Source organism: Apis florea, unplaced genomic scaffold (assembly GCF_048593485.1).
Source record: "Apis florea isolate Af1SG1 unplaced genomic scaffold, ASM4859348v1 contig_3203_pilon, whole genome shotgun sequence".
Classification (NCBI taxonomy): domain Eukaryota; kingdom Metazoa; phylum Arthropoda; class Insecta; order Hymenoptera; family Apidae; genus Apis; species Apis florea.
The window spans coordinates 6,254,214-6,507,946 of NW_028256723.1; the positions used below are offsets into that span (position 1 = coordinate 6,254,214).

The following is a 253,733-nucleotide window of genomic DNA, read 5'->3' on the forward strand; positions in this document are numbered from 1 at the left end:
GAAGCCATAGAGATAAAGATGAAATAATTGTCCGGACGGTACGATCGGGCACCAACTTATCCACACGACACGTATAAACAAAAGGATTTTCTCGACGGGAAAAGGAAAAAGAAAAAAAAAAAAAAATCCATAAAATAGTGAAACAACTATTCTTTGACCAGTGTTGACACAAGGGAGAGCACATAGAAATAAAGATGAAATGATTGCAGGTTGTCCAGGCGGCACCGGTCCCCGTACCTGTCCAGGTACGTAGCAAGAACGATGGCTCGGGGGTGGTGGCAGCGTCCGTGTCGGGGGTACGGAGACGAAGCGGCTCCCAGGGTTTACGATCGCCCGCCGCCAAGAGGCCACTCTCCGCCCCCGTGGCCCTTCAGGGATGGCTGCACAAACAGGGATCCGAGGGGCTGATGCTCTGGAAGAAACGGTGGTTCGTCCTCTCCGAGTACTGCCTCTTTTATTACAAAGGTTAGACCTTCCTCCCATTTTCCTCCCACTGAAATTACGTGTCGCCTTGTATCTCTCTTTTCAAAAGATTTTTCCATCTCTCTTTCTCTCTCTCTCTCTTTCTCTTTGTACGTATGCATCTTTTTCTTCTTTTTACTTTCTTGTTTGTTTTCTTTTTTTTCTTTCTCTCTCTCTCTCTCTCTCTCGAACACAAGGCGGTTCTCGACACGCGACTCGTAATTCTAGTGGTTTCATTCACGAGAATACCTATTTCTTTCTCGCTTTTGTTTTTGTTTATTTTTTTTTCTTTCCTTTTTTATTTTCTTTCACGTTCTATTCAGTCGTAATTTTAAAACCGAATGAGGAAAATTTCTTTTCCCGCAAAGAGTATATAATATAAGTTTTAAATAAATTTTTTAAGCAAAATTATTATTCTTAATTGTAAAATTGTTAAATTGTTCTCCTAGTCTGCCAGATTATCGATACGATAAGGTCGAAAGTAGTATTACTCGACCATTGATCGGTCCAGTCTCCATCCACCTTGATGATCTTCGGATTTAATTTTTTCCTCTTGTTGTTTTCTCATCATCGTTTAATTTATCGTTTTTGCTATCTCCGCACAGGGAAAATTCGCGTTTCGATAAGAGAGAACACCGAAGTCAACAATTTTCCTTCTCCACGTTGGCCACGCGTAGACTTTTGGCTCGGTTTCAACTTTCCAGCCGGCCGTTCCCCCTTGTTTCTCGCCATCCACACTCCACCAATTTTACGTTCGTCGAACTACTTCTGTTCCATTCTCAGGAACACTAATTACTTACGAGTTCCCCAATTTCGTAGATACTTACGACTTTTACTTCCCATCTTTTTTCATTCCTTTTCTTTCGCTCCTCGAGCAGAATAGAAATTATGAAATCGAAATTATTATTTCTTTTTTATCCGCCGAGTTTCTTTTTCGTGATAAAAAATATCAATTTATTGCTTTATTTAACTTTGTTAAATAAAATACTCGCATCTTTTTTCAAAAACTGTGATGTTTTTTTTTTTCCATAAAATTTCGAGAATTATGAAATCCAAATTATTATTTCTTTTTTATCCACCGAGTTCCTTTTTCGTGATAAAAAAATATCAATTTATTGCTTCATTTAACTTCATATTCAAACTTCGATTCAAAATACTCGCACTTTTTTTTCGAAAGATTATAATTATTTTTTTTTTCCCACAGAATTTCGAGAATTATGAAATCGGAATTATTATTTCTTTTTTATCCACCGAGTTCCCTTTTCGTGATAAAAAAATATCAATTTATTGCTTTATTTAACCTCGTATTAAACTTCGATTCAAAATACTCTCACCTTCTTTTCGAAAACTGTGATTATTTTTTTTTTTCCCCAGATTCCGCCAATCCATAAACGATTTTCGTAATTTTCATTTGAGCGTGAAGCTTTTCTTTCGTGGAACGAAACGGAACGGAATGGAATGGAACCAACCTCCATTCGCGTGACTCCGCGTTGTTAATTAACGCGATATTCCGCGACGCACGCACAATGGAAACAATGTGCGTCTGGCTCATTATTTTCCACCTGTATAAATTAGTTAACCGGTTGCGTTTTCCCTCCGCCTAAGCGTGAAACTCTCTTTCTCTCTCTCTCTCTCTTTTTTTCCCGGTTTAACAAGGATTTTAATATTCGCGCGCGTTAAATATCAATAATGGCCGGTGATGAAAGGCGTTAAAGGCTCGTTTCCATTATTGAACGAGCACGTGTATCGGACCGTTGTCACCCTTGAATGTTTTCGATCGTTGTTACGAGATTTTCTCTCACTCGTAAATAATTTGTCGTTTAATCGATTGTGGATTATTATTCGTGGTGAAAGGAAAAATTAATCGAATCGAACGAATTGATTAGTCGCAACCGCCACCAATTCAACACCCGTTATTTATCGAACTCCGTTATGCATCAACTCCGCGCCTACGTAACATTAATCGCGCAAGATTAATTCGATGAATTGCCCTCTTGGAACGCTAATAAGCTTAATTTCTATGCTTGTGCTTATCGAATAAATTATATAATCTCACGTAACTTGAGATATATTCGATAAAAAAAAAAAAGTTATAATTACAGCCGTTACAGTATTTCTTACAATATTCCGAGAACACGAGTAGACGAAGAACAAGGGGAGGGTGTGGAGGGGTAAATCCTTCTGTAATACTCTTCTGTAACACAGTTTTTAACAACTTTGTACAACGTTTATCTTATTATTAGCTCTGAAAACGAGTGCAACGAATTATGAAGGATTGTACATCGATCATTATTACGATAATAATAATAATAATAATAAAAAGAATCTTGTCGAAGAGAAGAGATAACACTCTGACAAATTTTTAAAATTCCAACGAATTTCTCTTTCCCAATCCGTGTCATTGTTCCCCTCCATTCCCCAAATTTATAAGACCCTTTTTATCCTCTTCCTCTTCCTCTGTTGAGCGCGTCCACGATTTATGTCCACGGAGTTGGGTGGGAGGAGGAGAGAGCATTGCAACCCGCGTTAACCCGTGTCAATGACGTTAGCGATTTTGAAATCGAATCTTTCCATTCGTCACCCCATGCAAAATGATTTCCTCCACGTCTCTCTGAGCAAAAAAATTTGGTCCAAAAATTTTTTTTCCTTTTTTCGGAAAAGTCGACACTTCTGACACAATTTTTCGATTGTTTCTCGCTTCCTTTTGACATTTTTGGAATTTTATCTCCAAATTATTCGCTGTGAAACAGGATGGTTTTGCATCTTTTTCTTTAAATTTTTTCTCGATTCCTCTAATTTTATATATTTAGTTATATATTTGTCATATATTAGGTTCGATAGTTGGAACTTTTTATTAAAAGATGGAGGATCTTGAAAAGGAAATTGAATTTTCAGGTTCAACAAATGTTCCATTATTTTTTATAACAATAATAACAACACTTTTTCCTTCGTCCAAAGCCTGGGTGAATCGAGGCGCCGAGAGTTCTCGAGATTGTTTAATCTTCGCTTTCGAAAAGTTTTGTACATTTCTGGGCGGGTGAACGAATTGCACGGCGTTAAAATTGCGGTCTTTTCTTTCCAATTTTTTTCTGTCCATCGTCGAATGGCTGCGACAGAGAGAGAGAGAGAGAAAATTGTATTTTAACACACACTGAATCGCATGAACACAGATACAAAAGAGATTTTGAATCATGTGTATATATTTAAATGGCTTCTCTTAAGAAACGTATTATTCCAAGATTCCCGTCCCCTGTCTTGAATACATCACATTTGTATGCCGTTCTCGTTAGCCATGCATATAATAAAACATTCCACGAATGGCGGTAACGAAGAGGAAACGAGAAAAGTTCTCGAAATTCTGATGAAATTTGGACCAGTTGGAAATTTGTATCGCGAGAATTCCTCGAGATTCGCTGTTTCGCTTCGAAAATTCAAATTCTTCCTTATTTTCCTCGAGTTTCGAGAAATCGTGTTCAATCGGTCAAAAAGGAAGAAAAGAAAAAACTGATTTCAGGTCCTGAAGAGGAGAAATTGTTGGGCTCGATATTGTTGCCATCGTACAGGGTCACTGTGTGCAAACCGGAGGACAAAGTTAACAGGAAGTTCGCGTTCAAAGCTGAACACGCTAACATGAGGACCTATCACTTCGCTGCCGACAGCCGTGAAAGCATGAATCAATGGGTGAACGCATTGACATTGGCGACTCTCCTTCAGGATCCAAGCCCGTAAGTACAACTCGCATTTCCTGCCCTAATTATTCACTTTACGCCAATATAGATGGTGAAAATTTGATAGTCCAAGTCGAAAATGAAGTTACTTCGATAATTTATTGTTCGAAACACTCGGAATAACAGTGGCAACAGTGTAGAGGAAAAGAGTGGACTATAACTTGAAGTAACTTTATTTTTAGTAACTAGTTTTTATGTTTCAACGGAACAATGTTCCGCCCACCAATCGAGATCGACATAAAGCAATATGAATCCTCTCTAATGTTCACTGGCTGGAAAGAAGTCTCGCGGGAAATGGAAACCCACTTCACACCCTTTGTTGATAATCCCGTTGACACCACACAATGCGTAATAATAGATGAGCTACAATTTGAATGTTCAAAATCGATAATCATTAGGGATTAGGAGGGATTGAAACATTTTCGAAACTATTAATTATTTCGATAATATTCGTACGTGTATAATTATTATCTTAACTACTCGAATACGAGATTACAATTATAAATTTAATCATCGTTACAAATCGTATTACGAGAAATAAAAATAATTTTATATTGCACGTTAGAATACTCTGGATTCCATGTATATACCGATGCTTCGAGGTTTAGATACGGATAGTCGTTTTGGATCAGTGTATATGTGACGCAAATAGAAAGAAAAAGTTATAGCTGGCAACTATTCTATACAAAATCGTGCTATCTTTTACTAAAATATATTAAGAAACGTAAGAATACACAAATCTATTCGTAATAAATGAACTGTTTATACAAAATTTTATAACTTGAACGAGAATTTAATTTTATATTGACCTTGCACAAACGTCCATCATATAATAATTCAACGAAAGTGAAACCGAAGATACGTGTACCGTTCACTGGTGGAAAAAAAGTCTTGCGGGACGGCACAGGGGCAAGAGAGGTAGTCCTTGGCTAGGACCATTTATCCCCACTTCACACGCTTTGTTGACGTTCTTGACACCACACGCTACATAATAGTAGAAGAGCTTAGGAAATATTTTCCAAGCTGTTAATTATTTCGATACAATATTAATATATCTATTCTTATACATATAATTATTATCTTCATTATTCGATTACAAAATTACATTTATAAATTAAACTATCGTTACAAATCGTAATTAGCCTACGTATTATGAAAAATAAAAATAATTTTATATTATACGTTAGAATAGAGGTTTAGATACGGATGTTTTGAATTAATATACCAAATTAGCCAATCAGACCTAAGCGAGACTTCTTTCTCACCAAATAATAATACATCTCTCACGATGAATAAAAATATCGTCTCGATCGTTTCAAAACGTATATAACGTAAGAAACGTTCCTCGCCATTATTTATCGCCGACCAAGAAACGACAAAGGCTTTCGCATGGCAAAAACTCGAATACGGGAACACAAGTGGTAATCGGTCGATTTGCCGTGCAATTAGGCGAAGGTAAACGGAGAAACACGGGCGAACAAACCGGGGAATTCGGTTCGGTGCCCGCTTTCTTCCCTCGCTAACTCCTACTATCCGCTTTCACAAAAGTGTGCACCGAGGATCGCGGGTTCGATCGGGCTCGTTCGTTTGCTCTCTCGAAGTTAGCCGCGGTTAAACACAGGCGAGAGTTTGTCGGTTGCTCGGTTCGAAAAAACTGTCTCGTGTCTGCTATTAAAATTTCCTCTCCTCGCGTATTCGAGGCTAACGACTGTGGAACTCTCAAAGCTTTAGGATCCATCGATCTTTGTTTGCACGCTGCGTGTCTTTTTAGTTAATTACTTATTTTATTACGTATTTTTCTAGTTTCGTTCAATTATCTTACACGCGTTCAATTATTGATATTTATGCGTCAGGCTTTCTTTATAAAAATATATTTGATATAGACGTTGAAATTTTTTTTTTTTTTTTAGTTTCTTCGTTCTCCATTAAGGGAAGCGAGTAAAAAATTTAATTTAATTAAATTTACGATATATTTTTAATTTAATTTATAATTAAATTATAAATTAAACGAGAAATGTAAATTAATAATAAAGCGTTCTATTGTAATTTTTTTTAAAATTACTTATTGTATTATTTTCTTGTTACGTTATCTCTTACACGCGGTCAATTGATGATATTTATGCTTGTGTAGTTTTTTCATAAAAATATATTAGATATTGAAAATTTCTTTCTTGAATGAATGAATAAGAAACTTGCTTTCGATTAATTAAATACGATATTTTTAATTTAATTTAATTAAGCGAAAAATATATTATTATTAATAATAAAGCGCTCTGGAATAACTTTTCGATTTATTATACGAACTAATTTTTCAAAAGTTTATGAATACTTTTATACTTTGTCTCACGTTTTTTCCCCCCCGTATTAAATTATTACAATATCATGACGTAAGTGAAAAGTCAATCTAACGCCGCTCGTGCAAAAAAAAACCCGAAATATTGTACCAAAAAAAAAAAAAAAAAAAAAAAAAAAATACGAGAAATGAAATTTTTAGCGAAATTGAAATTGTAAACGTGTTTTTAATATCTCTGCCAGGTCTAGCATTTCATTTCATTGGATTTTAAATTGGGTTAAAGGATTAATATAAAAGTGAAATATACGCATGTTGCGCGGGACTGGGGAAATAGGAAGGGGAAAAAAACAGTTCGTCGTATAAAGCTGAAAATCACACGAGCGAATATTTTTTTTTTTTTTTTGCCTTTTTTATGCGGAAAAGGATGGATTATTAAAATGTAGTTAAAAACAAAACATTCTCGTCGCGAAAATGAAATAATCAAATTCTTCCAAACGTCAAATTTTAAATTATAATTACAAAAAGGAGGAGAGTTTAAGACGTGATCTTTCGCGTTATATAAAATTATATTTTTAATAACAAATCGAACGAAGCCATGAAATTTTCAGTAACCTTCACGATCTCTCTCTCTCTCTCTCTCTCTCTCTCTCTCTCTCTCTCTCGTCGTTCATTCTCCTCCATTATTCCAAAGAAAGTTCGATCGAACTTTTTCCCAAATTCCATCGAAACGAAAGCTTTCGAAATTCACGCATAACACATAGGATTTCGTTGCATAATTAAAATCCAAGTTTTCCAAAGATCGGAATTTTTCTTATAAATATAAATATCGAAATCGAAAAATTTCGCGAAAATGACCAAATAAGTAATAAAAACGAATAACGAGAGGATGAAAATATGGAATGCTTCAGGGGGGGCGGCGAGGCGGCGGTGGTGATCGAGATAGGAGGGGGGCAGCAGGAGGGTGAGCGAAGCGCGAGGCCGAGCGTCTCGTCCATATCCTCGATCCTGAACCAGAGCGCGGACGACAGCGATTCCGGGTTCCACGGTTTCCAGTCCCGCGACGATCCCAGCCACGCGTCCAACAACAACTCAAGCCCGAACAGCGTGAACACCGCCTCCTTCCCGAACCTGAGCGGCAGCAATGGGAACAGCAACAATGGAAATAGCAGCGCCACCAACAACAATCATTCCCTCATCATCAACAACAACAACAACAACAACATCAGCCTCGCCAACACAGGGAGCAACAACAACTCGAACGACGTCGTCCAACCGATGGCGAACGGTTGGATCCAACAATCCCCTTACGGCCAATCAGCGAGCACGTCGCAACAACAACAACAACAATACGGCCAATTGATGTCGTCCGTGGTCAGCCAGCAGGTCCACTCCCACCACCATCCCCACCAACCGCTGCTCCACCAACACCTGTCCCCCCACCTCCCCGCCCAGATCCTTCAACACAACAAACAACAACCTCAACAACCTCAACAAACCGCCCACCTGGTGCAAACTGTCCAACCCATGCCGAGGAAATTCGGCCAACCGATTTACGCGAACGCGCCCCCTAAACCGAGGCGAATCACCGACGGATCGACCGAGTACTCGACCCCCTCCCCCGACCCCGATTACAGAAAATCGCCCGTTTCGCCGGACGTGACGACAATGACGAGCAAGAGCCCGATGTCGGATTACGACAGGGGTAGCCTGATCTACGGGACGAGATCCGTCGGTGGCCAACAACAGCAGCAAGCCCCGTCACAGCACAGCTTGAGGACGGACAAGTCCGGCTTGAATTACGGGTATGGTGGGGGCCAGGCGCAGGCGCAGACCGAGAGGCGCACGCCCGACACGTACGGGCGCAGCGCGGCGAAACCGAGGCCGGGGAGGGGGAACGGCGACTACGAGGAGGTGTACGGGGCGCCCCAGTTGTACCAGAGGCCGGCAGGCCCCGTCGGTTACACGAAGGGGGCCTCCCCCGCACCTATCCCCATCCCCATCTACGCGCAACAACATCATCAGCAATACCAGCAGCAGATACATGCCTCGAACGGTGAGTGGAACTTATTTTTCTTGGGATTGGTGTCTACTTTGTGTGTGTATTATATTTATATTCTTCGGTTTGTTTAACGCGTTCATATACGGGTGACGCTTTCCTCTTCGAGAAAAATAAGATTTTAACTATTTTACGTTTGTATTTATATTTAAGAAGGTTATCGATCGAGTAAGAAGAGCCCTCTGGAATGTTATATTACACTTATATTTGCAAAATGCAAAGTGTTAAAGCAGAATTTTAAAAGAAATTTAATGGATCAAGCGCTGAAATATAAATATAAAATATACTTTGGAATCACAGAATTTAGAATTTAAGAATAATAGAAAGGAGGAACAAATATGATTCGCTCTGCATTTTTATACAATTTCAAATCTAAAATTATACCAAATTATAAGTTGCCAATTAGAAGCTTATATTCAGACCAAAATACTTAAAATTGACTTTGGAAACGAACGAAGAAGTAGAAGTAGAAAACAACTAATTCAGAATCGGTAAATTTTATTATTAAAATATATAAAATAAAAGTATTGAAACTACTTCCGTTTATCGCTCTGTTTAACGTTCTTACGACTCTCCGACAGTAACATTTGGGCCTCGTGAGGAAACCACGCTGGCCGACGAACGTGTTAAAATTGATTTTAAATGCGTGAAGTATGATTCGATTTTGATTCAGTGCCGATAATGAGGCAGCCGAGGGCGCAGCCACCGCCACGGCCGCACAGCGCGGACTTCCTGGAGTACGAGGCGATAAGGAAGCCCCAACAGCAGATGCCGCCGCAGTGCGAGGAGTCGGTGAATCAACAGAGGCGTCCACAGAGGCCTAAATCGAGTTTAGACATAGTCACTCCGTCGGACGCAGCGAACGACGGATACTTTTATTCCGAGGAAAGGTAGCGAATTTGTGGATAATTTTATTCTTCATTTTTTTTTTTTTTTCGATTGGAGAAAAAAAAAACAAAAATCCGTATATCCATTTTTAATTTTCCTCGATCGAGTCGCCAAGTATTCTTCTCGCGACATTTTATTTTCGCCATTTCAATGACACGGCGTGCGTGTGTTGGGCGCAGATACGCGGCACAGATGCGGCAATCCGCGGTTTATCTCCACCAGACGCCCCAGCATCACCAGCAACAAAGGAACCAATCGCTTTCCCGGACGACAATGCCCTCGAAAGCGACTGGGATCCGCGACAGAAGCGACGAAAGTAGGATAGCCACGCTACCGGAAGTTTCCTGCTCAGCCCTGAGGCGGGGACAACACGTTCATCAGCAACACGTGATACCTCACCAATCGCTCCAACGGCATACCGAGTGAGTCACTGTCCATCAATCTTCTATACTTTCTTCTCCAACGTACAAAGAATATACCCGTTGCTATGATCTTTCTCGATGTTTGGAAAAAGGAAAAAAGTTCTTCTTTTTAAATTAAAAATTGAAAATGTTAATTTCTGGAAAAAAAAAAAAAGTCTTAGAATGAATTTCGTGAGATTTTTCGCAAGGTTATTGAAATTCCAAGTGTCTCGTTATTATCGATACTTTTGCAAGAAAGAAAAAAGTACGTTTTCTCCGCACCTGATGCAACTAGACATTCCATTTACTTAAGTGGAAATCGATAATGCGCATCTGTAAGAAGCGCTGCCTGTGTTTTACAATGTTCTTGCAATAATGGTGTCGCATACAAATGCCTTCTTTTTACTGTTTCGTTTCCATCCATTTGAACAAGTATAAACACACTTTGTAGAAACAAATTTTCGTGCATATTATCTATGAATCGTAAAGAAAAAAAAAATCTACATCGTTTGTGTCAAAATTTTCAAAAAAAAAAAAAAAAAAGATATTCTTCTAATAATTAGATTAAAATTAATTCACAATAAATAAACGTAGAATCAATCGCACGAATTAAGCTGTACCAATACGTACACAAAAAATTAAATTGCAATAATCATCATATAGCGCGAATCTATCTATTTTTGTTTACATTTTCAACACGTTCGTTCGAATTAAATTAGCTTTAGTTTCGCTTCACGATTTCAATATAACACGGATAACCGTGCGGATTAACCGTGTTATAGAATTGGCTCGATTGTATACGCAGTATAAATGAACAGCAACAAGAAAGCTAAAAAAAAAAAATCGTATCAAAGTGAACAAAGCAAAAAAAAAAAAACACAACCAGACCTAAAAAAAAAATATCTATTATACGTGTATAATCTACTTTTCGATTCAAAGCAAAGCTGCGATCTATGCGATTCAAGCCCAAAAAACGCGACTAAACTCAAAAAAAAAAAAAAAAAAAATCATATCGAATTCGTTGTTGTTGGGTTCAGAGTGAGCAGCAACGAGGCGAAGTTGAGGCGGTCGTTGCGGGAGAAGAGTTACGAGGCGAGCAGCCGAGAAATGCTGAGTCACATGGCGGAGGAAGGGACGGTGCCGCGAAGAATTCCACGCGAGTACGAGTGTTCGATGGGATGGGGAAACAGGGGGACGAGTCAGGGTAGCGCTCACGTGGGCCAACCGTGTCACGCTCCTCACGCCGCCGCCAGACGATGGAACGAGCAGCAACAGTTCTGCAGGTCGGCGTCCGCGCGCCTACCGAGGACCAGGCACCCGGCTACCTTGGACCCCGACGACGACGATTACGAACGATCGTCCGAGCAGGACTCGCGGGATGGTGAACGAAAGATACAACAGGTTGGTTACATTCGTCGTCGTGTTTCCGATATCGTGTGACGATGTTTTTTCGCGCGTTTCTACTTTTGTTTCTTATATTTGATCGACGTCCATCACTCGTAGAAACTTGTATATATGTTACGTGAGTTTAAAAGTATTAAAAGGGATCAAGAAGAATTTACGTATGTTAAGAAGTAAAGTGTTTTTCGCGCGTCGAGTCGCGTTTGTTTGGCTCCCATTAAGGCGACCTTGAGAAAGTAACGGATACCGGTTAATGTTATTGCGCTTGCCTTTCTATTTATCGTTCTAAGAATTTTAATTTCGTATATTTTACGTATACTCTCTTCGTTCGTTGTTTGACGCTTAAATATAAGTATCCACGCATATTCTCTAAAATTGTATTTACACTTTTAAAATTGCACATTTTCACAAGTGCGTTTACTTTATATTATACGTGAGAAGAAACTCTTTCCACTTTTATTTCCACAAAATAGCCACGAAATCGAAAGTGGAACGAGCCAGCAAAAAATGTATTATTAAAGCAGGAATCGATCGAGCAGAATTTATCGATCGAGCGGAATACCGTGGAATCGAGATTCTACGATAGTCGGACCGGATGTCGCGTTACGAATACCTTATGGAAGGCGAGCATGCCTCGTAAACGAGGGAGATGACTAATAAATCGGTTTTCCATGGCGTAATCGTGAAACCAGCGTGTCGGCTGGTTGACGGACAGGACAATTCGTAGCCGCACGAGATGATTCATGCGAAAGGTGCAACCTGCCCGGCTACCTGCATCTATGTCACGTCCCGTGATTCTGCTTTCACCGCGATTCCGTTTTATCCACGTCATTGTCGCGTTCCTCGCGCCTTTCCACGAACGTGAAACGTTACTTGTCCGCGCGTAGAATTTCAATCACCATCTCCTTCTTTCTTTTCCCTCGATCGGACTCCTGGAGAAGTTCTAGTTCCTTCACGATTTTTCGATCGTGCAATACGTATCCGATTGCTCGAATCGCACCAATTTTAAACTTCTCATTTCTTCATTTTTCGTGATTATTTCGTTTCACCAACGATACTGAATAGATCAATACATATTTTTGAGATTGAAACAAATACAAAAAAAAAAGCACACGTTCTACGGCAATTATAAGCGTCAATTCATCCACCACAGAGGGCAGCACCTCTCTCTCTTTCTCTCTCTCTCAAAAGACAGCGTTCTAAGAGAGAAAAAGAAAAAAGACGGCAAAGACTGGAACGAGATGCGTGCGTGATTACAGCGCGAGGAGTCGATGAAGCGGCTGCTGGAATGGAAGCAGCGGATGCTGCAGTCGCCGCTCACCCGGAAGCCATCGGCCTCGGCAAACAGAGGCCGTGCGCAGAACGAGCTGTCCACCTATTACAAGCAGCAGGCGCTGCTCGATCTCGCTGCCCACGAGGCGTCGGTCGCCGAGGGCCGCCACTCGCGGCGGAGGGAGGACGGCGGTGGTCATCGGCCGCACGCGCGCAGCAAGAGCACGGACGGGAGGAGGACTGTGGCCAACGTTTCGCGATACAACAGCTATTCCAGCGACGACGAAGGTAGGGACACCTCGCCTGAACTTATTATCTGAGTTGTGGCTTCAACCACGTTCCTGGGACCGTGTTGTTTTCCGCTTTTCGGGCCAACCAGCTTCCTTGCAATTTTCACACACTTGTAGACGATTGGCAACTGGATTGCCAATTTTTTTCCTTTTTTTTTTTTTATATATATATATAATATGGAGCGATATATATATATATTTATATATATATATATATCGTGTCATGGTGTTTGGGAAGGTTTGAGGTGAAAACTTCGTTTTTGGATGCTATTCTTTGCTTTTTGTGTGGTTTTTTTTTTCTTCTTCTTCTTTTTGAGGTGTCAAGGTGATCGCTTCGAGCAATTTCGTTTGGCGGATTGGATTAATCGATTCGTCGAAAAATTTATTAATTTTTGGTTTTATTTGATATTCTTTTTGTAAAAATCGGTCCAACGAAGAATTGTATAATATTTTGCCAAAAAACGACGAGAACGACACGTTTCCAATCATCCAACGTGACCAAATTTTACGCACGCGTGTTCGAAACAGAACAGTTCAAAAGTGATATATATTTTATTAAAAGAAAAAATAGTATCAAAACGAAGTTTGATTCAACTCAATTCTCAGCTGTAGCTCTTTAATAAGTAATATTAAGCTCTCTTCAATATACTCTTCCCCGAAATGGAAGAAATAAGCACAATTATGCAGAATTTTAAAATCTGATATAATCGGGTCCCAGGAACGCGATTACATTTGCAAATCTCTCTTAAGTAGAACTCTAGCTGGATCGTATCAAGTATAGCAAACTCTAACCATAATACTTAATCGCTCTAACACAGTATTCACGCGTGTGTTCTGCGTGTTAAAATAAAACTTTAGAAACTTTAGAATGGAAAAAAATGCTTTTGTATGGTGTTTTACTTTTTTTTTTTTTTTTTTTTTTTATGCACGAGAAGTCGCGTCAGAAAAGAACGTCACGTTACCAAAGATTACTTACTTTCGTACAAAAGGAAACAAAGCGAGATATCGATATTGCGCATGAATATAATAACGAGTTTATATATCCATATATATTTTTTCTAAATAAATAAATAAAAGTGCCTTTCGTAAAAGTTTCTTGATGTAATAATATTAATCCGTTAATGCATCACGAATAATGAATCCCACGTTAACTCAAAATTAATCAACTCTGTTGTGGAAAAGAACTACTAACCGTTAAGATAGAAGACGAGCAAACGTGTCGAGTCGAAACGAGATAAAAAAAGCGTACACGTGCGACGTGTTTACGACGACGACGTAGAAACGAGTGGAAGTTTCGCCGTGCTCTCCTATCTCTCTTCTAGCTGTTCTTCTCTCTATCGCCAAGCCATCCCCCTCCTCCCCCTCCGAGTCGAGGGCTAGATCAAAGATCTCGTAGATAGCAAAGGATGTTTGGAGAGAATTCTATCCTGCGGAAGGAAAACTCGACAAAGAATAAAGTATAAACAAACAAATAAATAGACGCAATAAAACCTGATAAAGGCAAAAAACAAAAATAAATAAATAAATCCGCGCAAAGAATACATTCTCTCCTTCTCTATCGCTGCTGTTGTGTGGGGGGTCTGGGCTGTGACTGGTGAATGGGAACGAACATTAACACCTTTGGAATTTAACTTAAAGCGAAATACCGCCCGTTACGTATACCGAGCTCTCTAACACTAGAACCGAGTAATACTTTTGCAAGATGTGTTGTGGGTCAGCATGGCATGTCGAGGAAATATATAGCCACTAACAACACTATCGTAGAGGCGTTTCAACTCTCTGTTGGTTGATTGGTTGGTGGTGCCCGCTCTTCCTACGCTCTCCCGATAACCCGACGATCGACGAACACGCGTTTCACACGGATTTCGGATCGGTTTACGGATCGTTGCGGGATATCGATTCCCTCGATATACCTCGACTATAACCAAACAAATTTCCCATAAGAAGGGAAGAAAAACAAGACAAGGGTATAATCTTTCAACGATTCTCGCAACGATCAAGATCGATCCTCCCCCCCTCCCCTCCCTTCTCTTCCCCTCCCCCTCCCCCAAAGCTTTCTTCGCCACCCTTCGCTTTTGTATCATCGCGTATCGGTGGGAGGGGGAGCGGGGAGAGGGAGGGGAGGAAGAGGGCCATCGGCAACCACACACACACACACACACACACACACACGTGAGTAACGAAACGTTCCCCGTTCTTTGTGTTGTTTCGTTTCCGTTCTCTCTCTATCTCTCGTGTCGCCGTCACGTGGACGTGGGAAAAAAAAAATCAGAGCTGGGAGACGGCCGGAGGAAGCAAAGAGCGCGCAGCAGACCCTCGCACGCAGCAGCAGCGGCAGGAGGAGGAGGAGGAGGAGGAGGAGTAAGGAATCCCCGCAACCAGGCGACGACGACGACGACTACGATCGGCGACGACGACGATCATCAAGATGGCGCTGGCGGCGGCGGCGGAGGCCAGCAAAACGGTTGGCGGCGAGCGAGCCCCCCCGCCGCCCCCCGCCTCCTCCCCCCTCCCCACCCACCGGGCGGGATACCGCCGGACGCGGGCTACGAGGAGGTGAGCTTCCCCTCCCCCGCGCCAAGGATCGATCGTTCACCACCCGTCCCCCCTCCCCCGCCACCTGCCCACCTCCTCCCCGCGGAGGTGGTCGAGCGAAGGTCGAGCAAGGTCGATCGATCGACCACGAAACTCGACGAGGACGAGGACGAGTACGTCGAGGACGTGGAGGACGACAAGAAGAAGAAGAAGAAGAGGACGACGACGACGACGACGACGACGACGACGACGACGAAACCTGTGTCCGGTATATTGAAGGCGTGCACGAAGGGCGTTTACGGGGGGGAGGGGGGGCAAGGGGCGAGGGGGTGCTCGTACGGCAGCTCGGACACGTGGCCCGGTCAGAAGACGGTGCAGTGGGTGGGGGGAGGTGGAGGTGGCAGGGGGGAGGGGGGTTGGGATTCGAACGAGGTGGACATGGAGAGCGAGGTGGTCAAGGAGTTTTCCTACCAGTACATCAAGCCCAGGGGGGGGGAGGAGGAGGAGGAGGATAGGTCGAGGGGATTGGAGGAGGAGGAGAAGGAAGAAACGTCGAACCTGGTGCGGTGCAGGATACGCTCGTTCGAGGAGGGCGCGTGCCAGGCGGATGGGCTCGGTATGCGGGAACCGTTGAAGGTGTCGTCCCCCCTCCAACCGACCGAGGCGCACGTGTCCAAGTTGGAGTGCGCGAAGAGGAGGAGGAGGAGGAGCCCCCCCTCCGCCACCACCTCCTCCTCCTCGATGATACGAAACTTCGCGCTCGGGGAGACGAGCGGCGGGGGGCGGTCGGCGACGGTCGTTGAAGAGGAGGGGGAGGGGGACGTGGGGCACGCGAAGCAAGCGTCGACCGACAGCAACAAATCCGTGAAGGACTTGTTGGCCGATTTCGAGAGGAAGTCTCGGCAGGAGCACGGTGGAGGTGGGAAACGGGTGGAGGTGAAGCATCGCGGGGTGTTCAGCGACTCGGAGGCGCTGTTGTACGACAGTAGCGACTTGGACAAGCACGAGGAGGAGGGCAAGGATAGGATCCATTCCGGTCATTACTATCATCATCCACGTCATCATCATCATCATCATCATTATCATCATCATCGTCGTCGAGAGAACGACGATCACGGGACGGACGCGAGCAAGAAGAGAGGCGACGTCGCTTTCAGGCGCAAGAAGAGGGCGAGCGAAGTTCAAACGGAGGAGGAGGAGGAGGAGGAGGAGGAAGCGAATCCTAGTCGAGGCAGGTTGAGCGTGACCGAGTCCCTGTTGACCCACGTGGATCATCGTTCGTCCGGGGACGAGAGCGGAACCACGAGTCCAACGATAAAGCAGGAGGAGGAGGAGGAGGAGGAGGCGAGTCCACCGGAGGAGCATTACCTGCCCATGTCGCCTAGGAAGGCTATACTGGACCCGAACGACGAGAACAGGCCGAATCCGAAGATGATGGAGAGCCTGTTCGCCAATCTGGAGCACGAGGAGAGCTCGTACGTGGAGATGGCGCAGAACGGCCGTTCCCTTCTCGCCCCCTCGGGTGGCAGGCACGACTCGGGCGATTACTCCACCCTGGACAACACCCCCCACTACGAGTTCGTCTGCGTGTCCGACAGCAAGATGGAGCCGGTGTACATGGAGGTGAGCCAGTTGTCGGAGAAGGAGGAGGAGGAGGAGGAGGAGGAGGAGGAGGTGGTGGTGGAGGAGAATAACAACGGCAAGGAAAATGGCAAAGGGAAGAGGAGATCGCACGAGGACGCGAGGACCGATCTGCCCGATATCCTGACGGCGTTGAAATCGGACAGCTCGGACGCGGACGACGAGTCGTCCAAGGATCTCGACTCGATCGACGCCCCCCGCCACCCGAGGTTCAGCTTGTCCGACACGTTCAGGCCCGCCTCGTATTATCTGGGCGCCAGTCGAGCCATGATCGCCGAGTTGCACGATTCCTCCGACAGCGAGCTCGTCTCCCCGCCCCCGATCCCAACCTCCCCCCCACCCTTGGACGACCTGGACTCGTTGGACATGCAGGAGTCGTCCTCCCTCGAGGTAAAGAAAGTGTCGCCCCAGGTGGCGGTGGCGAGGGAGCAGATCTGGGCCAGGAAGCAACAACCGATGATGGGGGGCCAGGCCGAGGGGCACAGGCCGCCCTCGAGGCCGTTCTCGGACGCCACCATTCTCGGCTCCCCGTTCAGGGACAGCCGGATCTCTCTGGAGAGCAGCGATTCGGTGGAGGCGAGGACGGCCGAGGAGGAGGCGAGGCACAGACAATTGAAGACGAGGCCGGTGAGCGAGGTGTGCGAGGTGTTGGACAGTTTGGACGAGTTGGAGTCGCTGGGCAGCCGCTTCGACGGGGCGAGTATCGACCTGGATCGGTATCTGGAGGAGTTGCAGGCGCGGGATGCCTTCAACGTCGACCTCTACGCCAAGGAGCCGAGTTACAACAACATTTACGGGTTCAACGAGAGCCGTGCGATGGACAAAGCGCGGAGGCAGGCTGCGATCTGCCACGATCCGTCGAACGTGAGACGAACGTCGAACAGGGAGGCTGGGGTGATGGTGGTTGGGGCTGCTGGTTTCGACGATCTCGAGTCACGGGGGTACGGGGGGGCGGTGAACAAGATGGGATCGGCCAGCAGTTTGCCCTCGATGAGGGTCAGCGACGCTGCTCCCCCGTCCCACCAGCACTCGCAGTCCTTCACGGGGGACGCTCATTACGAGAACGTGTCGAGCTTCTCCCCCCTTCGATCGTCGGAGAACGAGCAGAGCAATGGGCACGGAAGAAGGGGGTCTCAGGGCAATCTGTTGATCCCGTCGCACAGCAGGGACTCGAGCTACTCGCTGGGAGCCGCCTCGATCTCGACCTCCATGGCTTGTCAGAGACCTGCCAGCGCCCAATCCTCGTCCATCCACTCTCCCACGGGCTCGAATTTGGTCGGCAATGCGACGACCAACCTGGCCGCCAACAACTGTGCCACGAGCCCCCCTCCCTATCCGCCCGATCAACGGTTCCAAAATCATCACCACTCGAGGTCGGCCAGCCAGGATTCCGCCCGATACTCGAACCGCAGATCCTCGTCCAGCCAGGATTCCCACTATCCAACCCCGAACTCGGTCAAATCACCCCCCCAATCGTATCTGCCGAGCGAGCCTCGCCCCCAGAGCCAGCAATCGAGCGCCCCCTATTACTATTCGGATCTTCGAGCGAGCGCGAACACGAGCGTGGACACGGCCGAGGCCGCGAGGGAGAAACCACCGATCGGCCACACGTCCAGGCTGCCTCAGTTGAACAATCAGAGGGACGACGCCTCGGCTATGAACAAGAGGAACGACATAGGGCGTATAGTGAATCCCATCTCGAGGCAGGTGGTGGCCAGACAGATCCAGGTGGACGACATCGACGAGGCGAGGCGGATAGCGGCCGAGCTGAGAAAGACGACCTGCCAGCTGTTGGGCGACAACAAGGCGGACCTCGTGGACAAGAAGAACTTTTACGAGTCGGACACGCTGAGGAGGGTGAAGTCGACGGATCCTTTGCCGGACGTCTCCGAGATCAACGCCAGGAACCTGTACCCGCACGGGCTGCGCGACAAATCGAACGGCCGCTCGACGACGAGTCGGGGAGACGCGTTCGACGCGTCGCAGGCGTCGCACAGGAGGTCGAGATCGTTGGAGGGTCTGTTGGACGACGTCGGCCTTCAGAATCTGGTCGAGCAGCGGAACAGGAGCAACCAGCGCGTGGCCGCCGTTCAACCGACTCGGACTGAGCAACAAGCTCCCTCTAGTAGCAACAACGACGACGACACCAGCGCCGCCACGGCCAACGCCACCTCTTCTATGCCGGGAACGAACAACGACTTCGAAGCGGACGATCCTTGGGAACAGGATCTCCTGTGGAGGGAGAGCCTTCGAAGAGTGAGTTTACGGAACGCCAGGTCCTTGGACAACCTGGACAACCAACCTCCTAGACAACAACAACAATCCGCCAATTCGGACGCGAAGGGAGCTAGGAACAAGATCACCCGTGGCGCCACCTACGTGAACGACAGCGTGATTCTGTCGAGGAGGGAGAACTCGTGCCCCGAGGACAGAGGAGGGCCTCGAGTGAAACGGAGGGGCAACAAGAAGGAGGGGGATGAGGCGGAGGAGGAGGTGGTCGACGACCTGACCTACGAGAGCCTGTCGATGGAGCGGATTCACGCGGGGGGGTACGTGTGGGACGCGCAGAACGAGGCCTATCGGAAGGCGAGCACGAGCATCACGGCTAACGCAACCACCGCCACAACCACCACCGCGATCACCGAGGATCATTTTTTAGAGGAAGGCAACCTTCCCTCGATTCGCTCGATCTCGACGACGCAGCACCACCAGGTGGTGCCGTCAGGCCCCGCGGCGTTCGAGCTCGATCGGGAGAAGCTGCGACAGTGGGACCTGTTGTCGAGCGCCTGCTTACTCCAGGAACAGCAACAACAACAGCAGCAGCAGTGCAGCTCGATGGCGGACTCGGGGCGAGGGTTGCCAATCGTGGAACGGCCTGGAGGCGTTCTCGACGTGTCGAGGAACAGTGGCGCCAACGTGGCATTGTCGTTGACCAATCACGATCGAGATGTCGTTCTGAAGGCGCTCGAGGGCAAGGGTATGCAGAGCACGATTACGACGAGCGTGACGGGCGACAGGCAACAGGTGAACGAGACCAAGGAGGCTTGTAACAGGGCTGCAGGTGAGTGGCTCCTCAAGACGTCCGGTGGTGTGTTCAGGAAGTGACTGACTGACGGCCGTGTTCCAAACCCTCGACTGGCTCTCGCTCGCTGACCATACCTGTCTTCTTCCGTCTCGTCGAAATGCTCGGCCCCCGACCATGGTCGTTCGTATCTGTGTATCAAATGTACCTGCGTTCTTTTTTCTTTCTTTCTTTCTTTCTTTCTTTTTCTCACGAGGTGGCCTTGTACAGCGTTAGTCGCCACATCCCGTTTTTTGAATAAATTCGCACTCTTATTTCGGGATTCTCCGAAAAGAAATCCGAAATAACGAACAATCGGTTCAATCCTGTCCACGATCGACAAAGATAGATCGTTGATCGCTTTCGAGTGCTGTTTTGGAAATGTGATTTCCAGAGCACACGAGCGTTGCGATTCATTTCATCAGAGACACCGATAATTCGATCCCTTTCGATTCTTGAGCGCGATCCAATCGCATCCAAGAATCTTTTTTTTTTCTCTCTCTCTCTCTCTCTGTAAAATGATCACGATCGTATACAGGGTGCGTTCGTTTTTTTTTTTTTTTTATGATTTTCAAGGTCATTTCAAAATCTTCACTTCTTCTTTATCTCTCTTCTTCTTTAATTATTATTATTATTATTATTATTATTAAGAGGATGATCTTGGTTAACCTTGAAAATCGAACAGGAAATTTTAGGAAATAATAGGCCAAGTATTTATATCTCTCTCTCTCTCTCTCTCTCTCTCTCTCTCTCTCTCTCTCTCTCTATCTATCTATCTTTCTCTCTCTCCTATACATCCTTCCATCGTTTTTTTCAACGATGGATTTTTAGAGAATTAAATGTAGTATTTTCAGGTCGATAACAACGAACAAAATTTTATATATATATATGAAAGCATCGTTTATACAACTCGTTCGGTCGAGCACCATTCGAGTCTCAAAAAAAAAAAAAAAATACTATCCTTGTATTACTTATATATTGTTAGTCGATAAAGAAGACCGCGTTCCAACTTGCATCCGATCGTTTGCTCGAGCAGAAACGATATAAATCGAATCACATGCTCGATTTCACGATTTGGAAATAACATAATTTTTCGTCGATGTTGCATCACTGTCCTCCTTAGATCGAATATCCTAACTAACATTCGCGAGAAACTAAAGTCTCTACATTAACGAATTAACAACGAAACAGACGTTTATACTTATTATTAATTTCATACTTTATATAATAATAAATCGAATACAAAGTGTTTCCTTCCAAATAGCAAATATAAAAAGTAATTTCTTAACGCATCCGTGAATGAAACTTCAACTCACGTGATGCGTTATCGTTTGAAAAATGAAAAGAAAAGAAAAGAAAAAAAACGAACTAAAGAGGGCAGTACAGTTCGACCACAAACTTGTGTCGAAAGTTGCGAGTTGGAACACGGCCCGACAGATGATGAGTGTTGTTGCGTGAGAGTCGATGCGTGAATGGCCTCTCGTTAGCGGCCATTGTGACGAGGACTTGCGACTTGCTAAACGGATAATACGATCATACGAGATTACGTTAGATTCGAAATCCTCTTTTTTGTCGTATTTCCTTTCTTGCTGCTCGTCGCGCCTGCGCGTGCGCGGTTCGACAATTCGACTGCCACGCTCTCGTCGATACAGGCACGGCCTGTTTAACCATACGCGTGTATTATTTATTCTATCGCATAAAGAGGAAGTTTTTTTCGAGAAAAGCTATTTCGAGCGAGGCAGGCACAGATTTTATCATTCATTAGATGATTAGATGAATGAATCATTACCACAGATGGAGCGTAATAATTAATAATTTCAGGGTAACAGGAGTAAAAGAACATTTTTGAACATTTAAACGGCGACGGATATAATAATAAATATGTCGCGATATCGTTCATCGCGATCTCGGGATGAACCACGATTGCAGGGGTTTTACGTTTACCGTTTTTCTTTTTTCTTTTTTTTTTTTTTTTTTCTTCTTTTATTTTAATTTTAAGAGAGTGTGTACATATAGACACGTCGAGCAATCAATTATCGTTGCTCTTTCTACTTTCTTATAATTTGCAATATAATATTTTTAGCGTGTAAGCGTAATTTAAAGGGGTGAATTTTCTTCTTTTTTTTTTTTTCTTCCCCTTAATTATCTCAGTTTTATAAAATATTTTTGTACGTTGAGATCTTGGAAGAAAATATACTACTACTACTAATAATAATAGTAATAATAATAATAATAATCGTATCAAGAATTTAATTAAGCATTGCGTGAAATATATTTCGAATTTTTTGAAAAGAGAAAAAAAAAAAAAAAAATCACGACGATGAAAAAGGTGATTGCGTTTCTCTTATTCTCGAGAATAAATAATTGGTTGTGCCTTCGATGGATTTTTAAATAAAAGGAAAATAATATCGAGTTGTATTTTTTACATCAAAATTTATATCATGTGCAGAGGAGGAAGAAAAAAAATTGTTCTAATCGGAGAACGAACCGAGATTTATTTATCAACCACACAATAAAAAAACGAAAAATAGAAATCAGTAACGGTTTACCTCGGTTTACCTTCCATAGAGATTGTTGCAGCTTTGTGTAAACGGAGTGACGCAGCGTCCTGGAATTTCCGTGAGTAATTTTATTTAGAACTTAAGAATATTTTTAACGAACCTCGAGAAGTTTGGGAATTAAGATGATTTCCGGTTGAAAATAATTTTCAATCCAATTCTATGTATTTATATAATATAAATATAAATTCGAAAATTTCGTCAAATCAGCACGATCCGATTCCAGAATCAAGAGAAACCCGATTTTTTTCAATGTTAACGACCTTGAATGAACTACCGAAGGTAATGGTATCACGTGTACGATGCAAGGTTTCTTTATTAAGGATTTATTCTGCGTCGAAATCCAGATAAATAACGATTCGTACGAACAATTCGAGAGAATATCACGTGGCAATGCGAATCTACTACTTTCGACAATCTAGTCATGTTTTACAAGCGTTTTTTGGATTTCGAGAGTTTTTTCACGAATTTCAAAAAAATACAACCATAACAATCTATTTTTATTCAACCTCGTAAGAATACTCGTAAAATTCAAATTCAATTTTTCGCGAAGAATCCAAAAATTTCGATTACCTAAAACAGGATTATTCCAAATCCTTTCCAAAATTAAATACTTTTTCATGATCGAAAAGGATTTTTCAAATCTCCATGAATAGAATTTCGGTCATTCGAAACAGGACCATTCCAAATCCATTCCAAAATTAAATATCCCTTCCCCCCTCTTTTCTCATCGTTGAAAAAAATTTTTCGAGACCTGGCAAATTTCAAGTTCAATTTTTCTCAAACAATCCAATAATCAAATTCCTCATCGTCGAAAAGAATTTCGATCAAACTTCAAATTAAATTTGAAATTTAAAAAAAAATATGGGACACTCCCCTCTTGCTTATCATCGAAAACACGAAATCGCCAAAGAAGGGAGGAAAGACAAAAAGTGAGCGAGGATTTAAATCGAACGCGTACTCGAAGAAGTTTGGATAACGGTCGCAGCGACTTCTTAATAAGTGCGTTCACCTTGGCCGAACGAGCGCTCGGATTAATGGCACGAAGAGTGGGGAGAGAACGGTGGAGAAAAAAGAAGAAGCTCCTCGACTCGACTCGACTCGGCCTATCGAAACGAGTTCGAAGGAACGAAGCGCGTGGCGAATCGCTTCCACCGCGAATCGAGGGAAGGATCGAGTCTTGGGACAAGATTACCACCGCCACTGGTGACTGATTGCCTCCACGCCGATGTTCGACGCAGAACGTGTCTTTCGACTCGTGACAGACCTTCTCTCACAAGCGTTCGAGCCGTGCATTTTATTTTATTTACTTTAAGAATCGGAAGATAAGAATCTCAATGTTGGATGTTTTGCAAAAAAAAAAAAAAAAAAAAAAAAAGTTGATGACAGGAGAACAGAAGTTTCCATCTAATCCCTATCTGATTTTTATTTAATAACAAAAACCGTGAACAAAAACCGTGATAGAAAAGAGATTTATACAAAAGGTAATTTTAATTTCATTCCAAGTAAATTTTAATGTTATTTAATTAACGAATTCAATTCAATTAGCGAGGCTCGCTTATACCTTTCCGTATACCTCGCACATACATGCATACGTGTTATATATATATATACATACATACACCGTAATACCTTCATCGATTCCCCCGTGCTATTGAACCCGCGACAAAGTGCAACGTACAACGACAACGTGTCTAAACGCGTTTACGACGCGATGAGCAAACCGCGTTTATGGCATCGTTTGCGGTCGCCGGTCATCGCTGCCTGGCGAAATGTCAGCCGCCGCGAGGCGATTGTAAACGCGATTTCCAAAGGTCTCCCCGCTATTTCTCCAGTCATCCGTCCTCGTTACATCCACGGGGGATGTAAGAACGGAAGAAGGGATGAACTTTTCACTATCTTTTGATCCTTTCTTTCAGATCGAACGAACGAATTCCACTACATAATATTTAACACTAAATCTACAGTTACCGACAGTTCTTGTATATTCATTCCTACCGCGTCGGTAAGCAAGAAAAAAAACTAAAAGTAAACATATTGAAAAATATATTGTGTGCATATTTTAGGAGAAATCATAAAGTTTGATAGCGATATGATAACTTTAATTATATTTAAATATATGAAAAAGTTGGAACACGATCAATTTGATATAATATAACGTATTAAATTTAATTTTATGTCTTTCATAGGATCGGAAGAGATTGTTATTATTAAAGTCGATCGTATCGACCGAGTAAATAATAATCGTTTCTGATGAAAATATCGAAGATAAAATTCTTGAATAGTTACATCGATGAATAAATAATCGCCCGATCGAAGACGAGACTTTTTAATCCATTCACCCAAACGCAAAAAGAAATATATTTTTAATCAAAATCAAATCGTGATACTTTTGGAGGATATGGCTGTTCATCGCCCTCGATATTCGAGACAATAATTGTACATCAAAATAGTTGTTTATCGAAATATTTGGAAAAGTATTCGTGATTTTGTCAACCACATTTAATCGACGATCCATCCTGTGATGGTGATAGGCCATCCATATATCGTTACGGAATATTTGATCAGCTTGCACAAGCCGATACTCCTCCAACGAAAGATGGTTTTACCGATCAACTCCTCCATCACTTTATCCCATTTTCCATTATCCCGAGCTACCACGCTCCTTTTCTTATTCATTTAGTCATCTAAAGGTTATCCTTGTCCTTCAAATCCAAAAAATTAATACAATTTTCGAGAGATTTTTCGCCGGATTTTAATTTCCATCAAAGCAAATATCGTGACAAAGAAGAAAGTTCGAGAAAATTTTCGTAAAAGGTTATCCTTCAATTTCTCAATATTTTACACTTAAATCCAATGAATTAAAGTTTACGATATTCTTCGCGGGATTTTAATTTCCATCAAATCAAATATCGTAATAAAAAAAAAAGAGAAAAAATTTTCGTAAAAATCCCAATCTCATTTTACACTTAAATCCAATAGATTAAAGTTTACCATATTCTTCCCGGGATTTTAATTTCCATCAAATAAAATATCGTAACAAAGAAAAAAGATCGAGCGAAAATTTTCGAGAAAATTTTAAAAATCCCAATCCCACGGTATATCCTATCCATAACCCAACGAAAAGCAAAAGAAAAAAAAAAATATATATATATATATATATAAGAGAGACCAATCTAAACCAAACGATTCACCGAAACAATTCTGGGCCCCCTACACTTCAACGAGGAAACAAAACAAAAACACCATCAATCAACATCCACGCTTCTCCCCTCCCCCCTCCTGTTGTTCCGAGCGCCGATCGCTTGTCCGACGCAGAGACGAACGGGTGGCGGCGAACAATCGAAATATCGGGAACTTTTATTCCCCTGTTGAAAGGCATTGAGTCGCGCGGGAACGGGACACCTCCTAGCCGCGCGTGGTAAACAAAAGGGAGCCGCTCCTCCTCCTCCCTCGTGGCGATTAGGTATCGAGAATTGGAGCGGTGCTTGAATCGGAATGAACGAGTGCAGCACGCACTCGGGGAGAGCCGGGCCAAAGAGGCAGGCACACGACACTCGCTGGCTCGCAGTCAGTCAGCCGATGCCGCTCACCGCGGCACCACGCGCCATTCGCTCTGCCGTTTCGATCGATCCGAGATCTCGCGCCATTGTGTCTCTTCTCTTCTTCTTTTATTTATTTTTTTCTTTTTGGAAAATTCGAAGAAGGAAGAAGGTTCGTTTCGAAGACACGATTCTCAAGAGGAAACGATATTTTTTGTTTTGGATGGGTTTCTGGATGGGTTTTGAAAAGAAAGAAATGGAATTGTGAAACGCTTTTCGATACATGTCGATTATTTGCGCGCGAAATTTGAATATCGTTCACATTTGGGAATTTTCATATGTATATTGAAATAATGGACTATAATGGAATTTTGGAACTGTTTCAAGTTCGTTTCGATCGATTTTAGAAGTTAGGACGGGACTCGAGAACACGTAGGCGCAAGGAACGTGACGTTTCGTTTAAAAGTAAAACAAAGCGGATCGCGTCGATGTGGAGAAACGTTTTACAAAGCGCTGAAAAGCTATTGTTGTGTTAACGCGAAGAGTTAACGCGAAGTAATTCAGACAAGGTCGCGAACGTTTACGAGCTAAAAGGTCAGGAAACGTAAATTTACGTTGAATCGTATGTTCGAACGTTACGTTCCGACAATTTAATTATTTCTCTAAATTCAATAAATATTACGCGTCGATGCAATGTTTGTACGTGCATAAAGGCATAAATAAATTTTTCTTCTCGACTTAAAAAAAACTGTTGCGTAACATTATTGCTTACGCACCTTACGAGCAAAGTCCGTTTCACAAAAGATAAACAAACTTCGACTCGTGCAAATAAATTATCAAGCAATTTAAAACGAAGCGAATCCACGATACATAACCTCAAAATATTGAAGAAAATGTTCAATATCGAATGTTAGACCATTAGTGCGCAACGGGGATAAATACGTTCTCTGGTATAAAAACGGTGGATGAACGGCTTTTTGCTCGGTGAATATACCGCGTTGGTAATATAGACACGAGAACACGTTTTCACGCGGTATCGTTAAATGGTCTAATTTATTGGGCCAATATCTAAAGCCAATATTTGACGACCGTTCGGTGACTTTTGGACGCTACGTTCCATTGCACACGTGCACGCATTGTGCGCACGATCGTTCGGTGAATTATTTTGCTCGATTGATTCCAAATATTTCGAGCACGTCCGCCCCGAGTATCAAGTTTCACGCCAAACCTCGCCAAGAATGCGATCAACCGATTTAAATTTCACGAGAAACGGAATTTTTCGCGATTTCGATGAACTTGAAATATGTTGTCAAAATAAAAATAATACTCGATCTAAATCTCTCATCAAATTTATCATCCCAAATTCTTTTTAAATACAATTCTAATCTAACCTAGCCCAAACTTGTAATTTAATACGAAGCCAGCCATTGAATAGACAATTTATTTCAAGGACAGGGTGAAATCAACGAGGCGGTTTTAGTTCGAGATAATTAGCAAAGGTATTATCGATTGTAGGTAATAAAGAACAAACGTACTTGCTCTCAGTTCGATCGTTGATCCTGATCGTTCAAATTGTCCGCGAAATGCGTAAACAACCATCGACCATTTTATAACGATCAGTGGCACTCGTTCCACGAGTCGAAAAGCGTCCAATTCTTTTTCACGACACTGTAATAATCGCGTCTGGCCAGATCGTAAAAGTTACGAGCTCTCCATACAGTTCTCGGTGAATTTTATCGGAATTTCTGCCGGTTAACTTTATAACGCTCAATACTGAATTCTGTATTTCGTGAACTCGATTATGACTCTGCCAATTGTCGAGAGTTGAAGTTTATCTTTAGTTTCGAACTTCCTTGGTTAATTGAATTCGTAATTCGAGGAATAGAAATTTCTTTCAAGAGGCGATTACGCGCAATTCAAAGTATTTTGACGAGGAAAAGGATATCAGAAACACAATTTATTCGAGTTTCTTTATTCTCCCTATCGTTATCTTATCTCGTCTACGGAAATATTTTACGAGGGGAAAATTATCGAGATATTTTCACGAACAAAGAATCGTTCCTCTCGAACGAAATCTATCGTCGATTTCCTTTTCAAACTTGTTATTGCGAACTTTTGTATTTATTCTTCGTTGAATCTTCCGTTCTCTTATTGTCAAACAACTGTCTAGAAACAATCTATCGCTTTCACTTCGGAAATGCAATTGAAACGAGTGAAACATCGTCAAGGAATTTTCTCTTCAATTATCAATCGACTCCCGTAATCTGCCGGATTATTATTTTTCGTTTAGAAAGTTATTCTCGTTTCCTATTTCCGTTATTTTCACGGCGGCCAGTAACGATAACGAGGAATTATTAATACATTAATTCTACATTTACGAGTAAAATACCCTTTCAATTTAGAAATAATTTCACGATATTTAATTATTACAAGGATGAACAATCTTTTCGCATAAAGAGGAAGAATTCGTCGATCTATATCGTGTTTCGAAAATCGAAAGAAGAGGAGGGAAGCCACGAGCTTCTTTCATCGATCGTTTACCGAGGCTGTGTCGATCGATCGACCGTGGTGTGTTTATTTGTGCTTACCGTGCAAACAGACAGATGCGCGTGGTGGACAAAACGACGAAGACGAAACGAGGAAGGCGCGTGACACACTCATGACACGCTTGCGGCCACGCATCGAGCATTGTGCACCGGAATCCATCGCGAAGCGGACGAACGCGACCCCCCTCGCCTTGGCCGCGTATCTCAGACTCGGTATACGCGTTTCGACACGCAGGAAAATGGGTGGAAAAGTCGGGCTGATTTGCGGCAGTTGCTGGTCCGGAAAGTACAGTATGTATATATATATATATATAATTATACACTATTTCCTCATTTTCTATCTATCCTAAGACTAATTTCTTTTTTCAATTATTTTTATTCGATGATGGAATTACTTCTCCTCTTGCATCTGCGCGCGCCCTCATCTCACATTCACGAACGAATAAATATATACAACGAATACAACGAATTTGTGCGATCCAAAAATAAGAGAAGAGTATTTCACAAAGCTATTCTATTATCTCGTATTCTTTTTAATACAGTATATATACCCAATAGAATCGTTTTTCTTACATAACGAAAGAGTAAAAAATGGATCGTAAAAAAAGTATCCAATCGGAAGAATGTTTTTCTTTCTTCGAAAAAGGATCTTCGAACTTCGTGCTTTTTTGCGAGACAAGAAAAGCCTCTTTTCGAAAGCAAATCGTCCTCGAGAAGCTCGTCATCCTTTCTTATCCAAAAAGACTCGATTAAAGATACACACGTAAAAAAGACGGAGGATGGAGAGAGATAGATGGGCCAGCAGCGGTTAAGGAACGTCTGTTATAATCCGTGGAGTCCTCGGTCGCGTTGGATCGCGGCCAAAAATGAGTGGTCGCGACGATCTCTTCTCCGTCGAATATCGATTTTCCTCGACGCGTGACGACGACCCAAAAATTGGACTTCGAAATCGTTTCAACCATCGCTTTCGAAGTCTAACGTGACGAGTCGAGCAAACAACAAATTTGGATTATTTGTTTTCTGATTTTCTTCGCGAGGATAATCGTTAAATTCGAAAGAAAGGGGGTTGTAAAATAAAATAGGTTAAGTACCGCTTAATCTTACCGACTGCAGGTAAATTTAAACTCGCGACTAGTATCAAGATTGTGCCAACTCTTTCGAAAGTTGATTATTAATTATTATTATTATTATTATAATTTCGAATCTTTTGATAAATTTTTCTCCAAGAAAAGAGGAGAGCAAAATTATTAAAGATAAAAATTCGAGGCAGAGAAAAATTTGGCAGAGTCAAAATTAATTTTCTCGAAGGAGGAGGAGGAGGAAGGTTCGTTCGTTCCTTCGTGATCGAATCAAGCCAAGGAACCAGCAGTGATATAATTTGTGCCTGGAACGGGCGAGCGATTTTCACGGAATATATATATATTTGTAAAGTTGGAAGAAAAAGGGGAACAGTGATGGTGGAGCCAAGATGGAACAACTCGAATTCGGCCGTTGTGAACCGTTAAGAAGCCGTGATTTAACGTGCCACGTGATGCACAACCATTTAACCGCCACGTGGATACCGTTACTCGCCTCGTTGCTGCTCGCTCGACCGACCCCCCCTCCGCCATTTTATATTACATAATCCGGCCGTCTCCGATTTTTCGACACCGTACCCCGGATTCTGGATCCCATTTCTCGATTCTGACGACTCGTCTATTTGCAGGCCGACGTTTCTAACGGTTTTTACGTTTTACGTTAATTTTTATTACGCGTATCAGGGATGTCATTGATGCGCGACTCGATGTGTGATGAAAAGTTTCATTTCAAGTTTTGAATTCGGTTCGAATATATGATATTACATACACAAGCTACAAAAATGTGCTCGAGGAAAGCAACTCGAGTTGCTTCGACGGTGTTTATTGGGGGGAGGGGGGGGGGAAGAAATTTGATCGATCAAATTTTTTTAAGTTTCTATATTTTCTACGTATTTTCTATATTCATATGACGAGTTATCGATATTTTTATCGTCAATTTTTTTCTTTTTTTTTTTTTCAACAAACAACTCGAGTAATTTTCCTCGAGCACATTTTTGGCTCAGCGGCGAAGAAAGAATTGGAATATCTTTTAATTTAAGATAATATTACGATCATCCTCGAACGATTCAAAATTGATATGAAACTTTTCGTCGGGTAATAATAATAATAATTAACGAAACGTAAAAATACGAATTAGAAAAATTGCACGGTGAAAGATAATCAACGTTCACGCCTAGCAATTCGAGTTGCTTTGAAAAAAAAAAAAAAAAAATTGATGATAAAAACGAAATATCGATGTTTCGCGATAACTCATATGAATATAGAATATGCGGCATGTTATGCAGACCGACTATGGTCGGTGATACAGCACGCCATTTTATGAAGAACATTTTATGAAGAGCGAGTATAGAAATAGCGAAAGGATTAATTTTGAGAATGACGTCTATGAACGAATCGGAATAATCTAATCTAATCCGAGGAAACGAAGAATCACGATGGATACGAAATTTGATTTCGAAGGGAAGAATATGGAAGATCTTGTAAATCGATGGAATCTTCTTTATCGACCTTCTCGTTCAATCGCTTAAAAAAAAAAAAAAAATAGAGATCAATTCTGCGATCTCTTCTTGTGACACAATTTATTGGAATTTTGCTTCGAGATTAATCCTTTTTTCGATATTCGGCATTTCGAGAGGTGACGATATTTATTTTTGATTTTTTTAAAAATATAAACTCTTAAGGTTCTTTGCAGCATAATCTTGTGAAGCGTGGAATAATATATAAAATCGAATAATTCGATTTTTTTATTTGAAAATTTAGATCCAGATTAGATTTTAGTCCGAGTTATTCGACGATAGAAATATTATTTTCAAAGTTTTCGAGTTTTGTAAGCATGGAATATATTGCAATGAAATTAGCTCGAGCGAAGATGAATTTCAACATTTTATCGTAACACTTGCTCTAACGAGGATCTTGATAATTACTTTATTATTAAAACATCGCACGAAGCACAGACTTTAATATTCGACTTTAAAATTCTCTTTCCGTAAACACACACAAAATATTAAAATAAAAAAGTAAATTGGGAACAGGAAATCGCGTGGAATTGTTGGTTCGAGCGAGAAAGGGTTGAACGTTGTGGCAATCCATCGACGAGATTCGACGAAAACTGGACATGATTCGATGCGTGATCAATTAATTCGAGTGAAACACGAAGCCGCGAGCCTCCGCTCCAAGCTGAAATAACTCGAATTCTTTTCACGAAAAAACCGAGTAAATGGAGAATTCGCAAGAAATTTGAATCGAATTATGAATTATATGCTTCTGTTCGACGAGAAATAATATTTCGCTTGGAGGAAGAGGAATAATATGATTGAATCAAACAGCCGAATTTTGTTCGAAGGATTAACATTTTTCTTTAGGGAATAATCGATAGATTTGAATCATCGATTAAAATTGGAGAATCTGGAGTAGCATTTGGAAGGGCAATGTTGATAAATAATTGAATTATGTGCAATCGCATTTTTATCGAGATTGATTTAAAATTTAAAATCTAATTGGACAGATCGAACGAATTTCTATCCGTTATTTCATCGCGCGAGACGCAAGAAAGTGTGTGTTAATTCGCGTTAAATCGAAATCACGTAACAGTTGGCCGAATGATGGAAACCGAGTTGAAACGGCGTTTTATTGACTCTCGATTTCGATTGTTTATCAGGGACTCGTAAATTATCATGAAATTCTTAATACCGCGAGATATTACTTTCTGCCGCGGCTATTCGAGTTATTTGCGAAAAGAATAATATGACGGATGAATTAATCGCCATTAAGGGAAATACGAGTGAACTTTCTAGTCTTCTAATCGACCAAATTCAAGAACAGCTTAAACCAAAGTTTGCAGGATCCGATCCTTCCTGAAACTTGCCAAACCTTGAACAAGTTCGTGATTTCTAATTACCGTGTTTCTAACCACTGTATCGCAAAATTACACCCTCGTCAATCCGAATTTCCGATCTTTCCGCCAATCAATTTGATATTACATTTATAACGTTAAACATCTTTCCAAGGATCGACAAGTTTTTTTCAAAATATTAATTCCAATATTCCAATTTAGGAGAAAAATTTCACACTCTCATCATCGGAAAAATAATATTGAATTTCATTATAACAATATAATATATTATATTTCATTACATCAATATAATATATATTTAAAAAGAACGTTTGGAGGACAGTAATATTTTCAATACAGTTTGGACGAGTCGAGGATCAAAACAATTTTCACCTTGAAATAACCGCTGCGGTGACGAGATGGCTAATCGACTAAGGGATCGAGTTCGTCTGACCCACTTGATCACTACAGATCCCGTTAGTTGGCATCGAGTCGACACTCTTCGTACAACACGCGTTCTTCTCGCCTCGAACAGCCGGAGAAAATGTCCGCGAAAGAAAATGGAATCGTCTCGATTCGTTCGAAGGCTATCGTGCTCGATTTATAGCAACTTCCTCACTAATGTGTTTAATCTCGATTGAAATTATTCTGAGTAAAAGAAAAAAGGATGGAATTTTTTAATTACGTAGTAGCGTAATATTTTGTTTTACGAATCATCGATCGAAGAATTGTTATGTATCTTATTTATTTCTATCGCGTAACACTGGAAAATATAGAGTTAAATGTAGAGATAAATATAGAGTTAAATAAAGAAAATATAGAGATCGTTTATTGAATTTTAAATTCAATTTTCTTTTTAAAAAGAATTTATCTTCTTTTCCTATCACTTGCCACATTTAATATTCAATTTTATTCGTGAAGCAAGTCCTTCGTATTATAAAATTTTACTTTTAATGTATTCTCTCTACAATTTAATGAAACAATTTCACAATATATTCTGAATAAAAAAAAGAAAGAAAGTCTCTCTCTAAAGTTCCAAGGAGATTTACTTACTTAACTCGTTTAAGTCTGTGCGTAACGATTGAATTCCTAAATCCATGAAAACTCGTATCGCGTAATTTGCAGCGATCTATTGCAACATGCCTCGAAGAAAAGTTGAACTTTCGTGCTAAGTATACGCGATGTTTTATTTTTATGCGCAAGATGACGCAGAAATGGCGACACAAATGCTTCGATAATTTGCGCGATTTATGAAGATAAAAAAATATGAATCTTTATTTATTTACGAAAACCTGAATTCTAAATTTAAATGTTGGCAAACCGAGTGACGTCTTGCAATTTTTTTTCTTTTTTTTTTTTGGACGACCAGAAAGTTCGACACCAAGAAAGAAAGAGGAAAAAATCTATTTAATAATTTATACGAAACGATTATTGGATTACTGATAAGTCGTAAATCGAATTTTTCTTCATTTTGTATATTCTTAAGAAACGTTAAAAAGGTGAGGAAAAAATGGTTTCCTACTATGAATAACAAACGAACACCGACCGGTATATTATTACCTATTTGAACGCGAGTAGAAGAAATAACACAAAAGAGGAAAGTCGAGCGGAACGATTGTGCGCGCTCATTCTTCTCTCGAAAGGGGTATGGACGATTGCAGGGCAAAAGGAAGAAGATCGAAATCCCGCGGGTGGTTTACCGCGTTCAGGATATATCCCAATGCCGTGAAACGATTGCGAGAACGTAAAATATTTATGACGATTGGCCGCGACCGTGGCTCCAGGTTTTTTTTTTTTTACAATCCAGATTGTAATAAAAAGCCCTCCAGCGAGGAGGATGGAAGTGTGCAGAGCATCCTGGAAAAAGAAAAATCAACAGTTCGGTCGTTTGAACAGCAACAGGTCGAGCAACGATACAAATGACTATGGAAGTCTGTTCGCAGGTCTGTTCGAGCCACCTCGATCAATTTCTATTCTTCCCTTCTTCCTTTTCTCATCCTCACTGCCTTCACCGACTTCTTTCATCGAACCGTTGTACTTTTCCACGACAATTAATTTGTCTTCCCGAATTTCTCCATCGTCGAGTATTTCTTGTGAAAGAGATTCTACGAGCTTATTTAAAATTTACTCGGGTTGTTATTAAATTAAATTAGATAAAGTTATCGACAGAATTTTTGTTTGTGTCTGAAACAATGAGTAATGACATCTTGTATCCTGATGATTGGAAGAACAAGTATTTTGTTCGTTAATATCGTGTATAAATCGAATATGATGCGAATTTAATTAACTAAGTTTAATTTAGTAATTAACTAGTTTAATGCAAATTTCTAACAACCGTAACATCAAAGCAAAATTGACGAGACTCGTGATGACCTCCGAGACATCCCCAGAAACATCTCAAATAGAATTTTGATCACACGAGGGACGCATCCCCGTGACAACGTTTCCAATAACAACTTTGATTCCCTTAGATGTCTGCTCGACGCCATTTCCGACGTCGCAACAACCACCATAAGCTCTATAGCGGTCAGAACTATGGGATGAACAATCCCTAGCTATAATCTCTTTTACTACACCACACCCTTTTGCTGGCCGAAATTCTATTTGTGCAAATGTTTGCCTGCTTTGAAACAAACAAAGTAAAACATGTTTGCAAGAGAATTCTGTCGTATGGTAATGATACGATCCAGTATACAACAAAATAAAATTTTGTATACGCGAATATATGACAGAATTACAATGCAATGAGCACGCAAGACGAAATAAAAACTTTTAATAATCTAAAAGTAGATTATTTTGTCCAAAAGTTTTGTATCTTTCTTTAGTTTGGAATTTTAATTTAAATTCATATGAACATTTATTCCTTTTTAAAAAATTTGTTTTTCTGCAATGAAATACGTATTGTATTTGAGTAATACTTTCAACGTAATGTATAATATACAATACAATCGCTCGTTAAAATGATAAATAAAAATATTATTCAATCTGCGAGATTAAATTTTAAAACGGAATAATCGACATGACATACCAATGGGTTACATGGTCGCATATTTCTGATCCAGACATGGTAGTAAATCATCAGTAAGAGACAGCTATGTATATTTCAGCATCAATTTTCCATATCGATAAATATTATGTTTAAGAGAAAAACATATCTGTTTGAAACAAAAAAAGAAAAAAAAATAAGGAAATAAATATCTTATGTTTTTTTAAAAAAAAGACAACAGAATCAAAATAACCTAACTTAATTTAACGCGTTATATGGGAACGGTGTATTTTTCGTCGCATTATAAAGAAATATCATGCATTGGAATGCATTGTATAAACATAAATTTCGAATTAAAACTAATGTATCAAAATAGATAACGAAGATAATAATTGAAAAAAAAAATAATGCCGTAAATTTCTCTTTTCATCGATCAATCTTCCAGTATTATCTCAGTGGTAGCGAGTAAGTATTGTCGAATTATCGTTCAGTCGATGCAGGAATGGCAGAAACGCGCGCGAATAATGCGCTTGCGTCACGCGAATTTCAGACAAAACAACCGGCGCAACGAAAAGTTACCGTCGCGACCATGCCCGTTCTAAATATAAAATGGGTGTCCGTTGACCGAAAGAAAAATGGTCGACGATACGACGATACCACTTCTATCCGTTCGTTCTTCCAAGATTGAATGCCCATGGTCGACCTATTTGCCGGACAGTCCTCGTGCCACGAGAGAACGAATATGCAGCGATGCTATTTAATCCGACGGTTTATTTAATCCACCAACATTATCCACTAGCGTGCAGGAACTTGCTATGGCGCGCGTGTGCTCGCGTGTGTCCGGTAAATATAGACGCTCCACTTGGCACCAGAAAAGATCAAGGTGTCATAGAAACGACGCCGTTATGTCGATCTGTGCGTGACTTCATTCTAGTTCCGCCTGGGGAATTTTACATTTGCGCAAAGGGATATTTTTGGTAATCATAGTACACATCGATTGCAGTAGTATATATCGATATGTCAATATTAAACATGGCAGATTTCGATGAATTAATAACCTGTACGATCGGTTTAGTTAATTTCAATTAATCTTTCAATTTCATTGATATTCAATTTTAAAGGAATTAATAAAAGTGCAAATTTATCATTTATAAAAAGTGAAACCCGAAGAAAATATTAATTGGTATATTTTATAAGACAACATGTTTATGTCTATTGGAGAATAAATCAATGGCATTCTATTCTCAGGTATAATTTATAATTGGAAAAATATTCTAAATTTCGTGAATATATTAATAAAAATTTTCTTAAATTCGAATATATTCAGAGAGGAAAATAGCAAATTGATATTTTACAATTCGACAAACATTAATCGTCAATGTTAGTTTATATTTGAACTCGCTTAATCATCTTACTCGTGTGATATTTTATAATTGAAAAATTTGACATTTTTAAAAGTATTCTCATGACATACATTTCTCCAATTTTAAAATTATTCCATATCATTATTGCAAAAAGATAAATTAAATTAAGGAACGGAAATATCGACGAAAGTTTCATATAAAATAGCAAGGAGATCAATTCTTTCCCAATTAATATTCAACACCAAACGTAATTGAATGGTGCACGAACATTTCTCTATGCTTTGTATTTATATTTCAATCGAAGAAATTCATTCGATTTTAGAACGAAGAGAAAAATCTGAAAATGTTATTCGATTTTACAAAAGTCTATCAATTAGCTGAAATACCATTCGATGGAATTGTTAACTTTTTGATGTAATACACAGGTAATTGATTTAATTCATTTTGAGATATGAATTATTTATATCGAAAATACGACAAATAAAACCGGATAAAGTTGATGTGAATTATAAAATTCGTTATAGTAAATTTAATTAAAAAAAGAAAATTTGAAATTACGATTTAAGGTTATGTATACCATTAAGTAAATATATTGCGTATCGAAATCAAAATTAAATTTTACTTATATAATAATGTTTTTTAATTTTAATTTATATTTATCGTACGATTTCATTAAAAAAAAAAAACAAAAATTTGCTTTCGTTTCGCGCAATGTTTTTTAATTAAAAATCAAATATAGAAAATAACAAATTATAAAATTATATAATTATATTTCAGTAATTGCACGGACATGGAAATTTAAAAAATTTGGAACAAGTGTCACGATTTGTATTTACCAAAATGCAAAAATAGAAAAAGCATCGGCTTCTTGTCCACACTGTCGAGCTGCAGTTTCAGATAAATCCATGTAAATCGCAAACATCCGCCATGCTATGTCACTGTTCCGATATTTCGACCGAATTCCAAAAGCGACAGCTGCGATCGACGTAAATCTTCGACGCAATCGGCTCTTCCTATTTCTAATGCACCGAACACATTTTTTCAGATACCTTTGGACTTCATCGCGATTTGCGCGTGCAATTTCTAATAAGTATAACTAAAGTGTCAACTTTTTGAATCATCGTGAATTGCCGCTTCCTCCTTTCCATTGTAAAATGATTTTTACTTCCCAATCCGATAACACTGAGATCTTCGAGATGAATATTTGGAATTGATAAAACGTAAACAGGTAAAATTAATGTAATAAAATTAATATATCGAACGAATTAAATTATGCTTTAAATACTTAAACTGGAGTAGAAAAAAATTAAAATTAATGAGAAAAAATGGTTTTGCATTAATAAAGGATACGGAGGATAAACAGAATTGAACGTGAGGCAATTTAGAAGTCATGGAAGAGCAACGATTCGGGAATATGGACTGAACAAATCCGCATTTCGTATAATCAATTACAAGCCAATATAAAAAGTAATCTGGACGAAGATTATATTTCATCCAGGTTTATTTTATTTTTTTCGAACAGTTTGTTAGCGATAGCATTTCACCCGCGTAATTGAAAAAGGTGCATTGTTGTGCACGGTGTTCTGAACACGTTTAATTACTTCAACTCCTTTACAATTTTGGCTTAAGTTTTAAAATTCCGTGCTAAAAAAAAAAAAAAAGAAAGAAACAGTAGTTTCAAGCGATAAAAATTTGTTCAAACTGTTCATTTCAATTTTTCTATCATGCTATTTTTTCTTTTTCACAATATAATGAGTCGCATATATATTTCAGATATTTGAACAAGTGCATATTAAAAAGAGAAACTATCGACTTTTTCTCGTATCCTTTTTAATAAAACGTTTCTTTTTTTTAAACGTACACAGCAATTTTCAAAAAAGAAATACTACAAACGCATCGGAAACTTTCTAAACAAAAAGTTCATTTGGAAACGGAGCACACATTCCAAACCTATCTCGATCAATCGGTTCATCAACGTCAACGTTTCACGGACAAAATCGGAACGAAAGGTCGCCGCGTGTCGAAGCTACTGGTGAATGCGAGAAATGCATCGAAGCTTAAAAAAAAAAAGAAAAAAAGAATCGTTTGAGAATGGCCGCGGCAAATTGTAGTCATCTTTAATGCACCGTCACGCATTCCATCGCGAGAAAAGAATGTCGAGGAACCGTTCGCGATCAATTTTGCTATTTAATGTATTTCGTTTCGATGCATCTGGCAAGAAGAATCTTCCTTCAAAGGAAAAGAAAATAAACATCATCGTGCATGGAAACCGCTTCATTTATCGAAGATAAAAATCACTTTATTTATTTATAAATTTGAGAAGATTGATTCTAAATGTCGAAACAAATATAAAAATTGAAATTTAATTATTAAATTATATGCAATTTAATTTTGTAAATTGAATCTTCATCACTCAACTTGATATATAAATACGTTTCAACTAACATTTCTGCATATCAATTTTCATTTTATTTGTTTTATCTCATAAGAATGAGTATTTAAATTTAAATTTGATTTGCAAAGATAGATTAAGATATATTTTAATAGGAAGGAAGTTGGTAAATAAATTTATTTAGTGCGTGAAAGTTTTCAAAAGTAGAAGGAAATATATAAAAATTAGAGACTTATATTCGACTGTATTTCTTTTTCCATCTTATCTATGAGGATTTTTTTCCTCGTTCACAAAACAAGGGATGAAATTTTCTGCTCGAGCGCCGTCTGAAGTGGAGGACGATAGCTTGAAGTGGAGAACAATAGCTTAAAGTGAAACTTTAATATGATTTCTTAGGGACAAACGAGGAAATTGAGTTTTTTAAGTGTGTATCTTCGGTGTGGTCGATAGAAAGTTGTTGATTCGTCCGCGTTTCCTTTTGTCCTGCTTCAGATTTATCCCGATTTCTTATGTTTTCTTCCTTAAATAGATTTTCCTCAAAATACAATTTGTTTTAACGCGAGATTCAGTTGAAAGAAAAAATCTTTTTTCTTTGAGTAAAAAAATTTTTGATATATATATATATATATATGTTTGTAATATTTATATTTACATGCCAATGAAAAGAAATATGTATGACAAATAGAAAACAAAATATGTTATTTACAAATTATCTTTTCACTATGAGTAAGGATAATTATACAAAATTTTATATATTAAATATTGTCAACACTTTGAGAATCAGAAATGAAATATGGTGAATATATATTTATAAAAAGCAATAAGTATTTTATATCAAAGGATTATTTGCAAAGCTTAAAATTTATTGATTATGAAAAGAAATTGATTATAAAAATTTATAAATGGAATCCTTATATTCATCACCAAAATATATCTTTCTGCATGATTCATTACATTTACGACTTCTCCATGTAAATTAAATCTCTATTTAAACTTTCATTTGAATTTCGATTCGATACTGAAAACCTCTTATTCCTTTTTTTTGTTAATTCTTGTTAAAAAAAAAATTGACTTTATATTCTAATCCATGTCTCATATCAGAACACTTAATAATTTTAATAACAAAAGAATAATTATTTCCTGAATTATCCTCTCTTAATTTTTCGCATCAACCAAAGAAAAAGAAAAATAATCACGCACAATTGAAAAAATCAATCGTTTCTAGATTTAAAATTCAATCAATGGTCATCGAACAATGATCGAATCGCTTGCTATGACATTGAAATGAAACTAGAGAGATAGAAACGAAGAAAAATCCGTTCCAGCTACAAAGACGGATCATATTCACATCCAGCCCGTATTCCTTACGTAAGCGTACACGCGCACGGATGGCCTGGTTCCAGAAGCTGAGGCTAATTGCACGTGATAAATCGTCCCTTCCCGCGTGTCTCCAGCCTCTGTTCCGTTGAAACGAGGCGGGTTCCTGCGGTAATTCCCCTCAGCCGGCCACCACTACCACCACCAGTTCCGTTCTATTTCGTTCCATGCCGTTCCCATGTCCGCAAAACATCCGGCTGCTCATTATGGCCCCCGCATCGCCGCCGTGAGATTCAATTACGCCCTCGACTCCTCTTTACGCGCGTTCCGCATGCCGCGACACGCGCGCTCCGCCTCTCCTCTCAAACTTGTGCGACGTTTTGGAATTTCGGCGCGGTTTCCACACGCTCGAAGGGCTCCCCTTCCCCCATCGAGATTGGCCCGAGAACCTATGTGTTTGCGTCCGAAGCAATGTTAACTGCATTGCTAGTTAACTGCTAGGCGCTGACTATTGGAGAACAGTGTCTTCCACGAGAGTCTCAATGATGATCGTGTTCGATGGTCTATTACAATTAACTGATCATCGTATGTTGAATTTCGACGCGATCGTCATCAGAATTTATTTTGTAAGTGGTTAGAGAAGTAATCATCTTAACTCGAATCCCTTATTGGCTAATTGGGACGGGCCTAGTTCTTGGTGGGGCGTGCCAATGACCAATAACGTCGCGAGCAGTGCTCGAATCGCGATATAGTCCAAGGACAAAAAAATTCCATGCCTGGACGGTTACTTGTACACAACTTACAGACGAACAAGTGTCTTCCTAATACCTTGACAAAGAGTGGTGTTAGCGTGCAAAATCATTGATGCTATTCGAGAATCGACTCAGGCAGACCGGGCTCAAAACAGAACAAAAGAGTCACTCTTTGTTTAGATCTATTAGCGGCCATGGAAACGGAAAGAACCTTCACGGAACAAGTGTCTGTTTACAATCTCGCGAGCCATAGGAACATTATGGAATTCTTGAACAAGGATCAGGTTCATCAGGTGGAGAGGAAGAAAAATACGAATTTTTTATAAATTTGGAGATTGCAGATTTATTCGTAGAGGAAAGTGGAAAATATGTTATTGCTATTTGTTTTCTTGTGATCGAATTTTAAATCGAGTTCGTATAATTCTGTACAAGTAACAAAAATATTGCACAGTGGAAACGCGTACAATATTGAATTCATGCGAAGTTGTTTAATAGTTTGAATATCGACAAATGTTGTTTATTTTCGAAACGTTTTCTCGCGCCACTTATCACTATTCATACCTTCGACGAAAATAATATCATTTAATCCTCGTAAAACCGGATGCTCGTTTTACCGTGCGAATGAACGTAACTCAAGGTAACCTAAAACCGTCGCGACACTAATTCAAAATTACATTACATTGGGAAAGGTCGTTCTAATTGTAAATTTAGCTTTATCACCAAACGGCATCGAATTTATCCCTCGAAATAATTCCTTTGAAACCTTGACGAATCGAGCATTGCAATTAATTCGTCGCAATATTTCGATCGATTGTTACATGAAAATGCTACACGAAAGTTCATTGGAAATTTTTCGCGTTCCAATTTTTCTTGCAATAGGTGTCCCCGTGTTCATTGCATTTTCACGGGAAATTCCCCGCATCGTTCGCGTTAACAGACGCCCGTTGTTCGTAAAAATAGCAGGCTGGATTCAATTACTTTGGCCCGCGTCGTCGCATCCGCTTCGGAATTTCAAATTCGATCGAGGAGGACCCGGCTCGAATTTCAATAATGAAACGGTGACATATTTTTCCTTCTTTTTCCCTCCCCCCCCTTGCATTTTCTGCACTTTTCTTGTACATATCGATTGATTTCGAATATGGAAATTAATAGACGAAGAATGTAAAAATGCACTATTTCAAATTTCTTCCTTTTCAGTCCTCCACATTCACGCTTCGCGATGCGTATTGGTGTATCGTATCGGTGTATACAAATTGATTTTACGAAGAATAATGTGACAACAATGACCTGTTTCGCCCTTGAGTTAATTGAATTTATCTCTCGAGTACAATGAGAAGACTCTCTAGATTACTAAATCTACTCTTTTGTGTCCCGAGTATCCTTGCTCGCCAATTTCAATCTGTGCGTCGAACGAGTGCTCGCAAAATAAATCTACCTTTCAAATCTACAGAATTGTCATTTTTCTAATTCGTAATTTTTTTTTTTTATTCAAACGTAATATCTGTCTCTATATCGAGAGAATTAAATCAATAAAATCATTATTTATCGATTATCAAAAGCGTGTATGTTCAAAAATTTTACGTCATAAAACTCATTTTTTTTTTTCTTTCAGACAGATTATATCGAATATCAAATATAAAATCCCGGACAGAGTCTTTGAATTTATCAATCGCAAGAATAACGTTCAAATGTTTAAGTAAAAAGTATCGAATTTATTTTTCATTTTTATTCAATCACCAATTAATTGTTAAACGTTTTATGCCGAATTAAACCAAATTTAAACAAATCTCGTCAAGTATTTTTTTCTTTTTTCCTGATGCACACAAGATTTTTACAAACTTTTTACAAACAAAGTTACAAGCGGTAAGAGAAATCGCATCGCTCATTTCGAATCGATATTCCTGTGAACTTATGAATATTAACATTGCAATTGTATTGTGCAGATGAACGTTTCCCTAACCGCAGCACGAAATAACTGAAGGCGCGATGAGTGTAAAGTGCGGGCAGGAAATTCCTAAGGTGAAAGTCCCGCGATTGCATTGCTTTTTCCAAGAAATAAAGATTAGACGCGGCGTGCCATTTTGATCGTAAATATCGAAAGCGTCATTGTACGTGGTTATGCCGTTTCTCGACATTCCTCGAGGGAGGCCATATTTATTATTAGCCTCGAATATATATATATATATATATATATATATATCGTTTATTTTTATTATTCATATACATACACAAATAATGACACGAGAAATATTTAATTGAAACTTGTATCCCTTTAATATTCAATAATATCGCGGTACTTTAACCTTCCCCTTGCAAACGAGTACTCTTTCAATACTTTGATTCTCAGCAGATGGAGGATGACATTTTCTATATGAAGCAACATTAAATGAATTAAACATTTAATATCATTGAAGATCTTGTGAAAAATCACTGAATATCTTAATTCAATCAATATTCTCAGCGGATGTAGGATATTTTTATATATGAAGCAACATTAAGTGAATTAAACATTTAAATATTAGGAAAGATATGCGTTGACTTGTGAAAATCACTGAATGTCGTCTTGTTAACTTAATTCAATTTCTTTTAACATTTTTAACAGATATTTGGAGGATATTTTTTTATATGTGAAGCAACATTAAGTGAATTAAACATTTAAATATTAGGAAAAATATATGTTAAAAATCTTGTAAAATATTCTCAGCAGATGGAGGATATATGAAGCAACATTAAGTGAATTAAACACCTAAATATTAAGAAAAATATGCATTGACTTGTGAAAATCACTAAATGTCTTAATTTAATTTAATTTTTTCTCAACATTCTCAACAGACATTTTTACATATGAAACAACATTAAGTGAATTAAACATTTAAATATTAAGAAAAATATATGTTAAAAATCTTGTGAAACATTCTCAGCATTAAACACTTAAATATTAGGAAAAATATTCGTTCGAAAATCACTGAATATCGTCTTAACTTGATTCAATTTGAATAACAACAACTCTCAAAATATTTTCTATTTAAAACGAAACATTCGATAATTCGTTGAAATTTGTTTAACTCTTTTACAAAAAAAAAAAAAAAAAATTGATGATGCTCTTCCCCCCCCAGACTTTTTTCCAATTTCAACATTAAACAAACATCGAAAATTCATTCATTTTCGCGATACATATCGGAGAGGAGGAGCGGTGTTGTTTCATGACGGGCAACATTTTATTCGCAGCGTCCGGGTCTGGATCGGTGATAGGAAGGGATCCACTTCCGCCGAGAGCTGTCAGCACTTCACAACTGGCTCAAAGAACCCAAACGCAACCCCCGGCCACGGTGTCCACCCTCCCATTGCCGAGGAGCAATGCCACGCACAGGCAGCCCCTGCCCCTTCACCAATCCACCCCTCAATCGGCCAGACAATCGGAAAACGACATGACCAATTCGCAGGTATTACGAGTCGCCAGCAACGGTGACATTGGAACCGGATCCACGATGTAAGTGCCATGCAAACAAATTTTTTTTTTCCACATAAATGTGCCATTCGAAAAAATTGCGAGTCGAGTTGAATCGAGAAGAAACGATGCAAACACTATTTTTCAATAGATGGGAGGAAAAAAGAAAATTGAATGAATTAAATTAAACGAGAAAAGCTAAATATAGAGCGGAGGAATAATGATTATATATACACTTTTAATTAGGATTGATTAATTTTCTAAATATTTTTTAAATTCCATTTAATATTTACCAAGATTGTGTGTATAATTGTGGCTATTTAACATTCTGCTAACTAAATGCTCCTTAGCGAGGATTTAAAAATTTTTTTTTAAAAAAAAGTCACGTTTTCGAAAGATTTTTCGAAAATTGGAGAACTGCTTACCGTGGACGAATTCGAGCATTCTTGGCTCGGAGGAAGCATCGCGCCCCGGCATTGGAATTCCCCCGGTGACACATTTTTCCCGGCTGTTTCACACGTTAAGGGACTCGAAACTAGCGTATGCTTTCGAACGTCGTCAGCAATTCTAGTCCGATCGTGTTCCCTCCATAATAAAAAAAAACTATTCCGAGCATTCGTGCAGGGGACATGCATAGAAATTGAAATAGAGGGAGGAATAAAATTTTCGACTCGTTTGTTAATAGATATTCGAATCGTTCGATTTTAACTCGAACAACAACGCTACAATTGTAATATCGACAAGAGAAAAGAAGTCGAGTTTCTACGTTTCCCGTGGCGAATATTGAAAAATGTTTCGCATCGTGACAGTTTTATTAATTAAGTAATTTAACCGGGGGAATAAATTTCTTTAATCCCATTCCTAACGTTTTATCTCTTCCGCCGCTTTTGTTCCATTATATTATCCCGTTATATTCAATGATTAATTGTTATCCAGCTACTTGGATACTTTTCACGATACGATATACGCGTTAAAGTGAATTATAAACGAGGCATGACAAATCGAGAGAAAATCTTGTGCAATAAGAAGATTTAGACTCGATTGGAAGAAGAAAATGTGAAAACGTTGCAGGTTGAACAACAACAACGATGGAAAGGACGTGAGGTTAGCATCTCCGGGTGGACACGCTACTCAACGATTGATGAGCCCGGCCGGGGCGTTAAGGATCGTTTCCATGAACGACCATCGAGTCTCCAGCCCTAGCGACAGCGACATACGAGTTCACAGTCCAAGTAAGAAGACATATCCACAATATAAATTAGAAATAATTTACAAAACAATTTGAAAATAACACAAATATAAATTTCTTAAAAATTAGCAAAATCCACTCTATCCAAAATAATAACTTTAAAATCTTAATCCTTCTTCATCCACATTTCCAACACAGTCCTAATTCTAACACAAATAACCATTGAATCCCAAACACTCGTCCAACATTCGCGCAAAGTTCATTCAGTCTCTCTAAATTTACTCACCCCGACCCCACCGTGTCGTAACACGAATATCGTTCGGAATTAAATTACGTTTCAAAGTCTCTTTCCCGAAAATTCTTCGGAAAGTTCGATCCTTGTTCGAACATGAAGGATAAAAAGCAAGTACGAGGAAAGAAGGTAATCGCACAAATTGAATCCGAACTCGAGGAATTAATATCAGAAGAGGGAGGGGAAATTGGGGGGTGAACTCTCTCGAAAAGAGAAGAAGGGTGGAAGCTCGCCGTGGGGTTAATTATTCAGATATCCGCGGGGAAAGGCGCTAGGCGCACAAAGCGACACGAATAATAGAAATCCCACGTACATTGGGGCAAACCGCTAACCTCTTTCGAGGTGCTTTCTCGCTAAAGGATATCAGAGAATTAGAGAAATGGATAGAACGGGACTGCCATTGTCTCGTGAGAAATAAGTTTAATCTTTGGTTAAATTGATTTGTTAATAATAAATTTGTTTCCTTTCTGTCGTTTGTCATGAGAAAAATTGAGGATTTAATTATCTGGTTTTATTCATCAAGCTTTGAGACAGTTTTTTTTTTTCTTCTTACTTTTTAAATTGACGTAATAAATATTATAATACCATGTTGCGGCTGTTGAAATTTTACGTTAATGCACATAAATGTGTATATACGTATATATACTTAATGTATTATCAGATATAACTGAATAATTTATCGAGCAAATATTAGCGAAAATGGTCAATGCTCAAATGCCAATAGCGATTAAGCGATATCGAGTCAATATTTACCTCATATTGAATTTTTGTCTGGGTCAGTTACTGTGCATATAAAGTGCCACTTTCTATATTTCCGTCTACCAGGTTTCACTTACGATTAAAGGAAAAGTCTCTTATCATCGATATTTCTGTCATATATTCACATGTGCTCGTATAAAGTATATTTTTTGTAAGAAATTTTAAGTATCGTGAACTTCGAAATAAATATCACTGCTACTCCATAGAAAAAAAATCTGAAAATAAAATTTTATTTAACTTTCTTTATGTATTCAAAATTAAAAATTTATTTTATTTTAAAAAATCTTCTGATATCTATTGGAGAAATCTAAGAATGAAATATTATTTATAAAAAAAAGAATACCTGAATGATAGTGCATAATAGAACGATACCAAAAAATACGAGAATAAAATATTATTTAATTTTCTTTATTCATGAAAAAAAATTCCTTCATTCCAAAAATGTCCACTTTATGCTACTCTACAAAAAATAAGCGACGGATATAAAACGATTTGAAATTTCTAACCTCTACGCATGACACGATTTAAATAATTCCAAGTGATTTTAAATCTATCATTTGCTTCAAGACAAATCTCATCTCACATGAAAAACGCTTGTTAATCCTTATTTTCGCAATATATTTTACAGTTGAAAGGAAAATGGTGAGCCCAATCGGGAGAGAAGTGGATCGTGGTGGAGGCACGGCTATCAGGCAGAATCAACGAGTATGGGAGTACAACGAGTTGCTGCACAAAAGGGTGAGCGAAAGATTAGTTAATCGCAAGCGGAACCTTCGAGTTGATTGGCATGGCGAAGCATGGAAAGAGAAAGGAATCCAATATAACGACACACAGCTTCTGCTGATCACTAGCTTTTTTCTCACACTCTTCTCTATTCTCCTAGCTTCCATTCTATTCCTTTCCTTCTCCGTGATCGTTTTTTCACCGTTTTTTCACGTTTCACGCGTACGTCACGCAATTAATATCACGCGACAAGCAAACCAAACACGCTCGCACGTTACACGATTTGTCCCAAGGTTCTGTCCTTTCGCGAGTGTACAGTAGTCCGCATTATCGTTCCAGCATGTAAATTCCATTAGTCTAATTAATTAAAACGTTGCCTCGGGTGAGCCGCCGATTTCGCAGCGATGTACGAGTGGAATTAATTACGAATGCGTTTCCGATTTTCGTGACCGCGAGAATGTTCGAGACGATCGAGCTCATACGAGTTCCCTCGTTATCGCGTTCAATTTTGTATTGCTGCGCGACGAATAAGTCGATCGAAACCTTGTTTAGATTATTCCACCGATTCGGTATTGGTTAGTTGCAAAAACCTTGCTGTTGCTTGAAAAGGATTAGGTAAAAATCGAGTAGAATTTTAATTAACCTTGCATTAGAATCCTTTGCTAATGTATTCTAAACATTGTTGCTAATATAAAATAATGTTACTGTATAACTTTGTTTTTAACGTCTAATTGTAGAAACTGAAAATATTTGAAAATATTACGAAAAGATCTCAGTGTATCGTTCAAAAGTAGTATATTATTTAGTATTTATTGTTATAGATGTATGATTTCTGTATATTAGTTATTGTTTAGATTAATTGTTCAGTTATGCACTCTGATAGGTTATCTATTAAGGCGGAAAATGTGGAAACGTTAGAACTGTGGTTTATAGCAAGGGATATTACGGTCATCGTGTTAAAGTTTCACTTTACACGTGGCTGTGGTTTGTCGAGTTATCGACTTTGGTTAGTTCACGTTTGTTTAGACACGTAGATCGATTAGTTGTTAGACTGTTAAACTTCGTATCTGATCGAATAAACATGTTGCTGGTCCAAAGTTACGAATCATCCAATTCAAATATACTAAATTCAATAGATTTAGTAACTTTCAACTTTAATAGAAATAAAAGAATTGTCTCGTAAACAAGGTGTTCACAATTTATTAAAGATCAAAAAGTCACTTCTAAGATTAACCATATTTTCGATATTCATATTCACAGACAACACTGATACGGAAAACTAATGAAACTTTTGCAATTCAAACAGCACAAATCCAACCAAACTTCATCAAAACTGTTCCACTAACTATTGATCACACAGAGCTTTAAACTCGAACTTCAAAATCACTTGCCAAAGAACACATGAACGATGTCGATTAGCCCTAAGTGAATTGTATTAAATTATCACTAGAGGGCTACACTAGTATCCTCCTTAAGTTACCACCGACACTATAGTTTATACTTCTAGAATATACTTTCACAATGTTCGACAAGTCAGTATATAGTGATTTTCTTTCGTGTCGATATCTCGTATTGAGAATTTGATCCTTGGATGAAAAACATCGAATCAAATGTATTGAGTTGTGAACGCAGGCAAGTCGTTCGACACGTGTATAAAGCATTCGAAACCGGGAACAGTCTGGAGAGAATGATATCCATTATGGAAGAGGACAAGCGATATGCTCGAAGGAACCAATGAAAGCCATTGAAACTCACGAATGCACGCGTACGGTCCCCTTTACGCGAGGAATCCAACCATTGGTTGGATTCGATGTTTCCAATCTGATGTCCGAGAAGAAGAGAATACGATTCAACAGCGTCCGTTTGATGCCGAGTTTCCAGGCATTTTCATTAGCGCAACCTGCTTGTCCCAGAAATTCATTATCATACGCGATCGAGAATAGGAGAGATGCATCTTTTACCATGCATGCGTGTGTGTCGATAAGAACGAACACGTGTGCCATTCTCTCCTGGTGATTTCATCGGTTGCAATTAATATTTCGTTGCTCATTTAGCATAGATGTATATATATATTTATTAGAGACAATCTCGAGTTTATTATTGCAAATTCTCTAATGATATTATCGTATTATTAATATTGAAATATCTGACTAATGTGGAGTAGAAAAGAAAAAAAAAGAGTATTTTAAACTAAATTTGATTCAGGTTAAGAGAGAAAAAGATTTTGGATTTATTCTTTCACGGACATATCGAGATGCTTGCTATATCGAGATCGATGAATCATATCATTCTCTATTGAAGTTTGATCGGTTGCAATTAATATTGTGCTGCTCACCTAACGTATGTAACGTAATGTATATGTATATATCAAGCCATCATATATGATTTACTATTGCGAATTCTGTGATATTGATAATAGCGATGGATCGTTTGATAATTCAATACCGTGTAGAAAATATTTTGAATTTAATTTGATTTGAAGCTAAAAGTGAAAATAGATTTTAGATATTTCTTGTCTAAATATATTAAGATGCTTTCAATGAATTGTGACATTCTTTATTTGAAATTTAATCAATCACTACGGTGTTCATTCAATATAATCGAATATTATATATCGAATTATCGCTGTTAATAATGATATTTTCATATGATAGTAACAAGATATTTGATACTTTGATATGAAGGAGAAAAGAAGAAAAGGAAAATTCTTGTTAAAATCTATTGAACTTTCTTTATTAATTCATATTTTGTTTATTTTATAATATAATTAGTCTTCGTTCTAATTCGAAATAATTTCATTAATTAAAATTGTCTGAATCGAAATTTAATTATTTTCACTAATAAGATAAACGTTTTATTTAAACAAATAATAATTTTTCTTTCGCTTAAAATAATTACATGTTTAAAACAAGTATGCCTAATATATGTTCAGCATGATTCTGACAACATATATAATTACTTCTCTCAGCATGATTTTTTTGTACACAAAAGTACTCTATAAACTTCACTGCACTTCGTTATGCGCACATACAAATATATAATTATATATATAATTATACTTCTTGGAATAAAAAATTCACTTTACAAGGGACGCAATTCGAGGAAACTTTTTACGATTGTTACATGTGCATAATATTATATAACTTGTCCTCATTTTATCGCAATTCTTGAACACGAATTTCTTTTCTTGGCTTCCGTTCCGAAAGGACGTTTAGTATTCCAATCGAATAATGTTACCTGTCCTTCTATCGCAAATATTTGGACAATAAAATCGTGTTGTCGATTGTCTAACTCTCAAATCTTGACTGTTTAAACGTATCGAATATCTAAAAATTATTGAATATAATCTTGGAATTCTTTTTTCACATTTTATCGAATCATATCGAAGAAATTCCACGACACCATTTCGCACTCGAGAATACGAATGGAAACAGACCGGAAAGCAAGCAAAGCAAGCAAACCTCCCTTCTCGAGCCGTCTCTTTATTTGGACGCTGCAGGACACGCGGATTCAACGAGAAAGTAACACAAACGTTGTCCTCCTACTACGTATGTTTGAGAAAGATAGTGGTTGAAAAGGTTCTCGAGTGAGGACGAAAAAGAAGGATGAAAAACTCGAGAGGGGAAGTACAAGATAAGAAGTGGAAGTTAAAGAAGAAAAAGATGAAGTTGGAAGGAGAGGGAGAAGGAGAAAGAGGTAAACGAGAGAAGGATGAGAAGAAAAGAGGATTAAGAGAAGCAAGGGCCAGGGTCGATCCTGCATACGGTCAGCAGTGGTCAGCAAGGGCACCGTGCCAGGCAACTGCAGACAGGCCTTAAGCTGCCTCCACAATGGAAATTCGCCTTGAATAGAATGTTGGTACAAGCGTTATATCGTTCGTTAAACATTCACCCGAACAATTTCTTTGTTTCGATCCATTCTCGATCGATGCTGTGGGAACGGGTGAGCTTAATTATGTTCGACGTTGTTGAAGAAAAGAAACTTATTATTTTTGATGCTGTATTAATGTAGAAAGATATTTCAAATATTCGCAACTTAAACATTGAGTTTCTAATCTCTATCGAAGAACATATTCGTAACAAATTAATTTTTTTTTTTCAACTAAATATATTTCATTTCAAGAATTTCAACAAAATTTTAGCAATTGTTTAAAGATACGTTTAAAGATAAGTTTAAAAAAACTCGATTTTATATTTTTTGCATTTATTGTTTTTTTTTCTTTTTCATAATTAGACAATGAAGACGAATTTAATAAAATTTACTATTGGAATGTTTAATATCATTTCATTGAATCGTTGATAAGGTAAATTTCCATAAAAAAAAGTTGAATATTATAATAATTTGCGCCATTACGAAAAAATAGGCAACGATTCGACAAATAGGATATTGTCAATGTTTGTTTATACGATCTTATCCATAAAGATGGAAGGAAGGATGAAAGTTTTCGCGAGTTTCCCCCGCGAAAGTATATCCGTTCTGTCGAAATAAGATCGTTTGAAAAGCTAGGATACTCGAAAACGACGATATCAGGTAGGGACGATTCTTTGAACCGTTAAAAGCTGCCCGAATTCTCGAAAACTTAAAAGTCTCGAGACTCTGGAAGGTCTTAATCCCGATGGTTTGAAAGTCGAAGAGTTTTTTCGAGTTTCTCTTGAAGAAAGAATCCGAAAATCTCGGTCGCCACTGGAAATGGTTTCCACAGCCCTGTTACAATAGAAAATTTTAAAAATGTCTTTTCGAGTCTTCGAGATAGTTGTTAAATACACGAAATAAAAGATATAACAAGAAAATGGTTAAAATAATCTTTGAAAAATGTATCTGATGATTTTAGAAGCTTTTTATTTGTTGAAAAATATTTTAGAAAGAACAATTATTTTAATTGCAAGATATGTTTAATATTATTTTTTTTTAATCTAGATTTCATTAGAACGATTCCAATGAAAAAATATTTTTGTATTTGCGTATTATTACGATACTCTTATGTTTCTTGAATCGAACAATTGAATTCGAAAAAATATTTTGTAACTACATTTCTCCACGAGAGACGGAATGCAACAATTTCTGTGCTTCTATTATTTTAGCGGAACTATTTTAGACCGGCAAACGTAACACAATCTTCCAATTATTTCGAGCAGTGTCCGTTTATTGTCTTTGCAACCAACAAGCAAACGGAACAAGTCGAATCAGCCAACGAGGAAAAAGTTCCGTAAAGAAACAAGCCTTAAACAACAGCATCGCTCAAAAAGCAAGAGGAATATAATTCACATATGTGCTAATCAAGTCTTTTTAAAAAATTAAATATCGATTATACATCTTGATGCTAAAAATTCAAACATTTTCAAAATGAGACCTATCCATTTTCATTCTTTCAGTATTTTTAATTTACATTTTCATAATCTTTGTAATATACACTTTCAATCTAAGAAAAAAAAAAAACTGTATTTGTAATCAGATCCCAATCACAAAAAGAGAATATCGATCAAATCTAATCTTTTTTCCTATCCAAAAAAAAAAAAGAAAAAACCAATTATATATTTAAAATTCAAAAGTTTTCACAGTTTTCGAACATGGTTAATCAGTTTTTCATGTAAATAATCCATACGATCTGTCAACATTGGACGCTATTTCTAACCTACGTTTTTCCTAACCTCTATGACAACATACACTTCCAATCTCGAGAAAAAAAGAAAAAAAGATCGGCGCGATTTTCTCATCAATTGAATAGCGTTCCTTGTAGAGAGGGTATTTAAGCTGGACATTATAATCAGATCCCAGTTACAAAGGCCGCCTTAACCGAGGGAACATAGGCCGTGGCGAAGCCAGCCAGATCTCGAGGCAAAACATACAAAACGATAGCTCGACAAGCCGAGCAAGGAACCACGGTGCATGCCGGGTACTGTAGGAGTCGGTGAACAGGCGAGTCGATCAGGCCGGGCATCACGCCAGTCTTCCAAAGTCTTCCTTCCACCTTCGCGACGCTCTTCGCCGCTCTCCATTGTGCCACGGTTATTCACGGTAATAGAACGCCTCTCGATATGAGGCCTTCTCCACGATATCGCCTCCTTTCGTCTCGTTTTTGAGCTTCGTTGTTCGTCCCCGAGTCTCGTTCGATGGAAAAGAGAGGAAGAATGGTTTCCACCGAACCTGCAGCCAGCACCACTTGAACACAGGTACGAGGAGGATCGTTTGCAGGATCGACGAGTCGAGAATAATTCTATGCAGGTAGATTTGGATGGAGATGAGAGAGAAAGAAAGAGAGAAAGAGATCGAAGGTTTGTCGAAGTTTGTTGAAAGAGGTTTTGTGTGCGTAGTGATTTCGAACGTGTTTTTAAGGTTATGTTAGTTAGTGTTAATTACGTCAAGAATATTATCGGGACTTGTAACTTTCTTTAGGATTATTTAGGCTTGTCGATGGATAAATTAGGTTATTTTGTTGATACAAGAACTGCGAATTCTTTATTATTATTGTGTATTGTGGATGGATACATGTGCATACAGCTGCAGCGTTTCTAGTAGATTGTATTATTAGTAGAATGGATTGGTAGATTTTTCAAGCCTAGGTTTTTGCTAATAATATAGGTTCTTCGTTTCAGTATCATTTCAGCACTGTTATTTCCTTTATCGTTTACTTAATACATGTTTGAGCAAATTTTCGTGCGATTTTTATTTCTTGCATCCATTTTCCGCATTTTTCGATCAATGGAACGGATTTACTTTCAATTTTTTTCTTTCTCTCACGCCTCTTTTTTCCTCTTCTTTTCATTCTTTTCATTTTCTTCCCATGCCAATCATTCACCGAAAACGCTTCTTAACCATGCATCAACGTACAAACGCCGAAAGATTCTCTCGCTTTTGAATCTTATCTTATGGTGAAATAATTCGGTGTCAAGATTAATAAAAAAAAACGTGTCGTGGAAATTCCTTCGTCACACAACGTTATATTCATTGCAACAACGCGTACATCTCGTGTCTACCATTTTCAATTTTCTAATCATTCCATTCCAATTCATTGTTAGCCTTACATAAACTCGAGCTTAAAAAAAACTTGTCAAGCCTAATAGCATACAACCGTTCGCTGTTCCATAATATCAAGTATTTAGTTCGATATTTACATAGATCTAGCTCAGTGGTTCCCAACCTGCGCGCCGTGACCGTTGCTCTCACTTTCCATCTCAATGATTTTCAACGGCTCATTTGCGTCGATTAATGATTTCGCGTCAAATATTTTTTTTTTTTTTTTTTTTTTTAAATTTTGCAAGTTTAAAAGGATGGTCACGCGGTTTGGAAAAACATCGATCTCTGCCAAAGCTGGAAATGAGCTAGAAAATGAAACTCGGCTCGATTTGCATACATAGAATAGAAAGTAGCGTTTTCAGAGCTCGATCGAATCGATCGAATCGAAAGGAGCTGAGCTGTGTGCATCGACGCCACGATTTTTTTCAACGTCACAAGGTTTTTCTCCCGGTTCTTTCTTTCCGCACACCGAATTGTTCGCCGCGAGGGGAGTGCCAGTTCTTCAGTTTTTCCCCCGCGAATCCCTAACGAAAGATTGCATGCCTCGACAGAGCAACCAGCGAGCGGAGGGTGGGTGCAAGTTGGCGCAGCAAGGAGCCCACGGACTGGTTCGCGTTTCCGCCGGTGAACTCCTCGGCAGGACCCACGAGGAGTTGGTGCTCCTGCTGATCCAGCTACGCCGGCAGAACGCCACCATCTACAAAGCGATGGAGACCTGCCAGATGGAGATCGAGGCACAGGTCCGAACATTTTTCAGAAACACACGAACGGAGGAGGCATGACGAGGAGGATCCGGTCGTCGGCTGTCTCCAACTCCCGGTCTTTCTCTCCTCTTCGACTCGCATCTGCGATTTTTTTACATCGTTTTTTTTCGTTTCGTGTCGTTCGAGTGGATGAAGCTTTTTTTTCGAGGGTGCAGATTTTTGCGAAAATGATATTTGAATGAAAGATAAGGGGGGGGGGGGGGGGAACGAAAAGAAGCTCTCCAACTTGAACGACGCTTTTATCGTTTTTAAAATAATTTTCGATTTTCGATCGACGAACGAAACGCATCATCTGCCTTTCTGAGTGTTTTCGTCTCGAAGATACATATTTCGTGGAACTTTTTTTTAAAAAATCGATGTTTTCAGAGAGGGGGACGTTGATAGATAGTCGCGATCGAGAATCCTGTTATCCGCGCGAAAAATGCCGCGCGGAGAACCGGTTTCAAGGACATCGGTTTCGAGGAGAAGAACGTCATTAAGAATCGGAAAAGAATTCCACCTTTGTCCTTTGATCGTTCGCCACGTTCTCGAGCATGACGCTTCTTTTTTTTTTTCTTTTCATCACACCTGATGATCGATCGAACGAAATTCTACGAATTTCTTCAATGTTTTCCTTTTTTTTTTTTCTTCGAAAGAGAAATTTTTGAATACGCAGAATTTATTTATCGCTTTCGAATAATTTGTGCAGTGAAAGAAAGTTCGGCAGTGTATAGTTTGCACGATTTATCGTTCGCGCCTAAAACACGAGACGCCTAATCGACTCTGAATCCACTTTACGTAAGATCACGTTCACCTAACTCGTTTCATTCCCCGACTCGATTGCCCCGAGGCGATACGTAACTTTTCCCAAACGATCTGTTCACGTGTACAAATATGACATATAATTCAAACTGTTTCTACTTTTCTAATTTTTATAATTCTACCGTTTTTATTTACGTTCGATCGAATACGCGTGATAATATACAACTCCAGGTTTTTGTTTATTTTTTTCTCAACGAGGAAAAAGATTCTTGTTCCCACACGTTCACCAATGTTGCATTGGATACAAGAGACAGGAATTTTATCTCGCTCTCTCGTCATCGTATTCGTCATTTTCTTTCTCTCCGTCTCGTTTCGAATTTAAATTCCTCCCCAAAAAAAAAAAAAAGAAAAAATTTATTCGAATTATAATACTTTTAACAAGGTTACCAATCAAGTAACAAAAGTCCCTAGAACGTAATTATATTACACATATATTTACGACGGGTTAAAAAGGGTTAAAAAGAAGAATTAGAACTATTTTTTTTTTCTCGAGAGCCACGAACACATGGATACTTTCGATCGTTCGACACCGCCAACCCCTTCCCCTCCACTCGTCCCAACCGTCGAATGCATTAATGTTATTACTTTTTCGACCGTTCCCTTCGCCCCTCGTTAAAACTTCGAACGAAGCGTTGTCCCATTTTCTTTTTTTTTCCCCCCTTTTTATTCTTCTTCTCGAGGTGAGTTCGAGGCGCGTACGATGTATTTTCCAATTTCGTCTTGAAGTTGATCGTCGCCAGGCTCGAGTCGTTTCGTGTTGTATATGATGGACGACGTTTCTTCTCTCTTTCTGTGGATTGGACGACGGTGCACTTGCCTCTCGTATCTAGTTTCTAGTAACTAAACTGGTGGAACCAGTGGTCTTCGAATTTTCTCGACTCGTGAAAAGGATTGGGATAAAATGGACGTTTCGCTTGGCTGACAGGATATTAATGTTATTATCGTTTCGTTCTCGACTTTGAATAATTCGTCGACTAGGAATTCTTCAGAAAGAATCGTTGGAAATTTAGGAAATTTTTTTCAAATCGTCCATGTTTTGTGACCCGCAGGCTAGATTGGCAGAACTCGATACCCCGCGACGATTGGAGAACCTTCAGAAGCTGGACGAACTGAAGAAGCATCTGATGGATCTCGAGAAGCAGGTAAAAGAAAAAGAAATTTCCATTCGATCGAATAAAGTGGCTCGATAAAATTTTCGTCCCCTGGAAATCGCTTGGAAAATTTTTTCCAAGATATTTTTTTTTTAAACGCGAGACGTAAAATCGTCGAAATCGAACACGATCGATGGCGAGTGGAGTGGCGTTAATGAATTAAAACGAAACGAAATTTATTTCGACGTTGGCTCAATTATTCCGTCCATCGAGCGGTGACAAGTTTTTCCAGCGTTAATTGAGAAACTTGGCCAACTTGATCGAAGTTGGAAATTCAATGCAGCCTGTATATATATATATATATGTATGTATGTATGTATATACTTTGTCGTCAAGTACGAGAAGGGCAAGCCGTTGGTGAACCTGGTCGACAATATGGTGAAGTTGGGCTCCCTCTACAATCGCAACACTGCCAACGGGACCAACAGCGTGTCCGGTTCGCGACACGATCTGGCGCACGACAATTCGAGGGATCATCGGTTGGAATTCAATCAGAAGGTGCAGGAGCAGCGTTTGCTAGCCGAGGAGCGAAGGGACTGGGACCGATTGAGCCCCGACCATGGACAATTACAGGTATCGATCATCGAATGTTGTATTTAAATGATGACGTTGGTTAGGATTGACAATCCTGATCGACGAGCTTCGATGCGATTCTGAATAATTTGGTTTAGTTTGAAATAAGCCAAGAGATTATTTATTAGGGGTTATACACTATGAAATTTTAAAATTTGGTAATCATATTGTTATTTGTGCGTGTTATTTGTTAATTTGTTGATACTGGTAAAAAAATGTTCGAAGTGTATCGTATCCTGTAGAATATACGTTATAAAATTTCAAAAGCTGCTGTTGATTGACATATTCAACGTGGGATCAAAAATCGACATTTCTCCAGTGGGAAACGTCAATATTTTGATACGCGAAAAAAAAAACCGTGCAATTGTGTTGACGATAGGCGCGTCTATGACCGAATCCATCTCCGTTGAATACTGTTAATTTCTCGAGGAGTAAGAATAACGAGATACAAAATAATTCCAAAAATAAAAATGCAATCGAAAAATCTCCCATTGACAAGAAAATCAAGAAGAATCTGTATTTAAAAATATTCCCTTCTCGAGAGAGTAACGGGAATGGGGAAAAAGCAGGTTGTCTACCAAACTGTTATAAAAAGTATAGAGAAGTAAGAAACATCGACAGAATAACACGTTTCGTTTGATATATATATATATATACGTCAAGAATTATTTTCCCTTTGTACCGTAATAGATACTACTCTTGTGCACTTCCCTACAAATTACCTTACCTACCGAGAAAACGTCCTCATGATAAATACGAATTAGCGGGATCTTCCATAACGGTGCATTAATACCGACCTGGAAAATCGAGAACAAAATAAAGAGGGAGACGACGCGTGTGGGTTGGAAAATTACGAACTCGAATACGATTTAAACTTCCTTTGTGCATCTTTACGTGTACGTATTATGATTGTCGCGTTGAAACACGAGACATTGTGTTAAAAACCGCAATTTTTTTCTCTCTTTTTTTTCTTCGATTACGACACAACGAGCATTCGCTCGTTCTAGCGGAATCGCTAGATTCCGGTTGAAACGCGAATCCGTTCCACGCTCGGGTAGAAGCTTCAAGGTTAACTCACAGCGCCACTTGTGTGTCGTAGGCCAAGGTGCAGCAGCTTTACAAACTGGATCGGTTGCTCCAGGAGGAATCCGGAACACTTCACAGTCTTCAGCAAGACAAGGCGAGTAACGCGATCCGCCCGAAAATGCCGAAACGCGTCCATCTCTGCTCGTCTCTTTTTTCTTTTTTTTTTTTTTTTTTTTTCTTTTGAAGAATGTTCTTTCTCTTCGCGCTCGTGAATCATTAACGCGATACGCGACGAGTGTTGTGTATATACGTATTCGTATACTTGGGATTGATATGTTATAGCGCAAGATCACGTAATATCCGATCAACTTATGTTTTCGTTTCGTTGAACGGTTTAATTTGGTGAAATATATCGTTCAAAGGGTCATAAAATGGTACATAATATATAAATTTCAGTGAATTCTATGAATGTTACAAAGTCATACGATTTTTGAGAGAGAAAATAGCATAAAATTAACAAACGATCGAGATCACTTTTTCCAACGAATTAACATCCTCTCGATTTCCGATTTGCAGGAGATCCTGGAGAAAGCTCTAGGCGGCCTCCGGCACAAACTGCAAGGAAGCAGGAGCAATTTGGCCGAGGCGGAGAGATACAGGAAGCAACAGCTTCTGTTGGAAAAAGAGCTGAGCAGAGTGAGGGTGTTGTTGGCGCACAACTCGAAGGTAGGATGAATCTGAATCATTCTCAACAACCAGTTTCCGATTGGATTCAAATAAAGAGTTAAAATAAAGCCGTGTTTTGTAAAAAAAAAAAAAAAAAAACCTCTTTCTAGAGTTTTAATCTTCGAGAAGCTCGAACAACAGGCGCTGCTTGTTCTCGCATAGGAAAGTTGAATCGATTTCGCTTCGCGCGGATTTCCTATCCGACAACAAAGAGACACGAATTCAATCGAGAACTTTCCTTTCGTTCGAATTTCGTTCCATTCTTCGGAAAGAATGAAGAATTTTTTCCAAAGTGGAAAGTAATCAGGATTTTCCTCTCTTGTCGAAACAATATATATATATATAGAAAGTAGAGAAATAGCATGCATCGTGCGGTTCTTAAAAAGAAATTTAATCGATTTAATCGTCCCATTCATTGTTTCCAGGTAAAGCCGGTATTCTTCCAGGTAAATGAATCAAAAGCACAGAAATAGATAAATTTTCGTTCTGTTCGTCGACCTTAGCTTGTCCAACTATTATTGACACGCGTTAAGTAAGCGACGAGTAATCTTCCCTCGTATCTCTCGCTTTCAGAAACTCGAAGAGACGGTGGCCGAGAACGCGAGATTGGAACAGGACCTGGTCGTGCTTCGACAGAAGCTTCAAGCGTCGAGGAGATACGCGGGGAACGTGACCAGAGACACTTCGGCAACCACTGGCCCCCTCGAAGCGGAATTGAGACGAGTTCAACAATTGGTCGGTGATCTGCAGAGGCAACGAAAGGAATTGAGTATTCAAGTTAGACAGCTCACGGAGAAGTCTCATAACTTGGTGCAGCAGATCCGACCGCAACCCAGTTCTGGTGAGCCGATGTTGTGAGCTTTGTTCTTGTTGCGGATTAACGTTAAATCTAATAAAAGTATAACCGGATAGTGGCCTAAATTAAAGAATTTTAATTTAATATCGCGTTCACTTTTTTTTTAAATTGAATTAACCGAATTAAGAAATATTCATTAAGATGAGCGCCCAAGTGGAAAACATTTGAAAGAAAACGATACTTGATAATAATATCAAAACTTTGTCTGTGTATGTTCTAGGTGAATTTTAGTTTTTAAACTATTGAAGATAAAAATTTAGATGTACAACAAAGGAAAATATTGATGTTATTCTTGAAATATCAGAAAAACAGATTACAATAAACATTTGAATACCTTTTATAAATGGATGTGGCAAGTTTTATACTAAATTTCTCAATTACAATTATTGTTAAATTCTAGTACATTTTGTTTCAAGTGAATTGTTCTATCAAATAAGTTCATCAAAATTCTTCTATTTTATAGAAAATTAATCAAATATAATTCTAGTGTTTAAATTAAAGAATTTTAATATCTATTTATTTTTTAAATTGAATTGACTGAATTAAGAAATATTCATTAAAATGAATGTCCCAGTGGAAAACATTTGAAAGAAAATAATAGTAATATCAAAACTATGTCTGTAACTGCTCTAGATGAATTTTAGTTTTTAAATAGTTTGAAAATAAAAATTTAGATGTAACAAAAAAAAAAGTTATTCTGAAATATCTGAATACTTTTCAAAAATAGCAAATTTACTAGACTTCTCAATTACAAGTATTGTTAAATTCTAGTTTTGCTTCAAATAAATTTTTCTATCAAGTTCATCAAAATTTTTCTATAATATTATAGAGAATTAATCAAATAAAATTAAAGAATTTTAATATCCATTTATCTTTTAAATTGAATTGAGAAATATTCATTAAAATGAGCGTTCCAGTGGAAAACATTTGAAAGAAAATAATAGTAATATCAAAACTATGTCTACTTTAGATGAATTTTAGTTTTTAAATAGTTTGAAAATAAAAATTTAGATGTAACAAAAAAAAAAAAGTTATTCTTGAAATATCTGAATACTTTTCAAAAATAGGAAATTTACTAGACTTCTCAATTACAAGTATTGTTAAATTATAGTTTTGCTTCAAATAAATTTTTCTATCAAGTTCATCAAAATTTTTCTATAATATTATAGAGAATTAATCAAATAAAATTAAAGAATTTTAATATCCATTTATCTTTTAAATTGAATTGAGAAATATTCATTAAAATGAGCGTCCCAGTGGAAAACATTTGAAAGAAAATAATAGTAATATCAAAACTATGTCTACTTTAAATGAATTTTAATTTTTAAATATTGAAAATAAAAATTTAGTTATAACAAAAAAAATGTTATTCTGAAATATACTTTACTTATTCTTGAATACTTGAATACTTTGAAGTTTTGTATTAGACAAATTACAAATGTTGTCAAATTTCAAATGAATTGTTCCATCGTGTCAAGTTCAACAAAATTATTCTATAATATTATAGAGACTTGGTCAAATACAATTTTATCTCATATTATATTACTATTGCAGCTCCTCAAGTGCACCAGCCGAAGAAGCGGACGCAAAACTCTTGGTTGGAGACCGATCTCGATTCCGGAATAACATTGGATCACGGTTTAGATTCTCCATCGAGTCCCGCGTTATCCTCGTCGCCCCGTGGCAAGCAGAACGGCGGCCCGTATCCGCATTTCAACTCACCGACGCAGATCAAAGACTCATCATCACCCACGAGTCGTCAGCAAGCCAACCTGCAATCCTATCCTCAATCGCCGCAGAATCATATTTCTTCCCTCTCTCCTCAGTTGCGAGAACAGATCCACCAGCATCAATTGAAGCAACAGCTTCTCAAGGATCAGATGCAAGGAAAAGGAAGCCTTATACAGGCGAATGTCGCTCCGTTATACATAAACACGGATTCTAGAATTCAAGGTGAGAAGGAGTAGTACAATTTTTGGGAAAAGAAAAGGAATATATATGGTTTTTCCAACTCGAGGCGAATTCAACTTTTATTGAAACTTTTGATGAATATTGGATTTAAACGATATATAGTCTCACTAGGTATTTTGACTAACATGCAGTTAGTTCTAATTCATAGGTCTCTCTAGTTTTTAATGCTTACTTTTTTTCTGACAATGAAAAATTTTCCATATTCAATTACCTCACGCAATTTCAGAGAACAACAAGCAAGACGGAAATCTGACAAACGGCGCGATTCTTCCACCGGAATACATTCCACCTCCACCACCACCGCCCCTGAACGAAGAAGCGTTGCTGAACGATAATTACAGACAGAACGAGGACAACAAGTTTACCGGTAGGCGAATTAATAACGCAATTATCATCATCAGGCTTTACAATAGAGATTGGTGATTCACGATAATTGTTTGTGTGTTTCCAAGGCTTGATCCACAACCGTGAGAAACAAGAGATTAAGACCGTGCGAATAGTGAAGCGGGAATCGGAAAGACGGCAACGAGATAGAGGAGACAGAACTGGAAACATTGGAATTCCATTAACGAACGGGCTTCAGGCGCCCGGGGGTGCGAAGAGATTGTGCGACGATGATTTAGGAGGCTCTCAGAAGTTCGAGGTAATATCCTCGAGTCATTCGATTCCCGTGAAACAATGTTCGATATCTTTTTTACTGTATATCTCTCTCTCTCTCCTATTTGACCTATTGTTTTTTTCCAAGAAATGTGTTAAAAAATACCAAAACTTCGTTCAAAAATTTAGAAGACAGTTCAATCCTGACGCGAGTGAAACGATTGATAAAGATAACAATTTTCCTTAGAATTTAGAAACGTTATTATTATTCAGACATTAGAGCTTTACTTTAGCAACTGGGTAGAGTCTCAGCAGCGACAGTCGACGTTGTCGTTTCAATTTTATTTCACTCTATTCCCAATCAATTTATTTTTAGAAGGCTCAATTAGGAAAGGTGGTAGAAGAGTCGCCGATGATTCACGCTCAAAGCACAGTCCAGTTGACGGACTTGGACGACGTGCAGTTCCAAAGAAGCATGTCCTTACCGAGAGGTTTCGGCGGGCAACGGCTCCAACAGCCGGAGATCCATCAAGTCCCGGTGGTGCCTCCTCCCAGAAGCGATAGCATGCACGCCTTAAGAACCATGCTGGCCAGACGGAACAAGGTCAGGGTAAGTAATTTCGGTGTTTCTCTTAAACCGATTGCGCTAATTAATCGATCCAACGGATCATTCTTAACATTAATTCCCTTCGTTGATCCCCCATATTTTATCTCTCTCTCTTCCCCCCCCCCCCCCTTAAATTCTTTTACGTTCGATTAATTTTTGAAAGCATCTTTCATTGTGCTAACAATTTATGTTTCTCTCACGTAAAACGTAAATTAACAACAAGTGCTAAACTTTATTTTGCACGTGATGTTACACGTTCACAATCATGTTCGATCATTTATGATATTGTTGTATGTTGTATAAAATTCGCAATATATTATACGAGTTTTTTAATAACTAGAAAAGAAAAAAAACAAAAAAAAAAAAAACGACAAACATTGACTTTAAACTCTTCTCCAAACCTTTCGAACAGGGATTAAAATTTTCCAAAAATTTTTATTCACGTCATTTTTAAATAAAATCTATCTACGTATCGGCCCGATCAAGGTCCAAAACTCATCGAGCACCAAAAGTATCAAGCATCTCGATGATTTCACGCATTTTTATTCTCCTTTTTTTTTTTTTTTGCATTGGTTTCACCTTATTGGCCTTTCACCTTATTTTGTTCGGCCCTCCACTTCGTTATATTGCCCGTCACCGACCGACGCAGTTCGAAACGCAACAGGAAGGAAGCTCGGACAGTACTTTGTCGCCGTACACGGAGAGCCTCGCCTCGAGCACGCATCTGCCTATCAGCTCGCCAAATTACTCGACCAGTCCGTCCTACAGCCCTAGTAGCCACCAGCAAAATTACACATCGATCAAATCGAATCATCATCATCACCATCAGCCTCCGTACTATCCACCGTACAGGCAGTACGGCGAGAGTCAAGGGAGTGTGCAGGAACCGATAAGCCCGGAATTGTTGTCACCGAGCAACCTCGATGGCCAGGAGAAAGCTTACGGCTCGTCGTTGAACGTGAACGCGTCGAGCTCGCCTCAATTGTCGCCTGTGTTCAAGAGCGAGGCAGCGAGGCAGATCATCAAGGAGATGACGGAGAAAAAGGTCGAGGGACCGAGACGCAGGCAGATCCCTCGCGAGAAAAGGCGACACTATACCGTGTCCAGTAGCAAACCCGTCCTCGACCTAGAGGATACGTTCTCAAAGATGGTATCATTTCTTTCTTTTTTTTTTTTCTTTTTTGTTTTCTTTCGATATTTTTTATACTTGTTTTTCTCTCTTTTTTTTTTCTTTTTTCATCGTCATCCCAATTCATTAGTTTCTCTTTCTTCCGTTCTCTTTCCTTTGTGCGAAATTCCAATTTTTCCAATTTTGTCGTCGTGTCACGTCCTTTTCGTGTAGCGTCGCTTTGTGTTGTTGGTCGTGTGCACGCGAGCGTGAAATGTGTACGATTGGCATGTGTACGAAGGCTTTTTTTGCGACGTTGCGCAGGGAATGGGGAGAGCTAGAGACGATCTGGACATGGAACGAGCGCTCAGGCCGAGGATCAATGCTCCCGATGTCGTTAGATCGACTTTGAGTCACAAAGAGTTGAAGTATAACGAGAGCACTATCGACCAACTTTTAGGAACACCGAATAAGATCGTGATTCCGGAAAGATATATACCTGAACAGGTGGGATAATTTATCATTTGATATTATTGTATTATTTTTACGTTGTTTTTGTCGACAGAATTTTAGAATAACTGAATATGTATTTTGTAGACACCGGAGTTAACCGCGGAAGAGCAGGAGCAACGATTGAAGAAAGCGGAAGCAATAAGAAAGATGTTGTCCGAGACAACCGTGACCGCGCCAGACGGAAGTGGTATGCATCGTTTCACAATTTTATTACATCCGGGTACTTTTTTGAATAGATATTACATGGTTAAATGAATCGTTTATTCTTTTTTTCAGACGACAATATTAATATCGAGCAATCTGACAGCTTGAAAAGAAAAGTAGTGGAAGAGAAACGACAAAGGGAGCACATTCTACAATTGAATCAAATTTTAGCTAAGCAAGTTATGGAAAAGAGCAAGATGGTGGCGGGTACGTTGAATCCTGACTTCTCAAAATGCAAATAGATTATCCGATTTGATTCATTCTGCATGAATCTAATAATATTTAGTGTCTAGTGGTGTGATAGCATGGCCAATATTAGCTTTCATGCCTTCTGCTTATTTTTAGTGCAGAAGGCTTGTGCTTAATCAATTTGTTGTATTCAATTTTTCCTTATTTGTTGTAATTTTATTATCGGAACTAGAAGAATGTGCCTTTCTCTTTTATATATGTTTATATTTTATGTTTTATTGTTAGAGATATGATTTAGAAACTGGAATATTTAAAAAAAACATTTTCTCTCTAGTTCCAAAAATCACAAAATGTTTTAAAGAATTTTTCATTGGCATGCATCGTCATAAATATTTTATAATTTCGTTTATACGATTAATTTTTTTTATCGAGATTCCTATTAATGTAAAATATAGTTGTGTCATATGTAGTGAGTGTTGTTTGGATTGTTTATACTGTGTATAGGTAACCAGGCACACTGACTGACATGCTTTCTCCATCTTCCCATATAGGACACGCACATCATATTATCGTTTCTCAGGTTTGTTTATATTTTTATTTTTTTTTTTTTTTTCTTTTACATCTCCCTTCATATATCCTTTTTTTTGATTAATTTTCATTTTTTGTAGTGATCCTTTTTTTTTTTTTTGCGACACGCTCGTTGGAGAAATATAAGAAATTAAGTTTTACAAATTTGTTTAAATAATTTTTACGTGCATTCGAATGACATATTTTCAAATGTTATCAATTCCTGTTAAAACTGTGAAATGAATTTTATCTCAAATAATTCTCCAACGAACGTTTCATATCGATTCGAAATTAATTCTTTAATTTTGATAGTGAAAGCACTGGCTACCCTTCCTTTGAAGACCGAATCGAGCTTAGAAGACGAGGATCTCTCGCCTGTAACGCCATTACCACTATACCAACAGAGGGAGAACTATTACTCATAAGAAAAACGATGGAGAAGTCAAAAGAAGTCTCTCACACAGCTGACAAATCTTTCTAGCACAAAGTGAAAACTCTACTGCCAGCCCGGAACAACAGAGAAACAAATATCTTTCTTCTTCAAACATTTTTTGAAATTTCATAAAAAGGTGGTTTCCCTGACATCACTTGCTATTATGATTATATTAACGATTTAAGAAAAAGAAAAAAACGATGTTTTTTTTTTTTATTTGCATCGATATTGTACATAATCATCGATTTAATAAACTGATAACAAATAGCTATCGTCTGAATTGTCGATAAGAATTAGTAATGTAATGGATGTCGAGCAAAATTAGATGATATTTACGGAAGAAAATAGTAAATATCCGAATGAAATTATTTCAAAAATAAAGAAACTTTTAATTTTTTTTTTTTTTTTACGCGTTCTCTTTCCTGATCAAATTCAATTCCCTTTTTGTAACATATATATAGTTCAATCGACTAATAATAGCTTGTATTTACTATTTTCTACTTAATGAAATGTTACGATCATTTAATTGTGACGTCGAGACAGGATGGTTTCAAGTTTCGACTCATATGAAACTTTAATCATGTCATTCATTGGATTACCGAATCTATGTTAAGAACACTTTTAACAAGAAATTTCGATGAATATTCTACTCTTATACGGTCTTATACGGTTTTTAAACGATAAGCACATATAAAACTACATCATTATAAAATTAAAGACTTATTATGAGGCCTATATTTCGTAATGTAAATGTTGCTCGAACATAAAATATTCTAGCGATATAATATTCTGATACCATTTATGCTTGATGCCATACTGCCTCGATGTTTTCTTTTCTATTCGAAGAAAATGCTTCCACAAGTTTCTATCACTAGCAATAACAATAATAATAATAATAATAATTATAATAATAATAATAATAATAATAATAACAGTAATAATAATAATAATAATAACAACAACAATAACAATAATAAATAATAACAATAATAACAACAACAATAATAATCATAATATTAATAATAAATTAAGAAACAGCGATCGCACAATGCGAATCATTTAGAAAATGACTGTAATCGAATTCCTCTAACTCGTATGAATGCTGTTATATAGGAAAGAAATCAAGTATAATGATAAAATAATTATATAAACATGATTATATAAATAATTATATAAACATGATTAATCACTGACTTCGGCTAATATTAGATAATGTGAATGCTATTCCAATTTCTTGTCACTATAATTTGTCAAAAAAATATTATTTAGATTCTGACATTAATTCTTATTTAATTTCAATTTCCATTTAGTCAAATCTATTGACTCAAGAATTTTTTATAATTCTTTCATTAATAAAAACTTCGTTTATAAACTACGTATTGGCCGAATTCAGTTTATGTTTGTTATATGAAACCATGCTTTGCAAACTCGTCTTTCAGTCTTGAATTTACATTTACATTTACATTTACATTTACTAAAGTTAATAGCAAATAATTTATTGTATGTATGTATATATATATATGTATATATTGCAACGAGTTTGGGAGTCATCGGTTCAAGTTGATTTATGTAAGAGGAATGAATATGTATATTAGAAATAAGATAGAATATAAGGTTGCGTTTACGCTAGGTGCTATGAACAACGCAACATAGTCAAATAATGAATAAACATAACCTCTAAATAACGATCATTGAATTGACTGAGATGAGTCATTTTTAGGTATAAAACACCGATCGAGAGTATACGAAATTTGGAAATAAATTCTTCGAACATCTGTGTATACTCAGTGCTTTGTTTTCAGTATATAAAGTGTAATGATTGAATCATCAATGAAATGTTCAAAATTACATGTCAACTATCTTATCATATAAGAATTTTTATTACTCGTGTGGATCAATCGAATAACACTTGTTCCAATCAAAAATAATCTAACAAATGAAAAACCAATTATACAAAATATTTCTTAATATTAAAAGGATTAGAGTGCTCACTGAACTTTTTTTTATACAAAATCTCTTATTCAACAGAATAACGATAAAATGTTTATTGATAAAAATATGTGTTATCGTTGAAACTCTATTAATTATTATTATTATAAATGATAATTATACATCGTATAACCGTTGACAAAAAGTGAACGTAAAATTTAACGTGGTATCGTCCATATATTCTGCACGTTTGATCGGTGTTTCTATCCATAAATTGCTCCAATTTCAACACAATCAAATGCATATGATTTATATGACTCGCTAATCATTCGAGTATTTCGACACTTTTATTATAAACTTTCTCGAACTTTCAGATAAGTGCATTTGACTCGATGTTGAATCGTAATTTAAGAAACACGTAACACATATGTACGCTTTAGAAACGTCCTATAAACAGCGCGTTCTACGTCGTTTTCGCTACTTTCAACTTTTCGAAGTAGCGTGTATTTATGTTTTTCTAAGATCGTTTACTCGTATTATTTAACGAAGGGAGAAGAATAAGCTTTGAAAGTGCGACTAGATAAGTTATATATAGAAACTTAGATGCGTGCAACAATCGTTCGATGTCGAATCCATTTAATGGAAATCGATTGTCGGCGTGTCCTTCGATATAATCGAAACTTAATTCTTTGAAGCGATAATCGAATTAATTGCAATTATTTTTCTTATTATCATAAGATCAAACGCTCGGTTCGAGATTTTTCAAATTTTTTCCTGCAAATTATAAAAATTTATCAATTTTTATTTCTATCCATGTCACAACTAAAACAACCTAGAAAGAAATATCGACGCTTCAAAGAGTTAAGATACAGCATTTAGACGCGAAGCGTCGCAAAGATGGACGAGTGTTTATAAGCTAACTTGCATTGTTGTAGCCTGTTAAAAAAAGTCGTAGAACGTTCGAGCGAAATTGAAGAGTGCCAAATTACAAATGCAGATCGATCGCGAAACACGGCGACTGCTCGTCAATTAAAAGAAAGAAAGAAAGAAAGAGAGAGAAAAGAAGGATGAAACCAGCGAGACTAACGCCCTGCACAAAAAAAGTAAGGTTAAGCGTAAGGATCTCCCCTCGACGACTGTCAAACCCCGAGAAAAAGGTATCTCGTTAATCATGCTAATTAAGAGATGCGATTTCTATCTATTATATGAGAATTGTATGGTCCACAGGCATCAATGTTAGGAATAATTTTTTACGATACGATGATCCGTGTATACGATGTAGGATGACGCACGGTGAAATCCAACGATCGGAAAAACGCGATCGAATCACGATCATTCGTCTCGAGGTCGAGAAGAATGGCCGTTTAGCGCAATCGTTACCATCGTGCCCTTTTTAAGAACTTTCCCTTATGGATGGACATACTACCATCGCGAGTCATTAAAACAATGAACATCTAGGGTTCGAGAAAAAGGAGAGAAACGACGATGCGTATGTTTTCATATGTGAAAAACTGTTCGCTCGACACCCCCATTGGCCCTATGGTACCTGAGAAACCAGCGTAGGATTGCTTTCTGCGGTTGCCACCGCGCCATTAGGGTAGTTTGAGCGAAATAAACTATTGTAAAAGGAAACTACTGTGGAAACAGGAACTGTTATTGTTACACGAATAAAGTAAAATCCATATTACATGAGTTTGGATTGTTCATTCATCTTGTTCCTGACTATTTGACTAAATTGCTTTTTAAATTTTATTTCAAGCAATTTCTCGATTCTTTATGGTAATAATTTTTTTGGATGGAATTAATACACATTTGATTTGAAGGTCGTGATGAAAAAGATGTCTACATTTTTTACAGAAACATTTTGCAAAATGCAGATTTTTATTAATAAATCTCAGATAAAGTTTCCACTTTCAAATAACCTTGTTAAAATAATTCCCAGAGTTGAAGACTTAATACCAACATCTATAGGAAAGGAAAAAAATGAAATTTCTTTTTAATTTTGTTAAAAGTAAGAAGAAATTCTCTTGCACAAAGTAAGTAACATTTGTAGTACAAAAAAGACTTATATAATCTTTCTTCTTCTTGATAATTAAAAAAAAACATCCATATGACAAAAGAACTTTCGTTAAACGATTGATAATAATCATCAATTCTTTTCAATTTTTTAATTCAAATATATATTAAAATATTTTCAATAAAATGTGATCTTGGGCGAAGCAAAAGTTGATAAAATTGAAATGAAAAAAGGAACAAAGGAAGAAAGGGTAGATTGAAAACAAAGGGATCTGTATACGAATAGAAAAAGAAAAAAAAGAAAAAAGAAAAGGCAAGAAAAGGCGACGAAGAGATCTGAGGCATCAGCGGTGACGGATCGTGATCGCCCCTCTCGTTGTTGACGACAGAGGGTCGACGAACCAACCAATCGTGCCAGGCCTTGCACCTGAATTCTAATGAGGTCCATCTGGGTATATATGAGAGCTTAACCTCGGCCGAGGCAACGATTTTTCTGAGTTACTCGCGAAGGTGAGTTCTCTACTCTCTTTGCTTTCCTCTCAACGTTCGTTTCTCTGAAATCCAGTTCCTCTTCTTTAGAATCGCTTCTTCTCGACTCTTCTCGTCCCATCCTCGATTATTATCGACAATGCATCGTGATTTTCATTTCGTTTTAATCCTCGTGTTCTCTTGGTGACTTGCTCCCCTTCAGTGACTTGTATCTTCTATTGAAAATTTATTTTGACATTCCCAGCTCGAGGTAAGTGACTCGAATTTATTAAAAGTAAGATCATTAAATATTTCAATCAATCGTTGAATAATGTTTGTTTTAGCTAACTCTCTTTTGAGTTTAAGTCAATTCTTGCTTAATTATTGACAACACGATTTGCTCGTTCCTTTTTTGCTGACTTGCTTCCTCAATGATTTATTCTATCTTCTGCTGAAAATTTATTTTGAAATTCAGAATTCGAGTTGTCTTGAATTCATTATTAAAGAATGCGATATTAGGTATTTTAATTGATCGTTTGTTCGTTTCTATCTCGTTTCACTTTTCTCTCGTTTTATTTGACGCTCTTTTTTAAAATCGTATTCGTAAATAATGATTAATACTTTATTATTATTTATTATTGTAATTAAAATCGTTATTTCGACAATTATTGTATGTGTTTTTGTAATAATATTGACAAACATGATAAAAGAATTGTAGGACACGATATATGAATGAAAAGTTGATTGGAAGAATGAAAACAATTTTCAGAAAAATCTTCTCATAATCTAAAAATTAAAACAAGAAATGTTTTACGATAAAAATTCTATTTTTCCATTATTCCAAAGTCGCGAGGAAGTAAACATATTTGAAATTTTATTTTTCTTCTCTACTCGATCGAAACATCGAACAATTTATTTTTCAAGGGCAAATCAAATATTCACACGTTGTACAGAAAAACTATAGAAAAAAATTGGCAATTTCTATCGCCAAATTTTATCTTAGATCGTCAAAACGATATTTATACAAAATAGGGATAAAATTTTGTTTCATTCGTATCACATTTCGTTTTTCAATCGACATTCCTTCATTTTATTATCTCTTTTATCGACTTGCAATTCAAAAATAATTCCTAGATGGAATTCGAAAGATTTAAGGAATTAAGATTTTAAAGACTCTAAAATTAATTATCTTCTCATCGGACAAAATGACGATTGATTTATTAGTTACAAATCTACTATGATCTCAATAAAATTGAAAGAGTCATATATTAAATTTAATTGCTATAAAGTTTGCTGAAGTTGCTAAAAATAAGTAGTAAAAATAAATGATAAAACAATAATTGTATTGTTAATAAAAACGAAATATTGAATGAGATACAAGTTAAAATCAAATTTTTGATTCTTTGAATGTTTTTTTTTTTATTATTATCTGTAAACAAATTTTAAATATTCAATTAATATTTCTTCATATATGCACATACGAATACTTACTATTGAAATTATATTTGAAATTATTTATAAAAATTTATTTATTTATTCCTTCTTATTTTATGTAAAAATATGACTGTTTTTAAGTGATATTGTAGATACATGTTTATATAGATTGGAATTAAATAAATAGTTGGATAGATAAAATACATGTTAGATAAAGAAGCATTAATTGATTAATTTATATCGATTGATATCGAAAGTCAAATCAAACGATTATCGAATTTTTATTATTTTTAATTTTTTTTATTTTTTAATTTATTTATTTTATTAACTTTATTTTTTTGTCTGCCTTAACATTAATCGAATTGCAGCAAATTGCATCATGTATCGAGTCGAGGATCTAACACAGATAGCCACGTCCCTGTTTGCTTATAGAGCAGGAAGAACCTCGAAAGCGTGTGTAGAACCAACGAAGAATATCGAAAGCGAACTGTCCGATTCATTTCTTGAATATTGATTCGAGATTGTGTATGAATGAATTAACTAATGCATAAAGGCAACATTAGAAAATTAAAAACATTAGATTATAGATTATAGATCAAACTATTTTAGATCAAATTCGCACAAAATGCCCAAAATATTTAAAAAAAAAAAAAAAAACAATTTACACAATTTTCAAATCTCCTCTTCGAAACTGTTGCAAGAAACTATTGTAATATAAACGCAATTCGAGACACGAAAAGGAAAAGATTAGAAGGATCGACGAAACGTTTAAACGTTTTAAAAGTTAAAGTTATCATCCCGCTGGAAATAGAGATCCTCCCGAGAGGTCCCTGAGAGGGCGTGTTTGTATTCGCGATGCAGCTCGATAGTAGACGAGGGATCCGATGCAGCCAGCATTTTAATTCGCAACAACGAAAAAGCCGTGGTCTTCCCACTGTCTTCCTTTATTCTCGCAGCCTGGATCATTATCTGCCTCTTTTATTTCGCGCGAAACTTCTAAAAGACTCAAGGACGGGTCTTTGATCCTTCGCCTTTGTTTCCCGTTTATCCTGTAATTCTCTTCCTGCCTCATTTCGGATCGATTGTCGTTCCGTGACTGGCGCCTCTATCGGAGACAATGAGCTGGAATCCTCAGTCGATACGAACGGAAGGAAAAAATGGATTTTTATCGTCGGAAAAATTCTCTTCTTTTATTCTTTTGATTCTTTCTTTCCTCGTTAATAATCGTTTTCTTCCCTCTCGAAATATTATGTATATTTCAGAAATAGATCTCGAAGAGAATCGAATTGGGAAGAAAATAATTTATTTGAAAAATTTCGTTTCGATATTTTCGTGCACACATTGTACTTGCTCGTAACTCGCATCACGGTCGAAATATTTTACGAAATATTTTCACATTGGAAATCAAATCAATTCTCGATCGGAACAATTAAATAATTATTTAAAAAAGAAAAACAAAATACGCGTGAAGATATCATCTTCTAAGAAGGAAATACAAGTTCGATATAAATGTATCCTGTTACCAACAAGAGGTGTTCGCGTTTTATTTTTGCGAGAAAATGGATCCAAATCGATCGAAAATTTTATATTGAAATTTGGCCTCCCCGCAACGAGAGCGTTTCGTTTTATGAGAGTAATTTGATTTCGCGTCGATTTTTTATCGGGCTGGGACTCGCACAAAAAAATATATATATACGTATACAACTTTTATCGGAGCTGGATTGTTGCGTGTATCGAATTCTCGTGTGCTCGAGAACTCCCGTTGCAAAGGTGCTTGAACTTTTAATATTCTATGCCGCTTCTTTGGACACAAACTCGTTTTCGTTTCGAGACGAGCAAAATGTCGGTTCGACTCGATATAAATATGAAACGATAATGTAATGTATATGATATTATAAAATAATGGTAGCAAGTATGCAAGAAATTTCGAAAGAATAGAATTTTCTATTTGCGCATACAAAGCTACGTATTGTTTTAAAATTTGTTTAAAATTAAAATATTATAAATATGAATTATAAATCATACAATTTTTTTTCGTAATTTTAGTATAAATATCTGTATATTTATATTTTATTCTCAATATTGGAAAATATTATTCGTAAATTAGACGATGAAAAAGGAAAATAAAAAAATGTGAACGTAAAAATATTGAAATTCTGTTTTCTGTTTTGTTGTACAGAAAAAAAAAAAAAGATAAAAAGAGAAGTAATAAGCTAGCGGAACGAATGAAATCGAATTTGGCGAACTACACGTGACTTATTCAATTTCCAAATGAGATTTCTCTCTCTTCGCGGCGTCCAAGATCAAGATCGAGGAAACGATCGATCGATTGGACACGGTTAATTTGTTCGTGGCGTTCGTGCGGAAACGAGATTATTCGAATGATAAAATTTACGGAGATATCGTGATATTTGCTTTACTTAAAAACAAACTTAGATCGCTCCTATTCGAGGAATAGACGATACGTTTCGACCATTCGGTAAATCATTCCTCTTTCAAATACATTCTCTCAAGTGACTCGATATTCGATTGAAACAGATACGTTTTTAATCATCATCGATCAGATCGCTGTCAAAATTTCTTCTCGAATATTTTAATATTGGCTTTATTTTAAAAATTAATCGAATTTTTTTCGATAACGTGTCGCTAAAAGAATTATTCAATTTACACATATTCTGTATAAATTATATTTATAACCGTTTATCATCGATTTTGTCAATTTGAAAAGGCATCATTGAATATACTATTGAAATTGAATATTCAGAATTTGTATAAGAAGTCATCGTAATTGAAAATTTTTTTTAAAAAAAATTACAAATATAAATTACTAATTATATCTAAATTTTGTGTACAGCTTTCAAAATGACATCGGGAAAATGTCTTCTTTTGGCGCTTCCCCTGTTTCTCGTTTACACAGGTAATTTCTTACGATGCATTAATAAAAACACTCGAAACACGGTTTCTAACGGTTCGTTCGACCCTTGTGAAACAGGATTTTATTACGATATTAATTATTTTTTCGAAAAGTTTCAGCAAGCCAGCCTGCCAGGATAACGTGTTACTTCAGCAACTGGGCGATTTATCGAAAGGGCGTCGGCAGTTACGGTGTGGACGATATACCTGGTGACTTGTGCACCCACGTCATTTATTCGTTCATCGGTGTGAGCAACGTGACCTGGGAAGTGCTCATCTTGGATCCAGACTTGGACGTTGACAAGGGCAATTTTTTGGCCTTCAACAATCTCAGATCTAAATACCCTCATTTGAAGACCTCTGTGGCCGTCGGTGGTTGGGGAGAGGGCGGCAAAAAGTACAGTGCCCTGGTCAGCGTGAAAGCAAGACGCGATAGTTTCATCAAGAGTGTAGTTGGTGAGCGAAAATTTAAAAATCAATAATTTCAATGTCAGATATACTCTTGTTGCTCTCAAGGTAATGTAGGATTGGTTAAACATTTTCTTTTTTTTTTTTAAAAAAAACTTATATCGTTACGTCGTTTATTAGGAGGTCTAATTTTTGTGAGCGAATTTAAAAATCAATAATTTCAATGTCAGATATACCTGTGTTGCTCTCAAGGTAATATAGGATTGGTTAAACATTTTCTTTTTTTTTTTAAAAAAAAAACTTATATCGTTGCGTCGTTTATTGGGAAGTCTAATTTTCGTGAGCGAATTTAAAAATCAATAATTTCAATGTCAGATATACCCGTGTTGCTCTCAAGATAATGTAGGATTGGGATTAAACATTTTCCTTTTTTTTTTTTTTAAAAAACTTATATCGTTGCGTCGTTTATTGGGAAGTCTAATTTTCGTGAGCGAATTTAAAAATCAATAATTTCAATGTCAGATATATCCGTGTTGCTCTCAAGATAATGTAGGATTGGGATTAAACATTTTCCTTTTTTTTTTTTTAAAAAACTTATATCGTTGCGTCGTTTATTACGAGGCCTAAATTTCGTGTTATTGTTATTATTTTTCTGTCTTCAGAATTTATGCACAAATACGGTTTCGATGGTTTCGACCTCGATTGGGAATATCCTGGAGCCAGTGACAGAGGTGGCAGGTTTTCCGACAAGGACAATTTCTTCTACTTCATTGAAGAAATAAGACGCGCTTTCGACAGGGAAAAGAAAGGATGGGAACTGACAATCGCAGTGCCAATGGCGAAATTCCGTTTGGACGAAGGATATCACGTACCAGAAATATGCCAGTAAGTTAAGAGTTAAAAAGTATGAATTACCGAAGAAAAATCGAGATTCTAGCTTCAATTTTCAATCAATGTTTCGAATTATGATAAAGTATATAAAATTATTTTTCGCAGAAATATGGATGCCGTACACGTAATGGCTTACGATCTTCGAGGTAACTGGGCTGGATTCGCCGATGTGCATAGTCCACTTTATCGTCGTCCCCACGACCAATGGGCATACGAAAAATTGAACGTGGTACGAATTTAGAATTTGTAATAAATTTCTCCTCGAATTACATGCGTTTTATCTGTCGAATTTTTTATTTTTTTGCTCATAATATTCAACATTTTTTTTTTTCTCGTTAGCACGATGGTCTTCTACTTTGGGAAGAGAAAGGTTGTCCTGCTAAAAAATTGGTCGTTGGAATTCCATTGTATGGACGTACATTTACTCTCAGTCAGAGTAACACCAATTACGAGCCTGGTACCTATATCAATAAAGAGGCTGGTGGTGGGGAACCTGGAGAATATACTCAAGCTAAAGGATTTCTTGCTTATTACGAAGTATCTAGAATCAATCATAATGTCAAATATTCTCTGTCGTTTTATAATGTTAATTTTTTAACGTTCGTTTTTCTCAAAAAAAAAAAAAATAATAAAGAGATGTCTATTTTTAGATCTGTACCAGATTGCAAGCACCAGGTAGTAACTGGACTCAAAAATTCGACAATATTGGCAAAGTTCCATATATGTATCAAGGTATGAATATACGCGCAGTAAATAATTTTGAGGAAAAATTTAAATTAATTAAATAATTATAGGAACGCAATGGGTCGGTTATGAAAACGTAGAAAGTGTGAAATATAAGATCGATTTTATCAAGGAATCTCGGTACGCGGGAGCTATGGTTTGGGCTATTGATATGGACGATTTTCAAGGACTTTGTGGTGACCGCAATCCTTTAATGAATGTCATTCATGAAGGATTAGAAGGATATAACGTGCCAGAAAAAGATTTTCATACTACCCCTACGGTAAAAAATTATGCTTTTATTAAAATAAAACAAATTCTAGCTTAATATATATTAAATTATGTATTTATATAAATAATCATCGATATATATATGCTTTTGATAAATATTATATCAAATATTATTTTTGTTTGATTTTGTTAGCCTGAATGGGCAAGACCACCAAGCACTACAGATAACGTTCAAATTATTCAATCTACTCGGCCATCTTACAAACCTACAGAGCCGTCTACTCAAAAACCAGAAATAATTTTATCTACTTCTACAGAAGAAGATAAATCTGAATCTATTCCACCGATAGACAATGGAGAAATAGATAAAATCGATTGTGAAAATAACGATAAATTCATTCCGTCTAAAAATTGCAACTCTGTAAATAATCATTCTTCAACATTTTTATTATATTAATTTATTTACTTATTAAAAAAATTTTTAATGGTATATATATAAATATAATTTTTGTTGCAGTATTATGAATGTGTTCACGGAAGGGCAGTAAAATTCACTTGTCCAAACAAATTGATTTGGAATACGAAGAATAATGTATGTGATTGGCCACAAAATGCTGATCGAGAAGAATGCAAAACTCAATAAAATTTTTGTAAAATCTTATAAGAATTTCATCGATTCTTATAAAAAAAAAAAAAGGATTGAAAAATTTCATTGCGATATATTTATGAGATAATGATCGTTACATATCAATGAATAAACTGTGATTAATTAATTACTTTATTCATTCATTTACTATAATCTTATATTTTAAGATTTAAAGATTAAAAATAAGACTTTAATAATGAAAATTCAATAAACGTTATATTATTCATAGAAATTGTTTATATAAAAATATGTTTATAAAATAAAAAGTATTATGATTTGTTAAATTTTTTATAATAAATAGTTATAAGTCAAAATAATTATCTAAGAAAAAGTTATCAATCTATATTATTTAGTTTTAAAGCTATAATTTAAATAAATTTCATATTGTTTATTAAAAGATTTTAGTAAATGGCTAAATATTTAATATATTTTGATAGTAATAATTTTATTATATGCTGTAATTATATAATCAATGTATATATTTATACGATGATTACATATATATATATATATATATGTAGTAGTATATTGTTACTTGCAATACATCAATAGACCTGAAATTTAAATTTTTAATTTTTATAATATAATATGGAAAAAAATGTAAAATTTTATCATAATAAATGTAATTAAATAAATAATTATATACTTAATAAATAATTAATTATTTAGTAATAGTTAATGCGACGTCATTAAAAAATGTATTGAGTAGAAGACTTTACCCTATAACGGATTTATCTGATAAATAGATTCTCATTGTGAAGGTCGAAAGTGATCTAATATATATATAATCTATACTGAAAACTCAATTACTTCACATCAAATATGGCGCAAATGATGATACCTAGGATTGGACTCTTATCCATTAAAAATAATAGTCGTGTAGTACCTCGAATTTTCGTGCCGTTAAAATATCAACGATTATGTTTCCATACAAGTTGGGTTTTCGATGGTATGCAATTTATTCAGAAATATATTAATAATACCATTATACATGATTGAGGTTAACATACATTCATATATTCAAATGATATTTATTTGAAATAATATTGATTAACTTATACATAAATTATAACGTCTAAGATATTGAAGAAAAATATTTTTGTTATTTTTCATTCATTATAACTTGTTATAATTGTTTGTTATAATGTATTTGCATGTATTATTTAATTTGATTATGCAATCAAGTTTCATACTAATATTAAAATTATATGAAACTTATATATATAATAATATTAAAATTATATAATTTTTATTCAATATACAATCTTGCAATAGTATAATTTTTCATTTATTTTCAGTCCAAGGCAAGAGTATCTTAATGCCTTCTTTGTCACCTACTATGGAAAAGGGTACCATTGTGAAATGGTTCAAAAAGGAAGGTGACAAGATTGAAGCAGGAGATGCGGTTGCTGATATTCAAACTGACAAAGCAGTTGTTACTTTGGAATTAGAAGATGAGAGTATTCTTGCAAAAATCATTGTAAGATTTTAAAGTTAAACTCTATATTATATTTAACAATTATTTTCAAAAATAAATTTAATATAATACTTTCTAGGTAGGAGAAGGAATTCAAGATATCAAAGTAGGAACATTAATAGCACTTACAGTTGATGTCGATGAAGATTGGAAATCTGTGGAAATGCCAGAGAATGTTTCAGTTGCATCACCTGTAACTGCATCTTCAACTACTGGTCCTCCATCATCACCAACATCTTCTCCATCATCACCAATATCTTCTCCTTCATCACCACCATCTCCTCCAAGTACACCAGTTCAAACACCTCCTGGACAGTATGTATTTATTAAAGTAATAAATATATTATTTTTATTCTTTCATTCATAAAGAAAACTATTAAAAATTTAAACATTAGATTATATTAATATAATATTCTATTATTTTCAGAACAAATATTGGTATGCCAGCGCTCTCACCAACAATGACTTCAGGTACGATAGTAAAATGGCTTAAAAAAGAAGGAGAAACAATAGAACCTGGGGATGCAGTGGCTGAAATTCAAACAGACAAAGCTGTCATGACTTTTGAAATTGAGGATGAAAGCATACTTGCAAAAATACTTGTATATAATTGTTATTAAACATTCAATATGTTCTGTTGAAAAATTGTAATATCCACTTAAAGACTTATCATGAAACAGGTTCCTGAAGGAAGTGAAGCGGAAATAGGAGAATTAATTGCCATTACAGTAGAAAAAGGAATGGATTGGAAAAATGTTGTAATTCCAACAATAACAAAACCTACTGCTGCTCCTGGAGTTGCTCCTGTAGCTGTTCCAACTACTCCTCCTGTAGCTGTTCCAACTGCTCCTCCTGTAGGTGTTCCAGCTCCTTCTGTTGTTACTCCACCTGCACCAAGTGGACAGTATGCATAGAAATATTTTTAACTTTGAATTATGATATATGTTTTCTATTATTATGTATAATTGTTTTTTTTTTCTTCAGAGTATATGGTCTTGCAGTAAGACGATTATTGGAGGAATATGGATTAAAAGCAGAAGAAATTAAAGGTACTGGCCGGCCTAATCGATTACTAAAAAGTGATGTTTTAAGTTATATTCAAGCAAAAAATATAAAAAAAGTTGCACCAAAAACAGGTATGTAAAAACAAATAATAAAAATATGAAAATAATATTTATTATATATAGATATATGTTATGTATATTGAAATTTATATTTCTATTTAAATAGCACCTCCCCCTAAAGATCAAAAGCAACCTGATATTTTTGTAAAGAAACATGTACCCAGTGGTGTTCCCTCCTCCTATCAAGATATTCCAGTTTCTAATATACGCAGTATCATTGCTAAAAGACTTGGAGAATCAAAAGTAATTATAAACTATTTTTATATATTAATATATGCAATATTTCTTGTACTTTTTCTGCATAATAGAAAATAAATTTTTAATAAATTTTTAGAGAATTATCCCGCATTCTTATGCAACTATCGATATTAAAATTGATAAAATAAATGAAATTCGTAAGGAACTCAAAGCCGATGGTATTAACATTTCGATAAACGATTTCATTACAAAAGCAACTGCACACGCATTAGTTGAATGTCCATTTATAAATACATTATATAAAAATGATCAAGTTAGTATGTACTTTGATATAATTATTGAAATTTACTAAATATAATAAATTTCATAAATATTATTTTTAATAGATAATTCAAATGCCAAGAGTTGATATTTCTATCGCAGTTGCTATTGAATCAGGACTTATTACGCCAATTGTTTTTGATGCTACAGCTAAAAGTCTACTGGATATTTCGAAAAATATAAAAGAATTAGCCCAAAAAGCTAAAGCTGGTCAATTAAAACCGGAAGAATTCCAAGGAGGAACATTCACGTAAATAAATGAATTTATGAATGAAACATAGAGATATAAATTATATTTTATATATATTTCTAATATTTTTTTTTTAGAATATCCAATTTAGGAATGTTTGGTATTAAGCAATTCAGGGCCATTATAAATCTTCCGCAAACAGCAATACTAGCAGTTGGAAGTGGTCAAGAAGAACTAAGTAAAAAGCATTTAAAAAGCATTTAGAAATATAATATTATAAAGATAATATTATAAAATATTAATGTATTATATATATTTTGTAGATGCTGCATTACAAAAAGTAACAAAAATGTCAACATCCTTATCGTACGATAGACGAGCAATTGATGAAGATCAAGCAGCCGACTTTTTGGCTGTTTTAAAAGCTATGTTGGAAGACCCATCTTTTCTTATTGCAGGAAGATTACGAGCACTAAGGTACGCACAGGACTGACCTTTAATTAAAAAACATTAATTCTGAGAAACTTACTGACATAATAATTTAGGTTTCAATTAAAATTATAGTTTTCTTTGTTATACTAATTTTCTAAAAATAGATCTGAAGAATTCATAATTTCGTTAAAAATAAATTATAAATAATAAGTTTAAATTTTAAACCATTTATAAATTCATAGCTTTTATTATGCTTTAAAAATTATACACATAAAATTTCATGTATGAAATATTTAAAAAATAATTTTAAATATTTTAAAGTTTCAAATCATAATCAAAAAAAAAATTTTATTTATCTGCCTAGATACTGCCAGTTTTAGATTAATAATTAAAAATATTTTAGTGGAAATGTGAAAAACATTAAGGTTAAAGTAATAAATTAATTTTATCAATTTTATTATATTATTAATAAAACCATTTTTATAAACAATTACACATACCAAATATAAATAATTATATAAATTTGTTTTTTTACTTAATGTATTTTACACTTCCATCAAATTTTTTATTTGATAAAAACTTTTAAATATATATATATATATATATATATATACACACACACACACATATATATATATATTTTAAAAACTTTTGAATAGCATATCTATAAAATATACAAAAATAATAAATTAATATATATAAAATAATAAAAAATTTAATATTTAATAAGGTATAAGTTGATCTTCCTATATCAAAATTAATAAATAATATAAATTTATATGAATTTATTTCAATTAATTATAGATATAATATATGTAATTTATTTTCTTGTAAATGGATAACTTATATCTGATTTACTATTTATATACATAATTTAATAAAATAATCACACTGATGTAACTTTTTTCATGTAATAATAGTAGATAATAAAAATTATATTATTTTATATATATATTATAAAATTTTGTATAAAATAATGTAAATATATATAAATAAATATTCAAAATTAGATAAAATAATATTCAAATATTAAAAGCATGTATAATTAAAAACTTCAGTGTGATTTAAGAATTTTGGGGATTTTAGTAAAATGTACAAAATCATTGCTATATCTTGTAAATAAAGTATTTATTGTTAAAACCATATAATGTGTTTTTTCATATACATTTGAAAATAATACATACATATTTAACAAAATTTAGTATTTTTTGTTCTTATCAATAGATTGTTATATTTAACTTTTTTTTATATCTGTTCTATTATCACTGATAAATGTATTTGTAAGGCAATTGGTAGAGAACCATATGTATTGATTTGATAAGGCACAAATGTTACAGCTATAGAATTCTTTTTTAACAAATTGTTCAATTCTTAATATATAGATATATATGTAATAATTAAAATCAAATATATTTTACATTTAATTATTAAATGATTAAAATAACTGAATTATCAATTTTATACATTGAATTATATTATAATTTTATGTAAATATTTATTATTTTAATTTGAAATTAAATTCAATATCATTCATACAAATTATAAGTAATTTAGTTAAAACAAAAAATAAAAATGATATGGTGATATTTAATACAGAAATACAATAATAACAGGATTCAGTTTTCATTATCACAGTCGTGATATTACTGCTCAGATCTTAAACTAAGTTAATTATAGATAATATTTAATTGTAATACAAATTCAAATATTTTTTATAAAAGATATAAATACAATATTATATACATAATTCATAGTACTTATTTAAAAGAATAGTACTTGTTAAAATTTGGCATATGAATAGCATTAAATTTTAAAATACAAAAAATTTCTTAAAAAGTTGCATATTATAAAATTTGGTAAAGTCTTATAAAACTAATTGAGACTGCTAATGCTTTTAAAAAATGCATTTTATAATGTGTGATATATCACATCACTTATAATACTTAGTTATTAATACATGTGCTTATAACATTGAATCATAAGGTACAACTTCTCACTACTAATAATAAAACATTCCTCCAAAATAAGGAATATAGAATTTTTTATAAAAAAGTGGTCTTCCTTATGCAATTAAATTATGATTGAACAAATATTAAATAATTTAATTTAATACTTAAATATAAATTATTTGATTTAAAAATGTATGGCATAACTTACTTTTCTAAATTATAATTTTGAATAGAAAAAATATGCAATTCAAAAGATATAATAAAATGTGATGCATACTTATAACATCAATTAGCAAAATTGTTAAATCAAAATTATAAATTTAATTTGTACTATGACTAAATTGGAATTATTACTTTAAAAAGTGTTTTGATAATACAAAATAAGTTGCAGTTATACCCCTGATAGATATTATGTGCACATATTTTGCAGCACATACTTGTAACATTTTCAGTTCTCAAACAAACTAAGTACATTATTTTGGTAAAAATGAACCTTTAAAATAAATGAACAAATTATACCTTATTATATAGTAAATGCAAATAATTTTAAAGTAAAGTCATAATCTAATATGAAACACTAAATATATTTTTAATACAATGATTCTGACTTGTATTTTCTCTATATTTATTTTATTCTAAAGATTGATAGAATCTTATATTTTTTTTTATAGAAATAAACATATAAAAAGAAGATGAATATTGCACATAAAAATGAATAATGCACATTATTAATAACAGATATTAATTTTTCCAAAAATTCAAAGTAATAGAAATTAATCTATTGTTTATATTATATTATGAAATTATTATATAAATGAATAATTTTTTAAAAATTATCTTATAGTAATTTCTTTATTACTATATCATGATTTCTACTAAATTAATTCTATTAAAAATTTAATAACATTGTTATAAATATAATAGATAGTCACATATAAAATAGATTAATTACTATATTGTATATATTTAAATTATGTGCAATATGTAGAATACTTATTGCATTGTATAAGTAATCAATGCAATATTATACTCATATAAAAATAGGTTTTGAGTTCTATTTAAAAAATTATCTAATGGAACACTTTATGAAGAATTCTTTGTGCAGTTCTTATTAATGGTATCAGACTTGTTAATTCTGCACAATTTTCTAAAAATGGATGGGATAATAACTCATCTGCAGTTGCCCTGTCATCAACTTCAACTGCCAAACATTTTTCTAAGAAATTTTGAAATGTTGGACTTAATGTGTCCCATCTGGGTATAGAAGGTTTACCAATGGCAGCAATTAAATATAAAGCTCTTAAAGGTGTTTCTTTCATATAAGGTGGTTCACCTTCTATCATTTCAATAGCCATAATACCTAAAGACCATATATCTACTTTTTTACCATATTGTTTTCTTGTTACTACTTCTGGTGCCATCCAATATGGAGTACCAACCATAGTTTGACGTTTTTCATCACCATCAATATTAGCACAAAAACCAAAGTCTGTAACTTTCACAGCACCATTCATTCCAAGAAGTACATTATCTGATTTGATATCTCTATGAATAATTCCTCTTGTATGTAAAAAACTAATTGCTTTTAAAACTTCTCTACAAACTGCTGCAATTTGTACTTCTTTCATTACAGTTTCAGTAACAACATCTGTAAGTGGTCCTCCTTCTAATAATTCCATAATAACCCAGAGATGCTCATTTAAAAGATATGCATCCAAAAAATTCACCAAATTTGGATGTTGAAATTCCTTAAGAACTTTGATTTCAGTCAATATTAGTTCTTTCTTTGGCTGTTTTGATAAATCTATGTCTTTTATAGCAACTTTTTGATTAGTCTGTATATCAGTAGCTATAAATACAGTACCTGAAGCACCAGCCCCAACCTCTTTAGTTTTTTCAAAACGAAGATTTGGATCTCCATTATGACAAATAGCCCGAAGTTCTTCAAAAATCTCTTCATCATTAAGTTTTATTGTAGAACATTCTATTTTCTTTCGTAAAATGGGGCTCTCTTCTGTTTTATTTTGTTCATTTTCAATTTCAAGTGGATGATCATCTTCAATTTGATATGTACTTAAATCTTCAAGAATTTCAGTAATAGTTTTTTCAATTCTTTCAGGACACATTCGTGGTGTAGGTTTCGGAATCTTGTTAACTTTTGGTGGAAGTTCTGGTAACTCTTGCACTTGACTATCTGTTGAACTTGCAGTGCTCGATTCATCTGAATCTTCAGATTGACATTTTTTTGATAAAATTTTATCAATTTCCTGAGATTCTTCTTCAATTAAATCTTCTGTAACGAAAGGTTTGAATACTTTTTCTTCTGGTTTCCGTTTTATCGAATAATTGTAAAATTTGATTGCTTGCAAAGCTGCAGCAGGATGTTCATCTTGCTCTGATTTTGATATCTGTGTATTGAGTAGACGAATCCAAGATTCAGGAAGACCTTCCAATTGTCCTGTTTCGGCATTTTTACTCACATGAAATTTATGAGAAACATTGGTAGGACGACCAATCTCAGCGACTGTATCAATTGTACCGGTTTTCTTTCTTGAAAATAACTTTGATATATTAAGACTCATTTTAGCGCGGAATTTCGCGCTTTTACCGCGTTCTCTTTTACGACGTATTGCGATTTTTTCAAAGAAGATAAAATTAGAAGAACAAACGGCCACTTTTAAATCGTGATTCTCATCATAACATGACTCTACTGTCTATTACTATCGACAAGATATCAAAGTATGATGAAAGGCGTGTTAGTATGACGTATATCATTCAGTAAATGGCGGTATAATTCAAAATAGAAATAATTTAAACAAAAATAATATTCAATTAAAGATCCCACTCTAATATAATTAAGTGAAATTGTTAAATATAAAATTATTTATAAGAAATTTAATATATATTTTGATATATAATATACAAATTAATATATATCTATATAAATTAAAGTAAATGAATTATTCTCTTTTGAATACATTCTAACCTCATGTATCTGTGAATATAGAAATACTAGACAATATTTTTAATTAAATAATAGAAAAAAATTTAAATCAGATGAACAAATATATAATTATATATTATAATTATAATATATATAATTATAATTGAAATATATGAGAAATTTAAATATTCTTATTAAAATAATAATATGTAAACTATTTACTTTGAAAACAAAATATGTACTGCAATGCTAGTAAGTTGGCAATCAAATATTCAGAAAAATAATATAATGGTTGAGGCAAGATGGAATACTTATGTATTTCATGAATATTACAAGCAACTTGAAGAAGACGCTATTATTAAAGCATATAATGTTATAACTCAAATAACATTTGAATATATATCATTTAATTAATTAGGTATGTAAATACTTGTATTAAATGTAATGGATAATATTTTAAATATAATACATATAAAAGATTTTTAAATTTCCCTATTGTAATTTTAATTATAATACAATTTTTGTTGATTATTTCCTCTTTCATTATCTTTGTATGTGAAAATTTATTATTATCATAAAGAATAAAAAATTTTGATAAAATTCATTATATTAACAATAAAGAAATAGAAGCGTTTATACTATAATATAATAAATTTTTATTTATCATGTGTGACATAATATATGGAATTTGTAATAAAAATTATAATTTTAGTAACAATTCGATCTTTCACTATGAAATTATTTATAATATTAAAAAAAAATTCCCTTGATGAGATTGAAGTAATCAATGTATACAAATCTACCTCATATAATAATGAATCACAAAGTTTTGAATCAGCAAATACTGATTCAAAGTTTAACGCGATTTCTATCTATCTTTGTTTGATTATCTACATCTTCATATATTTAAATATAAATTAATTTTAAAACTCTTAAATGACCTAATAATATCAAATATGGATAATCAGCAATTAATTTTATTTGAGGTTATCATAAATATAATTTCATATCAAACTTTTTCAAACCAACAAGAAAAAATATATTTCATAATTCTCATTACATTGCATAAATTCATTCGTATTAAAAGAAAAGATATCATTCATTATTGAATCATATAGATATAACTAAAGATAAATTTTATCGTGAGAAGTAAAATAGAAATTCATTATAAAAAAAATACGTTTAAAATTAAAATCTTTATATTTGAATTTCATTAAAAGTAATTTCAGTATAATAGTTTAATGCTTGTACCTATTGACAATTGTCATTTATACTTCTTTGTACGTTGATTAATTTCTATATTACATTAAATTATATAATTTCTATATTATATTATATAATTCTATATTATATTTTATTTGATTGTATCGTTCTATCATTTTATTTATATATTCATATTGTAATAAACTTACGATTTTTGAATCGTAATTTTTATTCCTAATACATGTAAGCTAATTCTAAATATTAATATTCAAATACAAATAAACAAATAAAATAAAATATGCATAAATAATTTCAATTTTCGTCAATACATAAATGATTATAATAACGTTACATAGAATGATGATTGACTAATGAGAGAACCGACTTTTAAAAAAAACTTCGTATAACCTCTTTTGACGGACAAGAAATTTGTCAATTTTAAAATAAGATATTGACAAATATTAAACATTATCTATATTATTATTATTATTATTAGTAGTAGTAGTAGTAGTAGTAGTAGTAGTAGTAGTAGTAGTAGTAGTAGTAGTAGTAGTATTAGTATTATTATATGTCATGATAAAGAAAATTAAGTTAATTTCTAATGTATTAATTTATAATTTTTAATTATATAAATAGTTAATTATAAATTATATATAATTGTGACAAAATTTTTTATTTACAATTTTTATTATCATTTTATTAGTAAAATTTTTTATTATCAATAATTAATAAAATAATTAATAAAATAACATTTATATAAAATCACAGTATTTCTTATGTACTTCATGTATATATATATATATATATATATATATACTTATAAAAATTTAATTATATAATTAACTAATCAGAATCTATAATGATATTTAATATTTATGTAAGTTTGCTAATATTACCATCTTTTAAATTTTGTTACATAAACTTAGTCCGTTAATCAAATTTAATTTAATTAATAATAATTTTCGAAAACATTAAAATTATAACGTAATTATATTGTAATTATAATAATGCATAATGATTTAATTAAAAATAAAATAATTAAAAAATAATGAAAAATCGTTCAATTATTATTTCCATTATATTATAAATGTAAAAAATCCTTGATAACTAAAATTTTTCGAAATTTATAATATAATAAAATTGATTAAAATGTACAATATTTCTCATTATAATAAACTTATTGAATTTATATGACAAGTCATTGTCATCCTGTTTCAAGATCTGATAATTATAAAATATTATAATAATTTTTTATTTGTATGAATAAAACTTATACATATACATGCTCGAAAACTACACAAATAAATGGCATGGTTTCAAGAAATATATTTTATGCATTAAAGCTTTCACAATTGTTATACGTTTTGCACTCTTGTATGATAAGTTATTAGTCAGTGATGAAATGTTTGTGAATATATATCTGCCTTTGTTATGAAAACAATAATGTACGAGATTGAATTTAAAATAGTAATATGTTTAAATATCGATGCAAAGTATTTGTTCCTTTAAGATATTTATTTCAAATAAGTATACGAATCTATGGAAAAAAAAATATTTTTTTATACACAGATGTAGTTTCAAAATAAAAATATGATTTTGAAAATTTAAATTCTTTAATTCTTTAATTCATAATTTTCTTCATAATTTTCTCTTTTAATATTTCTTTTCAATTACAAAAAGACATGGATTGCCTCAGTTACGTGGATCATTATAATTATAATATTTTAAGCATTATAATGTATTTTGTAAACCATTGAATTTTTCTTTGTCTGTATAAGCTTATATTCACATTATTATCATTGCTCCCCATTCTATGATTAACTCGTACGATTTTATCAACCCCCACATAATTATGTGACTGTCGTGTTGAATATATTGCTGAATCTTTTAATCTCAAATAGTCCAATAATTTGTTTAATAAATATATATGCATATATATTTAAATATATGTAATATGTACCTCTAATTACATAAGAATTTTATGATATGAATCATCCATTCACAATCGCGATGTCGTTCAACTGTGCATCATGGAAAAACCTATCTAATCTAAATATTAGATTATCAGATAATATTTTTTTTCTTTATTTCTAAGGAAAATATAGAAAATATTTTTACTTTGAATTTATTAATTATATATATATACAGATCCCAAAAATATTGGAACATTTGTAAATTGAAGATTCCTCAAATAATTTCAAGCAACATTTTTCTTTACAAGAAGGAAATTTTCATTATAGCTTTTCTAACGAATTATTAACAAAAAACACTGGTCAATCACGAAACGCGTAGCCTAGTTGAGCCGCGACACTAGCATTGACTATTGAATATGAACGTATTTCGAAGAAAGTCTGTTGAATATTATATTTATTTATTCATTGTTCGTGATATAATTCGTGATATAATTTTTTCGATCGATAAAAAAATATTTCAATAAACAATTAGCGAATTTGGTTCTGAGAAAAATGTTTATTTCGAAATAATATTCATCGAGTCAATTTCATTCGATTAATTTTAACTTGATACTATAAGTATTCTTGAAATATTTGACAGGTTTGCAATTAAATATCATTGTCGATAACATTTAATGTCATTTACTATGCTTCGTTTCTAAATATAATATTTGAAAATATGTTGCACATATTTCATTTTTTCACATTATTTACAAATACAATGGACACAAGCTTATATGCATCCGTATGTAAACGCTGCGAAATGTTTATTTCCGTTATTAGTTTATCTATTTTTGTTATTAGTTTCTTTATCTTATAATGCAGAAGTATCCTATTGTAAAAGTTATAAACGATGTAAAAGTATATAAACATATTGTGATATATATATATATATATATTATTTTCTGATTCTAGAGGTTATATTGAATACAATATACATATCTGGATAATTTTGGATTAACATAATCTCTCGAATCCTTTATGATGCAACACAAAATCGGAATAAAAGATTCTAGATTCGTTCATTTCTAAAATGAAGAATAATATCTTTATAACATTTCTTGAAAAATTCCTTATTTTATCATCGTAGAGAATTTTTAAATTGCGTGGAAGAATTAAATTACTTGACTAAAAATTATATTATATAATCGATCATATAGTCAAAAAAATACAGCAAAAATTATAAGTATGATATTTTTTTATTTAGATATTTCTAAATATTTATAATTATAATTTATCGATACGATAATAATATCAACAAAGAGGTTATTAAAATAGCTATTAACAAAATATATCAAAATGGAAATTCTAATTGGCAAAATAAAAATAGAAAAATATTAAGAGAAAAATAATTCTAAAAATTAAGATAACATTAATCTGAAGTTGAAATTGTGAGATTATATGCACATGTATGCTGTAAAATATATATTTATAATTATAATTATTATATTATTATATATACAATTATTTTTCTATTGTTTATATTTCTCTAAAAAAAATTACAAATTGTGTCGTCGTAGATATTATTTCTTCTAAATTTACGAATCGATAATATTAAAAACAAAAAAAGACACGAACAAGAAATTGAAAATTTTTATCCTGTAATAGTTTACTTAATATGTCGCCGTTTTTAGCATCACAAGTTTCTTGCTTGTTAATTTTGCGCGAAAAATGCTTATATAATTTGAAGAAAATATTTTCGTGACCAGAAAGATAGCAACAACTCTGCATTGCTAAATTGATTTTTATTTGATGCGTCTACTAGTAAATATTTATATATTTTTATGCAATTAAGAATGGAGAAATGTTTGGTGCTCTTAACAACGCATGTGCTATCCTTTCTTATCATCCAAACAAGTCATATTATCAAGTTGTTTTTAATAAATGCCCCCCACTCATTATGCCTCACTAGAAGTTTTTCTCCCCTTTCTTAATCATGTAATATTCATGAATTTCATTTTTTACGTACGGGGTGTTCTATTCTATTTTACAAGTCTATTATTATTACATGGACGGCCATGTTATTTTTTCGTGGAATTTTTATGAAAATGAATCAAAAATTGAAACAAATATCTTGTCATTGAAATAATCTTAAAATTTATCTTGTTTCTTACTTGTAATAACTTTATCTTAGATTAATAAATGTAATAAATAAAAATAATTATCACTTTTTAATGATCCAAATATTCATTAACATACGCTTCTGCATTTGCAACATTTATTTCTTATAAGTCGTGTTTAAGTCATAAAGTATTATACTTTATTAAAAATTATAATTTCTAAAAATGAGAAACATTAGAAATTAATTCGATCGTATCGAATAGAAATTTCTTGATCACTGTATATATTACATTATAATTATTATTATAGTATACATATATTGAATCGGCAAATCCCCTCTCTTTTATTTTCGAACACAGAGAGGGGGATTCTTTGCTTCTTTCTGACTCTTATGCCCCTTGCGTCAATAAATAAAATATTAACCGATATTAATTGCAGACATTATTCGAAGAATGCCCAAGGAATGCAAATATATAATTCGTGAATTAACAGTATAATATTTACACTTTTGAACAGTGAATATTTTGTGATCGTATTAAATTTTACATTTATTATTATTATTATTATTATTTTAATTTTATTTTTCGATATTGCGATTTCAATTTTCCCGATTCAAAAGGATAATAGATACAATTATCCCAACATCTAGTTTATGAAGTGTTTACTCGTGTTTTTATGATCTCGCATAGTGTATTTTGTGCGTTAACAATTGTTCTAAAAAATTAAATATTTCCTGGTTATTTACTATCCATCCATTACTATGGTTCAATTACGGCGTCAGGTAAATTATATATTTTTTTTATAAAGTTTTATAAATTTTTTAATAAAAAATTTGTAAAAAAATTTTGTGAAATATTAACATGATAAATAATAATATGGATTGAAACGTAAAATATTCTGAAAATATTATTATATCTATAAGAGTTGTTTACTCAGTCTGAATTTTTTATGGAATCTTTATAATTATCTCTTAGTTTCCGTGATGATGTAAGATTCTTACATACATGTAAATATTGTTTAAATTTATATTAACAATAAAAAAAATGTTGAATAATTGTTAAATAAAATGTTAATATTTTTTGTTTTTTTGATTTTTAAAATTATAATAGAATTATAATAGAATTTAAAATCTATTATAATTATAATGTTTTTACTGTAAAATATCATATTATTAATTTATCTACAATAAAAATGTATTGTATTAAAATATCATATTTATCAGAAATATAATTAACAAAATTGATAATTAACAAAAATTTATTTATAATTATCATTTATTTATAAATATTTTTATAAACTTCAATGATTCTTACATTTAATATTTGAATTTATGCTTTTTTGTATTATATTTATATTTTCAAAATTATGAATTCTATAATTTTAATATGATAATTACAAACAATAATGTTCACAAAAATTAAAAACGAAGTTTAATTATTTTATCTGAATAAAACAAAATTTTATAAACTTTATGACATTGACGCGTGCGTTCTTGAATGTTCAATGTGACATTTAGTGCGTTTGATGCCACGTGCTACACAGAATATATTTTAAATGTCTTTGCTAATGTAAGATTTAAATCTATTTTTATTTTAAATTTTCTATACATTTTTTAAATTTGTAATAAATAAATAAATTATATAAAATTATAGATAGATTAAAAATATTAATATATTTTGTTGTCTTAAGCTTATTATTGTATATTACTTCCGTTAACAATTTGTAAAAAAAATTAAGATAAGCTTTTATCGTATTCATCGTAATGTATACGATAGATTATTTATAAATTTTAATACTTTCATCATATTAACTTCTCTTGTTTTTTCATATAATTTATTTCATTTAATTAGATATTTCATAATACCGATATGAATCGATAATTGAGATATTATATTATTATAATTTTCAACATATGTTCAAAGCAATTTTTACAATATGCCAACGAAAAATTTAAATATTACATAATTTATAATTTTAAAAAAGAGTTTGTTCTTTTACAAATATATATTAAAAATTATATAATATCATAATAATTTCACATAAACAAAAATATGTTTATTACTTTATTGTTTTTTAAGTATTTGTATATATAGTTTTTCAATTATATGATAATTATATGATAATATATATTAATATATGAATATATTAACATGTATATATTACTAAAGTATAGCAATTTCATATATATAGATTTTGACTTATGGGAATTTTTTGAATCAACTTCAACTTAATATCAAAAGAAATTCATCATCTTTACAAATTAAAGATAAAAAAGTAATACAACCAGAACGTTCTTTTAGGGTATGTTTTTTTTTAAAAATATGTACTTTTATGTACTTTTATATATAGCTTAAAATGATTATTTTAAATAAAATTTATAAATTATGTTTTATAGTATACAGATCTATCAGTTCGTCTTGCAGGACCAGAACAATTACAACCAAAACCTGATGTTAGTGATTTAGCATTTGGTAAATATTTTACAGATCATATATTAAAAATATTTTATCATGAAACATTAGGAGGATGGCAAAGACCAGAAATCGCTCCATTTGAAAATCTAGTTCTTCATCCAGCATCAAAAGTATTTCATTATGCTATAGAGGTAAATATAATTTTAATATTTAAAAAGTTTTCTATCTATTTTAGTTCTCCATTTTAAATATTTATTTATTACATATATTTGATTTTTAATCTTTATATTTAATGTTTTTAATAGTATGTATTTAATATCTCTAGAAATTAAATATTTGAATAATAACAAATTTTTATGATCAATATATATTATATGTATATATTTTTATTTTAGTTGTTTGAAGGTTTAAAAGCTTACAGAGGAGTAGATGGTAAAATAAGAATATTTAGACCAGAATTAAATATGGAACGAATGAACAGTTCTGCAATGAGAACTGGTTTACCTGTTTTCATTGGAGAGGAATTAATTAAATGTTTATGTAGATTAATTAGTATTGATCAAGAATGGGTACCTCATTCTACTGCTTCTAGTCTTTACATACGGCCAACAATGATAGGAATAGATGTAAGTATACATATTTAAAAAAATAATTTTATCAAATACAAAATATATATTTGAAATAAATATATTAGTTTTATAAATTTTAATATAATTTTAATCAGTTAAATGATAGGAATAATAATCATACCACTGATGTCACAGATGTCATAAAAACAAATATATATAATATAAGCAATATATTTCACAATACTTTATGATAATACATGATAAATCGATACTTAATGCTCTTTTGTTGAGGCAGGGCAATAAGATACAGTTACATTGAAAGTTATATTATAATGCATGCATTTAGTATTCTAAAAAGAAACAAGAACTAATGATTAAAAATTAAGAATAAAAGAATCAAAATACAATATCTTAAATATTTTATCTTAAATAATTTTTCATTCAATGTTGTGTATAAAGTATTCATTAAAATATTTTTTATTCTTTTAGTTTTACTTATAGTTATATATTTATTTTTTATATAAAAATTACATTCACATCATATTTCATTTTATAAATTGAAGTCAAAAAATTGGTCTAATAAATTATTATTTATTATAATTGATGCAATGTTTTTATTAAAAATGATTCAAATGAAGAAATAATCATAAATAAATATTTCAACATAAAAAAAATATTTCAATATAAAAAATAACATAAATAATTTTATATAATAAACATTAATTAAATATATCAATCATTGTATAAAAAAAATAATATTTGTATATTAATTTTTATATCTTTGTATAGCCTATCCTTGGTGTTACATCTTCGGAATCTGCTTTACTTTATGTTATTTTATCACCTGTGGGTTCTTATTTTAAAAAAACAAAAAAAGACATTGGGATATCTTTATTAGCTGATCCTCAATACACAAGAGCATGGCCAGGTGGTTGTGGTAACTATAAAGTAGGCAGTAATTATGGTCCTACAGTATATGTACAAAAAGAAGCTATAGGAAAGGGTTTACAACAAGTATTATGGCTTTATGGAGATGATAATGAATTAACTGAAGCTGGAACTATGAATGTGTTTATATTCATTTTAAATGACGATGGTGGTAAGTGATTATTACATATATATTTTACTGCATTTAACTATTATATATATATTCTACCGAGAAATATTTTTAATTTTTATTGTTTTATCATTTTAGAAAAAGAATTAATAACTCCACCATTGACAAGTGGTTTGATTCTTCCTGGAATTACAAGAAATTCTATTTTAGCATTAAGTAAGAAATGGAATCAATTTAAAGTTAGTGAAAGAAAGATTTGTATGGATGAAGTTTGTCAGTTACTTTCAGAAAACCGAGTAAGATTTTTTTTAAATATTTTCAGATTGAAGTTTGATCAAATATTAAAAAAAATCACAATTTCATTTTAGTTATTGGAAATATTTGGAGCAGGAACAGCTTGTATAATTAGTCCAGTATCTTACATAGACTTTGTTGGACAACTATTATATATACCTACAGTGGAACATTCTAATCCTATTTATAAAATGCTTTTGAAGCATTTATCTGATATACAATATGGTGTTATACAAGATCACCCTTGGGCGATACCTATCGAATGAAAATAGGATAATTTATTGGATTATTTACTAAATAATCGTAAATAAAAGCGATTTCATATTTATACTACAATTGGAAATGATGTAACTCTAGTAGTGATTTTATTGCTAGTTTTATATGAATATCATTTCTATTTATTTATATGTATGATTTTTGATCAAAAAAGCGACTTCTTTTAGAATATAAAAGAAGCGAATATGTATTGAAAATTTATCTCAGGGAATAATTGTTTACTATTGAAAACAAAATAATTGTTAATACTGAATTTTAAGAATTGATACGATGATTTGAGAGAGAGAGAGAGAGAGAGAGAGAGAGAGAGAGAGAGAGAGAGAGAGAATGTATGAAATTTGTTACATATTGATAATTTGTTTTGCTGAAAAGTGAATTTTCCTATATAAAAATATAATCATACGATATATATTTCTTATATTATTTATTTTTTATTTTGTGATTAGAATTATTTATTTAATGTTCTACCTCGCTATTCGAATGAATATATATATATATATATTATATATTATATATTTATAGAAGTTATATTTTGATATGATATATCATAAATTTATATTTATAAAATTTGTTAAAAAAATTGTTATTATATAATATGATTCTTTGTTTATATTTCATAATTTTTTATTTCATAATCATCATAATAATTTATATTTTATAATTATATATTTTATACGAAACCATGCTTTACTATCATGATGTATTTCATTGATTTATTAAAGTTTGTTATGTTAATATTTGTTAATTAAAATATATATGGAATTTATTTTTTTATAATTATATTAGAACATCTAATTTGGAATAAATGAGCAAAAAATTTAGCATTCAGTCTTAAGAATTTTAAGATTTAAAATTGTAAATTCAATTCAAGATTCTGAATTCCCTAGATTTTGATCACGTGAATCATCTCGTTTAGTGAACAATTTCAGGTAATATACATTTCCCTAGATTTTGTACAAATTCTATATATTAATTAAAATTGTTTATATTAATTCATTCATTTCGGAATTATCTTATTTAATAGCTTAAAATCCAAATAATAGTTATTCTATTTATATTTTATGATACATAATTATGATTAATGTTTATCATTGACTAGTTCTTTTATGTATCTTAATATTTCCTAGACTTTTTTTTCTATGTAGACGTGTTCAGAATATAATATTGACATTAATAGTACAGATTTCATAAGATTATTCTTTGGAAGTTCTTCGAAAAGAAAAAATATGTTCGCTGTTCAAAAAGTAGCTAATAGAGCACCGTTAGCATTAAATCTATACAAAACTCAATGTAGAAGTTTACTTGGTACACCTCCAAGAGTTAGAATATCTTTTACTGTAAGTATTATTTTTCTAAAAGTACTTACGTAATAAGTCAATTATACAAATTAAATTTTAGTATATTATTTTTTATGTAGTTTTGATATAATTTTTGGTTAAAATGTAAGGAATATCTATATAAATATTAATATTGAATTTAAGCATTAAGAATTATATAAATATAATTTTTGAAACGACGCAAATAAATTTAAAATAAATACATTATATTTTTATAAAAAATTCATATTTTGATTCAAAAGTATTTATTAATCTTTTTAATATTTTTATATAATATATATTTCTATATAGAATAGAAGTATTCAATTTAATCAATTATTAATAATTAAATATTATTAATATAATAATTAAATTTTGTATTTTATTGCTTTCTTTAAAAAAACAAAATATATAGAAAAATTATAAATTTATATTGAAAAGCATTTAAATTACAAAAGGATTTATCTTAGATTTTATTATCATATATAATTTTAATTCATATATTGATATATTAATAAAATAAGATTTATACATAAAATATGAAAAATATAATAAATAACTTACAATTTTAATAATAATTGTTTGATTATTTACATTAAAGTGTTTAATGTATTTTATATACATGTTCAATTTATGATATTAAAAATTAATAATAATTATATTATGATTGAATACTATTATTATTATAATATATTAGATTTAAGATATTTAATTATTTAATATATGTAATTAATAATAATTTTGTGTTTATTATAGGAAAAGATGCTGCATGGTGCAGCACTTTATATAGGATTAATGGCGATTCCAATATACATTGCATGCAATGTAAAAAATTATAATGCAGCCAAAGGTTAAATAAATTTCTGCAGTTATATTTTTGTAAATTGAACAAGTATTGTAGAAAAATGTTATAACTATTATCATATAATCAAATTAAATATTAAAATAAATAAAATAATCAAAATATAATTAATGTATTATAATTTATTTTTTATATTTGCATCATAGAGCACTGAACATTAAGTACTGTTTAAGGAATCATTGACTTAAAAATATTTTGTTTGTAAGTCATTTTTGATTTGTTAAAAATTGGATTTTCTTTTTATTTTTTGTTTTTTATGCATTTTGTGTAAATATGTTACAATTGCAGTCTTATATATATATATATATATATATATATATATTTTTATGTATTCTATATTTTATGATACTATATTTTTATACAATTATATATATAATTATATACAATTATATATAATATATACAATTACATATATAATATATATAATTATATATAATATATACAATTATATATATAATTGTATAAAAATATAGTATCATAAAATATAGAATACATCAGAATATATTATTAAAACAAATGTAAGAAAATATAAAAATTTACATTTTAATGAAAAAAATTTGATCATATTTTTATTCTATTTGAAGATTTTAATGTAATGATTATTACAATGTACAAATAAGTTTTTTTATTTTTATAAATTTATGCTATTAAATATATATTGTATTATCAATAATAAGGAAATAAAATATAAGATTTCGTTAAATACAAATTTATATTTTTATCTATATATAATTGAAAAATATATCGAATTTCTATACAGATGTATTTGTACATTTTGCAAATTTTTTTAATTTTTATATTTGCACTGTTAAATTGCACAAGTATTACAAATGTTTGTATTAAATTTATCTACAATAATGTAATATAATTAATTTATTTATTTGGAAATTTGATGAAAATGAGTAAAATTTATAAAATATTATTCAATTTCCAATAAAATATCGCAATATCATTTATATATATTAAAATATTAAGTGCACTTTTAATTCTCATTACATATTTTTTTTTCATTGTTATTTAAGTCACGTATAAAATTCAGCTATTTAGATTTATAATATATTGAATCTTTTTGTTTAAATCAACTATATTAGAGATATATTTGCATAGTTTTTCAACAAGCTTAGTCTTAAAGCAAAGACTTAGGACGGATCCTGTTTTAGCGACAAAAAATGCAGAATTTAAAAATTGTAAGATTACGTTTTTGATTATTCAATTATCAAAAATGTGTCTCTTGTTATGACGACCGTGTCTTCGCTTCTTGAAACACGTAGCGCAACATTTATCTTGTACGATCAATGACATATCGCACATGCGTTTATACGACGCGCACATCGAGGTTGGCACTACAGTATCCTTGCACTCTGAAACAAATGTGTATCTACTCAACACTAGACAATTAAATTATTTATTTTAATTAATCGATTGATATTGAATAATAAAATTTCTTTATTAATTTTTTTGATATTTGCAGATAATATAAAAAAAGAAATTTGAATATTAAAATTTCAAGATTAATTATGTACTATTATAAAAGTAAATTCATTCAAAGATATTTATTTGAAAATTAAAAAAAAAGCTGAAAATTGTAATTGCCCTTCTTATGATAATTCAATATTTCTGAGAAAAAACTGAAAATGATCTAGAATTATCGATTTTAGTAATAATGTTAAAAAAACAAAAAGTTTATATTTCATATATTTAATCATATATTAAAATTAATGTATATTTTTATATTCTGTTTCTATTAATGTAAATCGTTAAAATATAAGCACAAACATTTTCATTCGTAGATAAATACAATTATGTGGCAGTAATAATATAAGAAAGCACAGAAAAAAAATAAAAATATATATATTTTTAAAAAAGTATATCGTAAAATATTGAGAAGATATTAATTCATCGTGTGCATCATGCAACATGGTTAATGATCCATGAAAACTTTCTAGATATTCATTAAAAAAGGAAGAAAGTAAAAAGGAACAACAAAAGTTTTTACATATAAATTCACATGACCATGAATTTCCCTTAATAACCGATTCCTTCTGGCGTGTGCAATTACCGGATTTATCGTTCGCGCACTGCCGCCTGTGATAACAACGTCTCGTATCGATTGGCCTTCTCTCAGGATTGCAATCGTCGGACAGTAACTCCGTTATACGATCACGACACTCCACTTCTCTGCGTTTAACGCCAACTCTCGCCAGACAACTCGCGTTGCAGAATCCCCATCTTCCTGTAAGCATGCTCATAAAGATCAAGATTTTATACGCTTAATCGTCGGTCATAGCATCTTTGGCAACGAGCCAGACTTCAAAAGGATATTATTAGTGATAAGCTCGAACTATTATCATAATGGTATCGAGAGAATGCGAGAATATCGAGAAAATTGAGGTTATAAATCAATTTTTTTAGAAATGCATTGCAAAAGAAGGAAAATAATTTATTGCAAAATACTCATAAGTATATAGTAAATATAGTAAACTCACCGGTGATCCACCGTGCACCTTGACAAAATTCAATCGCGATTGGTTTATTTTCTGGATTGCACTCTCCTTGCTCCGAACAGGTCACCTTTCTAGTTCTCTTTCCATTCGTACAGTGACTCCATTTCGAGGAGATCCACTTCGACTTGGTATCGTACATGGAATTTCCTGGATTTTCGTCGACTACATTGTCGAATTCAAGTATCTCGGGCTCCTCGGTGGTGAGGCCATCAACGATCGTGATACCGTTCTGATCGTTCGAGCTCACATTGTAGAAAGAGGCGTCCTTGTTGTCCGCGTAAACGATTAATGGAGGTTCGGTCGAACTGCAAGGAGGCAAATTGGGACATGGGCTGACTTCTTCGGGTCTCACGTCACGGTTACAATCCCCATCGGGCAGGGCTAGATCAGATCTGTCGGGGCCCACTCCCGAAGAGACGCACATTACCGATCGTTTTCGAAGGGCACCTTCCCCGCACGTCACTGGACACATTTGCCATGGGCCAAACCACCATCTAATTTCGTCGAAGTATATATTAGTATTCATCGATATTTTCTTTTTTTTAAAAGTAATCAATTATTCAAAATATGATCGAATTTTTGAATTTATTTTTTTTTTCTCCAGGAGTTCTCTCCAGGAGTTTTAATTTTACCTGGCCGGACATGGATTCAGATTGCACTCCCGCAATTTTGTCTCCGGCTTCTCGATGCTCTCGCAAAAGTGCTCCTCGACGACCCCACTTTTCTTTTCGTTGCAGAACGGTTTCGACGTTTGCGTGCCGCCACCACAAGTGGCAGTGCACAATGACCAATCGGAAAATACCCATGAATATTCCGGTGCCCGGTCGGGCTCTTTCTTCGGCACTGTGTACTCGTAACGCAGCCCGAAATTCCGATAATGTCCTCTTGAAATCAACTGAAATGGCGATATTGTTGAGAACGAGAAAAAGTGAGGTTAGATACATAACGAACGCGCGGTTGGATGAAAAGTAGAATGGATAAGGAAAGACTCGATGAAATAACGATCATGGAACGTGATTGAAACGGTGATTAACATCGAATACGTACGTAGATTGCAATGTCCTCTTTGATGGGGCCAGGAATTCTGATCTTTTCTCTGTCCCGATCTCGCTCGTACAGAGCCGGAGTTCCAGCAACTTCGTATTCTCCTGCTAAAGTGATCTGCCTGTTCAATTGGGATGAAAATCATATTTCTAGATTGTAATATTGACGCAACATCTTTTATCTCCTTTAACTCCTATATTATTTTATTTAGTTAGTTTTATACCATGTAAATTATTATACCTTTATTATTTCTATATTCATCTTTTCTATATATAGATTTTCAACCACTTACCGTTTACCATTGAGGAAGTACTTGTCAGAGTTGGGCACTCCAATGCCAATGTAATTTTTGCTGTTCCCAATCTCTTCGATTTTGATATTTCTCGACCCATTGGGAACAATGATTACCTCCTTGTATCCCGGCCCGTCGTTTTTGTCATAAACACCGCCCGTGGTCTCGCATTGGGTCCCGTCGCCATGACAGATTCCGCAGCGATCTTCCGTAGCGTCCGAGTCGACCGTCCAATCGCAGCCAACTTTCTACGATATCGATTGCAGTTTGAAAAATACGCATCGAGATAATATTGGGAAGGAAATTATAAAAAAAATAAAAAATCGTTATATCCTCGAGATATAAAACTGACTCGACAGATGCCTGCGATGCACATATCTCTGGTTCCAACGTTGCACGGTGTACCATCGAGAGCAGCTTCGCCCCACGGGACAATCACGCTTTCCTCCGTGTCCGTGCAGTACAGTTCGCATGGCTCCGCTTCAATTAAACATGATATTCGTTCATTCGGTGTTTGTACGAGAGTAAAGTATTTGAACGGACGTATCGATCGATACAAAATATTTTTCTTTCCACGTAATAATTAAATAATTAATAATGGACATCTTCGACATAACGAAAGGTAAGATTTTGTTTGATTTTCTTAAAAATCGATCGCTTACTCTGATCGAAATACGGCAGCCACGTATAATTTTTTCCTTTGTACTCTTTGTCGTCGTAATGACTGCACTGGACCGCTCTGAAGCTGGGCGTGCCCTCCGGACATGGCTCGGTATTGCAGATTTTGTAACGGCGTCTCTCGCCGATACAAAACTTCCCGCTGTGCGCCGGCTCCGGATGGTCGCATTTACGCTCCACGATCGAGACTCCTGCCCCGCAGCTCCTCGAACACTCGCTCCAAGAGCCCCACTCGCCCCATCCTCCGTCGATCTGACGTGGCCTGTCCACGATCGGCACGCATTCTTGGTTTTGACACCACTGCAACGATGTTCCAGCGGTCGAAGAAAAATTTTGTAGATATTAGTATAATTTATAAAAATTATATATCAATATATTGGTAAGATAATTTTTGTATCGATTCTAAAGTTTGACTCGAATCGAGGCTTGTTTATTATAAATTATCATGAGAAATTCAAGTTAGATGAAACAGGATTAATTTTGTTAATTATTAAATATTAATTTAATTTAATTTTTAATTTATTTAATAAATATTTAGCGACGACTTTAAAGCATTCGAAGAATCGATCAAAGGTATTTCGAAATTAATTAAAAAGTGTTTAACGGTCAACAGATGAGAAAATCAACGAACGGAAATCAGTGACCAGTACCATGTGTTTTCCGCAGTGCGTCCCAGGGGCGGCCGGATGAAGCATCGTGGTGCAAGTGCCGTCGACGATACACCATAATTTGGAACAGATCTGCGAACAAAATTACCGATCTCTATTCCACCGGTCTATTCATAATCGCCCCATACTCGATTTACTTTTGTTCATCACCTCCTGCAAGGGAGAGCAAACCGAAGCCTCCCTGACACCGAACTGAAGCCTGCACTGGTGTTCCGCGTTATACATAGCCCCAGGTGGTAAATCTGGATACGAGTAATCGTTATCCGCCGGCTCATCCTCCAAACACTCGCCCTTTCCTTGACTATAAGGAAAAAAGAAAAAAGAATTTCTTCTTTCAAAAAACATTCCTCTCCTTTCGTAATTTTTATTACATTGCGCACGTTCAAAGTGTAAATTTTGCATAAGTTATCGAATTACGAAATCGAAAAACTACTATTACTACTACTTTACTACTTGTCGCGGGTTAAGATTCTTAAATTTCTTACTCTAAGAAATTGGTAATGTCCCTTCTCGAGCATCTGGACCATGCGACGCCAATGGTGTCCACCTCGAAAGTGGGCGTCATCACGTGCAAGGTGTCGCCGTCCCTCTTGCTGCATCCGATCTTTTCCGTGTCGTGGTACATGCCGAAGCTGGACACGAAATCGAGCTCGTGAATCACCTCGCCGAGATCGAAACTGCCTGCCACGCGAACAGCATCTCGATTCGAGTTCCAAATGATACCAATTTCCAATAACCAATTATCTTGACGTTATTTCCTGATTTTTCATTCGACAAGAGAAATAATCATGGAAATAATTTTAATCAGATTTAAAATTAACAATCTCTTCGAATAATAGATAAAAATTGTATATATATATACATATTTATTTGTCTTCATCAGCTTCAAATGATAACTTTTCGTGGTGCACCTTTAATGTCGAAATTGTCGGAACGAAATTTTAAAAACCAATTTTACACTGTTAATACACCTTCCTCATAAATTTCGCATAACTTTTTTCTTGCTTGAACAGCATTCATATATACCTTTCGGTAATAAAAAAGTAAAATATGCCAAAAATGCTCCTTTTGGGCTTGCATCTTTATTATTATACACGTGAAACAAACAATCGCACAGAATCAAACGAATTTTTCTTATAAATAAACCGTGAAATGCCAACTCTCAAAATATATAACACGGTTTAGAATGAAGTTGGCTGGATAAACACTCAGCTAGCGACACTCGTGTGAAAAAACGAAATTATTTTCCGAACAACCGAATATATTTTAAAAATATAATTTAAAACAGTCTTAATTTTATATATTGATTAAATATTAAAATTAATTTTAAATTATTAAAAATATTCAATTTGTGAATTTCACTTGGTCTCGTTTAGATTTAAAGGGGATTATAAGAGGAAGATAAGAAGGAAAAATCAGCCGGTCAAGATAAATTCAAATATAACGTTAAAACGTGCTATCTTGGTAAAAAGTTAGGCAAATCGAGGATACTTGGTCACCAGAAAATATGAAATACGTTTGGGGGTAATTGCCACGAGGCAAAAGAAGCTTGGCCAGGTTAAGTGCGCTTCTAAGGATCTAATAAAAAAGGGGCGATAAATTTCTCTGGATTACAGGAGTGGATAATACTCGAGCATCGCGAAGATAATTCACTTCCGCTGCCCCGTTACTTTTCCCCGGGAAATTTTCCTGAAAATTTAGGGAAAGTTTGTCCGCGACATCCCACCTATGGAATTTTAGCCATAGCGGAAGCTCGTTTGTCTCGCATCTCGTTTCATAAGAACGAGTTAATGCTCGTTCTATATATTTATATACGAATTCGTAATGAAAGAAAATTTGTTAGAATATATAAATTGTTTAGAATAATAAAAATCGTTTTTATTCGTTCAAGATTTTCTTATGTCTCGTATTACGCTAAAACTAGAACGATTTCGATTTTTTAACTTTAAAATGCTGTTGTTTAAATTTTTAAATAACGTTTTTGAAAAATATCGATCTTGGATCAATAAAGATAAGGAATAAAAAATATTGTTAAACTTTACAATAAAGTTCACGAAATTCTATTCTATTTTTTTCTCTTTTTCTTTTTTCCTTTTGTTAAATCTCGCAAACTCGAGAATAAAAGTGGTAGTAATATCGACCAAATAGAGAGAACATTGTCAAATTTCATGGTACGAGATGAACGAGGTTCTACCCTATTCTTTTTCTTTTTTCCTTCTTTCTCTCTCTCTCTCTCTCTCTCTCTCTCTCTCTCTCTCTCTCTCTTTCTTTTTTTTTTTAATTTCAATTCAAGAATAGGCTCCTAAAAACCGAACAATCTACCAAATACATTGTCAGAGAACATTTTGTCAAACTTCATAGTACTTCGTAGACGAAGATAGATTTCATCCTATTTTTTCTTCTTTTCTTTTTTTCAAATCTCACGAACTCGACGATCAAATCCACGCTACCAAGAAGTGGGCAATCACTGGCCAAACACATCCATTCGAAAACGAATTGTTTTCTCCTTCTTTCCTCCCCCTCCCCCCTTCAGTTAAAAATCCGTTTCCACTCACTTGTGCCCCAATTCGTGGGTGATGGTGTGCGCGAGCGTGATCCCATTGTCCTCGTTGACGCTGCAGCTACGGTCCGGTTGGCACATGCCGGCTACGTGGGCCACTCCCAGAGTGCTGCACGGCGTGTTCGCCCTCGAGCATATGTCCTCCCTCGTCACCAGAATCGCTACATCGTGGTGATTCGGATGGGAGTCGTCGGCCGGGTTCAATTTCTGTTGCCACTTGCAGAAATTGTACAGCGTCCTGTCCGCGTTCACCGTGATGTCGAGCCCTTGCTGCAAACAGACGTTTGCCCCCCCCACCTCGTGTCATAGATATATATACTATATATAGTATATATGTATATATATATATATGCGCGCTCTCGTCCAACGTGCTTTGTCCACTACGGTACGAGTGTACGAGACGCGCCGCCAGATCTCGATGCTCGACACAGCGGCCGGTTTCGCGCTTTTTTCCTGCCAAGCGATTCGAGTGATCGATTGGAATTTAGTTCCGAAACAGAATTCATTGAAAATTTCGAACGATAATTTTGCAACCGTAAAAATCAATTTGTCTTTTGATATAATTAAAAAAGGCAAATTATAATCAACGTTAAAGATGTTGGTCTTTCTCATCGAAAGATCATTATCTAAAATAAAGAAAGGAGAGGTAAGAGGGAGAAGAATCTTTTTTATGATCGAACAACATCTTTATCCTTGATTTTAATGAAAATTTGTGTGTACGTAAAGCATAATGGGCTATGAAATATTTCTTTTGGGAATATTTTTTACGACGGAATAATTGTAAAATTTCCCTCTATCTCCATTACGAAATAGATAATAAATACTCGTTCAAAGCAACGACGGGGAAAAATTTAATAGTCGAAGTTACGAATAAAGTTAATTCGATAAGTTACTTCAATAATATATCGTTCAAAACAATAATTGTAATGCCAAAGTTTATATAAAAAGCGGATCAACTATAATAACTACAAATGTTATTCAAGCATTTTAATATAAATAATTATTTGAAGTAACTTTATTCGAGATTTTTAACTACTTACGTTTTCAATGGTTTTTCAATACCTAACTTAATGATTCAAGATAACGATATTCCGCTAATAAAAAAATTGTTTCACGCAATTATAACCCATTACAATTTACGCTACTCGCGATATATCTGATATACAAAATTGCTTTCGACAAATATTAATCGAATTCTAACATCGTATCTTATATTATTTAATTAATTGAACCGGATAACACGACGGCAGATAGGATCATGCCGGCGTGCAGCCGGGTTGTTGAACACAACGCACATCATCATTGGTGTGATTCGCACGTACTTCCGCGTCGTCCTCCTCGACGAGGATGATCCTGACCACGACGACGTTAATGAAATTCCCTATGGTGGGATCCAGGTAAAGGGACGAAACCATGTTCATGATGGTGAGTAGATACGTCTCGACATCCCCGTCCTGATGGAAAGCCATCATCGTCGTGTCGGCGACAACTAGGGCCTCGACGTGACGGGGCCTGCTGATCGATCTCTTGGAACGTTGCCACCGCTTCGCCTGATGCTGCTTCCTTCGCCCGCGCCCTTGAACCTGCACCAGCCCAGGCTGCGTTTGCCACTCGAGCCGCGTTTCCGTGAGACGTCTCGGTTCTGCGCAAATACACACACACACATACACCGTGTTCGATTAGAAATTCCGCTTTTTGGGAGGGAGGAGGGGAAGCTCGGTTGCGATTTGATCCCAACGCGATGGATTATCGATGAACGTCGATCGAATGATTGATGTTCGCATGCACGAGACTTTCGATTCCCCGTGGAAGGATTTACGAACTGAATACGACGCGTGGTTTGGCGAAATCAAGCAATTCGCGAACAGGATAGGATCAAACATGTCTCTAGGTTATATTCGACTCGGTCGATAAAAGGGAATGCTTACTTCGGGTTCTACGATAGATAGAAATTAATACGTAAACGAATATCACTGTAAACGTTTGCTTCGATATATTGAAAATATTTTAATTTTGTTCTTAGAAATAAAAGGAATAAATAAGAAAAATTAAGACACGCCATTACTAATATTATGACAAACTTTATCGGCCAATAGAGGTTACCGATCGAACGACTAGTCTTTTCAGGAAGGAAGGAAGGAAGGAAAAATTTGTGGTCGAGGACGTGGCGGCGCAAGCTCATCGATCTTCCTCGGTGATTCACCGTGCGAAATTACTATCCACGTGTCTCGGCCCTATCTCGAAAAAGACGTACACGCGGCAGCCACGTAAGACCTGGTCCCTTAATTTATGCAGATTGCTCGATCGCAGAGGCGTGCAATTAAGATTTCGTTCGGTTCCTCCTCCGTATAGATCGGCCGTGCCTTGCCAAAATGGATATTCATTGTGCTTAATTACGGGTTTGCGGCGAATTGGATTATCCTCCGCGTCGACCGCGTATCACTCGGTTATCTACTCGGCCCCTCCGATCTCCTCGTTGAAACGGCTTAACCATCGGTTACTTAATAAGCAATGCGTAACACGGTCATAAGTTGTCCGCAATTTTTACAAATTCAATCGCGAACTCTTCGAGTTCAATTAACGATCGATTAAGTTTATTGGAAATTCAACTTGTTGATCGTGAACCGTGATATATATGTCTGCAGTTAGTTTGAATTCGAGCAATCAAAGTTTGAACGTGTTGTCCAAACGTTGAGATGGTGAGATTGCGATTCCAATTTCGTGCATCCTTAGATATATATATTCATTATTTAACTTGTATTTCAATTTTCAATTAACAAGCTTCCATATACTGTTCACTGGTGGAAAGAAGAAACGCCTATTCTATCGGAATATTGGTCACGTATACTGATTTCAAACGATCTGTATCTAAAGCTCGATGCATTGGCTTAGACCAAATGAGAATTCTAAAAATTTCTTTTATTTATCGTAAGGCTAATTTTTAACGATAGTTTTAATTTATAAATTTAATTTTCTATCGAAATAATTAATAGTTTCGAAAATATTTTCTAACGTAGCTTTCTTAAATAAAAATAATTTTCACGATTTTAAATGTCAAGTTATAGCTCTTATGTAGCGTGTGGTGTCAAATTCGTCAACAAAGCGTGTGAAGTGGGGATAACGGTCCTAGCGAAGGACCACCTCTCTTGCCCCTGTGCTATCCTGCGAGACTTCTTTTCAGCAGTAAATATAATAAACGATAATTAAACGTTTTTTTTACATTGACACGAGAGCTACGCGAAAGAGAGCAAGGTTATTCGAAATTGGAAAAGTATTTTATATAGCCGAACGCGTATATCGTTCATACGATGAGGTCTGAAAATATACGAGATCGAAATTGCCGTTCGAATGGTTTTATAAGCGATGTCATTTGTCGCGAATTGCAATTTCCGCGTGAAGGAATATTCGAGTTGGAATCAGAATTACAATTTCGAATCGAATGAAAAAAATACTCGAAATGCCTATGCGAAAGACATAGTTGAAATCGGAATTGTGAATCTGAATTTCCAAATCATCGCGTCATTTCCTCGAAAGATGAAACATAGTTAAAAGTTGAAAATTGAAAATTCTGATTCTGAATCTTTCGCCCCCTTAACGTTTCCACACAAGCCATGCAATGGCACCCACGAATTTTCGTATAAAAAAATAATCAAAAAAATAATTGTCAAAACAATTCAATGATTTCTGAATCATTAAAGAAAGAAAGAGAGCTAAAAGGACAAGCGCGAAACTTTGCAGGAACGCCCACGTCCGATATCGAGACGAGTTCAATTATACTTGTAGACGGTATAAATACTCGTAATAGAGGGTTCTGGTGAACGAGTCATGAGAGAAAAAACAGGAATGGAAAACGAGAAGATGGAGAGAAGAAAAAGAAGATGTCGACTTTCTTCTCGTTCCTTCATCATCTGTCTTATCCCCTTCCTCCTTCCTATTTTCTATCGTTATTAATTATAATCCATCCTGTCTCTTGACAATTAGTGAAAAGGATTTTAACATCGTTATAACCGATTTGCAATCGATTCTCCAACATGACAGAGACACGTATATCGTGTCTTGGCTAATTTGCCCTGTATTAGAGAATTTCCTGTGGAGCGAAAATGCCATAGGGCGAAATCGATCGAACTTGAATAAATTGGAAATTTTGCTGTAAATCTATAAAGTAGGTAGATAATTTAATATAATCCAGCCCTAGAAAAGATTTCGAATATGTCTGAAGAAAAATAATTTGACGTTTGTTTTATGAAACTTTCAATAAACTTTCATCTCGTTAATTACTAAAGCTTGTCAATAAACGTCGAGAATGTCAGGAAGTTCGCCTATGCGCCGATCAATTTAAAAAAAATTTAAAATTCACGAGAGAAGGTTGGTATGCAGATTCTAAGATATGTCACGTGTGAACGGGAGGACACGAGATTCAAAAATAGCGGTATCTAATTAGAAACTGGTGCGAGAGTATTTAGCCGGACGTTAAAACGGCCTCTAATTACCCGAGCCCGCGTAATTAACAGGAGGGGGAAAAATTGGTTGGCGCGTTAACATTTGTCGTTATCCCGGGGGCAATTTCATCGATAAGGAGATAAGGTTCGGCGTCGACACGCCCACGCTGTGCAGCTCGTGTATCCAATTATCCCGTGGCCTCAAACGCGTAAATGTTCGTAGCGGAGAAGAAACGAGAAAAGAGAACGAGTTGGGAAGGATAAACGGGGAGAATCGACCTAAGTGTCTAAATTATCGCTTGCCTCTGAACCTCTAGTCTCTCGTACCCGCGTTATTTTGATATAACCTTTACTCCTCCAATATAATTATTATTCTATCCACTCTGTAATTTATTGTAGCGAAAAAGATTGTGTGCTATGCGTTCCCCTTATTTCGTCTTTCGCGCGATAAATTTTTAAAACAAATTAATAATTTTTAGATACGTGTAAACTCGATACTTTTATAACGATATATTAATACCGTCAAAATTGAATGAGACACGGTATTGAGAATGAGAATTCTTCTTTGATTGAATACCACGAATGCAAAATTGAAATCGACGATCATGACATACAAATTTCCCTTTAATTTCACTTTCCTTCGAGTATCGTCGAGCCAAGCGATCCATCACGCTCGATCTTACTCGCAAAATTAATTTCACACATCAGCCAACCCAACAAGCTTCATCCTCTAAATGAAGCAACAACAACAACAAAAAAAAAATAAAATAAAATACAAGAAAACGACAAAGTAACTTAAACTACTCGCAACCGAGACGTTTGTTTCGAGTAGAACGAGGAAAAAAAGAGTCGAACAGACGTACATAACCGCTAATAGTCGCCTCTCCATCCATTCCCCCTCCCCTTCCTCGAGATAAAAGGAAACCAAGAAACGAACGGGGAGCCGGGCGCAGAAACCGAGGGACGGAGGGAAGAATCGAGGGGGGAAAGACGAAAAGAAAGGGAGAGGCTAAGAGTAAAAAGAAAGAGGGAGCGAAGAGGAGGGGAGGAGAGCAAAAGGGGAGAACGGTGTCGGTGGATTCTCACCGCGAGTGCCACAGTTTCTCTCGAGTTTTTTCTTCTTTTTCCGCCGCCGTCTGGCGCGGCCTGCAGCGCCGATTTCGAGCTGCGGCTGCTCCACGGACCTACGGAACACGAGATGGGGCCTGCCCGGCACCGAGTTCCGGTAGAGGCCCGCGGCACCACGGCCCTCGGCGCCGGCGTCTTCCAGCCTTTCTTCCTCCAACCGGACTCGTTCTTCTTCCGGGGACAGGGCGACTGGTTCCAACCAGAACTCGCCGTGATCGCCGCGCAGCATGCCCGCCTGAAACACGAAACCCACTATCGTGTTACATCGAGTCTTTGTTCCGAGTCTTTGCCGGGAGACCGAGTATTCACAGCGCCGCGATAGAATTTGTTTGAGAGGCGAGGACCCGAACTTTCTTTTTTCGAGGAACTCTTTCCCAAATGATTGAGAGAATCATTTCTGTTGATTTCTGTTTTTTTTTTTTTTTTCATTGTTAATTGTAAGATTTAAAGAGAAATGCTTGTGTATATAAAAATGATATTAAAAAAAAGAAAAGAGAGGAGGAGAATTTTTAACGGTTGAAAAGCTAAAACGGGTAAAAATTCGTTATTCGAAAATTTAATTTCTTTTTATATTTTTTCAGAGCGAAAGAAGTAAAAGTGTAAACTGGGAGGTGGTTTTGCATTTATGAAAAATTTAAATGTATAATAACGCGGATGATATGCGGAGAGATAATAAAAATCTAAATTAAAATGATATTTAAAGGAAGCAGATCTTTATTCAAATTCTATTCTTTTTTTTTCAGTTTTTGTTAATGAAAATTTCAATTTGCATAAATTTAAAAAATTGTTTAATATGCATAATCATCTTCGTTACGAATACGAAAAAAATTTCATGAAAATTAATAAGCAATGCTCGTCGCGAGGGATATGGAGCGAATGTGTCAAGTTTGCAATGTTAAAATCCAATTAACAATAAGTTGTATAATTTTGTAATGGAATTCTCGCGTTTGCATTCGAAGATACAAGTTATTCTATGAATACTTATAAACATTCTATTCTATCTGCTTAAAATTTTATATTCGTCAATAAATTTTAACAATATTGAATATTTAGTTTATAAAAAAGCACAAAGCTTTGAAAATTAAAAAATCATGTTACGTTTTAACTTTTGTCACGATATCGGCAAATAAATTTTCTTTGTATATAAAATTTACGTAAAAAGTGGTTAACGGAAATTACAACTATAAAGACTTTTCACATTAAAGTGAAAATTACTTGAATAATAATCTGTGCTTCTATCTCAATTGAACAACTTGTAACTACATGGGGATGTAGATTATTATGGATGAAATTAAGTATCCATTTTATAACGAAAGTTTAAATAATATATCTCGTAACAAAAAATTTTATATATTTCTTTACAACTGTTTCAAACTTTAAATTTTGGAAGAAAATTTCGAGAAAGTTATTTACTTTTTATTTAATTTGTCATTTTTACTTAACGACTCTCAATTATTTTATTTATTTTACATAATTACATCATCAAAAAATAATCCCTCCATTAAACATTTATTAACTTATTTTAAAACTTGTTAAATTTTAAATTTCCCTTTCTATAACATCGCATAATTTAATTTATTACATACAAAAGAAATTAAGAAACACTGATTAAATTTTACTTGGAATATTTATTATTTTACAAGGAATAATTTAAATATCACAATAAAAAGGTTGCAACTCAAAAAGTATTAAGAAACACGCGCCCAGTCCCGCGCAAATTTCGAAAGGAAATTCTATTTGTTGCAATCCTGTTTGGGATCGAAGAGCGTTTCGAAAGAATCAGTGGTGGGTCCGCTAACATAACACCTTCGAAACAAGCAACGGTACAATGTAAATCGATTTCGATGGTAGATTACAGCGTTTATAGTTGTGCCGTGTCATTAGTCATTCCCCGATCATCGATAGCATTGGCCATCCGCTGTCAAGTGGCAATTGATTGGCGGAACCACCCATCGTCCGATTTCGATGTAATTCACATTTTACGCCCGCCCCATTCTCCTCGATTCTCTTCCGCTATCGCCCTCTTTTATCTGGTTCCCTTTTATCGCGGCCATTACAACGAAACGTAACTTCGACAACCTCGAACCGAATTTCGGCCCAGGTAGTCGTTAGCCTTTCCTCTCTCCTTTATCCTTTCACGCCTCGTTTTTCACGCGTCCTTTCCCTTCTTTTATTAAAAAAATCCCTCGCCCGTTTATCGCCTGCCCCAATTCGCCAGACAGCCGGCGAAATTTAAGAAGAAAAATTTTAGATTTAAGATTTAAACAAATTTAAACTTTTTAACGCATTTTTTACGCGTGTAAAAAAATGATAGAACTTCGGTTACGATATTTTAATAATAATAAAAAAAAGCAACATGCGTGGAATGCGAACACACTCGTGGGGAGAGATATATGCATTTTCGTGATTACGAAAATTTCGATCTTCCAGATTCTTATTTTTATTCACGAGATTCGAATTAAAACGAAATAATTTATACTGTTCCGCCTCGAAATTTTTACACGCCTAATATCTTTTCCCCTCCGCTTTGGTTTCTAAGATGAACACCCCCGTAGACCCGCCAACTTCTCCCCTAACTCCCCACGAGATTCTCGATTTTCTCGACAGTCGCTAAATTCGATCCGAAAGCAGTTCCAACTTCCAACGGCGATACAACTTATCCCGGGAGAGTTGCCAATACCGAGAATCTCGAGGAACGAAACCGAGATTCCAACAGGAGCTGCCAGTGTAAACCCGTGGATAGCGTAAAAATAGTCTGGAAATAATCGATTCGAGGAGAAGGTGGGGGAGGAGGGGGGAGGAGGAGGGAGGAGCCAGCGAGTCGCGAGAAGAAATAGGGAAGCCGATCCGGGCCTTAAATACGGATGGAACGAGCCGTTGGTCGTGTTTCGACTATTCCCGGACGGCGACCGTGAAAAATCACGGCGCCAGCCTCACAAAGGTAAGCCTTCGAACAGGGCGCCGTTGAAGGACCTGAAAGTGAAAAAGGTTCGAGCGTGATTCAGCGCCGCATGGGGCCTTACGGCCCGATCCATCCCCTCTCTTCGCCCCTTACATCCTTCCAACTCCTTCTCCGCGCACCCCTCCCCATCGTTCCCTTCTTCATCGTCATCTTTTTCTCCACCTTTACGCGGCCGCCTTTTCTACCTTTTTTTTTTTGCAACGTTTCTTTTCATCTTAGGCGCGCAGAAACGCCGATCGGCTATATAAGGAGTGATTTGTTGCCATGGTGGTTTCAACCACGCCACGAACATTGTCGTCGGCTCCGGTTAACGATCCGCCCCGATTTTTCTCCCTTTCTTTTCGATCGGCACTCTTTATTCCCGATATGAGATCCAGCTTCGTTACCGATACCGCCTTTTCGACTGGAGAAACCGATTCCGAACACTCGACGGATCACGAAAAGAAAAAACTATTCGAGACGGATGAGACGCGATTCTTGAGGCGTGTAAACACGTTTATTCGTTGAATTTTGTTGAAATTTTTACCACTCGTATCTCGTTGTAATAAAAAATTTCTATACGTAAAGTAGGATTTTATATCGATGCTTTAATATTCTAGCTTCAAAAGGAATAACAGAAAAGTTCTATAAATTATCAACTAATTTTTGAAATCGAGAATTATGACCATTAGTATTTTACCGATATCTTATTGACAGTTTCGTTAAGATATGATTAACAGACAGAAATGATTGATTTCTATTTTTATCATTGTATATTATTATAAGACATCTTAACGATATTACCGAATTATTGATATTTATCGATAACAATATCAATAGTTCCAATTCTAATTCGAAATACAAAGTCAGACGATAAAGTGACAAATGAGGTTAGTTTTATGACAGATGAGGTTACTTGAAAGAAAATTTAATTTTCTAACCCATTTCTTTAACTGTCTACAAAATCTTGGAACGTTCTTCGAAGTTGAATAGAGAAAGTTTCAGTGTTATTTTCAGCACGTTTAGTAGCTTGATACGATGTTTGAGTTTTCAAACGATGAGATTTACCGCGAAATCCCTTGAAGCGTTTTCGTTGGATGTTGGACGATGTTAAATTTATTTGTAAACTCGATACTTTTCGATTTGACATCCACGGAACGCTGTACCCGCTTGGATCAACATAAATTGTGAACCGTATAAATTCACTATCCTCTCGGCAATTTACGAGTGGAACCGGTTAACAAGCAAAGCGTTATATTTACTGAAACTTTATCCCCTTAAGATTCAACGCGTCTCTTCCGACTACCTCGTCGTACTAATCCGGATTTATCTCGAACTGAAACATGGTTGCGGTACTCTTATCGAGAGAATCGATTGCTCCGTTTCGACCTCCGATGTCTTCGCCTCTCGCGCCAAGTTAATCGAGTCTTATTGTTACGCTCTCCGTGTCTTAAATTGAATCCTCTATCGGAATCTTACAGGCTATAAATGTCTACATAGTTTACAAGGCTTTAGAATCAGAATCTTTACAATCGAAGAAAATGGAATGGACTATCGATAATTGCGACGATGATGAATTACTATATCGATAATTGTTTGGAATAAGAATCACTTCGTTGATTTTGGTATTTTTAAAATATCTTATCAAGATTATCATTATAAATAATTTCTTTCTGTAAATATAACTGATATTTTTTATATTTCAGCGATGTTTAAAACGACGGATATTGGATTAAATTTAGGTTAGGTTCGTATTACATCACGTCTAAAATTAAACAAATTTGAATTCAATTACATACATCATTTATTAAATCGAAACTTAAAATTAACCCAATATTGATTTAGGTTTATCGCAACGTATATCTTACTTATCCCTGAAGGATGCTCAATTTATCTAACCTCATCATCTTCGAAATAATTTTATCTACTGTACACATACATCGTTAAGCAATCCTTGATCAGAACGTCAGATTCGCAAGTTCGCTTTTAATAATACCGATAGAACGAAGAGATAGTTTCAACGAGTTAACCACGCACACACGCGGCGATGGTAAAGACGACGATCTAAAATAACCGTAGATTACTCGAGCCTTCCCCGATAACAAACGACCAGAATCCCGAGGACGCGACAGGGGGAGCCAGTTGGCAGACCGAGCGCAAATTAAGTAATTTCATCGTTAGGCTAAGGTGTTACTCGAACCGGTGAATGGAAATGGATGAGGACATTATCGATCGAGCGATCTTGCGGCCGTTCGTTATTTCGTGTCCGGCTTATAGCCGTTCGGGAACTGAATGCATCCAATCACAAGTAAATATATTTCTATGACGATCTAGCGGTCCCATTTAGACGTCTTTGTTCGTTTAATTGGTCGTGGCGGCTTGGATGCCGAGCCGCTCCTCTCGCAACGATGAATGCGCGCACACGGCTTCCCGTCCTCCCGTCTTCCATTCCTAGGATCCGATTAATTCCTACCATCGGCCGATAATTTATGGCTGGCCATGCGTTACGCTCTCCACCTTCCTCCCTGCTCGTTTCACGGCAAAACCTCTTCGTATCTGTCACACCTTTCTCTAATTGCCGTGAACACGCGAGAATCTAAGCCGCAGCGAGCGGCGGCTTCTCTACCTTCTCTTCACGTGGCTCCCCCTGTTTCGAGATTCTCGAGGAAAACTAGCTCGCCGACTTCTCCGTTCTCGCCGTAAACGATCGGAATTCACGCCAGAAAAATATTTTTTGCCGAATGAAAAAACGACGACGACGAAATTGGATGACAAAGTGATCGATCGAAGCTGGTCGCGCGATTAGTTTCACGATGATGACATTTACCAGTAGTTTGATTTATTTGGTAAAATTATAGGTTATTGGCCATCTATGTGAAAGCATTATCGATCTTGTAATTTAACACTATTCGATTTAAAATTTAACTAACTTCAACGTTTATTTTTATATTTACGTTATTTTCAGGAAATGAAACAAAAATCTTTAAAAATTTTATCTGTTTCCAAGTGCAGGTATATTTATTGCATTTTTCCAAGAATTGCACTGGATCGTTGATCATTTTGCAGAGTTACAAAAAAAAATGTGAGTATGGACGTTATTTTTTTAGAATTTAGATCTAGAATTTAATTCGATATTTTTATATTAAATTATAGATTTAAACACTTGCAACATTTTATTTGGTGAGTGGGAAAGGAAATAATGTATTATTTATAAACAATAATTTTTTATCTCTACAAACAATATTTCATACGTAAAATCAAAATTTATAACAACGTATTAAGAAGTCTCAACTTTGATACATTTATTGTTTCTTATCCGAACCAGGAAATTCAATTTTGCCAGTTCTATTAATATTACGGATCGAAGTATGGCTCCTTCGAAATATATTACACGATGTCCCAGGAGAGAAAGGATGCTTTTGTTTCGAGAGCTCCGTGAGTCGATATCAAGGGACAACCTCAATCATTGTTATACTCGTATATGCCATCGGTAACAAGTTTCATCTGCTAAAACTTGTGCGGAAAATATATAGAAAGAATCGATCGATTGTCGATATTTCGAAATAAGCTGCTGTAATATCCTTATTTCGAAACCCAAGATAAACGCGAAAATATAATGAAAAGTGACTACACGCCATAGAGAATGAAATTATTTCATTTATAAAAATGAAATGTTGAGGATCTTGCGACAAGGTGAGGAGAAATTCAAATAAAAAAATTATTTTGACTTGAAATAAAATACTAATTGAAACAAATATTTTAAATTTGAAGCTTCCTTCGATTCTGTACGTGACTTTTTTATCAATCGAAGATATCTAGGCAAGTTTTAATCCAATATTCCTCCTATATTTTTATATATACTTTTTCAAATAATTCTTATTTTTCAGATATATTTATACTCGTGTAAAAATACCTATAAATTTATCATGATTCAAACCTCACTTAAATTGTAACAACACTATTATCATAAAATTTACCAATAATTTCACGCAAGAGTAAAAGTGAGTATTCCAATTGTTTCCTGCGCAAAAGTAAGAATTACCTTAAAAAAAAAAAAAAAAAAAATGACAAATATTTAAACATATTCTTTCTACAGTTTCACTCGTCTACCGTTCAATCGGCACAGAAAGAAGACGGCAAAGAATACGAAGGCAGGCAGGCCGAAGGAGCAAAGGTGGGATTAGCATAACGCGCGATCGGACGTGGTTCAGCTCGACTGTGGTTAGTTAATGGTCGCCGAGTAATCATTATTCTCGACTGGCAATACGCCGTGTGTAAGTCTCTACCTTGTGCGTGCAACCTAGCGGCATGATCCGCGTATATAAATTATTATTGTCCGGCCAACGAGGTGTATCGATGGGCGGTCGCACCGCTGTCGCTTGTCGACGCCCATGCTCGCAGTTCGCGAGATCGCAGGCCGCGCTTAAACGCCTTTTCCGCCTTTTGCGCGTTTCCGCCGCATCGTTTAAGTAAATTCGAAACACTAATTTGGGCTGAAAAGTTGGTAATATTTATTCGTAGCGAGAGTTGATTTCGTTTAAATGAAAAGTAAAAGAAGATATATCTCTGTGAAGAGACGAAAAGAAATATTTATTTTCTTTTGATTTTAAAAATATATTTTTCCATATAATTCATTATCTATCATGTATATATCTTCGCTGCTCTAGTTTTTGTAATTCGTGTTTGTGAAAAATCAATGTCTCTAGAATCTTTTCTCTCGAATCTCAATTGTACAGTCATACAGATCCAGATCTAGAGATTTTTCTGTTTTTGAAATTAAATGAAAAGTAAACATTTTAGCTAATGAAGAGGTGAAAAAAATGGTTTCAAGATTTTTCTATGAATAGATAATTACAGATGAAGATAATAAAAAAAAAAGTAATTTTAGAAATAAAAAATAAAGATTTCTTTTTATTGCTGTTTCATAAAGATATATCATATTTTCTTTTTATTTAAACGGCCATTCATTTATTTATTCGATGCTTAAATGATAAATTATTCAAGTAATTTATTGAAGTAATTTTATTCTTCTTAACTTCAACAAAATTGAATTTGCCTCGAGAATGGTCGTTTTGATTATGTCTCTCTATTGAATACAATGAGGATTGATTGTCGATGCTCTTTTCTCGTGCGCTGTTTGCTTCTCCATTTAATTTAGTGAAATTAAATAATCAAACGTGTCGTATGCCTACACGTAAATCATAGAATTCTTGACAATATGTTTTAGGATTGTAACGTGATATAAATTGCGTTTGAATATTAACAATAACAATTGTATGCAATGTTATTAGTCCACTGCACAAATATTGAAATTAATCTGCTTTAACAATTACATGTAATACTATTGAAAAATACGAATATAATAATTGTCATCAAGATGGAAAAGTAGATAGTCCAATGTTAACAATTATATATAATACTATTGAAAAATACGAATATAATAATTGTTATCAAGATGAAGAAAAATATGTAATACACAAATACTAAAATTAATCTGTTTTAATACTAAAAATCGTATGTAATACTATTGTTGAGAAAAATACGAATATAATAATTGTTATTAAGATGGAAAAGTAGGATAATCCAATGTTAACAACAACAATTGTATATAATACTATTGAAAAATACGAATATAATAATTCTTATCAAGATGGAAAAATAGATAGTCCATTTTCCAAAATAATTACACGTATTAAAAGATATAATTAAGAAATAGTATTAATATTTAAAAATCAAAAACTAGAAACTTGTCTTATAGACAAATACTTCTTCTTTCTCGGCAGAGAATATTGATTAATTTATAACGAAAGTTCCGCTGGCTGCTTCGTTCGTTTAAAAAAAAAAAATCCCGGCGCAATACAATTTATAAATTACACCGTTCTCCATTATGCAAAGCGTTGCTAATAAGCAATAATAATTTGTATTCAGTATTCATGGCGTAATAAATTTTTACGGCATAAAATGCGTCGAGCACCCGCCCAGAGGCCGTATTCGCAGCAAAAGGGTGGATCGATTTGGTTCAAACCGATCGACAAATCAATACCAATTGCTACGTTACAATAGCGTGAAAATCGTGAATTTCTCTCTTTCTTTTTTTTTTTTTTTTCAAAACGTATTTAACAAAACGTTTCGAACGTTATTTATCAGTTGCGCAATGATAATTTCAAAGAAATTTATTAAGTTACACCCACGGATTCGAGATGATTAATCGTACCGATAAATTTCACCGATATATTTATATCCCGTGAATAATCGACAATCGGTCTTTTACGTTTATTAGACTACGTGCCTCTATCTGATTGTAAAAGGTCTTCTACAGAAAGTTTGTACAATAGAGTAGGATTGTGTTAAAACCGGGATGAATCTAAATGGTTATTAAAATTTTACACATTCTAATTAACATACGAAGCGAAGATTTTATGTTTATATATCGGTACAGGAGCGAAAATATTAATTATTCTCAATCTTTGAATTAATATTACTTATTCCTCTCTACGATATTCCTTTCTGTCATTCAACGATTCAGCAGGCACGCCGCCGCTCGTCACGAACAGTCTCTAACGAATGTCAAAGCTAATTGAATTTGATTGGGCAAAGGCACAGCTTACAAAGTGTGTTACGCCACAGCAATAATGTTGGCAATTTGTCACCTTTGCAATTCCTCATCATCCCTCCTTTGTTTTGCACCCATTTTCATAATTGCTCGAGGTCAACCCGTCACTCATAGACAACAATCGCATTGTCCTCCATCGTGATTCTTCGCCTCTATTCCTTCCTCGTGGCTCGTTTGTCTCTGATTGAGGAAAAAAGCATCGTTCGAGATAAACTTATTAAACGATCGATTGGAAATCTCTTCCTTCTTTTTTTCCTTTTTTTTTGTCGTTAATTGAAGAAATTCGAAAGAGTAATTTTGCGACGAATATTTCATGATTATATTACATTATGGAAAAAATTTGCATAAATTTCGTATTCTCTGCGAAGGTATTTTTATTCTGGCTAAAATTGAAATTGAAAATTACAATTTTTTCGAAACACAAAAATATGTAGGATGGGGATCGTCATAGGTAGAATCAATTCTTCATTGCTCTTTAAAAATATTCATTATTCGTATCCCACGAAGATATAACTGTGAATCCATCGTATTACGTCTTTTTCCCGATTCAACTTTAAACGAAACTTTTATTTCTCTAAAATTCGAGACGTTAGTTGCGCGAATATAATTTCACTTGTTTTATTTCATATAATCTTTCCAACAAATAAAATATAATTTTCATCAAAAAATCGAAGCATTGGTCTTATTTACTTATGAAAATCATCGAGGAATCGCAAAAATAGCAAGGAAAAAAAAATCAAATTCTCCACGATCAGAATAATTACATTTATCATGAAAACATTTATGGCGCTCGTTCGAAGAGATTCGAAACGAAATTACAACGAAAGTATCGAAGGAACCGTCGAAAGCCTATCGAAGCTCGCTCTGGTGGCCGCTACAGTTCCGATTACATCTATGGACCAAACGTTAATTATTCGCCGTGTAGATCTAACCGGTAGCGAAAGGTTAGGAGGCGTGAATACAGTTGGTGTACACGCATGCACGCGCACGCAATTTGATTCAATGTTCACCGCTGTAGGGGAACAGGTTTCTCGAGCGGTCGTCGTACGTGCCGGCCCGGATCTCGATATACGTGGTTAACATATAATTATCGGTAATAGGTAATCAGAGAGGGGAACAGTCCCTCCCGTCCAATTAATGCGTATCTATTTCATCAGATCTGGACGGCCGATGGGTGGTCCTTATTACTTTTGGCAATTAGCGTTATAATCGATCGTTTAACCAAACCAGCGGAAAAACAACGTCGATGAGAGGTTAGACGTCGATCGCCGCGCCACCTCCCGAGAATTGTAATAAACGCGGATAATTGGCACGCTTTGCTATTGGCTAAAAACTATTATCTCGACTCGACTCATTCCTTTTCGTTTCCTTTGACGATCTTTGCAACGATAATCGATGGAAACTTTTTTCCAACACTTTCCATCAAAGATAAGAATTTCCAAAGTTTTATCGTACTTTCTCGATTCTCGAAAGCAACGTTCGAGAAAATTCGAATCGCGGGCAAATCGCGTTGGAAATATGTGTGTCTCGAAACGCGACACTACTCGGTTGATAGCCATCCATTTTTCTTGAAAGCTAACTATCCTCGATACGAGGGGGACACGCGTGTGTAGCGATCATTATGCACCACCCACACACACGCACACGGGTGGTTCGTGGCGACTATTCTAATGACGGCATAAATCACGTTCCTTCGCAGGAAGCATTTATCATCATCGAGATTCTTGTCCCTTCCTCCTCTTCCTCCTCCTTCCTTCCTTCCCGCCCGTTCGCCATCGATTTCTCGCCATCGCCCTCGCCTCGCCATCCCTTTTCCATCCCTTTGTGCCGGCTATTCTTCTCGATTCTCGAACAGATGCATCCACTTTGTAAAAGCCACCCCCCCAAGGAATACGAACTCTCGCATGCCTTTTATCAAGAAATCACCAAGTTCCGTTGCTACTAAAGGGAACATCGATTTTTCTTCCTTTTTCTCTCTCCACGGTTAAAAAGGCAGAGGGGGAACGAAGATTCGAGAAAATGGTTGTTTTAATCTTTCTTTTCTTTCTTTCTTTCTTTTTTTTTTTTTTTTTGTGAACGATTCTCGTCCGCGTGCTCATTGAAGATTAGTTTAATGGCTACGATGTCGATCACACTCTGTTAATCGTCGATGTTGTGTATTTTTAATGTCATCGTGATTGATCGATCGCGTAATTAATTACGGTAACGAGTCAGTAAACTCTCTCTCATCTTCTGAAAAAATACGTTACACGTTGAGAGAATCGATGTTTCGATCGGGAATTTAATTAAAATGATACGTTGTTTGAAAATAATTCAAGACGAGTGAAATTTAATAATCGCCAAAAAAAAAAACAAATAACGATTTAATTATTTATTTTCGAGAAAAAAATTTTTCGTCACTTCAGAAACAAACTTTCAGTTCACTTTCTCAAATATCTATCAAAAAAATTGATTTTCTCTCTCGATAAATGTCCAAGCCTGGTTTCAATCTTTCCGATATCGCATTATTCTTATGCTATTTCTATTTTATCGGCCAAGTACAAGTATCAGGGAAATCGTATGAAAATCGATCGTCACGCCGATTTATCTTACACCTGCCAGAGCTCGTAAATCCGTAACGGCCACCTTCATAGTCGACAACGGTCGACCCACCAGTTTGTCATAAAGAGAACGATTTTTCTCGATGCGAAAAAACGCGGAAAACACGCGGGGCGATCGATGCAACTCGTGCAACACGTGCCGCCGCAACGGATTCCTTGATCTCGTTACGAGGCGAGCTCCATCCGCCTTCCAACTCTCCTGGATTCCTCGAACTCTCGTGATCAAGGCGTTATACGTTCCACGGCCGTTCGTTCAATGGACCGATTACTATCGCGGATAAAATAAAAGGAGTCGTTATTCACCGGCCCCGATCACGTTGTTGTATCTGCCCTGTTGCTTGACAGGAAACGCGTGTAACGAAGGGAAAGACAGAATTTATATACCTCGTGGGGGAATAATGGCGGAAAAGTCTGCACACCATTTATCGATTTCCGTGGAATCGTCTGTAACGAAATTTAGTACCTGCAGCTGATTCCATTGCTTTGGAAATTTGTTTCAATTTTGGTCTTGAATTTTAAACTTTGTGTATTAGCGTTTTGTTGGTTATTCCAAAATTATGTGCGAATATTTGTAATCCGTTTCGAATTCAGAACACTAACACATATCGCGCAAGCAAATAATCCGTTAATTTCATACATTGTAAACACGGTCATCGGAGTATAAAAGTGAATTACGAATACGGTACTCGACCGATTAGCAAATATTAAGAGAACTACATCCGTTCAATAATATCGATAATCCAATATCGATAATTATTGACAATATTATTGAACGTATTTGGCCTCGTATGGAAAAAATCAATAATTATCGATATCGACGATAGGTATTATCGATTGCATTTGCATCTCGAAAAAGTCAATAACATTCGTTATTGATAATATCATCGATCATATGTATCAGAAAAATAAAAGAAATCATAGCAAATCAAAAATACCAAATCGCATAAAAATATTATCGATATTATCGATTTGCACGCACTTACAATCAATTTCAAACGAATAAAAATATTAAAACTTCATCCACGATAATTTACGATTTAATAAAATTGAAAGAAGAAAATGATCGAGCCACGTCGATCGATAATGATTAACGAGCACTCGAATGACTTTGTACACTGGTGGTGTAATTGGTGAGAAGGTAAGTAATTAACGAGCATAAGGAGTTTCTCCAGGGTTCGTGGATGGTAACCTCGAGGTCCTAACCTATCGGCTTGTGCACAACACGTTGCGACAAGTGTACACACCCATGCTTGCATGGTTAATTCGTCTTGTCTTCGGTTGGGAGACATGCGCAAGAGGGACACGAGCGATCGCTGCGTGACGTCATTCACGATCCTTGCCGCGATTGTGAACGCGACGCGAACGATATCGCGCAATTGACATTTCGAATAATTTATCGTCTCGTTAATAAGTCCTGCCAGGACAGAAGGGCGTAATCCCGGTACTCGTATCGGTGTTAAGTTGTACGCCGGTTGGAAAACTTCTTCTGTCTCCTGTCTCGCAATTAACTCCTCTTTTCTTGCAAGATGAGAATCGAAGAAGCTGAGGTTATGTGGCCGTAAATTACGAGTAGATTGTGGATTTATAGAAAATTGGAAGGTATGTAAATGTATTTTTATAATTATTCAATAGATATAGTAGATACAGTAGGAATGTAATAAATTTGTAGAGACAGTAATGTGTAGATTGCGAATACATTTATCGAAATGTATAGAAATGTATATTTATACTTATACCCGTGTATAGTAAATAGGTATATTAGTATAAGTAAAAGAGTATAGTAAATTAAAGTTGCAGAAGAATTGTTTGACCATGAGTAGATTGCGCATGCATTTGTGGGAAAACGTAGAGAAATGTAAATTCATACTGATAAATATAGTAAAAGTATAAGTATATATAGTAGGAATTTTAGTAGCATAAATAACAAAATTATGAATAGATTGTGATTTATGGAAAATTAAATGATTTATTTCTTTAAGTTCTAATGAAAAAATTCATCAAGATTTAATTTCTAAAAAATTAAATGTTAACTGTAATATATTTTACAAGTAAAAAAATTTAGAATTTTTCGCAAAAAGAAATCGATCAGACATCTAACTTATGTTATAATAAAAATATTACATAAAAATTTCGGTTAATGAATGAAATCTAGTTGTGATACATGAAAAAAATAAGAATTTTATTACTAATTTTAGATTTTTCAGATTTTCTTTTCGTTAAAAAAATTCAAAAGAATTAAATTAACATTCTCGAGGCGATTCCGTGGTTGGATATCTCGTTATCGCATAACAGAGTCATAAATAATCTTGCTCGTTTATTAGAACGGATTTATAAGCGCAACGTTGTCCAGTCTTTCTTCTCTTTCAATTGACGAGTCAACAGGATAACTTACAACGGTATTCTAGCTTCGGGATAGTTGTTGAATAATTCTTCCTTGAATTAATTTTAGCTCCCTGAAGGATCAATCCGATACAATGATTTCTAAATGAATTTCTTCTCCGTAATGGAGATATATACGATTGTTCCGAGTATTTTTCAAGATTAATAAACTGAATAGTCACGAGTATTTTCGTACGCGATCTCGCGAGTATTGTGTCATCGAAACCAAAAATAATTCTATTTTATAACGACGCGAGATAGAGCAAAATTTTCAATCGTTAAATTTTCACGATTCGGTGTTGGGAGATATAAAGAAATTTCTCTTCAAAATTTCTGCCAAAAATAATTCTTCCATCACTACGTATACTCGAATTTTATTTAAATTCTTTTCTTCTATATTCTTTTATAAAATAACATTTAGACAAGGATTAATCCTTCGTCTAAAAATATCCCGTCAAATTCTTCGATCAAAAAAAAAAAAAAAAATAAATTCCACGAACTATCTCGCTTTGATGTACTTTACTCTTTACAGCAAATTTAGATCCCTAGAGAAGTGGAGGATTCGAGGAAAGAAGCCGATAAAATTAGCATTTTTCCAGTCGAAAGGTAAATTCGTGTCGAGTGCGCATCTCCCTCCCTCTCTCTCTCTCTCTCTCTCTCTCTCTCTCTCTCTCTCTCTCTCTCTCTCTCTCTCTCTTATAACTTTTCGAAGGGAAATGGAAATCCACGTTGCTTTTCGAAGCAACATTCCCATTATTTACCTCGAATTAACTGACGCAACGAGCGTGTACGCCATCTTGTAAGCGCGATTTGTTCAAGGAGGAGGCATCTCACGCGAGAAGATGCATGTCCAAGAGGCATTTCGCAGTCGACGTGACCGAGCCTATCGTGGCTCGCGATCGTTCCTGGAAATTTAATAGACACGTCCCGCGGTTGTATCCTTGATCCTTGAACGGACGATACGGGCTAGGGACTTCGTGCGATTCGAGATAACGTAAAAAGGGGGATAAAAGGGGCCACACCTTTCGGTAGCGGTTAGATAGCTACCTGCCAGCTTTTTGTTCCTCCTCCCCCTCCTTCTTCTCTTCTTCTTCTTCTTCTTCTTCTTCTTTCGCCGGCAACGAATTGTCCTTACTATTTCTTTGCAAAGAGAGAGAAAGAAAGAGAGAGAGGGAGGCGCAATGGACTCGCGTGTCGAGCTCGTTGGTTCTTGATAACGTTGCTTGTATTTGTTGTTGGAAATAGGTTGATCGATATGCCGTCTTTTGAATATTCTTCCACGATTATTTTTAAATATAAATAAGAGGAATTGAGGGGGGATGTTAAAATTGTGTAAGTGATATTTCGAATATTATATCTCGACAAGTTGGCCAGAGAATAAGAATCTAATATTGCGGATGAATAATTGTAAATAAGTTGGGAAATATTGGATCGAAAAAAATTTTAGTATTAATCTTTTAGATTCGAGTATTTATAATTGTAAAAAATATAATGTTCTTGGAAAAATAAGGAAGGGAGGATTTTACGATTTCTTAAATCGTTCATCCATTCGATCGAAACGAAATTTCCTAATCGTCGAAGATAATTCATTCGATGGGTTGGATTAACCGTTAAGATTTCTATGTCGAGATAGCTAGATTTAACATTATAATTTGTTGTAATTTTTAAAATAATTTAAAATGTTTAAAATTCTTTTCCTTTCAAATAATACCTAAATAAAGACTGAATTTGTTATATTTCGCCATTTTACACAATTAATCCTTTGCTCTTGTATTTTTTTTTTTTTTTTTTTTTTTACTAAAACGGCAAGCCAACTCATAATATAATTCCTAGAAAAATAATTTCATCTCGATCGAATCTTTTTAAATATAAATACAAAGAACTGTTAAAGGGTTAAATTTTCGAAAACATCCTTTTTCACGTTATTCTTGCAAGTTCCAGTTCTAACCTGAAGCCATAACCTGGCAAGCCCGCATCACGAGGCTTAATTAATTGGTTCGGTTCCCGAATTGTGTCGGCAACCGTTAGCTTTGTAGCATCGATCGTATTGTCGAATTAAATCAGATAGTGACGAAATTACAATAGGATCCATGGCTACCGTGAATTCGACTTTGACATATGGCTTTCTCATTCGTCTGTCATCATCGTAATTAGTCTCAGATCCGTGCGATGTTTTTTGTTACTTTTCGTTACTTTTTACGCGGCTGGATTTCGAATATCGAATATCAAAATTGGCCGCGTCGAACTGCGGAAATGTATCGTTGAATGATATCGGGATATCGAGCATTTTTTGGAGATACCTGAGATGGATTCGTGAAAATTAAATTTTGATATTTGAATCTTGATAAGATTGCGTCTATTATTGAAATTGTGAAACGTAATCAGAGAAATGATTCGTCTGTAATAAATATCGAATTATCACTGAATTCTCTGCTTTGGCATAATTAAGTAACAATTAAGTAAATTAAGAATAATATAAATCTGGAAGAAAAAATTTCAATTTTAAGATAAGATTCATTTTAAAATTATAAAACGTAATCAAAAAGAAGAATTGGAAAAATGAAATATTCATTTATGATAAACATCCATTTTATCATTGAATTCTCTGCTTTGGGATAATTGAAATGTTAAGAAGACTTAATCGATTTATTATCGAATTCGAACACACTAATCAAGTAAATTAGAATAATCTAAAGCTGGAAGAAAAAATTTCGAGAAGATTTCAATTTAAAGATTACGTTCATCTTAAGATTATAAAATCTAATCATAAGAGAAGAATTAGGAAAATGAAATATTGAATTCTCTGTTTTTGGATAATTGAAATCTTAAGAAAATTTAATCGACTTAATTCGAACATGTTAAACAAGAATAATTAAGAATAATCCAAATCTGGAAGGAAAAATTTCAAGAACACCTCAATTTTAAATCTGAATCCCCAAGAGAATCTCAATCCAAAATATCAAAATCGAATTATCGAATTCGAAGATTCAAAACAATTAATAATTAAAATTACAAACGTTCCAATTAATCCCAAGATGATCATATACAATCACCGGATACGCCGTAAATTAAAAAAAAAAAACACGATCCGAAAGGAAGACGGCAGGTGCAAAAAAAAAAAAAAAAATAGCACAGATCCTTGTAGAAACAGTGGCGGCACACTTTGTTGCTAATTTCTCCTTGAAGCCGTCGTTGCCCACGTGCGATCGTTTTATGTTCGCGTTAACCACGTTTCTCGCGCTGTTACGCGTATATTTTCTCGTGCGTGCGATATCCGGTTTTATTACACCATAAAATTGACGGAACAGAGGCGTTCGAACGACGCGCGAAAGCCTTTACAAGCAGAGAGAGAGAGAGAGAGAGAGAGAGAGAGAGAGAGAGAGAGATCGTCGTAAAAGTTTGATCCGCTCGTACGGTTAAACAGTTTACGATTAATCGGATTCGAAGATTCGGATTACGCTTTCGTGAAACGGATTAGCACTTACTGTCGACGTTATCGATCTGGCGCGTGGGCCTAACAGTTATTATTTCTCTTCACTCTTCGAAGTTAATTTGCGATCAAACAGACGTTCAATTTCGATTTTATAAAGTAAGTCAAAGTTTCGATGCCTGAAAGTTCGATCGTTCCTTAATAATTGCTTCATTCAATTCGATTCAAAGCTCGAACAGATGTTCAATTTAACAGTAGATTACCGGCCTCAAAGAGTCCATCATTACCGACGCTAATCGATGTAAGCCTCTGTTCCATCTTATAGCTTTGAAGTAGTCAGACCAAATACAATTTCGATATGATGAACCGTTAAGAGGTTTGAATCAACGTCAATATCGATATCGGATCATTAACATCATTTTTAACTACTTTTGCACTCGTATTTATATATTTAAGAAAGTTACCAATCAAGTAAAAAAAATGTCCCTAGAATGTAATTATATTATACATATATTTAATTTTACTAATGTAAGATGGCGATATGGCGATATACGAGTGCAAAGGTAATATCGTTGACCGTTATTATGAAATATATGAAATGTGTCGTACTTATTGTATTGTATAAATTTCTCGTTTCTAGAAAAATTAATAGAAAGAATTGCACGCATAAGGAGTTAAAGGATGGTTAATAATACGAATTACCCGTTTTCAGACGTTCAACCGGAATAAACTGGTGGTTCCTGTGTGTATCGAAAATATTTATTGCGTCCTTAAAAACGGAAAAATTGCTTCAGCTCCACCGCTGTTTCTCCAGATGAATTTTTTCGTTGAAATATTATCGTTGTTGCAGAGGTTCTCCGCGTGCACGGTAAAACATGGCCTCAATTTTTAAACAGACGCTCGGTGTTTTAAAATTTACAAATGTCGTTTACCATCGTATTTTCATCCTTTCCTATCTACTATCCCATCTTTTTCTCCAAATTCAACTCAAATTCGTAACCAAATCTATCAGAGTTTTTTCGAATCTCCTCGAGACAAATCATAACCTAATTTTCATTAATTCTCCTTATGGAAATTCCAATAAGCATCACGATTATTAAATCATAATACTACTGCATATTGAACACAATAACAATAAATTACAGAGTCTTATTAGATCTTCTCGAAGAACTAAGACAAATCATAACCTAACTTTTCCTTATGGGGAATTCCAATAAACATCACGATTATTAAATCACAAATACTATTGCATATTGGACGCAATGATCGATGATAAATTACAGTCGAAATCTTTTCAGATTTCTTCTTCTACCTAACCCTAATCTCACGAGTATCGACTTCGACTTTCCCTCTTCCTTCCACGTAAATTCTCCAATGATCGCTACATTCTACGAAATTACAATCACCCTTGACGTATTAATTCGCCGACGATAAACCATCGAGCCGAACCATCGTCGAAATCTGTTTGCCTGATTCTCGCGCGATTAACAGTCGTCCTCGAATAGTAATTTTCGGTCCGGCGTGGTGGACCGCGTGGATCCGGCCTCTGGTGGGAGAGCAAACGCTTATTTACGGGACATGTAAATGAAGTAATCGTTTCGAGAGCGTTTGCAGCGCGACCTGTAATTGGCGGTGGATACGCGTAACATTTCGGGTAATTTCAGGGCTCCGCTCGTGTAATGGTATTATACGGCGGATTAATTCCACGGGGCAACACCGCACCGTCGGTTTCGACCGCTTAGAATTGAATTTGACGTCCCGATCCCACCCTTTTCCACCGCTGTCCCCGCAAGATGCCGCGCCCACCGTGATCCCTTTGTTACCTTGAGTGGCTTACACGGACGTTTCAAAGCCTGGCATTACGTTTATTGGACGGGTCGATGATATTGGGATCAAAGCGGGGAGAGAGGGGGGAGAGGCTCGTACAGGCGGGCAACGTTGCCGGGTTTGAATCTCTTTGAGAGGGCGACGGACGCGAAATAACGGACGCTTGATTAGATGTTGTTTGCGTTAGTTTTCAGCGCGTGCGAGGGCGATCGTTGGCAACATTGTCGATGTTTAATTTTCACTCGGCGAGAATGGATTTTTTATACGATTGTAAGAAGGAATATGGAAACGATCGAAGAATAATTTAATACACGTCGAAAGTCGAGGTTTCGATCCTATTAACATTCGATTAAGAATATGAAAAGAACGTATTTTCAACGAATTTCCAAGGAGATAAATATCACGGAATTTTTATGCAATTGTAAAAAAGGAAGAATAATTTACACGTTTTAACGTTCGAAAGATGAAAATTTCGATTCTTTATAAATACGTAATTTATTAACATTCGATTAAAAAAGTGTTTTCGCACAATTGCGAGAAGAAAGAGGAATCGTGTATTCAATTCTCGACGAATTTCCAACGAGATAAATATCACGGAATGTTGGTACTGGAAAGAATACGGTGCAAGTCCGAGGGTAGATTTATTTCCGACATAAACGACGGTACTCGAATTTGCCTGGGAGCTGATTACGTTCACGAGGTGACGCTAGAAATATAGAATAGGCGTGCGCTCGCAGGTAGACGGTCGAAGGTGCGCCGTCATAAATCTGCCAAGGTATGGCAAATTAAATCATTATCTGGAAGCTGGGAGCAAATTGCGCCGATGCATGCATCGTGCTATCTCCCTCCTTCCTTCTCCATCCTTTCTCTCTCTCTCTCTCTCCTTCCTCTCCTTATACTCCTCCTCCGCCTTTGCTCTTCGCCTTTTTCCCATTGTTCTTCTCGTTTCACACTCTCCGTGCCTTTCCTTTCTTCCTTTCATTCTTCCCGTATTAACGCGATTATTTTCAGAACCTTCAGCTTTTCCTTTCTTTGCGCCACGCTGTTTTGCCACGAGTCCACGCACGTTCGTTCTTTCTTCTATCAATGTGCAGTATTCACACGCGTTCTCCTTTGTCCTTCCTTTTTCCTCGCATTATCGCAACCAACTTTGAATCGCATCGTGCATTCCTCTCTTTTTCTTCATCCGTCTGAATCATTGCAACTAAGCAACGCGTCTACTTTTTTCTCTCCTGCCTTTGTTTTCTATTATTGCTTTAGACGTTCCTTTTCTCCTCGTTTCAAACTCTCCATCCTTTTCCCTCTGAATTATTACAACGTACGTTCAAACCGAAGAGTATCGACAGTCTTGCTTCATCCAACCGTGCACCTTCTCTCTCCGCTGTTTCTTTTATTACAACGATTCCACGCCGTACACTCTTCCTTCTCCTTCTCTTTATTCAAGCAACTTCTGCTCGAGTTTCTCGAGCGAGCACAGTTCTCCCACCAGATGGAGTCGAGGAGCAAGTGTACGCTCATATTCGTAAATTTCGGCATTTTGCGGCTCGAAATCGTTCCCTTTCGACACTGGCCGACTTGGAAACGTAACTTCACCGAGCCGAATCTAGCCGTGACTAGAGGACGCTTCGAGCATCTGGTTTGGCCAATTGGAACACGCTGTTTCCCAAGTGGGGGACACGAGCGGCCAGGAGCGGAAGAAATTGGCGGAAGATCGCCCTAAATGATCGTTTGTACGAATTTTATCGAGAGGTGGTCGAATATTTTTAAAAAATTCTCAACGGATTTTTGAGAATAAAATAATTATTCGTAAAATAATAAGAGTTTAATAATAATTGAGATAAAGTGAACGACTTATTAGAAGGAAAATGGAATTTTACATTTGGTGTGTATTTTTTTTTTTTTTTTTTTTTTAAGGAAAATGGCACGTTACTTGATCTCACGAGCAACATTAAAAAACTAAATCTTATTAACTGGGGTTATCCTCTGCGAGTGTATACTGTGTTATTCACTTACTTGGGTATTTTCTTTACTTAGCAACAGCGTTATAAAGCATATACGTAAGCTCTTGTAAATCCGTGGTTACGTTGGCAAGGAGGACTTGCTATAAACTTTTTCGAAACAATTTTTTTATTTATTAAATATTTCTTGCCAATCGTGGATAATATTTAACACTCACACGAAAGAAAAAAAAAATAACAAGCGATATAACAATCGAACAAGGACAAAGCGACGTATCTGGGTCGATATGAAAATTCAAGTAGAGGATCCGTACGATTTATCAGCCGCGACCGGTGATATTTTTCGTTGCCTTATTCCACTTACGAGATAATTCTTTGTTCATCGAGTATTACCGATCTCTCTTTATCTCTCTTTATTCGAGTATTTTCCAAATACTTTCTCGCTCTTATAACTCGTATGTATACGATAATAATAATCATCTTTGTTAATCTCGCTTTTCTTTTCTTTTCTATTATCATCGTGGAAAATTTAACTCCGCATAAAAACGTTGATCGATTTATTTATTTATTTATCCTCGTTCCGATGACTTTTTCCTCTTTTAAACAAAGTTTACAGATTGAACAAAATACGTGAGTGTATAGGCAGAGATACTAATCGATAATTAAAATATTGCAAATTTGTATTAAACAAGCATTTAAATTTCAATTCTAATAAAACGGATCTCGAAACGTCTATTTTCATTTAAATTATCGATAATAATTTTTTATTTTTTTTTTTTTTGCAACTCGCCTCTCGAGTTACAAAACGCCAATCAAAGGAAACCGATATGATCCGAATCTTCTCTCGTCGCGCAAATTTTCAACATATTATATATATCCAATCGAAGAGTTTGTCGAGAAAAATCGAGAAATCCGTCGATCCAATCGATCAGTGGGAAAAGTAAGCGAAAGAGACGGTGGAAAGAAGGAGGATAAAGAGATAAAGAGGATGGGAGGGGGGAAGGAGTAAAACTCACCAAACCGTCGCAGGCAGACAAGGCGACCCGGGAATTCGGATGTCCCCGAATGAAACCCCGATAATGGCACTTGCTCGACGTATTTTTTGGCCTGGCGCGCACGTGCACGTTACGTTTCCGTCTTTCGACGACCATCCCAGGCCCGATGAACTTGTCCACGGCGGCCAGCTCGATGTGGTACTCGTTACCGGCCACCGATAATCGATAGTGAACCACTGGCCCGTCCTCGTGATGGTGATGGGTCACGTTGTGCGAGACAAGCTCGCCTCGGTTGCTCACTTTTCGGGGTATCGTTATCTCGTGGCCGTGAACGTGGCTCTCGCCGGTGTACACGCCTGGAAATGGACGCAATTTCGGATTAGTTTCGAGTCGTGAAAAATGAATTCGTGTCGAGGTTCGCAAGGATCTTGTTCTTCTCGATTTTTAAAGGATTGGAAAACTGATCTCGGCGGCCAATCACCACGCGAATACGTATCAAGATATAGAGAAATTCCTTATCTTATCTTTTCATTTTTAGGATTATTATTAAAATAGTATTTTTCAATTATTTTCGAATTGTGAAATCTTTTGGAATTTAGTATTCAATTAATTCGAATTCGTACTAAAATATAGAGGGGAAATTCTACTTTTCTTTTTATTTTTAGGATTATTATTAAAATAGTATTTTTCAATTATTTTCGAATTGTGAAATCTTTTGGAATTTAGTATTCAATTAATTCGAATTCGTACTAAAATATAGAGAAATTCTACTTTTCTTTTCATTTTTAGGATTATTATTAAAATAGTATTTTTCAATTATTTTCGAATTGTGAAATCTTTTGGAATTTAGTATTCAATTAATTCGAATTCGTACTAAAATATAGAGAGGAAATTCTACTTTTCTTTTCATTTTTAGGATTATTATTAAAATAGTATTTTTCAATTATTTTCGAATTGTGAAATCTTTTGGAATTTAGTATTCAATTAATTCGAATTCGTACTAAAATATAGAGAGGAAATTCTACTTTTCTTTTCATTTTTAGGATTATTATTAAAATAGTATTTTTCAATTATTTTCGAATTGTGAAATCTTTTGGAATTTAGTATTCAATTAATTCGAATTCGTACTAAAATATAGAGAAATTCTACTTTTCTTTTCATTTTTAGGATTATTATTAAAATAGTATTTTTCAATTATTTTCGAATTGTGGAATTTTTTTGGAATTTAGTATTCAATTAATTAGAATTCGTATCGAAATACGTAAAATTTTGCTCTTCTCGATTTTTAAAATAGATCTTCTTTCGAATTTTAACTAAATTGATGATTTTTCTTTTGATTTTTAAAGCATTAGTATTTTTCAATTACTTTCGAATCTCTCTTTTCGGAACGTAATATTCGAATTCGTATGAAAATACTAGGGAAAGCTCTACTTTTTCTGATTTCTTGGAAATTAAAATTAAAATATTTTTCAATTATTTCTGAATTGTGATCTCCAACAATATACGAAGTTCTACTTTTCTTGAGATTTCTTTTAAGATATTAAAATGTAATATTTTTCGATTATTTTACGAATTACGATCACATTTTGGATTTTAAATACGGAAATTCTGCTTCTCTTGACTTTAAATAACATTCTTGATTAAAACAAGTATTATCTTTATGATAAATAAATAATTGGGGGCAGATATTAAAAGTAGATATTTCACGTGAAATATAATTTTAGATTAATATTTAATTATCTCTGCTAATTTAGGCGATACGCCGATATCGGTGCACCTTTGATATCGGTATATTACGGTCGAAAGGTAAAAGCTCCGCTTTCGGAGGCCTCTAGAGGATCATACTCCATTTCCTTTATCCCTATCTCTCTCTCTCTCTCTCGTTATCGATACGTTGCTAGCAAAATAACACAATTATTAAAATAAATTCCACCCGATAATTCTACATTATTATTAAAATAAATTCTATAAATCGAACAAATATCACATTTCGAACACGAGCGTAACCAAGCGTGACGCAAACGTTCCACCAGAAAAATAAAATAAAATAAAATAAAACACCCTTGACAATTAATCGCATCGATTGTAAATTACACCGATTCAAAAATCCGAAACCTGCTACTTACGGATTTTTGATTACCTAGCAGATTTACAATCGCGATAAATAACGCTTAAAATAACGTACACGTTACTCATCATTCACGGATGCTCTCCCCATACAAATTTTATCGAATCTTTCTTCCCTCTTTCTCTCTCTGCATCCACGCGAATAAAGAAAACGAGCACGGATCGCACGCTCGAGATAATCTCCCTGGTTACGCAAGACGATCGTTCGTTCCTCCCCCCACCTTCCCCCTGGAAATTTATTCGTAACGCGCGATAAATTTTGCGCCCAGCGAAGGAACGCGCGAAGCAAGCGTTATATATATATATATTAATTGAGTGTTTACCGGCGGCGGTTTCACCACGGGCCAATCCAAGATGATGCGCGCGCATCGAGTGGGCAGAGACTCTCATATAAAAGGAGCGCGGAGAATTCGAAAGGAGAGAGAGGGTTGGCGCGTTGGTGATTGAACACCTAACGCTGGGCTCGCATAAAATAATTGCATCAACGAACCGACGCTTCGTTCGAGAAGACGACTAACGCGACTTGAACCGGCCCGATTCGACGAAACGGTCCTCGTGTAATTTGAGAACAAGTCGAGAGGATAGGAGTAGAATAGAGGTTCGTTCGCGATTGTTTCAAGGAGATTGAAAAAAGGTATTATTTTAACGGTGGTGGAGCAGAGCGGATAAGTTTTTATTTCAAATGAAATAAAACAATTCGCGATCTGCTTATTTTATATCAACATTTAATTTTAAATAATTGAGCAGCTCGCGGGAGGATGAATTCTGTTCGTAATTGTTTTAAGGAGATTGAAAAAGAATATATCTGTTCAGTGGATATAAAGTAAAAGATAAAATAAAAATAGATTTATTTTCGACAGTTTTTAAGGTGAACACCAAAACTCTTCGATCCTGGCTATTCGCTCGCGAGAATAATTCACAGGATTTCTATTGGTTCGTTACACTTGATCGAGCATTCATACTTTCCGACATCTTTGCGGCCATTTTAATCCGCGTTATAATAAAAATTTCGTTTCTCGTAAATGGAAGTTTTACGAACAGCTATTCGTAGGCCAGAAAAAGATTTTAAAGAGAGAGATTTCTATCGACAAATATTTCCTATACATTTTATCCTATCTTTTGATTTTATTAACTTACCAGTATTGTTACATTACTTAAATTATATATATATATGCTTCGTTATATGAAGCCACGTTAATTATATTAAAAATGGCGCCGCGTTCTCTATCGTTTTTTCTTTACAAACGATATTAAATTATTATTTAAAAGTGTTTACATTGTTTGAACGATATTCAACGTTATCTACGATCAGGATATCTCATTAATTTTCTCTGGCTTCGAACAACCGTGTAATTTGTTTCTTTCTTTCTTTCTTTCTTTCTTTTTATATTCCAGTTCATGGAAGTCATTATACGCGGTACGAAGTCGACGGTGAATAGAATACGCAGAGAAACAGTATTCGTAGATTGGATACACTTTTCAGCCTTCCTTTCCAACTTTTATTCACTTAACACGGCGTACCCACCGTTAAAAATTACGCTCATTTTCAACCCGCTCTCTCTCTCTCTCTCTCTCTCTCTCTCTCTCTCTCTCTCTCTCTCTCTCTCTCTCTCTCTCTCTCTCTCTCTCTCTCTCTCTCCGCCATTTTTACTCTACTCCCTATTTTTTAATAATATTTTTCATCCGCGAAAGCACTCCGTTGCGCTATATAATTACAAAGCGTGTCGTGTCAGTTTTACGAGCAAACCTGATACAAATACGAAGCAGAAAGAATCGCATTCATTAAGAAAATGGATCTCGAATGTGTCTTCATATCCGCTCCTATTTTATTTTCTTTATCGTTTTCATTTTATTTGCCGCTAGTTCTCGAAACGCCAACCAATTTTTGTTGTTTTGTCTTGTTAACATTTTTATATTATAATTTAGAGCAAGCGAAGAATCGCGTTTTTATTCGTCCATTGTAAAAAAATGGATCGTTTGAAGAGAATTTGGAAAACGCTGTTTCGCAATCGCAACAATATGGAAATGTAATTTTTAAATTATATTAAATTATTCACAATATAACGTATGATATCCATTTTAATTATTTATAAATTATACAATATTTGTAACGCTATTTCATATATCGCAGCAACATCGAAAAATAATTTTTAAATATTATATAATATTTGGAAAACGCTATTTCAAATGCAAATATCGAAAAATAATTTTTAAATTATATTAAATTATTTATAATATAACGTGTAATATTTATAACGCTATTTCAATCGCAGCAACATCGAAAACTAATTTCTAAACGTTACATAATATTTGAAAAATATTATTTCAAATATACAAATATTAAAATCATGGATATTTTACCTTATTTACTATTTTTATCTCTATCTCGCAAACATCTCGTTTCATCAATGCAAACATATATAAAAAAAAGGATCGGAAAAATAATTTTAACACAACATTTCGTAAGAGAGAGTCGCGTGTAAACGCATCCGTTTGTGTATAATAACTCCCTCTATTTCGAAATTTCGCTCGCAGCGACACTAATAATATCGCGTCGGAAGCGCGAACGAAAAGTGGAACGAAACGCGGAGAACGAACGATTATCCGTATGGGCGAAAAAACGATGTGTGTACGTCGTCGGAATATCGTTGTTGTCGAGCGATATCGAACGACGGCGCGTGGCCGAATGGAAGGACAGTTATGCATCGGTGAACCCGGTGTAATAATTTCCGATTGATTTAAACTCGGGCGACGTTTCCTTAGAAAGGAACCGCGGATTCGATTCGATTACTCGCTTCTCATCGATAAAACCCTCGCATTTTCGATTTTTATCTCGTCCCACGGGAGGAATGTCGCCGCCAATTTGTCAAGTCTCGGCCGCCGATAAGCGGACCGTGGGAGGTCAAAGGATCGCCAAGGTTTCGAGCTTGACGACGCGCAATTGTATTTATCTCTCGATCACGAGTTGATGGACGAGGATGTTTCTTCTTTTTCGTTTTCAGACTTTCGAGGGTATTTTTTTTTTTTTTTAACGATTCAAGAAAGACTCGATAGTGGGTTGGAAAATTATTGAACAAGATTTTTCACGAAGAATTATCTAAAGGGAACGATGGTTTAACGATGCGAATAAAATATGTTGCGATATATTTTATTGACGGTACAGGGCAATATCGTTTATTTTTAAGAAATAACAGTGTTACCGATCAGTGAACTCATTTTCTCATTTTCATACTTCAGATTGGGAACCTCTGCTGTAGAAAATTTCAACCGTCATACGAATTACCATCTATAACGCTATTAATTTCGAATAATAATAACAAAATTTATCTCGAGTAAACCTATATATTCAAAAAGACAACAGAACAGAAATTAATATCTCTCTCTCTCTCTCTCTCTCTCTCTCTCTCTCTCTCTCTCTCTCTCTCTCTGTGTGTGTGTGTGTGTGTGTGTGTGTGTGTGTGTGTGAATTGTACTCGTATTATGTTTATGCTATCTTGCGGGATTTGTCCTCCGTGACTTTGTCCCTTCATTATCGACCGTTTATAATTTCGTGCGTTCCATTATTATCCTAATTCTTTTCCATGCTTCCAAGATTAGATAGTCCAAACAAATGAAAAATTAAAAAAACAGAAAAAAAGAGAAATTAATCTCTCTCTCTCTCTCTCTCTCTCTCTCTCTCTCTCTCTCTCTCTCTCTCTCTCTCTCTCTCTCTCTCTCTCTCTCTCTCTCTCTCTCTCTCTGTGGACGTATGTCGAAAGATCGGATGTCGAAGGAAACGCGAAGCTGAAACGTCTCCATTAACGATTGTGTTCTGCCCGAGGAGGAAAAATGTAGAACAGTCCGTTCCTCCACCGAAGACGATATCCGATCTCGGGTGCACGCAGATTGGATCTCTTAACTGTCAGCCGGCTCTTTACATGAAGACATATTGCCACGCGGCTCGAACCGATTCCCGTCGTCGCATTCCCCTGGCCAGTCCTTCCCTCCCCTCCCCACAGTGCCATAGGCCAACCGCAATTATTCTATTAGACGTTTAGATCACCGTCGACAATAGTAATAATAGTTTCGCCCGTTTCCCTTCCGTACCGACCGACCCACCGATCGATCGACCGATCTCGATCGGTAACCGACCGGCCACGAATCCACGATTCGATGCATCATTCGTAATATATCCTTACGTATGTATATGTATAATATACGTGTATGTATATATTCTCTATCTATTTTATTTTATAGCTAGGTTTATGCGCGCAAACACGGACGATGGATCGCGATACCGATTGTGAGAGAATTGATAACGGCTCGTTTCGTTTAATGGGAGGAAGTTTATCGCGGTCACTTTTCATCCGGTTTGACGCGGATTCATGGGCAAGGATCGTGGACAAGAAGCGTGGATTTTATATTATTTTGGAAAAATAACGCGTTCGTTTTATTATATAAGGATGATACGAAACGTGGACATTCGTTGTAAACCAGAATATATTTATTTTCAACAATTGGAATAGATATAGAGAATGATTTAACTTCTTTCCTTTGTTCGGAAAAATGGCGAATTCGATGGATACTTAATGGATTTGGACGAGGATCGGAGATAATAAAGGTAATTTAAGAAATAGATGGATAGTTAAATCATGGAGAAAGAGTTCCTTCTTAGAGCTTCCGGAAACGAGAATACTCGAGAGAGAATGGATGCAGGAAGCAAACTAAAGGAAACAAGCTAATGCTCGTTTCTTATTCACGAAAACAACGGGAACCGCTTCTTGATTGTTGTTTTCGAACAGTATAAGAAGCTATACTATTACATGGTATTATCGTTGGGACGAAAGAAAAGGGAGGATCGTCGAAGAACTCCAATTCAAATCCTCTTATCTGTCGCAATTCGAAAAAGTCGGTGGATCAAACTTTTCGCCAATATCGTCGAAATAATTTCTCTTTCTCGAATAATATCCTTCTCCTTCTCTACGTACAGATTAGAGAAAAGGAAAATATCAATTTAATTCTTCCATCCATATCTTCGAAATAGAGTCCACTACAAAACTTTATTCACCTTACTTACAAGTTCCTTAATTCAACTTCGATTCGAACGAGGCAGCGAGTAGTGGAAAAGCGCGTCTCATTATTACTCCGTTAATAATTCGACAAAGTTTGGAATTATCGAAATTATCGAACGACCCCTCGACCGATAAAGTCAAACGCGTGAAATCGGGGCCGAGGATATTTCATAGGGTAGGAGGGGAGGAGCAGCGATAATGCGAAACCGGTCGATTTACAACGGTTTATCGGTTAATTTCATCTCTACATTAATATCTAGGTTCGCTAATCAGGTTGTTTCGGGTCGGCGGCGCGGTTGCCGCGAGGAGAATTATTATAAGCGGCGCGCGGAGACCGGCCCGATCTCAAACACAATGGCCGAAATTCCGTCCAACTTCTCCTCCTCCTCCATTTGGTCGAAAGTATCAAATTTTATAAAATTTAAGGGAATCGATCGACTATCTAACGGGATGGATAAACGGATAAATAAACGAAATTTGTTATCGCGCGCTTTTCCGTACAAAAGTAAACGAGTTCTATAAAAATTGCATCGTTAGATAATCGAATAAAATCTCTTTTTAACGATGAGTTTATATGTGCTAAAGCTGCGACGTATATATATTTACGTCGTATAAATTGGATGTCAATCCGTAATATCAAATGTAACAAAGAGTTTCTCGATGTTAGTTTGTGTAGAAATTTTTTCTTGGCCGAGTTTCCAAGATCGCACGACACCGTTTATACAACAAAAGTTAGTAAGTTTCCGTTTCACGATACTCACGAGCTCGAGTTGAACACGTGCACATAGACAACACAGGGAAAATGGAAACACATAAGATAAAAAACGATGAAAGAAATGATGGAGATGGCGAAAAGATGGGCAAAGATATCATACGTCTCTTCTCTACGTATATTTGCCAGTTTTTTCGCATGCGATACGAGTGCTCGCAAACGTTGTAATCTTTTTTGTCTCCAACCATCTCGAGTTTTTAAACGAAGCAATAACTTTTTATGCGAGGCGTTCTCGCACGGTCGAACTTTTATTCCAGTTTAAAATTTTTTCCCGATACCTACGAAACGACGTTCCCTTCTATTTCGAAAGAAAAAAAAACCCATTTCAACAATTCCACGGAAAACACACGCTGTATCAAAATATCAAAATAAAATCGATCTTTCGCTATTCTTCTTCAAAAAATCGCTTCATTTACGCTTCCTTAATCGTGCCCATTATCGACAAACTATATTCATCTCGACTTCTCGTGTTCTTAACCGGGAATTATATATAATTCTATGTAGATCCTATAAAATTTGTGTTTCTCGCTCAAGGCGATTGAGCAATCACCGTGATCTATAACGGCGGATACATCCGTAACGTTTCAAGATAATCGTCATAAAATAATTCATGTCCGCAAAGAATCACGCCTTTGCATACCAGATGAAATATCGTCGTACCAACACTTTTTGATTAAAAGAAAAAAAATGTCAATCATAATTTTCTTATAGATCTTATGGATTCAAAATAATTAAATCGACAGAATCAACGTCTGCTAATGATAAACCTCACAATTCTTATTCCAAATTCGTCCAGAATCACCGTGTAACTGGCGCGCCTCTATCTGGACGAGAGCTGAGAGCAGTTAGTATCGCATCGAGGATCGGGAAAAAACGCGGATCGATACAGGATCGATGGAGCTCGCCGTTTTCCACGCTCGATACAGGTTTCTGCATCAAGATAAACAGCTGGACGAGGAAAGAGAGAGAGAAAGAGAAAGAAGTAGCAGGTTGGTTCGGTGAACGGTGTAATCATCATTATCCTATTATCATTAAAGTCGGAAAAATGGCGGGCGGACCAATCAGCGTACGCCTCGAGCGAGTTCCAGTTAAGTGCAGGTGGGGGCTCGGATGAATACTCGGACCTCCCATACAGCCTTCTACCTACTGCAACGATACTCTTTCTCTCTCTCTCTCTCTCTCTCTCTTTCTTTTTTTTCTTTCATATTCCTTGCTCTTATCTTATCTTATCTTAAGGTATGGAAAAGAAATTTTTTGCCCCCTTTTTTTCTTCGTATTCTGCTCGAAATATCGAGATAACTTGGCAAATTTCTTTTAATTTAGTTTCTTTTAGTTAGCTTCGAATTTTATAAATGTTTCTTGGATGTTTCGCGAAGAACTTTTGAAAAAAAAGGAGGGGAATTAAGATAATTGAATTAAAGCGATGGGATTATCGATCGAATCAAAGGTGTTGCGTTGCGTTACGGGGATTATATTTGCAAGATTCGGTTGCCTGGCAAAGCCACGTTCGCGATTTGTTTAATTGCGTGGAACGAACGATGCGACGCATAATTGTGCGCATCGGCGTTTGATTATTAATTAATCCATTACGTGACCAATCTGGTTAAGAGATGGCTTCCTGGTATCCGCGAGAAATATTTTTTAAGAACAATTGTTCGTTGAGCGTTCTATTATCGGATATATTCGCGCTTTAGATACGAATATAACGTTTGAAAATTAATCAGTTTCGAGTGCAGTCCTCGAAATTTAATAAAAATTTTCATTCGCGATATGAATAGTTTGAATAATTCTCGATTCACATCTTTGAGAGACAAGTTGAATCGTGAATTCTTTCGAATTAAAAAAATTGAAAAATAATTTCAACTCTCGAGGATTCTTACCATACAATTTACGTATATTCCCAGCACCGATTTAACAAAAATTTTACGAATTTTTAAAAGAAACTTTCGAAAGTTCTGTTATCGAATATTCACACTTTAGAGACAAATATACGTTTGAATGAAATCTGTTTCAAGAGCAACTTTTAATTTACACCTTTATATATAAAAATTTCCATTTAAAAGTACTTTGAATAGTTCTCAATAGCTTTGCTATAAAACCTGTCTCACAGACAATTTCTGAATCTTCCGAATTAAAATTCGAAAATAGTTTTAATTCTCGAAAATTTCATTTTTAGTCAATTTTTAAATCTTCTAAATTAAAATTCGAAAATAAAATTTTCAACTCTCAAAAGTTTCATTCTTAATCAATTTTTGAATCTTTCGAATTAAAAATTGGAAAATAATAATAATTTTAATTTTCGAAAGTTTCATTCTCAGTGAAAAATAGCAGATCTCAATCGTAAAAATTTCCATTTTTAAGAAAAATTCTCGAAACTTCTTTGAATATATACGTTCGAATGAAAATTAATCAGTTTCAATCTCGACTCTTAATTCACCCCTCCTTTAATAAAAATTTCCACTTTGTCAAAAATACTTTCTGATATACATAATTATCGCTCATACCTGTTCACATCTTTAGACACAAATCAATCTTTCGAGAATAATTTCAACTCGAAACTTGATCGTTCTCCCTTTTACGTCTCAATCCTTCTTCGCGAAAAATAACAAAACTCTCGATTTCACGATATAAGAACATTTCCACGTTTTCCCTCTGCCCTCGTATTTCGCCATTTTATTGTCATATTTCTATTATTATATTGCATTAGCAAATATATGTATAATTACATTCTCTTGTTACTTGATCGCTAACCTTGTTAAATATAAACTCTTGTTAAGAGAAACTCTCCCTTTTCTAAACATCATTTTATTATTATATATATATTATACATATATTTACGTTAGCAATAGCAATTACATACAATACATATAATAAAATTACATTCTCTTGTTGATTGCTAACCTTGTTGACATATAATACATATTAGAATAAGAGTATTAGACTATATTATAGTAATTACACATAATATAATTATATTCTCTTGTTGATTGCTAACCTTGTTAAATATAATCACGAGTGCAAAAGGTTAAGTGAAACTCTCCTAAACACCATTTTATTATTATATATATATATTATACATATATTTACATTAGCAAATATATGTATAATTACATATAATATATACACACATAATTACACTTAATATAATTACATTCTCTCGTTGATTGCTAACCTCGTTAAATATAACCACGAGTGCGAAAGGTTAAGAGAAACTGTCCCTTTCGACCATTCCTTCGTCCAAGATGGACCGAATCGACCGAAGCGACGCCACCGTCGTTCCTTCTAATTACATTTGCGCGAAATCGGGGAACGCGGAAGGGAACACGACGCGTCGCGATCGTGCGACCCCTTGGAATATATTTAGAAGCACGAGTCGACGAGTTCACGCAACTGTTTGTTAGATTCCGGTTCCAGGACGCGGCCGACGATGGGCCCCGTCCTCGTGTATCCCCCGGGAGTCAAAGTTATTAGGCGTCGGGACCATACATTATCGTATATCCACGGAACCAGTTTCCTCTATCTCCCTTTCTCTCCTTCTTTCTCTCTCTCCCTCTTTGGGATGACTCACTCGGTCTCATCGTTAGCTTTATCGAATTCATTAAGGTCATCATAACCGTGGAAACCGTTTTTCGTCGTGTTTTCGACAACGAGCTAATTGATACTTTTCCAGTTCCATTCGAAGATTCGACGAATATTATATATCTCGATTTTCTTTTTTATGACACGGTAAAGTCTTCGATAAAAAAAAAGAACATCGAATTAGCGTGTCTCCTTTTCCTTTTCTCCAATTATAAATTATAAATAAGAACGGAGAAATAATAATAATAATTGGAATATGTATAATGAAACGAATGTTTTCGTCTCGTGGAACGCGGCTGAACCGCGTAAAAATAATTCTTGATTTCTAATCTCGATGACCTCCCCCCTCCCTCCCCTCCTTCCTTCTCCGATCTTATCTCACATTTGCCATACTCGCTTTCTATTCTCGACGCGTGTCTAAAACCAGCAAATCCTGGAAGGGAACGAATTCCTAGTTCTCCACTTATTTACGCTTATTTAACATTTATTTCGAAATAACGCTCCAAAGATCGATAATCCGTAAAACACGATCCGTATTCGACTATAATAATAGACTTTATAAAACACAGTGAAATTGAAATTTCATTCATTCGTTGTCCAAAGTAATAGCACTTGTCCAGTAACAAATCAACGAATTGAACGATCGAAACGTTCGAGAGAACGAAATTCGTTCTACACTCGGATCATTTTATTCTTATTCTTTACGAACGCGATAAAACGCGAAGAAACGGTGGCGCTTTCGGATCAATTTTCTTTATCGGTTTCAAGCGGCACGTATAAACCGTAAATTTAGAAACAATTGCGGATCAAGCTGTGCGAGCATCGAATTCGGAGCACGATGGTTTAATTACACGAGCCGCGTATTGGAATTAGATCGGTCGAGGGTTTCCCAACCGAGTTTACATTGTTGATACGCGCATAGCAGCCACCGAGGATGCGATCTCGTTGTGGGAGAGAGAGAGAGAGAGAGAGATATTCGAAGTTTGGGAACCGAGCAGTAGTCGAGGCCCGTAATTTTATACATCATCTGGATTGGAATAACGCGTCCGCAACGTGTATCAGTGTACACCGGATACATCGGATAACTGGAAAACCGAATTTCGCCTCGACTCCATCCCTTTGTTACGTTAACGGCGGCGCATCTACGATTCGATTAATGATTTTTTTTTTCCTCCTATCGATCCAGCGTTTTCGCGTCGAATTTCGAAACGCTTTTTTTTTTTCTTTAGTTTTCCAGGAATTTATCTATCGCTTCGATCTCTCTCTCTCTCTCTCCCTCTCTCGTTTTCGCAAATTGGTAATATTCTGTTCTGTTTTGACCGAGTTGGCAGTGCTATGGGCAATAATATTTTCTTTTTGAAATTTTTCATTGTGATTTTTTTATTTTTTTTTGGAAAAGGGAGGGAGGTTGGTAATGCTGTCCGTTCTGCGATTTTTCGTTTTTTGAAATTTTTCAGTATAATTAATATTCTATATAGTGATCTTCCATTCTTGAAAATAGTGACTTTATTTCTTTTTTTTTTTTAGGTTGGTAATGGTTTTATTCTACGATTATTTTTTTTTTTTTTAAATTTTTCCACCACTGACTTTTATATATTCTTCCAAATTGCTGATCTTTGATTTTGAAAAATCGTGACTTTTCTATTTTTTCAGGTTTTAGGTTCCATCCTCCGATTTTTCGTAACATTTGCTTATTTTCCTAGACACGATTTTTTTTGTTTTTCGAAATTTTTCATCGTGACTTTTGCCTATTCTCCTAAATTGGTAGCATTTTGTTACTAATCTTTTATTCTTGAAAATCGTGACTTTTCTATTTTTTTTTGAATTAATAAATGATGAAAATTTTCATCCTTCCTCTAATAACGTTTTTATCCATGATATGACTTTATATTTTTCGCGACTTTTCCTAAATATAATAACATTCTATACAACGATCTTTTATCGAGAGAGAGAGAGAGAGAGGAGGGAGGGAAGGAGGGAGGAAGAAACACGATTCCCCGTGAAATATTTTCTTCGTACAAATCTTCTCTCTCCACGAAACAATCGTAACAAACGTTAAAACGGAAAACGGTTAAGTGGAACGTGGAACACGGAATTTTGAGGGAGAAACTTGGCGGGCGAAGCCGCGGAAACTGGATTAAGAAAGTTTCAGAAAGTCCCCCCGAACCAGTGCCTCGGCGAACTTGCCTCCACTTGCGTTGACAATTCCCTTCCTTCCGGATCGAGCAACGGATCAGAGGAAGGAGGAGGATGTATCGCGATGTGGATACAATGCAACTTTGCATTAACTTCGTTCGCGTTGAATTAAATTTCGAAAGCGTGAACTGTACGGATTCGTGATATACGATGTGATGAATTATGTTAGTTTATCGATTTATTTCAAAATCGTTACGGGCGACTTCTTCAAAAATGTGCACGCTGACGAGGCACGAGATTCGCGATTCGAGTTGCATCGACGGCGTTTATTGAAAAAAAAAAAAAAAATTGACGATAAGAACGAAATATCGATGCTACGTTTCCAAAGAGAGATACTCGATGTACAATAACTCGAATCGCTCGTCGTATCGTATAATACGCGGCGTCTTATGCACAGTGACTATAGTCGCTCGTAGTACCTCAGTGACATCTTGGGCAGACTATAGTCAGTCGTACTATCTCAGTGACATCTTGTGCAGACTATAGTCGCCTGTACTACCTCAGTGACATCTTGTGCAGTCTATAGTCAGTCGTATTACCTCAGTGACATCTTGTGCAGACTATAGTCGCCTGTACTACCTCAGTAACATCTTGTGCAGATTATAGTCAGTCATATTACCTCAGTGATATCTTGTGCAGACTATAGTCAGTCGTATTACCTCAGTGACATCTTGTGCAGACTATAGTCAGTCGTATTACTTCAGTAACATCTTGTGCAGACTATAGTCGCTCGTAGTACCTCGATGATATCTTGTGTAGAGCGATTATAGTCGCCTGTACTATCTCAGTGACATTTTGTACAGACTATAGTCGGCCGTAATATCTCATTGACATCTTCTGCAGAACGACTATAGCTCGTAGTATTTCGATGGCATCTTATGTCGCATCTTATGTAATATTTCAGTGGCATCTTATGCAGAGCGACTATAGTCACCCATATATATAGTACCTCAATGATATCTTATAAGTTATAGTCGGATAAATAAAATATCTGGAATCTTATGCAGAGCGACTATAGTCGGCCGAAATACCTCAGTCACATCTTATGCAGAGTCTATAGTCTGACTATAGTCGTCTATAGTACCTCAGTGCCATCTTATGCAGAATGACTATAATCGCCTACAGTATCTCAATTTTATATGAAGCGACTATAGTCACCTTTAGTATCTCAGTGCCATCTTATGCAGAATGACTATAGTCAGATGACTATAGTATCTCAATGATATCTTATGCAGAATGACTATAATCGCCTATAGTATCTCAATGACATCTTATATAGAGCGACTATAGTCACCTGTAGTATCTCAATGGCATCTTATGCAGAGCGGCTATAGTCGGTTATACCTCAGTAACATCTTGTGCAGAGTCTATAGTCTGACTATAGTCGTCTATAGTACCAGTGACATCTTATGCAGATTATAGTCGCTTGTAATATCTCAATGATATCTTATGCAGACTATAGTCACCTGTAGTATCTCAGTGGCATCTTATGCACAGCGACTATAGTCGCTCAGTGACATCTTGTGCAGACTATAGTCGCTCGTAGTACCTCGATGATATCTTGTGTAGAGCGATTATAGTCGCCTGTACTATCTCAGTGACATTTTGTGCAGACTATAGTCGGCCGTAATATCTCATTGACATCTTCTGCAGAATGACTATAATCGCCTACAGTATCTCAATTTTATATGGAGCGACTATAGTCACCTGTAGTATCTCAATGACATCTTATACAGAGCGACTATAGTCGCTCGTAATAACAAAGGGATTGGAAGAAAAATAACAGCAGCAAGGGAGCAAAAATATTCAATCCGTTATTAATTTACTAATTCGTTAAATCGCTTGTATCTTAAGTTACGAGTGTCCAATAACAAAAATAACCAAGTGGTGTATCGTGATTTGAAAAAAAAAATCGTGAGCGCGACGTAGTAAAGGGATTTTTTTGAGGATAATTTATACGCGAACGATGAATCAGCGGCTTCGAAACGGGAGGAATAACGAAATAAAATTAGGTTAGGTTAGGTTTCGAAAAATCGATTTTTCGGATATCGCGTAATTAATTTTTATGTTGCGCTTCTGTTCGTTATTTATCCCTATCTCGGCCGAATTTAATTTGGGTTAACGAACACCACACAGAGTAGTCTAAATGATAAGAGGTTTGGTTGTAGCGCGTACGGTTGTTTCGCGGCCGAGTAAAGGAAACCGCGTCGGTTAACTGAGCAGCGCAACAGATGGCTCGGTTTTTACGGCGAGCTGAGCGATTTCGATTAAAACGAATCGCGCCACGCGAAGCGCGATCAAAGACGAGAAGACATCGTTCGTGATCGAAGCCATCATGTTAAAATAATATCGAACGAAAGAACCGCGAAAATATCTCGTGAGTATCGTGAACGAATAATTGAAGCGAATTATCGATAAATGAAAAAAATATGCATAATGACCAGACTATTATATAGTTAATTAATATAGGATAATAAACTTCTTTTAATAAAAATAGTAAATTCAAGTACACACGATTAAATTAGAAATAGAAATATTTTATACCTCAAAGTATCATATAATCAACTAAATATAGAATAATAAATATTCTTTTAAGAATAATAATTCAAGTATACACGATTAGAAATAGAAATATTTATACCTATATTTATACGAGTGAAAACAAAAATCAACGACATAAAAATTATATAAAATTAAATTATATAAAAAATTATATAAAAATTATAGAATTTAATAATAATGATAATAATATTATCGTTCAAAGAGTAATCATCGCGTACGATTGTTTTTTCCCGAAAAAGAAAAAAGAAAAAAAAAGATACGCAAAAAGGGAGTATTTCAAGCTCTGCGCGAAAAAACGATTGTTAATCGAGTTTTCACGGAGGAGGAGGAGGAAGGATCGAGCGAAATGGAGTGGCGGCAGGAAACATTCAGTAGTAAAAGGATTAATTTCAGCCGGCGCGGAGCAGCGGCGCTCGCAGCCCGCCGAACAATTTTCCGGGTATTCATCCACAGCTCGGCTGTGGACAGGGCTTGGGTCAACCACGGCCATTAATCATGCCGATACAACTTAATCATTGTTCCTTAACGGGATGCAAAGCTACGTTGCTCGTGCGCTCGAATCGAGCATTTTCCAATAGTAAAAGAAAAAAAAAAAAAGGAAAAAAGGGAAGCAAGATCCATTTCTCGACGATTTTTCAATCTTTCGAGATAGATGTGCCAAATTTTGCCTGTGAATGGAAAAGGTATACGTAGAGCTCTAACCTAACCTAAAAAAAAGTTTCACATCGAATAGAAAACGATAGAAACAGATTCATCCACATTTTGTGAATTCGATGATTTATCGAGTCGACAAAATTAATCGAAGAACATTTGCGAAATAATTATTTCGTTATTTCTTGAAAAAGCGATTTTTTTCTCTCGATTCAAGAGAACCCTTTCATCTTTCGCGTCTCTCCTTTTTTTCCTTTTTTTTTTTTTTTTTTTTTTAATTTACGAAGATTCTTTAGCGACGGCTAAATTTCAAAGACCATCTCAGAAAGAAGTTAAACCGATAGCGGGTATGTACGCGTATCGAGAATGATCAAAGGCTCGGGCCAGCCGTGGATCGGACACGTCTTGTTCGGCGAACTAGAGCACCCTCGAGTCTCGAGAGTTTCATGGTAATTATTTCCAGGCCGCGCCTTTAACGGGTCAGCGCTATCGAAACACTTGAAACGGTTGAATATTAAAATCCAGCTATGAATTTCAGAATACAGTGGAGATACGCCGAGATATAAAAAAGAAGGAGAGAGAGAGAGAGAAAAAAAAAAGAATCGTTCGAGAGATTCGTGGCGTGAATTTAAATGACTCCTTGTTAATCAATTCGAATATAATTTTCGAACTCGTCCAAGTAAACGATTCTGGAATTTTTCTCTCTCTTTCTCTCTCTCAGTCAGGTTCGAGTTGATTTACACGTAGGTGGTTGTCACAACCTTGCACGATCTACGACTCCATTGGCTCTCTCTTGGTTTTCATTAATTATCTCGCAGGCATTTTCGCAGATAGGATCGAAACGGGTGTGGAACGGCTTTGACGAAGTGAAAAATCGGCTACTTTCGGCTCCGATGGATTTATGGGAATACGCGAATAAAGATTGCGATCCCTCTCGATTTATATATATGTATAACTACATGTGTGCGTATACGCGTCGACCGTTCGAGCATATCGAAATTTAATCGAAGAAAAATACGTGTGTAAAAAATGTATTTGAATGCGAAGCGTATCGAGTTTACCTTGGTAGTATAGGAGAGCACAGAGTTATGGAAATTAAATTTTCATTCTGGAAATGTTACGATGTATGCGCGTTTAGGTAAATAAATCCGTAGGCAAATCAATTGCATCTCTCCGTCCGCAGCCACGGTCTCTGGTTTGATATTTCGACGTATTTTGAGAGACACCGGATAGAATTATACGAAACTGGGCTAGTCGCCATATATGCGAAATAACCAATTTCACAGTGGTATGAAACCATTAAAATTAACCGATTAGAATTTTACCGATCGTTCGTTTCATTTCGTAGAAAAAAAAAAAAAAAGAAAAAAAAAGCAAAAATGTGTTGTATATACTATAATTTAACATAACCATGTTCATTCGCCACGTTGACCGATATATTTCCAAATCTCAAACGCTCGAACCTTCTCGTGTCTATAAATTCAAGTCTGTGAAATGCGCGAGCATCCGTACAGGATAAATATATTATCACAGAAGGCAATATCTTCCCTTGGCTAAAAGCAAAACAACGTTTCCTCGACTCCCTAAGCACATCCTTTTCTCCACCGTTGCCGTGAATCTTCCTTATCAGCCGTGGTAAATTATGACGACCGGTTGACGAATTGTTATCGCGATGCCCGTTACCTTTGCCGCAAAATCCATCTATCTTCGCTCCGCCCAATAAATTCCATATACAACCCGGCTATTTACGCGGACACGTTAACGCGTTGCAACACGCCGCACGAACGCATCTTATCTGCCCGACCGTTTTCACGAAACAAGAAGCATCGAGATACGTGTTTTCTTTCTTACGTGTGCACAGTGAGCGCCCTCCCTCCTCTCCCAAGTCCAAGGGATACGGCGAACGCGTGTTATTTCCCATATTTTATCTAAATCCTGTTCAGTTACAGTAGTAATGTCGCGATAAGATCCTGCCTCGTTTTTAAATGCCAAGGAATTTTTAGGTTAACGGCGCGATTACTTTTATCGCCGCTCGATGGCGCGACGTTAGGAAGCAATCAAGATGGAGGAGAGAGAGCAAAGTGGTGCGGTTGACGAAGAGAAGCTCGAGACAGATAGCGAGTAACGTGTGGCGAATAATTTTTTTTAGTGTGCGTAAGGCTTCGTGTCTTATCGGGTATAGGGACAGTAATGAGTGGATTGCTGCGGATGTTTACGCAATATCGAACTTTTACGAACGCTGTTTAGAGAAACTTGATAGAGAAGAGCTTTGAGTAGTTTGATTCGTTCCTTCGCGTGATGCGCGTGTTTTCCATCGTTTTTCTTTCTTCTTCTTTTTTTCTTTTTTTTAAGTTAACGAGAGAATAAAATAAATATGTTAATGTACTGAGAGTGTCGTACAGGTTATTCGCGATAATATCGGATTAGTTTCTACGCGTAAAATATTCTTCGAGATACGAGGATGAGTTTCTTAGACGAACGATATATATATATTTCGTTTTATCCATCAAGATATTTAAAACCAGGTATTCCATAAACGAAAATTACCAACGTATGCGTAGGTTGTAAAAACTTTAAATATATTTTTTTTCTAAGTTATTCATTCACTGAACTATTTATACCTTTATATTTATAACCTATTTATAACCTCGAAAACTCGTAAGAGAGACACGCAACCATTCGTTTTGTAGTATATACAACCAAGTTCCAAGTATTTCGCGAATATCCACGAATATTTCTCTCCGGTTCGCAATCGCGAAAAGATCAACAACGTTTCAACTTGAGTCCAGTTTCCAATCGTTTGCTACTTTATACGTGTATAAATCTGCCACGCCGGTTTATCGCGTATTGTCGCGCTCGTTTCTCCTGTTCTCTCGCGACAACATTCGTCAAATAGAAGAGGAAAAGAAATCGTATTCGTCTCCATGTAGACGTTTTGATCTTCTATGAGAAAATTAATGTCGCTCCTTTTGTCCCGATAGAAGAGACAACAAGTTTTATCGACTGTTCGACGCCGGATATCGTTCGAACCGGATGACCCGAGGGAAATCGCGAAATCCGTTATTGCGCTGTCTCCAGGTGAAGACGCACGGTGGCAGCTAGTTTACAAGTGTTACGTGCACGAGTCGGATAAGGAAAAATCTCTCCTCGAGTAAGACGTTGTGCTCCTTCGAGACTTGGAACTTTGCGAAATTAATGCGAATACCGCGCGCGATCTGTCTTTCGGTTTCACGAGTTGCGTCGAGGGTTGAATTAGTAGGGGATAGCGGAGCAAGTTTGTTTGGATTCTAGAGCAAGGTGCAACGAAGCGTATCATCTTGTAAAACTTGGATTGCTATCGTAATCTCGACAAAACGTGAGATTTGTTTCGTAAAGTGAAAATAAAAAAATTCTTATTTTTATTATTACAATTATCCGAGATAGAATCTGAATAATCGATCGTAACCGCGCTCCTCGAACGTGATAAATAACAAAATAAAATTTCAACCGTGTAATTAATCTTTTATTCACGAAATTAAATTCCTTGAAAGCAATGATATTCGTGAAATATTAAATTCACACGCCATTTTGCAACGATTGGTTTTGCAATTATGTAAAAATGGCGACCGTTTACAAAGCGTTTAAATATCATAATGGAATTAAAATTTACGTTTCAATTTTATCTTGAATATTCGAAACTTCAACTACCATAATTCCAATGTTGGAAGATAATTCTTCAAAATATCTTGTTCGTTGATGAATTGACAAAGAGCAACGACATGTTGCTCGCTCATTCGTTCGAAAAAGAAAGAGATCGACTCGATTCGCCCTATTTAAGAAAAGGAGGGATGGCGCTTCGCGGCAAAATTCGCAGAAAGCAAATAATACGCGGTGGGATGGAGGAGGATGGTATCTCTCGAAAAGGATCACTTCTGATGCCACTTCTCGAGACAAGGTGGCGTGGGTTTCATTCGTTATTGCCGATCGAGCCTCGTCCTACGTACTGCCGTCTGCCCCCGCAGGTGCTCGCTCTTCCCTCGTCCCAGCCGAATCACGATGCTCTGACCCAGTGTCTCCCAACGTTTCTCGACAGATCTACGACCCTCCTTTGCGATAGCCAAATAAACCGTGACTTCTCTCTCTCTCTCTCTCTCTCTCTCTCTCTCTCTCTCATGGTAATCGTGTAACGATCCATTTTTGATATGAAGGAAATAAACAAAGTAATTTAAGCATTTTTTAAGATATGCAAGTAAACGTAATATTTTATTTTTAAAAATGAGTTATGAGGTTAGAGAATATTGAAAATTGAAAAAATGAATAGTTTGTTATCTCTCGCGATTTCTCTCACGATTATCGTGTTTTCAAACATTTTTAATTTTTTAAAAGAGAAAAATTTGTTGTTACAACAAGGAATAATCATCGCAAGCGAAAGGTTTTATATCACAGTGATTCGTTTTTTTTTTTTTTTTTTAAGATTCGTTGTTTTGTGAAAGAAGATTAAAAAGTTTAGTCTCGTTTAAAACGATCAATCGTTAACGGCGCATCTAATAAGATGGTGGTCGCACAATGCTTATCGCATTATCCGTTATATTGCCAAGTATTTCCACGTATTATGAGCAAACACAGATTGCTACTATTTGCTCTTAATACTCTGACAATCCCCGGATAACGTTTATCCTGCATACGAAATTGGAATTTTGGCGACGATACGCTCCCCTGATTTGAATAGTTATTATTTAAACGGATTAAAGTCCCTAGCCGAGACCCTTTAATCGTCTTAAATTACAAACATTATAAAAATAACAAGACAAATTCATATATATATATATATATATCATCTTCTTCAAGATAGTTTCCTATTTTCTCAAAAAATTTTCGAGAAAAAAGAGATTAGAAAATTTATAGAAATATTAGAATGCAATTACGTATCTTCGAATTATTTTCTTGCTCAAGACTTGGGCATTAACCAAATTGAAAATCTCGAGTACTCGTTACTTCGATTACTTGTTAATATTTATTATAATCGATCCATTTTTCATATAACCTCGTTACAATTACATTGCAATAATTATTCGTTTTGAACAATTAGAATTATAACTTCGTAACTTCAACCTAATTAAATTTTCCCCTATGCTACCGCGCGCAACTATTCCTCGCCAACCGCCAGGGAAAAACGATCCCGCAACATCGACCGAAAACATCGACAACAGCGCAAATGTTATCGCAAACGTCCGAAAATAAAAGTTTTTTTCGGACGGTAAGCGCAGGCGCGGGGTTTACATAACGGGGCCGAGCGGAGAGGGAAGAGAAGAGGGGAGAAGCCCGGTGGTTTCTGAATGAAAATAAAGATAACGCTTCGTCATCGAGCGTGCCTACGCGTGGACGCTGGAGGAGCAGCAGCAGCCGGCCACGTCGAGTCACGTTTTCAGCGTTTTCGGAATTGCACCACGGAATCGCGACCCACGCTCCTCTCGCCTTTTATTCCTTCCTCCTCCTCCTGATCCTTCGCGAAGACAAGGAGGGAGAGGGGGAGAGAAAGAGAGAGAGGAGAAAAAGCGAGCGTGTAGTATATCGGCCCACGTCCAACCGCCCCCGCTCCAGCATTCATCGAACATCGGCAACAGCACAGGTGCGCCAATCGCGGCTACCACCGATCCCTATATTTTCGCCTCCAAACTCCCGTTCGTTTCACTCTCCTTCTTCCTTCCGCGATTCCATTTTTTTTTTTTTACTTTTATTTTCACAGATCGGTCCGAATTTGAAACTATGCAAGCTCTTTTGAAGTTGGAGATAATTAAATTGGAAGACAAGCCTGTTTCGAAGATATCGAAGATTCGATTTACTGATTCGAAAGAAATACGATAATTTTAATATCACCGAACACGTCATTTTCGCCCAACGAATATAGAATTTTTAATACGTTCGTTTCGATAATTCGAAAGTAAAGCATGTATTTTTCAATTACGCAAATTGCTTTTGTATTTCGGAAATTGCGTTCCCGCGTGTAATGAGGAAGATTTTATCCGCGTTCCTTTTTTTTTCTCACTCTTCCAAATGCGTCATCCATTAGGGCGGCGCTCGCATTAATCACTCGGTTATCAGTTGATGCATTGGACGTTGATGGACAGGAGCTCGAGCCATCGCGTGAGCGCTAATTGTTTCCTTTGTGTCTCGCTTTATTTAAAAAGAAAAAAAAAAAAGAACATTTGAAAACATTTTCAGCGAAAAGGCTCTCCCTGCTTATCGTTTCAATAAGCTTGGCGTAGTTTAATCGCCCGATTCGACAAAATCGATTCCCGCAAGTTTCGAAGAAAGAGAAAGATCCAAAGAAAATCTTCGGTCGGTGAACCGACGAGGAGCTTGCGTAATTCATGGACTTAAGATTTTATATCGGCTTAAAAAGTTCCACAAGATTTTCCACGAGATCTTCCAACTTTTCTCTCCCTTCGCACACGGAAAGAGTTCGAAAATTGAGGGCTCGCCCCTTCCTGTCTTCCTTCGCTCTTTCCTTCCATGGGAGACACGTTTCGAACTTGGAACGATCGATTCCCGCGAGGAAATAGGCGATGACAGCCACGATAAACTTCCGAGCGATCAGAGATCAAAGTGGCGGCGCGGCAATCGCTCCAAGTTTCCATCAACTTTCCAATTCCAATTGTACGTGTTTCAATCCTGGAAACGTTATATTATCTCTCGATAATATTTGAGATTAAAAAAAAAAACTGATTTATCCCTGAATCTTGTAACTTATTCAAGATCCATCCCCCTCGTTTCATTTCATCCTTTTATTTTATTCGATTATCGGTTATCGAGCGAGCGACGTTTCGAACGCTTGGCCACGCTTCGAGGCGTTCGTTCGTTCGTTGCTCGTTCCCCGTCGCATATAACACGCACCCACAACGGCGAGCGCTTGTTCGAGGGAGGAGGGGGGAGGAGGGGGACGATTTTTCAACAGGTTTCCAACCATGAATGGACGGCTCGGTTTTATTGCTCCGCTCGAACGGGCCGTCCTTTTTTCTTTCTTTTTTAGTTCGTTCGTTCGTCGCTTTTGTAGACGTTTGGCGCCAACGTCGCGGCGCCGTCCATTTTCTTCTCTCGGTCGGGGAAAAGAGCGAAAGAGATGGAAAGGAGGGAAAGATAAAGTTTTAGAGAAACCGGTCTCGGATGAAAAGAAAAAGAAAAAGAATTTCGCACTCGAGGCGAAAATATTATAGAGGGCGATGTGTTTCTCGATTTTTTTTTTCCTTTCCTTTTCTTTTCCAATCGTTTCTTTAAATCCTTCGAGACCGTGTGACGAGTCTCGTGACGTGACTCGTGTTCGAATGCGAACGGATTGGCAAAAACGAGTGGCAAGGACGGAGAGAACCACATATGTCATCGGTTAACGAGACGATAATGCGAAAGTGACGTGTAGATTCGATTTGCTCGGCACCGATTCTATTTATAACTATCGCTTCGAGGCTAAAAATATTCGCGAAACTGCTTCCTTGTAGCAAGCTTGTAGCAAGCTTGTAGAATCGCCGACAAGTGGCGAAAGAATCGAGTTTATTGCGCGGGATTCGTCTCATTTTTTTAGAACGAAAATTAGACTCTTGTTACAATATTATATAGATTTTCACCGATTAAGAGGATTGAGATAAAATTTATTTATATACATTTATATATTTTATTTTTCAAATTCTTTTTACTAAAACGGCAAGTCAACTCGTAATATATTCTCAAAATATAAATATCGGTTCGAAATTGACCTCATCCAAACAGATTTTCCTCCATTTTTTCCCTTTCGATTAACCGAACCTAACTTCAAAACTGCACCACCAATTGTGCATACTTCCAATTACGTACGTACGCGGGTTCTAAGTTAAAATTCTCGACGAGACTAACTTCTCGTTCGAGACGAATATATGATATAATTCTCACGTTCTCGCGCATACTTTCCATACGAATCCAATCTCTCCCTCTCCCTTTGAAAACCAAACACGGGGAGCATTTCCGAAAATGCAGGCGAGTAATTACGCGCAAACTTTATACTCTTCCCTCCCCTCCACCACCACGACGATTTTAAACCGGATCCGACCAACCGGATCCCACGCCGAAACTTCGAGGGAACAATTCCAAGTTTGGCCAGGTTCTCGGTCGTAGTTCGAATTCCGGGGCGTTAAGTTTCAAATTAGGGGAAGGGAGGAGGAGAAGGAGGAGAAGGGAAGCGCGCGTGTGTGCGCGACGAGAGGAGACGCGAATCCCCCTCCTCCTCCCTTCTTTGCGCAGCTTAATAATGCCTTATAATGGTCGTCGTTACGCAGGAGCAGGTGGGCGGCGTGGAGAGAGAGAGAAAGAAGGGATGTCGATGATCGCGAAATGAAGGATGGACGTACGCGAGTTTTCCCTGCCCGCCGACGAGGACGACGAGGGCGCCACCTCCGCTTGTAATTTTCGCCCATCGTGGCGATAATTGGCCAATCCTAATGACAGACCATATTCCTTGGACGGCGCATTGTGTCTTGGACGGCGAAACCGCCTGCGCGAAACCGAATAAATATTTATTCGGAGATTCATCTGCATTGAAAAGAAGCAGCGCCATCTGGAAAAATGGCGACGGTTGTACAATTGGATTTCGTTACGGATTTCGAGGTACAGCTAGGTTCTTCTTTGTTTTCTTTTTCAACGCGTCTCGAGCATTCGTTTGACGATGGCGTCGGATTTCGAACTTGGATAATAATAATTCTGGGAGAAGCTCAATTTTTCTTTTTATTCAGAGAAAAGTTTTCCTTATTAATTTTCGATTTGAAACACGAGCGAATTAATAAAAGACTTTCGTTCTTACGCGAAGTATTTGTTCTCGTTTTGGGGGAAAGAAAAAAAGAAAGTCGAACTTGAATTGCGCACCGAGGTGACGTGAAAATTGTGCGGTTGCAATTGCAATCGTATGAAACGTTATCATTCTGTGGCCAAGCCGACTTGCTCGACGCGTGATGGATCGTATTTATCGCTCGGTTTTGAGGTTTACGAATTTTTCGAACGTGTTTTGACAATCGTATAAAGTTACCGATTTATCGTAGCCTCGTTCCCGAATAAAATCCCTATATGCGGGTTTTCTCCTGCAAAAAAATATATATTTTTGACTATAGAAATAAATATCGTCCCGTAAATTAGCATAAATTTTAACGAAAAGAGAGATAGATTGCAATAATTTCTTTCGAGTCGATAAATTAATCTTAAAAGATTCCCTCGAATTCCCTCGAGTCACACGAATCTTTATTCTCGAAGGATCGAGTAAAGCGATGCCCCGCGTCACGTCGTGAACAGGTGAAAAATGACGAGAGCGGTTGAGGTTGGCGATAAAGCGAGAAAGAGGGACTGTTCTGAGCCGATTCGATAGATTTCTCGAGTCACTTTTGTTCGAGGTACACTTGTCACGTTCAGAGATTCCATGATTAACTGCACCATGTTGGTGTCGGTTATATGAAAAGAATATTGATAATTATTAGAAGTTTTTTAAATATAATATTTTTTCAAACGTGTGTTGATGAATTTTTGGATTTTTCAGAAACTCACCCCTTGGCCGATGGAGACGAGCCTCTGGCACTATATGCACAACGACGATGAACGCTTGAAGCATCAGTGGATAACGCATGGTTGCGGTCAGGCCAATGTGAGCTTTCACTCTCTGCCACTTCTTTCACCTGTAATAAATATGAATCGTCGTACAAATTGTCATCACAATTTTTATCACAGTTACACAGCAATTTACGAGATTATGACGTTGTTGACGAAGAATTACGTTCTCATCACTCATATTTCATCGCTTATACGAAATTCTTAACCAAAATAATTATTTAACTGATTTGTCGAAATAAGTAAGTACATTTTCGAGCAACGATTGACTTCTAAAAAAAAAAAAAGATCTCGTTCGCTCGAATTTCTCCTTCAAAATTAAAAAAATTCTATCCCAATAATTATTAACGAATTATTAACGATAAAATTTTAACTTTACAATCCAAAAAAAAAAAAACATCCAATAGGAAGACATCAAATTTCAGGTTCAATCTCGAGTGAAAAGAAAAAGAAACAAGGAATCGATCCAATTGCTTGGATTAGAATAGCAAGAGGATAAAATGTTCAATTGCAACTCACTTTCGAAGATACAGGGCCAAACCGATCGATAGCCAAGAAGTTTAAAACCGGATCGAGTCCCTCGTGTTGTTGCAAAAAGAAAAAAAAAAACGTTGACGATTCTCAGATTTTTCTCAGATTATTTTTCCTGAGGAAAGAAAGAATGGAGAGTTTAAAATAACAAGGAAAAGAATAATCCAAAACTGTTGGAAGAATCGAAGAATTAAAATCGAATTCCGACGCGGACGGTAAAGAAGGAAGGAAGGAAGGAAGGAGGGAGGGAAGGAGGGAAAAGAGGATGCTTTCGTAGCAGCAGCTTTGTGTCCCAAAGTATATGAAGCTTGTTACGCGAAATTCCTCGTGGTCAGGGCGGAGTAATGCTCGGTAGTTATGGTAATCGGATTTGAACGAGAGCCCCGTGATTGGACTCGATGCAACCGTACCTATCTCCCTCCTGTGAATAGCAGGAGGATTTATTTTATATTATCACGTGTCCCCAATTATTTGCTCCTCGTTCAGTTTCATTACGTTGTCCACAGGAGGCGCTGGAAACACGCTGGAAAATTGTTGCGAGTCAGCCAGTTGATGACGATAGAAAAACGAGACGATCAGATTTTAAGCGGATTCTTCGATCCAGATCTTCTTCCAAGATTTTTATTTCGCTTCTCATAAATGGAAAATGGATATGTAGGAATAGCGTGCTAGTTAAAATTTTTGAAATAATTATTACAATCCTGTGAAAGAGACGAATTGACTCGACTTTCTCTATTTTTTTTTTTTTTCAGTTGGTACATACGAATGGAATTAATCGATTCGATATAACTGGAAACGCGAAGAACAAAGAAACAACTCATGAATAATAATCGCATCTGCGTTTCTTCTTTGCGACTATCGAATCGCTGGGATAAATAAAAGAGGCGACCTTAAGACGAAGGAGGAAAAAAGAAGGAAAAAGGAAGAAAGAAAAGATTAGCAATCGAGTCGATTCAAAGTCGGAGCACGGAGAAATAAATGTTAATTGCCATTGCAAATGTATCGGAAGTTCGTTCGTGTTGATAGCTATCCCTGCGTGGCTAATTACTGATCTCGTAGACAGAGGGAGAAAGAGAGAGTTAATCAACTGACTTTGATTTCCCCAAACCCTTTCGGTATTCCGCACTGTTTGCCACCCTCCTGTTGCTAATTAGGACAAGGGTTGATAGATATACGTAGTAGAATTGCATATATACGCGCGTTAAATTTATTTTAAACCGAAAATTTCAATCGATTAACGATAATTCATTGATTGCAAACGTAAATTATCGAATATCGGTAATTGTAATACCCGTTGAAATCGTGGATTCAGTCTTATTAGATACCTTTTACTAATATTAGATACCTTTTTTTACTTTTAATATGGATTATATAATATCTGAAAATTATAAAAATTGTGCAATTATATATTACAATGATCATATTTCTCTATGTTCCATAAGAATAGAATTTGATTGCTAAACTTAGGTTATTAAATTGAATTTTTTATTTCATATTTTATTAGTAAAAGATTAGGTTAGGAACTTAAACTGGCCTTTTTATATTATATGTTCATATATGTTAGAAATTTTGAGATATCATTGTCAGATAGATGTTAGAAATTGTAAGGATATAAGTTAAACTTATATTTGCAGATTTTTCAATTTATCCAATTCCTTTTCAAAGATTTACAGCTAGTCGAGTACTTCGATTAATAATAATTCTTTGATTGCAAAAGATTGTAAAATTATTATTATTATTATTATTATTAGATGTTTTTTATTTTTAAAATAGATTATATAATATTTGGAAATTATAAAAATTGTGCAATTGTGCGTTACAATGATCATATTCTCTGTATTCCATAAGAATAGAATTTGATTGCTAAACTTAGATTATTAAATTGATTTTATTTCATATTTTATTAGTAAAAGATTAGGTTAGGTATTAAAAATTTTGAGATATTGTCAGATAGATATTAAAAATTGTAAGGATATAAGTTAAACTTTCACTTGCAGATTCTCCAATTTATTCAATATCTCTTCAAAGATTTGTAAGAAAATAAATAAATTTGCTTCAAAATACGAAAAGCCGCTAATAACATTTAGCAATAACCAAGACATTGTTACTGCAAAATTTTATCGATCCTCCTGTATAGAAACTCGTGTTCGAGTTTCTGGAAGGGACAATAATTCCCATAACAAGATTCGTTCGATCGAATATATTGTTTCGTCGAAACTTTCCTTCGAAACGTTCATTAAGCCAGTATCGGATACTAGAGATACTATCGATGGAAATACCATATATCGTCAATTGAATAACTCGTCGTCGACTGGTGTATCTATAACGATGACAAATGACGGCGCATTAACTAACTTTAATTACAGCGTGGTAACTTAAATCGATCGATTTCTGCAACTTGAACGATTGTATCTTGGAGAAATATTCAGGCAATCGATTTATGCACGTTGTCAATATTTCGAGGTTCTCAATATTATCGTACATGGAATACGTAATTGTATCAATATTATTGAACATTCGCAGAAATAGATTGGCGTATTGTCAATATCGAGAACCTTGAAGTATTGACAATATATATATATATATATATATACATCGATCTGAATGTTTCATTAAACTGATCCGCGCGATTAACATCGATCATTAGTCTGCTAATGTTTGTGTATGCAAAAAAAAAAAAAAAATCAAAGCATAATATAAATTCCATTTTTTCCAATTCCATTCGTACCAATTTAATTTGAAAACAAAAACATTCATCACGGTCTGATAATTATATCGCAGCCGGTATTTTTAATATAAACTTGATTCCAAGAATCAATTTATTAACAAAAAAGAATGCAAACTGGAAGAATTTCATAAACCGTCGTCAGAATCCTATTGAATCCATACTTTATTATATATTATGTGAAGAAAAGAATCGTCAACATTATCGATTATAATCTTTCGTACTCGAAACTATCGAGTGACGAAGTTGGTCTCGAAGGATCGAATCGACACGCAAGCCAATGGCGGAGGAGGTAAGCGTAAGCGGTTAACGAAACAAACGTTTCGCTCGTATTGGACACGGCGGTGGAATATTTATAAGCGAGGCGCGGTTTTAAAGCGTTACCATGCCGGCCGAATTGAGTTGTCGCGCGTGTAATGCGCCACACAAGACGGCCGCATCATCACGGTGATTAACGACGCGGACGTCGCGTCGTTCCAACTCGATGAGAAATTGTCTTACTTGCGCATGCGTGTAAGACAACGAGACCCCTTATCTCTATCTCGAGTGTATCGAGGGTGGAGTTTCATACGGTGTTACGAGACAATTTCTTCGCGAAAAAATTTGATAAAATAAGAAAAAAGAGAGAACGTTTAGATTCGAAACGGAATATATTATTAGAGGCTTCGCTCTAAAATTCGATCGATTCTCCGCAATCGGCCAGTTTTATCGTAATTTTCGACTGTGTAATAACGCTCGACGAACGCTTCAACGATTAAATTCGTCGCGTGAACACGTGACAACGTCCGTTTTTGTCTCTATGTGTAACACGTTATGCTGTAACGAAATTTATTCGAAATTTCAAAATAAATTTACTTACTTTTTTTTTTTTTTTACATCACCTTGTTTTCACCACCTAAAATACGTCCATCCATATCCGATCATTTCGAATCGATTTATTCAAATTTACTTCGCGTGAACGACAAACAACGGGCAATGAACAGAGACACGGAAGAAAAGAGGAGGCATTCGAATTGTCAGAGGCATTCGGGTGGAAGAGGCAGGCAGGCAGGCAGGCGCACGTGGGTTGGTGACGTGTACAACGGCTGTCAATGGCGACAACGATGACGATGATGACGCGGTGAGAGGGACCGGAAATGCATTCGAGCGAATGGATTGGAGCAAGCGTGGGCAAAACGCGTGTGAAAATGCGTATATAACGTTCCAAGTGAGAGGTGAGAGACGAGAAAGCGGAGAGAGAGAGAGAAAGAGAGAGAGGGAATAATAAGTGGAATAACGAAGTGGAACTCGACTCGAACGGGATTTACTCCTACGAATACGTATCTCGTTGGCTTAGCCTCCGACTAATTTGCCGATGTTAATGATAGCTAATTGACAGGCGGCAGCCGAGAGCGGGAGTGCCCGATGAAGTTATTCCGCCGGATGAAAACACCGACTCTGTTTCGATCGTTGTGCAAGTCGTCGTCGTATCGTGCGCATTGGAAACTGTTCGATCGATTTTTTTTTTTCTCGAATAAATCAGGGTAAGTCGCCTCGTTTCATACAATCGCTCCAACCTGTTGTTTCGTCTTTTTTTTTTTCTTCAGCGTTCAAAGAGACGATTTTCATTTCGAAAAAACAATAGATAGTGATTTAATCGTTTCGTTTCTCGTGCACGTAAATACGTAAATACGAAAATTTTCTTTTTGCGAATTAGGTTAGGTCGAACGACGGATGAGACAGTTAGAGATAAGTTAATTTTTAAAGCTCCAATCTTAATTAAATAGATCCAACGAAGAGAATTTATTTTTTTTTTTTTTTTAATTTTCCCCGCTATTCTCCACTTCTCTCGACGAGCGCTCGTTTAGAGATCGTTTATCTTGCGGGCGATTCTTTCTTTTGACTTTGAGAGCAGAGAAGGAAAAAAAAAAAAGAAAGAAAAGAAAAACTTATCCAAGTTAAGCGATCTTTCATTTATCTCTCGAGACGACGTTATATTTTAGGCGCGATAAACACGGATTTTCCTGTTCAACGCTTGATCCGCGAGTGTCTGGAATTAAAAATGGGCGGCGTAATAGGAAAAGGCGGACGATAAATCGATTTTACGGAGCGATACCGGCACACCGTTTAGCATAATCACACATGACGCGTGTTAGACGTCGTGTTTTTTAACTTTCGTCATCGTCGTCGTCGCGTGGAACGTCTTTGTTCCTTTTCAGAGAAAAAGGAAAAAAAACATTAATAAAATTCCGGACTCAGACGCGGGCATTCATTTCTGCGGCCAATAACGAAGACGGCCAGGCCAAGATAAACGCGCAAGTTTAATTAATATCGATGAAACGCAAGAAGGGGGCGCGCAACCACGGAGGAAGCGGCGCTGCAATCGTACTTTATAAAATTCCTCTTTCGCCAACCTTCTCATCGATTTATCCCCTCCATGTTCTTTTTTTTCTCCTCGCTATAAAAATTAAGATCCCTGTGGAGGAAAATAGAGATAAATTTTAATAAACGGAACGAAAGTAGAATTGAACGCACGCGTGTTATTATTATTATTATTATTATTATTATTGTAATAAAAGTTCGAAAAGAGAAGCTTCTTCTTCTTCCAGAAATTTTTCACGATTAATTTTGGCGCGTAATAATTTCATGGAGATAAAATTCGATTCGAAAGTGAAACTCGTAGAAGAAATTTATTTATTTATTTATTTTTTTTTTTAAGAGAGATATTTCGAGTAATTCTACACGAAGCTTTATATTTTTCATTCTGAATCGTATTATTGATTCTTGCCAAGGAATTTAACCAATCTTTTTCTTTTTTTTTTTCGAAAAATCGATTACATACGTTGCAAAAGTTCCTCGATTTCAATCAATACGCTATCGAGTTCTAAGCAATAGTTGATCAATTATCGTTGAAAAATAAAATTAAGTGATTATTTATTAAAATGCTCGAATGAACGTGAATGAATTGAACAAGAAAGCAACGTTATTCGTAACTTTTGGGCGAGCTTCTCGAAACAGTTTGAAAATGATAAAAAGGGTCTAAATTCAAGAAACGTATCGAAAAATGCAAGATTATTATTTAATTCTCCTGTTATTAGGATGCTTCCTTATTTTTATTCGATCATGAATATGAATATAAAGGAGATATGGAAAAAAATAATTATTCGTTCCAAACTTATTTTCTATATAATCTTTCTCGTTAAAAAGTTAAGTTACTTGGACTCACGACTCGAGAACTTGCGATCGCAACATTTTGCAATAATAACTTAATTGGGTTTAATTGGAGCAATTGGCCTAACTAAATAGCTTTAACGATTTTTCACCGTATAAACTCTATATATGCATATAATGATGCCCAGTTCTCAATTTTCCTTGCCCATCCTCATCGAAAGACAGGAATTATTTATTTTGGATTCGACTCGTGGAAATCGAACGAATTTTCGAGACTCTTAGATTAAGTGAAATTCAACGCCTCCTTAATTCACGCTCGCCATTTTTATTTCCAGAATCTTTAAATGATGGCGGAAATTCAACGGACGATAGCAAGTTGCTTTCGTAAGTTATACCTCGATAATTTATTAAAACAGTAATAATTGAGTCCAGCTTGTTATAATAGAATAAATGTTGTTCGAGCAATTTTTACGATAAATAAATAAATAAAGAAACAAGCGAATAATTGAATAATTGAGGAAAATAAAACAAATGCTTCGAAAAAGGGTTGAGATACGCTGCCCCTGTTCACCTTGAACACCACCATTACCACAGATTTACAGATCACTTTTCTGTTTTTTTAAAGGTTAAAAAACGAGTAATTATTTCGCAGGTTAACGTTTTATTTGTCGAGAGTGGAAAATTGTCGAAAGGTAGAAATTACGTTGGCGATGATTCATACATAGCATTAAGCGGGCTGGAAAAATGATTTAATATTGCAACGATTTAAAATTAAAAAGAAACAATTTGTACAGGATTTTGTAAAAATTTATTTTACAAAACAAGTTGTAATTTCTTAAGAAATTCCGTATCATTCAGGATCTCTCTTAAATTGTTCTCAATAAAAAGATTTACGTAGATTTCTATTAATTTTACGGGACGTTAGAGATATGTTTAGTTTTACGACTAGAAGAATGGTGGGACCAGTGATTCTTCTATAACCTGACCAGACGGTTATCTTGTGAAAGCCAGTCCAGAATTTTCTAGAATTTTTAATAAAAAGTGTATCCCCTATCTTTTATCGTCAATTTTACCTTGGAAGATATTAAAATATTTCTGCGAAATTGTACGAAGGTAGATATATATATATATATCCTTATTAATAATTTCACAATCTTATTCCTTTCCATTTTTCACGAATTATCGTCGATAATTATATTATTATTATTATTATTATTGATGAATTTATCTGATACACGAGAAGCGATTGTGGATTCGAAGGAGAGAATTTAAGAACCACTGGCGAGTTGTAGGATGCGCCGCCCGTGGCCGGGCTCGACTTAACGATTTAATAATTGCGCGCGGTTCCCTTCGTTCTCCAAACAACGCACGATCATTAAGCGCGATATAATTCGTTCCTCCCGGGATTTGATACCCCGGCCGTTTCGCTTTCACGTTATTATTAGCCGTGTAACAACATAATGACGCGAGGAAAGCGTCTGGCTCGCGTCGATTAGCTGGACAGGTATGCGATAACCGTCGAGTTTTTACCTCGAAACGAGGTATCGAGGCCTAATTCTCTCTATTTTTCTGCGGAACGATGCTTCCGTGGAAAAAAGAAATTTTCTATCAATTTTTTTTTTTTTTTTTTCTTTTTCCTTATCGCATCGTATTCTTGGAAAAGTATTCGGGAAAATATTAAATATCGCGGATAATGGAAAAAAGGATAATCGTTCGCGAATTCGTTTACATATAAAATAGCGAGCTTCGAGTGCGTTTGTTGTAAAAAAGTAGTTGAAGAAATTTGGGGACGGTCAGCTTGTTTCTTTTTCCAGTAAATGTAGCAGGAGGGAAGTTGAAAATTACAAGATTTAAATTTCTAAGTAATTAATAATATATCATAGACGTTAATTTTAATAAATGACGAGCGCCGCTATTCTTGAAATAAATAATTTCATCGAAATAATATTCGCGAATATAACGAAGAAAATGATTACATTATTAACGTTGTATTAATCACTTCGAGTCTATATTAGAAATAATAAAAGCGAATTATAATGTTATTAATTACATCGATTAATATTTTCTTTTTATCTTAATAATATTATTTCTTATTTCGTATAACATTACTCGGTCGACCGATCAACGTGGTGGAACGTGAAACGCCGTAGAGAAATTTTCCACGAGGAAAGCTTCCAATTAACGGAAAAGATTCGTCCATGGTACGTATCCGGTGAAACGAACAAAAATTTCATCGTAATTTTCTCCCTGTTTCCTCACGTTTCGTCTCACGTTTCGAACACAGTTTATATTGCCTCGTTAAACGAATCGTGTAAGGAGGATACTCCTCGTGTCATAAGCGATCCATTTCCGCGCTTTCTGTTACGAGCAGAAACGTGCACACACTATGTTTTACACTCTGCACTGTTCTCGTGAAAAACTGATACATCCTCGTGATTCACTTGTCAGCGATATTATCAACTTGAATGATGCCCGCACTGTCGTTAAGAGCACGATAAATGTATGAGAATCGTAATAGTTTCTAAATTGAGTAATAAAGCGATACAGTGTGTATATATATATATATATTACCTATGTATATAGTTCTTGTTGCATCATCATGTGTAAACTGTTTATTTCTATTCAGTTTCCTACAAAAAGTTTAATTTTTTTCCATTTAGTATTTATCATTAAAAGATAAATAAATAAATAAATAAATAATTGGTGGGAAGTATTTAAATTTTCGTTATTGATTCATCTATTAATTTATCTATCTCTTAATATCCAAATTATGTGATAAATTCCTTGAGTGTATGGATAATTGTTATTTTATTCTTAATTTTAAATTAATTTTAACTCGATAGTGGTACAAATAATTTTTACGTTATTTATGTCATTATGATTCTCAACCGTCTAATTATTTATGTAATAATTTCTAATAATTATTTTGAATAATGTTGTGAAAATTTGGCAGAGATTGTTTGTCAAGAAATTATTAACAAAAATGTTTCATGAAAATAATTTAGAGATTAAATCAGATTAATTTCAATCAGGTTTAAACGTTGTAAACAATTGACAGTGGCTAAATTAAGAAAATTAGGTTAAGCCCAATGCAAATCGATTAACAGTTAAACGAATTTTTATTTAATTTTGATTTGAGAATGAAATTAAACTTAAAATTAACATAAGATAATTGATGTCGAACAAAAATTTGTTTAATTTCTGGTTTTATGATTTATATTATAGATTAGATTAATAACCTAACCTACTAAACTTAACCTAAACTCGAACCATTTTCGATAATAACTTTCTAAATAATAAATGACCACCATTTATTAAATAATAAATACAACACTATTCTATGATAACCTTGACACATGTTAAAAAATCATTAAAATGAGAGACTGATATCTTTCTGTAAATATTTACCTTGCATTGTACTTCATGCTGTACAATATACCATAGACTTACACAAGTTATCGAATTGCGCACTCTCTACGCTCTGCTGACACAAAAACAACCGTATTTCGTTCACAACAATTACAATTTAGTCACAAGTTGTTCCCAGAACGGGAATAAACCCGAGTAACCTCTTCCTCTACGATCATCTCTTCTTTATTCCCGATATGCGCGATGAAGACGTACGAGTTACAAAGAAATCCATATTTGCATTTGAAAGGCTGGTTGCACACGTTTGAAATCCGTTCAGAAAAGCGGAAATAATCGGTAGGATCGTGGAACTCGCCTCTCTGCGAGGAATTTTAATTAGTCGTTCCTATGTATCTCGCGATTCGATTATCGATCCCAGCGCGAGTGACGCGAGTCACGTAAGCGGCCGTCGATAAATTTCACGAAACGCCACGTCGTCGAATAAGTTTGCAAGCTGGGAATCGACGTGTCGTCGTGCACGGACAAAAGCTCTAGTGTGTCTCTTCTACGAGGTTTCTACGCTCTTGCTATCGTGTACCGTAAATAAACAGTGTGTTGGAGATTCGTTTAAGAAGGATCGTTGATGGAATGCCTGCAACGAAGAAGAGTCAATTTACGCTCGATATACATTTTCGAAGAGACCGCACACGATTAATGATATTATAGCGAGCGATAATATCGAGCGAAAATATTGACAATAATGTTTTAAACATTGTTTTAATATATAATATTTTTAATCTTGCTCGATATTCGAGATGACCAATAATATTTTCAATTCTTTACAGATAGTGGCAATATTGTTGATCGTATGGGAGCAATTCGTGCGACGTTTATATTATACGATTATACTGTTATTATTAACAAGAATCCTACGAGATTATTATCGAATAAATTCTTGTCGAACCGTGTTCGTTTTAATCGTTACTCGATTATTTGAATAAAGTTTTATCCCAAGTATTATTAAACATAATAATAATGGAAAAAATATATTGTTGAACATATAAGGACGATTTATGCGATATTTTATCTTTACAATTACTTTTACAAGAGAAATTCGAATAATTGAATTGGTAATATAATAAAAACTCGTTGCAATTAGTTGAATATTAATTACGATTTGCTTTCGACCAATGCGTATCGCTCCGGTTTATTTTCTAATTAAATCGTAGCCTCCATATCTCGTTCCGTACATCGATACTGTTCAATCGAACGAAAATTGAAACACGTGTACGATTGCGATCGCTACGAATATCGTTAAATTAACGAACCAAGTCACGGGTATGCGCGTAAGCTAACCTAAAAGGATACAGATGTTCACCGATGTTGACGTCAAAAATTGACGAATATTATCGAAGGGACGAATATTGTATAGAAATTTCATTAACATAATTTCAATAAATAATCGGGCCACGAGTAATTTGTGAAAATGAAAATCAAACATTCAACACCGTTGAACTGTTGTCAAGTTGGCGTAAGACGAAGTTAACTCGATATCACCGTACAAAAGGAACAACCACTTCATGATTTCATGCTCGCTCGCTTACCGATGTATCATCAACGTTAACAGCCTCGTTCCATCACGTCGAGTTTAATGGTTTAATAACTGAAATTGAAAAGTCGAGCACTATCGGTAACGAAACGAGACACACGGTCGATAATTATAACCTTTGTTTCACAAAATTATTTTCCAAAGGTAAATAACGCAACTATTAACGCCATATTATCTAACAATCGGATCTTTTTTCTTTCTCGTTGTTCACTTTAATTAACCAGGTAATTCTCGCGACCGATCACCAAATAAGCGAACAGCAAACAGACGGTAGCCGACGGCACTCGTGAAAATTAATCCTATGCACGAGGTAAAGTGGGCAGCCCGTGTACAAAGGATATCCATAACTCTGTCGATAATTTTCGGATTCCTGATTAATTGCGGGCGCCCCCACGGTGCACAACGACACACGCGAGCCCGACTACACACGGTTTACTCTTGTTGACACTTTTGCACGCGATAAATCACGCGAGTCACGAGAAGTTGCGAGAACCAGTTGCTACCGATCCCCGCCGTTCGATACCCCCCCCTTTGAGGGGGAAAAAAGCCACCATAGTTTTGCGCCTTTCACGTTCCCTGCCGCGTTTGCGTTTTATAGAATTCAAGAGTGGCTTTGTAAATATTTCAAAAGTTCGAAACCTGAGTGCGCGCAAAAATTAACGAATTCCTTTGAAACGAGTTTGCGAGGTTATGTTTTTTTTTTTTTTTTTTTGGACAGAGAGAAAGAGAGAGGGGAGAGGAATTCGTCTACCAGAGAAGAAAATTCGTTTATCGAAACATCTGTAAAATCGAAAGAGAGCAAGTTCGAATAAAAGGCGAATATAACGCCTTTTGTGGATCGAATTATCGTATCTCGAATGAAACTTTGCGAAACGAGAAGATCTTCGTGATAATTCATTTCACAAAGCGATACTTTCAACTTCATTGTACGATTAATACGAAATGGGAAATAACAGATTTTTACCCTCTCGATATTTTATCCAATTTGCTCGTAATTTCACGTTCTGTGGAAACGTGACCGTGGACGTGATTTATTTAAACGCGACCCCCTCGCCACGCGACAGGCGGCGTCATTCGATCCAGTTTAAGAGATTTTAATTCCTGCCGGTTCTGTTTCCCGTGAAGCCGCTTAATGAACACGCTCCGCGCGATAAATCAGGTTTGTCACGTGTAATTTTTACGAATTATCCGCTATACTTTTTCAAAATATAATTTTACATTTAATCCATCGAAAATAATTCAAATTTTATTTAGATCATTTTACCGATAGTGTCAATTGTCCGATTTGATTCTGATATTTGGTCGTTTGTTTACAACGCATGATCATAAAGAACGATTATCAGAATTCTAAGCGGATAATTATTGCTAGTCATTTCCTCTTTACGTCACAATATCGTCGTCAGATACACATAAATTAATAACTAGATTGTTTAAATTCGAACTAGATAAAAACGATCTGCCTCGATACTCGTAACGTAGGTAATTAAATTTCTCACGTTTTGCAGCATTACACCGATCGAATATCATCTCTTCTTTTTCAAGAAACGAGGATACTCGATGGGAAAATAGACGTGGTTGCGTGTACGTACCAGTGGCGGCGAATCGCGTAGTGGACACGTGGTAACAGCGGCGATGGAACACTATTCCGAAACACCTGCGCGCACGTTGCTCCGCACAAACGAATCGCGACGAGGATGCAACACACTGGATATCTCTCGACACTGTACCGCCGCACAGTCTCTCTCTCTCCCTGCCTCCCCCGCGGGCCCACCTCCTCTTTCACGACGAGCGACGTTCGCGTGGCGGCGGTTCATCAGCTCCGCCGGTTCATCACCCAACGGTTCACTTTTCGCCGGAAGTGGCTATGTGGATCACGAAAACGCGCGCCTCCAGAACCGCTCTCGTGGGGGAGGGCCCGATACCGCGAGTAGGGGGAGTGCGAGGGACCACCGCCTGCTGCGACCACGGTGGGGGGGAGAAGAGATCACCGGAGAACCTTAGAAGCGGAGGAAAAGGACCGTGGAGGAGAGAAAACGTTGTAGGGAAATGGGATAGACGGTTAGAGAGAGAGAGAGAGAAGAGAAAGAAAAAGAAAGAAAGAGAGAGAAAGAGAGAGAAGCGAGACACGCGGCAAGCGGGAAAGGACGAAAAGGGAACGAGATGTTTGGGGGGTGGGTGGAGTGAGGAAGAAGGATAATAGTCGCGGAGGGAGACAGGTACGAAGACGGAAAGGAGGCGAGAGAGACAGGAAGATAGAGCGAGGAGGGGGAAGCAGAATAGAGAGAGAGAAAGAGAAGGAAACAGAAATGACGGAACACGGATGCCGGGTCCGGCGGAGAAGTCGTGGGCACGATCGCCGTCACAACACTAGCGGTCTGGTGGTACACTCTTCCGATGCTACGTACACACACGCTCCTCTCCGCCGTTCTCTCTCCATCTCGTTCTCTCTTCTCGATCGAGTGGCCCTGTGCGCGCTCGCCTTCCTCCCGCTCTCCTATGCTATATACATATACACACGAGACTCTCTCGACTTCTATCCACGTATACGCGTACGTGTATACACACAATCTATATATATATATATATATACACATACGTACGATACACGGGATTACGCGTGACTACTACGCGGCTCTCGATCTCGCCTCTCTTTTCCGCCTCCTCTTTGCCTCGGTTATGCGTTAAACGGAGAGGACTCGGAGGTTCCCTCCTACCTTGGACGGGCGCAAAAGCACGGACCGAGAACCGAGACAGGGCAATCTACTAGGTAAGACTAGTTCCTCCGCCCAAGCCGTGGACCCGTTTTCCGTCGATCGCTCTCTCCCTCTCTTGTTTCTGCTCTTTCTCTCCTGCTCTCTCTCGCCCTCCTCTCCGCTCCTCCCCGTCTCCCTCGCCACCTCCTTCTTATCCGTTGCTCTTTTTTATCCTTCGCGTCTTTTGTCCATTTCTTTCTCCCTCTTCGTCCTACCTCGCTCTACCTCGCGCCATATATACCCGCCTCTCCCGCCACTCTTTGCCTCTCTCCTTCTTTCGCGTCTTTCGCCTTCTCGCGATCTCCTTGCGCCCGAGGAATCCGTCTTCCTTTATTTCTTGCCGCTCCTTCGACACGACTCTATCCGCTCGCTTCCCTTTCTCCCTTGCCTCCCCCTTCCAAGCTTTTGCCCTTTACCTTCGGGCGCCACTTCGATTCTTATCTTCCCTCCTCCCTGCTCCTCGTGCAACTTTGTTCGTCAAATTATATTTCTCGCCTTCCTCCCGAATATCTTTCGCTCTCGCTTCTCGGTTTTTTTTGTTCTTTCTTCCTTCCTTCCTTCCTTCCTTCCTTCGTCTCCTTGCCTACGCACACACATACACGTACATCCTTCACACGTTGGAAACCGTATAGGCACCAGACTCTCTCCTTCTCTTCGACCGTCGACAGTCCCTCCTTTTCGAATTTCGTCCCCGTTTGTTTTTGCCCGTAAATTCGCTCGTTGCTCGTTAGTCGTGTTGCGTGCGCATAAATCTCCTTCGTGTCGCGAATCTCCTCTCTTTTTCCCGCGCTCGTCTTTATTCGAGTGCTCGTATACATAGCAGAAGGCGCGCATGCACGCCGTCCGGATCTACCACGCGCGAATAAATATGCTTCGAACTTCGATACTCCCGTCAACCGCGATAAGTATATGTGTATATATACTCTCTCTCTCTCTCTCTCTCTCTCTCGAGATCATGTCTGTTCTCTTCCTTCGACGAGTTCATAAATAATATTTCAGATCTGTATCGATCCCTTTCCCTCCGAACGAACGAAATTTTCCTCGGCGTTATCCATTTAAATGCATGAGATTTCTCGTCGAATTTGACGTTTTCGATGCTCTCGATGAATTCTTTTCTCATCGTAATATTTCTTGAATCGAAATTTTCTCTCGAAGAAGAACTCGAGAATGGAGTTCTTTTCGAGACCGTTGCTTAAATTTCGCGTGTACATCGAAACGGAAAACAGGCGAATTCACATTGAAAGGAGTAGAATTTTTATTCACGATTTTTGTATGAGTAAGAGGTAGACGACGCTCGTTTACGAAAATTTCAATCTAACTTGTGTGTTTCGCTGATCATTCAAATAGGTTGATAATTATAATATATTAGATCGTTCATAGCGAGCGACGTCTGGTTTCGATCTCGGCCGATGTTCGATTTTATTTTAACCGTTTTTCCGAGGAGTATTACGCGATATATTTAAGGAACAAATTTGTTGCGAACAAAATTTGACGAACAAATAACTTTTTCAACGAATATTCGAGGCAAAGGTATTACGTCTTTAATTACTCGGGCGAGGAATATTGCGTCGTCAATTTATGAAAATTCCCTTTTACTTCCCCGAGCTCTGTCCACTCTTGCTCTTTGCGCGTCGAATCTATTAGAGGGGATTTACCTCGCGTCGAGGATTTACCGCGCTCCTTTCGAGAAAAACTTTGCCTCGGAGTGGAAGAAGAGGGAAGAAGTCGGCAAAGTCTTGCCAAGATTCTTCTTGGGAAAGAAAGGTGCCCGTTCTTCAACTTTTATCTTCTTTCAACCTTCTAAACGTGATGATGAAACTTGGGCGAAACTTGCGGAAAGAATGCAAGAATTGCGTCGACAATTTCCCGAGTCTATCTTTTTCGACATCGAATTTTTTAATTACCCTTCATGATATTAATTATTCGCCTGGTGAAAACTTTGGTGGTGGATGAAATAAGAGTGAAATATCGTAATAATCGAAGAAGAAAAAAATAATGAGTGAACTAGTAAACGTAACGTACGAAAACGATAATCGTCGAGTGTATCACGTTATGACCCATGCTCCGCGTGTACAAATAAGTGTCCATTTTATACGATATATTATTACGATCATATTTGAGAGAGAAAGAAAGAAAAACTTATCTACTTTACAAAAATATACGCCGTATTTACATAGCGTATTATCTCGATGCATAGATTAATCTAAGCCAATTAATTACACTTTTCTTTTTTCCCCGCTCGTTTCTCTCAAGGACTAAGTAACATTTCTTTTCTCTCTCTCTCTCTCTCTCTCTCTCTCTCTCTCCTCTCTCTCTCTTCCTCTCGCCTACAACAGTAATCTTCCATCCTCAATTTCCATCGTCCTGGAAAACTTTTCTTCCTTCTGACCGTTTCCAAGATTTATCTCCGCTTCACAAATTTCCCACCTCTTTCCCTCCCCCTCTCCTCTTCCTTTTCGCCCCCTCTCCTTCTTTTCCTCGCGGCCCCAATCTTTTGCGCCCCGCCAAGTCGTCGCGAACAGCCAATGTTTCGAACTCTCTTATCTCAACTAACTCTTTTAAAAAACGTTTCGCCCAAGGAGATATTTATATGGCGGTTTTTACGAACCCTTCCCAGTTACGTTAAACGGAGCGTAACCAGGTGGCGCGGTATGACGAAGGAGCGTGGAAAATCGTGGATTTCCAAATGGGAGGAGGGGAGAGGGGAGGGGTACGATGTAAATCGAGAGGTCGCTTCGAAGTGCATCGTTGCGATATATGGAATGTCGATTGTACGAGGATCAGAAGACGGCTTACGGCCCCTCTCGTCCGAATATCCGCGAGAGAAAAAAAATGAGGTGTACGGAGCGGACATTGTTGTTTAAAAAAAAAGAAAAATATATCGAAATTTTTCTCCCATATTCGATCGAAATGAAAACACTTTTCCAGGAATATGTTGCAAATTAATTTACGGTAAGAAAAAAAAATTTGAAAAATACGTAAATTATTGCCTAGGCTATCATATGAAGATATCTCGAACTGTTGAAAATGAAAAAAGCCCTGTCCTTAACAATAATAATACAAAGAAATTTATGTTGCCTTTTATTTTCCTTTGAAGATATTTCTTTCATAAAAAAATGATCTCGGGGACAAAATCAATTAGAGGAAAAATCTTTTATTACTTTTTATTTACTTGTTTTATTTTATATATTTATACACATTTAAGCAGAAACTAAAAGAAAACGTTGTGTAAATATACGTTTATAATGATAAAATGTAGGATAGCAACATGCAAGTTGTAATTTTAAGCAATTATTCGTATTTTTGCCTGGATATTTGAGGGAAAAGTTGGTTGAAAAGTTTATCCAATTTCGCGAGAATTTTCGTAGGATGAAAGGGTATAAAATTAAGTTCTATGAAGAGAAGGTAAAGGAGATCGGGACGTTACAAATGCGATCAGTGATTTGGGAAAGGAGAGGAGATGTTTTCTATTTAGTTACACGGACCGATTGATACCGTGTTTGGGGGGAGGGGGGAGAAAGGGGATGGCGGATACGACTTTTCTCGGAATCGGGCTAATGGAAGGGGCTTAACGTTATTTACTTATTGAAAGAAAGGAGGGAAGTATACGAAAAAAAGGTTACTCTCGATCGGCGAGAAAAAACACGTTGAACGAAACTAGAGAACCAACGATTCAACGTTATTTTCAACTCTTGCTAAAATTTATTCGTTTTGAGAATCGCTTGTAAAATTATTTACCAAAGTGAAAATTTAAAAAAATTTTAACTCAACTCAATTAAATAGAGTTTAGTAGCTCTTTTAAATACAAATAACGAGTGTATAATTAAAAAATTATAGAAAATCTAACCCTCTGTTGCAAGATTCTTAACTTGATAAAATATTGATGCACTTGAAATTAAAAAAAAAAAAATTATTTTAAAAAAAATTTTAACTCAACATTAAATAGAAACTTTTTTAAATACAAATAACGAGTGTATAATTAAAAAATTAATCCAAGATTTTCAAGTTGCAATGCATATTGAAATTAAAAAAAAAAAAAAGAAAAAGAAAAAGGAAAAAAATTTGTTTAACGAAAATTTCTCCGTTCCCTCGAATAATAATAAAATATAATAATAAAATAAGAATAAAAATTAAAACCTCTTGTTGCAAGATTCTCGAGTTACTACGCATATTGAAAAAAGAAAAAGAAGAAGAAAACAGTTTCTTTAACGAAAATTTCTCCGTTCCCTCGAATAATAAAAAAATTATTCAAAAAAGAAAAACGATCCAAAAAACTCGCGCTTCGATTCCACTCATCGAGATCATCGTTAATAACGCGCGAAAGATGTTTCGAACGACGGATGGATAACGACAGAGTAACGCGTGGGCCGGCCATCCGTGGATTTTAGAGTCGATACGACCTTCGCCGTGTGGCGGCAGCTGTGCAACATCGACTGGAGCACCACCATGGCTCGCTTATTATGGGCACTTCGAATCGCATCGAGCGCGTTAACGACGATCGAATACGCGACGGTTACATCGAGAACGAGAATGTCCTCAATCTTTCGAATCTTTCTCGAAGTTTGGCGAGGCCTGAGAGGCGATCTGGGCGATCTGATTCGATTTGAAACTTTCGTTCGAGAAAGGTAGGGAGATATATTTTGGAACTCGATTTTTTGAGATGCATCTGCAAAAAATCTAAAAAAGTATATCGTTTCATCTTGTTCATCTTTTCCCCGTGTTATATGAATTAAATTATAATGGATTTGTGAAATCGATTAAATTAAATCTAAAAGTTCAGGTAAAAATTCAATTGTTCATTTAAATCACGAAAATAACGAATAAACACGATTAATTTTCCTTTTTTTTTTTTTTTTTTTTTTTTTTATAAGAAATGTGTCTAAATGAAAAGAAAAAAGTAAATTAATTATTTATATCCAGGTTTCGAAACTTTCGAGTGACAAGAGTAGAAAAAAGAAGAAAAAAAAAATGTCAAAAATTCGCGGAAGAGAATCTCGAAAGAGATTCCCATTATTTCATTTCTAAAAATTTTACCTAGAAACGATCGACTTTCCTTTTCTCGTTCGGAACGCGGCGAGGCGAAGAAAGAAGAAAGAGAAGAGAGAGAGAGAGAGAGAGAGAGAACCGCGTAAATTAATTAACGGCTGTAATCGCAACGGATAACAGCGAAATAACAGGCGCGAAGGACCACCCACCGCAGCTTGTCCGCTCCCCGGATGGATGGACAAAACGCAACGAGTTTCAAGATTCGTTCGATCGCGTATGACAAACGATCGGCCATAACGTCGAATTAACTTTCAACCGGTCCGGTTCCACGTTTGATTGAGTCTAGCGGACCGTATCCGCTAGGATGCATTAACTCTCCCCACCCGTGAACGTTCCTGCGCCGACCGATCGACTGTGAAACCCACTTGCGAGTGGGTAACGCGATCCGTTTGGCTGTCGAAAAAAAATTTCTTTTTCCTTTCCACTTAGGCTACGCGTCGCAAGTCGAGCTTTTCGCAAGGAGAATTCGAAATAATTCGAAACGGATGTACACGAGGTGTTTCTTTGCCAACGAATTCTATTCTATTCTATTCTGTGAAAAATCAGTTATTGTTAACACATTACCGACGGGAAACGAGAATTCTCGTTTCATTGAAATATACGTTACCGACGGGAAACGAACATTCTCGTGAAAGTTTTATAAAAGTGTCTCATCGTTAACGTGTCAAGATTATCGAATAAAGTGGAATACGAGAATGGTATACATTAATAATTTAATTTAATTTTGTTCGTGTAAAATTGTTTTCCAGCCACGTGTCAATATCTGAGTTTTATTAAGGAGCTTCGAAATAATTCGAAACGAATATACACGTGTTTCTTTGCCAACGAATATTCTACTCTGTGAAATATCAGATTGTCAAGATTATCGATTGAAGTAAAATTTTTTCCCATCCAGGACATTCGTCGCATCAATCCAAGCCGAGCTTTTTCAAGGAGTTTCGAAATAATTCGAAACATATACATAGAATATTTTTTCTCGAATATTCCATTTTGTGAGGAATAATCTATCTTTCTACGAGAATGGTACATATTGGCAATTTGATTTAACTTAATTTAATTTTGTTCGTATTTCGATCTCTTTTTTACCAAATTATTTTTACGTCGCGTAAAATATACGAATTTAGCTGAAAAATTTTTAGTTAAAATTCCTTCACAAAAAATAAATATTTATGTCATGGATAGTTATTAAAAGCACATATGAAGTATCATGGATCTATAATTTTAGCATCAATTATATTAAAATAAGGGAGATATTACGATTAATAATAATTTATAAGATATTATTTAAATATATCAATAATTTTTTGGTTGTTTATTTGATGTTTCAATTTTGAGATTAATATGTTTGTGCCAATATCATGATATATAATCAATTATTCCTATTTTCTTCATATAAGATGAACAATTATAAGAGCAATAACTTTTTTAAAATTCAGATTGTTACTTAATAACAATTTCTCATGGATTAAGATCATTCGGATTATTATTTTTTTTAGTAAATATAATTTATTACAAATAAACAAATAGACGTACGATAAATTTTATTTATTGTGATTCATCAAATATAAAATGTTTATCAAATATAGAATCACCAATTATCGTTAAAAAAATCGATAATAACCGTTTAAAAATTTAGAACTTTATATTTCTCGTTCTCCTTAAGATCCAAATCGAGTTCAAGTTCGATTTCGAACGGATATAAAAATATTAATTAAATATAAGTTGACGTTAATTTAAAATTTTGTACACTCAGATTTCAAAAACGAAACGAAAGATCGAACGATTTTAATCGCCGTAAGAATATCACGAGTCAAATTCCCGATTTTTCGCAAATTCATTGATAAAATTCAATTATCACGAAATTTTGAAATCGAACGAGTACATTGCAGTACATTTGCAATTCGATCGAGTGATATTTTAATACGATATTAAGTAACACACATTTACGATCAATTTATTATTCTACAACGACATTTATTATCCTACAAAAATACCTGGCGTTCCCATTTTTCTTCTTACATAATAATATTAGACGAGATTCACTCGTGTCATAATTTCACGTACACCGATAAAATTCGATTAGGAGAAATCTTTCAATTCGCACGTTCTTTTATTTTTAATCATTACACAAGCGATAAACTCGAGAATTTATACATATATATCTTAAAGTTTCTGTTAAGACGTCTGTTTAATTACGTCGAAAAAAGAAAAAGGAAAAACAAAAAAAGAACTGGAATAATATCCTCTCCAACATTGCATTTCCTCCAACTGGACGCGACTGGAATTCGAAGACGATGCGAGCGATTCAATACGACGACGATTATATAAGTAACTAATAAAAAAAACCTAGAGAGATTCCCTAGAGAGTTAATTCCAGGCAACATTTTCCTCTGCAAAAACTTTGTTAACGAGTCGATAAAAAAAAAAAGGAAAAAAAAAATATCCATTCAATCGTCGTACGATGTTCCCACGTTTAACGTTTGCACGGATGCAACAGGCGTCTCTCTCTCTCTCTCTTCCTTTTCTTTCGATCCTTTTCCTTTATTCTCATCCCGTGCGTAACTAAAGAAAAAAAAAAAAAAAAAAAAAAGAAGAAAAAGAAACGAAAGTCGATCACGGAGTTCCCTCTGTGAACGAAGTTTGAAAAGAGATACATACCGAGCGAAGAGAGAGAAGAGAGGGGGGAAAGGTGAGGCGAGGGTAATTCATCGATCGGTGTAAAGTGGCTCGTAAATAGAGACGCGAGAATTTTTCGCAAGCTCGTCAAATACGTTCCGTCTATCGATTGTCGGAGAGCGATCCATGGCTTTAATCTGCTGTTAAAGCGGCTAAGCGATCCCCTCTTTCCCTCTCTCCTCTGTAATGGCAAATAACCGGTGGAGGGAACAGGTAGATGTGGTAAAAGGGAGGCGTGAAAAACCAGCTTCCAGCTCGTCGTTGCATCACTTACACGAGATCATTCACAACGCTTTTTCGAATAACGAACGAAACGAAGTCTTAATCATTTATCGATCATTTATTTTTCATTATATATTCGCGTGCGAATGCAATTAATAATTATATATATATATTGCAAGAAGAAACGTTCAGAGTGATATTTGGAAAATGAATTATTTGATAATACGGAGTGGATAAACGATAACGTTCCACTTCGTTTCATTTCGATAAATCGTTTCTTCTCTGATTTTTTCGAAATTCGTATCGAGTTAGTTAAATTCGTGATTCAATCGAATTTCTATTTTCAAGTTTCGCGTCAAAAAATGTGACAAGTTTATTTATAAATACCAAATATCATAAAAATTTAATCACGAGAGAAGAAAGTTGGTCGGTTTGACTGGCAATTATAAAAAAGAAAGGGGATCGTTGTTTTGAAAAAATATCGAGTAACGGTAAACTGTTCTAGAAAATCTTTGATATCGTAATGATTGAATAATAAATCGTTCAAAAATGATTTTCCAGGCAAAGAAGGATGATCGTCACTCTTAATTATCTCCTATTGATCCCCGACACGCCACATAAATGCCAATTATCCTATCAGAGATTTATCGAACCATTCCTATTTTACTTTGTTCGCTCAACGTGACAACGTGTCTCGCTGCCATTTTCGTTTCGATCCGTTGGTTAGGCAGTGAGCTGTGTCGATAATCGTTTTAGTCGATTCAGTAAGTAGCCTGCGACTCGAAGTACTCGAAGGGCATTGCTATATAATCCTCGGTATGCACGGAAGATTTTAACATAGATAGTTTTCACTAGCGCTTCGAAACCGGTGTGATGAATCGTGATTTCATGAATTACATTGTTGCCAAACTTTCGCGTAATCGAATCTTGGTACGATCCTTTGACACTTGAGATAACCTCTTTTTCTATTGAACTTTCTTCCAACTTTTCTTTCTTTTTTAATCCGTCATTTTATTCACATACGATTCATTTATATACGGTTATATTCATATTTGGAACGTATGTATTTTGCGTATGTAGTAGTGTAATTAATAACGTATGCAAAAATAACATTTATTTCTTATTCGATGGAAAAACTATTGGAAAACGTTTCATCGGCCAATAATTATTTTTAATATTTTTAATACTGATTCTCTCTCTCTCTCTCTCTCTCTCTCTCTCTCTCTCTCTCTCTCTCTCTCTCTCTCTTCTCTATTCGTCTATACGTGTATCGTCGTCCATTCAAGCATTAGGAATGACGAATTATTCGAAATGCAACATTAATGTTATAGAAAGTGCGGATCGTCGTCTCTATTTTGAAATAAAGTGAAAAAGCGAAATCGAACGGAGGAGACACGCCAATTAAATTCCATCGCGATTTATCTCCGCCAATTATCCCCGCATTCCGCGCTGCCTTTTCGCGATATGGGATTCTCTCATCGTCGTCACCTTCACGATCTTCCTTTTTTCTTCCTTCCTTTCTTTCTTTCTCTCTTCTTTTCTTTCTGTTTATCTTCCTTCCTTTCTTTCTTTCTTTCTTTCTTTCTTCTTCCTCTTTTTTTTCTTTCTTTCTCTCTTTCTCTCATTTTTCTTTCTTTCTGTCTATCTTTCTTCTTTTTACTTTCGTTTTCAAACGATATTGCACGCGAGAAAATTCTTTTCTATGGTTCGATATAATAAATTGAAGAGATAGAGGGGAACAAAGAGTGATATTCAATTTTTGTTTAATACAAGTTTATCGTAGTGAGTTCGATTTTATCAAAAGTGCAACGATAAATAAGAGGTTGGAAAAGTTACTTTTCGAAGGAGGAGAGAATATCTATTACGTCTGGAAAAATGTTAGAGAACTAGGATCGAACGAAGAAATTTTCCTCTTGGAATAGATATCGGCAATTTGTGCGCGTCTTCTTTTTCCACTCGCGCAACTTACAACCTTAATTATTCCTTGGCCAATAGCCGGTTGTCATCGACGAATCGACGCTACTCGATGCTTTAACCACACGTCTCTGCGGACGCGCCCTCTATTTCTTTCTATCTCACTTTCTTTTTATCGTTGAATTCGTTCGACGACGAGGCGGCTCGAGTTTCAAGAAAAATTTACAATCATCTTTCTTCGATTTAAGGCTTCAATTTTCGAGATTTTTCGAAGTTTGACCAGTTTGAAATCACGAATCAAAATCATTATTAATAAATAATTATGATAATCGCTAATAGTAGTTTTTGATTAATTCGAAGTCGGTTGCAAAATTATCGCGATAAGAAATCGACAACAATTTTTCTCCCAATATAATAGAAATTAATTTTAATCCCGTACACGATTGAAAATTCGTTAACTTCGGGATTAATTCGAGCTCGTAATTTTTCCTCATCGGATTTCGATTCGATATTATACAAAATGATAGAAACAGCAAATTATTTCCTTTTTCCAAATTAATTTTTTTTTACAATTCGATGCGAATTTCACGCAAAAACGACGATAGGTAAAACAATTACTGTTGCACACGATGTATACGTGTGATTAAAGAGAGAAGGAAAAGGAGCTTACTCGAACGTGGCCAAAAAGTGGACTGAATTTGACCCATCAGGTTCGATCCTGGGACTGATTGAATCCATATTTGGATCGATTCGAGCGTAACACAACTGCGGGAAGAATTTGTCGATATATACCGGGTGACCCTGCTGTACCCTTCACACTCGATTAACAAATTTATCCGTCAAATATTTTGGCTGTGTTGTTCATATCGTTCCTCGAATCATTTTTCATTCTTTCTGCCGACTCGTAATTGAAATGTAATTGTTCGTCGTAAAAAATTACATTTTACGAATTTACCTCTTCCTGTAATCATCGTTTTCGCGTGTTGTACAACGAAAGAAACTTGAAAAATTTATTCGTATAATTTTTTCGAACGGAATAATATTCGGAGAACTAAAAATTTATTATTCGTGTAATTTTTAAGAAAAGAAATCGAACGATGCAATATTTGTTTAAGAAAGAAAATTTATCATCGAATATTTATTCGAGGAGAGGAACGTAAAATTTAACTCGAATTCGAAGTCGGGATTTGTTTATATTTGTTTAATTTATTAATTTCGCGAAATATTTATTCACCGTAAAAAAAATTTCGACGTTTTCGAATTTAACATCGAAGTTTTATTTCTCGTAATAATATCATTTGTAAATCGATCATCCTCTTCAATCTTTTTATCTTAGGGTGTGATTTATAAACAGTACATATATAAAATTATAGCCAGAGTATATAAACAATGTGTGAAACAGAGGTTGTGGCTTATATATAGCTGAAATAAAAATAAAATTGATAAAAAATTTCCACGTATATTTGGACTGTTTATTTCGAAAATGATGCAAGTCCATTTTTTTATTGTTTTGAAAAAATTAGAGGTTGGCACATTGGTCGATTCAAAAATATAAATTAATTATGTAATTCGATTATATAAATTTCTTTAACAACTAAAATAATATATATTTACGGGCTGTAAATGGGCTTACATCATTTTCGCAATTAATGAATTGTAAAAATCATTTAATTTTTCAATTATGAAAAATTAAACATCGATTAAAATATATTTTGCATTGATCCAATTTCGTTTATAAATAATAATGAGAAATAAAATAGGGGTAGTATTCTATTTTGAACGAATAATTATATTTATATATCGTTAAACTCAAGATATCGATATTATTTATTTATGTGGCGATGTTTTGAAATATTCATGAGAATACATAACTGCTCTATATCCTTGTATTTTTCGTATGCGATAGATCTGGCATCGTTGCATAAAGACGCCAGGTCGATTCTTTCAAATTTCAAATCTAACATCTTAAATTCTATGTCTATGGAAATTCGACTTACATCACTTTCACAATCAATCGTCATGCACTTTCTTTTCTTAGTCAATTTTAAATCGAACGAATCATTGGCACTTTTTAAAATATTGAATATTAACTAGTTGTAAATAAAATGTTTACACTTTTCGTTATTATAATTTCCTTATTTCTGTAACTTGCGTAGTTTTGAGATTTTAAGTTTCTGTGATTACAAAAATAATTACAATTATATCGTCCAGTCAAATCCAATCATGATTCGATTTCAGCAAAATATATATATTTTCCTTTTTTCGTTTAGAACCATGCTAAAAGTACCGAAGCAGCCGAAGGAAAAAGTTAAAAAGGATGACAGGCTTTTTGGAGAATGTCATCGATTATCCGCACGAACATCTTGGATCGTGGTGATTAATGATTCAACGGCTGCGATCGATCACCGTCACCAATTACGATCCAATGATGGCAAACTGTGGATGCAACCATCGTGAAGTTGGCCCGCTCTCGAGTGTATCCTATTTTCACGCCATCTATAAATATTACCTTACGTTCGCGCATCACGCGTGCCAATACACTTGTTACACACTTTACGCTTGTACGTATTTTAATCGCTTAGGCGACGCGAGTGTACGAGTTAAAAAAGAAAAAAATACAAAGACTCTTTCTTCTTCCATCACCAAAAAAGAATCGTGCAATAATTAAAAAGAGAGAGAGTAAAAGAAAGAGAGAGAGAGAGAGCTCTAACTCGTCCATTTGGAATTTTCATATCCATGGAACGGTTGCGAAACAGTTGCGAAAAGTTTTCATTGCTCGGCGACGAGGTTGGCGCACTTCAGGGTGTCCACGGAAGAAAGTAGCCTGTCATGAACCGATTCCGAGCACTTCTCACGTTCCAAACGCTTCTGACGTTCCTCGAAATCACGGATAGCTCGAATAATAAGGAGCACGGCAAAAACCTATACCATGGTAGGTAAGTGCATTCGCGGCCTGATCGCCCGTAAATAATATCCGGTGGCGTAACATCGCAGAGACGTGGACGGTGTCGAAACGGCAGTTAGATTCGCTTGCACGGCTGCCACGACTGTTTCGATCCGTTTTCTCGGCCGAGTCTCGGTTCCTTCGAATTGTCAACCATCCGATTTCACGGCTTTCTCCACCATTTTCGACAACAGCTCGCCCGATTCTTCCCGATCTCGTAACCTTTTATCGAGAGGAAACGATGAGAATGATCGTCGAATCGATCCCCGGGGGGAAAGTACTTCCGAACGAACGAATAATTACAATTATGTAAATTATGTCACTTTTCTTTTCTTTCCTTTGGAAACGAATAAATATACTCGTTCGTCCATTTCTATCCATCTTTTTCCTTTTTCCCTGGAAAAGCTTTTACTTTCCAAAAAATTCCTCTTTTCTTTCATTCGCATCCTCAATCTCGATTATTTCATCCAATCGTATCGTACTCGATCCGAGTTTTCCCCCTCCTTTCCCCCTCGAGGATTTTTATTTGACGAAGACCAAGCACCGCAGGGGGATAAGATCGTGTCACTGAAAGCTCTTCCTTTGTCTTTTCGGGGATAAGAGTTCGCCTTTGATTTCGCGATGATTAAAAATGAAGGAGCAGCTCGCCCCTTTGATTTTCTCGAAGATGGTGGGTGATCGGTTTTTCTTTTTTTTTTTTTTTTTTTTTTTTTTTTTTTAACTTTTCAATTGACTCTGAGAACGCAAGGCATTCGTTGGAATGAGGATGTTCAGGTGTACATCAATCGTTGAGAAATTGGCCTGGCCGAGATAAATTATAATACGTTATTAATTCGTTCGGAATTAATGTATCGGAATAATAATTCGAAATCGACCGATTTCGAATCGATGTCGAGAAGAATAAAAGCATTGTTTATCGATCGGTCGGCAATTAAATCAACACGCACAATAATTCAATGATAGAATTATTCGTTCGTTTATCATTTATAATTTGTTGTTTTAGTAGTGGAATTATATATTTCTCGTAGAATTTCGAGAGAATTTTCTACTCGATAACAACTTTTCGTTCCATTCTTTTTTTATTAGAGGATATTAGAGAAGGAAACGTATTATCCCAAGTTTAACTCTTTGTGCTCTCCGCTATTATTTACGCTCGATTTTTCTTAAAATATCGAATAGATTACTAAACTCTTTATAATCTTATGTATCAAATGATTAGATTCTTTTATCTCACTACATTTTAATCCGAGTTTGACAGTCGTGGCGATATAAATATTATTTCCAAAGTTTTCCAAGCATGGAATGAAATTAGTTCAAATGAAGATGAGTTTGATTTTTCGTTATTGAATTAACGAAATTATTTCTATCTAATAAATTCGACAAACTTTCTTTCCTTATACGTAGAATATTAAAATACAAAAGTTTTATTAATTCGTGCGTGAAATCAGTTAGCTATTCAGAAATTCACTGAACGAGAATTCGTTTGGAATTGTTGATTCGAACGAAAAAACATTAAAAGTACGAGAAGAGAACCGAAAAGCGAAAAAGAAAAAAACCGTCTTCGAATTTTTTTTTCCCCCTATCCTTTTGTCCTCGTCGAATAAGTAGAAATATCGAACGTCCCCCTTAATCGACTTTCCTTCTGCTTTGCCGGCTTTTGCCCGGCGCCCAGATACTCGAGAAACATCCCGGAACCGGAATTCCTGATCCCGAGACGGGTGCACGAGGACGGGACGTTCTACTCGTACGAGCTGCCGAATTTCTACGACCGGCACGAGGTGGGCGAACGTAGGAAGAGATCGATCGAGGATGGGGGAAAGCAGTCGGCCACGGACAATATCGACAAATTGCACCTGGTGCTCCCGTTCAACGGGATCGAGCACCACGTCGAGCTCACCCCGTACCACGAGTTCATCTCGCCCGAGATGGTGATCGAGACGAGGGGCGCGGGGCTTCGCACGGACCTGGACAAAGCGTTGCGATTCAAGAGGGCGCCCGACCAGCAGTGCCACTACAGGGGCTTCGTGAGAGGCCATGACACCTCCAGGGCTGCTATCTCGCTCTGTGACGGTGTGGTTCGTAACATTTGTATACATTTTTTACGACTTTACGATTTTTCTTTATTGATTTTTCGTTTTGTCCATTTTTTTTTTTTTTTTTTTTTGAATCAACTGTATCTCGTAATCAATGGTATTACTTTACGTTTGATATCTATTTGTTAATCATCTTATCGAATAGAAGGTAAGCCTTTATATATTTTATGCTCGTCAAATTTTTTTTTTTTTTAATTAAAACGTTCTTCCATTACAATCGTATACTCACTTTTTTAAAAATTAATTATATGTCATAATTCGTAATTCGATAATATTTTACGTTTGATATTTATTTGTTAATCATCTTTCGAGTTATATTTTGTGCTCGTCAAATTTTTTTTTTTAATCAAATCGTCCTAGAAAGCATATAATAAGCTGAATATTCATCACAATTGCATTTTTTTAAAATCAGTTTATATGTCATAGTTCGTAATAGTAATACTTTACGTTTAATATTTATTTGTTAATCGTAGTTATATTTTATGCTCGTCAAATTTTATTTTTTAATTAACTCGTTGCCTTTGTTCTTCCATTATGATCATATATACCAATATATGATATACCTCAAGTACTGTGTCACAACACTTTAGTGTTGTTTGATTTCTTTATTAATCGACACTACATTCAGTCGAAATATTTATTTGATCGTTTGAACCGAAGAGGTAGTAACGTTTTGTGGTAATTTTTGTTTTTTCGAATTTTTTATACGTATAAAATTAGCCCTTTCCTAAAAAAAATCCTGGCTACGGCGAATATACACACACATCATGCTAATTTTATAAAATATATTACAGGTACATCGATCGATAAATCAAGTAAAATTCTTTTAATTCATCTTATCGTTAGTGTTCTGCCAAATTTTTAAATTAAATCGTGACGAAGGAATGGTTGAGAATCACTGATATATACAATTGCATTTCTTTTTAAATTAGCTATATCTGATACGATATAGTTTCTAATAGTAATATTTTATGTTTGATATTTATTTTATCGAATATAACCTAAGCTTTTATATTTTATACTCGTCAAATTTTTTTTTTTCTAATAAAATCGTTAGCTTCAATTTTTCCATTACGATATCATATACGTGATCGCAGTTTTTGAAGTAATACGTTCATTAATTCGATGAATGCAGATACAATTTCTTTACGTCTTAATTACGATTACAAATATAATCGTTTTCTTCTTTACCGACAAATTTAAACTGAAACCTCTTTCAATATCCTTTTATCATATATACACGCAACACGGCAAAATGGAGCGATATATCGCGCTATTAGGTTACGACGATCCACCAAAATCTCGAAGGAATTCCGCGCAATTGAACTCTGCAGCGCGATATGATCCTTCTCTTATTACAAGATGCGGATCGATATTAAAGGTATTTGCATTTAGATCGTTCGATCTTCGATTCGAAGTACAAAGATGATTCGACAGTTTCGATCGAAACATTCTCGATTCCGTTTCCGATCCCTTCGAGAATTTCGAGGATTCAAGTTGGAGAATCGAGTCGGCGACACTCGATCTCGACTCGATTCGCATAATTCTCCATGCCTGTACACGAGAGGAAGGAAAATAATATGTGAATTTCACGCACGTTTTGCGAAATTTAGATCGACGTGCTTTATATATGTGTATATAAAGAGATTGTTCCTAATTGTCGTGTTCTTTAAGATAAACGCTACCTCATAAAGTTACACGAGGTTACAAAGAAATCTTGTTAGGAAAACGAGAGGAGCGAATAGATTTAAAATCGTGAATTTCACCGAAACATGACCCCTTCTTTCGTTCGTCAATTCCTTTCGATAAAAAGGAATATCTCGTTTATTTCCAAAACAAAAAACTATTCGAAGATGAGAGAATATATCGAGAGAAAGCTAGGTTTTCCCAGGCGTGTCGTCACGTTTAGAGTAAGTTACTAGATCCAGGTAAACCGATCGGATTGGATCGCGTTATTGAATCGGTAAATTTTCCTCGAATATTCGGGCGTTCGAACATAGCACGCAATTTCGCGTGAATTACACGAGAGGGAGGTAGAGAGCAGTCTGTTTGTACACGCGGCAGGCGTATTTTGAATTACACCGTTGGCTCTGCTCGCGATAAATGTTGCGTAATTGGGGGATTGTAATTTGGGCATGCGCGATGGATGTCACGTTGATGTCACGTTGGTAATGCGCCATCTATCGTGAAACTAATTCGTGAAACTCGATTACACGGATCGAAATTTTCATGAATTGAACTTCGCTCTGTCGAGAAAGAATTTAATAATAAAACGAATCTCGCCTGTTGTAGAGTTAATCGCGAGTGAAAACCGCGTTTTAACGAAAATAAAATAATTTTCGAAAGCAAAATGGATACCTTGTCAACCATTATCGTTCCGATTCTCCGTTAGACGTGCTCGAACAACGTTATACGTTATATTATATCGTGGAATAATTTTGGATTTTTGGGAGCGTGAAAAATTTGGACTTTGTGAAAATTCGAATTTCAAAATACTGGAAGGTCTGGTGTGCAATAAGTGTCGATTAACGAACGATCATGGACGCAGGTCGGTTACGTACAAACTGATCATGGCCGATATTTCATCGAGCCGGCGATCGAGACGGAGCCTAAGGAAGATGGACAGCACGTGCACATTGCCTACAAGCGAGGCCCCACCAAGAAGGACGAACTTCCCAAAAAGAAGCATTGCGGAACCAGCGGTTAGATTATCATAATTCGTTTTCTCTTCACTTTCTTTATATTAACCGGAGAAAATTAATTTTCAAATTTATATATAATAATTGTTTCAACGTATAATAACTATATATTAAAACTTTTATACGTTAAAATTTTAAATCCGCATATATAGGCATATATAAATATAATCCATATTTAAAAAAAAAAAAAAAGAAAATTAATCTTGTTTTACTCGTTTCATCTTTATTTAAATATTTATCGATTTTTTTTCTATTCTATTTCAACATTATACTACATATTTCGTCTTTCTATATATTTATATGTATTTTCTTTTTTATATCCCATACTAAATGCAATGTTAATTTCTTTTTTACACATTCTTTTTTACAAAAATTCTAAATCTCCAATCACAAGCTCAAAATCGGAAATAATTCGATTCAGCTCTTCTTCCATTCGAACCACTCCTCTTGCGACAGAGAGTGAAGGTTGGGGATCGAGGGATGAGAGATAGATTTGAAGGAAAAAAGAAAAGGGAGAAAAATTGGAAAGGGTTTTCGCGTGTTTCCAGACAAGTGGGAGGAGGAGTGGGCGAAGCAGTTGGCCAGGCGGGAGAAGGAGATCATGGAGGAGGGCGAGAGGAAGAAGCGAAAGGAGGGGAAGGATTCCATGCCGTACGGCCATAGCATCCATCGTTACATGGAGATCGCCGTGATCGCGGACAGAAAGTTTCTCGACTTTTACAACAACAGCAATTTCGAGCAGTATCTGTTGACCATTATGAACATAGCCGCCGACTATTATCACGACAAAAGTGTGGGGAATCAGATAGATTTGGTTATCGTTCGAATGATATACTTGGAGAAGGAAAAGGAGGAGGTAATACGAAACTAGTTAGAGAAATTCTTTTTTTTTTTTTTTTTTAATAATATCGATTATCAATTAATTGATCACATACGAATAAATATAACCGTGTTACGGATCTCGATGATCTTGAGAACGTATGCTTTTCAACTTTTTTACAAAATTTAGCTAAATTTACGAAAATATTGACATATTCGCGTGAAGTTGAAGAACAAAAAGAACGTAAAAGATTGGCGTAACAAAAATCGAAGTTAAATTTGAGCTCGAACTTTGCTTTCTGTTAAAATGAAAAAAAAAAGTTTTCGATCGATCATTTTTGAATCGATGTTTCGGACGACGAATCGAATAATTTCTCGGGATCGATTTTTACACCCGCGATCACAAAATGGTTCCTATCCATTTCAAAATGGTTTTCCCGTAGATAGATTTGTCCATTAGTCCCAACGCCGAAGATACATTGGCCAGTTTCGCCGCGTGGGCCGACAAGTTGAACCCCGAGGACACGGATCACCCGAATCACTTCGACATAGGTGTCCTTATCACCAGGTGACCCCTTCCCTTCTTCTCTTCCTCCCCCCCCCCTTTTTTTTGATTTTTTAATCGGAGAGAATCGAGAGAGATTTTTTTCAGATACGACATCTGCGCGGACAACTTGACGAATTGCGATCTGTTGGGCCTCGCTTATCTCGCGACAGCCTGCGACAGAAAGAAGGCAGCCGCCATTTGCGAAGACACAGGCCTGAATCTTGGGATCACGGTTGCCCACGAAGTTGGTCACGTGTACTGTCCATGCACGTCTCTTTATTACACCTTACACCCTTCGCTTCTAACCATTTCAAATCTGTTGATCCGAATTTTTTCGAAAGTTAAATCGACGAAAAAAGTCCCTGAAATTTTTCGCAAGACTTTTTATTTTTGAAAGGCGAGGAATCGAAGTAAAAAAATTTCGAACGAATAAATTATCGAAGTGGCTTCTTTCGTTGATTTTAAAAATCGATATCTCACGGAGTCGACCTTTCGAGAGTCGATGGATCAAAATTCCTCGAACTCGAAGAGGATATTTTTTAATTCGCGGCACGGTATTGTATTCGTGACAATTAGCAGCGAAGGATTTAATAATAATAAAAAAGAAAAGAAGAAAGGATTCTATTCTATAAACGCGAAGATTTCTCTTTGCGTTGTATCTCGTTCAATTTTTTTCCAGCACGAAAGGAGGAAATAATAATTCTCGAATTATGGGCAAATTTCCAGGATGGGCTGTTCTCACGACACGATGGAGATCAGTGGATGCGAGCCCCAGGACAAGGACGAAAGTTACTTCATCATGTCGCCTTTCGTCAATCCGTTCACGCTGAGATGGTCACCCTGTAGCAGAAGATTCATCACCAATCTGATCGAGTAAATAATTTTTCACAAATATTCTCCGATCTTTTTCTTTTTCTTTTTTTTTCGCTCAACGTAATAAATAAATAAATCATTAATAATAGATAATAAAAATCAACATGATGAACGTAATAAATAAATGAATAATTAATAATAAATAATAATAAATGATAAATCTTTCTTTCTTTTTTTTCTGCTCAAATCAATGTGATGAACGTAATAAATAAATGAATAATTAATAATAAATAATAAAAATCAATATGATGAACGTAATAAATAAATAAATAATTAATAATAAATAATAAAAATCAATATGATGAACGTAATAAATATATAAATAATTAATAATAAATAATAAAAATCAATATGATGAACGTAATAAATAAATAAATAAATAAATAAATAATAAATGATAAATTTTTCTTTCTTTTTTTTTCTGCTCAAATCAATGTGATGAACGTAATAAATAAATGAATAATTAATAATAAATAATAAAAATCAATATGATGAACGTAATAAATAAATAAATAATTAATAATAAATAATAAAAATCAATATGATGAACGTAATAAATAAATAAATAATTAATAATAAATAATAAATAATCAATATGATGAACGTAATAAATACATTAATAATTAATAATCAATACTCAAAATCAATATGATGAACGTAATAAATAAATAAATAAATAAATAAATAAATATAAATGATAAATTTTTCTTTCTTTTTTTTTTTCTGTCCAAATCAATATGATGAACGTAATAAATAAATAAATAATTAATTCATAATAAATATATAATAAAAATCAATACGATGAACGTAATAAATAAATAAATAATAATTAATAAATAATCTTTCTTTTTTTTTTTCGTATCTGCTCAAATCAATACGATGAACGTAATATTTATTCATTTTCGAATCGACGATCGGGAAATGGATCGATTTTTCTTAAATTCGTTCGATCGATTTAGGGGAAAGTTGGGCGACTGCTTGATCGACGACCCGAAAAATCCGCCCGACAAGTTCAGGCTTCCGGATATGCTGGCCGGCGCGATGTACGGCGCCGATTTCCAATGCGACATGCAATATCCCGGCTCCAAGTTATGCACATCTCACGCGGTATATATATATGTATATTTATATCTATCCTTTCTCTACTTCTCCGAACGATTGGTTTAAAGAGTGAAACTTTTGGAACGCGTTGGTTGAGAGATAGAAAGATTTTATCTCGAACGGACGATTATATATTTATATTTAATATACTCGTTGTATCTCGAGGTAAAGAAAACGAGTGTTTTAAATATGTTTTAATCGAAAAACGTTGAATTCAATTATACGAGGATTTTCTTCGAAATGGATATGGAAAAAAAAAAAAAGTAGGAATGAATTTTCAATTTGTTGTTCCCATTCGAATGCGGCCAATTTGAATATCGTTGCATTTTTCATTTCAGTTCTACAATTGTTTCCATATCAAAAAAAATATCGATATCTGTCCATTGGAAATTTTCTTCGATTTTTCGTTTCATTATATTAACGCGTTGAGAAATAATTTTTGAAACAATATATAATTTCGCATCGTGTCGTATATTTTCTTGAAAAATAATAATAAATAATTACTTCGATTGTCTCTTATTTAATTCGAACGTTTCAGACAAAAATGTGCGAGCAGCTGTGGTGCCAAGTGAACGAAACCACTTGCATGAGCAATGGGGCACAGAGCGCTGATGGGACGAAATGCGGCGAGAAAAAGGTTTGTCGAATAGGTGTATAAGTGCCATTGATTTTCTTTTCTTTTTTTTTTAAGTAAAAATTATCGTCGAGAGACTTTTTTGCAATCTTTATTTTCAACACGATTTTTTCGTTTTAAATTTTTCGTATTAAAAATAACACAGGAATATTTTATCAATAGAACTCGTAAGTTTGTTTAGTAAATTGCAATCTCGTCATAAAACATCTATCATATCTATCATATGGCAAAACAACTTATCTCCTATCCAAAGAGAAACTTGAATTACATTTTCGAATGACGAGACGAAAGGAAATCGAATCAAAATTGTTTAAGCATTTTTCACAATTCCCAATTTTTTAAATTTTTTATTTTTACCAATATATTCCTTTTTTTTTTTTTTTGCATAAATGCATAATAAAAATGGACGTCTGTTGTGCAGTGGTGCATACACAAGCTGTGCGTGGACATGGGCGCCCGGCCCGCCGCCATCCACGGAGGTTGGGGCAAATGGGGCCCGATGAGCACTTGCAGCAGATCCTGCGGTGGCGGATTGAAATACGCGGAGCGGGAATGCGACAATCCGCAGCCCGCCAACAAAGGGAAATATTGCATCGGGGAGAGGAAGAAATTGACCATTTGCAACACCAATGTAAACATTCCGCTATTTCTTTGTGCCATGATCACGCCACTTTCCTTTCTTCTTCGTGTTCATTCCTCAGTTTTAGAATATTTATTTTGCTCAAGTCTTGATAGAATTTTTTATATTGTAAGTGTGATGTAGTTTTTAATTGCAATTTTTTTCTTCTTTCTTATATTTAGAGATGTTTATTGAAACTATCGATTTTCGTATTACGAATTTAAACATTTCTGTATTAATTTCTTCTTGGGAGTAGAAAAATTTAATCCAAAATCCAAATGTTATAATTGTGTCTTCTATACGAGCAATTTCCTTCAATTTGAACACATAGTTTCACAGAAATCTAGCTAGATGTCGCGCGTGTACTCGTGTGTGTGTGTGTGTGCGCGCTTGATCGTGAACCGCTATTCCCATAACCTATTTTTGAAGAAAATATATTATTTATTTCCATCTATTCTATTGAATCTGGTAATCGAATATTTTATATTTCCTCTTACCTCGCTCAATTTTATAAATAATATCATATCCCAAAAAGCTATTCGCAACTTTTAACTTTTTGCATTCGTATTCTGTCGCTATCCTACATTTTAATATTATAAATACATATATTTACATTAGTATTACGTTTTACTTACGTTCTACGACTTTTGTTGCAATGTTTTCTAGTTTTTGCTTAAATGTATATATATAGTCAACTTGTAATATATTCCCAAAAATATTCGATCGAATATGAAAAAGAATTCCGAGTCGATTGGTAACGTTCTTAAATATAAATACGAGTGCAAAGGGTTAACTTTTCCAAATTATTATCCAATAATATATTTCAAACTTCGTACCAAGTACTTTCCTTCCCTTCTATTTTTATTCTTTTCGAGAAAGTAGTAACGAAACGACTCTCTCACAGCCCTGCGACCCGAAGAGACCCTCGTATCGCATGATGCAATGCGCATCGTTCAACGACAAGATGCCGCTGTCCGACAACAAACTGCACAATTGGACGGCCCACATGGCGCCCCATCTCGACCCGTGCATATTGTACTGTCTAAACGAGGAGAACAGTTTCGTGATACTTCAAAAAATGGTGAACGACTCGACTCCCTGTAAAGCTGGCACGAATAATATGTGCGTCGCTGGTCTATGTAGGGTAAGCGTGTCGATATTCGTCGTTCTTCATTTATTCGATGCTCAACACTCCTGTACCGTCGATACCGATTGATTAAGAGTAATTAAACGAATGTTATATTTTTTGATCATTTCGCGTTCGATAAACCAGTGATTCTCAACTACTGTGCCGCGGCACTTTAGTGTTAAAGTGAAAATTAATTTTTTTTTTTTTTACATTTCTTTATCAATCGACACTACGCTTCAGTTCAAATATTTATTTGATCGTTTGAAGAGTTTTATAAGATACAGAATGCGCTGTGATAGTTTTTTAACGCCTTCCTAAAAAAAATTCTGGCTATTGCGAATAAACACATATACATTGTTAATTTTACAAAATATATTACAGGTACATCGATCGATAAATCAAGTAAAATTCTTTTAATTTACCTTATCGTTAGTGTGCTGCCAAATTTTTAAATTGTTAAGAGTGTACCGTGACGAAGAGAATCGCTGATATGTACAATTACATTTTTTTTTAAATCAATTATATCTGATACGATATAGTTCTTAATAGTAATATTTTATGTTTGATATCTATTTGTAATCATTTCATCGAATGTAAGCTAAGTCTTTGATATTTTATGCTCGTCAATTTTTTTTTTTTTTTTGTAATCAAATCGTTACCTTCCATTTTTCTATTACGTATACGATTTTCCATATCATATACGTAATGTATTCGTTTTCTTCTTTACCGACAAATTTTAAAGAAATTCTTCCAACATTCTTTCATCCGTAAAGATCTCGTTGATTTAATTATTGATAGTTACAGATTATGCGAGTTATATACGTGTTATGAGTATAATATAAACGGTGTGATTAATAAAAAGGGGAACTGAAAGATGTGATGTTATAGAAAGTCGGTTGCGATTGGGTGTTCGACTCGGACGCCATCGAGGACAAGTGTGGAGTGTGCAAAGGCGACGGTACGAAGTGCAAACCGGTGGAAGGCGTGTATAATGAAACGAAAATAACCGGTCGTAAGTTTCACACTCTTTGTTTCGAATTGTTTTCGAAACAAACAATTTTCTTTTTATTGAGAAAAAGAAAAGGAAGGAAGAAGAAAGAAGAATTATTATATATAACCTATACATCGTTGTTTTCAATATCGTTTGACAGAGATAATGAAGATAGTGACTATTCCCAAGGGTGCTCGAAGTATAAGCGTGAAGGAATTGGGCCCTCATCCGAACTATTTGTCAGTGAAAATCGCCAATACGAACAATTATTGTTTAAACAAAGATTTGTAAGTTTTTTCCTCACCTCGACGAATTTTCTTTTTCATCTCTATTATTTCTATTCGAATCTTTGAATTACGGACAAAACAGACGATAATATCGAATTTCACGTGTAGCGTCATAGAGAGAGCCGGTGACTACCAATGCGCGAATAGCATCCTTATGTACATAAGACCTGATAAAAATCTGGAGGAAATTTTCATAAAAGGACCCATCAGCGAGGATCTTGAATTTCAGGTTCGTTCGAGATCTGCAATTTTTCCTTTCGAAAAATTCGAACTATCGGTTAAAATTTCCGTGAAAATCTCTTTTTTTTTTCAGTATTTAATGCTGGAAGGTAACATATTCGGGGTTCATTACTTGTATTACGTGATGTCGACCGATAACGCGTACAAGCCTAAATATCTTTGGGATTTCACTGAATGGTCCGAGTGCAGCGTCAGATGCGCAGGTGGAACCATGGTAATTTTCATTATCCGATTATATATATATAACGAAATAATTATCGTTTCGTGATCAATTTACAATATCGTGGAAACAATTTTATTATTAGTAGAGCGCGTGTGATGCGTGTTTTACTTCCATTGTATAGGAATATCGAAATGTGTATTTCGTGTATCGATTATGTTCAATTGGTCGACGATCCGATCTCGTTTCAACGCGATTATCTTGCTAATCTCGAAAGAAACGAGTGTGTCGATAGATACTGGAATTTTCACAAGAAATCCGATTCTTTGAATATCGTAATATTTTGCACTATTTTATATCTTTTGTGCATCATATCGCGTATCTTTCTTTTAATGATAAAAGAAATGATAAAAGAAACGTCGTTGTGTATCGAATATATCATTCCATTTCCTCTTCCTTGTTTCAACAAGGCTAATTGCCCTTTCGCAATTTTTTTTTCATTTCTCCTCCTCACAAATACATATACACATCGACATACACGTATCGATTTAGATCTCGCAGCCAACGTGCATCGAGCAATACGGAGGAAAGGTGGTGTCCAGCTTTTGCAACGGGATACCGCGGCCAGAGCCGAAAACTCGAGTGTGCAACACGCATGCGTGTCCTGCCAAGTACGTGTCTCGCCAAACGAAGAGTATCATAAATTGTTTCAAAATTGGGTAATCGTAATCGTCGTGTTCTTAAAAGGTGGCGCGTGAGTCAGTGGAGCAAGTGTAGCGCCTGCGACGGAAAGAAGGGAACGAGGCATCGAAAGGTGCAATGTATACGACCCGCGCCGATCGCGGGCCAGGATGACATTCAAGCGAATCTGGACGCGTGCAAAGGTCGCGTGCCCAAACAAAAAGAGGAGTGCGTAGGTGAGCGCATCGATACCTTTTTTTCTCCATCTCGTTTGTAAATTATGTTTTTTTGTCGATCTAAGTTAATCGACGAGGTGATTTAGTTTTTTTTTTTTTTTTTTTTTTAGATTTTTTTTTCTTTCTTTTCTTTAATTTGATGTTTAAATTATAAGTCTATGGAAGGATCTGAAATTTTACTAATAGTATTTTTTTGCCAGAAATAAATTTTTTATCTAAGCTAATTGACAAAGTAATTTTTCCTTTTCTTTTTCTTTTTATTTTGATATTTAAATTATAAATCGTTGGAAGGATCCGAAATTTTACCAAATAATCTTTCTTCGCTAGAAATATTTTTTATCTAAATTAATTGACAAAGTAATTTAGTATTTTTTTTTTCTTTTTCTTTATTTTGACACTTAAATTATAAATCGTTGGAAGGATCCGAAATTTTACCAAATAATCTTCCTTTGCTAGAAATATTTTTTATCGATTAAAGTTAATTGACAAGATGATTTAGTGTTTTTTTTTTCTTTTTCTTTATTTTGGCGTTTAAATTATTAAAAGGATCTGAAATTTATCGATAAAAATTGATGATTTAATTAATGTTTTCCCTCTCTTTTTCTTTAATTTAATAAAAAAAATTCTATTGTTTTATTAATTCAAAGGGAATGGGTTAAGGAAACGTGCACTGCATCGAAATATCGCGTACGTTTATAATTGCATTTGTCGTTTTAATGAAATAGTGCCTTTTTGAAAATGTGCAAACGCGCGCAATTCGCAGTAACTTTTTTTCTCACTGTAGACATTCGAAAATATTATTTTTCCATTTTGCTGCATGTATTGGTAAATATACGTAGGCGCGTGATATACATACGTGTAGGGAAAGATTTACGGTGTAATGGAAATAAAATATTGACACTGCGATGAAAAAGAAAAGGGTGGCCGAGAGTGGATGAGAAAATATGCACAAATCGCGTTGAATGAGCAACACTTTCCTTGTCGTTCTTATTTCTCTGCGAAATTTAAAGCTTCCAAACTTTTCTTCTCTAAATTCAAAAATCTATCTATTGTATTTGGGCATCAAAGATACATATATTTTGATTTTTAAGAAAATCTTCAAAATTCAATTCGATTGCTATAATTTGGCACATTCGCTCAAATTTCAAAAAGTCACAATTTCATTATTAAAATATTATCAAATTTTTAATAATAAATAAAAAAAACAACAAAATGTCAAATCCAATAGAATCACTCTTATCCACTGAATTGAATTCCAAGATCATGATTCCATCACTAAAAAATTTAGAAAAATTTCTAAATTTCTGTTATTTCTCATATTTGCTATAGATTCAAATTCCAAGATTAAATTACATCACTAAAAATTTAATTTCAAATCCAATCGAATCGTTTGGTATATAACTCAAACTCGAAAAATCGCGATTTTATTGCCAAATCTTAAAGTCTAATCGAATCACTATATTTATCATGAACTCTAAAATCTCAAGATTACAATTACAATAATAAATGAAAACTCGAATAACACATAAAATGTTGACCCAAGATCACAATTCCATTGCTAAAAAATTAACTTCAAATCCAATAAATAAAATCATTTGATACATCCATCGTTTTAACTCGTAAAAAAAAATCGAAAAATTTCATTCAGCCAAAAGATTACCAATTTCTCACTCCTAAATCATAATCACTCTAAAATCCCAAGATCGCAACTTGCTCTCTAAGAAAATAAAAAAAATATATATATAAAATTAAAAAATATAAAAATAAAAAATAAAAATAAAAAAAAACATTCAGAAGAAATAATTTTCAAATCCCGATGGCAGGCAAGAGGCCGTGCAAGAAGATCTGCACGAAGAAGACACGGAACACGGAGCGGGACGGGAAGAAGAACAAGAAGCAGGCGAAACTTCCGGCCGAGGAGCAGGGCCGATTGATCGACAAGGCGGTGGACCTGAGCCTGGCCCGCTACCTCGAGAGGGCGTACGGCGTTCCACGCGAGATCAGCGAGATGGAGGGCGGAGCGGGGATAGCCGACTTCCGCCAGTTACTCCGCGAGTGGTCCCTCGCCGAGGAGGGGAAGAGGAAGCGCGCGACGTCATGCATAAACGACTTCCCCACGCCGAAGCCCGGCGCGATCATCAAGGACTCGCTCCCCGTGGAAAAAGTGATGGTGATGCAAGCGCCCCTCGTCATCGAGGACCTGCAAGCGAATCTGTCGGACCTCGCCTACCAGCAGATCGGCGACATGAGCATCGGGGGCGGCCTCGACACCTCGCGCATCAAGGTGTTCAACGGGACCGAGGCGTACAGGGTGATGGAGGAGATGGAGGGTGTCACGCGGCCACCCGACTTCAAGACGTGGAAGAATGCCACTCTCGGCTCGTAGAGGTCGAAAATCGCAGAAGAAAGAGAAAGCGTTTTGATTTCGACGATTTCGTGACGTGCAGTAGCAGCAGGATGGGGATTAGGATTAAGATTCTAGGGGAATTGTAGGGTTGATAACGTAATAAGCGGTTTTCGAATACGAATTGGTTTGGTTGGTTGATGCGATCGGGGTCAGAATCAAAATTAATGGGAGAAATTCGTTTAAAGGATATATATATATATATATATGATGTACTTTTTCGAAGATCGATATAACGAAATATGGTATTTAAATATTCGTGAAACGATTTATGACTCGAGAAACGAAGTTGAAGAAAATTGAGATAATATTCTTTTTCCCCCTCTCCCCCTCCCCTCCCATTCTCCTCCGACACTGTGAAACTTCAACTAATTTGAAAACGTGGTATTATCGTTGTCTCGAGTTAATTCAAGATAAATCCAAGTGCAGTTTGTCTTTGTACAGTTTAAATAACTTAATATCGATAACTATTTGATATTATTATAATAATGATAATAATAATAATGGATACTTTATTCGAATAACGTTTAAGAGAGCGTTTTAAAAAAGTATCGTATTTGTAAGAGTATGTATTTAGAAGTATCGAGAAATATAGATAAGCTAATTAAATTATATAATATATTAAATACGCGTCGAGTTTCCTTTTCTTTCTTTCTTTCTTTCTTTGTATTTTAACAATAGCGTGTGCACCACACACCGATTCGATTCAATGGGATATCGGAAAAGATCCGATCCGCGTCGGATATAATTCGATTCTCTGGCAAGCGTGCGTAATCTGACGGCAAATTGAACGGCAACGTGATTGAAACAAAATGCAACCGATGAAACAGTGACAGCGCCGGGGCGGTTTATGCGCCGTTACTATCGGCATATTATCGCGTTTTTAATCGACCCGTTAATATTTTAACGCCGATTCAATTTATTACGAAATTATCTTCCCGCCTGCTCGGCCGATATTGCAGATTCAACACAACGATCTACGACCGATCATTTCTCCATCAATGTCACAATGTTTTTAATTCAATTTGGAAGAGAGACGGCTCGACTCTCGCATCGAAACGTGATATTTAATGCATTTCGTGTAACGTACATAATTAGCACGTACGTTAAATTAATCATAAGTAGAACGATCAATACACACAGATCTCTGGATACGCGAATAAATGTACGTATCGATTTTTCAATTAGTTCAACTCGCTAAGAACGTTGTTTGGAAGCGGTCACGGCGTCTTCTTGAATTTTTTGAATGTACTTGACCGCGTCCATTCCAACCAATGTAAACACGGTGCTGTTGGGCGGTGGTTGGGGGACAAAATCCTTGGGAAAGATCAACGTACCGGTCGCGTCGTGTTCCAAAATGATGGTGAGTGTTAAATTACTGATATCCTTGCTGTCGATCACCTGTTCGCCCTTCTTTAACTTTTGAATGCTCGATTTATACTCTTCTTCTTCCTTTTCTTCCTCTCTTTCTTCCTCTTCTCTTTCTTCCTCCTCTTCTTCTCTTCGTTCCTCCTCCTCCTCCTCTTCTTTTTCCTCTCTGTCTTCGTCGTCGTCATCGTCGTCATCGTCGTCTTCCTCTTCCTCGTGCCTCCTTCCAAATTGAAATTTCTTCTCGATCGACTCTTCGTTTTTTTTTTCAACAATAACAAACGTTCAAAATGGATTGAATAGATAGAACTTAATCGTAGATATTGCAAGGTATAAAAAGAAAAAAAGAAGGATGGCAGAATTTCATAGATTATTTTTCACAAGATAAAATAGACAAAACAACATCCTTCGAACGCGCGAAAAATCGATAATAGAATGGAACAACAAGGACAAGGATAGATATACTTTTCCACCGCTTCGAGCGTCGCGTTTGAACGTTGTTGCGTTTCTCCCGGCCGGCGCAGGGCTCCCGTTCCTTCGGCTTCGGCCCTTCGCAGTAGCTGTCGGCGATAATATCCACATCCTGCTCAGAATGGCCGACGGGGCGTACGCATTTCACGGATCGCGTGTTCTCGCAACGGAACGTGCAGGACGTGCACCCTTGCCAATCACCGATCATCCATCTGGAATCAACGTCATTTACCTTTCGACTTTCCATCCTTTTCTCGATAGGTCGAGAAACGCGGATGTTTATCCATCTCACCATCAGAAATGGACGCGAATAAGCTCTACCTTTTCAACGTGGTGTGTTTATGCAAATTTTATTTTGATATGTAATAAAAGGTATAATAACACGTTTTATTTTATACGTGAAGAAATAGTGGAAATTTAAATTTAACTTTGAAAAATCCTTTTTCTAACGAGAGCCAGTAAAAACAGACATGCTTTTAATGACACAGCGATTCAATCGTTCATAATATTGTTATAATATGAAATTGAATGTGAATATTATTACGCGAATTTTATATCAAAAAATAATGCGATAAAAGTGGTTTTGAAAAAAAAGGAAACGTCACAAATAATAATTTAGAGGAGCAGAGAATATTTTTGAATTTTGTATCAAAAAATAATACGATAAAAACAATTTAAAAAAAAAAAGAAACATCACAAATAATAATTTAGAGGAGCAGAAACTATTTTCGAATTTTGTATCAAAAAATAATACGATAAAAAAAAAAGAAACATCACAAATAATAATTTAGAGGAGCAGAGACTATTTTTGAATTTTGTATCAAAAAATAACATAATAAAAAAAAAAGAAACATCACAAATAATAATTTAGAGGAGCAGAGACTATTTTTGAATTTTGTATCAAAAAATAATACGATAAAAATAATTTAAAAAAAAAAAAGAAACATCACAAATAATAATTTAGAGGAACAGAAACTTTTGAATTTTGTATCAAAAAATAATACGATAAAAAAAAAAGAAACATCACAAATAATAATTTAGAGGAGCAGAGACTATTTTTGAATTTTGTATCAAAAAAAAAAAGAAACATCACAAATAATAATTTAGAGGAACAGAAACTTTTGAATTTTGTATCAAAAAATAATACGATAAAAAAAAAAGAAACATCACAAATAATAAATTAGAGGAGCAGAGACTATTTTTGAATTTTGTATTAAAAAAATAATACGATAAAAGTTAAACATCACATTAAATAATAATTTAATTTCAATTCGAGAGTCGACTATTTTTGAATGAAAAAAAAAAAAAAAAAAAAAAAAAGAAGGGTACACTAACCTGGGGATACAGGGTGCCCGATAACAGGGTCTCACTTTTTCCTGCGGCCTGGCCATGCTTTTGCAGAAAGTGTCATCCACTATGCCCGCGTGTTTCTCGAGGCAACGGGGCTTGGAGATCTGCTCGCCCGGCCCGCAATTCGCGTTGCACTCTTCCCAGTCGAGAAAGTTCCACGAGAACTCGGGCTTACGAGGGCTCTTCTCTTTCACGCCGTACGAATACCTCACCGTCACGTTCCCTTTCGGCAGAATCTATTCAGGGCATCGACCACCTTAGAACCCGGTTGACAAAATTACCGAGGACGAAACTACTTTTCCATACAGCTGAGAGGAGTTGGTATTCAATTCACGAATGAACGAGAAGCACAATGAAAGTGGAGAGGTGGATTTCTTTGAAAAAAATATTTCTATTCCTATCTTTTAATGAATGCAGCAACTGGGATTAAAAATTTCTTTCCGAATACATTCTTCTTGCGATGAATATGTGAATAACTTTGTACTCGTGAAACTTTTTCTTTTCTTTTAATAATACTTGAAATTTTGTTCTCCAATTCGCGAGGATATGAAAAAGTAGGTTTGGATCGTCGTGTGCAAATATTGGAAATGGGGAAGGTAGCTGGATATATCAATTTTTAGGGGAAAAGTTTGAATAATAAAATGGATCCGATAGCGCGTGTGAAAGACAGTTGGCATGCATATCACTACACTATATCTGACAACATCCTGTTTTTCTCTCTCTCTTTTTTTTATTCATAGATTAAAACGAGTCATTTTGCACTTGAAAGGCAATCGACTTTAAGAAAAATTACATTAAAAGCTATGATGACTATTTTAAAATAAAATTTCATCAATAAAACATTTTTCTAGTCTTGAATCATGAATCTTCGAAGCTTCGATGAATCTTGAAGGCTAACATCGTATGGAGCTTAAACTTACTAGATAATTTAACCCCAAGAGCCTCGAACTATGTTTTCAAACTTGAAACTTAAATTTTATAACGTTGCTCTTCAAGATTCCATCTTCAACAGTACCAAGCCAAATCAAGTTGAGTTTCAATGCATCTTCACTTTGCAATTATGAAAGATGCACAAATGCTTTTGGCAAAAATTATCATTAGCTTTTATTCTAATAGAAACGTAATTAACTATCTTTCTATATAGAAGAAGTATTTAAAGTATTTAATAAAATCAACATTACATTAAAACTAAAGACCATAAAAATATAGTTAAAATTATTCTTAATTGTCAACTTGTAAACTTGTACCATTATCCCATATCTACACATGACGCTTCAACTTTAATCAATTCATACATTTAAACATATATCATAGCTGATAAGCTTCGAAGACTCGATCCTCACAACGCTAGTCTCAATCTCTTCGCCATCAAGAATGAGATATCTCTTTAATGTCACAGATATCTCGTCCAAGATTTGGATAAAAGTCGAAGTCGAGTAATCTCATAAATACCATAATCATCTCACATCTTCTATCCTCTTTAATCGCATTAGATAACGAACGAGACTTTCTTTTCAAAGAATAACAAATATGCATTGCGCATCGAGAAATATAAAGAAGTTTTTTTTTGCTTAACGAAGAGAAGCCTCGTTCCCTCGTATCGAAGGAATCAACGTGTTTCTCGACTCGATAAGAACTGTCCGAGCCCTGGACACCTCGTTCGAGATATCCCCTTATCGATCTGTCCAGCCTGGCTAATTAGCGGGGCGCTTTCGTTATGTTTACCATTACAATCAACTCCTCGACGATGGGTCCTGGTATGACGAGAGTCTCCTGGTTCAATCTTATCGCCCCTAACCACGCCTTTATGCCAGCCACCTCGAACAATCCTAAACGATCCCTGAAACAATCAGGAGATAATGTAGTTTCGGTGTACGTTTTGTTTTGTTTCGTTCGAAATTTCGCGCCACGATTGAAAGTAAGAGAGATAATGCTAATCGAGCTATTTTTTCATATTCTTCGAGCCTTCGTTGTAAATTTTTGTGAACAAGTTTCAAATCACGTTACGTATGTAATGCACAAAGTTCAAGAGTATTCTGGAACCAGACATTTAATCATTCACGTTGTTTCAGGAATAACTATGTGCTTAAAGTCGAACACGTATCGAGTAAATACATTGCGAAACAAGTTCTACAATTATAAATTTATTATATATCAAAGTTATTTGTATATTTCTGTTTCGATTCTTTTGTAATTGAAGAAAAAAAAATTACGAATCGATTGAAAAATTACAAACCATGTATATTTACAAACAATATTATCTTATCTATTTAAGACGAGGTTAATAACGTCACGTGACACCGCAACGATTAAAACGTTCCAAAAGTAATGGAAACAGAAGACACAAAATAAAAACTTTGCAAGGATCGAAGTGTTCAATTGATCCAACTCGAAGAAAAGTCGATTTACCCATGAATTAACGGCTTCTCGTCCTTGCTCCACACCATTATCCTGGATTTCGAGGGCTCCAACTCCTCCACACGGATGTTGGTCGCGTCGACAGGTATCTCGAGCAACTTCGTCGGGCCTGCCATTGGAGAAAAGTTTTTCGCCTAGTGTTAGAAGTTTTGCAGAGGGCGCTCGATTCGCGAGCGCTCAATTTATTCGATATATATATATATCGTATCGCATGGGCGTAGAAAATCGAGAGGATTCCTCGAGAAATATTTCTCCCGCTTTCGCGCGATCTAGTGCCTTTATCCGCGCGGAATTTCAATCTGTTCTGCTTTATTTATCGCGAATCTTCTTTCGAAAATATTTCTCCCGACCTTTTTTATCGATTTTATCGACCGAAACCGTTAAATTATATTCGTTTATTTCTTCGATGATTTTGGATCGAAAATTTTTACGCTTCGATTAATTTCAATCGATCCTTTGGATAGATTAGAGATCAAATTATTAATTCAAGGCGAGATTAAATTAATCTCATTTCTCGTTCGACTGTAATTTGAGGATAAATCGTGTCGTACGAAACATAGAAAAATTCTTCGATCCTTTGGAAAATTGTGAGTGAAAACAATTTTTTCGAGCGACGAAAGCACCTTAGAATTATTACAGAAAGTAAGAATATAAAATTAAACAACGCATATTAACAAGAGTGAATGAGAAATATTTCCACTTACGAAACAAAAATATTTCCTTCCCATCCTATAAAAATCATCTAGGAAAACACGGGTAAAAGCAAGGACAGGACGTATTTCGACAACCAGTCGCTTCGAGCAAAACCACTTTCGAAAGAATGCTCGTACGACGACGTAATAAAACGCGCATAGCTGTGCAACAAGACGACGACAACAGCATAAAGGCACGGTATTTCGAAATAAACGCAAAAATTTCAGTCAAAAAAAAAAAAAAAAAAAAAGAAAGAAAAATGGAAATCGAACTCACGGGCCGCTTGCACGATCGTTATCGTGTCTCCCTTCAGGCTGCACGAGGTCCCATTACCCTTGCACACGCCGCACGCGTCCTCCACGGCGTTCGACTCCATGTTGAGATCGCAGGGTATCTCGCGGCATGTGCCGCCGATGCAGATGTCCCGTATGCCCCTGTAGCACGTGGTGCCGTCCACGACCCTTGGGCTCAGAGAGGCGACCACGTTCTTCTCGTTCACGCAGTAAAGCGTGCACGGGTTCTCCGATATTCTCAGATCTGGGGCCATCATGATTCGTGTTCAAGTTTTATTGCAACAATGGCGAAAAATTGGCGAGGTAAATTTCCAAAAAAAAAAAAAAAAAAATACTTGTTAGAATTGGGTATTTCTCTTGTGTATGAAAATCTTTTATAATATATTTGAGAGAGCATTAAAAATCAAAGGAAGGTTTGTGAATATTGGATATTGATTTTTTCGTGTGAAAGATAAAATAAGTGAAAAAAAAAGATTCTAAATGTTTATGCATTTTTACATTTTTACATTTAAATTATTCTTCTTTCGAATATGATTCTTGTAACATGTTTTCTTTATTTCAGTGAAAATATTATTATCTTTAACACGAACGATCGAAGAATTCACGTGAAAAAACTGTTTCTCAACTTTTGTCCATAAGAGGAGAAATGTTTAAAAACGCTCGACTATTGCAAAAATAAAAGTGATGACTTAAGAAATAATCTATTTGGAAATTGAACAGAAGCTTTAAATTTAAACAAATATATGTATATCTAAATTTATGAGAGGTTCCCATTTTCCACTTTCTATAGCTAAATAAGGTGAATAGTTGGCCAGCTAGTTACCCTCGGGCAGCTTGTACTCGGACCATTGGTGAAGTTTCCCGTCTTCTGGGAAGACCCAGTTGTTGTACCCGCTGCACTGGACATCGCGGAACGAGGGGGCTTCCACGTCGCACGGCTGCGAAATCGAAGAAAACTTTTAACGAGAACACTCGTGGCGGGATAACCCAATTTCCAATTTCCGCAAAAGTAGTGAAAAGTAATTACCTGATGCGATTGAAAATTTCATGGCCAACGATAGAAAACTCACCTCGTCCTATTTGCGCGCGAAATTCGAATAACGAATCGTGTTTTCCGATTTTAATTTTGATCGTGGAAGATTTCGCGACGAGAGAGATGTTTGAAAACGCGAATTATCCAGCGTTTAATTGACGGAGAAGGTAGGAAGAGTCGTCTCCTTCTCTTATCAACATCATCATTCTAAACTAGCTCCCTAGACTAGTTAATTCGCCGTGGGATCAACGAAAGCGTAATAGAGATTTATTCCCTCCTCGCAACGTCAAATTGAATAAATGAGACGAAGAACATCTGCGGCGAAAGTTTGCCGGATAATAACATATCGTTTGTTTGGCGTGCAAAAATTATTCCGTTCACGATTAATGTTTCCTTTCGTTACTGTTTCAAACAAACAGTGTAATACTCGCACTAGTTTTCCGCGAAACTTTCTTGCCCGGATAAAATTATCATCGAATCACTTTTCAATCACCCAATAATCGTGTACATATTCGTCTTCGAGTTTAATATTATTTCGCATATCGATCACTCACCATTCGATACACCACCAATTTTAATCACAATTATTCACTCTCGTCTCTTTCCATCTCGCACGATTCCTCGGCCAAAAAATCATCGATCACCGCTCGATCATCCATAACCAAACATTCATCTTTCTCTCATCGTTCACGACACGAAATATCGAAATAACGCTTCCCGTACGAACAGTTTAGTACAAACGATTATACAGGATCAATTATATAAATAAAAAGATGGACGAAAAATGTATACGCTTAATAATCGTATACATAACCAACATTCATCTTCGAGTTTAATATTATTTCGATCACTCACGGCTCGACATGCCACCAATTTTGCCACCATAATCACAATTATTCACGCCCCACTCTCGTCTCTTTCCATCTCGCACGATGGTCTCGGCCAAAAAATCATCGATCACCATTCGATCATCCATAACCAAACATTCATCTTTCACTCGTTCGCACGACAAAAATCTAACGTTTCCCCTACCTTAATTCAATTTCTGGCCGACTCTTAACAAGATTTCTGGGGAGGGGAGAGCACTAACCTCAGTGGCGCATATTTTGTGACGTTTCCTGTCGCCCCTGCAGAAAGCGCCACCATCGGATGGGACAGGATTGACGCATCGCCTGACCGAGAGTGTGACGCCGGAACCACAGGTACGGGAGCATCGACTCCAAGGTGACCAATTGCTCCAACCACCGTCCACGACACCAGGTCGTTCCCCGACCAGCAGGCATTTCATCCCGTAACACCACTGCAAAGTTGATTATCGATCAATCCCGGCCTCTTCCCGTTCTTTCAATTAGTCGCGTCACGCGCCATCTATCCGTCTATCGCGCTCCTCTATCTATTTCTCTCTCTCTCTCTCTCTCTCCCTTTCTCGGTTCCTCTTATCGTTGCATTATGGAAATTTCGAACGACCGTCTCTTTTTCCCCGATGTGACCAGGATGTAAAAACCTGTTGTGTCACGCGAATCTTTCGCGAATTTTCGATTTTAGAGGAAGGAAAGAATTATTTTCGAACGAATTATTGAAACGAAGGGAGCAAGGAAAGAGGAGGAAGTTCGGTTTTAAATATTTTTAAATATTTTATTATTTTAAGGATGGAGAAAGATTTTTTTCGAAAATGATTTTATATTTTTAACACTCCTCCTTTTTCGAATATATAATTTCAGAGGAAAATTATTTTTTCTCCAGGGAGGAAAGAGTAAACTTTCGATAAGTGTATCTCATCACAATTTTGTTTTTCCCAATATTTAATTTTCGAAGAAGAGATAAAGATTGTTGGAAACAAGAAAGGAGTATGTAGAAACGTTAAACGAGAAGCAATTTTTATCTCGATATTTTATTTTCGAAAAGCTCGTTATCTTTCATCAATTTTTGGAGAGTCAATTTCTCCCTGCAATCGGAATTGAAACGGTCGAAAAATAAGTCGCAGTTTAGCGTTTTTAACGTTTTCGAATTTTTTTCCTTTTTTTTTTTTTTTACAAAATCCTGTGACAAACATCGTTTAACTCAAATCACAAATTGAATTTCCTATTCCACAAAACGATTCCTGAACTGAGCGCAGCCCCTTAAAAATTTCGAGAAAAATAAAAAAAGATCTGGAGAACGATACGAGAAAGAAAGATGTTTAAATTAAAAGAAAAAAAAAATCGATAGCATTCGCGGTCGCGCGATCACGATTCTCTACGCGACGAGACGTGACGGCTGTTAAAATATAATTTTCGATATAATCGATGATAGGAGAGGCCGCACGAATACGTGATAAAACGGAAGAAAGATGATTCGTTCGCTCTTTGCGAATAATTATAAACTCGTTCGTCCGCCCGATCTGTTGGGAGGCAGGTTTTCGAAAAGCCTCGAAAAAAGAAGGAAGTCACAGTGGTTGGAATAATGTATTAAATGGAGAAAATTCAATTTCAAATTTACAAGAAACAATTGTTTCGACGTATAATATAAATAATTCGATAATTTCAATTTCAATAACGAGATATGTCATCTCGAAACATGTATTTTAATTTAAATTAAGCTTAAAGTTAAGTGATTGCTTCGTTTTAGGAATTCGCAATGATTTTTTATTCCACGCGATAAGAGTTGGATATGCGAAAAGTAGAAACTGTTTCTACTCTTTTTTACCGCCATATTTGGTTATATTAAAATTAATTTTCTCGCCATCTAGCGGATTTTTCTATCCCAATCTACCCAATATTTATGGATCAATTTTAAATTATCTTATATTATATTTCCAACTTTAGTTGGCAATTTTTTTTATTCCTTCCTAATCTCTCAATATTTGTATATATTTTTTATACATCGATTATGTATTCTCATTTTTATTCTGTACTAATTAAATGCATTTAGTTTTTGCATTTCTTAAAAAACAATAAATAAAAAGTAGTATTTGTCCTCCAAAAATTAAAATCTCCGCTCAAAATCGAGAAAAAAAGAAATAATTTTGTCAAGTTCGAACGTGTTGTGGCGTCGAGTTTGTTATCAGTTTCCATCGACCAACTTGCCTCCCCCCTCCTCCTTTGCAAAGCCTCGAATAATCTCGAACAACAACGTCACAGGCATTCTTCGTCCTTGGAACGCGATCTTTGACAAGAAAAAAAAGAAAAAGAAGAAGCAACGTTTGAATTCCTCCGACTTTGTTCGAACTCCGTTCGATCGGAGGAGCAAATGAGATTTAATAAAATTGAACGAAGTTGAAATAAACGTGGATATTTAACATTAATCGAAGATGATCGAAAAAACCATGAAGGAACGAATTTCCAAGTTGGATTTCTGATTTTTCGATGAAAGAAGATTAAATTTACACTGAAGTTGTACATAGTTTACATGATACGAAAGGATATCCTTTCGTTTCGAATTTTTTAAACGTTTTTTAATCAACACCTGACACAACCAAAGAAAATAGAAATATTTTCCTTACAGATAGAAAACGGAGAATGAAAGATACGTAGAAAACTTTTCCTTTCTTTATGTTTAATTCTTCCCCCTCGATGATTCTTTTCAAATTTTACGAACGTAAAAAACGAAACGAAATTCTGGATCGACGTTAACGACTTTTAACATCTATATACCGCAATAATTTTATCATCCGTCTCGAAATTGATATCTAACCCGATATCTCGATTAAATCATTTCAAGTATTTCCAGCGCGTTCCAAACATCTATCTTAGCCCGTCCCTTCAACATTTATCTTCGTTGTGTAACTCGATTTTCCCGGGGAACGGGCGCAAAAGATGTATTATTTTACAAGTTGATTTATCTTTCACGACAAGCACGACCTTTTCCTTTTTCTTTTCGTTTACAGCACAGGATTTCAGAGACACCGCGTTGGTGCGCGCCATCACCGAGGATACCTTTGAGGATCCTTTGGGGAACGAGTATTAACGCATTATGAACTGCGAAACGTGTCCCCTCCTTCTCCCTACTCCTCCTCCTCCCCTCCTCCTCCCTCAACGCAAACTTTCGCACGGCTCTCCAACATCATGTATCATCCGAAGTCAAATATAGCGGTGAAATTTGCATAGTTATTGAATCTAGCAAGCTTCTGAAACTTGACGGTTACCGCTAAATTTTCCCAACATTATACATCCGACGGAAATAATTATCCAACCATTTGTTGTGTCAAACGTCCCACCTGTACGATCTTTTTCGTACGATATTTATTCTGGAATATTCGACATCACAACGCGTTAATCCCCTTAAACTATTCAAGCAATAATTTTCATCAGGTGTGGGAATAACTTTCTTCCCTTTTTCTTCTACCTGATCGTGATCGTGACTTCTGACCGAATTCGAAATACTTTGCTTTGTTCGTGGCGCCATCTGAAAGAGCGTTCTTTTGTTTTCAAGAAGAGTCGCGACGAGCGCTTCAAGAGTTTCCAGTTCTATGCAACAATATGGCGTGCGAGAAGCATCGTTCGTGTCGCTGCTTCCTTTTTGCGTTCCAAAGAAAGAGAAAATCGGCTATCGAAGATGTTGAAACGTGCGAAAAGTGGTAGCAAAGATTTAAAGCCGGAAATTTTAATTTGGAAGACGACGATCGTTCACGTGCATCGAGAAAGTTCGACGACGGTGAGTCGGAGGAATTGTTCGACCCAGACAATCTATCCGACTGGAACAATTGGTTGATCTTGTATCTGATTTATGTAACAAAATCTTAAATTTGGAAAGAAAAGAGGAAAGCACTTGATAATTATACGAAGCACATACGTGATCGTGTTGAATATTTGAACGATTCGTAATTTACAAATCTAGAATCGCGTATAAGAAGTGATATCTTAAAAAAAAAAAAAAAACTGAAATAAAATAGAATCCTCGTGAGAAACATTTTTCTCGATCCACGGTTTGAGAACCGCTGTTGAACGCTTGGTTCGTAAAAAAGAAAAAAGAAAAATAACCGTATCGTGAAATCGATCGAACAAAAGAAAATCAAGAAAAAAAAAACGATTTTAAACTCCTTATAATATTCCCTCTCCCCCTCCTTCCCAATCTCATTTCCCCTCGAAGACACGCACCTCGATTTTGTATATACCTCGAGAGTTTTAATTACTCTTCGATCGATGCAACAAGCACGGCATGTTCGATGAAGAACAGTCTGGCTTGCACACAAGTTAACAAGAGCGTGATTAGGTGAAAAAAACGGCGAGCACAATGTCTTAATCGTATTTGCATTGAGATTCAAACGGGCCCAGAGATTCAAAGAGAGAGAGAGAGAGGGAGAGAGAATTTTATCCGGAACGGTTTTACCGCCTGGGATCCTACTAGACCTGTTTCTTGCAAAAGTCGCGCCGTTAAAACCTTTTGCTGACGTATTTATAGGGGATTATCGCATATCTAAACAATATGTATCATTCCAACACAGAAACGTATAATTCTTCGCGCGACGCGGTGCACCCACGCAACGAATATTGTCGCGCAAGGAACAAAAGCTTGCGTTTAACCCCCCTCCCTCGATGTCTCGGATCGTTAACCCTCTTATATCGGCCATTACTTGAAAAAAAAAAAGAAAAGATTCGAGCGATCCAGATATGTAAATTGCGTTCGTTAATACAGCTTAATATAGATATACGGAATATACGGGTTTGAAGACGAATACTTTTCCGGTGTATAATTACGGTGTATAATTTGTAAGAGTGTTTATTCCTTCTCTCGAAGCAGGTAATTTGATTCGAGAAAAAAAAGAGGGATGTAAAAGGGGATGCGTCTCGTGAAAATATTTTTATCTCTTCTTTCGCATCGCGCGGTGGACAGAAGATCGAGATTTGAATTTGTGTATACAATACGTATACGTGATAAAATACGTGAAAAAAAAAAACGATAAATATTACACGTTCGTAACAAAATGTAAAAAAAAAGAAACCATCTTTTTCACCTAAGATAACGAAATACTTTGCCCAAATGAATGTAGCTTCATCCCTAAAAAAAAAAAAAAAAAAAAAAAAAACGTTATCCATATAACGACACGATTGCACGAAAGGGCGAACCATTTCCGCCATTTCGATCAAAATCCCTTTGTCCTCTCTCGCAATTTCCATTAGCCGCGAACAAAAATGAAAGATCAGAGGCGAGGATACTCCGCTAATTTCCCTTCGCTTACTTCCAGGCAATAATTTACCCTGTTCTCCCCGCAGCGCGTGCCGTCAGCCACTGGTTCCATCGTAGACACGCAACCCTTTCCCGGAATGGCGCACCTCAGGCTCTCGCACTTCTGAAAATGTAACGCAATCGTATCGGTCAGGGTGCAGATGGTTTTCGTGTCGATCGCGATATCGCGCAACGATAGCCAACCACCGTTGTGCCGTGCTTATCTCAACGATTCACGATCGTATGTACGTATGTGTGTACGTGTATGTGTGTATGTTTTCCTAAAAGGATAAGGCAGGCCGCGCGCACGAGGTAAAAGCTTGCCGTGGCGGACGACAGATGGAGCCTCTTCACGGGTGGCATCTGTCGTGGTTTATCTCGTTAATAATAAGAATGAGAATGCATTTGCCAAGTGAAACTTTCGTGACTCGATTTGTATTACGTTGAAAGTAGACGCTTGAAAGTAACATTCAGAATGGAAATTATCATTGGATAATTTATTTCCTAATGTTGTTTTTGTTTGAAGAAAATAATCTCGAGAGTTTTTATTCTCAAATTCAAATATCTTTAGTGAAAATCATACATGGATACTTATTCTTCACAATGTAATGTTTCTATTGAAAATTCTAGTGAAAATTACGTATCAGGAACAAGTTTCAAGACAAGTTTTTATATAATAATAGCGTTGGAAAATTTTAGTTATTTGGAAAGATGAGAGCGACTTTCGAAAATTTTATCTTCAAATGCTACTTATAGCTTACATCATACGATGATTAAGATCGAAAAATATCAAATACACGAAGGTGAGTATTTTGATGAATTATTGGTGCTTTTTTTCAATTTTCTTACGAGTAGATTGCGAACGTTTATGTAAATTTAAATTTTTATAGATATGAAATAGAGCTTAAATCGCGTATCTTCATAGAAATGTTAATTTAGAATTCTAGTTGCGGGAAATTGATTGTTGAAGATAACTCCGTGACATTATTGCATCTAGTAATGAGATCAGGTTTGATATAAACTTAAATCGTAAATCTAAATCAAATTCAACATGTAATTTCATAGAATTCGAACATTTACCTCTGCAATACTTGATATCGCGTTGTATTAAATGCAGAATTTTTTATTTCATTGTTTTAAATCGGGCAATTCCAAATGGTGAATGAGAAAGAAGATAAGATATTTAAGATTAGATTGAATAAATCCAAGTTATTTGTATACTAGAAAGAAATGTGCAAAGAGAGAAAGAATCCAAAAATTTTCAAACTTTCCAGGCAAGCGTTTGAAAGTTAAACTTAACTTATCTAAAGTTTTTCAAAAACTTCTAAACAATTCTTGATCAAGGGATTAATTTTCAAATACATTTCTACATTTTCATACGACAATATAAAATAAATTGCACATAATTCCAATCAAATTTTCTCAGAGAAACAAATCAACAAAAAATTATTCCAGATCAAAATCATCTCTCGAAACCATTGTTAGACGAAAACAAAATACATTACAAACCCTGTTCACTCTGAATCGGGGAGAAAATGAAAAGTTCGAGCAAGAAAAGTGTCCAAACTCGCTATACACCAGAATTTCACAAGTAATTTTCTTCTTTCATAAATATAACAACTTGACAACGGGAACAACGTGGAACACATTGTGACGAAACGGTTCACGCAATTAACACTTTCTTTTGTGCTTGGGGCGCGAAGAGGGGGGGAGGAGGAGGAGGAGGAGGAGGAGGAGAACAACGAAGAGGTGGGGGGAAAAAAACGTAATCTTTGTTCTTTCCACGTTGTGCGCGCGTGCGTGTAAATATCAAAGGACAACAACAAGGGACGTTAACGCGTTTATTGCTGCGCGGATGGAAAACAATGCCCGTTCGATAAATAAACGAGCGTGGTGAACCCGCAACACGGGTGAATTTTCGTTCGTAAGTTCGTTAACGTAACGCGTGTCAACCATCCTCGACTGCCTCCTCCTCCACCTATGTTTTCGCGTTTAATTATAAAATTACAATTGGGGCCCGCCTCGTGTTTGGCCCATCATCAATGATTTCGAATGACGAAATAATGAGACTGTTGGAACGGCGCTCTTTCTCTCGTTAAATTAATCCGGCGCCCGGATGCAATGGTCGAACACTTATGAAAACATCGATCACGGAATGATGACGATCGGTGGACGATCCTGAATTGGATTAATTAATCGACAAATTGAACGAGATTTTAAAGAACAGTTTCTTGGAAATTATTCGTCGAATGTTCTTCGAGGACGCGAATTAAAATTAAAATTGAATAATAATGGATGGAGGGAGGAGACGTGAGAGATCTTATGATCTAGGAAGAGCAGACGGTATAGCAGCTTGCATATATTTTTTCCTGGATCCGCCCAATGAAATATGGCGGAGATATAAAGAATATGGGAGTTCCTCTCACAGGCGCATAATGTAACGTGGAAAATAAGGCGGCAGAGTAAAATGCGATATCGTGGCTTGAAAAAAAAAAAAAAAAAATTGGAGGAGAAATGGAGGGTGAGTAAAAAGAAGAAAGAAAAATTATTAAACATTTAATTAAATTTGTTCCTTTACCACTTCCAGATCGCAGTGGCGTGCCTCGAGACCGTACTCTATTCGACACTGGTCATCCGCGTTGTACATCACTCCTGGAAGAAGTTCCGTGCTGGGGAACTCGTAATTTTGCTGCTTGTCCTCCAAGCAGAATCCTAAATCTGCTCTACGAATAAATAATTATCTTTAATTTCTATGTGATTTTGTATTTTTTTTTTTTATATATATTTTTGACAACATGAGTGAGACGTTTGTTTGCACGTTTCTCTTTAACATTGTGCAAAACATTAAGGGAATAGCGAAATATAAAAATAGCACTAGTAGTGGAAATCCAATTTCATCGTGCACAGAATTTTGAACCGATTTCTCGGTTCGACGAAGTTTCTCTGCCACTACTTTAAAATGAATGGAAAGCAAACTGAAATCGATTTGACAAATTTTTGTTGGCGCGAAACGCGGTTTCTTACTCGATGTACAATTTCAGCGAGTCCTTCGAACACTCGGACCACTTTCTCGTGATGTACAAGTTGCCAGGATGCATCACCGTCGTTTCGATGTAATTTTCGTCGTGACGAATTATGCCCGAACAGCCATTTTCCTCTTTTACGTCGTGCGACATGCCTAACCTGTGCAAATGAATTCGAAATAAATAATTAATTCGATAGAGAAATGCATACGCTAATTTAACGATCCTATATTTCTAACTGATACGCAATTTTAATTCGAAAGATATTTAAACATCATCTTAAAAATCATAGCGCTATTCATATCGATTCCAATTTAAAACGATTAATTTATCCATATTCGAATATAAGTTTTTTAAAACTTGGTTAAACCGTCTATTGAAATTAGACAAAATTTAAACCGCTATAATTCTAAAGATAACGATTCTCTATTAATAAACGAAAGATCGTTAGAAGCGCGAAACCTTGCTCTTCAAAACGCTTTTCGATTTATCTCGATACGACTTCCGGTTCCCGAGATATCGTCGTGTAAAGAAAAAGTAATTTTCAACCATTTATCTTAAACTCGATTAAATCCAATTAAAATTAGAAAAAATTTAAACCGCTATAATTCTAAAGATAACGATTCCTTATTAATAAACGAAAGATCGTTAGAAGCGCGAAACCTTGCTCTTCAAAACGCTTTTCGATTTATCTCGATACGACTTCCGGTTCCCGAGATATCATCGTGTAAAGAGAAAAGTAATTTTTAAGCGTTTACGATCTACATCCTCGTCTCTTACTCTCGCTCGCATCTATTTCAAACTCGAGGCAAGTGACAGACGCAATTCTTGGAAAAATGCACGTCACTGGGCTCGATTCGTAATCTCTGCATTGTCTCTCAATGGAAACTTCGACTCCTCGTATCTCGGCAACCGATCGAGTGATATCGTGACAAAAACAAAACAAAAAGCAACTTGAAGGATATAATTTTCTACATTTTTCGAATACGTTTCAGCTTCTCCTCGAAATTTCCTTCGATTTATTAATTTTATACGTATCTTTATATTTCAACTATTTTTTCTTAGCTACATAAAAATCCACGATTTATTTACACCTTTCGGATCGATCTTTTTTCTTATTTTCGTTTCTTTGGATTTTACAGCTCACGTTAATGGAAGTGGCGTCTCGTGATACCTCTTATCTCTCTATACGTCATATTTTTTTTTAACACTTCTTTCCTACATTTCCAGCTACGACGTCCTATATATTATAGGGGAGGGGAAAAAAGTGGAGGGAAAGAAACGGAAGAGGAGAACGAAACTCTTACGTGTGGCCGAGATGGTGGGCGATGTGGTATCCTGTGTGTAGGCCAACGTCGTTTATAATGGCAGCGCCTTTCAAAGGGTCGCAAGTCCCAGCGATCGTCGAGGTGCCGGTGAAACCACACACGCCAGGTGAATCGCAGATGTTACTCCTGGCCAAATGAATGAGGAGGGTTCAACCTCGTTCGAGGTTAAGTTGGGACTCGCGTAACATTAATTCGATCGCTAGCTGTACTTTGTAATCAGAATGGCACAATCGTGGTGATTCGGGTGTGTATCGTCCCCAGGGTTAATCATTCGTTGCCACTGTTGGAAATATTTCAGGGTAGCGTTCGAGTCTTTGGTTACAGTTAAACTCATCTGTGTTCAACGAATATGATTGTTCATTAATAATAATAATAATAGAATAAATTTAAAAAAAAAACAGTTCTAATATCAATAACAATACCTCATTCTCTTGGACGAGCATTCTTATAATCCTGACAATAGTCAACTCCATAATCAGTCCCAAACTGACGTCGTGTAGCAACGCTGCCGCCTGAAACGAGCTTAAAATTAATAATTTCCATCATTCGTGTTTATCACGAGAAATAAGGAAAAATAACGTTGAATTTGTTGAGTGGAAACATTTTAAATAAATTTATTTATTCGTTGAACGTAGAAAAGAAATGCTTGCCCCGTTTACCAATTAATTGTACGAATACTTGAACGGATTATTTTTCCAAACACAGCGAGATGCCTTCCCCGATCCCCCTATTTTTAACTCTTAACGGAAGGCAATTAGGGGGAAACTAGGGCAAAGTTTAGTACCATGTTGAGCAGCGTCAGCGCGTAATTCTCGACGTCGAAATCCTTGTGATAATCGAGAACGGTCTTGTCGAGTACCAGCAACAGTTCCATCGTGTACGAGTTGGCCTGGTTCTTACGTGGGTGGCGTTTCTGCGAACTGAAAGCGCGCTTGGCAATGGTTTTGGCCATATTGCCGGTGACATTACAGAGAATCTCGGCGTTCCTCCCGAATTCGTCCGGCCTCTTTTTGTAGACGACATGCGGGTGCTCCGTTTCTTTGGTAAAGTCGTGACCCGCCACCGGCTCGATCGTGTACCACGATCGTTTCGTTCTAATAAATCCGGCCTGGAGATCAGAACACCGAGATTCCTTCCAGTCAGATTTATCTTTACGCCACGAGTATTTCGTTCGAGTCGTTTGAAAGCTTTATCCGCAACACGCCGTTAGTCCCCCTTGCATCTCTGCCCGATTCATTTGTTTTTTTTTTTTTCAGAGTTTCTATTCGGACTAGAATTTTTCTTTTTCCAAGTTTTTCTCCCAAATTCGATCATAAATTTCCCCGGCTACTCGTTTAATTGATCGTTTGTTATACGTAAAATTGATCGATTTTATTCGTTTTTCGATCAGGTTTCAAACGACTGGTCGATTAAGACGGTTAAAAAAGTTGGGTTAACTGACTAACCAAGCCATAACAAGTCGAGAGGGCGCTGTTCCCCGAATGACCGTGCACGCGACCCAGATAGTGACACTGCGAGTCGCGCATCTTTTTCAACTTCGCATCCCTCAAGAAATTATCGTTGCTTTCACTCCGATGTTCCTCGATAACAGCGCCTACGAACGATGAAACACCAACATTTTCATTTCCCTTAACTCCTTTTAACGGATTGGAATCAACAACGAAAATTCGAAACTTCGAAAATTCAAATTTCGTCCACACCACACACACACACACTCGAAAAGTGAAGAATCGTGCCAAGAAGGTAAATATTTTCACGTTTCGTTTCTTCTGTCCTACCACTGAAATAAATACGAACGCGCAGGCGCACGCGCGTTATCTTAATTTCCAACTCGCCTGGGGCAACGAGGTGGGGATTCGGCCGTAGCTCGAGATGGTGATCCTCCCCGCCTATTCGCAAACGATAGTGAACAGCATCGTCCTCGATCGTTCTGCCCCCTGGATCCGTGGCGTAGAGGGAACGCTTGAAGTGATGAGGTATTTGATGCGACACGAACCTTCCATCCGATCCGACTTTCCTCGGCACCACGATCTCGTATCCTATGTCACGCCCTTGAAAAATCAAGCCATCGTTATCGTCGACAAGAGAGAGAGAGAGAGAGAGAGAGAGAGAGAGAGAGAGAGAAAGCATCTTCCGTCCGACTCGATCAATTATTCTCCACGGAGAGAACCAATTTTCGCGGCTCGTAGAAGAACGTTTTCCCTTCGTTTCCACCACTCTCTCGATCTTGTTCATTAAGATGCTATGACTCTTCTTATTTTATAATAGTAAAGAGAGATGGAATAAAGAATTATTCGTGAAATCTGGGGAATGCTGTTCCATAGGATGGGTTGGGAATCGAGTATGTTTTTTTTTTGAAGATTATTCTTCGAAGTTATAGTAGTAAAGAATTACATGTAAAATTTTGAGAATTAAATGTGTTTTTTGTCGATTCCTACGTAAATCTGAATAATTATTAAGATAAAATAATGGTGTATTCGATGATGGACTACATTAAATAACCAAGAAAATTGTTTTAGAAAAATGTACAATAAAAAATTATTTGTAAAATTTGAATAACGTTGTCGTAAAGATGATACCGAATTGAAATTAAAATTTACAATAATTGCGTGATACACGTTACACTTATATAGCATATCATTACTCTGCATCGATTTGGTACAAATGTCAAAATTTGCTTTTATTAAAGGTATACGTTTCTATCTTTATACACATCTATCAAAAACCACACTAATTAATTAATAATAATCAATAATGATCAATCAAATTAATTCAATCCCTAAAATTTACATTTTGAGTCGTATCCATCCACTGTCAATAAGCGACACATAAACCCCCAATAATCATCTCCAAAAAATTAAAAATAGAACGATCATTAAAAAAAAAAGATACTTAGAAATTTTTTTTTCAAAGAAATCAACGATATATTCATAATTTCTTTATCTTTCTGCCGTAAAAAGAAAAAAAAATCCTCTTACGTTACGTTAATTGATTTTCGCGTGGCTGCAGGATTAAAGGAGGAACGTTTATTTAAAATGTATGGAGGCAAGAGGCCTCCGTTCCCTCCCCCCATTCCTTTCCTTAACAAAAGGGAAAGATAGATCAAAGATATCGATGAGAAATTTTCCCCGTCATCGGTGGCCAGGAAATTAAACCGTGAAGAACACTTTTCGCGAGGAAAGCGGATTCATTAGCGAGCGCACGATCCCCTTCCCCCACCACAACGTTTTTCGTTAACTCGACGCCTTCGACTGGGAGTAGGTCGCCCCCTCCCCTCTCCTTCCAACGAAACATCGTTCGATGCGTGTATCGAATAACCGACAACTCGCGCCAACTCGTGGTTATGCGCGCAAACGTAAATGTATTCCGTGAGAGAAATATATCTTAAAAAAGATGCGAGACAACGTTGGATTTCTGTGCCCCGTTGATTCAGAGTGAGAAAGAAAGAAAACTCGATCTACTTGGTGAAATTACTTACGATATTGAAAATGTTAAGCGCGAGTATGCACATATATCGCGGCCGAATTATTACAGATCGACTTTTGTTTGGTTCAAACTTGATTAAAATTTCAATTTATATATATATATATATGCATCGTGATGGTTATACTTTTTTAACGCGTGGATTATTTCTAATCCAATATTTATCTTATCAGAACAATTCTCGGATTTTCGATGAAAGTTTAATTCCTGATGAACATTTTATTTATTCAGCGGTTCGACGCTCGATCGTTTCTCTTTTTTTTTTCTTTTTTTTTCTTTAATTTATCATGGAAATTCCAATGATATTCGTTCTTTCGAAAACGGATTAATAATTAACCGATATGTATCCATTATTCACACGTAATTTATATCGTTATCACTCTTATCTCCGTGCAATCGAACCTCATTTCTATAAATGAAATTTAAAAGAATTTTACTTACGAATTAAATGTGCCATTAACAATTTTTATAACGATTATTCACGAGTATCTTTAGCAATCGTGTTGCGCAATAAAATTTCATAAATTTTTCGTTCTTGGTTATCCAATATTTCAGGAATAAGCATTAAATTCAACGTTTTCAAACGTTGTGAATAGGATCAGCCATTTGCGGCTAGGATCGGGAAAGATGCTCGATGCTTCAAAGATATTTAAAGGTGTTTTGCGCCGTGCCTGCTGATGTCGTTGAAGCAGAGGCGTGTGTACAGGCTTTGACCGGATTATAACCTCGCATAACCTCGCTAGCTGCGATCGCAAGTTTTATTCGAGCGTGATCCTTCATATTTTTTTTTTCTTTTTTACCGCCATAATTGCGACGCATACGTTTCGCGGGGGGGCAAAAGGAAGTGAAACTTTGTTCGCGACAGGATGTGAACTTTTTCATTGAAATACCTCGCGACAAATTCACGAGTTAAACTTTTGCCATATCGAAACTGTAAGCTTAATCGCCTTAAGCGTTAAAAAGAGTAGATGCTAACAAATGCTGTTTGGTGAAACCGAGAGAAAGAACAAATAATTGCACTTGCGTGAAAAATTGCGTCAATAAATAAGAGGAAAAAACTTTTTAATTTTTAATACAATTTTAAAATTTCTTAAAATTCGTCTGAAGAGATTTTTTTTCTAATTCGACTCGAACAAGAAATCTTGGAACGAAAACACGATTAAAAAAATTAAGGGAAAATTGAGAGAAAAAAATTTTTATCTTCGAATATTGCTTCGTTTACCATACCATCATAATATGCAAATACACATAGGAGAATGTGATATCAGAATCGATATCGAAACTTCTCCTCTCAACCATTTCCAAGAGTTACAATCCACTTAAATACGTGCAGACGTTTCGAATCTCTATTTCCCACTCGGTCAACGGTTTAATAACGTATCAATCGATCGTGGAAGCGGAAACATACGTTTAACGCCTGCACTCGGATTATCGAGGCAGCATACGAGCCACGTTTCGCGGTCAAACGTCGAAAAATGTATTCGGATCGCGGTCAAGGAGCAAGTTCCTCGGCGGAGTAGTAAGTTTCCAGAGTTTGGAGGAGCGCGAACAAGTTCTCGAGTGGGTTCTCGAGAGGGGAAAATCGATGGAGCGGCGAGCATCGAACGAACCAGGCGAACGATCGTATTATCTGTCGACGATTGACACGTGTTTCCCGCCATATTTCTTTTTTTTATTTCGACACTGAAAGAAGAAACTCGAACGAATGATCGCGTTGTTGTTGAACTCGATACGTGTTTCTCGAGATTATTTTTTACTTCTTCCTCTAAAATATTATTTTTACACGTCGATATTCAACGTTGAATCGATCGAATTTGTTCTCTGTACTTTTTCTTTTTTACACAGAATTAATATCGATTTATCTTGGATCGAATAAACGTGATCATTGTACAGTTGTATTTAATTTCAATCGAACATCTCATCTCGAAAAATATTTAGATACTTGTAAAAAAGAATATCTTTCTGATGATTTTTCAAATTTAGATTTTTTCGTAGATGAAAATCGACGAGTCACAAGAGAACAAATATCGAAATATATCCTACATTATTATCAATATAATCAATTGAACGCGTGTTTCTCCATTTTTTTTTCTCCTCCTTTTTTCCCCCACCAATAACCTTATTTCTATTTCAAAAACTAGAGAGAGAAGGAAATGCTCTGTACGCGATACGAGCATCGAACGAATACGGACGGTGAACAATCGCATTATTGTTCAACGATTGACACATTCTCTCTCTCTTTTTTTTTCAAACTAACTTGAAAACGCTAAGAGGAGAAAAAAAAATCGACGAAATCGATTGAAATTATTGTTCAACGATTGACGCGTATTTTTCTTCTTTTTTTGTTTTTTTTTTTTAACCTTATTTTTATCTCGATAACTTGACACTGGTATCAAAAAAAAAAAAAAAAAAAAAAACACGTGGGAAAACGCGTGGCACTCGCGATACGGAATTTTGATTTTCGTTATTATTCGAAGCAACGGTGCCAATAGCATTCTATGACCGATTTTTCCAGATGGCGTTGTTGCGAAGCTTTTGTGTTACAGTTACGCGAAACTAACCTATGCGGCGCGACAAAAATAAAACGCGAAAATATGCCACGGCGGAGATATGTTTTAATTGCTGCTCCTGTATATACGTGTACGTGTGTATATTGGACGAGGTAACGCATAAAGCTGCTCGAGATTACACCAACCTAGCGGATAAATTCGAATAGGGAATACGAGGATAATTGCGGAACACTGGCGAATATTAAAATATAATGTTAGATGTACCGTACGCATAAAATACTACCGTCTACAATAAATTATCCAATTGTTGTCGTCTTGAATTGAATCTTATCAAATTAACATAAATTAAAATCAATATTTATTGTATTGGTAACCGATTCAACGAATGATATGAAAATTATTCTTATTCGCCGATAATTAAATAATCTCTTCGAGATGCACGATTAATGTATTTTATTTTGAAAAAAAATATTTTTACAAATTCTGTGGATTTTTACACATTCGTATTTCGCAACATCGGTTATCTTCGAAAAGAAAAATATATCTCGATAATCTCGTTCAAATTAACGCACAAAATATTTTCAACGTAATATCATTACAAAAAAAAAAAAAAAAAAAAAGATATTGGTCCAGTTTATGCAGGTCGTCATTCGTAGAAGAAAAGGCTTCGCAATAAATTTGCGAAGCTGATCTCAAAATCTCTCTCTCTCTCTCTCTCTCTCTCTCCCTACGTCCTCCAGTGAAAGGAAATTTTATTAAAAACATTGTCCTCCACGACCGCGCACTACAATCCACTTTAGGACACTTTATTGCATTAAGAGGAGAAGAAAATGACGTTACACGGATTACTGTCACAGGTACGAGAGGAGAATAAGGAGGGCAAGCACTTTCTGCCGATTTTTTACCAAGTAACAGGGACAAAATGGGTGAAACGCGAGGCGGAATGAGCTTTGGTTGAAAGAACCACGGCTCCAACGGTTTTTATCGCGAAACCACGAAAAATAGTCGTCACGCTCCTGCGAGACTCGGAAAACCTCCTCTTTTGACAGATACCGGAGACTTTGTCCAACAGCGGAGAAGAAGCCACAGCGCGATTCAACCGTTGAATCGTGCATTACTTTTTTCTCTCAACCGGCGATTTCAAAGGGGAAAACCGGATTCCAGGTTTACGAAAACGATTGCAGCTTATTCCTCGCTCCGAGGGGAATATGAACGAGGATTTTTTTTGCGCGGGATGACGATTTTCCTGATAATAACAGGCAAGAATAACATAGAATTCATTCGATGTTTTAAAACTGGCAAAACAAATATTTGGCCCTCGTTATTTATGGAGGAGCGATTGTAGTACGATGATAAAAATATTATTATATCTTCTATCGAGAGGGCAAAAAGACAGGTTTACCGACGGGATAAAAATCGCATCGCTAATTCAAATATGTAATTTTAATAAATTTTCGTGGAGCATGTCGAACCTATTAATTTTATATATTATATGTTGTATAAATAATTTTATTTCATGCGTTTTAAAAAAATACTGTAAAATACGGACTCGAGCTTTTGTACCGAATAACAACGTGCATTATGAAATCATATTTAACCGCGTGAAAGAACGAAAGAAAATTATCGTTCTATTATTATCATATTTATATACACGGTTAACAAAGTGTGTGGAGGAGAAAAATAATTTGAGAGAGCAATAAATTTTTAAAAATGAAAATACAATCTCTTGTAGAAAATATTTTAATCCGAAATGTTTGTAACTTCAATTAATTTTAATTAATTTGGAATCGCGTTGAGAGTCACGCACTCGTTGAATGTACATTTGGATACAAAGGGATAGTTGAGCCGAGTTAAAAGAAACCTTGGAAATCGCGAGCGATGTAAAATTTGCGCGTGATATAATTTATCGTACGTAACAAACAGTCTTTCCGACGAATGCACGGAAGCATATGAAAGAAATTTATAAAAATGCACGAGATCTCGGTGGTATTAAAATATATTGTGATTTAAAATGATATTATTTCTTCACATACAACTATTACTTGCAAAATCCTATATTTTACCAATAACAATTCGTATATTCTTTCGGTTTTGATTTGACTCTACAGATCACTCTATTGATCTAGATTCAAAGATATCCGATGAACGTATCAATCACAACACGCATCAAAGTGCGTGACGATATATATAAAAAAAAAGAAAAGAAAAAAGAGAAAAAAATTTCCGAAATACGAATCGATGTAACGAGCTATCCGATCTTTTGAAATGCATATCCCAAAGCCGTGTATCGGATTCAGCATCACGCTTAACCGAAACGCTAATGAGCAGTCGGATTGTTAAATTATTTTTTTTTGCCAGTATTGAAAGGATATTGCATTCGTTGCGTATGCAAGACTAGTCGTTGACACGTTTCATCGATCGATCAAAAATCTCGGTTACGAGCCGCTTTGACGAACCGTTTCGTTTCAAATTAAAAGTATCGAAAATACGACATAACCTAAAACACCATTGATCGGATTTATGAAATTTTGCCTCTTAATTGAAAAAAAAAAAAAAGAAAGAACGGTTTACCTGTGTACATGTCGGCGAATTTTCCGCAGTGGAACGTAACGAACAAAAGGAGATAAAATCGAGTTGGGAATATCGAGGAACGTTTAGCCATTCTGCTTTTTCGAGGACAATTTCGCCACGCGGCGCTCTTTCGCGAGAGCGGATAATTCGACGAATGAAATTGAAGAGAAAGAGAAAGAGAGAGAGGGGAAGAGAAGTCGGAACGTAGGAAAAAGAGAGAGATAATTTCTCTGATGAAAAGCACGCTGCGAGTCGCAAAAGACCTTTCGATATATCGATTCGAACGGACGATGTTCAAGGGAAACAGTATCCGTCAAATGTGTCAAGGCAAAGAGATTTTGTGCTGTGAGACAATCTTTTAAATTCGGTTAAATAATTTGTGGATAATCCGTTTCGGTTTTTGATAGATCGTTGTAATGATGTGATTATAAATCTAAATTAGATTCAACAAGAAAGAAAGATTCATATCATGGGATTCGAGTATTAATGGTAAGTTATAACTTGACAATCGACAAATAAGTGTTTGATCTTCATACGGAGTATTTGCGAATTTCGAAAATTTAGTACTTTTGATATTGATTCTTTCGAATAAAAAGGAATAGAAAGAAAAATACGTTCCAACAAATTTTTACGATAAATTTAACAAAATTATATAGAATTATAAACAATGAACAAAATTACTTATTACTTTAAATAAATAATTAATTCTATTTAGAAATATTTTCTTTACCGTTCGACTTATAAAGTATCTTTCGCGTTTGGATTATTTAAAAATTCAACATTCGAATTTATTTGTAATGTATTATACCCGTAATCGTTAGCAAACATAACCTCGGTAAATTGAAAATTAGCCGGCAAGCAAGAAAAACAAAAAGCAAGAAAAGTAAATGAATGGCGGAGATTCTCCATTTTTGTCTTGTTATTTAATTCTATTTTCCGGATACGACTTTGTTCAAGCCGAAGGAAAAAGTTGGCTCATCGAGTGTTGTACAGTAAAAGGCACTTCCACCAGCCTCCTAGGTGACTTACAATGACCGTGTGATGCAATCTTCTTATCGTAAAGTTCAGATTAAAGCGGTAAAAAGTTTTATATTCCCCGACCAGAAACTCTAGCCGTTCCCAGTAACTCTTCTCCTTCTTCTCTCGCATCCTCCTCTTTCCTCCCTCTCCACCATTTTCGCTGTTTCTTTCTCGTTTATCTTTCCCTCTCTTAACGGCGGAGGCTTTCTTTGTTTTCAAACCGCCGCTACTTTATTTTGCCGACCGTTTTCCTTCCTCTTTGAGAGAAGGCGTAATTACGCACGATACGGACGATTAATAATGAAAGCAACGTGCTCGGCCGTATCGTTACGGCCGCGACGCTACTTCGTTCCACGGATTCGTGTATTTTTTCAGATTTACCGTCGACGATACTCGTCAGACGATAGCGCTTTTATTTCCATCTCAAAGCCTCTTGGTCTCCCGCTAATTAATGAAATTTCTCGCGGGATACGCGCGATAAGGCCTCCCTAACAACGCGCAACAACACCGAGCGAATTACGCGTTTCGAATGTTTTTCTTCGTTATTTTGCCTTATTAACCTAAAAACCTTACTCGCTCGCCGCTTTCGTTTCTCCACGCGTATGGCTTGTTGAACTTTTTAAGGATTGGATCGATTCTTTTTTTTTTTCCTTTTTTTTTTCTTTTTTTTTCTCCGAGCCCACGGTGGTTATCCCAGATAAGTATAATATCTAAAAATAAAGCGTGTGACGTTGCAGTTTTAACTTTTTTATACGTAAGTATAAAGTTGATTCCAAAAGTACTCGTATTTTATTGGATATTCTATATTCACGAAAAATTGTAACAGTATAGTATTTACTAATATGCTAATTTAAAAACAAAATAGAATATATAATAAGAAAAAAATTACACGTTAAAAAAATACTTTTGAGACTAATTGTCGCAGCTTCAATTTAAGAACAAAGATTTTATAGTTTTACGTCTTTCTTCATATGGAATAATCATTACAATGAAGATTAAAATCGCAGGTCGGAATAATTTTACAACCCTACGTTACCACTGCATTTCTATCATTGAAATACGACAAAACTTTTCTAATTATCGGAAAGACGGATCAAATCCAGGGAACCGTTTTTCATTTTCCGCTTGCATCGAAAATTTTAATATATCTAAACAGACGTACGAATGGACGACATTTGTCAATAATAGAATACACACCGTCGATGGCGAAGTTTAGAAACGCTTTATTCGTTCGAGGACCATCTGTACATCCGAAAGTGGTTCGTAAAAATAAAACTAGTCCTCCAACGCTCTCTCTCCCCACGCGAAAGGGCTGAAGGTTGATTGTTTGGCGTTGTTTCGTATTGTTCTTTCGGTGGCCGCGAAACATTCGATATTTCTGATATCTTTCGCCGAAAAAAATTCCTCGTCGTGCGGTGTGTTTTAATTAAAAACACAGGAGTTTCGTTTCGTAGCTGAAAATATTTCTTCGCGAGTCATTGCCTGCTCACGGCTCGGTAACGGTGAAGGCGGGAGGGGGGGAGCCCCGACGGCGAGATAAAATTGTCAAACGACGCGAAGTGGAAGTTAATGCGTGCACCCGGCCCGCCCTTGTATTTAGTGCACGTACCGGCTCTTTGTTTCCTCGAGTTGGCTCGTTCGTTCGCCCGTGGCGCGGCGTGTATACGTGTACCAAGGGTAAGATAGACAAGGTGCACGCGGCTTACCTAGGTCGTGGATGGTTCGTGCCCATTTTTTACGGTGATTCCTGTGTAACGTAAAACAGCGTAATATACATCGTGATATACATGAGTGCAATCATCCTTGCAAACTGTTCGTTATTTATTTCCGAAAAAATTTTTTCTTCGTTCCGAGGATTTCGATTAATTTCTAAATGACTTTTTTTTTTTTTTTTGTACTTTTAAACTTAATACATATTTATTAAACGTAAATACGTTAATCTTTCGAGCAGTTAAATTATTTCGAAAAAAAAGTTATTCATTTTTAAAGTTATTATTTGAACAACGTCAACGTCACCAGTTTTAATTAAAAACTTAACATTTTTAGGTAAGAATGTTTCAAATAGAAATCGTGTATAAGATCGTGTATAGGAAATTATATTCCACGCGAGATTTATTAAAAAATATTTATTATATTAGATTAATTAATCTCGCGTTGTTCCACATAGGTGGCATAGTTGTAAATACGTCAATCACGGCGGTAATTTTTCTCAATAAGGAAAATCCAATTAATCATATCTCCAGCTAGAAAATCTCTCGATTCTTCGATCAATCAACACGATTCGCTCGCGTCAAAGGGAAAATTTTAATTAATCGATGGGCATATTTTTCAACGAACGTATGGGGATCCGCAACCTCATAAACGTATGTGTATGTACGTATCGGAACGGATTTTCTTCCAATGAAAAAGAAAAAAAAGATCCGTAATTAAATATTGATACACTGCCGTTTAACGTTTTTGTTTAAAATTTTAATTAAACATATCGATATTTATTTGAATGAACATGATGTATACACGATTGATACACGAGATACCAATATTTATTTTATCATCGAGATCTTCCTTTTTATATTTTATTGATCCAACGTTCGAAATTTATTTATACACGATTCGTTGTTACACGTGTCTTTCTTTTCGAATCATTCTTCTTCGAAACTAAATTTTCTTTAAATTACTTTTTTTTTTTTTTTTTTTTTTTTTTACGTTTCGTTAAATTCCAAAGATCGAATAAAACTTTTATTCTTTATCTAATTTTTATCTTCGTAAAGATTATTCGTGCCCGATACTTGTTTCTCAGTTGAACAAAATTTGTTCAAAAGCGAATATTTAACTCTCAGAAGGAACAATTTAAAAGATAGCTAATTCATCAAGAAATCTATATTAACTCTTTTGAATGGGATGGACTGTCAGGCATCACTTGGACGGCAATTCGATTGATTTTTTTCAGAATATCGCTTCGTGAATAGATTTTTCTAACCTTTTTACGTGCAATCGTACGAAATATATTGAATGATATTTTTGAATTTCGATGGAATATGGTGGAATGAAATTAATTGAATTAATTTGATCGTTTTCGTTTTATCGAACAACCTAAATTGAAATTACTTCTTAGATAGAGAAAGAAGGGATATTAACAGGAGTTTAAAGTAGGATTATAAGAATTTTGAAGAAACAACGATATAGAAATTTAATTTTCAACAAATTTTCTCTCTTTATACGCAAACAAACATAAAAGTTTTAATTTGCGCCATTTGAAGCCATTTCAAATTAACTGTAAGAAACTCACGTGGAAAATCGTCTCGAGTTTTTTGATAACTCGAATCTCGCTCTATCCCGACACAATTCACCTCTATCCTTGATTTAATTTAATCGCGCACTCACGCGGCCGGAAGAATTCTTATTTTTCCACGCTCCTTTCTCTTCCCCTTCGAGATTCAACGAGCTTCTTAATCCGCGTGAAGAAACGTTTCCATTTTTTTCAAACGGAATTCACTCGAGCTCTCTGGACGAGAAGAAGAAAACTCGGTCGAATCGTGCATGCAGATCGGGGGAAAAAGGAAGGGAGAAGGGAAGAAAGAAAGCGGAGGCAAGCTGTGGAAATCACCACGGCCGTATCAACTGCCGACTTATTATATTCGGAATAATAATAAGGCGATGCGCCTCACAAACCAGCCAGGTTTTAGCAATTCAAACTACTATCCGTTTCGACTCGTTCCGTTCTTTCCCCCTCCACTTGCTGGTGGGGCGCTGCCAGTTGTATCCACGGAGTGGGGAGGATCCTTGGTACAAAAAACTCGGATGGACGTAAACAGTGGACGAGTTTGTAACCGTCGCGTTCTCTGTCTCTTTCTTTCGTATTCGCGGTAACGCGAAACCACCGGCAATTTTCTGCCCGGGCTTTCGTTTCTTTCTTTTCGTCTTTCCTTTCTCGCATTTACCATATTATAACTCGACCTCCTCGCGTAATTATACTTGGGCAGAGTACGATATTGTTCCTTGAAAATGTGAGTTGTATGTGTTTGAATTTCAAGAACACGTAAAAAGAGAGCGATTTTTGTTAAGTTACAAAGTTATTCTTGCTTAAGCTACTTTATTTTAAGCAGGAAATAACGAGCTGCATTTTATCAAATAACGATAAAAATTGGTACGGTTCTATTTGAAGAATTAAGACCGATCTCTCAACGAGTCGGTTATCATTTTTCGAGATATTTGTCATAATAAATTGGACACGTTATACGTATGTACGTAATACCGGGAGAACGAAAGATATAGATGGATTTTTTTAAAGATTTTTTGAAAGAAGAATGAGAATCTTGCTAATTATCCTTCAAAATGGAATTTTGTTACGAAAAACACACGAGAGGCGAAAGTGGTTCTTTAATGCCCGATAAAAGGAAAAACTCGTCGAGTATTAAATCCGCGCGGTTCAAGAAATTTTTAAATCGAATAACTTTCCTTGCAAACTCTGCCGCGGTTCCTCCCTCCATCTGAGGAAGAAAGAAACTGGAAGAAAAAAGAAGAGGAGAGAAAAAAAAAAGAAAAAAATAAAAGAAATTAGGCCGAGACCCCAGCATCCATCTCCGCGTTCGTTCCAACCGCACTTTATATTTAAAAGATATTTTTCAGACAAGACCGATTCTGGAAGAGAGGATTTCTGCTGCGAGAAAATACGCGTTTCGAGGGACGGCGCGACCATTCCATTTCCTTCCTTCCTTCCTTCCTTCCTTCCTTCCTTTATTCGTCTTTGCGCAACCGACTTCTCTGATGAATCCAACCGGCCGGAACCCTCCCCATCTCTGCACTTTCGGCCGAAATTCGAATATTCGTTTCCGCGCCGAATGTCGCCTTCTGTCGACGTTCAAATCTTACGTCCCATTTGGATTTTATTCAGACCAGCGGTTGCAGACCACCACCTGATCGTGTATTCGTGATCTAGGCTATCGTTTCGTTTTTTTTTTTCCTCTTTTTATATGTTGAAAAAAATGAATGCACAATATTTGCAAAAAAAAAAAAATCTCGAGTTGAAAATTTAAAATTTGCAAAATATTTAAAAGTCACGATTGACGAGATTATTAAAAATTGTTGAAGGCCGTTGTTTCGAAATTACGTGAGCTACAGGTTTCGAAAAATTGAAAGGGATATCGAAATAACGGGCGACCGGATCTCGTGCCGGATTAAACACAAATATGTACATTTCCCCCTCCGCTCTTTCTTGACTTTGTTGACACTCTCCAACCGCGCATTGTGCACAATACCCACTTAGCATCGCTCCTTCCTAAGAACCCTTATCTCCAACCCACTCGAGAAATTTCACTTGGGCGCGTTCTTCTTATATCGTTACATCGCCACGTGAGAGAGATCATCTTATCCGTTCCTCGAGGCATCTCAAAATATCTGTCTACTAACGATTTGATACTCTACAATTTTTTTTTTTTTTTTTTTCGATTCTCTAAAAATCTTCCTCCATCCATCTTGAAATTAAAAATCCGACGCGATTTCCATCTAATCTTCGAAGAAAAATTAAACGACTTCGCGTAGTATCGATGTAATCTATCTTCGAGGCGATTAATTTTAAATGTTTCGAGGAGGGGGACAAATAAGAGACTTGCTTATCTTCTTCGATCGCGCGAATACATTTTGTACTTCGTGGAAACATTTCCGGGACGAATTTCTTATCCTGGCGAGAAACGTGGAAACGAGCCACACCAGTTTCTCACTGGGATAAAAAGGAAAAACGAAGATTCTGCAGTGTCAGTCGGTCCCCGGTGGCGGATCGCCGCCGATGAGGTGGCCATTATCATAAACCGCGGATTCGGGGTTGGCGAGTTTATGAAGATTGAATTAAATTGTAGCTCCTTCGAGGAAACGCCGATAAGAAAAGGTGAAAGGTAGGGGAGGGGAGAGATCGACGAGAAGAAAAGCGAACGAGAGGGGGATTATAGGCAGGTAGTGATGGGAACGATCCTCCGCGCGAACTATTTTACCAATTTTTTTGCTTTTCGATAAAACGTACTGTCCTTACTTTATTGCAATATATGAATTTTAAAGAATGAAAAAGTATGATAGAAACAGGTAGGAAAATATATTGTTAATCCATTATTAATTGATGCATCATATATTTGGAAAAATTATAACGTGTGAAATATTTTTTGCTGAAAAAAATATATTATTTTTATCGTTAATCCAATTATTTTGGATACAAGCGGATATCTTAAACAAAGTAACGAATTAATTAAGCAAGTTCCACATGTGAAAATATATTGTTAGTCCGTTATTAATTAACGCATTGTATGTTTTGAATATTGATTATTGTACTAATGTATCAGAAAATGATACAAGCAGATGGGATATTTTAAACAAAGTAACGAATTAATTAAGCAAGTTCCGCGTGTGGAAATATATTGTTAATCCATTAATTGTATGTTTTGAATGTTAAAATGTTTAACTGGAATTAATTAAGAATAATTGCGAAATATCTTTCGTTAAGACAAAATTCTGATACAATGATCGAATCAACTTAATGAATTAATCCTGTGTTTTTATTACTTTAAACCTGCCGAAAATTATACTATATTTTAAAAATATCTCTCAAAGAGCGAAGAATCTCTCATTTTGATCGTTATTGTTTGCGGAAAAATTGGAACGACAATTGATAATCGAATCATTCCATCTCTTCTGAAAAGGAAAGGAAAAGTAAAAGAGGGGGAAACGTTTCGCACGCAACTACGTTCGAAATCGTAAATCGGCGTTAACTTCGCCCGATGCTCGACCATTCCTCCCCTCCCCTTTACCATTATCTCGGTCGTTCCGTGGCGTCGGGCTAAGCGTTAAATCGCTCGATAAAGCGTTTCGAGCGGAACAAGCCCGTCGTCCATCGATTTTCCCCAATGATTTCTCGATTTTCTTACGATAACCTTTCGATATCGATACTTCCATACTTCCATTCACGAATCCCTTTATTTAAACGGTCGAGAGATATCTTCCTACCGTAACCCATAATCCGAACAATAATTCCCGAATTTCCCAATCTTTGAAATTGATTTTCCAAAAAAAAAAAAAAAAAAAAAATCGTCAATCCCGACACAATGGTAAAAAAGAGAGAGAGAGAGAAACAAAGAAAGACCCGATTGTTCCCGATCCTCGAAATTAATATCAAAGCGGCGGATGGAACGTGATTCGAATGGAAGGGAATCCTGTTTAAAAATTCTATTCGAAACGGAAACATTTCGCCGGTTTCCGATCCTCCACCTCCTTTTTTTTTCTTTTTTTCTCTCCCCTCCTCCCACGTGCAATTAACCACGAGCCAGGGAGAGAATTCGGGAGAGAACAATGCGCATACAGAGCGGCCCATAAATGCGAGTCGCGCTCTCCGCTCTTTTTAATTACTGGCGCACCTGTCGCGAGAGGAGGGGAGGAGCGGCCGATCGCGGAGGAGGGGGGCGGCCGATACACGGAGGGGAGGAAGGAGGAGGGGAGAAATGTAAATTTCCACGTCAGCTGCGACAAGGCCACCGATCATCGTTTAACTTAAACTTGGAAACGATGATATCGGGTCACGCGAAATCGTTCGAAATCGGAGTCGATCGCACCGCGTGTAACCGTGTAACGTGCAACCGAAACTTTTCGTCGTTATTTCGTCGTTGGTTCGTGGCCTGCATTCGAGATTAATTCCACGGGGATAGGGATAGAGCGGGGGTGGCTCGTCTAGGAAAAATAGGAATCGATGGATTTGTCATACGCACAGAATGCTTTATAAATAAAGACATTTGACTTTTTTTCTTCTTCTTCTTTCTTTTTTTTTTTTCATCTTTCTGGTTCGTTGGCCTCTCGATCGCCATCCTACGTCTCGTGAGAGTTTTAGAATCTTTTAGGATAATTCAATTTTTCTTTTTAAGAGGAAGAAAAAGAAAAATTAATATTGCTCTCTCTCTCTCTCTCTTTCTCTCAAAAATTGGATATCCAAAGAAACGAAAAATTAAAAAGAGAGAGAAAAAAAAGGAAAATAATCTCTCTTTCTCTCCCTCTCTCTCTTTCTCAAAAATTGGATGTCCAAAGAAATGAAAAATTAAAAAAAAAGAGAAAAAAAGGGAAATAACTCTCTCTCTCTCTCTCTCTCTCTCTCTCTCTCTCTCTCTCTCTCTCAAAAATTGGATGTCCAAAGAAACGAAAAATTAAAAAAAGAGAAATTAATATTGTCTCTCTCTCTCTCTCTCTCTCTCTCTCTCTCTCTCTCTCTCTCTCTCTCTCTCTCAAAAATTGGATGTCCAAAGAAACGAAAAATTAAAAAAAGAGAAATTAATATTGCTCTCTCTCTCTCTCTCTCTCTCTCTCTCTCTCTCTCTCTCTCTCTCTCTCTCTCAAAAATTGGATGTCCAAAGAAACGAAAAATTAAAAAAAGAAAAATTAATATCTCTCTCTCTCTCTCTCTCTCTCTCTCTCTCTCAAAAATTGGATGTCCAAAGAAACGAAAAATTAAAAAAAGAGAGAAAAAAAGGGAAATAATCTCTCTCTCTCTCTCTCTCTCTCTCTCTCTCTCTCTCTCTCTCTCTCTCTCTCAAAAATTGGATATCCAAAGAAACGAAAAATTAAAAGAAGAAAAAAGAAAAATTTCTCTCTCTCTCTCTCTCTCTCTCTCTCTCTCTCTCTCTCTCTCTCTCTCTCTCAAAAATTGGATGTCCAAAGAAACGAAAAATTAAAAAAAGAAAAATTAATATCGCTCTCTCTCTCTCTCTCTCTCTCTCTCTCTCTCTCTCTCTCTCTCTCAAAAATTGGATGTCCAAAGAAACGAAAAATTAAAAAAAGAAAAATTAATATCGCTCGTCTCTCTCTCTCTCTCTCTCTCTCTCTCTCTCTCTCTCTCAAAAATTGGATGTCCAAAGAAACGAAAAATTAAAAAAAAGAGAGAAAAGAAGGAAAATAATATCTCTCTCTCTCTCTCTGTCGATTTCTGGAGACGAGAGATCAGTTTCGTAACCGTGACGATTTGTCCCAAGTTTCGAAGGAGGAGGGGGAAGGTTTGAAAATCAATTTTTAACTCGGCATAAAAATTAATACTCGAACACTTCTAGTATTCGTTTCCAACCGCCTCTTCCTCTGGAACGAGTTTTCCAGGAAACGAGGGGTAATCCCGCTTTCAATCCTTTAAAGGAAGGAGAAACTTCTTTTTGAACTTCTCCCCCTTTCCCCCCCCCCCACCCTGCTTTTTTCCCCTTGGTTAATCAATATCCTTTACAAGTGTCGGGTTTATTATTGCATTGTATTGCATTGCATTGTTCAGTTTCACTTGCGACTTTTCGATAAACGGAGAGGAGAGGGGGAGGAGGAAGAAAAGCGTTTTTCGCTTTATTGTTTCGTTTTTAAATATTCGCTTGGGGGGCGAACGAGTTCGAGTTTTTCTTTCTTTTTTTTTTTTTTTTTGAGTCGTTACGAATTTTTACAAGTTTTTTAACGAGGATAGTTTTTCGAGGATAATTATTCGAATTATTTTTACGGGATAATTGGTGTAATTAAATACATCATCCCGGGTCCCGTGAAAGAGGATACCGGCGGGAGGAGGAGGAACGTTGAACGGAACGTTGGCTTCAACCTCGTCGGTTTCTCGCGGTTGTCAATTTTTTCGTAATTAAAAAAAATAACGAATTTCAAGAGAGAGAGAGAGAGAGAGGAAAAGATATCGATTCGATCGAATTGTGTATAATTGTTTCGAATTCGATACGATTTATTATTAATAAGTTAGGAGATAATACATGGACGAAATTTCACCGCTTGGTACATTTGTTCCACGAGAAATTTAAAGTTTAAATTTCACGGCAACATTTTTTAATAATAAGTTTGAAGAAAGTGTAGGAAAAAAATATAATTGCAGTATTTTATATAAAAATATTGTTATTTTTCTTTATATATATAAAATTGGTTAATTAATCAATTTAACTAGAAATAACAAAGTTTTCGAAGAGAAAAAAAATTTCGATTCGATTAAATTATATAAATTGTCCCGAAAAAAAGGATTCAGCTGCAGAAATCGAATTTAGAAGTTAAACATAAAATGCACGATACGTCTTAATTCTCATTATATTTCCATTGGTCACGAATTTTTAATCGATCAATTCTTCCTTAAAAAATAAAAAAGTTTTCAAGAAGAAAACAAAATTTCGATTCGATTAAATCACATAATTTAATATTAATAGAAGTTAAACATAGAGGAAGGAAAAATATCGATTCGATTAAATTATATAATTTAACATTGATAAAAGTTGAACATAGAATGCTCTCATTATTTTTACCATCGATCAAACCGGTCACGAATTTTTAATTAATCATTTCTTCTCCCTCCCCCGTGTCGTTTCTTCCGTTAAAAAAAGCGAGGGCGAGGGGGAGGAGGGAGGGCGATCGTGAAACGATTCGAAATTTTCTCTAAAACGCGCATTCATCCACCGCGATTCGATAAATTACGGTTCGCGTGACGCTCGATAAAATTGCTTCCCGCGACGAATCAACCGCGACAGCTCGACACCGTGTTTCATTCGACGCGAAACTTCCGCGAATTTCTACGGCCGCGGCTTTAAACGCCGCCCCTCGAATGCGAAATGAGCGAAAGACGACGATCGAAATTGATTAAATTCTACCGCGCCGATTAAATTCTTTCATATCGCGAATTCTTTCATCGCCTCGTTCGAGGCAATGAGCCAAAATATTCGAAAAGGTACGATTCCTCTCCAACCTTGATGACGAAAATTCTGAAAATTGTCGCACCGAGTGGAAAAAAACGTTATATTGAGAAATCGTCGAGAGAGAAAAAATTTTGTAATTTCTCGTGTAAATATGTTGCGAGTGAAATATATTTATTGTACAACATTGGTGAGATCCAATCTCCCTTCGAATCGAATCTCTCGTAATCTCTCACTCTATCAGAAATTCAATTTGCAATATTTTTAAAGAAATTTTTCTTCAAAGAATCCCTAAAGAAATCTCTCTCCCCGTTTCAGTAATTTTCAACAGGATCGATTAATTCGAATAATATATGGATTAATTCCGCGAGTTTGAAGCAATTTGCAATTAAGATATTCGATAATAAAATATCAAATTGGCCGGCCACGAATCGTGAAACGACGTCTAACTAACGTCCCGGTAATTTTATCAGCCATAACTCGATTCCACCGACTCGATTGTCATTAATATCGTTTCGCATTGTACACGAAACCGGATGACACGGGTTAATAATAGTTTTATCGGCGATATTTCCTAAACCGTTGCCAAATCGTTCGAAACGGATTATTTTAAACGTTGACGATCTCTGAAATTGATTGATAATATTGAAAATTCAACCGTGTATATTTCGATCGATTGAATCGTTTGCAATTTGTATCTCGAGACATCGAAATTAATTAAATTCGATTAAAAATTAAACGGTGTCAGCGATTTGGAATTTTTAAGGAAAAAAAAAAGAAAGATCGCGAAATCGATCGTTCGAGATGCAAAATCAATCACGAATATTTATATATGCGAATAACCACCCATCCCGTATCCCAAAATACAGAGCTTAAAACTATTAACCCTAACGCCATTCAAGAAGACAGAGAGAGAGAGAGAGAGAGAGAGAGAGAGAGAGAGAGAGAGAGAGAGAGATCTAATTGGAGTCGTCTTTTGTCGCCAAATGATATCGTCCATTAAGCGGACAAGCGTTGATATATGCGGTCCTCGCTTTCTTTCTTTTCCTTTCCTTTCCTTTTTATTTTTTTTTTTTTTTTACGACGAGCACGGATCACGACGGTTTGTATTTGGGTCACGAAACAGCGAGGGAGAGGCGACGATGCGATTGGAGGAAGGAGAAACGAGCGAGGAGACACCGCGGCTCCTGGTGAAATAGCTCCATTTCACCGAGATTTGTACCTCCATTAAAGTCCTCGTTCCCCGGTTCGGTAAGAAATTCCAACCGAGGTAATTCCCTTGTTTTTTCCCCGCCCCGCACCTCCCCTCCCCCATTCATTTGCAGTTGTCCGAAAAGTCGATTTCCACGGGCTCCGTTACACATCCTCCGATTTGGTCCCCCGATCTCAACCCTGATAGCCGATTAATACTTGGGGAAGCTGAGTCGAAGATTATACGAGATTCGCCCTATCGGGCCCTAATTTAGATATTAATTGCGAACTCGGTTCGAGAAAGGGAGAGAAATTGATTCGATCGAGGGTAATTGAAAATATCTCGTATCTTTGTCCCGATTTATTATCATTGTCGCCGGTAGAATCAACGTTTCGAAACGAATTCGTCGCGACGATTTAATCCACGATCGATTTTACGCGTTTATGTAGAATAATTGTAGAATAATTGTTGAAATTCGTGGAGAATGTTCAAAGCGTAGTTCATAAAAATTGTAAAAATACTCGAAGTAATAATATACGAGATCGCATTTCTAATAATAAATTCGTTTCGTCCTCCAAACGAACGTGTATTAGCATCTTGTACAGTAATTAAATATCGTTAATATAGCGATACAAATAGATCAGGACAAAGTTACGAATAAAATTCCATCGATTCGATTTATCGTTTAAACGATGATACTAAAACCAACTTTAATCGTCTAACTCGTAAAAACGACCAAATAACCTAAAACTATATCCCAAGTAGAAATATAGATTCACATTTATCACGATCAACAACGAGATATAAATAATCAATTTTCCCTCCACTCTATCTCCGATTTCATTTTAATCATCGCATACACGGTATCAAACTTAACCAACGCGTGTATATACGTGTATATAGGAACTATAAAAAGTTTCGCCCGTACGCCGTCGATCTACGAGTTTACGAGCGCCGCGTAGTTTCGTAACAAGACCAATAGAGGGAGTCTAAATCCGATCATGTCCGGATTAGGTATTATCCGTCGATAGGTGGTGCTCGCGTTCCGAGAGAGCGATGCGTTGCGATTTGTTCTTTTCCCCTTCGGATGGGAAAGAATTTACCTCGCGATTTGACGTTTACCTTGTTACGGTGGAAATCGCGTTTACGCCGGTGGAACGGATTATAGTTTTTTTTTTTACTTTTTCTCTTTTCTTCCTTTTTTATTTGAATTCCCTAGAAATCCCTAGAAATCAGCGCGTTCCGATCGATTGTCCGCCGCTTCGAAAAATTGATGCTCTCCATTGACCGAGAGCATGAAATTCGTTTAAAGGCGGAACGAACGGTCGCGAAACACGCGGCACGATTTCGCCTTTATGGCCGAACACCGGGATTCGAGCAACAATGATCACCTCGTAATTTAATTCGATACGTTCGACGATGCACCAAAGGTTTTCAAACGGTGAACGAGCGGTTTACACGAAATCGCGGATTTTCCATTTCCAGGCTTTTTTTTTCTCTCTCTCTCTCTCTCTCGCCATTCACCATTTTGCTACTATCATCTTTCGTCGTGTATTTGCGAACGATTCGAGCGATTCGATTCGGGAAAGATGAGATAGATTTTAATAAGTGTCACGAAGGAAGCGAAGATATTGCGTTAAGTAGACACGTTCGATGAATTATTCGCACTAATAATGATTCCCTGTTGAAATTCTATCGCTCGAACGATTTATGCGAAAGAACAATTTCTGTGGAATAACGATGATCGATTCAAACGCTTGGAGAGGATACATTTCAAACATTTAGCCTTCTACCTTTTTTTTTAATCTTCGAATGACTTATGAACTATACACATGTAAGATATCATCGTAACGAAAGAATCGTTAAAATTCGTTAAAACTTAAAAATTGTCAAGCAGGTCGAGAATCGTTGTTCGCTAATGGAATTGCACGAGTTGCGCGCGATCGAAAAGAGAAAGAGAGAAAGAGAGAGGGAGAAATTGGAAATTTGTTACAACGAAACAACGAGCGTCACGCGCGCGTGGGAGGAAAGGATGGAATTTTGGGTTTCGTCGAGTGGGTGCGGGCGCGTGGGCGCGTTTTCAACCGCGTTTAATCATCCCCTTTATCGTCGCGATGCTGGCCGATTAATCCCACTTCCCGGCAAATTAATAGTTTTCTGCGCTAATTGAGTTTATAAATGGAAGTCGATTCGTTTCACGAAAAAAAAAAAAAAAAAAAAATTCATTTCCCCATATTTTTACGCCGCTTCACCACGAATTTGACAAATAATCCAATCCGGTTTTTCTAACCCGATCGAATCTCGAATCGGATGAATAGATCGATGATACTTTTACGAGTATCGGATGAGTGGAAATAATTTCGAGAATCGTGACATTTTTTTTTTTTATAAATTCGTTAAATTTTTCCACGAATTTGACAAATAATCGGGTTTTTCTAACCGATCGAATCTGGAATCGGACGAATAAATCGATGATCATCGCTATTTTTGGGACTTTTTTTTTTTTTTTTTTAGATAAATTCGTTTTTTGGAAAAATTTCTTTGAGATTCCTAGGATCTCTTATTTTCCTGTCGAACAAAGCTCGCTGTACCGAATCTTTTCTTCAAGAATACGGAAAATTTTTGTCTCGCTGCTCGACGTCGGTCTATTTCGAACTTCGACGCGATATGATATTTCGAGGACGTCGATCCCGATAAAGTGTCACGCTTAAAACGTCGCTTCTTTTTTTATTCACAATTTTTAAACTTTCGAATATTCCCTTCGATATTAAATATATCGACATATCTTGAAACATTGATCTCGATAAACATCACCCACTTTGAAAAAGATGGTAGTGCAAACTTTTACATAAATAATTCAAAAAAAAAAAAAAAAGTAAAAATGGAAAAGGATGCACGGAGTGTGCATTGTTCTTGATTCGAATTTCTTCCACGGTGTCTCGAAACGTTGCTTCTCCCTCTCTCGAGTGGCATCGCTCGTTCATACTTCTCCCCTTCGTCGAGAGCGTCGATGAGGCGGCGGCTCGTTGCGACGTGCTCCACGCTTCCATCGAGCCGATCCTTGAAAAAAAAGAGACTCCGTCCCCAGAAAAACACGCCCTCTCCACGCGTTTCATGCGTTCCCGCTTGTCTCCCCGACTGCAACTTTCCAACATTTTTTTTTCTCTTTTTTCTTTCCCTCCCTCCCTCCCTCTCTCTCTTTCTTCCTCTCGAAACAAGGAAAGAAGGAAAAATCAGATATCGAAGGAAACGAAGCTGAAGCTCGGCCGTCTCTTAAATAAATCAAAAATTAAAAGAACAGAGAAAAAGAGAGAAATTGATATCGTTATATCGCTCTCCCTCCTTTCCCTCCTCCTCTTTCTTTCTCTCTTTCTTTCTTAAAGATTGAATCGTCCGAGGAAACGAAACATTAAAAAGAGGGGAAAAAAGAGAATATCGCTCTCTCTCTCTCTCTCTCTCTCTCTCTCTCTAAGACTGGATGTCCAAAGAAGCAAAAAATTTAGAAGAGGAAAAAAAAGAGAATATCGCTTTCTCTCTCTCGTGTGCCATACTCCTCGTAATTTCATATAGCCAACCGTGGCTGGTTTCAGGTAGTTGAAAGCTACGTATACGAACGTGTACGTATGCGATGTAATATGAGACTGGTCAGTAAACGTAAACACGCCCCTCTCCCCTCTCCTTCCTTAGGCTTTCCTTCCTCGGCCGCGATCATGCGTACTTCTCGCAAGAGAGTTGTTTCTTCCTTTCAGTATTTAGGTTAAGTTAGGCCAATTTTAGAACGAAACTTGTAAACTGTAACTCAACTTGTAGCTTTCGATCAGTATATTTTTCACGGTTCTTGTGTATATATCTTTTATGTATATATATTTATATCGTGTAATAAGTACTTTTTCATATTGTTGGTTTAACTGTTTTTTTTTTTTTTTCAGAAGCGAACAGTTCCTATACGAGTTTAAGAGATTAACGTTCGAGGAAGATTCCATCGAAATTTTTATTCAAAAATTCAAGCGTGGAAACGAGAATGAGCCTCGAAAAAAACCGAAAATCCATATCGAACAAAGATAAATCGAAGTTGGACGCGTCCAACAACAGTTTTCACACGTTTGGGTACAAGTGGGTGAAACGAAGAAATTGGAAGAGGAGGATCAAAAGTTGGCGCGTTTCGAAATGTGCTTATGTGAAGCTAAAGAAACGGTAGAAGTCCGACAGAATTGATATTGCGCGATGATCGAAATCTTAACCCACACTCACCGGATCATCACTCGTTTCGCAGTTGTTTTTAAGAAATAAAATATTCGAGAAGCTGTGATTTCTTCCCGCTAAAACCATCGAGTTTTGTAAAAATGGAATATGTCGGTTAGAGCTCGTATTCTCGATCGAACAAAGATCATAGTTTCGAAAACACATCGTTTTAGTAATACGTCCAACGGTCGGTGAATTTCATTCGTCGAATTTGTTTGCCGTCACGTTACGATGAAAGGTGGCTAATGATAATACGTCTGTTTTGCAGATGCAGTTGCAGTCAGAAGCAACGATGAAAGCAAAGCTGGAACCCGTGAAATTAACGAAAGATTTGAAATTTAGTTCCTACTGGATCCACAGCTTGCAATGAAAATACCTGCGAAACAAGCGGAACGAATATTTCAAAATTTAGCTCCACTAGACTCGTTACGTTGTCTTCACGGGTGTCAATCTCACGAAAGCGAAGCTACTTTTTCAGAATTAAATCGAGAATTTCATCGAGTCAATTGTATTTACATTATTACCTCGAATCGATGTCTCGAGACTGAAAAATTCGAGTTTGCGAAAACTAAATTCGAGCACAAGGGTTCCTCGAGGACACCTCGTCGAGAACTAGCAAAATTAAAACCTCCACTTCAACGTTTGCAAAGCGATACGGCTATCCCTTCCGACAACGTCTGCAGTTCCCTCCAGTTCGCATCCCCCTGCACCGAGGAATCGTACAGAGAAAAGAATTTCGCTCCCTTCGTCTAGCTCCCTTCCCCTATCCCGTGCATCTGATCACGTAGAGCTCGGCCGCCGACGCGCCGACGAGTCCTTTCGCGGGACTCGAGACGCCTCGCTCGTCAGAGTCACCCCGACGTCACGTACGCACGCTCGAGTGGTGTCCCTCGATGATCGTCTCAACGTCCCCCTCCTCTTCTCGTAATTAACTTAACTTCGTTTCAATTGCGAATTTTTACCCGGAAATTCCCTTTGTCGTCTCTCTGTCTCTCTCTTTCTCAAAGATTGGATGTCCAAAGAATCGAAAAATTTAGAAGAAAAAAAGAAAATATCACTCTCTTTCTCTCTCTCAAAGATTGGATGTCTAAAGAAACGAAAAATTAAAAAGAAAGAAAGAAAGAAAAATTAATATCGTTCTCTCTTCCTCTCTCCTTCCTCCTCTCTCTATCTGTTTGTCTGTCTCTTTCTGTTTCTCTCGACTCCAAACTCAAATGGATCGCGCGAAATTCACAGTGACACAGTCGCAAAGGAACGGACGGTTTTGTATCGAGTGACGTGAAATTTCGGTTTGAAAGAGGCTTCGGCGAGGTTGAAGGGAATTCTCGGCTTTCGAAGCTCGTTCGTTTCGAGATATTTTTTTTTTATCGCGGGGAATTTAATTGTCGGATGGAACAATGGATCGGGATCGGATGAAACGAAATTTTTTCGGTTTACTTTGCGTTAAATTCGTGTTTCGAAAAGGAAAGGATCTGGAAAGGAAGAGATTCTTTAATATAATGCGTCTTTCGTTTTCAAATTCTTCGTTTTTATAATCCTTATGTAAATAGAATCTTTTTAAAATTACTTTTGCGAGCGAAAATTTCTTCGTTTCTCGCCACGCGAATAAACACGATAAAAATTTTCTTGAAACACAATGTTCGATGTTATTCGCGAAACGGAATTAATCGATCGAAACCTCGAACAAACCTCACCTTTGATTCAATGATTTCGAATAATCGTTTAACTTGATTAACAATCCGAACACCTTTATTAAAATCGAAAATCAAATCCAATAATTTTATCTCCAATCTACGTTTCTAACCTAAACAAAAAATTAATCGATCGAAACTTCGAACGAACCTCGCATACAATAACTTCGAATAGCTTCGAATAATCGTTTAACTCAATTAACTTTATTCTCAACTTGGATTTGAAATAATAAAATTTTAATTCGATCGTAAAATTTGATCAGAATCGAAAGTCGAATTTTATTTCCAATGCCCACGTTTCTAACCTAAACGAAAAATTAATCGATCGAAATCTCGAACAAACTTCACTTTTGATACAATAACTTCGAATAATCATTTAACTCAATTAATTAATTAATTAATCCGAAGAACTTTATCCTCAACTTGATCTTGGAATAATAAAATTTTAATTCGATCGTAAAATTCTATCAGTCGAAAGTCGAATTTTATCTCCAACCGCACGCTTACGTTTCTAACCTAAAAAATTAATCGATCGAAACTTCGAACAAACTTCATATACAATAACCTCGAATAGGTTCGAATAATCGTTTAACTCAATTAACTTTATCCTCAACTTGGATTTGGAATAATAAAATTTTAATTCGATCGTAAAATTTGATCAGAGTCGAAAGTCGAATTTTATCTCCAACCGCACGCTTACGTTTCTAACCTAAGCGAAAAATTAATCGATCGAAACTTCGAACAAACTTCACCTTTCATACAATAACTTCGAATAGCTTCGAATAATTGTTTAACTCGATTAACAATCCGAACAACTTTTTCCTCAACTTGGAATAATAAACACTTTAATTCGAATTCCTAAAATTCGACCAAAGTCGAAAGTCGAATTTTATTTCGCATGTAGCCGCACGTTTCGAAGTGTTAATAATCGTTGGACGTCGGTCGACGGATCGATGGTTGCAAATAAACAGGGAATCAGCGCTGCTCGGCCGGTGATCGGTCCGCGTATTCAATTGCGGGGATAGCGGCTCGCGTCTAACAACCCGTTTCCAGATGTGATCGCTTATAAACACATCCCGCTCCTATTAATCACGTATTTCAACGGACCGGCAAACGCGTTAATTGAACGAATCGATAAATCCATTTATGCCCGGATTAATGCGGACGCTACTTTGCCAATACGAAATATAACGAAAACGTTTCGTTTCGAATCGAGTCCGGGCCGCCACGCGTCATCCAGCGCCTGCTCCTGATTTCTCGCCCGCAGTTTTGCCAACTGAACGACGCTCATCCATTGCCTTCGATAATACGAATTAGACGAAAAATTCGCCTCGATTTTCGTTCGGTTTGAAATCTTTTGAAGTTTGAAATCAGTATAGTGCTCGTTATTTCTTAATTTTAAGAAACTTATCTTTTATTATTATTTATGAGCTATGTCACGCAAGACTGTATTGCTATCACATATAACTCGGATCTTTTAAATTGGTGGAAATTCGCGATACGACGATGGCTCTGTAAGGATTATCGTGGGATAAACACGATAATTACGAGGAATCATTAGAGTATTGGTATTGGATATCAAGATTTTTGAAGAAAAAATGAGAAATTAATAAATATGTTCATATGGAGGAATGAAACATTTTCCAAAGTTTTGTGTTCTTCGCATTTCACGAGCATAATAAAAAATTATTTAAAATTGGAAAAAGTGCTGCCTATCTTTGAATATCGGTTTCAATTTGCTTATTCGACGATTCATATTTTATTTTTGCATAATTATTTTAGAGAAACGAGAAAACAGTTTTGAATTATATACGAAAAAAAAAAGTAATCTGGCACAGGAAATCGGTTTCTCATCCATCTCAATTTGCCCGATGTACGAGCGAATTCGTCGAATCTTTCATCCAGAGATTATATTCCCTAGATCATTTTTATCGACGGATTAAGGTAAATAAAGTGCGGTCGTTCGTCGCAATCGATAAAAGCGTGTGAATATATATACTTCAAGTTATACGGCTACGTTGAGATTGAGATAGAAATTTTTCCTCGACCGAGAATATTTATTTAAAGAATCTTAAAAAAAATCTCCACACGCGTGTGTTTCTTAAAAATTCATCGACTCGTTTAGATCTCGAAGCTTTTAAGAGGAAAAAAACATCGTGAAATTTATCATTTTCGACATACGTAAGAATTCTATACCGACGTGTTATCCGCGGAGAAATGAGTTTAGTTTGGAATTTTCTGGAAACCAAGAATTTGTTATGTTACTCGATACCTACCACGAATATCGATTTATTCGTCCATTTTTCTTTTTTTATACTAATTAATTAATTCATTCCAAACTTGATATTCGACGAAATTATCGTAATTTTCGATTACTTTTCATTCGATGAAACTGTATTATCGGTTACGAATTGGATAACCTAAAATGAAATTTATTTATTATAATTAATTCACTATACTTGCACTATAATTAGGATAATAATAAAAAAAATATATAGATAAAAAAGCGAAATTTATTTATTACAATTAATTCACTATACTATACTTTTCTATACTATCACTATAATTACTATAAAAATTTAACGCTAAACATCGTTAAATTCCTTTCATTAAAATTTAAAAAACTTTGTCCTCGAGAAGAAGAAGTAATCGATGTCTGCCAACGAGAATTTTTCTCTCTCACTCCATTTCTTTTTTTTTAACTCATTTCGAAGTCGGTTCAACAATTCACCATGCATTAAAATTCTTCCGCTTTTGCAAATGAACGAAAAACTTGAAACCAAACATCGCGTCGTTCCAATTCCGTGGTGCGCGCAACGAAACCCGAGTATACATTGTGGATAATGTTAAACGAAAGTTTGTTCCAACGATTCGATACGCAATAACAACAGGAGAGGGCGTTCCGCCTTCGTGGTAAGGAACGATTCGAGATTTAAGAATCAATGGCGAGAGTGGCACGCGAGGATGCGTGAGCCGAGGCATTTCACACCTCGCTGCGTAAATACGAGAAAGCAGGAGCAGTGAATTTCGATTTAATTCGCTCGCCACGTTGTACGTAGCCCCAATAAAATCCACGCCCCATTAATAACCCGGGGAAACGAGCCAAGCCCCGCGATTCTTTCCCTCCTCTCCCTTTCCTCCACGGAGATAGAGTTCTGACCGTTGACCGACCACCATCGTTACTTCGTTAAACTTACGACGCCAGAGAATCTTTTCCATCCTTTCTTCAGAGTTGTTTCGAGAACGATTTCAGAGCAGGCGTCCTTTCCTGTAAAGAGAAACCGGATCTTTTCCAAGTTTCCTCGATATAGATCGATATAATCTTTCGAGAGCGAATTATCGAAGACACACATAGCAGCGTTTTATTTAATAAATTTATAAAAATTATAAATAGAAATAGTTTTTCTTTGTAGTATTCTTTGTATATATTTAAAAGAGTATATATAATAAAATGTTTTATCGACCGGTCGAAATGACCGACCGCGGTAGGCAGGACAGAGTATAAATATTTCTTAGAAAGAAAAGAGAAAAAAAACTAAAAGTAAATACCGAAGAATATATTGTATGCATATTTTAGGAAAAATCATAAAGTTCGATAGCGATATAACAGCTTTAAATATGTTTAAATACATATGAAAAGTTTGAAAATTTGACCATTGGTAGATTTATCGTTAAATAATAATCGGATGAATAATTTTGCGGATGAAATTTTTTGGAAACGTATATTTCGATTCGATTTTTCTATTCTTCGAAAAATAGCGGTGAAGTTTGATAAACGAAGCATCGATAAAAATGTAATAATTTTCACGGCCGAAATCTTTCGGTTCGAAAATTTTTTTCACGATTACGATTCCCCTCCCCTCCCCCAATTTAAATCTTTATTTTCTCGCGAAATCGCAGTCGTAAATAATGACGTAGATGCTCCTTTTTTTCCCTTCCTCCTCCCCCTGGATACCTCGTTTTCGACTCGCGATCAGTTTTTACCTTTCGCTCCCGTTCCATCGATCCCGTCGT

The 253,733-nt window shown here is 36.0% G+C and overlaps 9 protein-coding genes and 6 long non-coding RNA genes across 25 annotated transcripts; 8 read left to right on the forward strand and 7 right to left on the reverse strand.

The window, feature by feature from the left end:
• Positions 1–32,848: 32,848 nt before the first annotated feature.
• On the reverse strand, positions 32,849–35,808 carry LOC147657190 (uncharacterized). The gene is made up of 2 exons (XR_015293054.1): positions 35,612–35,808; positions 32,849–33,231 (listed from the first exon to the last, which is right to left on the reverse strand). It is a non-coding gene; the product is annotated as an uncharacterized LOC147657190 (long non-coding RNA).
• A 215-nt stretch (positions 35,809–36,023) lies between these two features.
• On the forward strand, positions 36,024–39,377 carry LOC116414433 (uncharacterized). Of its 2 annotated transcripts, none has more exons than XR_015293042.1 (5): positions 36,024–36,817; positions 36,897–37,358; positions 37,711–38,161; positions 38,279–38,431; positions 38,707–39,377. It is a non-coding gene; the product is annotated as an uncharacterized LOC116414433 (long non-coding RNA). The 2 variants fall into 2 exon arrangements; XR_015293043.1 differs by having other exon boundaries at positions 36,029–36,817; positions 37,256–37,358.
• A 31,678-nt stretch (positions 39,378–71,055) lies between these two features.
• On the forward strand, positions 71,056–78,848 carry LOC100866847 (endochitinase). 3 transcript variants are annotated; one of them, XM_086911314.1, is made up of 11 exons: positions 71,184–71,360; positions 71,430–71,589; positions 75,607–75,669; positions 75,780–76,121; positions 76,736–76,958; positions 77,070–77,193; positions 77,304–77,501; positions 77,615–77,696; positions 77,759–77,970; positions 78,112–78,339; positions 78,436–78,848. In XM_086911314.1, the coding sequence occupies exons 3-11, from the start codon at positions 75,615–75,617 to the stop codon at positions 78,559–78,561; spliced, it is 1,590 nt and encodes a 529-aa protein (XP_086767440.1). In that variant the 5' UTR covers positions 71,184–71,360; positions 71,430–71,589; positions 75,607–75,614; the 3' UTR covers positions 78,562–78,848. The 3 variants fall into 3 exon arrangements, with proteins under 3 accessions (XP_086767441.1, XP_086767440.1, XP_086767442.1); XM_086911315.1 differs by lacking the exon at positions 71,430–71,589 and having other exon boundaries at positions 71,056–71,360; XM_086911316.1 differs by lacking the exons at positions 71,184–71,360; positions 71,430–71,589 and adding an exon at positions 75,005–75,231.
• A 388-nt stretch (positions 78,849–79,236) lies between these two features.
• LOC100866569 (uncharacterized) lies at positions 79,237–83,449 on the forward strand. The gene is made up of 11 exons (XM_003693785.3): positions 79,237–79,513; positions 79,863–80,044; positions 80,121–80,356; positions 80,469–80,643; positions 80,722–80,945; positions 81,026–81,177; positions 81,272–81,408; positions 81,500–81,676; positions 81,750–81,934; positions 82,012–82,112; positions 82,198–83,449. The coding sequence occupies exons 1-11, from the start codon at positions 79,387–79,389 to the stop codon at positions 82,365–82,367; spliced, it is 1,866 nt and encodes a 621-aa protein (XP_003693833.3). The 5' UTR covers positions 79,237–79,386; the 3' UTR covers positions 82,368–83,449.
• On the reverse strand, positions 83,418–87,003 carry Pak3 (p21 (RAC1) activated kinase 3). The gene has a single exon (XM_003693801.4). It carries the CDS (start codon positions 86,835–86,837, stop codon positions 85,326–85,328), a length of 1,512 nt encoding a protein of 503 aa, XP_003693849.1. The 5' UTR covers positions 86,838–87,003; the 3' UTR covers positions 83,418–85,325.
• Positions 87,004–92,817: 5,814 nt separating this feature from the next.
• Bcat (Branched chain amino acid transaminase) lies at positions 92,818–97,760 on the forward strand. Its single transcript, XM_003693773.4, has 7 exons — positions 92,818–93,196; positions 94,606–94,716; positions 94,811–95,020; positions 95,225–95,455; positions 96,188–96,497; positions 96,594–96,751; positions 96,824–97,760. Exons 1-7 carry the CDS (start codon positions 93,176–93,178, stop codon positions 97,013–97,015), a joined length of 1,233 nt encoding a protein of 410 aa, XP_003693821.2. The 5' UTR covers positions 92,818–93,175; the 3' UTR covers positions 97,016–97,760.
• A 422-nt stretch (positions 97,761–98,182) lies between these two features.
• LOC100870104 (uncharacterized) lies at positions 98,183–99,310 on the forward strand. The gene is made up of 2 exons (XM_003693134.4): positions 98,183–98,362; positions 99,098–99,310. Exons 1-2 carry the CDS (start codon positions 98,252–98,254, stop codon positions 99,194–99,196), a joined length of 210 nt encoding a protein of 69 aa, XP_003693182.3. The 5' UTR covers positions 98,183–98,251; the 3' UTR covers positions 99,197–99,310.
• Positions 99,311–99,744: 434 nt separating this feature from the next.
• LOC100866732 (A disintegrin and metalloproteinase with thrombospondin motifs 7) lies at positions 99,745–175,507 on the reverse strand. 4 transcript variants are annotated; one of them, XR_015293057.1, is made up of 17 exons: positions 174,744–175,507; positions 161,732–161,859; positions 135,281–135,615; positions 112,475–112,751; positions 108,245–108,591; positions 106,945–107,219; positions 104,875–105,021; positions 104,540–104,690; positions 104,372–104,461; positions 103,706–104,021; positions 103,396–103,523; positions 103,044–103,291; positions 102,755–102,872; positions 102,340–102,602; positions 101,690–102,201; positions 101,263–101,447; positions 99,745–100,564 (listed from the first exon to the last, which is right to left on the reverse strand). XR_015293057.1 is itself a non-coding variant. In XM_086911326.1 (17 exons), exons 2-17 carry the CDS (start codon positions 161,808–161,810, stop codon positions 100,413–100,415), a joined length of 3,585 nt encoding a protein of 1,194 aa, XP_086767452.1. In that variant the 5' UTR covers positions 161,811–161,859; positions 174,744–175,507; the 3' UTR covers positions 99,745–100,412. The 4 variants fall into 4 exon arrangements, 3 of the variants coding, with proteins under 3 accessions (XP_086767452.1, XP_031772463.2, XP_086767451.1); XM_086911326.1 differs by having other exon boundaries at positions 101,263–101,436; positions 108,272–108,591; XM_031916603.2 differs by having other exon boundaries at positions 101,263–101,436.
• LOC116414411 (uncharacterized) lies at positions 116,152–121,170 on the forward strand. 4 transcript variants are annotated; one of them, XR_015293058.1, is made up of 8 exons: positions 116,152–117,082; positions 117,164–117,204; positions 117,303–118,351; positions 118,423–118,539; positions 118,611–118,637; positions 118,783–119,150; positions 119,229–119,458; positions 119,554–121,170. It is a non-coding gene; the product is annotated as an uncharacterized LOC116414411 (long non-coding RNA). The 4 variants fall into 4 exon arrangements; XR_015293059.1 differs by having other exon boundaries at positions 117,303–118,539; XR_015293060.1 differs by having other exon boundaries at positions 117,303–118,539; positions 119,345–119,458.
• LOC100866614 (A disintegrin and metalloproteinase with thrombospondin motifs 12) lies at positions 170,325–204,850 on the forward strand. 2 transcript variants are annotated; one of them, XM_086911327.1, is made up of 19 exons: positions 170,325–170,398; positions 188,036–188,701; positions 190,382–190,784; positions 193,351–193,504; positions 194,050–194,357; positions 194,764–194,888; positions 194,973–195,122; positions 195,594–195,740; positions 196,700–196,847; positions 197,380–197,478; positions 197,897–198,106; positions 198,999–199,238; positions 200,112–200,235; positions 200,375–200,501; positions 200,610–200,730; positions 200,815–200,955; positions 201,454–201,572; positions 201,649–201,818; positions 203,642–204,850. In XM_086911327.1, exons 2-19 carry the CDS (start codon positions 188,595–188,597, stop codon positions 204,202–204,204), a joined length of 3,456 nt encoding a protein of 1,151 aa, XP_086767453.1. In that variant the 5' UTR covers positions 170,325–170,398; positions 188,036–188,594; the 3' UTR covers positions 204,205–204,850. The 2 variants fall into 2 exon arrangements, with proteins under 2 accessions (XP_086767453.1, XP_086767454.1); XM_086911328.1 differs by lacking the exons at positions 170,325–170,398; positions 194,764–194,888 and having other exon boundaries at positions 188,220–188,701; positions 194,973–195,133.
• Positions 187,019–188,215, reverse strand: LOC147657191 (uncharacterized). Its single transcript, XR_015293063.1, has 2 exons — positions 187,763–188,215; positions 187,019–187,187 (listed from the first exon to the last, which is right to left on the reverse strand). It is a non-coding gene; the product is annotated as an uncharacterized LOC147657191 (long non-coding RNA).
• On the reverse strand, positions 197,551–199,095 carry LOC147657192 (uncharacterized). Its single transcript, XR_015293062.1, has 3 exons — positions 198,730–199,095; positions 198,592–198,674; positions 197,551–198,511 (listed from the first exon to the last, which is right to left on the reverse strand). It is a non-coding gene; the product is annotated as an uncharacterized LOC147657192 (long non-coding RNA).
• Positions 204,851–205,268: 418 nt separating the features above from the next.
• Positions 205,269–223,445, reverse strand: LOC100866495 (A disintegrin and metalloproteinase with thrombospondin motifs 7). The gene is made up of 15 exons (XM_086911329.1): positions 223,128–223,445; positions 222,766–222,855; positions 222,553–222,677; positions 222,323–222,469; positions 221,017–221,175; positions 220,571–220,715; positions 218,024–218,116; positions 212,939–213,148; positions 211,639–211,753; positions 210,799–211,059; positions 209,821–209,938; positions 209,137–209,251; positions 207,397–207,647; positions 206,056–206,273; positions 205,269–205,844 (listed from the first exon to the last, which is right to left on the reverse strand). The coding sequence occupies exons 1-15, from the start codon at positions 223,293–223,295 to the stop codon at positions 205,420–205,422; spliced, it is 2,640 nt and encodes an 879-aa protein (XP_086767455.1). The 5' UTR covers positions 223,296–223,445; the 3' UTR covers positions 205,269–205,419.
• Positions 216,320–219,712, forward strand: LOC147657193 (uncharacterized). The gene is made up of 3 exons (XR_015293064.1): positions 216,320–216,480; positions 218,040–218,795; positions 219,448–219,712. It is a non-coding gene; the product is annotated as an uncharacterized LOC147657193 (long non-coding RNA).
• A 307-nt stretch (positions 223,446–223,752) lies between the features above and the next one.
• Positions 223,753–230,998, reverse strand: LOC147657194 (A disintegrin and metalloproteinase with thrombospondin motifs 3-like). The gene is made up of 3 exons (XM_086911331.1): positions 230,908–230,998; positions 224,179–224,394; positions 223,753–223,937 (listed from the first exon to the last, which is right to left on the reverse strand). Exons 1-3 carry the CDS (start codon positions 230,996–230,998, stop codon positions 223,762–223,764), a joined length of 483 nt encoding a protein of 160 aa, XP_086767457.1. The 3' UTR covers positions 223,753–223,761.
• Positions 230,999–253,733: the final 22,735 nt, after the last annotated feature.

Bases quoted from the DNA above. Each gene is read 5' to 3' on its own strand.
- LOC100866732 (XM_031916603.2), bottom strand. From the start codon at position 161,810: ATGCGTTATCCACTGATGCTTCAAGCGTTCATCGTCGTTGTGCATATA. The intron at 108,592-112,474 runs GTGAGAATCCAC...GTATTTGCGCAG, and splicing joins GAGAAACTGTGGCACTCGCG to AACCGAGACGTCTCACGGAA. The intron at 102,603-102,754 runs GTACGTATTCGA...TCGCCATTTCAG, and splicing joins AAGAGGACATTGCAATCTAC to TTGATTTCAAGAGGACATTA.
- LOC100870104 (XM_003693134.4), top strand. From the start codon at position 98,252: ATGTTCGCTGTTCAAAAAGTAGCTAATAGAGCACCGTTAGCATTAAAT. The intron at 98,363-99,097 runs GTAAGTATTATT...TGTTTATTATAG, and splicing joins GAGTTAGAATATCTTTTACT to GAAAAGATGCTGCATGGTGC.
- LOC147657194 (XM_086911331.1), bottom strand. From the start codon at position 230,998: ATGGCTAAACGTTCCTCGATATTCCCAACTCGATTTTATCTCCTTTTG. The intron at 224,395-230,907 runs GTAAACCGTTCT...TGATTTTTCAAG, and splicing joins ATTCGCCGACATGTACACAG to GGCGTGACATAGGATACGAG. The intron at 223,938-224,178 runs GCGAGTTGGAAA...CATCGTTCGTAG, and splicing joins TCCCCACCTCGTTGCCCCAG to GCGCTGTTATCGAGGAACAT.
- LOC100866495 (XM_086911329.1), bottom strand. From the start codon at position 223,295: ATGGCCAAAACCATTGCCAAGCGCGCTTTCAGTTCGCAGAAACGCCAC. The intron at 206,274-207,396 runs GTTAGTGTACCC...CGTTGATTCCAG, and splicing joins CGGGCACCCTGTATCCCCAG to ATGGATGATCGGTGATTGGC. The intron at 205,845-206,055 runs GTATATCTATCC...AAAAAAACGAAG, and splicing joins ACGCTCGAAGCGGTGGAAAA to AGTCGATCGAGAAGAAATTT.
- LOC100866569 (XM_003693785.3), top strand. From the start codon at position 79,387: ATGGCGCAAATGATGATACCTAGGATTGGACTCTTATCCATTAAAAAT. The intron at 81,178-81,271 runs GTATGTAAAAAC...CTATTTAAATAG, and splicing joins AAAAGTTGCACCAAAAACAG to CACCTCCCCCTAAAGATCAA. The intron at 81,677-81,749 runs GTTAGTATGTAC...TATTTTTAATAG, and splicing joins CATTATATAAAAATGATCAA to ATAATTCAAATGCCAAGAGT.
- LOC100866847 (XM_086911315.1), top strand. From the start codon at position 75,615: ATGACATCGGGAAAATGTCTTCTTTTGGCGCTTCCCCTGTTTCTCGTT. The intron at 76,122-76,735 runs GTGAGCGAAAAT...TTCTGTCTTCAG, and splicing joins TTTCATCAAGAGTGTAGTTG to AATTTATGCACAAATACGGT. The intron at 77,194-77,303 runs GTACGAATTTAG...TTTTCTCGTTAG, and splicing joins CATACGAAAAATTGAACGTG to CACGATGGTCTTCTACTTTG.
- Pak3 (XM_003693801.4), bottom strand. From the start codon at position 86,837: ATGAGTCTTAATATATCAAAGTTATTTTCAAGAAAGAAAACCGGTACA.
- Bcat (XM_003693773.4), top strand. From the start codon at position 93,176: ATGGTTCAATTACGGCGTCAG. The intron at 95,021-95,224 runs GTAAATATAATT...TTTTTATTTTAG, and splicing joins TATTTCATTATGCTATAGAG to TTGTTTGAAGGTTTAAAAGC. The intron at 96,498-96,593 runs GTAAGTGATTAT...TTATCATTTTAG, and splicing joins CATTTTAAATGACGATGGTG to AAAAAGAATTAATAACTCCA.
- LOC100866614 (XM_086911327.1), top strand. From the start codon at position 188,595: ATGAACCGATTCCGAGCACTTCTCACGTTCCAAACGCTTCTGACGTTC. The intron at 200,236-200,374 runs GTAAGTTTCACA...ATCGTTTGACAG, and splicing joins TGAAACGAAAATAACCGGTC to AGATAATGAAGATAGTGACT. The intron at 201,573-201,648 runs GTACGTGTCTCG...TGTTCTTAAAAG, and splicing joins ACGCATGCGTGTCCTGCCAA to GTGGCGCGTGAGTCAGTGGA.